Raw genomic sequence first — 282,582 nt, 5'->3', positions numbered from 1 at the left:
TGCTTTTTTTAAACTTGTTTGATTTGATCAGGTGATTTCTGGGAAACAGAAACCTTCCAAAACAATCTCTCTGAAAAGCAACAACCAATTAGATGCCCTTTCATCCCAGCTGGCTATCACCTCCTATCTCTGCTGCCCTTAGTGGCTACATCCCCCAAGGTGGGGGCACCTCCACTTCCTCTCCTCTCACCCTCTTCTTAATCCTTTACAATCCAGCTTCTGACTGTACCATTTTATTGGAACTGCTCTCTCCAGGGACCAGCCATCTTTGAGTTGCCAAATCCAATGGGCTTTTCTCAGGCTTCCTTCTCCAAAACTCTGCAGCCTTTGTCACTATGTTATTCATTCCTCCTTTAGACTCACTTCTCTCTAGATTTTCTTCCTCTTTTCTTATTGCTAAAACTAACATTTTTTAAAACTAAATTTGTTTTTTTAAACACATTGTTTTATGAATCATGTTGGAAGAGAAAAATCAGCAAAAGAGAAAAACCCTGGGAGAGAGAAAAAAAAATCAGAAAAAAGAAGTGAACAAAGTAGGTGTTGATTTGCATTCAGTCTTAGTTCTTCTTCTGGATGCAGAGGCATTTTCTGTCCTAAATCAATTGGGATTACTTCGAATCACTGAAACACTGAGAAGAAGCAAGTCTTTCATAGTTGATCATCGCCCATTCTTGCTGTTTTTGTGTTCAATGTATTCCTACTTCTGCTTGTTTCGCTCAGCACCAGTTCATGTAAATCTTTCCAGGCCTTTCTTAAATCAGCTTGTTCATTATTTTTAATAGAATAATATTCCATTACCTCCATATATCAAAAAGCTTTTTTGGGGGCCCCATTTCTAAATTTTTAATTTTAATAGGGTTTGGAATAGTTAAATTTTTTTTTTTTTTTTGGTTTCCAAACCCTCCTGTTTCTTTTCTTTGGGTTTGCTTTGTTTTTCTCCTTTTGGTTTGCTTTTTGCTGGGGGGGTTTCCTTTTTTGGTTTTTTTGGTTTGCTTTCCCTTTTTTTCCCTTTTTTTTCCCCCTTTTTTTCTTTTTTTTTTTTTTTTTGGGGCCCCCTTTTTCTTTCCTTTTCCTGTTCTGTTTTTCTGGTTTCTTGTTTCTTTTCTTCTCCCCTCTGCCGTCCTTTTGCCCCCGCCCTGTTCCTTTTCTTTTCCCCCCCTTTTGGCCCCTAAAACCCCATCTTTTGGGAATGGACCTAACCGGTTCTTGACGGAAATCTGTTTTCTTAACCCAATTGTTTTATTAGAGCGGTGGCCCGGAACCCGGAAGGGAAAAGGAGGGGGGCCAAGACCAAGCCAAAGCATTTCTGGGCGCCGGGCCCGCCCCCACCCACCGGGGAAGACCAGGAACACAGTCATACAGGAAGCGATTATTAAATACCGTCGGTGCGCCGAGAGCGTGCTGGCAGGGGCGCCCTGGATGGGCGGACCCTCCCGGACGGGTCCAGCGCGGGACGGGAGGGGACACGGGCAGCCGCGTGACACACGCAGGGCGGCATCGGGCATCGGGGGCCGCACACTGACCCAGCCTGGGAGAGGCGCGTTCCCCGCGCGCCGGCCGTTTTTGGTTGGGAAATCACACCGCGGCCCAGCGACCCCTGGGGGTGGCGCCAGAGGAGTCGGGGCCGGACTCCCGGGATGCCCAGAGGCGCCGGACGCCGGGGCAGGGGGAGGGGGCTCCCCTTCACCCCCCCAAACCCATTCGCTTGACGCCCGTTAAATAATTCTTGTCTAGCGGTGGGTTGGACTTTGGCCCGTGGCCAGCAGGGGGCGCTGTTTGATTAGCTAGCAATGCCTGATGATGGAGGGATGGGACGGGACGGGACGGGACGCAGGGGCCGGACGGGCCGGTCCGCGGGGTCGGGGCCGCTTTGGCCCCCTCCCCCCAGACGGGGCAAGGCTGGGTCCGTTCATCCCCGCAGGGCGGGCGGGGCTGGCTGTGGGGAAGGAGGGAGGGCCTGGGGGGAGGCAGCTGGTCGGGCCCCCACAGCCAGGGCAGAGCCCGGGGGGGAGGGGGGAGGGGGGGGGGGTCCTCCCAACCCTCCTCCTCCTCAGGGAAGGGGCCACGGCAGCCCCGCGCCCCCCTTGATCGGGTGCCTCCCGCTCCCAGGGGCGGCCTCCGTGGTGATGGAGAGAGAATGCCCAGGCAGTCAGGGCGGCGGAGAAGGAGAGAGGGAGAAGAGGAGGAGGAGGAGGGAAGAAGGAGGAGGAGCAGAGAAAGAGGGAGAGGGGGGAACAGGAAGAAGAGAAGAAAAAGAAGAAGACAGAAAAGGGAGGGGAAGAAGGGAAGGGGGGGGAGAGAAAGGGGAGAAAAGCCACATGAAGACAAAGGCAGGGACACAGAGATAGAGACAGAAAAGACAAAAGGGAAACATGGAAATTTTATTTGCCTGGCTCCGGGCGGGACAATCAATCCGTGCCCTGGGCGACCCTCTAGGTGCCTTGGAACTTGCTCTCAGCATCAGGAATATCTGTTCTGATGAACTCATGGGACCAGACCAAAAACATTTTCCCCAATGAGCAAAGCCCAGCTAGGGGAAGCCCCTGGGTGCCGATGATAGCAGCTAACGTTTATACAGCGCTTGAAGCATCCTCGTCTGATACTCATGACACCCTGTGAAGTAGGTGCTGTAATATTATAATCCCCATTTTACAGATGGGGAAACTGAGGCTAAGAGGGGACAAGCTCAGGCTCAGACTTGGGTCTTCCCAACTCCAAGTCCCAGGTCCTAATGCCAAATGATAGTTAACGGTAAGGGAAACGGCACCGCTTAATGCACTGGCAAGGGTCACACTCCCACTAATGCCCCCGGCCTTCTGGGGGAGGATGGGACGGGGACGAAATTCCCTCCCTGGGTAGCCTGTCCCCCAGGGTCGGAACTCATCGGGAGCCCAGACACCGCCCACGGAGGGGACAAGCTCGTCTGCGGAATCCCGCTTCTGGGCAACGTCCCAACTCGGGCTCTCTCTGGGGAAGGGGCGACAGGGACAACTTTGGGCTCAGTAAGAAGGAGGAGCTTAACAAGCAGAGTCACCCCAAGGATGGAATGAGCTCTTAGGAAGTTCTGGCCCCCCTTTCTCCAGAAAAGATTCAAGCAGAAACATGGCCAAGTGCCCTTCGGGGATGTGGGGGATCCCTGCCAGGGGCCCCAGAGTGAAGCTCCTGACCTGGGAAGGAGAACATTCCTTTTCCCATCTCTCCCCCTGCTCCCACGCCCAGGATGTAGCAAAGACCCAGTTTCTGGGCTCTCCGGAGCCATCAGCTCTGTGAGGAGTCACCAAAGGCCCTGCTGTTACACAGAGGAACTGTTTGCTGGCTCTGGTAACGTTAACGAGCCTTAGGGGGCTCAGGAAACTGAGGAGGCGGACTTGTCTTTGTTGTAGGGGCTCAGAGCATCAGCTTTGTCTGCCCACCCCACCCCTCTGTGATTCTGGGAAAAAGAAATGAGACCCCAAGAGGAGGGCAGACGGCCATCGACTTAAAGTCCGGAGAAGTTTCCAAGGGGGTGAGAAGCCAGAACAACTTGGCAGCAGGGGAGTGATCCCCCTGAAGAGTGTGTGCGCTCCTAATATGGTGGACATACAGGGGGAAAAGATGGGACACAGAGGGTTCAAGAGGAGAATCCGAACTTTCTCTTGCTCTTCTCCCCTTTTCTCTTCCTTCCTCTCTCCTTTCCTCTCTCTTTCTCTCCCCCTCCTCTCCCTCCTCCTCCACCTTTCTCTTCCCCTCTCTTCCTTTCCTTCTTTCTTTTCCTCCTCCTTTTCTGTCTTCTTTCCCTTTCTTTCCTCTCTCCCTTTTCTCTGCTTGTCTACCTGCCTCTATCTCTCTCCTCCCCTCTCCCTCCTTTCTCTCCTTCTCCCCATTTTTCTCCTTCTCTCCCTCTTCCTCTCTGCCTACCTCTGTCTCCCTCTTTCTTTCTTTCTTCCTCCCTCCCTCTTTTTCTCTTCCTCCCCCTTTCCCCTCCCCATTTCTCTTTTCCCCCTCCCTCTTTTCCCCTCTCCATCTCCCCCGGCTCCTCCCTCCCACCACAGCCTGAGGTTAGGGGGATGCTCATTTCCGGGACCCTCTTCCAGGTGTCTCCCCGCCTCCCAACCTCAGGCCTTTACCTCTTTGACGCCCTGGACATGTCCTCCCCACACCTAAGTTAGGGGTGGTCACCTTTCTGAATAACTTTTTGAGTCAAAACACCTTGTTAACAGACTCTGGGTGCTGGGCCTTCACCCAGGTCTCTACCTTCCTGGACTGGAAAACCAGGAAATGCTGGCCCAAAGTTCCAGGGATGCTTCGGCAAGAGGCTTCAGTCATTTGCCTCCTCCTAGGATGATCCCCAGCCCCTTATTTTACTCTCAGGAGCTGGGGCATGGGGGTGCTTGGGAGGGAGAGGGGAGGCAGCCAGGGCCAGGTCTTTGGGGGTCAGCTGTCAGCCAGGGCTTTTCCAGCTGGGAGTTTGTCTGGGGGACACTGTCTCCTCAGGAGGGTCCCAGCTCTCGGAGGTCTCAGAAAGGGGCTTCACAGGAGGAAATCCAGCAGCGTCGGTCACTCTCAATCCAGGGCCATGAAGAGCTGGCCAAAGACCCTGAAAGACAAAAGGCCCAACGTGAGCCAGGGAGTGAGGAGGAAGCCCCCGGGTAGGGCTCCTGCAGGTGCGGGGACACCCAGGAAGGGTGTGGGCTTCAGCCGCTGCACAGATGGACGTCCTGAGCACCAGAGTGAAGGTAGAACCTTGCCCAGCACCCCCCGCCTTGTGTGCTGGACCAGACTCTGCTTGGGCCCAGTCCCTTCCTCTAGCAAAGGGTCACAGTCCATCCCATGATTCACTGGGGAGGGGAGGGATGGGATGAAGGGCGGAGAAGGGGTGGAGGGTTGGGGATCATCACTGTCGAGGGCACCCCCCCTTAAGCTTCCTCCTGCCTCCCCCTCTCTCACCCCCATCAGTCCAGGCCTGCTGTGAGGTAGTGACCAGCTCTTAACCTGGGATTTACACTTTAATCACCCTTCCTTCCTCTCATTAAGTGGCCAAATTGCCATCTGGGCCACAAAGAAGCAAGCTTTGTGATGTCAGTATTAGGAGGGAGCCCTGGCCCGGGGCTGCTGGCTTTGGTCTTGCTTTGGAAGCCCTTTGAATCCTGGGAGCTGATCCCAGCAGGGTCTGTTTGCAGGCTGTGCTCCTCCCTGCCGACTTGCTACTGCCCTGAAGAGATCCCATCCTCTGCCTTCTAATTTCCCTCTATATGAAGCAGGAGATCTGAACCCTGGCTCCCCTCCCTGTGCCACATTTCCAGGTGAGCTCCCCTTGCACTTGGGGGGTCCTGGTAGACACGGGGACATGAGCAGGTGGCCACTTCTCCTTCCCACCCTCCTCCAGCAGCACCCCATCTCTCTGCCTTATCTGGACCCACATTGACACGGGTCTGCACTGAAGTAGCCAAGACATTCCAAGGCACCATTTCCATTCAGGTCCAGCCTGCAGTCGGGACTATCAGCGGCTCACATTTAAATGCACTTGTCTCCAGCGTCACCAGATTTTGCATAGGAGCCTTAAGTTCCTCAGTCAGAGAGAAAGGGTCCCTGCGCTTGAGCTCTCCAGTCTGCATGAATCATACCCGAGATTCTAGTTTCCTTTGGCCAACTGGGGTAGCCAGCGCCATGTCTGCTGCCAGAAACTCAGACGAAGAGCTCAAGGTCGAGATGAGACAGAATCCTAGCCAAGCAATGCTTGGGATGTAAGGTGTGGTCAGGGGCTGGGCACAGGGGGGCAAGGAAAAAGAATAAGCCGTTCTCAGATGCCAATGGCATCATTAGCGTTCCAGCCCCCTGCCCCAGGGAGTCCAGGTAGCCTCATGATGGAGTGCATCCCTGTGGGCTTACTCATAATCTTGCAAAATACTGTAATGGCCTGTCTACAGAATTACATGTGAAATAACAAAAGCAAATAAGTTACTTTCCCCTCTCAGTCTCATTTACTCTTTCCCTTCTTTGCAAATATGGGAGATATGCCCTCTTTTAAAGAAAAAAAGATATAAGAAAATAAGCCAGAAATAAAAGAATTAAGCAAAGTTGGATCAAAGAGTCATAGAGCCCCCATTTCCCTTAAAACTTATTCCAAAATACTTAAAAGAGCAAAAAGGAAGGAATCAAGAAAGTAGAATAAAAGAAGTGTAGATAAGAGGAGGACTGGGGGGTGGTCCCCTGTGCCAAGATGGCGGTACAGAGGAGTTGGAAAGGAGATAAAGTTTTCAGCCTTTTGTTAGATTCCATTTGTTTCCTATGCTTTTTAAATCAAGGCATTTTGGGGAGTCAGGGATTAGAAAAGTTAAGTAGAAAAGGAAAAGTCAAGTGATGGGTAGAAAATTAATGATTCATTACCTATGGCTTTAACTTCCAACACAGATGTTACTTAATTGTTTCAACAGAGCTTTCTTTTTTTCTTTCTTTTTTTCTGTTGAGGAGGGGGAGAGAAGGAAGTTAACATTTGGGTGACTGCTATTTTAGAGACCAGCATTCCCTGCCCGGACTCACCGTAGGGTCATCACCAGGAGTGGTGCAGGGGTTTTGGAGCATTTGAGGCGTTTGGAAGGGCCAGTACCTCTGGTGCGAGGGCTTGCTGGATCTTTTTTAGGGCTGCTCATCCTCCTTTGGTCTACCTGGCATTCAACTCTCACCTATGGCTCCAAAAAGTTGTAGCACACTCACAGAAGCCAATCCCTGATAAACAAACTTAGCCAATGGACTCAACCAGGTGAGAGTAATCCACAGGACTCAGAACTGTTGGTGAACTAGGGGGATGTCTACTCCAAGCACATGAAGACTTTCCCCCATGGAATAGGAGGATAAGAACAACTAGTTCTCATCCATAAAGGACAAGGCCTGATTTGGCCATAAAAGCGCTGAAACAAGCGCCATGAAGAGCTTAGAGCCTGGCCAGACAGCCATGGTCACTCTGATACACATCCCGGGACACGGTCAGCTATCTGGATTGCTGTTTTTCCATGGCCTTTGATGACTGAGGGAGAGTTGAGGTTAATGACTCTTGTGAAACTCTGCCTATCTCAAATCCAATTCACAAGCAAGTCAGGACATCATCTGTGATATAATTAGTCCTCTTTAAAAATGATGGACAATAACACTACTGCCACTGCCAGGAGGCGACTATTATGCATTACAGGGAGAGAGAAACTAAAAGTACAAATAGCCATTTAAAAAATAACTCAACCCCTCCCTTTTTGTTCCCCCTCCCCCCACCCGGCCCTGTGAGAATTTTACCATCTGGAAATCTACCAAAGTCTGGATCAACATTCATTACGTACCTAGAATTACTTTTCAGTGTGAAGTTTTTGATGCTTGGTGAGGGCTGCACGCCTACTGAAGGTGTTTCCACATTCACTGCATGCATAAGGTTTTTCTCCAGTGTGGATTCTCTGATGTTGAGTGAGAAATGTGCTCCTGCTAAAGGATTTCCCACATTCAAAGCACTCATATGGTTTCTCTCCAGTGTGAGTTCTCTGATGGTAATAAAGGGATGACCTCTGGCTGAAGGACTTCCCACATTCACTGCACTCATATGGCTTCTCTCCAGTATGAGTCTGCTGATGACGAGTAAGGAACGTGCTCCGGCTGAAGGCTTTCCCGCATTTACTGCATTCATAGGGTTTCTCTCCAGTGTGAATTCTCTGATGTTCAGTAAGGGATGAATTTTGACTGAAGGCTTTCCCACATACACTACATAAATAGGGTTTCTCACCTGTATGAGTTCTATTATGTTTGGTAAGGCATGTGCTTCGGCTAAAGGTCTTCCCACATTCATTGCACTCATAGGGTTTTTCACCAGTATGAGTTTTCTGATGTTGAGCGAGGATTGAGTAATACTTAAAAATTTTCCCACATTCATTGCACACAAAGGATTTCCCTCCTGTTTTAACTCTCTGGTTTTCGGGAAGGGACGAGCTTTGGCCAAAGGTTTTCTTCGATTCACTGTTTTCTTGGCATTTTTCTCCAGTGTGAATTTTCTGGTGTTGAGTAAGGCAGGTACTCCGGATAAAGGCTTTCCCACAGTCGGTACATTCAAAGGGTTTCTCTCCAGTATGAGTTTTCCGATGCTGAATGAGAGCTGAATAGAAATGGAAGCCTTTCCCACATTCTCGGCATTCATAGGGTTTCTCTTCTGTATGTATTTTCTGATGTTGAGTAAGAGCTGAGCAATATCTGAAGGCTTTTCCACAGTCAGTACATTCATAGGGTTTCTCTCCAGTATGAATTCTCTGATGTTCAATAATATATGTGCTTCGACTGAAGGTTTTCCCACATTCCCTACATTCATAGGGTCTCTCCCCTGTATGTGTTTGCTTATGTTGGGTGAGTGAAGCATGGTAACTGAAGGCTTTCCCACATTCACTGCACTTGTAGGGTTTCTCTCCAGTATGAGTCCTCTGATGATAATAAAGGGATGAGTTCTGGCTGAAGGCTTTCCCGCATTCACTGCATTCGTAAGGTTTCTCTCCAGTGTGAGTTCTCTGATGTTGGGTAAGGCACGTGCTGTGGCTGAAGGATTTCCCACATTCGTTACATTCATAGGGTTTCTCTCCAGTGTGAATCCGAAGGTGTCGAATGAGGGCTGAGCAGTAACTGAAGGATTTCTCACATTCGTGACACTTGTATGGTTTCTCTATGTTATGAATGATGCGATGCCGAATGAGGGTCGAGCTGTCGCTGAAGGTCTTCCCACATTCACCACATACATAGGGTTTCTCTCCGGTGTGAATTCTCTGATGCACAGTAAGGCATGTACTTTGGCTGAAGGTCTTCCCACACTCGCCACATTCATAGGGCTTCTCTCCGGTGTGAATTCTCTGATGTCGAATAAGGGCAGAGAAGTGATTAAAGGCTTTTCTGCATTCACTACATTCATAGAGTTTCTCCTGATTTCTTCTTTTCTTTTTTCTTTTCAACTTGCCTTCACACTGACTGGCTATCCTTAACTTAGAGTTCAAGGAACCATCCCTTGTGGACTTTTCCATGATTGACCCCCAAAGTAACCCTTCTTCAGAAGTGCCTTGTTTCGAAGTAGATGATTTTGCCTGGCTCTCGGTTTGGGTGTTCTGGTCTGAAAAAAATAAAAAAACAAGAAACATTCTCTTTTCCTTGTGGTGAGAGAAAAAAAATAACAAAAGAAATAAAGCTGAAAATACTGCTTAGGAGTTATCTTTCACAGATATCAAATGTAGCCCTGCATTTTTGGGAAAAGATGGGAAAAGTGGAATAAAGATAATTAGCAGAGAGAAGTGAAAGGAATGCTAAGCCAAATGACAAAAAGGGACGAGGCAGGTGAGTGTGAATAGTCGTTAGGATCAGACACCAAGAGCTGGAAGGGACCTCAGAGGCCTCCCCATTTTATAGGTGAGAAACCTGAGGCCTAAGGAAGTCCAGTGACTTACAGTCACACAAACAGTGTTAGGGAATGTTTGAGAAAAAAGATAAAGTTAGGCTGAGAAAATAGGGGTCAGTGTTAGGATTTTTTTTTTTCTGAGGCAATTGGGGTTAAGTGACTTGCCCAGGGTCACACGTAGTATTGGGATTTAACTTTAATTCTGACCACTTCCTCTGCAATCCATTATATCTACTTATACTTATTTACCCTCACTCCATAGATCACATCCTGGGACTGTATCCTAACCCCGCTGGCATTCTATAAATAGCTCCTTAGCTAAGGCAGAGATTTCCTTGCTTTCAGGGTCTCCCTGTTAAGAATGAATGCTTCATATGAGCTATCCTGATCATCTATCTGCTCTCTGACCTTCAGTTTCTATGAGTTTCCTTGTTCCAGATAGTGAACCAGTTCTGAAGATTTCCAACTTAATATTACTTTCTTTCACATTTCCCATTGTCTGGCCAAACTGGATCAAGAGAGTATATTCATAAATCTTGGCAAGATTTTCAAGAATGAACAAGATAAAAACTTAAATTCAGCCAGAATGTTGTATCCCACCCCACATTCCAGCAAATGACATTTTTAGGGTTCCTGGTCATTCAGGAAATGATTACACTTAGAAATGATCTATTTCCTTCATTTCATCTCCTTCTTTTGATCCATGTCAGAAATCTTATTTTAGCCACTGTTATAGTTTTATCTCTTTTCTTCCTTTAAATCTTTCCACAAAATTGCCATATTTATAAACTCTCATACATCAATCATGCTTTTAAAAAGAATTTGGCTATAAATCATTAATCAATTAATACTGTGGGAGTGCCTCACTGAAAATAAGGAGTGGTTAACAGAAAATTAGTCAGTGGATGCAAAAGTACCCATTCATTTTATTACTTTTGTTAAAAGTGTAACAGACATTGTATCTATTGGTGAATTTTAGTATGTACACACACACACCTACACACAGACACACACACAAAGATATTAGTAAAATATCTTTCTTGAAGCAAAATATGAAATAGTAAAAAGAAACATGAATGGAAATAAAAATGTAGGATAGTAATCATTTTATGCCTCGTGAGATGTTTTTAAAAAATCATGAGCCAAATTAATAACTTTATCTTCTTTAAAATATTCCTCCTCACAACATTAAATATCATTAGAGTGACCCCAGCCTCCTTTCGGGTAGTTTTGCACCTCTCTATCAGATGCCACATCCACAGCAGGGTACTTTCTCTAGCTAGTTCTCTCTTGAAAGATCAGAATGTATTCAAGATGGCTTTGATTATTCAAATAGGTCAAATGTGGACAATGAAGGACTTTGCCAAAATAAAACTAAAGTTATGATGTGCTTGGGTCTTGTTTTGAAGTAGGGAGGAGCTGGGGCAAGGGATGATGATGAAATTTTGTTGTTCAGTCATTTTTCAATCGTGTCTGACTCTTCATATCTCCATTTAGGTTTTCCATTTCCTCTAGTTCATTTGACAGATGAGGAAACTGAGATAAAAAGGGTAAGTGACTCACTCAGGGTCTCCTAGCTAGGAAGTATCTGAAGCCAGATTTGAGCTCAGGAAGACTTCCTGATTCCAGGCTCAGTGCTCTATACTGTGCTGCCTTCAGTGTCTTGCTGGGGAGCAGCAGCAATTCAGCAGAGGTGGATCTGGACTTAAAGGATCTGGGTTCAAGGCTCAGCTTTGCTACTGACTGGTTTTTGTTTTGAGACAATTGGGGTTAGGTGCTCAGGGTCACACAGCTAGGAAGTGTTAAGTGTCTGAGGCTGGCTTGGAACTCAAGTCCTCCTGAAATCAGGGCTATTGCTCTATCCACTGTGCCATCTAGCTGCCCCTACTATCTTTTGTAACCTTGGACATCTCTCCGGGCCTGTTTCCTATCTGTTACTGTACAGAGGTCAGGCTGGATGGCCTCTAAAGTCCTGTCTGGCTCTAACGGGATGAGACTACTTGCTGCTCCCAAAGCTGGCTTGTGCCAGCTGGCTGCAGACAGGCCCATCCCAAAAAGGCTGGACACCAGATACCAAATGAACACTGTCCCTCACAAGACTGGCAGCTGGAGGGCCAGTGATCTGAATCAGTGGAGACAGCATCCGTCCTGGGAGTGCTTCAGGTACAGAAGTCCAAGCCCTCATATATTCCCAGGGTCCAGTAGAGTGCCTGGCACATGGTGGGCATTTAACACTTGATTGGTTAGTGCCATTTTCTAAGAGACTGGTGATTAGGTAGTGTTAGTAATATCAACCAATCGACACATATGAAGCACCTACCGTGCACGGGGCTCCAGAGAGGTAAGTTCAATGAACAAATCAATCCCCAGGAGTAGAGAGTTTATTATGTTCTGATTAGGGGATGGGGCAGAGATAGCTATCGAGGATAAAGAGAAGCAAAGGCGGCCAGGATAAGAGTAAATAAAGATGAATCCCAAGCAGTCAGTCGAGGTGTGGAGCGGGAAGGGCACTGGCAGGAGCTGGGAGGGATCGGGAAAGGTAACAGGGACTTGGGAAGAGGACCTGCAGGAATCAGGAAAACCTTCACAAAGGGGCCCAAATGTGAAGGATGGGTACGTTAAGAAGGCAGAGAGAAGGACACCTATTTTCTGGGACCCGAATGATGGAGCAGGTGTCCTCCACCTGGAATCTATGAGCTTGTGACAGAAGAAAATCCAGGACCCACAAATGGAAAAGACCAGAAGATACATGTTAGGGGAACGGCAAGCAGACAAGGCTGTGGAGGTTGAATTGTACCCTCTGGGTCAAAGGGAGCCATGGGAGGGCTCTGAGTGACCAACATGACCAAAGGAGGGCTTCAGCCAAGGGAATCTGTCCCTCTCCACTCAAGGACCCCTCGGGCCGCCTCCCTGTGGCATCTGGAAGGTGACTGGCTGAGTTCCGAAGGGCTTGTGATCAGTGGAGGAAGCACTTAACCCTACCCACAAATCCACGAACCCTCCAAGTGCAGAAGTGGTCGCAAGGTGCTGCAGGGGATACAACAGAGTCAGGGAAGGGGGAACCAAGACGAAAACAGAGGTGGGAGGGCTAGCTGTCAGAAATGAAGAAGCAGACAAAAGCAAAAAGAAGTAGGGGCAATTCAGGAGGCCAGAAGCCAAGCAAACATTAGACACCACTAACCTCTTAAGAACACACTGAAACCAAAGGAATTCTTTCCCAGACAAGAACAGAACTGCTCTCAGGGACAGGGGGAGGGGGAGGGTGGAGGGAAGGGGGCGTCACAGGGGGAAGATGAGGAACTGGCGGCTCCCTGATCAGCATTTCCAGAGGAGCCTTGGCACTGGCAGCCTGCCAAGAATGAGCCACCTGGCTGATCTCCACTCACCTGGCCAGGTGCCTCTTAGCACCTTTGTCTTGTCAGTTCCCTGTAGATCCAGTTTCCATGGCTCTTTCTTTTGTTCCAAATGATAGATGACACTAGGATCGGACACCACAAGTCCTGCTCATGGGAAAAGAGACCCCCATTACTTGCCAGGAAGCTTGTTTCTCTACGGTTGCTAAAGTGAGGGGGCTTCTGTTCGACAAAGGTTTCGCCGTCTCTGTCACGGGCACGGCCGAACTCCAATAGCCCAGCGCCCCTAGATGTGTTTATGGAACCTCTCTGGGTCAGTCCTGCCTGAGGTTCTTGGGAAGAAAAAGCTTTTGGAAGAGCTCCTAGCCTATAACCGGGGGAGTGAGGAAAGCTACTCACTGACCAGGCCTGGGGATGTCTTCAGAAAACCAAGCTTACCAAAAAGTGGTGGGATTATTCAAAGAGGGTGGATTTGTCTCTCACAGCGAGCACATCCTGTAATCAAGAAGCCAGATCCCACAGAGGTGGGCAGCGAGGTGAAGAGCCCTGCTTGGCCGAGTGTGGGTCCCACCAGGGAAAAAATGAACCTTTAATGAAATGGAGGGATTCAAGCATTCTCTGATCCAAAGACTAGCTGAAGAGGAATGGAGAAACATTGACACATGAATCCAGAGAAAACCCCAGTGGGTAAATGTCCCTGAGGTGCTAGGAGCTATAGGAACATGCAGTGCTAACATTCTAATGGGGAGAAGAGACAAGTGTCCCTTGAGAACCTTAATGTCTTCCAAGTAGAAAAACAGGGATTGGTTTTCGTGTTTTAAGAAGGAAAATAAAAGGGAGGGGAGAAGGAATACACTGGTAGAGACTGGAGGAAAGGGGGCCGAACTTGCTCTTTCTCATAACTATAAGGTGAGAAAAGTATACAAAAATGGAGAAAGGGATGGGAGGAACGGACATCAGATGAACCCTTCTCTTATCCGAAGTGGACAGAGGAAGGTTGAATAGACACCTAAGTAGTTTGGTGTAGAAACATGGCAACTCAACAGGGAAACAAGTAGGGAGAGGGGCAGGGGAGCTAAGAGATTCTCAGGCAAGGTTAGGGCTGAACACTTTATTGGGAAAATGGTGAGGAAAAAACCCACGAGGAAAGAGACCCATGAGGACTGATGCTATAGTTTAGTCTGTGTCAAACTGTGTCCCTGTACTTTATAAAAAGGAAAAGATGTCCCCTTCCTTGAAAGAGCACAGACGAGGAAGCATTCTGCTGTGTCTGCCAACAGAAATACATGCTCCCATCCCTAGGACGGAGAGGAGACTCACCCCATGGAAAACTAGATAACTCCCCATGTAGAAAATGAGAATGCTGTCATACATACGGGAAAAATGATGTCTTACAGAAGATGAAAGTCAAACACCAAGGAAGGGAAGTACTCTGGGTGGGTTCTGAGGCGAGCTTTGGCTGGCAGGATTCTGATGCTGGGACTCGGAAGGCTCCTCTACAGTCATCCAAAAGTACAGTGTGGGAAAGCAAGCGGAGCAGCTGGAATTTAATTGTCTGTCTCTGTGTCCTGGTGTCTGTCTATCTGTCTGCGTCTCACTCATTTCTTAAGCAGCAACAGCAGCTGCCGGAGGTCAGCTGAGGGGCCATCCAGTGGTCTCGCTCTTGGGTCTCCCACTTGGGAAGGCATTGCCCTCTGGCTCAGGGGCCGCCCGGCCTTAGGCACGTCTCCTCCCAGTGACTGGGGGGCCTCTTTCAACTGCCACCCAAGTGCAATGGTGGGGGAGCAGTCCAAGTACAAGTCTGTCCAATGTCACCTTACAAGGAATCTGACTGAATGAGGGAACTTCCTGGGGGGAGTGGCGCAGTCCTGCGAGGGGCTGATCCATGACTACACTTATTAGCCATTAATGTGGTGGGCCCCTGGAAGCTAGGAGACCAAGAGGCCAGAAAGGGGCAAATCTGCCCAGGCCAGAAATGGAACCAGTCAAATGTCACACACTGACCAGCAGGGGGGTCTGGAAGGGGCCTCTGAACTTCAGCCTGGACAGAATAGGGGCTGGAGGCTTGTCCTTTGGGTTCCCCAACAGTCATTATCTAAGTTTAATGGCTCAATGACCAATGGCAATGACCAATGGGATGCTTTATCTGAGAATTTTGATCCCAATATGTCTCTTCCAGACAGAAGGACCTGATGGAGCAGATGTGACATGGAGCAAACTGGGGGAAGTCACCCAGTAATGTCCCCTGCTCTAAATTCTTCAGTATTAGAGAGCCCCGTAGAGGATGAGGAGTGACACAGAGTTAAGGTGTGATGGGGCAGGAATTGGGAACATTGGAGAGGCCATCAGGCGGCCCCTGGGGGTGAGAAGGCAGTCTGCTGACATTGGGTAATCTCACATGGGCAGCTATTATCACGATCCTGACTGGACAGAAGGGAGGGAGATGCCTTCCCCAAGCCTGAGCTCAGTCTTCCTCTCCAGGATGTAGTCCTGACTCGGAACTTTCTCTACCAGGATCTCAAGGCCAGAGACTTATTTCTTCCCTTCCCACTCCCCATCCTGTGAAGAATTACTTTTTTCCCCCTGAAACAACTGGGGTTAAGTGACATGCCCAGGCTCACACAGCCAGGAAGTGTTGTGTCTGAGGCCAGATTTGAACTCAGGTCCTCCTGACTTCGGGGCTGTTGAAAGCCAGCCTGTAGGAACTCCAAGTATCTTTGGAAACTGTGGGAGAACAGATAGGGCAAGGCGGGGTAATGGCAAACAAAAAAGGCAGCTCCTTCCCTGGAAGCGGGACTGGCTGACAATCAGTCTCTCTGTCAGGGACACCCTCAAATTAAATTCCTCTCCCTCCTCCTCACATTGACCATGGCAGCCCTGATACTGGAGAAACTTTAAAAACAAAGACGCAAGCCCACAACTCGTTCACTACTAGAAACCGGGATTTCTGGAGGTCCCAAGACGTGAGGGAGAGGAAGGGAGGGCAGGGTGTCCCGTCTCTGAAGGGCCACAGGAGCTGAGTCTCTTCAGTTTCCATAGCAGATGGAATTGGAGACTAGAGGCTTCTTATCCCTGGGTCTCCTTTGGTTCCAGAGGCCACTGATTGATGGACTGATTTACCATCTGCCCTGAAGTGTCCTTAAGGAGACTATAAGAGTAAAGGGATGGTCCTAAGGGAGAGTGGGTAATTTCACCTATCATTCATTCCTGAGGACCACATCTCTGTGGGGATGAGCCTTCTGGGGAGCCAGGTCTAGTCAGGATTACAGGGTCCGATGCACCCTAAGTCTACGACTCTAGTCTCTCCCCTGAGGAAGAAGACTGGGAGGATTAACACACTGAGTTTCTTTTTTAGGAGGATGGTTTTAGAGTCTCTTGGGTCCTCAGTACAAGGACCCAACTGCATCCAAATTACAGGGTTTGGGAGGGGAGCAGAACCTCGTGCTCCACTCCAGTCTAGAACACAAAAGCAATCCCCACAATCACATACTCGGCTTGCAGAGCATCCGGGGGCCCCGCCCCCTCACAGGGACGTCTCTTGGATGGATCCTGGGAGAGCTCTGGTCACTAATCTAAGCCCAAGCCAGCCTCCGGGCCTAAGGTTCCCCCTCCCCATGACAGGCTCCAGACCCAGAATGCTCCCTTTTGTCCCTGCCATGTCTTCTCCAGCCACACCATGCTTGTTCTCTCCTTGCCACTCCCTCACCTCAGTTCACTTGCTTCTGGGCCCCCTGGAAGGGCTCCCTGCAGAGCAGCCTGGGTCATGCAGGTCAGCTACCACCAGCACCTGGACCAGACCCCGAGACATCCTAGAACCCCTAACCCGAAAGTCCTGGGGAGGGCAGGGAGCCCAAACCCCTGCATCTGCTCCCCTCCCAACCTCCAGAGCTGTCACCGTGACCACCCAATGTCACCAACAGGCCAACGGGAGTCTCCCAAGAGCCTCGGAGGAGCAGCACCTGCTGCTAACCCTCTGGGGAGGGGGCCAGGCCTTGCCCCCAAATGCCAACTGCCCTCCCAGGGCAGCCAGGAAGCAGCAAAAGGTGTGATGGAGGCAGCCTGAGGTCCTGAAGCCAGGAGCTTCGGGAGGGGCCGGGCTGCTAGCCCAGTGTCCGCTGCCATCGCCCCTGGGCAGAGGCTGCACCACAGCTCCCAAGGACCCAGAAGGAAAATCCTCTGTTCTGCCAAAGGCTCCACATCCAAACCCATCTGGCCTTAGAGGCCTCCCCGCCCACTCTGCCCATGCCCCTAAGGACCATGGGACCTCGTCATCTGATTTGCAGCCAAACCCTGCCGCCCATGGCTGCCCCCCCAGTCAAAGGGGGACTCTCCAGGGTGGGGTCAGCCCTCTTCGGTATCCCCAGCACTTCCCACTCTGCATAGAGGAAGGGATTTAGTGCATTATTCATTCATTCGAGGGGCCTGTTTCAAGATGGATTTCCTTTCTGGAATGAGCAGAAAAGGCCTGTGGGACCTGTGGGCACGGCTATTGGACACAGATGGAGGATGGTTATTTTCTGTCTTTATCCCCATATCCAGGAGAAAAGGGAGGAGGAGGAGCTCGCCTCAAGTTCTGGCTCTAACACTGGGATGTCACTGAAGTCCCTTCCTGTCCCCTGCATCAGATCCTTGTCTGTGAAACAGAGACAGGAACAGGGCCTGCTGCCCCCCACCCCCACCCCGGGCTCCTGTGAGGGCGACACGTGGAAGCCCTGAAAAGACTAGAGGTAACTCATGATTTTGCCCTTGGCTGCTGGGAGGGAAGACAGATCCAGAGTCCGTGAGGGCCCTAGATGGAGAGTGAAAGTGTGGGGCCCAGAGCCGGGCTCTAAAGGCCTCGCAGTCTCTGCCCAGGGAGGGACTCAAGCCTAAAGATGAGGAATCCGGGGCCTGCCAAGGGAAAGGGAGTGGTGCGGGGGGGGACCGCCCCCATGCCCACACCTGTGCCCTCATCCCAACTTCCACATGAGCAGGCAGGTCCCGAGAGGACTCGGAGGACACAGAGCAAGAAGGGACCTGATCTGCAAACCTTCCAGGGAGAAGGTGCGGACACTCCCGCCAGGGAAGTGCTAACAATGGTTCGAGTGGGCAGCTACAAGGGCCCAGGAAGGGCGGGGCCCAGGACAGGGAGGCTGAGGGTCCCTAGTGCTCTGCCCTGCCCCAAATGCCCTCCGAATGTGGGAAGGGCACGAGAAGCTGGGGAGCGCCCAAAGGGGGTGTCCGGTGGAGAAGGGCCTTGAGAGCATCTTGAAGCCCCATTGAAGGATACGGGGAGCAGTAAAAATTCAGGCTCTTCTATGGTTAAAAGGCTGATCTGCAGTGGGCAAGGGCAATCGGAGGCCCACAGGTAATCTGGGGAAGAACACAAGCTCTGAGCTTGTTCTGTCTGGCTCGGGGGACAAAACTAGGAACAACGGTGAAAATTTCAGAGACGCGACTTCGGCCTCCCATCCGATGGAATGGGCCCTCAGTGCTGGGCCCTTCGGCCTGGAGGTCTTTGAGCAAGAGCTAGCTGAGCCCTCACTGGGTGGTTGAAGGGGCCTCCTGCCTTCAGACAGTTGGGGTCCCAGCCAAGACACGCTGAGGGTCCCAGAGGAGGAACAGAGACTCCAACAGGGGCATCTGCTGCCCACTGGACTCTGAACGAGAGAAAGGGATCATGGTGGTCTGCGTTGGGACACGGAGCTGCCCCAGGCTCTTCACCCCAAGTATGTGGCTTTTAGGGGACGGGGACATGACAGGCCTGCAGGGGACCCGGTGCCAGCCAGGGGACAGGTGCCCTGGGCCAGAGGGGGACCCGGGCTCTGACGAGTTCCCTCTGCTGGGAAGGGCCGCTCAGGGAGCGTCCTCTGAAGCTTCAGGAAACTACTAAGCGCAATAAGAGAACAAAGTTCCTGGAAGCAGGCAGGGGTGCAGTGGAAAGAGCCCTGAGCCTGAAGTCAGGGGCCCTCACCCAGCTGGGTGAGCCCAGGATGATCTATCTCAGCCTCAGTTTCTTCATCTATAAAATGGGAAGCTGCAGAGCCCCCTTCCCAGGCTTGTTGTGAGGAACGAAGGAGACCATCCGTGTAGGAAGAACTATGAAAGTGCTCTCTGATGTCTCCTGCCTGGACCCAGGCCCACGTCTGGCTGAACGCTACAGAACAAGCACGGAGAGAAGGGCGCCTTGCAAACTCTGAGTCCCGGAGGGAACCCAGCCTGGCCTGGCCCAGGAGGGCCCACTCTGTCCTTACCCAGGGACACCAAATTTCCGTAGTTCTCCAGCATCACATCCCGGTAAAGGTCCCTCTGGGCAGGGTCCAGCTGCCCCCACTCCTCCTGGCTGAAGTCCACGGCCACGTCCTGGAATGTCACCGGCTCCTGAAATACAAGAGACGCCCCTGCTCGACCTCCCCACCCCCAACGCCCCGTGTGAGGCGGGGAACGCCAAGGGAGCTAGCCCAAGGGGGTAAGGGGGGCCATCCCCAGGCAGCAAAAGCATGAGTGAGCCAGCTGAGGTCAGAACGCAGCCTTCAGGGATAGGCCAGGAAGGACCCCGGCCATATGGTCCCAGGAGACAACACAAAGAAATGTGAGGGAAAAGATGGGGTGGCAATTTGGGGAGGGGAAGGGATAGCTGTAAAGGCAGAGGAGAATTCTTCAGGAGAGAATGGATTCCAGGGAGAGGGATGGTCTTTGCCAAGGCATGGAATGCCGAGTTAGAGGCAAAGCCAGGAATCAGTAGCAGAAGTCAGAGAATGTTAAGGGATTGGGAAATAGTGGAGAGGCAGACAGAAGCTGGGTCACCAAGGGCTTCTGGAGACACTGAGGGATCTGCCCTGGATCCTAGAGACAATGGGAGCCACGGAAGCTTCTTGAGGAGGGCCAGAGTAAGCTTATTCTGGTTGCTGTGGGGAGAGGGGAGGAGGAAATCTGGGACATGAGGCAGGACGGCCAGATAGAAGCCTCAGGTGCCACAGAGTGAGGCGGGGGACTGAGGGAGGACTTTGGGCAAGAGGATCATCACCTCACCTGGGACCTGGAGGCCAGGAACTCGGCAGCCATCTCCTCCACCTCCTTCTCTGGGTTCCACTCCTCGTGAAAGGCGGGGTCCCGGCACAGCAGCTCTAGGAGACAAGACAAGGGCCATGGGAGCAAACCCCACTGACCAGCACCCCGCTCCCAGGGGGCTGTCCCTGCCCCTGGCTCAAGCCCAGGGGCCATGTGTGCCCTGTCGGGCAGAGCCCTGGCCTGGGGGTGATGTCCGCCCGGAGGCCAAAGGAGCAGCTCAGGCCTTCCCAACCTGGCCCGTCTCCAGTGCAGGACTCGCCCAGAGGCTGCTCTGGCCCCCAGAACAAGCCCACATTGGCCTGGCCAAGCCCAGCACCCTGGACAGTTCCAGGGGCCTGAGCAGGCCCTGCCTGACAGTGGACTTTCTCTAGTAGGTGGCAGCCAGGAGAACTTAGAACTAGAGGCTGGAAGGTAAGCTCCTGGAGGGCAGGACCCAGAGCATTTGTATCTTCCTCATCTCACAGCATCTGGGGCACAGAAGGGGGCTGACAAAAGGGAGAGTGGCTGAAGCAGCTGAAGATGTTTCGGGTAAAGAGAAAGCTTAATGGGGCCGCCAATCGTCTCCCCAAGAGGCCCGTCCTCTCTCTGAGCTCTCTCCGCTGGCGACCTCAGCTACTTCCTCTGGGCAGGCGAGTTCCAAATCCACACTCCTGGCTGGTTTTGGAGAACCTGGGACTGTCTGAACTGATGCAGAGAGGAGTGAGTGCCGGAAGCAGTCCTTGCGTATCAGCAACAGCACACAGGGAGCCGAGTCTGGGTCAGTCTCCGTAACTCCGACCCAAAACATGGCTCCCAAGGCCCCACCAGGGAGAGCCCAAGGTCTCAGACGGACTTTTCTTTGCCTCTTTTATTTTAGACATGGTCAATGTGGGGATTTTCTGGCCCAACTATACATATTTACAAGAGACTTTGATTTTCTTGCTTTCTCAAAGAGTGGGGAAGGAGATAGGAGAGGATTTGGAACTAACAAGAAAATTGAATGAAAAGCTGCAGTTAACAAATCTACCCACTGGTTCTGGTCTTTTGAGCCTGAGATCTGCCTCTGCCCTTGCTCTCCAGTCACTTCCCCCAGGCCGACCACCAGCTCGCACCTCAGCCTCCAGAATCGGGAGCCACTGGATTCATTTGATTTCCCCTCCCCCCTCCGCCTGACTTTCCTGCTTCTTTCTTCAGGGTCACCCTTCACCTTCTATCCCAAGTTGATAAACTGAGCTCCCTGAGGACAGGCTCTCTGCCTTCCTTTGTGTCCCTAGCACTTAGCACTGGGCCTGGAACATTGTAGGTACTTAAGAAATAGACGTGTTCTTTTGACAGATTATATTCTAACCAAATGACTGACCCTCTGTTCCAAGACATCCCTTCTCCATCCTTTTGTTCACAATTCAGTTCTTAGACTGGATTTATTTGTCTACTTTTGGATTTGACAAAATCTACAATGTTGTGTGTCCTTCATTTTCTTTTTTTTCCCCTTTCCTTTTCTTTCTTTCTTTTTTTTTTTTTGGCTGAGGCAATTAGAGTTAAGTGACTGGCCAAGGTCACACAGCCAGGAAGTGTTAAGTGTCCGAGGCCAGATTTGAACTCAGGTCCTCCTGACTAGTGCTCTATCCCTTGCGCCACCCAGCTGCCCCATGTGTCCTTCATTTTCAAAGGGGACCAATGACGTCTTGACTTGTGCTTGCTCTGGACTTAAGAGAGGCAAAATTGCCCAGTTATCAGCCTCATTCTAACACAGTCACTGGAGTCCAGTGGGAAGACACAGTCAGGATGCAGAGGATGCCCGTGGTACCTTCCGTGTCTGACCAAGCTCCGAGCACTCCACAGATCCTGCTTCAGTTGCCTCCAAGGCCTTTGGAACGAATTGTTCCCAACCACTCCAGCAGGGAAGTCTTTGTGTGCTTGGAGCAGACACCCCCTCCCAGTCACTGAAGGGTCCGAGTCCCCCTAGTTATCCCCAGGCCGGTTCAGGCTGCCTGCCCAGCCAGTGGCCGATACAGCTTCCTGTGGGCGAGAGTCGGGTGGCGGGGAGACACCAGAAGTGGATGAGCAGCTTGGAAAGGGCTCGGCAGCACTCCCGTCGAGGGGCTCATCCCACCTGAATGGCCCATACGCCCCCCCCACAAACGTGGGGGCCCAGCCCGCGAGCCCCACCCCCAGGGAAGCTGTGGCCTGTGGTCCCGAGTTGGAGAGTTCTACCCCGGATCAGGGTATCTATGCTAAGTCCTGCTCCGGAGAGTCAACACCTGAAAGTGTATGTGTGTGTGGGGGGAGTGTGTGTGAAATGCAGGGAGCTCGGACTTGGGAGTGGGCGCTGGTCCAGGCTGCAAATAGAACTGGTCAAAGCTTCTGTTCCAATCCTGAGGAGCCCTGGGCTGACAGAGGGACTGACACCCAGAGAGTCAGGCTTGGAAGGGGCTCAGGTCACGCGCTGGCCGCCTGTCACCAGAAGGGTGGACCGAGGCTGGAGGGCCTGGCACCCGTCGGGGATAACGGGCAGGAGGGGCCCCAGTGAAGTCTGCACGTCCTTTTCAGAGCTGGGCATAAAACACACTGAAAAAGCTAAAAATTACATGCGGAAGTATCCCGAGCTCATGGAGCTGCCAAGCTCTCCCTGGGACACCCAAGGGTTAACACCGGCCCAGATGCCCAGCGGGGACTCTCCCAACTCTAAGAATAAATGGTTCTAAAATTAAACCATGACTGCCTGAGGCACCTCCTCATATGTCTGCTCACCCCCATGACTCATGGGACAAATCGGGAATTAACTTTCTGGTCCTGTGGAGAAATCAGCTCCAGGAACATCCCCTTTACTGTCAGAGAACTGCGGTGGGCTCAGGAAGGGACCCCGACACAAAGAGTTTTAGATGGGAAGGGGCCGGGGCCTGTGACCTCAGAGGCCTCATGGCAGGAAGTGGGACAACCCAGCCTGGAGAAAGGCCGGGAGGGTTGGAGAGCTATTCAAAACTGTGCCCAGTGGAGAGGGCTTAGCACTTAGAGAGCCGGGCACACAGTCGGTACTTAATAAATGTTTACTGACTGGTCTTGTTCTGCCCCCAGAGGGCAGAATTAAGAGCAAAGGGGAAGATGTTTCAGAGAAGCAGATCATAGCAAAGAAAAAGCCCCTGAGCATGAGTGCTCTGCCAAATGAAGTGATGAGCTAGCTGCTCCTCCTGTGGACTCTGCAGGCAAAGGGTTTTGTCCCAGGTAAAGGTTGGACTGCAGGGCTGGGAGCCCTTCTCTAAGTCAGAAGAGCTGGGTTCTCTCCCTGCTTCGCCAATGTCTATCTTGTAAACTTCTTTACGTAGCCTCAGTTTTCTCATCTGTCCAATGGGGATGACAATGCCCCACAGGCCTCCAGGAATCATGAACTGTGGCCATGGGGTGAGGGAGGATCCAGGAAAAAACAAAGTTGCAGACTATGGATTTGAAGCAGGGCAGCAAACATCCTGTCTGCCCTACACAGTCCTCCACAACAATATGTGGGGTCCCTGGAGAAAGTGCTCCCCGAGAGGGTACCAGACACCATTAGTGGGCACAGCGGTGGTCCTTGGGGCTGGGGCAGGGACCCCAATCTTTCCTCACTGAGTCTAGGACATTTCAGACCAGAGAACAGCCTTCCCCTCCCCTACTCTGTGGCTGCCCCTTGCCCCCTTTGGGCTTTTCTCTCTCTCCCCCAAACTCTTTCTGTTAAATGGGTAGAATCTAGACTTGAACCAAAGAAGAACTGAGTTCAGATCTTACCTCAGACACTCACCAGCTGCGTGATGCAAGTAAGTGTCTGAGACAAGTCCTCTGAGACAAGCCAGATGGGCTTACGCCCCTCACCTCTCCTCTCAAGCAGCTGGGTGGGCGAGTCCTCCACGATCAGGACCTCCTCACTGGGCTCCAGATGCTGCAACTTCATCCAAGTCTCCACGTTCCCAAGCATGATGGTCAGGAACTGTTCCGCCCTCTCATGTGGATCCCCAAGGTCGTCGGTGAGCCCTCGGCAGAAGGCATCATAGTCCGTGTCGAGGTCCTCTCCGGGGACGAACTCCTCGCCCCCCGGCACGTCGTCCATCACCTTCAAACTCAGGAGTCCGACTGGTTCCTGGGGGCCCAGGACATGGGAGTTCAGGGGCACGGCCATGTCAGTATTTAGGGCAGTGTCTCACTGGCTGGGATCCTGGCTCGGGGGCTCTAAACAAGGATCCAGGCCTTGATGGTCTATGGATTCCGTCAGTGGAAGGGATCCAGCAGCTATATAATAAACGCAGCTCTACTTCAGGTGGCCTGAGGATGTGATCAAGACCCTGGAAAAAAGAAAGCACCTTCTTAGATGGAGAGATCTCAAGCAAGCCCACAGAGCTGGCTCACCTGCACGAGCAAACCTGAAGGCACAATGTGCATGCGAACCAAGGGGGGCCTCGTCGGTCACATCAGGCCATGATGCTGACACAGGGTCACACAAAGACTGGCCTTTGCCCAGCTAGAAGAGTCCCAGCCTGCTCTGCTCCACCCCCACTATCAGACACCTTCCTAAGACTCACAGCCTGCTCTGCCCCACCCCCACTGTCAGACACCCTCAAGACTCACAGCCCTGATCTGCCCCACCCCCACTGTCAGAAACCCCCCCAAAACTCAGTCTGCTCTGCCCCACCCCCACTGTCAGACACTCTCAAGACTCACAGTCCTGCTCTGCCCGACCCCCACTGTCAGAACCCCCCCAAACTCACAGTCTGCTCTGCCCCACCCCCACTGTCAGATACCCTCAAGACTCACAGTCTGCTCTGCCCCACCCCCACTGTCAGAAACCCCCCCCAAAACTCACAGTCTGCTCTGCCCCACCCCCACTGTCAGAAACCCCCAAAACTCACAGTCTGCTCTGCCCCCCCCCCACTGTCAGAACCTCCCCAAACTCAGTCTGCTCTGCCCCACCCCCACTGTCAGAACCTCCCCCAAACTCACAGTCTGCTCTGCCCCACCCCCACTGTCAGAAACCCCAAAACTCACAGTCTGCTCTGCCCCACCCCCACTGTCAGACACTCCCAAAGCCTCACAGTCCTGCTCTGCCCCACCCCCACTGTCAGACACCCTCAAGACTCACAGTCTTGCTCTGCCCCACCCCCACTGTCAGACACCCCCAAAACTCACAGTCTGCTCTGCCCCACCCCACTGTCAGAAACCCCCAAAACTCACAGTCTGCTCTGCCCCACCCCCCTGTCAGAACCTCCCCAAAACTCACAGTCCTGCTCTGCCCCACCCCCACTGTCAGACACCCTCAAGACTCACAGTCTTGCTCTGCCCCACCCCCACTGTCAGACCCCCCCAACACTCACAGCTCAGCTTTGCCCCCCCCCCCCATCAGATTCTTCTCCCCAGTGACCTTAGACAGGAGTGACAAAAAGTAGAAATCAATTTTCACACTCAGAGAGATTGGGAGGCAGAGGGAGGGGGTTCAGAGAGCAGGATACTCAGGGGAACATCACTCCTGCACCCCGGGACAGGAGGAACACACTGACACACACCCCTGCACTCACACATTTATAAAAACACACTTAAAATGACAATTTAACTCAACAGACATTGACTGAGCCCCTACACCATAAGCCGGGGATACAGACACAGATCAGAGTCCCTGACACAGTCACACACAAAGACCGGCTGTCACTGACACTAGTACTGACATTGACACTGACACTGACATGGACACTGACAATGATATTGACATTGACACTGACATTGACAACGGCACCTTCAAGGACCCTGGCACACGTGGGGAGGAAGGACCCTGCCTGGGACTGGGGACAGGGATTGGGACAAGGCCCAAGGCGTTGGGAGAGGAGAAGGGGAGGGAGGTGGATGGGAAGGGGGCGTGGTGGTGACGTCATGACAACAGGTGACGTCCGTGGCAGGGCGGGGCCGGCTCATCTTCACCGTCGCCCCCAGAGAGAAGGACGGTAGGAGAGAGGTCAGGGTCAGAGGACAGGGACGGGAAGGGGTCAGACCCCTAAGTTCGGCCGCCTGGGTCCCGGGGGCCGCAGTCACCTGACGCCGCGGGTCCGAGCCGACAAAGAGGACGCCGCTTAGGTCGGTCCGAGGCTGTGCCTGCGCCTGCGCAGAAGGAGCTGCCCGACTAGGACCCCTCCCCCACGGCTCCCGGAATCCATTTTCCCAGAGGCCTCAGCGGCAAGCGCTTGGTCTGGTTGGGGAGGGATTCCTGGGAAACAGCCTTTTGGCCGCAGGAATCGTGCGGCTCAAAGGGTTCTGGGAGCTGTAGTCCCTAAGCCCTTTTCCGCGCAGCCGCATTGCGCTGAGGCGGTGCCTTGAGAGAGGGCTGGCTGAGTGTAGCAGAGAGAGGTTCTGCATGGAGGGGTCGGGGCTTAGGGCCCTTTGTGCTGATCCTAGTTACTTCTCCAAGCCAGAGCGGGTCGCGCCACGCTCTCGCCCTGCCCCGGGGCTCCCCAGTAGTGGAGGCGGAAGCCCGGCATCCCGAATCACGCTCCCCTGGCTAGGACCCCACCCCTGCCCCCCCATTTCACAAGCTCCTGTCCCCAGGGACAGACTGGATGACCCGGGGTGGACCCCCCCCCGGGTGGCCCCCCCTCATCTTCGCCTCCCCCATCCTGCTCTCCAGGGTCAGCAGCGTCGGGATGGGACCCAGCTGTCCCCTTGGGGGGGGGGGGCGCAGCCAGAGGTTTCTTGGTCTGCCTTAAGGGGGGGTTGCTTGGGCAGGAGGTGGCCGGGTCCCTCAGAATGACGGAAAGTTCGGGAGTGAGTTCTCCGCTTCAGAAACCCCAGGCGGTCGCACTCAGAGACTGACCCACACTGACTGACACTGAGGCACAGGGGCTAAGCAACCCTCCCTTGAGACTTTCTGCCCAGTCTGAAAAACTGACAGGCTAAATGTCACAAACCTCTGATCCGCAGGTGATGGGGGAAGGAATTAGGGATAATTCGGGCATCTCCTGGAGCGGTGGCTCTGTTTCCAGCCCGGCATTTCCCAGCATTGGGATAATGTCACTGTTCAGAAGCTGAAGGAAGCAGAGAAGGGCGCTGACGCTCACCCAAGAGCTCACGAGCCGCTGAATGCTTCTGGAGGAAGTCTCATGGCCCGGCCATTTAAGGGCCTTACAAGTTCAACCCGAAGTGGGCCCTCACGCAGCAAGGGCTGACTCCCACCCAAAGTTATGGAAAACCTCCTCTTCCCTGTCAGTCCCCCTCCCCATGTTGTCTCCCCGCTTTTCTTTCCCGTCTGAAAGACCCACCCTCTCATTCTAATGAGAAAACCCTTTGATAGCATCACGCCCCCCTCTCTCCTTTAGCTCTTGGACATCTGTGCTTCATCCTATCCACACCCCTGGCCCTGCTCTGGCTTTTCTAGCAGTTCACTCCCACCTGCTCCCTCTCTGCAGTCTTCTTATCCCAGGCATTCTCCCAATCTCCGGGTTCCTCCCTTGTTGCCTTTAAACCTGCTCGTTTGCGCCCAATTGTACAACAAGGTGAATAACTTCTGGGTTTCCTCCCAACTCCGACTTCCTGCGCTTCTCTGACCCTTGTCCAAGCACAGGAAGGGGGAGACTAGTAAGTGAAGACATTGCCGAGTCTTACAACAGTGTAAGCTGATGATGGGGCTCCTCAGACAGCAGGGATGTCCCTGGCGGGTGTCTCAAGAGCGGACAGAAAGGAGTCCCAAACTTGTATTTGGTTTCCTGGTTCAGGACTTTTGGAAGGGTCTGTGAAAGAGGCATAGGGGGAGAGAAGGCGGCTCTTGGGGGCAGGAAGAGCTGGGTTCAAGTCCAGGATAAAATAGAAATGGTTTGGCTTTTAAAGCTCTTCATGAACTGTTCCTTTTCTACATTACTCCTCCAACTCTACAAAAGAGCTGCCTTTTTCTCTTCTTTACATGGTCCTGCCTTTGCACAAGTCCGAGGGATGCTTCTTCCTTACCTCCACGCTCTTAAAGGTGAATGAAACCTTTCTTTTCTCCCAATTGCTTGTGCCTTCATTCCCCAGACGTTTTGTATTTAATATGTATGTATGTGTGTGTATATATATATATATATATATATGTTGTGAGTAATCTTTCCAGTCATGTCTGACTCTTCATGACCTCTTTGGGCTTTTCTTGGCAGAAATACTGGAATGGTTTCTCATTTCCTTCTCCAGCCCATTTTTACAGATGAGGAAACTGAGGCAGACAGAGTGAAGTGACTTGTCCAGGATCCCAAGCTGGTAGGTGTCAGAGGTCAGGTTTGCACTCAGGAAGAGGAGTCCTGCTGACTCCAGGCCTGGCACTCTGTTCAGTGTTCCACCTAGCTGATATCTATCTCTGTCTCAAAAAACATATCATATATAGACATATGTATATAAACATATAGTGATTTCCCTAAAATGCAGGTCTGATCATGTCACACTCCCTCCCCAATAGATTCCAGTCACTCCCTATTACTTTCAAAAAGCAAATATAAAATTCTCTGTTCGGCATCCCTCAGATCTTTCCAATCTTCTTATCTTCCTTCCCTACATGTATCCTTAGATCCAGTGGACCATGGCCTCCCAGCTGTTTTACAAACAAGACGCTCTATCCCTCAGCTCTGGGCATTTCTCTGATTGTCCCCCAGGCCTGGAATATTCTTTCCTTCTCATCTCCATCTATTGACATCCCCCCTTCCTTTAAGACCCAACTAAAACCTTACCTTCTCCAGGAAGCCTTCCCTAACTATTCTTAATTCCAGTGCTTTCCTTCTGTTATTTCCTATTTATTCTGTATCTAGCTTGCTTTGTCTATATTTCTTTACATTGTCTCCCCTATTAGATTGTAAACTTTTTGATGACAGGGATTGTACTTGGTACAAAATGGGCACTTATGTTTACTGAAGGACAAATGGATTTTATTCTTATTATCCCCAGGAACAAGTACAGTATACAGCAGTCACTTAATAAAGGCTTGTTGATTGGTTGATGTATTGATTAGTTTTACTGAACTGTTTTTTGTACTTTATTAAAAGTTGAAGGAAGGCTACATGGAGAAATGTGGATCATGAAAAAATAAAATTAAAAAACATTCTTAAATGTTTGTTGAACTGAATTGGATCCCCTAAGATGCTAGGACCAATTATGGATTCAGTTCCCACTCTCCCTGGAACACCCCAGGGTGCAGGTATGGTCGGGATCCCACACATATGGGAGGGTGGGTCTGGGGACACTGTCTTCCGCATCTCCCCTTAGCTGTCACACCTGAAGTCTTTAGCCTTGGTCAATGATTTGCAATTGGAGGAGGTAGGAGCAATGTGGGGATTGTCTGTTTACACAGCATAGGTCATCCCCCTTCCCCCAAGAAAACATAAAGCATAAAGGTCAGGAAGTGTATTTTTAGCTTACTTTTATATCTCCAGCACCCAGGATAGTGCCTGGAATATAGTAGTCACCTAATGAATGCTTGTTGATTGAAGGAGAAGAGAGTGGAGAGAGAGGACGGAAACCAGAGTTGGCCAAGGATTTGACTTGGGGGTGAAGGAGAGTGTCGTGAATGAAACCCCTGCCAAGGGACTGGAAGGATGGTGGTTCCAAGGAGTTTGTGCAAACCTTGTCCCTAGAGCTGTTGGTGTGCCTTAATTAGCAGCCATCTCGGGCCTCCCCATCAAGGAGGCTTCAGTGTGGTTCTCCTTTTCCCCCACCACCAAAAAGTCCTGCTGACATGGGCCCAGTTCCTTCCTGTTCCTACAGAGATCCTAACTCAGCTAGCGAGGGGTGGTGAGACTCAGGGCCCAGTTTTCTCCAGCAAATGACGAAGGTTCAGCTGAAGCTTGTGAGGGAGGATTCTGGGATAACAGAAATCATACTCATATTAAGCCCCACTATATCCCAGGCACTATGCTCGGTACCTCAAAGAGTTTCCATTCTCCTGGGATTGGGGGGGCGTATAACACATGCATATGTAAACATACAAAGTGCCGTCAAGCGTAGAGGGGAGGCTTCTTGTAGGAGAGGTCATCAGCTGGACCCCACTTTGGTCCAGGAGACACGAGTCAGGCTTCTCAAGTCATAGGGTCCACATGGAGAACTAGGAAAGGAAAGGGAATGTTGTGGATGGAGGAACCACTGTTTGGGGAGCTGGAATGGAGAGTACATGAAGTGGGGAAGAATATGAGATCAGATTGGAGAGATAAGTGGGAGTTAACTCAAGGGTTCAGTGAAGAACTCCCAGATGGTTCCAGACACCTTATGGCTAGAAACAGCCCCCATCTGCCTTTTCTCATCTGCAAAATGAGGAAAGTGATGGCACCTCCTTCCCAAGGCTATTGTGAGAATAAAATGAGACAATATTTTAAAAGCACTTGGAAAGCTTCAAATTTCTGTATAAATTCTAGTCAGCATCAGCAACATTCCTTTTTAAAAAAATTTTTTTAACCAAAACCACTTTGTTTATTTGATTCAGAAGAGTGAGATACATAACAGCTCTACTGGAAAATGGTCTTTTTTAAAATTTATTTTTAATACACATTGTTTTATGAATCATGTTGGGAGAGAAAAATCAGCAAAAGGGAAAAATGATGAGAAAAACAAAACAGGAAAAAGAACTGAACATGGCATGTGTTGATTTACATTCAGTCTCCTTAGATCTTTTTCTGGATGCAGAGGCATTTTCTGTCCAAAGTCTATTGGGATTACTTCAGATCACTGAACTACTGAGAAGCTCCAAGTCTTTCATAGTTGATCATTGCACATTCTTGCTATCATTGTGTACAATGGATTCCTGGTTCTGCCTGTTTTGCTCAGCATCAGTTCATGTAAATCTTTCCAGGTCTTTCTAAAGTCAGCTTGTCCATCGTTTTATTTAGAACAATAATATTCCATTATCTTCATATATAACAACTTGTTCAGTCATTCCCCAATAGATGGTCATCTACTGATTTTCCAATTCCTTGCTACCACAAAAAGGTCTGCTCCAGACATTTTTCTTTTCTTTCTTTCTTTTCTTTTTTCTTTTTGCTAAGGCAGTTGGGGTGAAGTGTCTTGCCCAGGGTCACACAGCTGGAATGTGTCTGAGGTCAAATTTGAACTCGGGTTCTCCTGATTTCAGGACTGGTGCTCTATCCACTGCACCACCTAGCTGCCCCTTGCTACAAACATTTTTGCACATGAGGTCCCTTTTCTCTCATTTATGATCTCTTTGGGATACAGATCCAGTAATGGCTCTGCTGGATCAAAGAGTATGCATGATTTGATAGCCCTTTGGGAATAGTTCCAAATTGCTCTCCAGGATGGTTAGATCAGTTCACAACTCCACCAACAATGCATTAGTATGCCAGTTTCCCCACATCCCCTCCAAAATTTATCATTTTTCCTGCCATTTTATCCAATTTGAGAGGTATGAGGTGGTAACTGGAGAGTTGTTTTAATTTGTATTTCTCTAATCAATAGTGATTTAGAGCATTTTTTCCGTATAATTATAAATGGCTTTAATTTCATCATCTGAAAATTGTTCATATGCCTTGACTATTTATCAACTGGGGATCATTATTATTATTTTATTTCCGGGAACTGGAAACCATGCTGAAGTTTGTCCCAGGTGTCCTTAATCTTAGTGGCTTTCTTCTGAGACTTTTTCTGTTTTCTGTCTGTTTATATCTTCCACATAGTTGCTTTTGTGTTGTCTCCTTCAATTAAATTATGAACTAAAGGGAAGGGACTCAATTTTTTGTTTTGTTTTGGTTTTTCATTTCCTTTTTTTGTCTCCCCAAGACTTATCCCTAGTAGGTGCTTAATAAATGCTTATTGATTGACTGACTGAAAGCCACTCAATCAGAAGGAAATGATGTCTTGGAAAGACAAAGTTTAGAGAGTTGAGGTTTCCAAGGATTGCCAGAATAGAAATTGGGAAGCTAAGGGGGCTGGGAGAAATCAGCCAAGAGCCAGAGTGAGCCGGTACCCTGGAGAGCGCTGGGTAAAAGAAGTCAGCGGAGGGGAGACAGGAATTCTCTTAGAAAGGCTCTGAGCTGCTTCCAGATTTGAAGGGACTTCAGGTCCCCACAGTTCTCCCACAACTGAGTCGAATTGCCCATTGATGAGAGAACTGAGGTCTGTTGGGAAGGCTCAGAGCTTGAACGTGAGGGATGGGTCATCATTACTCAGATGCTCTCTTGGATGGCTCAGTATTATGGCTTCCGAGCAACACCAGACCCTACCTCGGATCACAGGAGACCACAGGGAAACACACATATTATGGGGCTCCTGATTGGCTGAGCAACCAAGGTCACGGACAAGACCAGCAGGGAAGAGAAAGGGCTGGGCCCAGACGGCCACTGGGGAGCTGCTGCAAGCTTATCTCAGTCTTCTGTTTACCTGTCATACATTTCTCTCCTGCCTCAAACAAGGGAAAGTTCCCCCATGGCCATCACTGGAGCAGGAGCAGCTGGGGAGGGCAGTGATTGATTCTTGTTCCACTGGCTTCTTTAGGGGGAACCAGGGAGCTCTAGCTGTCATAAATTTCCTTATCTTCTCATAAACAGGAAAGTTTCCTCCACAATTGTCTCTGCTGGGTCCTGCATCTTAAGAGCTAGCTGTTTGGCTGAGAGCAGGAAAGTGGGATGGGCTCTCCAATTCCCATCAATTACTCCATCAATCCATCCATTGCTTATTCATTTAGCAAGCATTTATTAGACACATACTGGGTGCCAGACACTTTTCTGGGCGCTGGAGTACAGAGACAAGCACCCCAACTAAAACACTCCCTGTCCTCCAGGAATTTACATTCTATTGAGACAAATAACATTAAATAGAAAATACCATATATGCAAAATAATTGGGGGGCACAGCAATTAAAGGACTCCTGTAGGAACAGGGTTTTGAAGGAAGCCTAGGATCCTAGGAGGAAGAGGTGTGGAAGGAGGATATTCCAGGGAACTTCTATACATAGAAACAGCTGAATTCCTCTGCCTCTTGCTCCTATCTTTTTTTTTTTAGTTTGAATCAGCAATATTTAGCAAGTGCCTTAGTGTTGAAAACAACAACAACAACAACGAATAACAATAATTATTATTGTTGTCATTACATTATATAGCACCTTAAGCATGTGAAAATTTCTTCCGGCAGAATGGGTGGATGAGAAAAATGCGTTCCAAAGACCATGAAGGCGGCAGAAGCAGGAACAGTGGAGTGCTTAGAACATAGAAGATGCTAGAGCCATCCACTGCATCCCTTGGCCATTGCCAGCTGTCTTGACTTTTGATCTGCCATTGGATTTTGATAACTCTGGAAGAGAGAGTGAGGTTGATAATTTTGTGCAACTCTACTTCCCTTAAATTCAACTCACTCACAAGTCAAGATATCACCTAGATTGTCTTTAAATGAATATACCCAGTAACATTTACTTTTTACATTTTCATTTCACATTCTTTTTTACATTTCTTTTTAATTTTTTTGAGTTCTAGATTCTCTCCCTTATCCCCACCCACAATTAAGAAATCACATGGAAAGTTATGAAAAACATGGGCTTTCTTTTGCCTCTTTTTATACCCCCAGTTCTTAGCACAGTGCCTAGGACTGGTACTTTTGCCCATTTTTTTTTAATCATTGATGAACCAATGAGGAAACTCCCTCTTACCAATGCAGATGAGCCAGAGCTGCCCTGGAGGACGGCTTGGGATGCTGGGAGGTCTCAGGTCTTGCTCAGGATCCGGTGGTCAGTAGGTTAGAGACTCAGATGTTCTTGTCCCTAAGTCTTGCCCAGTTCCCATATTCCACCGCCTCTCTCAATAAATGCTTATTTAATTGAATTGAATCATGGGGGACCAGGAGAGCCAAAGCTCTGCCAGGAAGTGGGATAGACTGGATTAACAAGCCACCTGTGATGGACTGTTCCCCCGCCTCATTTTAGGAGCGGGGGTCTCTTGGGGATCAGGCCGATGCCTTCCCAGTGTCTGAATCAAATGATTATTTATATACATTAAGGACTCTCACTAATGAGAGAGTTAATTGGTAAGAGGAAAGTGCCTCCAGGGGGAAGAGAAGAGCTGGGAAGATGAATTAGAGGTGGGAGCCAGGCAGAAGACCGTTAACAGGGAGAAGTGCTGCTTAGGTAATTGGGGCCTGTTGAGAGCCAGCTTCCCAGAGGCTGGGGTTGGGGGCCAGGATTGAGCTGCTTTCAGAGCTGGGGGAGGGGAAGGTCCGGAGGAGAAACTGGCCCTCAAACCAGGCTAGCACAGAGGCCTGGAGGACCTTGCCTAGAGAGCCAGGAGGTGGGATTAGGAACTAGGAGCTGATCCTAGGGAAGATCTTGCTAAAAGAGACAGGGGTGAGAATGGGAGGCCCCTACCCCAGAGCCAGGTCCTGGGGACCCATGGAACCCTTCCTGGAGGGCCAAGAGGAGGTCCGGAGAAGCTGGGGAGCAGGGGCAGGAGGGGGGGCCTGGAGCTAGCTTTCTGTGAGCCTCTGAGGGCAAAGCCTAGCATGGCTAGGGGAAGTAGGGAAAAGTAAGGGGAGAGCTATGGCTCCGCTTGCACGGCTGGGGGATTGGAGAAGGTAGCCCCCACTGAGGATAGCCTCGGTCTTCTGGGAGTTCCTTTGGACCGGTGTGATTGACACCAAGGAGTCCTGTGAGACCAATACCGAGAAATAGAGTAATTGATAAATTAGCATCTATTAGGGACCTGAAGTACAAGTACAAAGACTGAAACAGTCCCTGCTCAATCCCTGTTAGATTGTAAACTCCTCCAGAGTGGGGACTGTGTCCTGGCTCTTTGTAACCCCTAGCACTTGGCACATTGTAGACATTTAATAAATATTGATTACTTGATTGATTTTGTCTTTCTGTGTATCCCCAGTGCTTAGCATAGAGCTTGGCGAATAGTAGGTGCTTAATCAATGTTTGATGGCTAAGTGATACTGGGCTTGGAGTCAGAACCTCATCTCCCTGAGTTCAAATCTAGCTTCAGGCAGGTATTAGCTCTGTGACCCTGTACAAGTTATCTTACCCTGTTTGCCTCAGTTCCTGATCCGTAAAATGAGCTAGAGAGGGAAATGACAAAGTCACTTCAGTATCTTTGCCAAGAAAATCCCAAATAGGGGTCACAAAGGATCAGACATGACAGAAAAGACATAACAACAATAATAAATGTTTGCTGATTTACTGGGTGACTGACATACTTGCAAAGAGCTTCCATTCTAATGAAGGAAGCAATGAGAATATATCAATATAAAATGAAGAAATAAAAATGTATATAAAATAGTTAAATACAAGACAGGAAGGGCACTAGAAATTGAGGGAAGTCACAAAAGACCATGCAGAATATTGTGTCTGCATATTGGATTTAATATATATTTTAACATGTATAACATATATTGGATTGCTTGCCATCTATGGGAGGGAGTGGGGGGAGAAGGGGAAAATTTGAAACACAAGGCTACAAAGATCAGTGTTGAAAAATTATCTGGTATTTGTTTTGAAAATGAAAAGCTTTAAAAAAAAAAAGAATATTGTGTCTGAACTGCATCTTAAGGGAAGAGAGGGATTCTATGAAGTGGGCTGGAAGAGGGAATGCACTCTGGGCATCTGGAATGGCCAATACAAAGGTAAAGTAGGAGATGGAGGACTGTGTGTAAGGAACGGAGAGAAAGATAATTTTGCTGAATAGCAAAATGCAGCAGGAGGGATACTATCCAGCGAGGCTGGAAAGTTAGGTTGGAGTGAGGTTGTAGGGGACTCAATAGAGATGTTTATAGTTTATCCAGAGCCAATAGGAAACCAAGGAATTAACTGAGGAAGGGAATCACATGGTCAGATCTGGGTTTAAGGAAGGTCATTTTGGCAGAGATGTGTAGGATAAACTAGCCCTGGGAGGGACATCGCATCCAAAGTGTCCAATGCATCCAATGGATCCAATTCGTCAGCTGTTATGGTAATTGAGGCAAGCGGTGGTTAGGACCTGAATTAAACGGGAAAATGGGTCAGATGCCAGAGTTATGGTGGATGGAGACTGAAATAGCAAGCTCTGTCATTAATTAGCTATATGCAGTGAGGGAGAATAAGGCATCTAGGGTAATGGTGAGATCGTGAACCTGTAACACTAGAAAGATAAAGGTGTTTGGGACAGAAATAAATAAGTCAGGAAGAGAGGAGGGTATAGGGAGAAATCCTGAGCTCAATATGAAACATGTTAAGTTTCATTTGTCTCCAGGACCTCTAGTTTGAAAGGTCCAAGGCAACTGGTGACATAGGACCAAATACTGTTTCAGTTAAAAAATAAAGCTCTGTGTCATCCGTGCAATGCATTTGATTGTGGAACAAATTGATTTCAGGTCTCTTGGAAGCCAAGAACCTAGAACTTTGATTTTTACTCAATTAATATACAGTCTGGAGGGAATGAAAAACAGGATGAAAGGGTTAGGATACCTGGTTTCTTATTGGAGATCTGGAGACAATGAAAGGGAGGTGAGAGTTGGCTAGAAAGTATTGGAAGAAAATCAGGAAACACTGAGGAGAGAAGAAAAATGAATAGTTTTGTGATAGAAAGACAAAAGTGAAATGGTCCCTACCTTCGGGAAACTTACATGCTAATGAGGGAGATGGCATAATAAGCATAATGGGGGCTTGGCCAATGGGAGCCTGGGCAGCAAGCTCTACCATCCACATGGGAGAGACTGGGGACGCTTCTGCCAGAAAGTGTGAACATGCGCAGAAGAGGACCGTGTTTCCTAGTCTGGAGCACACAGACACCCTGGGGCTGATTCCAGTGCACTAACTACTGGTGAAGGGATGGGCTTTTGATGGTGAGCTCAGCCAGAGCTGGGGTTCATTTAAAAGACACAGACTGGCCAAAATGAGGCTCTTCCTCTTTCCTTCCTTCCTTCCTTCTTTCCTTCCTTCCTTCTTTCCTTCCTTCCTTCCTTCCTTCCTTCCTTCCTTCCTTCCTTCCTTCCTTCCTTCCTTCCTTCCTTCCTTCTTTCCTTCCTTCCTGCGTGCATTGGAGGCAGGGAGACAGAGAGACAGAGAATAACAAAGAGAGAGACAGAGAGAGAGAGAGACAGACAGACAGAGAGACAGAGACAGACAGAGAGACAGAGAGAGAGAGACAGACAGACAGACAGAGGGAGAGAGAGACAGAGATAGAGACAGAGAGAAAAAGAAAGAGACAGAGACAGAGTCAGAGACAAAGAGAGACAGAGAGAGAAACAGAGACAGAGAGAGAGAGAGAGAGAGAGAGAGAGAGAGAGAGAGAGAGAGAGAGAGAGAGAGAGAGAGAGAGAGAGGCAGAGAGTTAGCAATGTTATAAACCATGGATTGGAGGCCTTGGGCTGCCCACCAAGGCTCCATATGTGGTCCATGAATATGGACCTCAGTTCTTAGTCTCTTTGCTTTTGCTCTTTTTTGCTTTAAGTGAAGGAATTTTGGGGAAATCTGACCTTGTGAACAGAAATTTGGGAGTTGAAGACAGATCCAGGATTTTCCAGAACCTGGAGAGTGACAGGCAAAGCCCCTAGCAACTTGTTTGATTCATCGTGCATTGAAGGCAGCCAAGTAGGAACTATAACAATTCATTCATCAACTCTGTCAAATTTAGTTGCGTGACGCTTCATCGTGTTTGCCTTAGTTTTCTCATCTGTAAAATGGGCTAGGAAAGGAAACAGCAGACCCCAAATGGGGTCACAGAGAGTTGGACATGACTGAAAAATTACTGAACAACTGTGCCAGATTCAGAAGTGAATTTGGTGGGGGTAAATGCTCTATGGCACCTCTTTAAGTTTGAGCCCACTATCCCCAGAAACTGAGGTAAGACAAGAGAAAATGTGATCTCATTTGTTGGGAGGAAACACTGTGTAGCTTTTATATCTATATCTTCATAGTCAGTCAATAAGCATTTATTAAGTGCCAACTGTGTGCAGGCACTATGCTAAACACTAAGAATACACAGAGAAGCAAAAGACAATCTCTGTCCTCCAGGTGTTTTTAATCTAACAAGGTGAAAATAAATATACAAAGCAAACTATTTACAGAATAAATAGGAAATAATGAAAAGAGGGAAGATACTGGGACTAAGAGAGTTTGGGAAAGGCTTCCTGTAAATGTTAAGATCTTGGCTGTTCTCAGTGATTCGGTGATACAAAGCAATCCCAATAGACTTTGGATAGAAAATGTCATATGCAAACAGAAAAGGAACTATGGAAATTGATTGTAAATCAACACATGCTACGTTCACTTCTTTTTTGTGTGTTTTTTTCCTTCTCCCATGGTTTTCCCCCTTTGCTCTGATTTTTCTCTCCCATTATGATTCATAAAGCAATGTGTATTTAAAAAATCAATAAATTGAAAAATGAGTGCAAAATAAACAAATTTTTTTAAAAAGTTAAGATCTTAATTGGGACTTGAATTGAAGGTGGGAAAATCAGATAAGGAGATGAGAAGGGAAGACACTGCAGGCACATGAGGCAGTCAGAGAAAATGCCAGGAGCCAAGAAATGGAATGTTCTGTTCCTGGAACAGTCAGTGTCATGTGGCAGAAAGGTAATTCGGGGTTAGTAAGGGCTTTGAATACCAGAGCATTTTATATTTGGCCTTGGGGGTAATAGGGAGCCATTGGAGATTATTAAGTGATTGTGGGTGATATGATCAGATTTGCTTTAGAAAAATGACTGGCGGCTGTAAATATTACAATAAGCATCCCTTTGTGATAGCTGATTGATGTTTATTGGTTAAATGAAACTGAGGTGCTAATCACTGGTGCTTCATTCATTTCCCTCCTAGTTGTGTTTATGACTCTCCAGACTTTACCACCAATCACTTTAACAAAAATTTATTAAGTGCCTACTGTGTGCAAAGTGGAAAGCGTGCTAGGCCTGAAATCAGAAAGACTCCCCTTCCTGACATTTATCAGCTATATGGCCCTGGACAAATCACTTCACCCTATGTCTCTGTTTCCACATTGGTAAAATAAGCTGGAGAAGGAAATGACAAACTAATCTTGTATCTCTGCCCAAAAATCCCCCAAATCGGGTCACAAAAGAGTTTGGACAACAAAAATGGGCCAAACGTTATGCTAAGTTTTGGTGATAAAAAGGAAGGCAAAAAACAGCTCCTGCTTCAAAGATTTCACAGTCCAATGAAGGATGGAAATTTATATACAAACAAGACACATACAAACAAAGTGACATCGTCTCTTCCCTCCCCTTTTCAACTCCCTTTTATGCACAGTATCATCTTCCCCCATTAGAATGTAAGACCTTTGAGGGCAGGGACTGTCTTTTTTCTTGCACTAGATCCCCAGTCCTTAACCCAGTGGGGGCAAATTGTATTTAATAAATCCCTCTTGCCTGTCTCAATATGCGCCTATTAACATTAAAGAAAACTACCAGGATGGGGGCTTGAGCTCCCAGTCCCATAGAAGAATTCCCGATTCCTTCAGAGCCTGAGAGAGATGCGGCTTTCTTCAGGGACCTGAATCCGGCTGTAGGAGAACTTTTAAGGGCTCTCTGAGCACACACATAATACATACAACCAGAAACCCCCCTCTGAAACAGGCGGACACCTATGTCCTGCTTGGAGAGCTCATCTCCACCTCCGTGGGCAGCCCATTCCACTTGGGGGCAGCTCGAGTGATTAGAATGTCCTTCCTCAAGTCGAGTCCCAGCTGTAGCCCTTTGTGATTTCTGTCCATTTTTCCTAGTAATGGCCCCTTTGGGCCAAGCAAGAGAAGTCCAATTCTTCTTCCAAGTGACAGCCTTTCAAAGACTGAGAGATGGTTATATTCCCCCTGAGCCTTCTCTTAGCCAGGCTAAGATTCCCTGTTTCTTCAGGTCATTCTTATATGGCACAGACTCAAAACCCTTTGCCATCCTGACTGGCCCACCATCTTGGACCTTCTCCAGCATATTGACAGCCTGCCCAGAATCGAACGGTCCTCCAGATGGAGTCTGGCCAGGGAAAAAAGAAGCAGGGTTTCCATCTGCTTAGACCTAGACATAGGTCTTTTAAAAACACTGTAGTTGTGTCCTTGGTTGCTATATCACACCTGAGTTATGTTGGCCTTGTGGTCCACTATAACTCCCAGATCCTTTTTGGATGTATTATTATTTAGATACATCTTCTCCATCTTGTACTTTTGAAGATGATTTTTTAAAATTTAAGTGTAGGAACTGATTGTTTGTGCACAACATCTATCTCTATTTCATTTCATCTTCTTAGAATCAGTCCAACAGTTTAGCCTACCAAGATCCTCCCCAATCTTGACTATACGTTAATATGTTAACTGTTCAAACCATTATCAGCTGTTCTTTGGGTTGAATCATTCAGCCAATTCTAATCCATCTAATCTCTCATTTTGGTCTTTGAGCTTTCCTGATTCCTTCAAGACTCAGCTCAAATCAAATCCACCTTTTGACTTTGACCTTTCCCAGCTCCCTCCCCCACTCTGCCATGCCTTTCTCTTTGTTATCATCTGCCCTCTACTCAATATAGATCTTGTATGTTCACTCTAATTTTACATGTCATCTCTCCTATTCAATTGTGAGTTTCTTGAAGGCAGGGACTATTTTATTTTTTTCTTCTTTTTTAAAAAATTAAAGCTTTTTATTTTCAAAACATATGCATGGATAACTTTCAACTTTTTTCCATTTTTTTCCCTCCTTTCCTACTATCCCCTCCCCTAGATGGCTATCCAATATATGTTAAATATGTGCAATTCTTCTCTACACATTTCCATAATTATCATGCTGCACAAGAAAAATTGGATCAAAAAGGAAAAAAACGAGAAAGAAAAAACAAGCAAAGAACAACAAAAAGTGAAAATATTATGTTGTGATCCACACTCAGCCCCCATAGTTCTCTTTCTCTGGGTACAGAAGGCTCTCTTCACCACAAGATCTTTGGAACTGGCCTGGATCACCTTATTATTGAAAAGAATTGATTATCGAATAATCTTGTTGTTGCCGTGTACAATGATCTCCTGGTTCTGCTCATTTCCCTCAGTATTTGTTCCTGTCAGTCTCTCCAGGCCTTTTTGAAATCATCCTACTTGTGGTTTCTTATAGAACAATAGTATTCCATAGCATTCATATACCACAATTCACCCAGCCATTCTCCAGCTGATGGGCAGTCACTCAGTTCCCAGTTTCTAGCCACTGCAAAAAAAGCTGGCACAAACATTTGTGCACATGTGGGTCCCTTTCCCTCCTTTATGATCTCTTTGGGATACTGATCCAATAGAGACACTGCTAGATCAATGATAGCCCTTTGGACACAGTCCCAAATTACTTGAAGGGACTGTTTTTAACCATTCAACATATATTAAGCACCTACTAAGTGCCAGACTTTGTGTTAAATGCTGAATATACAGAGGTAAAAAAGAATCCCTGCTCCAAAGGAGCTTACAGTATACTGGAGGAGACAAAATGCAAACAAATAGATACAAAGCAAATGAGATATAAGATAAATAGGCAGTAGAGAGCAGGCACTGGAGTGAAGAGGAATTGAGGAAAGTTTTGTGTAGAAGATGAAATTTGTGTTTGTTTTGTTTTTTTAAGAAGGTGAGATTTTAGTTGGGATTTATTTCTTTGTATTCCTGGCACATAGTAAGTTCTTAATAAATGACCGATTGATTAATTGTACAATTCTCCGGCCCATATTTTCCATCTTTCCCATCAAGATAAATTCTCGAAAGCTCTGTTAACATCTAGGAGAAAATTTATCTATAGCATTTACTATAGACTAGAAGCTTCTTGAAGGAAGAAATTGCTCCCATTTCCATCTTTGGTTCTCCATCACCCAGCAGGTCCCTGGCACACAGTAAGTGCTTAATAAATGTTTATTGGCTAATTGATTAGTAATGCTATATGAAAGGAAAATTATATTGGCCTTACACGGGTTGTACTTGATAAAGTCAACCTAGATCTTTGATGTCTCCACTTAGAAAACCTTAACTACATCCCCAGCCCCTATCTAAGGTCTAACTGTCTTTTAGGGCTCAACTCAAGGCCCAGTGATTCTAGGAAGTCTCCCCCATTAGAAGAATCTCTCCTTCTCCAGACTGCCCAGATCCACTTGGAACATTCATTTGCCTCTGAATCTGCTCACTTAACGTTTCCTGTATAATGCCTTGTTTCCCCAAGTGATGTGGACACTATCTGCAGGCAGGAGTCTTACATTATATTTTATTGTTTTCCTAAAAAAGTATAACAGATATTTGTAATAAATAGATACCCAAGAAAATGGGTAGAGTCCTGGAATAGGAGTCAAGAGTTCTAATCTTCATTTTCCTGTCCAATAATTTCCTGTGACCTTGAACCATCCCCCATCCCAGCCCTGCCTCTCTGGGTCTCATTTCTCCATCTATAAAACTGGGTCAAGCAAATTGTACACTCATCTCAGCCCCAAGGACATCTGCATTTGAATCTTGCCAGGAACTCTTGCTACAAGAACAATTCGATAGAGGGCAAATCCCCTCTCTGAAGCCCAGAGTTCTCATTGGTCAATCAGTCATTGAGTTGGTCAATTTTTATTAAGCACTTACTATGTGCTAGTGCTGGAGATAAGAAGAAAGGCAAAATACAGTCTCCTAACTCAAGGAGCTCACATTCTAAAGAGGAAAGGACAAGTAAACGGCTACCTCTCAGGGATGTGTTTATTAAGCACCTACTATGTGCCAAGCCCTGTGCTAAGTGCTGGCTGGCATGCTAATAAATGGAAATTGTTCTATATAAATAAAAGATATTAATATAATATTATCAGAGAGGCAGCAGAGGGTGGGAGCACCACTAAACTGGGCATGAAGATTGCTGTGGGTCATATTGACTGTGTTTGAAAATGTAACATTATTTATGCTTGATTGCATCCTTATTTATTCTGTTAAATATTTCCCACTTACATTTTAATCTGATTTGGCCCCCCCAGAGAGTGTGGTGAGTCTCATTCAGTTATGGGCCACATGGTTGTCACCTTTGGTACCGCGGATGAGAGCTGATCCTGAGACCAGGTAGACCAGAACTCCATTATGCCTCATGACCTTGCATGACCCTGGGCATCTTGGGATCCTCAGGAAGCTCTCTGAGACTAGAGAGTGCAAGGAAGGCATTGACCTTCATCGCTGGGGGAGCAAGCTCTCCTACATCAGGGAAATCCCAGCTTCGGTCCCTATAATGACAATGATAACTAATTTTTTGGTTAAATTTCCAATAGTATTTTATTTTTTCCAAATATGTGTAAAGACAGTTTTCAACATTCATTTTTGTACGATTTTGAGTTCCAAATTTTTCTCCCTCCCTTTCTTACCTCCCCCCTCCCAAGACAGCAATCTGATGTGAATTAAATATGTGCCATTCTTTTAAACATTTTTCCATAGATAATAACGTTTAATGAAAGACTGTCCTAATGCTTTTGGAACTACTGACACTTCAGGGTCATTAAGGAAAGTACTTTTAAATCAATCAAGCTCTAGATTGGTGAAAATATCATCGTTATTTTTCTACACACAAAGCTGGATGGGCCAGTGGTTTATAATCAGAAAGACCTGGATTTGAGTCCATCCTAAGACACTTACCAGCTATGTGCCCCTCTTTCCCTCTCCGGGCCCCAGTTTCTTTGTGGACATAATGATCTCAGGGTCCTTTCCAGGTCTAAGATGCTGTGATACTCTTAATACATCAGAGGCTCCCATCTCTACATTATAAAATGTAAACAGTACCCAGGCTGGGCACAAGAGGGCAACCTCTGCCCAGAAGATCTCCTGCTCAGGGCTGCAGGTGCCTTGAGTTACCTCTTCTCCCATCTCTTCCTCCCACTGCAATCTCTCAGCCCAATCTACCAACAGCCTGGGTCGGGGAGAGGGAGGGTGATCACACTTGCAAGATAGTAGGTTCAGGAAGGGCATTGGATGCGGTGGAGGAGATCTCCCCACTAGCCTTTACTGGTTCTCTCTCCATCTTTCTTCTCAGGAGAGCCTTGTTGCTGTTCAATCATGTCATTCTCTGTGGCCCCAACTGATCTTGGAAGGGATATTGGAATGGCTGGCCATTTCCTCCTCCAGTCCATTTTACAGATGAGGAAACTGAGGCAGATAGTGTTAAAGTGACTTTCCCAAAATCAAAAACAGTAAGTGTCTGAGGCCAGATTTAAATTCAGAAAGATAGAAATTCAGAAAATTAAATTTATAAAGAGTCAGATTCCTGACTCTAGGTCAGGGCACTCCATGCATTGTACCACCTAGCTGCCTTCTCTTTCCCTAGAACCCACTATGTGCTTTTTCTCTCTCTCTTCTCCTGTAATAATGACTTCCTTCGGAAACAGAGGTTTCTCTCTCTTTCTCTCTGTTCCTCTCCATCTCTCTTTCTCTGTCTCTGTCTCTATCTCTGTCTCTCTCTGTCTCTGTCTCTGTCTCTCTCTGTCTCTCTCTCTCTCTCTCTCTCTCTCTCTCTCTTTCTTTCTCTCTCTCTCCTCCCTACCTCCCTCCCTTCCCCCCTTTCTCTTCCCTCCCTCCTTTCCCCACCTCTCTCTTTGAGGACATTGGTAGAGGGAACTTCCTCATCAGAGAGTTCCTCCTGTCAAGACCCATTTTGGATTCTTTCTCTGCCTCCCCAGAATCCCCTTTCCCTGCAGAGGAAGAGATTCTTTCCCTTCATACCCGCATATGGGTCTTCTGACAAAGGGAAACATTCATTGTTTCTGTATCCAGGTTATAGACTGTTAGCTCCCATCCCCTGAGCATCCCTGGAATATCTGCCCTTTTGGAAGAAGCAATGACAGAAGTAGGTGTCCTAGGATCTCCCTTGAGCTGGGCAGGGTAGGAGGGACAATAGTATATCTTTCTACCTCACTCATCATCCAGCCTGATCCTCTAGCTAGATCCTTCTGCTGCTACTTCCAGGTGCTTCAGAGAGGGTATAGATCCCTCTTCTTCCAAGAGGTCCCAGATCTCTTCTCATTGCCCCCAAATACACAAGTCCAGAGAGCTGGAGAGTCTGCTGCCCACTAGCTCATCTTCTGGCCCTACCAGCAGCTTTTTGATCTGGGGATGATGGTCATGTTACTGAGTCAAAAAACATTTATTAAGTACCTACTATGCGCCAGTCACAATGCTAAACTTTGGAGATGTGAAGAAAAGCAAAAGACAGTTTCTGATAGGAAAATGAGCAGATGCCCATCAGTTGGGGAATGGATGAATAAGTTGTGGTATATAAGATGATGGAATATGATTGCTCTATAAAAAATTATGAACAAATGATTTTAGAAAGGCCTGGAAAGATTTACATGAACTGATGTTGAGGGAAACAAGCAGAACCAGGAATACATTGTACATAATAACAGCAAGAGTGCGATGATCAATTATGAAAGACTTGGTTCTTCTTAGTGGTTCAGGGAGCCAAGGCAATCCCAACAGACTTTGGACAGAAAACGCCATCTGCAACCAGAAAAAGAACTATGGAGACTGAATGTAAATCAGCACATGCTATGTCTACTTCTTTTTTCTGGTTTTCTCTCTCCCATGTTTTTCCCTTTGGCTCTGATTTTTCTGTCCCAACATGATTCACAAAGCAATATGTATTAAAAATAAATACATTAAAAAAAAAAAGAAAAACAAATAAAAAAGACTCTTCCTGTTCCCAAGGACCTCATGATCTAATGGAGCAATTAACCTGTAAATAACTCAGTACAAATAAGATACATACAAGATAATCAATAGAAAAAGACACTCTAATTTAGAGAGAATATAATTAGGGAGGAGCTTCTTGTAGTTGGGGAGATTTTAGCTGAGCCCATCATATATTTTTATAACCTCATAGACTCTCAAGAGTCTCCAAGCTTTTTGATCACAGTATTGTATTTAATTCCAGAACTAGGCAGGACCTTATCCGCCACTAGTCTGCCAATACTGGGGCAAGAAGCCCCTCCAGGCCATTCCTGTCCAGTGGGCATCCAGTCCCAGATTGAACTGAAGCCCGATCCCTGTCCATCTGCTGCATTATAGACCGTCATCCTCCTTCCCCCAGTGCATCCCTGTAATATCGACCCTTCTGGAAGAAGTAGTGACAGAAGTGTCCAATGGTAGCCCCTTTAGTCGCTTCCCACTGCCTCTAGAAGAAAGTACGTCTCCCCAGGCTGCTCCACAGGGTGTTCCAAAATCCAGCTCTCACCTCCTTTTTTTTCTGCTTACAAATGATTTTACTGGGGTCTTTATATCATAATTATTTTCCAATCATGCCCAGATTAACCTTCCTTTGTGGAAAAAAAAATCACATTATTAAACAAAACACCTGACGTAGACAACGTATTCAACATCCTGAACTTGTAGTTCCCCACCTCTCTATGTGAAGGAGGAGCGGTGTTTCATTATTCCCTCTCTAGCACCTATTACTCAGATTTCAGCTTCCTTTTAGAGCTCTTTTCTTTTATGTTGTTGCTGGGTTTTTTATTTAAGGAAATGTTTTATGAGAGGAGGACATGGGAAGATTGCCCTCTGAGAACCAGCCTTTGAAGCACAAATATCCCTTGTCTGGTTTCAGTACAAATGACCGGTGGCTGACTCAGCGGTTCGTACTGTATGATCAGGAGAAGCCTTTTAATTGGTTTCAGACCGGGAAGGCCCGATGAGTCAGGGGTTGCTGAGCCTGAACTGAATATGATCCACCCATTTCTCAGCCAATTTTCCCTTTTCCTTTGCAGCAAATTACGTTCAGGTGATTCCTTGGAATTAGATAAAGGAGGCTTTTGATCTGTCTTCCACTCAGTCATAAATGACTGCATCCACCTCTGTATTTATCCTTTCCTCACCTTAAGTGACTAAGCATTCCCAGATGGAACAGTTCAAGTGATCTTGAAAATTCTAGATGACCTGAGGTCCCATTAGAATCCGGAACTGAATGGGGGCAGTAACAGGGGACACCCCAGTGGTGGTGGCCAATAGCAGTTGGTCTAGCAGCAGATTCCCAGTGACCAGCAGTTGAACAGTGTGTTTGGCCCATCTCAGCACTGGACCTACCTGTTGATCAGAGACTCCACCCCTTGCAAAGCAGAGAGATTCATCCATGGTTCATGACAGCCCATCAGTCACCTCTGGGGAAAGAAAGAGCATGGAGCCCCCACAGTCTGGAGTTGTGATTTGCTTTGGACACAAATATGTGCCTTATTACACTGTTCCTTATGTTCCTGTCCATTCCTTCCCCCAGAGACTCTTATATATTTCTCTTGTAGTTGTATAGAATATGTTCCAGATTTAGGAGCAAATGCTTTGTGACTGCTGTTTCTTGTTATACCATTTCAATAAAGGCCTTTGCTAAGAATTGTGTCTACTGTCTGATTGTTAAGAGGAAACACACCACTGTGGGCTCATGAGCTACAGTTAGGAAATTAGCCATCTATAGTATTAACTCCTAAAACCCCCTGACTCATCCTAATTTTCCTAATTATTTATATTAACTTAAAATTTACATATAATTATATATTAATTAATTAATTATGTTAATTCCAATGTGTGGAGCATTGGAACAATTTTTCGCTCATTCCCTTTATGTTGTCAACTTTTTTGTCTCTTCATTCTAACTCATAGTTTCAGCATTCTCTCTTCTTCTAATCCTGCTTTGTTTTGGGGTTTTTTTGGCATCGCATTATTTCATAAAGTTCTTTCCAGATTTCTTTGTGTAACTCCGAGTTGTGGACTTGATTGCGTTATATTATTCCATTACATGAATGTAATGCAATTTTAGCATTTCTCAATTTTTAAAATTTTAATTTTACTTATTTATTTAAACAATTGTCTAACCATTGCTCTCTTGCTCAACTTTTACACTGTTTCCAGTTGTGCATGTATGTGGCACCCCTGGAACTGAAGGGGCCATAGAGTCCTTCCAGCCTCCACATGTTGTAATAGAGGAGAAACTTAGACTTTGCTACGAAAATCTTTGCACAGATATTTTGTTTTGGTTTTGAAAACACTTTCAGGGACTCTTCCCAACAATGGAAGACTTGGGCCCAAAGGTATAATAATATTTGTAACTTGCTGTGCCCTTCTCCAAAAGAAATCTTATAGATTTGCAGGATGAGTTGGGTGAGACTGAAAAGACTGAACAACAGCAACCAAAAGAAATGTGTGTTGACTGACCAGCCTGATCTCTCTTGCTCTCCTTGCTTCACGCCTCCAACAATTCTCCGATTGGTCAATGTTTCTCCTAAACTCTGGCGCCCAGAACGGAACACGATACTCTTTGCGGGGTCCCATGCCTCTCTTAATGCAGCTTAAGATTGCATTAGGTTTTCCGTTGTCGTGTTGACTCACACTGACCTTGGAGTCCACTAAAAACCCAGCCTTTTTCCACCAGAGCTTTCGTCTGGCTTTGTCTGTATTTTTAAAAGTTGATTTAAAAACAACAACACAAAAGTTGATGAACAAACGACCATCAAGCTAAATGTAGGGTTAGTTTTGGAGGGGCCAAGTTTCTCCCCCAAGGTCACGCAGCTGAGAAGTGTCCAAGGTGGGCATTGAATGCCAGTTCCTGGAGTTCACACTCTAATTCCTATGGCAACCATTTGTAAGACTTTGATTAGCTACATGTGGAAGGAGATTATTTTTGTTCTATTTGGCCCCAGAAGGGAGACTAGGAATCATGGGTAGAAGTTGCAGAGAGGCAGATTCAGGTTTGAAGTTGGACAGATAGACAAATCAAACTTTTATTGAGGGCTTACTAGCCCTATTTCTTTTTATTTATTTTATTACAAAATTTTTTTTCAGACACTGTTTCGAGTGTTAGGAACAGGGACAGCTAGGTGGTTTAGGGACTAGAGTGTATGCAGGAAGATTTGAGTTCAAATCCAGGCTCAGATAAGTAATAGCTGTGTGACGCTGCAAACCAATTCATTCTGATTGCCTCCAACGTAAAAAAAAGAAATTAAATCCCAACCAAATGCTGGGGACGTAGCTACAAATGAGAAAGACTTGTTCCTGCCCCATTCTGATGGGGGATAACTATAAAGGGCAAATGGAAAGGACTGAGGTGGGGAAGCTCCCTGGGAAGTGGACTGGAGGGAAACAGAAGGGAAAATCCCAATGCCAGAGTTTAGATTGAGGGCAAGTGGAGAGGGGTGGGGCTGATGGTCAGGAAGAAGTCAAGGAGGCTCCGCAATGATGGGAGCTGTCCAAGGTGGGAGGAGCTGCAGTGGGAGGTGTAAGCTCCCTCTTCCCAGACGTCTGCATTCAGAGGCTGGGTGGTGATCTCTCATAAATTATTGGAGTGAAGTTCAAGGAAGCAGCAGTCATTTCTCACCTGCCAAAGACATCCTTCTCACAGGCACCTGCTGGACTAATCAAAGGGACAGCCAGATCTTTGGATCCCTTCGTCCTTGTTTTTTTGGGTCCCCCCCTCCAATTTCAGTATCTTCTTTCCATTCTCAGAAGCAGAAAGGCCTCCCCAGTCATACCTATCAGCAGCCGTGTAAATTGAATAACCACCTTTTCTCTATCGTATGTTAGAATGTCGCCGCTGGATGGCATCTGAAAGGTCACTGCCCAAACAGAAATCCCTTCTATAACAGAACCCCCAAAGTGGGATTCAAAGAACTCAGGTCACAGGAAGCTCACTACCTCTCTAGGCTGCTCATTCTAACTTTTTAAGTTTCTGGGTTTTTTTTTTTTAAGGAAGTCTTTCATCATATGGAGTCAAAACCTGCCTGTCTAAAAACTCTACTGATTTGCTTAGAATTCCATCCTCTGGGACCAAGTGGAACAAAGCTAATCCCTCGGGTTGGGGGGGAACAATTTAAGTCTCTTTTAATACTGTTCAAGAGATTATTCTTCTCTAGGACTAACAGAAGCCCATTCAGCCAATCCCCATATGGCCCATTCCCAGTCCCTCATCGTCCTGGTTCCCCTACTCGGTACCCTCGCTAGCTTTTCGGGGTTCTAGCAAGGACTGGTGATTTGTGTCCATTGTTCTTGTTTTTCCCCATGCCTCCCCCAAGGTCACACAGCTAAGAAATGTCTAAAGTAGGCATTGAAGGCCAGATCCTGGAAGTATTCAACAAATACTTATGGAACAAATGAATTTGTCCTTGAAACTTCTTCATTTTTTTCCTCCCTCCTTTCAATAGTGAGGATGGGGAAGCAGGCTTTATCAGCTAGGAAGTCTCAGATGATGTCAAGCGTTCCCTAAGGGCAGTGAGTCATAGCAAGGGGCACGTGTTGGAAGTGGAAGGTGTGCTGGTGAAGAGGGAAGGAGGATTTCCGGTTTTGCAGCAAGATCCAAAGCCAAATAACTGGAATCAAGGGTCAGAAACCTATAGAAGAAGCAGGTGTGCTTCTGATAGTGATTCTGAGCCCATTGGACTGGAATGGGATGGGGAGAGGATGTGGGGAACCTCTGAAGACCTCAAGAGCTTCTCTGGCAGTAAGGGGGAATGTAGGGGGTCTCTGCTGTCCTCAAGAGCTTCTCTGGGGGTGGGGGAGAATGTGAGGCGTCCCTGCGGACCTTAAGAGCTTCTCTGAGGTGAAAAGAGAATGTGGGGGGCCCCTGATGACTTCAAGAGCTGCTCTAGGGGTGGGGAGAATGTGAGGGGCCTCTGGTGAGTCCAAGAGCTACTCTGGGGTTCCTACGCCCAGATGCTCGAAGCTTTTCATTATTGTATATGTCAAAACTGCCTCAAACAGCTCTCCTTCCTGCTAATCAATAGTTTATCTGAGTGTCAGTAAAATGAAATTTACATTGACTCATTTCCATAGCAACCATCCCATAGATCTGCTCTTGGTTTAAAAGGAATATTCCCCACCTCTGGCATCTCTAATTCCAGCTAGGATCCAAGCTCCCCAAAGTCTTCAGAAAGAATGCACTTACAGATATGGAAACAGGGATGGACAGAATGTATCTCTGCATCCAGGGAGCAGTAGGGACGGGGTCCTGAGCCCTGGGCAGCAAGTCAGGCAGACATGCTATAGATCCCACCTCTGACATGTCATTAGACCTCTGAGGCCTTATTTCCTCACCTGTAAAGTAATGTGAATTATACCTGGAAGGGCTGCCCACTTGAGAGACAGTCTAGCCTAGTAGGTAGTGCGCTTGCCTTGAAATCAGTGAGTTCAAGTCCAATGGCGGACATGTTGGGGAGGTGACCTTGAGCAAGAGAAGTGTCTGAAGCTATAAGGCAGAAATCCTCATTCAGAATTCCTTATAGTAAAAACAGCAGAGGCTGGGATATGACAGAGAGAAACCCACCTTCCCTTTTTATGTTCTTAGACCATTTGACATCGAGTCCGTCGAAGCTTGTGGATGGAGCCTTTCTCACCATCATAACTGATGAAAATGACCAATTTCTGGTAGAACTTAGTGAGAATAATTGTTTTCTCTGTCAAATTCCCCCACTCCCTGGAGGTTTAGCCACAGGGTCTGGGACCCCAGCTCAAAAACCCCTGAAGTACGGGGATTTGTGGCTAGAAATGTTGGCTGTCATCCCGAGTGGTTTTGATGAAAGGGATGGGCACCTATTTGTTGACCTGAGATTTCACTGGGTGTACCTGTAGGAGGATTTCCCAGTGTGAAAGTTCCCTCCACTAAAGTAGCAACCACTCACCTGAGAATTAGAGGCTAGTGAGGGGTACGGAGCAATTCATTGATTTTTCCAGAAGGCAGGACTAGAAGCCAAGACTTTAGGACTGCCCCCAAGGCTGGCTCTCCTAAAAGTCTGTCTGGGTTATTATTGGTGTGTGATTAAGTGCTCCTGATCTGTGTGTGAGGGTAGGGTGAGGGTACACATGTAAACAGAGATATGGATCACCCAGCTTCCAAAGTAGCTCTGGGGTCTGGCTATTGGGGGCGCCTGGGAGGCTACCCAAAGGGCAGTGGGTTTGGGGCTTAGCTTAAGCATAGAGAACAAGGTTGCGTTCAGAGTCCAGATCCGGGAAACTTCTTCCCAGATTGATCCTGATAAGCCAGAGGGATCTCAGAGATTCTGAGTTGTCCCTCTCTCCTTCTTCCAAGCTCAGAGCTGGCTGATGTCTAGGTAATAACTAATCATTCCAGCTAAGATTTATGTAAAACGTACCGTGTTCCAGATGCTGTGCTAAGCACTTGATGATTATTATCTCACTTGATCCCCATGACAAGCCTGTATTTTACAAAATGGGAAACTGAGATAAACAGGATGAAGTGACTTGCCCAGGGTCACATTGCTAGTAAGTAACTGAGGCCAGGTTTGAACTTGGGGCTTCCTGACTCCTGCAGATGTACCACCTGAATGATCCACTGTGAGCCAGCCCAGTGCCCGTCAGGGTCCTTATTGGTCTTTAAGTTTTCAGGCTTCTGATCTCGGAGTATCTAATTAGAGAGTGATGAAATCTCCATGGCAGGCCAGGGAGTCAGCCATTCCACCATGTACCTCTGGCCAGTAGGGGCGCCATGGTGCAGAGTGTCAGGCCTGAAGTCAGGAAGATCTGCGAGTTCAAATCCAGCCTCAGACACTTACTAGCTGTGTGACCCTAAGCAAATCGCTTAACTCTGATTACCTCAGTTTCTTCATCTGTAAAATGACCCGAAGAAGGAAAGAAGGGAATCACTCCAGTATTTTGCCCCCCAAAATGCAAATGGGATCATGAAAAGTCTCACACAAACAAATGGACAGCAGTGGTCTGAGTCCTGTCAATCCCAACTACAGGCAGGTGGGGCAGGGGGCTTAGGGAAAATCCTCTTCTTTGGAAGGGAAGGACCCGGTCCCTGAGAGAGACACAGATCCAGAAAGATTGTCAGAGACACCGGCAGAGACAGACAGGCAGACAGAAATAAAGGGACAGAGAGAAAAAGAAGTAGAGAGATACTGGGACTGAGAGATAGACAGACATGGGACAGAAAGATAGAGAGGGGAACATAGTGAAGAACAGACGTCAGAACAGAGACAGAGAAACAAAAAACTCAGAAAGAGACAAGGAAAGACGGGGGAAGAAAGAGAAGAGGGCACAGAAAAGAGAGACATACACAGGGATACAGAGACAGGGAGAGAGACACAGGAATAGAAAGAGAGACAGGGACACACACAGGGACAGAGATACAGGGAAAGCTAGACCAGACAGAGACACAAGGACAGAGACAGGGAGAGACACAGGAATAAAAAGAGAGACAGGGACAGAGAGAGATAGGGAGAGACACAGGGACAGAGAGACAGGGAGAAACACAGGGACACATACACACACACACACACACACACACACAGACAGGGAAAGCTAGACCCAGACAGAGACACAGGGACAGAGGCAGAGTCAGGGAGAGAGAAAGCCAGACACAGGGACACAGACCAAATCAGGGTCAGAAAGAGACAGGCAGACACAGGGATAGACCAAGAACATCCTGACCTCGCTGGAGTCTGTTGCCTCTGGCTGGGCTGTCCCTCTCTCGTCTCCAGTCAGAGCCACAAAGATGGAGTGTTGGACTCCCCCATCAACCTTCTCTCCTCAGTCAGCTGCAGGATGTGAAACATTGGAATATCCCTCGGGGAAGGGGAGAGGGCACTGAGCCGAGCTCTGTTCCAGGTCCCCCCTCCCACCCTCATCTCATCCCTCCCCCCACCGTCCTCCTCCCCTCTCCCTCTCCCCTCCCCCCTCTTCTCCCCACCCTAGCCCTCATCTTCATCTGAATCCCCCCTTCCTCTGGATAGTAAAGGATGAAGCTCTCCATCCTTTTCCCTACTCTCTTGACGGAGTGGCGGTCTCCCCAAATCTCCCCAGATCTCCCCCTCTCCCTCTTGCCTTTGGGACAGAGTGGAAGGGGGGGGGAGAGGGAAGGGGGAAGAGGCCGGGGACGGGTTCCGCCAAAATTCCTCCCTCCCTCTCCTCCCTCCTCCCCTCTCCTTCCCCCGCCTCCCTCAGGCAAGTGGGGCCCAGACAGAAGCCTGCTATCCCTCGGGGCAGGCGGAGCCGGAGCCCGGGTAATGAGGGCACGGCCCCGACTGGCCTCATTAGCTGCTCTGCTGCCCAATTAAGCTAGGAGCTAATTGCTCATTAACAAGCTGATACCTGCTGAGGGGAGGGGGGAAGGGAGGTGGGGGAGCACTTGGTATTCCCGGCACCCAGAGCCTGGAGCCCCATCAATTAGCTGGGGCCCCCTCCTCCTGGTTATTGGCTACCCCGCCCCCTGCCAGTCACTTTTCCCTCCAGCCTCTTCCCTCTGCCAGCTTTGTCTCCTTCCCCTAGCACTTCCCCCACCTCTCAGCCATGTCTGTCACCGGCCTGATCTACTTGGGGAGGGGGCGGAAAGGGGGGGGCAGCTCTTGGAGGCCCAGGGAGGGGCTGTGTCCACCAGGAAGGGAGGAGAGGGAAAGAAGGCTGCAGTACCTGAGTGGGGGATGTAATGGTCCTCGGGAGTGTGGAGACTTTAACTGGATGGTTCAAGGAGAAAGGTGCCTTTAATAGGCCCTGGCCGGTGGGGGGCCCTCTCTCCTTTCCCTCCCCTCTCCTGGAAGTCTCTGGGCCCTGGACCACTTGGGAAGGTGAAACTTTTAGACAGAGTTTTCTTTTTTATTTTCTTTCTGTATTTTGTCTTTCCTTTAAAAAACACTGATATATTTTGTTTTTCCATCACCTTTATTTCTTTTTTTAAAATTAAAGTATATTTCGGATGAACAAAAATGGGTTTTTTTCTCCATCCCCCTCTTCCATGAAAAAGAAGAGAAAGAAAAACAAAAGGCTTGTAATAAAGTAGTATATATATACTATTTTTTCTGAGGCAATTGGGATTAAGTGACTTGCCCAGAGTCACACAGCCAGGAAGTGTTGTGTCTGAGACCAGATTTGAGCTCAGGTCCTCCTGACTTCAGGGCTGTTGGAATATCCACTGTCCCATTAGCTGCCCCTATATATACTATTTAGTATAAATGTATATAATATACCTAGTTGAATGCATGTTCTTCTTCCCCACTAGAATGTGAGCTCCTGGAGGACAGGGACTATGTTTTTGCCTTTCTTTATAATCTCAGTGCTAGGTCTTGGCACACAGTAGGCACCTAATAAATGCTTTTGACTGGTAGATAATTGGCTAGACTCTACAGCCCCTTCTAGCTCTCAATCTCTCTCTCTCTCTCTCTTTCTTTCTGTCTCTGAGTCTCTGTCTCTTTCCCTCTCATGATAAACAGGACATGCTCCAGAAGTTCACTTATATATTGGTTTTTGCTGACTGTTTTCATCTTCCTACAGAGATGCAAGTGATCAGCCTGTTTGGATGAAGGCTTCTCTCTTCCATCTTGGAGCTGAACTACAGCCCTCAAAGGGCTCTCCAAGCTTCAAACTGACAAACCAGGAATTCCCTGAAGGAGAATGAAGAGGATGGGGAGGGTGTGGAATCTGGAAGGATTTTTAGGTGACTAGATCTTGAATAGATAAATACATGAACAGGGAGGCTACATAAGAGGGAGAGGGGAGCAGAGGAAGGAAAGAAAACAGAGAGGGAGATATAAAAGGGAAGGAGGGGAGAGAGAAAGAGAGAGAGATCAGAGGGAGGAGGCAGAGAGGGAGAAAGGGGAAAGAGAGGAGAGAAAGAGACAGAGAGAAGAAGAGAGACAGAGACATAAGGAAAGGGAGAAAGAAGAGGAGAGAGACAAAGAGGCAGAGATAGAACAGAGGGGGAGGAGACAGAGGGAGAAGAAGAAAGAGAACGAGAATGAGAGAGGAAGAAGAGGAAGTGAGGGAGAGGGAAAATAAGAGGGAGACAGAGGGAGAAAGAGAGAGGAGGAGGAGGAGGAGAAGAAGAAGAAGAAAGAGGAGGAGGAGGAAGAGGATAAGAGAGGGACAGAGAGACAGGGAGGAAGGGAGGGCGAGAGAGAAGGAAAAGGAGAGGGAGAGAAGGAGGGGGGAGGAAGAGACAATTTATTAACCACTATTTATTTGTTTCTTATTTATGAGCTGCCAGGCACTGTGAAAGGATCAAATACAAGCTAACAAGCCAGTCCTTGCCCTCAAGAAGCTTTCGTTCCGATATAACACAAGCCCCAAGGGGCCCTGGAGGGAAGGTGCCCACTTCTGGGCGAAGATGCTAGCCAGGAGAATTTCTGGTTCACTCCATCATTGCTGGGTCTTCACATAATTGCAAATGGCTTCCCAGGAGGATTGGACCATTTGCAGCTCTGCCCAAAACACCCGCGTGGGCCCATCTTTGCCTAGTCCTCCCAATGCTGACCTTAGAGTGGGATGAAACCACATCATCCTTTCAATGTGCATTTCTCTTCTTAATTTGGGTTTTTCTTTCTGACCTATACCCACATATGCCCATGGCGTCCTCCCTCCCATTAGAATATAAACTCCTTGAGGACAGAGACTCCTCTGCCTTTGTCTGTGTATACCCAGGACCTTGAGATGGCTCTTGGCACTTAGCAGGTCCCCTGTATTTGTTTGTGTGATTGATGTATTTCCAAGTATTTGAAGATCTGTCTTATGGAGAAGGGATTAGCCCTGGTTGGCTTGGTCAAAGGGAAAAAATTAGGAAGAAGGAATGGAAATTATAGAGAAGCAGATTTAGATGATGTCAGGGGAAAAAAATTCTCAATAGTGAGAGTGATCCCAAAGTATAATGAGCTGCCTTAATAATAACAACTACCATTTACACAGCACTTACTGTGTACCAGACACTTCACCGAGCACGTTACAATTATTATTTCATTTGATCCTCACAGCAATCCTAGGAACAAGTATCGTGGCCATGATAATTATCCGAAGCAGAAATCTGAACTCAGATCTTTCTGACTAGAAGTCCAGTGATCTCTCCACCTAGTCACCAGTCGGCAGACATTTAAGTGCCTATTATAAACCAGGCACTATGTTAAATGCTGGGGGTGGGGGGAGCGGTAATGAAAAAAAAAGAAGAAAAATTTAAAAAGAGGAGATGATGAGCTTTCTTTCACTAGAAGTCTTCCTCATTATTTGGAGCAAATGTTAAGCTAGCTTATCTCTAAGATCCTTTGATCTCAGGAACAAGTCCAGGATTGGGGATCAAGTAGGACAGATGGGAAGAAGAGATGCTTCTAGACAAGCAGTTTGGATGGGCCAGTGTGTCAGGTTGTATGTGTGATGGCTCCGAGATTGTGAGACTAGAGGGGTCAGGAGCTCTCTCTGGTGCTGATGAGGAAAAGTAGAGCAAAGAGCCCCTCTGGTATGGAGAGATCTGCCGAGATGGGTGCCCTGTGGGAAGGACTGAATACACAGAGAAGTGAGCAGAGAGAGCCGAAGAGCTGGGGTCAGGACCAGGAGGGAAGGCACAAATTGGAGGTTCCACACCATTCAATGCTCACTCCTGCACCTGCTATCTTCAGGACCCTCCTGACCCACCTCAGCATCTCAGACTTGGGAGGATCATATATTTAAACAGCAAGAATTTCCCCACTCCTACCCCTCAGCATCCAGTTTTTGCTCAAAAATGTCCAGTGATGGAGAACAATGCACTGAACTTGTGATAGCTCTGATTGTTAAGGATGGTTTTCTTCAACTGAGGCTAAATCTCCATCTCTGAACCTCCCCCTGCCCCCGGCAGTCATCATTACTCTTATTTCTGCTTCAATTGCTTTTCCAGCACACAGTTGGTTGGTTGAAGGGTTATTCTTGAGGAGGACCAAAATGACCTCACTTTGTTAAGGTCCAGTGTGTCAGACTGTGGCTGATCAGACCGATGTGAGCTCAGAAGGCTCCACCCCAGGTAGGACACAGATAGCCCATATGAACATCTAGGGAAGCTTCTCTAATTTTCTTCATCTCTAATTTCCTTTAGGCCAGTTCAATTCTGCTTTGCTCAGAGAGCACAGCCCCTTCTCTGGTGAGGGCACGCCATGTTGGATGGTCCTATGCACATGTCTCCCATGTCATACAATTGACTCTGAAGTTCTTAAGAGATGAATCCTTATCTTGCTTTTTCGGACGACCTTGTGAGCACTCGCCATGTGTGAATTCTCCATAAAATAATCTTTTTGGCAAGCCTACATTTGGTATTAAACAACGTGGCCAGCCCAATGGAGCCGTGCTCTCTGCAGTGGAGTTGGAATCCTTGGTGGTTCAGTTCGAGAGGACTTCAGTGTCTGGTACCTTATCCTGGTATCTCCACAATCTTTCTAAAAAGATTCAAATGGAAGTGATCCCGCTTCGTGGCACGGCGTTGGCCCACGGTCTGGGTGTCACAGGCAAACAACTATGAAATCAGCACGATGGTTCTGTAGGCCTTAGCTTGGTAGTCAGTCTAATAGCTCTGCTCCCCCACACTTTCCTTTGGAGCCCCCCAAACACTGAGCTAGCTCTGGCTCTTCCAGCCATACCTACCCCACTTCCTCAGGCTTATTTTCCCCAGGCTAAAATGCCCATGAGCTTTGACCTTCCAGGTTCTTTCCCTGGGTAAGCTCACCTCCTATGGCTTGGACTATAATATTTGTTTACACAGATGGGTGTTTATCAAATCTGCAGAGGATCTTTCCTATACCTGGTCTTCATTTCCAGCTGCCCCCTGAATATCGCCTCCCTCTGGCCTCCTCAACTCCATGTATCCCAAGGCAAATCCCACAGCTGCCCTTCCTCTAGCTCCTCTGCCTCCTACCCCAGCTGATCCGGCTCCCAGTAGCAAAGTTTAAGCTAATTAGTCTCTGAGCTTCCTGAGATCCTCTGACCTTGGCCCAGGGAGCAGGGACCAGGTGGGGCAGGTGGGAAGAAGAGATGTCTGCCCCTAGATCCCCCTAGATGTGCAGCCCCAATGGGCTGGGTTGCAGCGTGCACGGGTGACGTTTGGTGATGGTGAAACTGAGGGAGGGATCAGGAGCTCTCTGTGGTGCTGCTGAGGAAAAGCAAGGAGCCTCTCTGGTTTGATGAGATCTGAGGGGATGAGGGCCCTGTGGGAAGAGCTGAGACTATAGGAAGTCTTCCCTCTTCCATAGGCACCTACTTTCTACTCTAGTCTGCCCCCCATCTCAACACTTCTCCTCAACTTTCCTAATTATTGCAATTGGATATTGGATCTGAAATCAAAAAGAGCTCAAATATCTCAAATAACTACTAGCAAGTCACACTCCCTGCCTCAGTTTCCTTATCTGTAAAATGGGGATAATGATAATAAAAGCAGCTCCCAACCCAACTGCGAGATATATATATATATAAACACATATACATATATAGGTATATATTCACACACATATATGTGTGTATGTATATATAGCGTATATACCAGTGAAATGAAATATATGTATTTATGTCAAATGTATTAGTGAGGTTTTATGTAAATATATGTATAAATATAAAGTGCCTTGCAGTTAGCTGGTACAACAAATAGAACTCTTGCCTGAAGTTGGGAGCTCGACATAGTTCAGCTACTTTGTAGCCATGTAACTTTGGACCAGTTACATCATCCTCTCTGCCTCAGTTTCCTCATCTGTAAAATGAGCTGGAAAAGGAAATGGTAAGGAAATGCTCCGGGATCTCTGCCAAGAAAACTGCAAATGGGGTTGCAGAGAGTGGGACACGACTGAAATGACTGAACAACAAAAAAGTGTCTTGCAAACATTAGAGACATAGAAATGTCAGCTGTAAGTATCCTCCCTTCCCCCACCCTATGGTGACCTTTCCAGCTGGCTTCTCTATTCTTAGTCTCCGGCACACACACACACACACACACACACACACACACACACACACACAGGAAGCCTTATTTGTTGGGAATGGAACTGGACGTGCGCCCTGCTCCACCGGCGCAGTTGAAATATTCCTGCCTCCGAGCCTTGACCTAGAAAGCCCCCTCCTCTCCAGTGAATCCTTTCCTGCCCGCTCTCCCGGGTCCAGCTTGATGGGATCTCTGAGATCCCACACCTCTCTGAGCCCCTCCCAGCTCTCCTGCTTCTGAATCCCCGTGACATTCATCACCTTAGAACCCCAGATCCCTGAAGCTGGAATTTAGAAACGACCCCGCACAACTCCTGATTTTGGAGGGGGAGCAATTGTGGAACAGAGAGCTGGAGCAAGATGCTGAGGGTCACACAGCTCAGACGAGAACCCCACTTCCTAATTCTTACTCTGGGGGGTTCCATTCTAATGAGACCGGCTGGGTTCGGGTCACCGTCTGTCTCAATCCATCAGTCGTGGCTGTTAAGTGCTCGCTAAGTGCCAGGCGCTGTCCTGGATGCTAGGAATATGAAGACAAAAGGGAAATAACAATAATAATAATCATTAAAGTTGCTCAGGCTTGTTATAAATATGATCTTATTTGATCCCTGGAGCAACCATGGGAGGCAGATCCTATTACTATTTCTTGAAAAAAAAAACCCGAGGCAGGGGCAGCTAGGTGGCGCTGTAATGGATAATGTACTTGTGGGTCCTTTACTTTCTAGTTGAGTTTGACATTATTGACTGATACCAAGCTGGAAGGGAGTCAGGAGGCGCTGAGTTCAAATTTTCCTTCAGTCACTTACTAGCAGTGGGACTCTGAACAAGTCACTTCCCTCTGTTTGCCTCCAAAAGTGGGTGGGGGAGAAAACTGGGGCAGACAGACAAAGGTGATTTCCCGAGTCCCACGGCTGTGTCTAAGGACAGATTCGAACTCAGGTCTTCTCGGCGCTCAATCTGCCGACCTTGGGCAGCACAACAAGTACACAAGTAGATACAATATCTAGATAACATTAAAAAAGGTGATCTTGAGGGGGAAGCACTAGCTGGAGGGGATCAGGAAAGGCTTCGTGTAGGAAGGAGGCGGCTTTTCAATGGAACCTTGCTGGGAACTGTGTTCTCAGAGAAAGATTATAAGGGAGTGCAGACTAAGCAGGAGGCACAGCCAGTGCAAAGGCGCAGAGGTGGGATGCCACATGTAAGGGATGGCAAGGAGGTCATTCTGATTGGGTTGTAGAGTCCCTCCGGGTGAGGAGCTCCAAGTATGGACACTCCCTCCACCAATGAAGACAATCTCCTCATGGGTCATTTCTCATAGAAAGTTTTAGGGGAACTGAGAAGGGAGTATGGACTAGACATGAGGCACAGCCAGTGCAAAGGCGCAGAGGTGGGATGTCACATGTAAGGGAGTGAAGTTTTATGTAAATATATGTATGAATATAAAGTGCTTTGCAGCTAGCTGGTACAACAAATAGAACTCTTGCCCGAAGTTAGGAACATGAGCTCACCATAGTTCAGCTATTTTGTAGCCATGTAACCTTGGACCAGTCACATCACCCTCTCTGCCTCAGTTTCCTCATCTGTAAAATGAGCTGGAGCAAGAAATGGTAAGGAAATGCTCCGGGATCACTGCCAAGAAAACTCCGAATGGGGTCGCAACGAGTGGGACACGACTGAAATGATTGAACAACAAAAAAGTGTCATTCTGACTGGGTTATAGAGTCCCTCCGGGTGAGGAGCTCCAAGTATGGAAACTCCTTCCACCGATGAAGACAATCTTCTCAGTGGCCATTTCTCATAGAAAGTTTTAGGGGAACTGAGAAGGGAGTGTGGACTAGACATGAGGCACAGCCAGTGCAAAGGCGCAGAGGTAGGAAGTTTTAGGGGAACTGAGAGTGACGGCACCATCTCTGGAGCCCCCTTTCCTTTTCCTATCCTGCTCCCCACCCAGGCAGGGCTCAGTGCTCCGTATAGGCCCAGAGGAAGGGGAGTCGCCAGCCTCGTGGCCGGGAACGAAGAGCCCTTCCTTAGGGTCCCCGTGGGCGTTAGTCGGCAGCAGTCGGCAGGATTGTGGTATAGTTCGCAGTCACCGAAGGCCCGGCAATACTGGGGCTCTGGCGGCCGGGGGTGGGGGGTGGGGGTGGGGGGGTGGAGGGGGTGCTTTAATTTAAGACTTCCTTAAATGTCACCGGCCATTTGGGAAACGATTTGGAAGCCGGGGAGGAAGATGAGAAACAGCTGAAAACCCTTGACACGTTTCCCCAAGTGGGCGGGGGCGGCGGAGCGGGAGCCGCCCTGTCCCCAGAGCCCGGGGAAGCATCTTCCTCCGCCGGCACCGGCTCGGGCCCCGCCCCTCCCCGGCCCGACACCCGGGCCGGGCTAATGGGAAGCACATGCGTTGGCTGCGCCGGCCCGGCCAGCTGCGGGGATGATTCATGGAGGGGGGGGGGCGGAGGAGGCTGGAGGTCAACTCGCAACCGGCCTCGGGCCTGGAGGATGGGAAGGAGGGAGGGAAGGGAGGAGAGGGAAGGGGAGGGCAGGGAAGGGAAAGGGGGCCGAGGAAAGGACGGGGAAGGGAGCAAGGAAGAGAGAAGGGAGAAAGGGATGGGAGACAGATAGGAAGGAGAGGGGATGGGAGCCTGGGGAGAGAAGGGGACCGGAGGGAAACACAGAAAAACCAGGACCACGAGAGGAGGCAGAAGGGGAGGAGAGGGGAATGGAGGGGAGAGAGGGGAATGGAGGGGAGAGAGGGGAAGGGAGGGGAGAGAGGGGAAGGGAGGAGAGAGGGAAAGGGGGGGGAGAGGAGAGAAAGGGAGGAATGGGAGAGGAGGATGGAAAGGAGAGAGGATGCTGGAGATAGGGAGAATAGGAAAGAAAAGGAGATAGAAGTGGGCCAGAGAGGGCTGAACAGGAGAGGCAGAGAGGGAAGAGGAGGAGAGGAAAGGAAGAGAGGAGAAAGGAGGGTAAGGGAGAGGAGAAGAGAAGAAAGGAGGGACCAGAGAGGAGGGTGGAAAGGAGGGAAGATGCTGGAGATGTGAGAGGGGAGGAAGGAGGAAGAGAATGGGAAGGGAAGAGGAGAAGAGGGGAGAGAAGGGGAGAACAGGAGGGGAAGGGAGGATAGGAGGGGAGAAGATGGGAGAGGACAAGAGGGGAGCAGAAGACGGGAGGATGGACTTCTCCGCCTCAGGCTGACCCCAGCATGACCAAGTGCTCGGTCCTCCCCCATCCAAAGGGGACAGTGAATCAGCCGATTCTGAGCTCCTGGATGTGTCTCAAGTGAGCTCACGCATTAGTGTCAGTGCCGATGACAATGACAGGAAGGCTTTCTGTACCTCCTCCCCCTCCCACCCCCAAAAAGCATCTTTGGAGAATAGAGAAAGAAGCTCTGCCAGATGTGTGAGCTGGAAAGGGGAGGGGGAGGGGGAGGGGGTAAGAGAGGAGGATGATCAGAAGAAGGAAAAAAAAGACTTGTTTTGAAGAAGATGGGAAAACAGGACAGACTTTCAGGCACCTCGGCTGGAGGGAAGGAGACACGTGGTGGGGCGGGCAGAGCGGAGGCTGGCCTCAGGGGGCTGGCTGCAGGGAACCAGGCTGGGAAATCAGCAGGCAGCCCGAGCGCCAGGCTCCCGGCCTGTTCCCCGGCTGTCTCAGCGCCCCCCTCGCCGAGCTCCCTGGGGCCCCGGCCTCCCGTCTGTGGGATGCCTGGGACTCTCTCGCTGACAGGAACCACAGAGAGGAATGAGGAGAGGAGGCCCGAAGGCAGGGGAGTGCCAGCTTGGAGGGAGTGTGTGTGTATGTGTGTGTGTGTGTGTGTGTGTGTGTGTGTGTGTGTGCGCGCGCAGGATTGTGTCCAAGACCCGGAGACCCCTTTGTTCCAGCTGGGTCCAAGAGCTGCAGAGCATCTTTGTTCTGATTCGAGGGAAGAGCAGGAATGGAGGGGGCAGCTGAAGGGAGGGGAGGGCCAAGGGAGAGGGGACTTTGGGGGTTTAGCCCCGATATAAATCTGGGATCCCTCAAACAGCGCTCTGAGCATCCCTGAATTTGAAGGGAAAGGAATGAACACAGGTGAGTCTATTTAGGGGGGGGGAGAAGATGACAAAGGGATAAAGAGGAAGGAGCAGGGCTTCATTGACCCAGAGCTCAATTTACAGATGAGTAAACTGAGGCAAGAGAGATGTGTGATCTGCCCAGCTACTGAGTGTCTCAGGTGGGAAGGGAGGGAGGGACCCTTTCCTTGGAGGCTTGACCTCAGTCCATGATCCTCCTGGAGTCTTGGGTCTCTCTGGAGGACGGAGAGAGGAGCAGCGAGGGCTTGTCCATTCTCTGGGACAGACCAGATGTGGGAGGGCTGACAGCTGGGCTTCTCTCAGAGAAGGAACGGATGGAAAAAGCAGAGGATCTGGGTCCAATTACGCCTCTGACAATCACCTGATCACTATGGGCAGGTCTCTTCCTTTTTCCAGCCTCAGTTTCTCCTTCTGACCTGGGAGGTCTCCTCCCTCCTAAGTCTGTAATCTCTCGGCTGCCCCCAAAGCTCCGGGAGGGAGGGAGAGGAGGCTGGATGAGGGGCCATTGGTCAGTGCTCTTGACATTCAGTCTGAAGGACACAGGAAGCCTCTCGGTGCTTTCTCAGCCAAGGACTTGGATCTCTTTTTGAGAAGGTGCCAGAGGAGGGGGGGGAAGGAGTCTGCATGTTTCCCTCCCTGGACCCTTAGTCCTGTCTCCATAGACACCTCCAGCAAAGTCCACACGGTGGCGCTCCTGCCCCCAACATGGTCCGATAGCCACCATATTGTGTTGGGGAGGGGGGGCAGAGTTTATCTCTGGCCCCCATTGGTCCAGTCTAGGTCCCCTCCTCCTGTCCCTTTTCCTCTCCCAAGTCCCAAGAGCGTCCTCTTTCCCTCCCCCAGGTTCAATTCAGTCTGGATCTGAATGTCAGGCTCTTGGCCCCTTTCTGGTCCAGCTCTGCCAGGGTCTGGGGGAAGGGAGAGGGGCTGTTCCTGTTGTTCTCCACCCATGGCCACCCTCCCACCCCTCCCTGCCCTTCCCCCGCCCCACCCTCCCCATGCCCACCCTCCCCCTTCCCCCCTCCCTGCCCTTCCCCCTGTCCCACCCTCCCCCGGGCCACCCTTCCCTCCTCTCCCCTACAAGTTCTCTGAGACTTCTCTTCCTAGTCTCCCTGCCCTGGCTCCCAGCTGGCTCTGCCCCAGCCCTCTCGGGTACCCAGCTGTTAGGCAGGGAGCAGCATGGGAGAGAGCAGGGGAGGCACTTTCCCAATAATTGCTCTTCTCTTCCCGTGTTTGTCTGTTTTTGCTCCCTGCCTGTGTGAGTGATGGGGGGGGGGGGGAATGGGGGAGAACTGCAAAATTGAGGTTCATAGAAGAAAATAAACCCTCATAAAACACCTACTATGTGCTAAGCACTTTACAAATATTATCTCATCCGATCTTCCCAACAACAAGGCAAGTGCTATTATTACCCTTCATTTACAGATCACGGGTCAGTGACTTGCCCAACATCACACAGCTAATAGAGCCTGATCTGGGGTCTTTGTGACTGGGCCCAGTCTTGTCTGCCTCACCCGGATACCCCAAGTCCTTGGCTGGTCTCTGAGGAGACAGGAAAGAGACCCGCCTCACCCCCACCATGTAAGGGCTCCCAGCCTTCTCAGCCTATTGGAATCCTGAGGGACTTGGGAGAGAGTCACTGAGTTGAGGGAAGTCGTGTCCTCAGGGAGTCTAAGGGAAGAGAGGCTGGATCATCATTTTTTGTTACCTGCACTCAGGTGTCTGTGTCTGCCCCTCCTCCTCCCCACACCCCCTGTAAGTTCCCGAGGGGTAGCAGTGATTCTCATTTTATCTTTGTGTCTTTAAGGTCTAGCTAGCACTGAGTGTGACACATAGTAGGTGCTTATTGGATTGGACTGGAAATAGGACAGTCTTGGGATCTTTCAAAGATGAAGCTTTGTGGGGAATAAATAAATGAATGAAGCATTTATTAAGCACTTACTAAGTACAAAGCTTTATACTAATAGAAATGGAGACACTCCCTGCTTTCTGAGGGGAGAACCAAGCTCAGCTATGGCAGCTCTATGGAGGCAGGGGGAAATGACTGTGCCTTAGTCACCCCCTCCTCATGGCCGCCTTCTCAGACACTCAGCCTGAGCAGAGTCCCCCAGGAATGGGGAAAAAAGGACCAGCTCACCCAATCCAGAGACAGCATTCCTTTTCCCCAACACCCCACTCCAGGAGACTTACCTGGGTCTCTAGCTTTATCTCTCTGTCTCTGTCTCTCTGTGTCTCTGTATCTGTCCTTATTTTTCTCTATCCCTGTTTCTGTCTGTATCTGTCTTTGTTGCTGCCTCTTTGTCTCTGTTTTTGTCTCTCTGTCTCTCTCTGTCCCTGTCCCTTGTCTCTCTATTTCTCTATCTCTTTGTATCCATCTTTGTCTCTATTTCTCTGTCACTCTTATTGTCTCTGTCTTTGTTTCTCTGTGTCTGTTTCTCTATCTCTCTCTGTATCTGTCTTTGTTTTTCTCTCTGTGTCTCTCTGTATTTGCCTCTGTTCCTGTCTCTCTGTGTCTCTCTATTTCCCTGTCTGTCTCTCTCTGTCTCTCTGGCTGTCTCTGTCTTTCTCTCTCTGTATCTCTCTTTCTCTATCACTCTTTCTGTATCTCTCTCTCTCTCTCTCTCTCTCTCTCTCTCTCTCTCTCTCTCTCTCTCTCTCTCTCTCTCTCTCTCTCTCTCTCTCTCTTTCTCTTTCTGTCTTTGCCTCTGTCTCTCTCTCAGTATCTATCTCCGTCTTTATCTCTTTGTCTCTGTGTCTCTGTCTCTCTCCATTCCACTTCAAATGTACCTAGAGAGCATATTCTCCCCTTCTCATCCCCTCCACTCCTTTACAGGGAAATTCAGTTGTGGAAGTGTTCCCTAATTTCCCAGAGAGCTTCATTGGTTTCTCCCCCCTTCATGATTCCTATAGAAGGAGGACCCCCCCTCACTATGGAGCCCAGATCGGAGGAGGAGACTCAGGCTACTTTCCAGGATCTCATTTGCTGATCTCAGAGGCCGTCGATCGTCCCTCCTGGTCCCTTAGAATGCTCAGCACCTTGTCCCTGAGACAAGACAATCTTGACAACGTTCGCCCCAGATCCCATCTCAGCCTCTATTAGGGCCTGAGGAAGTCACTGGTGAGAGAGGGGCTAACCCTCAGGGGCGCCCCTCCCACACGGGGGAGTGCTGAGACCAGGTTCCGGGACCAGCCGCCCTCAGTCCGGCCCCTCTCCGTCACACCATCCCCCAGTGCTCCTTGTGACCTTGGGGAAGCTGCCAGCAGCTGAGTGCCTCTCCAAATGGCAGTCCTCACAGCCTGGTTCCAGCAGGGACTCCCGGGGCGGCCTTTAGGTTTTAACCTGGATTTCTCTGTTCCACAATGATCGCTTTCCTTTGGAAACCTATGGATTTTATTTTGCGCATTTAAAAACCTGATTCTGAGAAAGAATCTATACAAACTTACTGCCCAAGGGCTCCAGGGCACGCAAAAAGGAACAACCGTGTTCTGGGGGTGGGGAGTGCGGGCCCCTTGCTCAGAGGGGTGTGTGTTTGCGTATCCCATGGATGAGTCCTGGGCAAAGACCTGGGTGATCCTGCAGCGCAACTGGGAGGGAGTAACTCAAGGGGATACACATTCATGTAAGTCGGGGGGGAGGGCTAAAGTTTGGAATTGTGTGTGTGTGTGTGTGTAAGACAGACAGAGACGGACAGAGAGACAGAGAGAGAGAGACAGAGACAGAGAGAGACAAAGAGACAGAGACAGATAGAGAGACAGAGAGACAGACACAGAGAGACAGACACAGAAAGAGAGAATGAATGAAGAGGGAAGAAATAGATTGGGGAAAAGAAGATTAAGGGAAGAGGAAAAAGGATTGAGGGGGTTAGAGATCAGAGAGGTAAAAGATGGGGGAGTAGAGAGAAAAGCAGCTTCCGGAGTCCCAGAATTACTTGCTACCATAACAGCCAAAACCCTGGACTTGAAGTCAAGAAGCCCTCACTTTATACAACTGTTATCACATATTTAGAACTGGAAAGGACCCTTTAATAATAAATACTAGCTAATGTTTCTATAGGGCTTTAAAATTTACACAGTATAGTACAAATATCACCTCATTTCAGTCTTAACAATTTTGAGAGATAGGTAGTCATTCCCATTTTATAAATGAGGAAACTGAGGCAAAAATGGTCATTTGCTGGGTTACATATCATTAAACATCTGAGGCCACATTTGAACTTAGATCTTCCCCACCCCAGGTCCAGTGCTCTATCCACCTCACCACCTGCCTTGAAGTACCTTCATTTTATGGCAGGGGAAACTGAGGCACAGCATGGGGGTAGAGGTAGGAGTGGAGGGAATGACTTGCCTTATGTAGTAAAGCCAGGAGTCTCTGACTCCCAATCCCTTGCCCTTTGCACTCTTCCTAGCTGTATGATCCTGAGCAAGTCATCGGTTGGGGGGGCAGTCGCTGGGGTGGGGGGGTATGGCTGGGGGGGGGGGAGAAGGGGGCAGATTATGACTCCTTCAGCCTGTAACATCAGCTCCATTCTAAATAAGAGAATGAATGCCTGGGAGCTCGGTGGGATCGGACCCCTCTCCCCCAATCACACACTGGATAGGATGGGGTTAATATCTTTCTTTTTTGGGCTGAAGCTTCAGGCAGAGAGATGTCAATGAACAGTCATTCATCCATCAATCCAGGCACACACGCCCCCACCCCCACCCCCAGCCAGCTGCAGGGCAGGTGCTGCAATCCATCCCAGGATGCCTCGGACCACAGCCAGTGTGTGGGGCTGGAGAGAGGAGCTGCTTCTGTCTCTGGGCAGCTGGAGGAGGACAGCGGGAGAGTGGGGCTGGGGCGGAGGGGAGCGGCCCCGGCTCAGGAAAGGGAGGGCCAAGGGGGCTTGTCAGCCCGGGGCAGTGGGCCTGGCTGACCCTGTCAACTTCCCCGGGGCCTCAGCTCTTGGCCCAGACCGTCCCAGGGGAGGCTGCCTTTGGCCTGCGGCTTCCTCTAACTGCCGTTTAAAATTTCACTGATCACTGCCCCGACTTGAGATGCTGAGCCCCACCCCCGTCCCTTGACCCTCCTGGCCCCAGAGCCGTGTAGTTTCCAAGGTTAGAGATCTGTTAACATAATCTCCGATTCCCTGCCCAGCACCACCCCCACCCCCCAGCCCCATTTCTACCTTCCCTTTTTCTTTCCTCTTCCACCACTCGCCACCCCACCTACACACTACAGACACACACACACACACACACTATATATATATATATGTGTGTGTGTGTGTGTGTATTGTGCACATCTGTATATTGTGTATTTGTATATATGTTTGTGTGCACGTGTATATTTGTAAATGTGTATATGTGTGTATATGCTCGGTGTAGGTATGTATGTGTATATATGTATGTATGTACGTGTGTATAGAATATGGTGTTTTCTAGAGTTTGTTCCCAAGAGAACATCTTTAGAAAAATCAGGAATAAGGCTAAGGATTCCCAGCAAGTTTCTGGCTAGATTCCCTAAGAGTGCACCGATTCTGCGGCTGGGCTCTCGTTGGAGAGAACTCATTGGTTCCTTCTACAATCCCAGGCTTGCTCTCAGCCAATCAGAAGTCCTCTAAAACTGACTGGCTTGTGATATTCTCATCCTCTCTACGCCTCCCAAGCAGCACTGCATGTTTAACAACCAGCTCTCCAAATAGTGCGATATGATTTTAAGTAGAGTCTGCATTGTTAATGTTTCCCCGGTCTTTTTCTTACACCTAGAGGATGAGTGAACCGACAAAGCCAAGTCTGCTCGGGGGCGTTTGCAGATTTCAGAGGTGTGAATGACCAGCTTTGAACCTGGGCACTAACTTTTAAGATTTTCCCATTATTGTAGCCAGTAAGAAGCGGCTGAAGCGTTCTCACCTATGGCTAAGTGCCCTCCGCCGCATACGGCAAGGAGAGCAGAAAGACATCTCCGAACAGCATTACCCCAAACGCAGGGACTCTTGCCAACGCGGCTCAATTAAGCAAACATTTATTAAGCATCTCCTCACACAGAGCCAAGCCCTGTGCTCGATGCTGGGCCAAACAAAGCAGGTCTAATGCCCTTCCATAGGGCAATCCTTCAAACGCTGGAAAAACAAATACTGTGTCGCCCCCGAGTCTGCAGCTGATCCCCATATGGGGAAGAGTCTTCCCCTGATGTTCTCCCCATCTTCCCATGACCTCCATGGCCTTGTATTCTATACATTTGGTATTCTCTCAGTCCAGTGTAAGCTCCTTGAAGACAAGGACTATTTCACCATTTCAGGCATAAAGTAGGTGCTTAATAAATGCTTCCTTAACCGAATCTACCTTGAATCATGGGTTCCAGTTCCCATAACAAGTTGGTCCCTCTTGCTTGGCATATACTCCCTAAAATAAAACCGACAGAAATGGGCCCAATACTCCAAAAGGGTGTTTGATCTGGCAAAAACTGGATAGTCAGATTACGCCTCTCTCATTCTGAACATTGTCCTTAGTATTAATGCAGTTGTAAGGAGGAGCAAAGGGGATTCACAAAGAAAGGGGGGGAGAAACTCCCCTGATCATTTCCATGGATTTTGTCTGCCCTCTCCCCAACAAATTTGATGAGATTACAGGGTAGAGGGACGGGAAGCCAATGTGCTTTAGTGGAAAGAGGCTGATTTTAGAGTCTTAATTCAAATCCCAGATTTGCTTAAACACCTATAATAGTGCCATAGTGCATAGAGCACTGGGCTTGGAATCAGGAAAATTCATCTTTCTGAGTTCAAATCTGGTCTCAGATACTAGTTGTGTGACTCTGGGCAGGTCACTTAAGTCTGCTTCAATTTTTCATAAAAATGAACTGTAGAAGAAAATGGCAAACCACTCCATTGTCTTTGCCAAGAAAATCCCAAATGGGGTGAGCAAAGCCTGAGATGACTGACCAACAACCTGTGTGACTATGGGTGAGTCCCAAATTTCTCTTTATCCTTATTCCTTATCTGTAAAGACATTGGCATTTGTACCTCATGGATTTGCATCGGTTCAGTCTTTCCAGGTTTTTCTGAGAGCATCTTGCTGGTCGTCTCTTCCGGCACAGTAGTATTCCTTCACAATCTTGTGCCACAATTTTTTCCAGCCATTCTCCGGTTGATGAGCATCCGCTCTATTTCCCATTCTTTGCCACCAGAGAAAGAGCTGCTTTAAATATTTCTGTACAGAAGGTCCTTTTCATTTTTGTTTTTTATGTCTTTAGGATACAGATCTGGAAAATCTATTGCTGGGTCAAAGGGCATTCCCAAGTGCCCAAAGTACTTGTTCTGTTATTCTCATTTTATGTGACCCATGACGCCATGGATAGTGTCCATGGGCTTTTCTTGGCAAGCATGATATAGTGTGTTTCCCCCTTTACAGATGAGAAAGTAAGACAAATAGGGGGTAATTGACTTGCCCAAGATCACACAAATACTAAGTGTCTGAGGCCAGATTTGAATTCAGGTTTTCCTGACACCCTAGCTGGTGCTCTAGCCACTTATCACCTCTTGGTTATAAATTTCAATCCTGAAAATATTGGAGCAGTATATGGGCAATATATGGGCAGATTCTCTCTGTCTCTCTCTCTCTTCTCTCCTTTCCTCTCCTCTCCTTTTCTTCTTCTTCTTCTTCTTCTTCTTCTTCTTCTTGTTCTTCTTCTTCTTCTTCTTCTTCTTCTTCTTCTTCTTCTTCTTCTTCTTCTTCTTCTTCTCCTTTTCTCTCTCTCTCTCTCTCTTTGTCTCTCTCTGTGTCTCTGTCTCTCTCTGTCTCTGTCTCTCTGTCTCTCTCTTTCTCTCTCTGTCTCTCCCATCTCTCTGTCTCTGTCTCTGTCTCTCTCTCTCTCTCTCTCTCTCTCTCTCTCTCTCTCATTCTGTCTCCACTCCAGAAAAAAATCCAGGAAAATCTCTAGAACAAAGCTTAGAATTGACTCCCCTTTAAGATCTCTCCCAAATGTAGGTAACAGGGTCCTTTCCTGAAAATACACTAAACATAGTCATCAGGGCTAGGGGAGCTGTTTAGCTCCCTCACCACATTACAGGGACTGCCTAAGGTGCTAATAATCACTGGGACACACACAAAATTTCCACTAACCCTTCACAGCCCTTCTTCTCCCTCTGGAAGCAAAGCCCTCTGAGGAACTGCTGAGCAGATATTTCTAATTCACCTCAGGCCCGAACGGTCTGCACGACTCCCAGGGTTCAGCTCTCCCGGCCAGCCAGGGCACGGCTCCTGTCAGGCCTTTAGATGCCGGGTGATGCTGCTGGTAATCACCCTTTCCCCCAAGAACTGGGAGGTTAAGGAAATCTCTTCCCAGCTCCCCCTGGACAGATTCAGGAACTCTCAAGCTCAAGGTTACTGCCGAGAAAGGAAACATCCATTACTGCTCCACCCGGGTTTGGGGAAGAGAGGGCAGCAGAAGTCAGCCAGGGCTCTGGGTTCAACTTCCCACCTTCCTAGGCAAGCCTACTCTTCCCCCTGCTACAAGTTTGTGGGAATGAGCAGCTATTGATGGAAGGAGAAGGGGAAGACGGACAGAGACAGACAGACACAGAGAGACAGGGACAGATGGGGAAAGACAGAGATAGAGAGACAGAAAGAGAGACACAGAGATGGAGACTGAGAGGGAGCAAGAGACAGACTGATAGAGGCAGAGAAACAGAGGGAGCAAGGGAACAGAGAGAGAGAGAGAAGAGACACGGAGACAGACATACAGAGAAAGAGACAGAGAAAGGCAGGGACACAGAGCAGAGAGGGAAAGAAAGAGAGATAGAGACAGACAGAGAGAAATATAGGAGGGGAGAGAGACTAACATAGAGAGAGACACAGACATACAGAGAGAAGGGACAAGAGATAGACTGCAAACAAAGAGACAGAGACAGAGAAAGATGGAATCAGAGACAAAGAGGGAAAGAAAAATAGAGAGACAGACATAGACAAAGAGACGTACAGAGAGACAAAGAGAAATGTGGAGGGACAGACAGAGACAGAGAGTGAGAGAGAAAGAGCCATAGAGACAGAGAGAGATGAAGGGAAGGAGGGAGGGGGAGAGAGAGAGAGAGATGGAGTCCCTTCCACAGCTCTTATAAACCACAGAAGGAAAGTCCACCCCCGACTCTTAGCTGCCAGTCATCTCTGGTCCAGTTCTAGTCGCTGGGAACCGATGAAGAGCTCCCTGTGTCTTCCCTGCCAAGTGTTCACTTCAGTGGGGGATGGTCCAGAGCAGAAGACCAGAGCTGAGCCCCGGCACTCCTGCCTCACCTTCGTTTGGGGGATTTCGAAGGGGAATGGAGCCCGGAGATCACACAGCCCATCACCCCCCCCCCATTTTACAGATGAGGAGAATGAGATCCAGGAAAATAAAGTCCCTTGTCCTTGGCAGCACAGGACCGAGGTCTGACTCCAGAGCAAGGGCTCGTCCCATTGCACCAGGGTGATGAGGGGAGTGGAGACCAGGGGGGTTCCTGGAAGAGACTTAGAGGGGCTGTGGAAGTTGTCTTCTGGTCTCTGGAGGCTGTCATGGGCCAGGGGGACCCATTTTTGGCCTTGGGGGGCCCTGGAAGGGGACACATCATGGGGGATCAGGAAGGGAGATGGGAAATCACAGCTCGGCCCGAGGGATTTGGCTTAGCTTGTTCCCTCACAATCGGAGAAGTCCAGGAGTGGGCTGGCCGCCTCCAGAAACGGTGGTGGGTAATTTTGTCCACAGGGAGAGCTTGAGGTTCACAGAGAAGCTCTGCAGAGATGCGGGGGCATGTTGCTTCAGTCTGGCTTCTTGCTCAGTTGTTTCTAGTTGTGTCCCACTCTCTGCAGCCCTGTTTGGGGTTTCCTTGGCAGACAGCCCAGATCCCGGTTTGCCATTTCCTTCTCTGGCTTGTTTGACAGATGAGGAAACTGAGGCAGACAGCATGAAGTGACTTGCCCAGGATCACACAGCTAGGAAGTATTCGAAGCCAGATTTGAGTATTCCCTCCTCCAGGCCTGACCTTGTCCCTTAGCTGCCCCATCAATCTGGAAATTCTGTTTTATAAAAAATGCAAAAAGGAAATGAGGGGAATAAGGAGAAATCCGGCCAGCTTCTAAGCAGGCCGAGAGCCAGGAGAAGGAAGGGTTAATACATCTTAACCCAGTCCTGGGAGGAAGCCCCTCCCGGGGTCTCCCTTGGACAGGATGCAGATTGGATCGCTGAGGCAGGACCCGAGGGGAGCTGGAGGGCTGAGGGGCCGGGTGGGGGGGCCGAGGGGAAGGCCCTGGTGCCAAGTTTTCAGGCTCCCCTGCTTCCTCCCCTCCCCACTTCCTCTCCCCCTCCCCCTCCCTGGGGACAAAGTGCTCCATTGTTTGGGAGAGTCCCTCATTCATTCCTTTAGGACTGGGACTTACTTTCCCTTGGGAGGGGAAAGGGGGGGGAGGGAGCACTGAGGCAGGGGGAGACCTGGGGTCTCCAGGTGGCAGATGGCTCTGGGCACCTGCTGTCCCGTGATTAGTGCGGGTAGGACAGGAGTCTGGCAAGGCTGGTGGCCAATAGAACTATATCACCAGCTATGGCCCAGGAGCTGGAGCCGCCTCTCCCCCGGTGCCCACCATACACACCAACTCACACATACACAGATACACACATTCACACTCTCTCATACACACACAACACACACACACACACACACTCACACTCACACAATCACACACACATTCACACACACAATCACACACACACTCATACACACACACACACACACACATACACACACACACACACACACACACACACACACACACACACACACAATCTCCTCAGCCTGCCAGCCTCCAGCAGCTCCCAAAACAAAGGAAAAGGGAGCTGGGGCTTTTCCCCTAGCCCTTCCCACACCTGGAAGGCCTGGGGGCGTGAGGCAGGAGGCTGCCCAGAAAGGCCCCTCAGATCCGTTGTTTGCAAAGCCCCAGAACTTCCTTTGTCGGTAATTGAGCCCAGCACCTCCAGGCACCACAATGACGGCTCTGTGGATGAATTATATCGGTAAGAAAGAAAAGGGGCCTCTGGGAGCGTCTCCCCCTGCCCAGGAAGAGTCGGCCGGAGGATGTCTCGGTTAGGGGAGCCCGTCCTCAGCATGAAATCTTCCGGCTGTAATGGTGTCCGATGGCTTAACTGTATGTGACCCACATTGTCTGATGTTCAGAGTGGTCTGACCCTTTTAATAACAGTGACGGCTGACATTTATAGCACACTCCAAGCCTTACCAAGTGCTTTATGGCTCACAAAGTGCTCTACATATATTAATTCAGGCCCCCACCTCGACCATCAAAGTAGACCCCCCTCCCCTTTTGAGCTCTCCATCTTTCTCCTTCCCCTTTGCTCAGCTACTAAAGAGATATCCCTGGAGCAGAAGAGGGAAGGGAAGGAAATAAATATTTATAAAGCACCAGCTATACCAGGGGCTCTGTGTAAGGGCTCTCACTTGATCCTCACAACTAGTCCCTTTATCATCCCCATTTTACAGGTGGAGAACTCAGGAAGGTAGGGTTAATTGTGGCTCACACGGCCAGTAAGGGTCCTCCACTGGTCACTGGGCTGCCTAAATCTGCCTAAATCTCCCTGTGGCAGCCCCTCCTTCAAACTCCTCATCCCCTGGAGGGTCCAGCACAAGGCTATTTAAAGCCCTTTACCGTTATATTTTTGTGGCCCATCCCACAGGCCAGCCAGACCAGGAGATTGCTGCCTCCGGTTGCTGGCTGTCCCCTTTCCCAGAACCCTCTCCCTCCTCTCCTCCACCCCATGAAATCCCTAGATCCTTTGAAAGCTCAGCCCAAGCCAGCTCTTGCATGAAGCCCTTCCTAATTCCCCAAGTTGTTAAAATTACTGTGCATTTCTTTTGTCTGTACCACATGTGCGGATGTTCTGCTGCTCGTAGAATGCAAGTCCCTGAAGGGGAAGGACTGTTTCATTTTGGGGTCCGTATTCCATCCCTAGCACAATGCGGGCTCCCCAGTCACATACGTACTATTAAAAGGGTCAGACAATTTTGAACGACAGACAGTGTGGGTCACTTACGACTATGGCCAGAGCCCTGGACTCAGAACTGGGACGACTCATCTTTATGAATTGAAATCCAGGCTCAGACACTTCCTAGCTGTGTAATGCTGAGCAAGTCACTTAACCCCGTTTGCCTCAGTTTCCTCATCTGTAAAATGGAGATATTAATACCACCAAACTCATAGGGTTGTATGAGAATCAAATGAGATAATCATTGTGAAGTACTTAGCACTGTATCTGACATATATTAGCTATTATTATTAAAATGAAATGAGAAAATAATAAACTTGAGATCCTGCATGGTCCTTGAAATTCTTCAATGCCTTTCACACATGTAGTTGAGGGAGCTGAATTCAACTGTGGTCTGATTGGGGGGGAGCATTGAAGGGCTCTAGTCTTGGACCTTCTGCTTCTCTTACTAGAAGCCAAAACAGAGTGAAAATTCATTTAACTTCAAGCTTCCACACTACCCCATTGGCATTTATCAGGCTTATAATCTTCCAAATTTTCAAGCAAACTTCCTAATAGTGTCCCCAAATCTTAGGTCAAGATTATATTTTTGCTGTGAAGCTGATTTTTTTGAACCAAAGTGTACGACTTTCCCTTTAGCCTAATTAAAATTGTATTTATTATATTAGACCTAATGTTCTTTCCGAATCTTGACTTTATCCACTGTATTAGAGACATTCTCCCTGCCAATTTTGTGCCATCTGCAAAGTCGATGAGTTGATCTCCTGGGTCTTCATCCAAGCCATTAATAAAAATGGTAGCGAGCATTGAAACCTCCTTCCAAGTTAACACAGAGCCTCAAAGACCACTCTTTGTATCTAAACCTCCAACCAGTTCTGAATCTCCCTCACTGTGCCTTGATCTGCCAGGAATCGTTCTGTCTTTTCCACATGACTAGCATGAAAGGGTTGTCACCTCCCTTCTATTTCATATCCTTGGGGCTTTACACCCCAAGAGAGTTCCCCTACATTCTCTCCTTGGGTCTTCTCTCTCCCAAGGCCTCCTCTCTCCGAAGGTTCAGAGAAACATCTGGTCAGATCTTGGGTATGTTTCTCTTCTTCCCCCATCCCATATACCCTGGGAATAGTCACAGAACTCAAAGCTAGACTGAGCCCCTGGGGCCTTGGAACTCCCACCAGCCCCACTCCAGCTCTAGCCCTCCACTTAGAAACCCTGAGAATTCAGGATGTTTTCAGGACTACTATTTATTTTGGGGCTGGACATCAATCCTCCTCTTCTCCACCCCCACCCCCCTTTTCCATTTGGAAACAAGGAAATCTATTCACAACCGAGGTTTCATGTAGCCCACAAACCCAGCTAAATTACACACCCAGCTTCTTCGATGTGTCCTATCCTGGGGAAGCAGGGTTGAAAAGGAGGTAGGAATTAATTCAGGGCAATGATCCACTGAAGGACAGTGGGATAGCCCAAGTAGGCCTAAGACCTACTTGAACTGAGAGGGGATCTGGTCCAGCCTTCTCTTGACCTACTTTATATATGAGTAAACTGAAAAACCAAGAAAGGAATAGTTCCAGGAAGTCAGAGTCAGAGAGAAAGATAGCATATCTACAAAATTTATTTATTTTTTTGTTTTTCTTGAAAAATCATTCTCAAAATTTTAACTCAAGTTACTAATACATGAAACTTAAATTCCATGATGAGATAACACACCAAATATATATTAAATGAAGCTAAAGCAATTTTTAGAAGATGAAATTTATTTCTCTAAAATCTCAACAATTATAGAGGAAGAACAAATCAATGATTGAGACTTGCAAGACAAGTAATAAAAATGGACAACAAATGAAAACTTTTCAACTAACAATGAAATAGAAATAGAAAAAGATTAACAGAAAAAAAGAAACTTAAATCCCTTCACCAGTTATTTAGTGTATTTACCTTTTTATGTTTTTGTTTAGCTTTTAGTTGTTTTTTTTTTTTTTCAAGGCAATTGATATTTAAATGATTTGCCCAAGGTCACACAGCTAGTTAAGTGGCTGAATTTGAACTCAGGTCCTCCTGATTCCAAGGCCGGTGCTCTATTCACTGCGCTGACTAGCTGCCCCTCTTTAGTGTATTTACAAAAATATTAATGGCAACATTCTTTTTGATAGATAAGAAAAAATGGCAACAAAATGTGTACCCATAGGGGAACCAATGAATAAATGGCATTAGACTGTAATGGAATGAATTTTAGGCAGCTAGGTGGTGCTATAGGAGATAGAGTCTCAGACCTGAAATCAGGAAGAGTTGAGCCCAAATTTGGTCTCAGATACTGATTGTGTGACCCTGGTCAAGTCATTTAACTCTGTTTCCCATGGTTTCCACATTTGTAAAATGTACTGGATGAGAAAATGGTAAATCATTTCAGTATCTTTATCAGGGAAATCCCAAATGGGGTCACAAAGAGTCCAACATGAACGATAAAAGCCGATTTATTTGATTTTTCTTCATCTCCAGTCTCTGTGCCTCTGAACTGGTTGTCTTCCATGCTTAAAATAGATTTCCTCCACACCTCTCGGATTGGTTAAGCTGACAGGAAAAGATAGCGATGAATGTTGGAGGGGATGTAGGAAAACTGGGACACATACTTTGTTAGTGGAATTGTCAATTGATCCAACCACTCTGGAAAGCAGTATGGAACTATGTCCAAAGGCCTAACAAAATGGGCATACTCTTTGATCCAGCAGTGTCTCTATTATAGGGCCTGTATCCCAAAGAGATTATAAAAGAGGGGAAAAGGCCCTACATGTGCAAAAATGTTTGTGGCAGCCCTTTTTGTAGTGGCCAGAAACTGGAAACTGAGTGGATGCCCATTAGTTGGAGAATGGCTGAATAAGTTATAGTCTATGGATGTTATGGAATATTATTGTCCTGTAAGAAAAGATCAGCAGGATGATTTCAGAAAGGCCTGAAGAGACTTACAGGAACTGATGGTAAGTGAAGTGAGCAGAACCAGGAGATCATTGTACACGGCAACAACAAGATCATACAATGATTGATTCTGATGAACGGGGCTCTTTTCAACATCGAGTGATTCAGGTCAGTTCCAATGGTCTCATGGTGAAGAGCCATCTGCACTCACAGAGAGGACTGTGGGAACTGAATGTAGATCACAACACAGCATTTTCACTCGTTTTATTATTGTTTGCTGGGATTTTGTTTTTTCTCATTTTTTTAATCAGATTTTTCTTGTGCAGCAAGATAATTGTGGAAATGTGTAGACAATTGCACGTGTTTAATATATATTGGATTACTTGCCAGCTAGGGAAGGGATGAGGAGGGAGGGAGGGAGAAAATATTAATACAAGGTTTTGCAAGGATGAATGTTGAAAATTATCTGCACATATGTTATGAAAATATAAAGCTTTAATTGTACAATATTTCAGAGTCTGATTCTTTTTGTACAGCAAAATAACGTTTTGGTCATGTGTACTTATTGTGTATCTAATTTATATTTTAATATATTTAACATCTACTGGTCATCCTGCCATCTAGGGGAGGGTGTGGGGGGGGTAAGAGGTGAAAAATTGGAACAAGAGGTTTGGCAATTGTTAATGCTGTAAAGTTACCCATGTATATATCCTGTAAATAAAAGGCTATTAAATAAAAAAATAAATAAATAAATAAAATGACAATTCTGCTTAAAAAAAAAAAGAAAAAAGAAAATATAAAGCTTTAATAATAAAAAAGGAATTTACTTCCCCTTTACTTCCACTTTCATTGGCTTCTTTTGAGACTTAAGTCCTCCTTTCTGCAGAGGGCCCTTCCCAGTTCTCTGCTCTGCCTCCCCAGCTGCTGCCTCCCCTTGAATCTGCCCTGTACATGATTATGTTTGTATGTGGTTTTTTAAATCCTGTCTTGCCCATTAGCATGTAAGCTCCTTGAGGACAGGGACTGTTTCTGGTCTGCAGTTAGCACAATGCCAGGCGCATTGTAAGCACTTAAATACTGTGGATTGACTGGGAAAGAATCAACAAATAAACAGAATTCAAAGCAACTTGGGAAGACTTATATGAACTGATACATATTTAATAAAGAAGAACCAGAACAAACATTATCATGATAGCCCTACAAATGAATTCAACAACTCTTAAAATTAAAAAACAAACATGTTTTCATTTTTTGTCACCTATATTTTCAATATATCCTTTTCCTCTCTCCTACCCAGAAATCAATCTTATAACAATAGGTCTCAAATTTTTTTTTTAGTCTCTGGTTCCTTTTACACTCTTCCCCCCCAAAAAAGTTTTTATTGATGTATCTTTAAGTCTTTCAACAAACATTTATTAAGCACTTACTGTGTATCACTCCTGTGCTAAGCCCTGAGGATACAAAGAAAAGCAAAAGCCAGGTCCTACTCTCAAATCTAATGGGAGAACACAAAGCACAAAAGGAAGCTGACAAAAAAGGGGGGGCAGTACCTGGTGGGGGAGGCCTGACAAAGTCTTGTATTCAGGTGGGAAATAATGAGATGTCTGCCCTAGGTTCCTGCCTTAAATGAAGGTTCTGGGAGGAGCTCTCCAAGGTCCACTCTCTACCCTTTCCAATCAAAGGGAAGGAGAGAAGGTCCTAAGGGTCCTGAGGTACTGTGGAGGCAAGAGTTTCAAAGTTGATTTGATCTTGCAGAAAGATGAATTTCTGGAGACATCTCCGTAGTTTCCCCCAGCATCCTTCTCTTCCCCCTCCCAGAGAGCCATGCCATAGAACAAATACTAGAGTGTTTTTAAGGCCAAAAAAAAGGAGGAAATAAAAATCCTCTGTGGTTTATTTACAACCCAGTAGATTGAAAAAGTCTGAAAATATATGTAACACTTGTGGACCACCCAACTTCTGTAACCCCTATATACTCTAAAAATGATTGAGGACTGTGCCCCTCCCCTCGGAGAATTTGTTTATGTAAACAATATCTATCAATACTTGTCACATTGAAAATTAAAACATATTATTATTACAAAAGTAGTCTTTAGCTCACAGATTCTCTGGGGTCTCTGGCCCAAACTTTGAGAACCACTGCCTTATTTTTAAAAAAAAGAGGGGGAAAAATCAGTCCAACTAATCAATATATGGGAAAAATCCAATGTCGTAGGCAATGTTTGACATCCATATTCCCAGGTTCCAGTCCCCCAAAATGGGGAAATATCTTCTTGTAGCACGTTTTTGGGGCCAAATTATGACAGGCTTTTATTAAGCTCCTATTATATACCAATCATCGTGCTAGTTGATGGACAAGGACAAAAAGAAATGTCCCTTTGAGAAAGGAGCTTCCGACTTAAGTACGGTAAGTGGAAACAATCCTTTGTCGTTTCTTTAACAGGAGTTAGATCAATGTGGGCCTTGCTGAACACATGCAGTGACAATAGACTTCCAAAGTCCAGTGATGACTTTATATCTTCTCTCTCTGTAGAGAGGTGAGAGATTGAAGATCCAACATTGCCAATGTACTTTTTTTGCTGAGGCAATTGGGGTTCAGTGACTTGCCGAGGGTCACAAGGCCAGGATGTGTTAGGATCTGAGGACAGATTTGAACTCAGATCCTCCTGACTTCAGGGCTCGGGCTCTATCCACTGAGCCACCGAGCTGTCCTTTTTTTGTTTTTCTTAATGGTACTTCTTATTCCATTGGGCCTGAGGGACTCATTGGAAAGTGATAGCAATGTTAAAAAAAAATCTGAATAAAAAATTTTAAAGGAAAGAACAATGTGGTATAATGGAGAATACTTGCTTCAGGGTTGGAGGACTTGGGTTCAAATTCCACTTTGGACACTTACCAACAGTATAATTTAGGACAAACCAGTTCCTCTCTGGTTCTTGAGTCCCTGACTATAAAATGAGGGAGTTAGGTCCCTTGCCTTTAGTTCGAAGTCTATAAGCTTTCTGGGGTTTACACAGGGAATCCATGCAGGGCAGGGCCACCGCTTGGACCCCCTGGTCCAGGATGGGGCCATCGCTTGGACCCTCTGACTAGGGCAGGGCCACCACTGGGACCCCCGTTCAGGCAGGCCGCTCGACCCCTGTCCACACCAGGCCTTGGCCTGCCCCAGGGACCCTGAGAGACTTGGTCTGTGCTGGGAAGGAAGCTGATTCCTGCTGCTCCGGCTCTGGCCAGCAACACCCCGACCACTCAGCTCCGGAGCCATAAAGTAAGATGCCAGATCCAAAAGTCATCTGTGGCCTCCGTGGGGGCGGATTAATTTCCTTCCCCAAGGGCAGGGTGTGGTTTATCAGAAACCCGAAGTGACGGCTTTCTCCGGAGGAAAAGGAGGCCGGAAGGGGGCCTCCAGGAGGGGTTGGGGGTCCCCTGGGCCCTCTCTCCAGCCCATCCCAGGGAGAGTTTTTCAGAAGCTGGCGGGCCGTCATTTCCACCTGGTTTTCCAGGGCCCATGGTTGTGGTGTCTGGGGGGTGGCACTCAGAATGACGGCCCTACTTTCCTTCCCCCCTTGAGGGGCCCTTTTCCCTGGGGGGGAAAGCTTTGAAAGGACAGCCCTTCGGACCCCCCGTCCCTTTTTCCCCCCAACCAACCAAAAACTTTAAGTTTTGGGCAAGGTCCCAGCCCCCCTTTTCTCTCCTCCCCCTTTCTCCCTTCCTCCTCTTCCTCCTTCTTCTCTCCTCTGCCTCTTTTCTTTCTCTCTGTCTGTCTCCCCTTCCTTCCCCTCCCTCCCTCTGTCTCTTGTTTCTCTTCTTCTTTCCCTTTCTTCCTTCTCTCCTTTGTCTCTCCTCCCCTCCTTTCTCCTTCCTCCCCTCCTCCCCTTTTTTCCTTCCCTCTTGTCTCTGTCCCAACCTTCTTTCTCCCCCCTTGTTTTTCTTTCGCCTTCCTTTCTTTCTGTCTCTTTGTCTTTCTCCCTCCATCCCTCACTCTCTCTCACTGCTCTCTCCTCTATTCCTCTCCCTTCTTTTCCCCTCAATCTCCCATACCTCTTCCCCGAACACTCCTCTCCCTCTTCTCCTCCCCTCTGCTCTCTTCCTTCTCTTCTTTTCTGCTCTTCCTTCTTCTCCTCTTTCTTCCCATCATTCTTCACTCTTACCCTTTCACCCCCATCATCTCTCTTCTTTTCCGATCCCTCCATCCTTTATTCTTCTTTCCTTCTCCTTTCGTCCATGATCTCCCTCTTCCCTCCCCTCCTCAACTTGCCTCATTCTCTTTTCCCCTCTCTTCTTCTCACTCTTCTCCCCACTTCTCTCTGAGGCAAGGCTAGTGGGAGGAGAGAATCCTGGATTCACGTTATGTTAGCACTTCTTCCAGCTTCTCTCCAACACCGGTTCTTCCTAATCCCACCTGCTTCTGCTTTTTTTTTTCAGCAAGCTCTTATTATCTCCTATCCCAGGGACTCTGTGGGTGCTTTGCTAGGTAGACTCTCCTTGTACTATTGCCTGGATCCCACAATTAATGACCTGATGGGAGAGGAAAACCTAGTGGTCTACTTTGACTTGATGAAGCTATCTGGCTCTTTTGTGATCGCTGCTACCTTTTCGAATTATCCACTACCCATCCTTTTATAACACATTCTACAATGTTGCTAGAAACTGAAGGAAAGCTCTCTGCTTTAAATTTGGACTTTATATTCTACTTCTTTTTTGTTTTAAATTATAATATTTTATTAAAACAGCACATTCGACCACTGTCAACCAATAATACAATAACTTTTTTTATTTTTCCCAGAGTACACATCTGTTTCTTTTTTATAATAGCTTTTTATTTTTCAAAACATATGCAGAGATAGTTTTCAACATTCACCCCTGCAAAACCTTGGGTTCCATATTTTTCTCCTTGTCTCCCCATCTCCCCACTTCCCAAAACATCAAGTTATCCAATATAGATTAACAGTTGCAATTCTAACATGATTCCATATTTATCATGCTGTACAAGAAAAATCAGGAAAAAATGAGGGAAAAAACCTAGCAAGCAAACAACATCAACAACAAAAAGGTGGAAATGCTATGTTGTGATTCACATTCAGTCCCAATAGTTATCTTTCTGGATGCAGTCACCTCTCAATTGGCCTGAATCACCTCATTGTTGAAAAGAGCCAAGTCCATCAGTTGATCATCATATAATCTTGTTGATTCTGCTTCTTTTTTAATTGGCATGTTTGTTCTTCCCGAATGGAGCATTCTTCCTCCAGTTTTCCATATTGTTTCACTGACCAATCTTTGCTATCTTTGATAGCAGCTCAGTAATTACATGCTCTCCATGTAGTTCACCTGGCCTTGGTGAAAGATTGTCAGAGGTAGCTGGGGACTCCATTGCTATCTCCCTACTTATCTTGGCTTTCCACTCCCTGGTAATCATTTTCCTCAGACCTTTCCAGTCTAGAAATCATTCACCTTGACAAAGGCCAAAGTCAAATTGGAGATGGGCAGCTCGGCCTTCTGCTCCAGTCTCTTGGTTCCATCTACTTTGAGTGACCCATTCAAGAAGGCCGGGCTTTTTGGAGAGCCTAAGCATTGCAACAAGTCACGGGAAATGCCTTTCCCATAGATAGATAAGTAGCCATGACTAGATGGGTACAAAATGTTGGTCACGCACAGGTGAGAATTTTGTTCTTGCTTTTTCCTGGCTCTTCAACAAGGTATGAAATTTCCTGGGGAAAAAAATATCCTCTTTGAAAAGATCTCAAGTTTTCTGGTTGCTTATCTCTGAATTAACGCTACCTGGAGAAAGAAAGCTTCAAGATAAATTTTACTGCCTAGTTCAGACTTTTTAACTAAAGATACTAACATCTGGAAGATACAGAGATGAGGAATAGAGAGTTGTTCTGTACAAAAGAAGGTTGGTACTCCCCCATGGCTTCTGTCCTGGCCCCTGCTCCTCTTCCTCTTCCCCTCACCCTTCCTTCTTACCTATCTGGGGGAGACTCCTAGCTTCTCCTCTTACCCTGGGCATCCACCACTACCCTCTGCTCCTCTCGGCTCTTTGATCTCCCTCCTCATCCATCCTGATTCTCCTTGTGTTCCCTCCCAACTCCCCTCCTGTGAGACGTGCACATCACTGAGTGCCTGCCGGCACATTTCCCATATATGGAGGCTGGTGCTTGGCCAAAGAAGCCAGAATTGATTCACCTTAGCCCTTTGACTATATTTCTTACCCCAAATGGTCAGAACCAGGCTTAGGGCCTTGAAGCTTTAGGCAGACAAAGTTTCTATGAGGGGAAACTCTACAGTCATTGAAACTGATCCTGAGGGAAGGGTCACTTTTTACCCCAGGAGAGGACATTGAGATTTACCACCACCCCCCCAGACTCTCAAAGAAAGGGACCCAACTTCTCCTGAAATGAGAAACATCCCCCAGAGTGAAGCCTCTCCTTTGTTTTCCCAACTTTTCTGGGAGAGATCCAGCTCCAGAGACTTCCATAGCTCCAGCCATAGAGAGATAGAAAGAGAGAGAGTGGAGGAGAAAAACAGACAGACAGAGACAAAGACAGAAAACAGAAAGGAAGAGAGGGAAGAGAGGGAAGAGAAGAGAGAGAGAGAGAGAGAGAGAGAGAGAAGAGAAGAGAAGAGGAGAGGAGAGGAGGGAGGGAGAGGAGAGGAGAGGAGAGGAGAGGAGAGGAGAGGAGAGGAGAGGAGAGGAGAGAGGGAGGGAGAAATAGACAGAGACAGATACAAAGTCAGAGAGACACAGAGGGAGGGAAGGAAGAAGGGAAGGAGGGAGAGAGAGAGAGAAAGGAAGGTGGTAAACACTTATTAAGCACCTACTATGTATAAGTGTACACCTAGTGGTAGGTGTCAGGCCTTTATTAAAGGCTGGGGATATTTTCAGATGAAACGTCATTATGTTGGGGTCAAGGTACAATGTATCTGACTGTAGCTGATCAGACCAAGAGGGAGCTCCAAAGGCTCTTCCAGAGTCCAGCACAAACAGCCCAAGTGAACATTTGGGGTGCAGGGGATACAGAGAGAAATTACATTTTCTAATGTTCTAACAGAAAACATTTTAATGAGGCCGGGGAACACAGGATGTAAAGGGGAGCTGGAAAGTGGGGGAGAAAGGAAGGGAAAAGGAGGGTCTCCCATGAGAGAGGAGGCCTCTGGGAGTGGCAAGGAAACCTGAGTCCCTGCAAAATAAGGCAAAAGCTTGCCCGAGTTAGGAAATCTAAGACTAGAAGAGGGTCCAAATTTCCAGGGGGTTGTTAGAGGTGCTCAGAGGCAGGTCCTGGGGAGGAGAGCTCAATCCCTTATTGGGGATTGAAGCTTTAGTATCATAGTGGAAGGTTAGAATGATTTCTCTTATCATTGAAAGCTAAGGAAGCTGGGGCTCAGAGAGGCCAGGGACAGTTCAGAACTGCCCAGCTTAGTGTCAGAGGCAGAATCTGAACCCCATCTTCCTGGGCCTGGCCCATAGTAGGTGCTTACGAGCATTTATCGACTGAGTCCAAGATGTGGGCCACTATTACCATCAGAACGCGTTTTGGGAAGGGAATAATGGGATGTCAGAGATGGAAGCCCAATGGTCCAAATGCCTCATTTTACAGATGAGGAAACTAAGGCTCCAAACTTGGGAGTGGTTGCCAAAGCCACACAGTTATTACGTTTTAAGAGATGGGATTCGACCCCAGGCTTTTTTTCCCAGTGAACTCCCATTAGGTATATGGGAACGTGGAAAGGGAAGCAGGATCTTCCCTTCCTACAGCTACGGGGCCCACCCTTGATGGGAGAGGGGAAATAGGAGTGGGGGAGGGGAGGCAAGAATGGGGAAATGGGGAATCTCCTTTGGGGTTTCTTCCTGCTTCTCAGAACAGACTTCACACACACACACACACACACACGCAGGATATCTGATCTGGGGTGGGCTAGCCACAGCCTCCTGCTCCCATCCCGGTCCCCAGAGGCCCTCGTCATCTGGCCCGGGGCCTGGCAGGCGGCCTGAAGTCTCCGAGTCTGCACGGAGGCTCCGGCTTGCTCTGACCTCACTGGAGCAAGAGCTTGGGACCCCCCCTCTCCCCTCCCCCGCTGGAAGCGCTGGACGCAGGGCTGAGATTTAGAGCCGGGGAGAACCTCGGGCTGAGCCCCGGCTGGTTTGACTTGGGGCGCGCCCCTTGGGGCAGCACGTGGCTCCAGTGTGGGGAGGAGGGGGTGGGGCGAGCCTGGCCGGCTGAGCTATAATGGCGGGGTGGGGAGGCACTGGCCCCAAACTTGGGGCCACCAGGGGAGAGCGGCCTTAATGAAGGCGGGCTCTGGGCCTCGGATCTTCCCGGGAAGAGTTTCCAGCCTCCCCTTTCCCGGTCCCCCCAGGCCGGGCCAGCTGGCCAGCGGCTCTCCTGAAAGGTGGGGTATTGATTTGGCTGTGGCTGAAAGCTGGCAGAGCAGGTTGCCAGTGGGGTCTGATAGGGATAGGGAGGGGGTGGGGTGGGGGCACAGTCTGGGGCTCTTTCTGGGGGGGGGAGGGAGGGGCTCTTTTGCTTGAGCCGCCAATTGGGGGTCCCCAACCACCAGAAGCCAAGGCAGGGAAAGAAAGGAGGAAAGGAGAAGGGGAGGGGAGGGGAGAAGAGGAGGGAGAGGAGGACAAGGGAGGGGAAGGGAGGAGAGAGAAAGGGAGGGGAGAAGAGGAGAGGGGAGGGGAGGGGAAGGGAGGGAGTCTCTCAGTGACTTTTCTTCTCCTGTTGGATGAGTTACCAAGGCAGTGAAAGGCTTTCATTTTAGGAGGAAGGTCCGGGGTCTCCCTCCTAGTTTCTCCTCTCTTCCATTCCTCCCTCCCGGCATTAATTTCTCCATCCTCAGGTCCTGAGCCTCAAAGGCTTCCCAATATACATTTTCAGGATCATTTAATTGCTTAAAGGGCCATCTAAACTATGGCTAGCTGGAGCAGGACTGGGCCTGCTGAATGCTTACTGAGTCATCTCCTTAAAGAAGGGAGAATTTCGTAATAATGAGAACTGTTTCCAAGTGGGCCTCTCAGGAAGTAGTGAGCTCCCTGTCACCGGAGGTTTCCAAGCAGGGGCTGGATGACTAGTAGTTGGGGCTGATGCAGACAAAGTTCTGGTTACTTTCATTCATGCAGCAGACACTTATAGTCAACAAGGTTTTATTTATTTTTGGGGGGGAGGTATAAATTATTTCAACAATCCCCCCACACTTAATAGTATTTTACTTTTTCCAGTTACATGTAAAGATAGTTTTTGATATTTACTTTTATAAGATTTTGATTTTCTTTTTTTCTTCCTCCCCCCCAGCAATCTGATATAGACTAGACATGTACAATCATAATAAACATATTTCCATATTAGTTGTGTCGAGAAAGTAGAATCAGAAAAGGGAAAATCACAAGAAGGGAAAAAATAACAACAACAAAAAAGTGAAAATAGCATGCTTCCGTCTACCTTCAGACTCCATGGTTCTTTCCCTGGATGTGGATAACATTTTCTATCATAAGTCTTTTGCAGTTGTCTTAGATCATTGTATTGCTGAAAAGAGCTAAGTCTGGCCAAGTTGATACGTATACAATGTTGCTGTTCCTGTGTACAATGTTTTCCTGATTCTGCTTGGTTCACTCAATATCAGTTCATAGAACTCTTTCCAGGTTTTTCTGAAATCCACTTGCTCATCATTTATGGAACAATAGTATTTCATTACATTTATATGCCATAATTTGCTCAGCCATTCTCCAATTAATGGGCATTTCCTCAATTTCCAATTCTTTGCTACCACAAAGAGAGATGCTCGAAACATTTTTGAGCAGGTGGGTCCTTTCCCTTTTTTTCTGATTTCTTTGGGATACTGACCTAATAGTGATATTGCTGGATCAAAGGGTTTGCATGGTGTTATAATCCTTTACACATAGTTCCAAATTGCTCTCCAGAATGGTTAGATCAGTTCACAACTCCACCAGGAGTGCATTAATTCAACAAGCATTTATTAAGCACTTGCTAGGTCCCAGGTATTAAATAAAACACCAAGAAAAAGGGCAAAAGATGGTCTCTTCCCTCGAAGAGCTTACAATCTAATACAGAAGACACATGTCTATACCTATGCACAAAAATATATTCATGGAATAAATTGGAGATAATGGACAGAGAGAGGGATTAGAATTGGGAAAGGCTCCTGTAGAAGGTGAGATTTTGACTGAGATCCAGGGCAAGTCAGGAGGAGATGAGGAGAGAAAAATTCCGGGCATGGGAATGGACTCGGTGGAGTGTCTTGTTCTAGAAATAGCAGGCAGACCAGAGTCACTGGATCTGTGAATGATCAAAGATGTTATATGAGGTATAAGACTGGAAATGGAAGAAGGGCCCAAGTTATGAATGACTCTAAAAGCCTTCAGTTAGTAGGAGTCAATGGAGTATATGAAACAGGAGGGTGCTGTGGTTAGACATGCACTTTGGAAGATCACTTCCATGTCTGAATGGATAATGGTCTCCAAGTGAGGAGAGAATTAGGGCAGGCAGACCCACCAGCAGGAGTCATGGTGTGAGGTGGAGAGGATCTGCATCAGAGTGGAGGGAATATCAGAGGATAGAAGGGGGTATATTTGAGAGATGATGCAAAAGTGAAATCAACAGACCTTCCTTGGAAGTAGATGAACATTAGGAGGTAAGGAAAACAGCAGCTGAGGATGAACTGGATTTCTGGGAGGATTAGTGACTGGGAGGATTTTGAAGCCTTTGATAATAAGAAAGTTAAGAAGAAACTTCTTGGGGGATAATGTCAATTTTGGATGTGTTGACTTCAAGATGTCTACTGGATATCTAGTTTGAGACGTCCGATTGGCTATTAGAAATAGGTCGGCATGGAAAGATTTACATGAACTGATGCTGAGGGAAACAAGCAGAACCAGGAATACGTTGTACACAATAACAGCAAGAATATGCAATGTATCAACTATAAAAGACTTGGTTCTTCTCAGTGGTTCAGGGATCCAAGGAATCCCAGTAGACTTTGGACAGAAAATGCCTCTGCATCCAGAAAAAGAAATGGAGATTGAATGTAAATCAACACAGGTTATGTTCACGTCTTTTTTCTTTTTTTCTTCTCTCCTGTCGTTTTTCCCTTTTGCTTTGATTTTTCTCTCCTAACATGATTCATAAAGCAATCTGTATTTAAAAATAAATAAAAAATGAAGAAATAAATTAATTAAATTAAAAAATAAAGAAAAGAAAAAAAAAGAAATAGGTCAGCAGGCAAATAATGCTGGATAAGTAGATCTGAGAATCATGAGTATAAAAATGATATTTGGATGCAAGGGAACCAATCATCAAAATAAAATAGTATGAAGAGAGAAGAGGATCCAGGACAGAGCCTTGGGGGAGAAACACGGTTGGTTAGTGTGACTTGAGACTGAGGTGAGTGGTCAGAAAGGGAGAAGAAGAACCAGAAAGGGGGGTGGGTAGTCTGAAAACCCAGAGAATATCAAAGAGGAGAGGATGAGCAACTTGGTCAGTGGCTGCAAAAAGGTCAAGGAGAATGAGGACTGAGCAAAACATTTGACAATTAAGAGGTCATTGGTAACTTTGGAGAGATCAGTTTCAGTTAAATAATGAGGTCAAATGCCAGACTAGAGAGTCAAGAAGACAATGAGAGGAAAAGAAATGAAGGCATCTATTGTAAACAGACTTCTCCTGGAGATTAAAAGGAGGATGAACATATTATAAGCATAATGATAAAAATAATAATAAAATAGTTAATATTTACATAGTATTATGTATCAGGCAATGTGCTAAATGTTTTACAAATTATCTCATTTGATTCATATAGTGACTCTGGGAAGTGAGTGCTATTATAATTCCCATTTTACAAATGAAGAAACTGAGGCATTTTAAGGTTAACTGACTTGCCCAGGATGACACAGCCAGATTTGAACTCAGGTCTATCCTAATCCCAAGCCCAGCATCATTTAGCTACTTAGCTAGAAGGAATAGGTGTTTGTCTAAACAACCCTAACTGAATTTAGAACTTTAAAAAATCCCAAAACAACCAAATTAAGGCCAGCTCAGCCATTAATGTGTTTGTGGGCAGTAAAGAGTAGGTAGGGAGAAATAAAAGAGAAATGAGAGAATAGGAATAACAAAGGGGACAACTAACTAGAGAGGGTGGGAAGGAATAGGATCCTTTGAGCTGGCATAGGGATTAGTTTTTGCAAGGAAAAAGGCCACTTCATCATGTGAGACGGACTGTGAAGTAGCAGAAATCATCTGCATGATGTGAGATGAAAAAGACAGGAGAGAGGAAGAGGGAGCTCTTCAAAGTGACCTGAATTTTATCAGTAAAAATATGGGCCAGGACTCTCAGCTGGATACTGGGGGAAACCATGGGAGATTTGAGGAAGGATATAAAGGTTAGGAAGAGTCATACAGAGAGTGAGACACTAACTCAATTAGGGAGGTGTAAAAGCTTTGCCTTACTGCAGTGAGAGCCCAGTTGAGATTAAATAACATAAATTTGTTGTGGTCCCAGTCGCCACAGATTTATGATTTTCTCCAGTTTCATTTAGTGACATGCAAGTAAAAGTGGAGGCAAAGCTGAGAAATCAACATAATCTAATCTCTCTGACTTTTTGATAGTATTTTATTTTTCCGAATACATGCAAAAATCGTTTTCAACATTCATCTTTGCAATACCTTGTGTTCCACAAAAAAAGAAAAAACAAACAAACAAGCAAACTAGCAACAACAAAAAAAAAGGGAAAGCACTATGCTTTGATTCCCATTCAGTCTCCATAGTTCTCTCTCTGGATGCGGATGGTACTTCCCATCACAGTCTATCTGAGTTGCCTTGATTCACCTCATTGTTGAAAAGAACCAAGTCCATCACAGTTGATCATCCCATAATCTTGTTGTCACGGTGTACAATTTCTTGGTTCTGCTTACTTTGCTTAGCATCAGCATAAGTCTTTTTAGGCTTTTCTGAAACCAGTCTGTTCATCATTTCTTACAAAATAATTATATTTCATTATATTCATATACCATAATTTATAATAATAAATACCATAATAATAAATAATAGTCATTTCCCTAACTGATGGGTATCAACACAAATTTCATAAATTATCTACTAGGATTCCCTTCCATTTTAAAGAAGAGAAAACTGAGGTAAGGTGGATAGAGTGCCAGAATCATAATTAGGCAGAATCATCTTCATGAGTTCAAATCCAACCTCAGCCTCCCAGCTGTGTGATCCTGGGCAAGTCATTCAATGCTATTTGCCTCAGTCTCCACATGTATAAAATGACCTGGAGAAGGAAATGGCAAACCACTCCAGTATCTCTGCCAAGAAAACCTGTAAAGGAATCACAAAAAGACTGAAAAAATGATTTAACAAGAGATCTATCAATAAACATTTAGTAAGCACCTATTTTTTTTTGGGGGGGGGCAGGTCTATACTATACTAAGAACTGGAGATAAAAAAGAAAGCAAAAGACAGTCCCTCAAAGTCCTCAAAGAGCTTAACATGGGAGACAACATGAAAACAGAAATCTACAAACAAGCTCTATACAGGAAAAATAGGAAATAATTGACATAGAGGAAGGCCCTAGGATTAAAGAGAGTGGGGGAAAGCTTCCTGGAGAAGGTGGGATTTTAGCTGAGGCTTAAAGGGAGGTCAGTTGGCAGAGCTAAGAGATGGGACTTGACTGAGGTTAAAAGTAGATTGGAAGTCACATTTGAAGAGTGGGGTAGGGTGGAGTTTCCTATGGGATCTAGCTCTTTGTGTAGGGTAGGATGACCCAGTCCCCAGTAGTCAGAGAGAGGCACCCGATAGGCAAATTCTGATATTACCTTAGCGGTCCCTAGACCAACAGCCCTTACTCTAGGTGCCGAAGGGAACCTCATACGCAGGGTCGATCCAGGCTAGTTTTTATAGTTGAGTAATAAACACTTGAGGACTCGGGCTTATAATGGAAATACTTGCCAGTCCATTAAGCCCGGATGCTACAGGACATGAGGATAATTGGCTCATGAAGTTTAAAATCAGGGGAGCATTTCTGGGTGGCCTCCCTGCCCTCCTGGCCCACAATGACCAGCTCTCTGGACCCTCACCCTAGGCCTTGGCTCTCTTGGACAGTATCTTTCACCTTCACACTGCCCAGGACCAGAGAAGGGTAAAGTCCAACGTCTAGTCTCTTTCAGACCATATTTATAACACGTGTTTAGTTCTGGGCTCCATATCTGAGGAAGAACATTCATAAATTGAACAGCAACAAAAAAGATGGAGAATATTGAGATTTTGTCTTATGAGAATCAGCTGAAGGAGTTGGAAATACTTTTCCTGGAGAAGAGAAGATTGATTAGGGCAGCAGCAGAGACATAAGGATGTCCCAGGGAAAAGGAATCAGCCTTGGTCTGCTCCCCTTCAGAGGGCAGAGTGAGGTACCTTCAGTAGAAAGAACCATGTCAGCTTGGGGTCAGTCAGTGAAGTCAAACACAATTAGAAGGTAAGATTCCTCTAGGATGCATTATTGACTTTGTGGTTGTTGTTGAATCCCACTTTCGCCACCCCATTTGAAGTTTTCTTGGAGAAGATACTGACTTGTTTTACCATTTCCTTTTCCAGCTCATTTTACATATGAGGAAACTGAGGCACACAGAGTTAAGTGAATTGTCCAGGATCCTACAGCCAGGAAGTATCAGAGGCTGATTCCAACTCCAGTTCTCCTGACTTCAGCCCCCCTGCCCCTCATCTATTTCACCACCTAGCAGTCCCCATATTGACTAGGAAAACCACACATCAGCATTATCTGTATTCTATTGTATTTTTATTTGTCTTGCTAAATATTTCCCAATTACAATTTTAATCGGCTGGCATTTGGGAGTATTGCTAATTAAACTAATTAATCATTAATTAGGGTTAAATATCTCTCAATTACAGTTAACTTTTGTGGCATTTGGCTTCTGTGGTGTAAGCAATCGCTTCATTACAGTTGAAGCTGCCCCAAAGAACAAGAAGCGGTCTTGGGAGATCACTGAAAGCCTTCAGGTAGAGGCTAGATAACCACTCGGTAAGGATGTTGCAGAAGAGGATTCTTGTACCATTCTAGCCACATCAAGATGGCCTCTGAGGTCCCCTGCACTTCTGCTGCCCTCCCTGGCCATTCCTTCAGCACGCTGGCCTAGTTTTCAGCAGGGCTGCCAGTGGATAAAGAACAAGAATGGGGAGCGCTGGATGGGCGAACTGAACAGACGTCTCCAGTCCAAGCCATCCCTGTGGTTTGTCCTTCTAAATGACAAGACGGACAACAACAACAACAGAGCGACCGTTGCTACTTGCTGTCGGGATGCCAAGATTTCCGATGCACCCGAGAAGAGCTTTAAAAACATTGCTGAGATGTAATTCCTTTGTCTGACTGTGCTGTAGTCTCTGAGACCCCGGCCGACTCTCACTATGGGTCCATCAGCCAATACCCCCGGAGAAACTCACAACCGAAAAATCCTAGAATCATAGATTTAGAACTAAAAAAACCCATCTGCTCCCACTTTTCAATTTCCAGATGATGAATCGGGGTTCCAAAAGATTAAGGGGCCTTCCCAAGAGCTTGCAGACATAAATAACTGAGCCAGGCTGCAACCCAAGGGGTTCTATTATTTTCCTCATTCCACATTTTTACCCTAAGGAAAGGGGACTGGAAAATAAAGCTAGCCGGGAACATGACATCCCCAGAACTACCAAAAGAGCCATATCTCTTCATTCTCTCTCCCTGCAATACACCCATCTATGTACTGTAGCTGCCTAAACACCAGCCTAGAGCTCCAGCTTCTCCATGCATGAAGATGCTATCTATTTATATGACTATTGGCAGCAGGGGCTGTCCACCTAGCTGCCCTGACTCCCAAATTATGCTAATATTTGCATTATTGTTATTATTTTTCCATATATATTTTTGTTTGGACAGAACAGAAACTTCTTAACCAGGCCCAAATGACCCTCAACCCACCAATCCAATCGTCCCTTCAAAAAACGACTCCCAGCCCACAGAATCAATTCCCTTGAAAACAGTTAAGCAATAACTCCCAACTGTGTGAATATGACTGTTGGTCCACAACCCTTCCCGCTGCGAACAGAAAGAACTTAAAATGTATTTTTCTGTTGACGCCTTTCAGAATCATCTTTGTTTAGATTGCAGAATCTTCCTCTGCAGAACTTCATCTTCTGGATTTTCTTATCTCGACTATTCTTTCAAACGGGGTCTGTGACTCCATTTGTGAAGGAGAAGAAGGAGAATTTCTACTCTGGAAACTCCTCCCCGATGCAGATCTGCTATTGAGCTGTAGTTTAGCATGGAGAGATTTGCCAGGGAGATTTTGAGGTGAAGTCACTTACCCAGGTGCACATGGTTAATATGGATTAGAACAGTGGTTCTCAAACTCTGCTTCCCACTATTCAAAATCATTGAGAATCTGTCCAAAGAGTTTTTGATTTTGTGGGTTAGACTTATAGATGTCTATTGTATTAGAAATAAAACTAATTGGGGGTTTGGAGGCCTTTTGAAAGGGTTTCAGAGACCCCCGGGATCTTTTGGCCCACACTTTGAAAACCGTTAGAAAGGGCCACAACTTCCAGACTCCAATACCTTCGTCCACTATCCCAACTTGTCTTTCTTCTTTCCTTTAACCGGGATATTTTAAAAGACTTTCATTCTTTAAATTGATTTTATTACCTTTGGAGGGCTACTCCTTTCTCCTTCTCCAGGGAAGCATAGTGCTGATCTGATAATGCAAGTCAGTGAGGAAATGGGATTTGATATACAGAAATTTGATTTACAGAAAACATCTCACGGAGGAGAGGTGGTCTGCTCCATGGGAAAGAATACTGGATTGAGCCGGAGGAGTCTCTGAGCCTCAGTTTCCTCATCTGAACAATTGGGGTGAGCTGTAAAATGAGGCAGGGCTGCATAATGGATAGTGTTGTTCAGGGGTCGGGAAGATCTGGGGTCAATCTTCTGTTTCTTATTGGCTGAATGATTCCGGGCCAACTCCGGTTCCCTTCGGCAGTTTTTCCATCTGCAAAATAAAAATCCTCAGCTGTAATAACACCTTGTGGATTTGTTTGGATCAGATGAGTTACCATGTAAACCGTTTTGTAAATCTGAAAGGGTTCTCCTAAGATCAGTGATTATGAGTATCAAAGAAGGCCCATCTGTAGTTATAAAACAATTATCTGGGGCTTGAAAGGAGGCTGGCTCCCTGGGACTGTAAACAGCCCCCTGCTGGCTTGGTGCTCTCCCCACCCCCCAGGCTAATCCCCAGCTGGGGTCTGTCCCGAACCATCAGGCTGCCTGAGATCCCTGCCCAGCCAAGGATCCCAGGGGATCACCCGATATGAAGGTCTAGCCTTCCACTGCCAGGGGTGAGGCAGGAACAGCCTCTTTAGGTCCAGAAGATAGGAAGCGACTGGAGGCCCAGGCTGGACCAGGGCCTTGATCTTGGGTGCCCCCAGTTCTGGACCTTACCTGAAGGTGTCCAGATCCGGTCCCCTTGTGGGTGTTTGGGAGTGTGCATGGACAGGGAAGTATAAACAGACAGATAGATGGTGGTGGCTGACATGTGTGTGTGTGGGGGGGGTTATGTGGGCCAGGGAGGGGCTCCTTCCCAAGCCTCTCATTGTCTCTCCTGAATGTCCCCACACACTCAAGCCTCAACACCACCACTAATTACTGCCCTCCTCAGAGAAGGGAGCTTGGAGTGCTCCGGAAGGCCCTCTCTGGGACACTTATTGACCATGTGACTCTGGATAAGTCCTTTCCTCTCTCCAAGGCCCAAGCGACTCCTCTGGTTCAGCATCTGTAGCAGTAGTGGAGGTTTCTTCCGCTCCTTCATCAGGAAAACGGGACCAACCCAAAATAATAACAACAACAACAGCAGCAGTAACAAGAGGCCATCATAGCAGCACTTTAAGGTGTGCAATGCACTCAGCTGTGCTACTTTCTTAGAAACTCCCAATAAACCTTGGGGAGGGGGGAGGGCAGAAAAGGAACGAATAGCCTCTGGTTGTCTCAGGGTAGGGATCTCCACAAGTGGAACCTCCCTCCACTAAGCAGAACGGCTCCTAATCCGAAAATTCTCGCATCAGAGAGCTGCCATGGGGGCGGGGGGAGGGGGTATGTGATTAGTCCGGGGTCTAGCAGCAAGTGTGTGTGAAGGCCACGACTCCAGAACCCCAGATTTCCCGGCGCTATTATTCCCATTTACTAGATGAGACAAGTCAAGCCCCGAGAAAGCAAAGGGGATTTATTGCAAGGCTTCCTAAATCCGGCCTCTCTCCCCACCTGGCCCCGCTGCCCTCACAGTACATGCACACAGTACTGAGAGGGCGAGACCCAGGCTCAGCCCCCCGCCCTTCCCGCCCCGTCCCCGGAGCGGCTCCTCTGGGTCGGCCAGGCGTGGGCGCCGGGCCCGGGGCCGGGAGGGTGTGGGGAGCCGCAGCAGCTGCGATAATTGAAACCCGTCCGCTGGCGGTTCCCCGGCGCCCCCGCTTCGGGTGCGGGGCCGCCAGTCCGCAAACCGCGGGCACAGGGCCGACTTCATCGCCCACAGACTCGGCTCTTTCCGGGACAAGCCTCCCCGCCCCGCCTCCCGCCAGAAATGAATGACAGCCTCCCGTCAGAGATTCCCCCTTCTACCCACGGCCCGGCTCCCCCTTCCTTGCGACGCCCAACAGCCTCACTAAGTCTCTTTCCCCACCACACACCCCTCCCCAAGAAACGTCCTTCTCAGCACAGACCCCCTCTCCCTCCCCCAGCGAAGATCCCTCCTTTCAACAATGTTTCCGTCCCCTAGTAACGACCCTTTCCTCCCGGCAGTGAGCCCCCCCCCCAATAAACGTCCCCATTCCCTACCCCGGTAAGGCTTCCGTCTCCTCCCCTCCCCCCGCACGCCCCCTCTTCTCTCCCCCCACCCCAACCTTTTCCCCCTGGCCAGCTCCCCACCCCCGCCCTGGGTACGCTGTCCCTTTGTCGTCCCTCCCCTCGGGGTCCCGAAAAGGGGGGGCGAAAGCTTGTGGAGCCGGCTCGGCCCTCCCTCTCCGGCCCCAGGACGGCGCAATTTTTTCTGATGGATGCTTTGGCCGTCCGCTTTCAGTTCAGGGAGAGGGTTAGAGCCGGCGTCGTGTGAGTGTGTGTGTGTGTGTGTGTGTGTGTGTGTGTGTGTGGGCCTCTGGAGGCCGGGGTAGAGGGGGGGGGTTCCCGGGGGAAGGGGTGGCGTCAGTTTTGGACATTTAATGACACCTTGGGGAATCAGGGGAGGGGCAGGGGGGGAGGGATGGGTCAGGGGACGGGAGGTCGGGTTTGAGGCTGGGGCAGGAAGGACGTGGAGGGGGGGGCGCCTCCCTCCCACGCGGCAAGTCCTGCCCTGTGTGGGTGTGCTGGCCCAAAGCCCAGCGAGGGTTTGTGGGGTGGAGGGGGGGCTTAGTCTCAGCTGCTCAGGATCCACGTCCTCCCCGCTCCCTTCCTCCCCCTTTTCCTCCCCTCCCCCACCTCCGACACCCCGCGGAGGTGCCTGACGGGCCGGGAGGCCCATTGCTCCCGGCTACAAGTCAGTCCTCTGGGTCATGGAACGCACTTGATGTGAAACAGACATGTCAACATCAGGCCTCACGTGCCAATTGGCTGGCCCCGTTCTTCCCCCCCCCCCCCCCCCCATCCCCCGCCCCGGCCCAGTAAGGCCTGGGCCTCCCGGAGTCGCTCCCCTCATCCATCCCTCCCTCTCCCCCTTCCCCACAGCCCGGGGCGGCTGAGCTGTGGGGGAGGGAGGAACAATTACCGTAATTACTGCAATTACCTTAATCACCACTTGGGCCGGAGCAGCCGCTGACAGCCAGGGGTGCTCGCCAGTCTGGGTCTACGAGACTCGCTCCCTCCCTTTGCCCACCCAAGCAGGTGTCAAACCCTAGACTTCCAGGCCCCGGGAATCCTGGGGGCCCGGCCTGGGCCACCCTCTCCCCCGCCTCCCACCCACCCCTGCAGAGACGGGGACCCCTCCCGCTCTCCCGTCCTCCACAGCACCTCCCAGTCTCAGTGAGTGGGGAGCACAGAGCCGCGCTCCCCGGCGGAGGTACAAACATACGGCCCCCCATACACAGCCCAGGTACATCCGGACACAGCAGATACGCGTACCCAGCAGGGGGGATGCTCCAGTCCCACCCTCAGCACGGGTGTATCCGCCGGGCCCACGCGCGCTCCCCCCCCCCAGCGAGGGCCCCCCACTCATTTACAGCGGCGAGCTGGGCTACACCCTCCTATCGGGCAGCTAGGCCCGACGAGCCTAATTGCAGGCACAGGCTGGTCACGCGCACTCACACCCCGCGGGCACACCTCGTCGCCCCCCAGGAGCGTCCACACCGAGCGGTTGCACACTCGGGGCACGCGGGTGCTCACGGCGGGCGAGCCCAGACACAAGCTGAGCCTGCGTTGGCCAGAGGGCCCCCCCCTCCCGTCCCCCCCATCCAGAGCCGCACTCCCACGGCCGGCGCACGCACAATTACGCCCCACCGGCCAGGCAGTTGATGCCTGTGGGGAGACAGCATCCTGTTTCCATGCCTGCCCTCGGGGCTTGTCTGTCAGTGGCTGCCTGCCGGGTGGGTGGGCGGACCGGGAAGGGGAGGCCGGGAGGGGGGAGCTCCGTCTCTCCCCGGCTGTCAGGGAGTGAGGTCGTTAGCCCTGCGCTCCAGGGGGCTGCTAATTAAAGCCGGATCCCCCGCCCCCCCAATTTCTCTGCGGCAAAAGCGGGGCGGGGGCGGAGGGGGCGGCGGCTGCTCGGAGATCCCTGGCAGCCGGAGCAGAGGCGGTGGCGGGCAGAGCGATAAGGCGCTAATAAGTTATGTTCGGGGCCTCGATCACCCCGCGGCGGTGGCGGCGGGAGGGGGGTGGGGGGCAGGGGGGAAAGGCTCCGCCCAGCTCAGGAAGGCAGGCCCGAGTTATTGCTCGAATTTTTCACGGCCAGGGAGTGAGCGGCTCCTAATCAGATCGGGCTGCCTGTACTTTTCCTGGGATTGCTGGGTATAAATCCCGGAGCCGGTCCACCTCAGGCCCCAGGAGCCGGGGAGCTGGCGGGGCGCCCAGCCGCCAGCCGAGCAGAGTAAGCCAGGGAGCCCGGGCGCCTCCTCCCCTCCCCCCTCGCCTAGGTGGGGCCAGCCACCTGGCTTTGGTCCTAACTCCCCCAAGCTCGCTCCCTGGGAGTCTTTTCCTTCCCTTTCCTGGGCCTCCCCCCAATCTGATGCTGCCAACAGCGCCATCCAAAGGACCCGGGTTCGAATCCTCAGAAAGAAAAGAACCGGGCTCCTAGGTCCCTTCCGTTGGAATACTGGCCCATTCTCGGCTTGTCCACATCTGGATGGGCCAAAGAGAGAACCCCAAATTTCAGAACTGCAAGGAACCCCGAAGTCAGTGACACCCCCTCCCCTTCCATCCTTCCCAAATTGCAGCGCAGCCAGTGAGTGTATGCGGCGGGATCCGAACTCAGGGCTTCCCGAATCCACTGACTGGCCTAATCTGGCCCAAGGGGGCGACGGGTCCCAGTCACGGGAGACCTGGGTCTCAAGCCCGGCTGCGGTTCTGACCTGTTACCACCTGGCCACGAAGACTGGGCCCCAGCACTAGACGCTGGAGGATGGGGGGCTGGGGACCCGGAAAGGGTGGAGCTGGGCTGCCTCAAGAGCTGGCGAGTCCCCCACTTTGGAGGCTGCTTTGGAGGGTATCCAAAAGCTGGATACCCATTGTTGGGCACGTTAGCGTGGAGATTTCTCTGGGACGAGGGGGGGCACGAAATAGATGTTGCTGAGCTCTCCCCCAGCTCTCAAATTGGGAGTGGGGAGTGGGAGTGTCTCAAATTCCCTTCCTCATTCTTTCCTTCCATTTTCCTCTTCCTATTCTCATTCTCTCCCTTTCTTTTCTCCTACCTCAACCTCTCTTCTTTTCTTCTTCCTTCTCTCATTCCCTTCATCCTTATTCTCCCTTCCTCCCCTTCTCATTCTCTCCCTTTTCTTCTTTCTTCCCTCTATCCTTTTCTCTTTTCTTGGTGTTCTTTTATTCCCTTTCTCATTTATCTCTTTTTTTATCTATTTCAAATCAGGAATGAAACCAGGTGAGGAAGGCGGCGAGTCAGCCCAGGGCTTAGCACCTCCCCGCCATTTTTCTTATGTCAGGCAATGAAAGGTGCATTCTCACAAAGGGGAATCAGGGGAGTGCTCCCCTCTCCTCGGAGACTGAAGGCATCCTACCGTGGAAAGCTCCAGTGGCCCTGGAGTCAATCCCATTTGACTCTATCTGTGTGATCTTGGCTGGGTCCCCTAACTTCCTCAACCTCAGCCTTCCTCTGTAAAAGGAAGGGGTTGGAGATCCCTTCCAAGTGATCCCAAAACTGGTTCTGAGAGACCTAGTGTGTCCCCCTCTTATGTAGACGGTGAGGGTCTCCCCCCAGATTCTGATTTCCAGGAGCTAGGAAGGGCACAGCCACTAAAGGGTGGGACTGGGCTTACAGGAAAGACTTCTTAATCAGTCACCCAACTCGTCCTCAGTATCTTTCCTGCGCCCTCCTTCCCCTGACCCTTTGCTGGACTGGGCAGGAAGAACAGCAGTGACCCCTACCGTGGGACATCACAGACCTGCTCTCCTAAAACTCTAGATTCAGAGCTGGAAGATACATTTTACAGATGAGTAAACTGAGGCTGAGAGAGATTAAGGGACTTCCCCAGGGTCACATTAATAGAAAGTGTCTGTGTTAGGGATTTGAAGCCCTAGTCTTCCTGACTTCAAGTCCATGATTCCATTCTGTACTGGGGGAGGGGAAGGGACCAGAGTTTTTTCTCCAGGGAGGCTGGGCCCCAGTCCTGGCTTGGCCACTGATTTGCAGGGTCACCTTGGACACATCCTGTCTTCCTTCTCTCAGTCTAGGGCTCTACAAGTCAAGGAGCAGATGGGTCTCAGACCCCGCCCCCAAGGCCAGTCTGTGACCTATGGGCCACCAGACCTAGGAGCTCTCCTTGGTGCTCAACTTTGGCCCAACTCCAGCATCCTTCAGTACCCTGACCCAGGCCCCCAAAGTGTCTTCTCAGTTCTGCCAGGCATCCCAGGCGAGATCCCAGGATCCTGGGAGGAAAATGGGGGCCAGGAGAGGAAGAAGGAGGTTTCCGCAGTGGGGGGCCCAGGCCGGCTCCGGGGCCACCCTGCTGGGGGCAAAGATGGGCCAAGGTTCTGGAGGCAGTTTTCCCCAGAAAGGCCAGGCTGCAGAGCTTGGAGCTCCCTCACAAACACACTTTTAATCTCATTGACCTCTCGTTATACGACATGGCATAAATTCAGGTTTGGGGATCTTATGTTCAATCATAAATTGGGCTGGCAGACTTCCGATCAACAAGATAAAGCTGTCTCCGGTGAGGCGGTGTTTTATTTGTCTGCTTTGTGCTTGGCTGGGCCAGTGGGGGGGAGTGGCAGTGGAGGGGTCTGGAAGGCTGTCCCAGAGCAGGAGCTGACAGCCTTGCCTCCAATCCAGAGGCATCCATCCCTCTGCTGCACTGTTGGGTGAGAGCCCCTCCTTGCCTGCTTCTCTCTTCCTTTTCTCCTCCTTTCTTTCTTCCCCTTTTCCCTCTTCCTACCTGTTCTCCCACCTTCTCTCCCCTTTCCTTCCCTTTTCACTTCTTTTCTCCTTCCCTTCCTCATTATTTCCTTCCATTTTCCTCTTCCTATTCTCATTCCCTCTTTCTTTTCTCCTACCTCAACCTCTCTTCTTTTCTTCTTCCTTCTCTCATTCCCTTCATCCCTATTCTCCCTTCCTCCCCTTCTCATTCTCTCCCTTTTCTTCTTTCTTCCCTCTATCCTTTCCTCTTTTCTTGGTGTTCTTTTATTCCCTTTCTCATTTATCTCTTTTTCTTTCCTTTAGGTCTTCCTTTCCTCCTTTCTCTTGTCCCATCCCCTCTTCTTTTTTTCCTTCCTCCCTCCTATTCAATCCATTCCTCCTTCCATCCTTTCTTTCTCTTTTCCTCCTCCCTTCCCTCCTTTCCACTTCGTCTCTTCCTTCTTCCCTCCATTCTTTTCTCTTTTCCTCCTCCCTTTCTCTTTTTTCCATTCTTTTTTTTCTTCCCTTTCTTATTCTCCCCCTTTTCTCCCTGAAGATCTTTGGTGAATAAGGGGAGTAGAAAAAGGTCAGGAACACAGATAATATCAGGAAGAAACAGAATAGGTTGAGGGAAATGTGTTGGGGAGATCCTCCAGTCAGGCTGCCATTTATGTTTGTATGTTCTGACTGAACCAAGAATAAAAGTTGTGAACCAGTTTCCTCAGAAAAAAGAGAAGGTTCTTATCTGGGGCAGGTAAGGCATAAAAGGGCTGATAAAATACTTAAGAACCTTCAGGGAACGAGGTCAAGATGGACAAGCTGAAAGGTCCCCTCAGACAGTAATTCCCCATATACCCCCAAAGGGACTAACTTTCTAGATGACGGCTATGGTACTGCCATCCAGCTCCATACCTTTTCCTAGTCAGAACCCTCTGACCTCTGACCCCCTGGATCCCATGAGCCCTCTGGGCCAATGTCTTGCAGCTGCAAAGAATCAGGAGAGATTCAGAGGCTACGGTAGAGGACCCAGCTGGCATTTGCCTTCAGATGCGCAGACATCATGCTCTGCTCCTCTGTGTATTCTGCCTAAGACCTCAGGCAGCTCACAGCACGGCCCCGTGGGATGGTCCTCAGGGACCTACACCACAGAGGGAAGATAAATATGGACAAGTTGGGACAGTCACCCAGAACCCCCCTTCCTCGTTCTTCCTCTGAGAGGCCCCATCTGGCTCTTTCTCCATCCAAAACACACAATCTTGCACCACAGTGGAATGGGCTAGCCTGCCACTACCTAGAGGCTTGCTTTCATCTGCTGCCTCAGAGAGGTAGAAAAACGACTATCTTCATTAGGGCTGTGAGCAGCAGCTGCTCCCAGTCCAGCCCAAGAGCTCAGTTGCCCTGCCTTCCTGCTTGCGGTAATTCTCCCATTTCATTCACTGTTTCAGAGCGGGAGGAATAGCACATACAAGGCAGTTACAGCAAAAATGCAACATAGTCCAACTGAATCAGATGAAAACAAATTTCGGTTATCTTCTTTCTTCTTTTCTATCCCTTTTGTCCCTCCCTGCTGCTCAAGCCAGCCTTTCAGGCCGACTTCTCTGTCCCTATCACTGAAGCCCTTTTGCCTTAAATTTCAGGTATAATGAACTATAACCTTTGTCCTTGGCTCTTTTTTTATCAGTTCCCCCATCGGCCACCATATACCCGAGAGGCTGAGATTCCCTTCCTGCCCCTAAGCTCCGTTCCCTTTAGAAATGTCCCCTTGGCGTGCCTGTGTGAAGTGGCCAGCCCGGCTATCTTCTGTCTGCCCTTCCCCATCCAAATGAACCAAAGCCCTCTCCTTTGTCCTCATCGGCCTGTTTCCCTGCACTGTTTCCTGGCCTTCCCCATCATCTCTCTCTATATTCATCCCTCTCTGTCCAACCACTTGTTTTTCTCCCATCAGTGTCTCTGACCCCTCACAAATTACCATTTGCAAGGACCCGCATTCATATTTAATACACCTTGGGCAGAAGAGGCTTCCGTTACTCATCCTAGACTCCATCAGACTGCAGGGCTGCAGAGACCTTTCCGTCAGATGTCTCTGCGGAGCCTCAGCCAGCTGGGTTCCAGAATTCTGCTGTGCCTCTGAGACTGCTGCCCCCTGAGCAGTATGTCCTTACACAGACGCAGTCACCAGGCTTCTTGCCCTCTCCCTGCAGGGGGAGGAAAAGCTAAACCAGTTAAGCGGCTCTCTGCACACTTCAGCCTAAAACTGGCCTCCCTCCCTCCAGGGCTCTCAGAGCATCGGAAGGTGGCATGGCCCCCATTCTACCTACAGACATAGACAAGGTGCAGCTTGACCCTTCCTGCCCCTGGGAGCCTGGCCATGACCTGTTATATATTAAGGGACAGCTGCAGAAGGAGTCAGGTCTCCATTTTTTGGCCTATTTCTGGGAAACCAGGTCTTTCTGGTTTGTGCTAGTTGATAGAACTACTTACTTGTCTGGGAAACCAAGGTTTTCCCCAGAAATGGGCTTGTTCCTAAGCATATGAGGCAAGCTTTTTTTCCCTTCATGCCTCAGACGTCTGACCATATACAGCGGAATCATCCTTGACTACAGAGACCCTCCCTTCTCCATGGGGGCTAAGTGGGCACTGGCCACCACTCTCATCTTCCCACCGGCAGTGCCAGTGTCCCTGGACCCCTCACATGCAACTGATCTCGGCTTCTTGCCGAACCCCCCCAAAATCACAAAATTTCAGAGCTGGAAGGAACTAACCCATACCTGAACGAGAATCTGCCTCTGCTATATACCTGATAAGCACTCATCCCACTTGGAAAAAATGCTTCCCTTGAAACGGGAAGAATCCATAACCTCCCGAGGCTGCCCATTCTACCGTTCGAATCACCAGGAAGGCTTTTCTTACATCAAGCCTAACCCTGCCTCTAACTTCTACCCATTATTCCTGATTCCATCCTCCAGGGCCAAGCAAAACAAAGCAATCCCTATACCTCAGGACAATCCTGGAATACCAAAAGAGAACAGTTGAGAAGATTTTTTTCTTCTCCTGACTAAACATCAATTATTCTCATATGTCATCATTGCCAATCCCCTCCCCATCCACATTGCTTGCCCCTGGACTTACTCCAATTTATCAATTGCCTTCCTCTTATATAACTCTAAAGTAGAATCCATTCTGGATGGATTTCTTTAGGGCAGAGGGCAAGAGGACTAATCTTCTTCATTCTGAGGGCTGTGTCTCAACTTGAATTAGCTTTTTTGGAGGTGAGGAATGAGAGGGAACTGCTATGTCAAGTGTGAATTTCACAATAGGCTTGAATCCCCCTAGAATGTCGGGATCTTTTTCACAAAGACCTTTGGCTAGTCAGACCTTCTTCATTTTGTACTTAGGCAATTTATTTTTTGAACCTGATGTAGAATTTGACATTTATCCATATCAATTGCATCTTAATGGTTTAGGTTTTCTGTAGAACAGGAGTTTTCAGATGTCCCTTCTCCACTTAGGAACTGCTGGTCTAATGGGAGAACCAACAAGTACATAACTAGGCACCTTTAAGGTATATACCGAGTACTTGGACGGCAACTTGAAAGGGCAGGTCTGCAAGGTCTTCTGCAGATGGTGAAATCTAATCTGACTCTTCATGAATCCAGGAAAACTTACAAGATAGAGATGTGAAGGAAGAGCATTACAGGGATGAGAAATTGCCCAGAGATGAGAAATGGGGTGTTGCATTGAAGGGACTACGGCAGATCAGTATAGCTGGATTGTGGTTAGAGGGGAGTAAAGTTTGAGAAGATGGCAAGGGGACATGTTCTGAAGGCCTTTAAAAGCCAGACAGAAGATTTTATATTTAACACCGAAGGTAATAGGCGGCAGCTTCTGGGATTCATTGAGTGAGAAAGGATTTACATTTTAGAAAAATCACCTTTGAAGAAAAATGGAGGATGGACTGAAATAGAAAGAAATTTGAAGCATACAGACTAACCAGAAAGCTGTTGCAATAGTCCAGGTAAGAAGTGTCAAACCCCTGAACTAGAGCTAGGGTTGTATGATTGAAGAGAGGGGTATGTATTTAGAGAGGAGTTGGGGTCGTATGATTGAATAGATGGGTATTAGGGTTAGGGTTAGAGTCAGGAGGCATTTAGGGTTAAGGTTAGAGTAGGGAGTCAGGAGTCAAGTTAGAAATGACAAGACTTGGGAACAGATGGGATATGAGGGTGAAAAAAGGGAAGAGTCAAGGATGACGCCAAGTTTGTGACCCTGAGTATGTGGGAAGATGGGGGAACCTTTGACAGTGATATGCAAGTCTGAAAGAGGAATGGTCTTGGAGGTTAAAGAGGATGACTTTGACTTTGGACTTGAATTTGAGGGATGCAATTCATGATAATCACGAAGCATTTGGAGAAGCAGAAATGCACGTGAGATCCATGAGGTGAAATCTCAGGACAGAGGTTGGGACTGGAGAGACACATCTGGAGATCAGCCAGAGAGTGCTAACAATTGAGACCATGGGAGCCAGTGGGATTGCGGCAGAGCTTCAGTGTGGACATGAAGTGGATGGAGAACCATGAAAGAAGACTGAGAGGAAACAGCTGAATGGAGAGGAGAACCAGGAGAAGGAACCGTGAAAAGCCAGAGAGGAGAGACTGTACAAGGGGACAAGGTGATAAACAGCTTCAAAGGCTGTAGACAGTTTAAGAAGGATAAGGATTGACATGTCTTTTTATCGCGATTCTTTGTCACTTAGCCCCAAATCTATCCCTCTTTACTTTCATTAAGCTGATATCTGTCCATTTTGTCCATAAAGATAGCTTGGGATTGTTTTTCCTGAAAACCTTGCTGAAATCCTGCCTAGCATTTCCCCCTGAGCTTTAGTAAGATGAGGTCTGATGTTCTGCTTCCTTCCTGAAGAGATGGGGAGAAGGGGGACCAAATCTTACCTTGAGGAAAGCCAGGGAAGCCATAGGCTGAGCAACAGGCCCTTCCCTCACAGGGCTTTGTCCTCTTCCACAGATACTTTCCCGCCCCAGGTGCCTGACCTCTAGGAGCCATACCAGGAGAGTGGGCTGGGCTCCTTTCTGGGAGCTCCTGGGGCCAGTGCAGACAAGCAGGGATGGTCCTACCGGAGCCCACCACATGGATACAAAGATCCTCTCCCCCTGCAGTTCCCGTCTCTGGGGGTGAGTCCTCTTGGAAGAGTGGACATCAGGGGAAAATCTGTGCCTCGTTTCCAATTTCCCATGAGGCGGAGAACAGTGGGAAAACATCTAGGGGCAGAGCCGCAGCTTCCCTAGACTTCCTACACCTCGGGCCAGCGTTTCACTCCTTCCCTCCTCTTGGGGCCAAGGTAATAAATCGCTAACTAAATGAGAAAAGCCATAGACAAATAAAGAGGGTTCCACTCCCTCTTCTTGCCACCAGGCTCTGGAGTCCTTAGCCACGTAGAAGCCAGGCTTGTGACCAAGGATCTGCTCTTATATAAGGACCACTAACGGTTAGCTGGCACAGTGGAGAGAGCACTGAGCCTGGGGTCAGGAGACTCTGTTGTGAGTTCAAATCCGCTTCAGACACAGCTGTGTGATCCTGGGCAAGTCACTTAACTCTGTCAGCTTCAGTTTCCTCATCTGTAAAAGGAGCTGGAGAAGGAAAAGGTAAATGGCTCTGGGACCTTTGTTAAGAAACCCCCAAATGGTGTCAGGAAGAGTCAGAAGCGAGTGAATAATTTGTTTCTCCTCTTGGATAACCTTCCGCGTACTCTGCATCTGTCTTGTTGGCACTTAATTATGGCTATGTTGTCTCCCAATTAAAATGTCATCTCTTTGAGGGAAGAGACTAGATTTTTGTCTTTCTTTATGTCCTCTGCGTCTGGCACGTAACAAGAGCTTAATAAATGTTTGTTGACTGACTTGACAAGATGACCGGTGATATGAGGTTAAAGGTCAGCTTGTAGCCAAGGGTAGAGAGGTCATCATCAGGACAGGGCTAGAGGTCCATCTATGGGTAATGACGGTGATCCCTCGGGAGGGGGTCAGTCTATGGCCAAAGCTATGAGTCATTCTCTGACGGAGGTCAGAGGTCATCGGAGGACATGGGCTAGGGGGTCAGACTGTGGCCAGTGGTAAAGGATCGATCTCTTGTTAAATTTAGGAGGGGTTAAGTATAACCAGGACTATGGGTCAGTGTGGCCCACGGTAAGGGAACTTGCAGAGTGCAAGGGAAAGAATTGTGATCCGGCTGATCTGAGATCTAGGTTTGCATCTTAGCTCTGTCATTTACTGGCCAGATCCCCTAGATCCTGAACCACTTCGCTGACTGAGCCTCAGTTTCCCCCTTTGTAAAATGAGGGGGATCACTAAGGCCCCTGCAAGTTCTTGATTTCTGATCCTCTAAGACTCTTAAGAGGTCAGTCTATGGCCAAGGTCACATCTGGGTGGGTTAGCAAAATTAGGAATGAGTCTACTTGTAAGACGAGAGCCCCCCCGGGAACGAAGGTTAGGGTACTGAATGGCCAGAGCTAAAGCTGGGGATAGTGTGTGGCTAGAGTTGGGGACCAGGAGCAGCCATGGAACAGAGCAATGCTCCCTGATGCAGCAGCATCTTCATTAGTCCCAAAGAGCCCCAGGCAAAGTCTCAGTGCTGGTGTGCTAATGGGGACATGCAGGAGACTCAGGGGAAGGACTTTTAGCCTGAAATATGTGTGAGGGCACATGCGGAAGAAAAAGTGAGTGTGCACACACATGTTTGTATGGGGGTGCATGAACAGATAGAGACAGAGACAGAGAGAGGGGGGAGAGAGAGAGAGAGAGAGAGAGAGAGAGAGAGAGAGAGAGAAAGTGTTGGTTCAGGCTTCTTCTTCCCCAGAGGCTACCTGGCCCCAGAGCCAGGATCCCAGGAGCCTTCTCCATGCTCAAGGGGATTAGCTCCCAGGACAAGCAGCCAATTACCCAGCAGAAAGTTGCATTCAATAAAGAAAAATGGAAGGAAGTCCATAGCAACTGAGCTGTAAATGTGAGCTTTCTAAGTCACCAGAAATGTACCTGGCTGCTCTGTCTCTGCTAATTAAGCTCCACTCTGAAACAGGCAGTAGCGGCGCAGGGGAGAGGCTGCGGACAGAGCCGTGCTGGCTGCCTGGCATGTCCATAAGCCTGCTGTGTACATTGGCCATGATGTGGAGCATTGCTTAAGCCCCTTTTGTGTACCACAGCCCGTGTTGGCTGCATGGCCTGCTCTGTACATTGGCCATGACGTGGGAGCCTTCCCCACATATGTTATATAATCCAATTTAACACCCATTGATTAAGCTCCTTCTGGATACCAGACACCTGCTGGGTGCTGAGAATCCAAAGGCCAAACCCAAACTGTCCTTGCCTCCGAGAGTTTCCATTCTATTGGGACATTCAGCTGGGGTTGGGCTGGAGAAGGGACGTCACAGCACAGATGTGCAGGAGACTCTGAGAAGAGAGAAACTGTGGCTGACCTGAGATCAGGAGAAAACGTTCAAGGAGGAGGCCAGACCCGAGCCGGGGGAGCCGGAGTTAGGGGGAAGGCGTTGGAGGGACGGGACCCAGGGCTCCAGGAGAGAGTGTGCTGGATGGGGACCCGCAGGGAAGCCCTGGAGACTGCAGACAGGGGGGCACCAGCCCCCAAACGCCGGCCCCTCCCGTGAAACAAAGCCCATTTCAGCTAGACCCCAGTCTATCCTCGTCCCCCACCTCCCGCCCTTCTGTCCAGTCACGCTGACTCCCTTGCGGTTCCTCACATGTTACCCTGCTTCTCGCTCCTCTCCTCCTTTGTCCCTATGGCCTCCCTCCCCAGGATGGGCTCCCATCTCCCTCTGCTTCTTGGGGTCCCTCAGGGCATCTCCCCCAGCTCTTGCGAAGCAGCACTCCCTCACTCCTAGCTCGTGCCATTCCCATAGCTGGCGCCCCCCCCCCAAGGTTTCTCTTGTGTGCACGCAATACATATATATCGTAAATATACACACATGTGGCAAATGTGCAGATACACACACGGTACATATATAAACACAACATGGTAAATACATATATATATAAGGCGTGTGTATGCACACATGTATGTGGCAAATGCATATGATAAATATATACCTGCACACAAGGTGTGTCTATATTTTATATTACACTTGGTGAATATATACATAGACACGGAAGATGTTTATGTTTAAACACAGAAAAACATACACACAGTAAATATATATATACAATAAATATATATACACAAAGCATGTCTATATCTATATACACATATGGTAAATGTATACATGATACATACATACATATAGACACAAGGTGCATGTGTACACACATATACGTGGTAAGTATACATGATAAATCTCTACAAAGAATGTATTTCTATATAAACATATAACAAATATATGCATATATATAAGATATGTATATACACACACATATATGGTAAATACATACATACTCACACAGTAACTACACACACACATTCATACATTCGGATTTATCTCCTTGTTCCACACAGACTTTAAGCCTTTTTAGAGCAGACACTTTCATTTTTGCCGTTGAATCCCCGCAATCTAGCGAGGTGCCAGGCATACAGTAGGTGCTTAAACAATGCTTGTTGGTTGGGCTCATCATCACCAACTATTGAACTCAGGAAACTGTGAAGCAATCGCTGAATGTTTGTTGAGCTGAACTGAATTGCACTCAGTAGGACGCCTGTGTCCCTCGGAGGCCTGTCTAGTCCAGTTCCCGGGTAAATTCCCCTCTTGAAACAGCTGGAACCACAGGCAGATGGTATAATCTGAGTGAGTCCAAACGAGGAGACAGGATGAGTTGGAGCTTAACAACCTCCACAGGAAGGGCTCCTGGGGAGCACAGGATCCGCTCATGTCTGTTTTGTCATACCCGTGGGACGCAAGAAAGTGATAAAGTGAAGTCAAGTTTTCCTGAACTCCACTCTGGATGGTGTATCCACTGTACCATCTAGCTGAGTGAGGACCCAGGTTCAAATTTTGATCCTGCAGTTTAATATCTATGTCACTGATCTGGGTCTCAGTTTCCTCATCTGTAAAATGGGAGGGGGGGGAGGACTAAATCATGTCTAAATTTCCTTCCAATTCTTAGTCTATAATCCAACTCTTGGATCATTTTTAGTCTCTGCTTACTCAATGTCCCAGGGACATTTTTTTTTTTCTTTCCCAGATGACTATTGTCTAGCCATAGCTTCCTTAGCTTATCTCTAGGGCCATATGATCAGAGATTTAGAGCTGGAGAGAACCTGAAAAATTCTAGAGCACATGCATTTGGAACTAGAGAAGCTGGCCTGAAGGCAAGTCACTCCTCTGCCTGTTTCCTAGTCGGTATAAAAGGAAGGATTGGGCTAGGTGAGCTCTAAGGTTCCTCCCAGTTTTTAATCTGGGAATCTATAAATTAGAGCCTGGCATCCCACATCCCCTGATCCTACAAGTGAAGAACTAGAGCTCCAGAGGAGTCAAATCTTTTTCCAAGAAGGGGTAGTGGCCAATCCAAGATCCTTATTCTAAATGCAGAGCTCTTATACTTTCTCCAGACTGGTGCAATTGATTCTTTGAACCAAAATATAAAAGGTTTACATTTCCCTATTATTTTGCTAGTTCTCTTTTTCTCCTGCTTCTGGAATTGAGGGAGAGGAGCCCATATCAAGATGGTTGAAGGGTATCTGGGGGCAAAGAGGAATCTTATCTCTTCAGCCTTTACTGACCCCTTTGTCCAACCTTTACTCAGGGAGAGGGCTTGTCCTTCTTGCTTTCTGTTTCTGACTTCTATCAGCCCCTCTGGGCTGGGCAGAGAAGGGCTAAGGTTCTGCTCCCTCCAACATAAAGATGTAGGCTCTGGAAGGAAATGCTTCACAGCTCGGTTACCAAGGGGAAGGTGCCCTGGTTCATCTGACTACCCTGACTAGCCCATGTGACCACACTGCCCAGCCAACCTATCCATACTCACCAGCCCAAATGGCCCCGCTATTTATCCCACTGACCACACTTATCAACCCAAATAACTACCTTGACTAGTCCATTTAACCACATTGATTTCCCAATGAACATGCTCGTTGGACAATATAACCACAATCTGAGCACCCTAACCAGCCTATCTGGCCTCACTGACTAGTCCACTGGCCACACTCACTGACCTACTGACCACATTTATCAACACATGTGAGTATCTTGACCAGTCCACCTGATCACGTTGACAACCCACTAACGTTCACTGGCAAATCTGACCACAGGGACCGGCCTACCTGGTCACACTGACCAATCCGACTGACCACCCTGATTGACAAATCTAACTACACCGATGGACTCACAAAACCACCCGGATCCATCTATTTGTCCACATTAACCAATGAATCTGAATAACAATGAATGCACAGAGTTATATAAAACAGCTTATTTGATTACTTTCACTGAGTCAGTTGAAGACTCTGACTGACCAATGTGCAACTCACTGATTGTTCAATCTTCCCACACTGATTATATCTATGACAAGAAGGGCGGACTACAATAACAAGTCTATCTGATTGACTTCATCCCTGGTCTTGCTCCTGTGCTTCTTCCTCTTCAAGGTCACAGAAACTCCGATTTTTGATTGGAAAGGACCTCCAAGACCATCCATTCCAGTTGTTCCTCCCCTCACCCCAGTTTAGACAGAGGAGAATACTGATATCCTAGGAGAGATTGTAAAGTCAATATGTCAACAGCAAGCATTTTAAAGCACTTACTATATGCCAGGTACTCTTTGGGGAGGCAAAGGAAGGCCAGAAAAGTCTCTGTCCCCAAAGAGCTCATGATATAAAAAGGCAGACGATATGAAGACAATTATGCACATACAATTTAAAGGAATAAATTAAAGATAATCTCAGGAAGAAGGCACTAAGATTAAGGAGGACAGGGAAAGGCTTCTTGTAGAAAGAACTTGTATATGAGATTGCCAAAACTCTTGTCAGTGATCATGGAAAAACATGGGAAATAGGAGACAAATGCCCCCAGGGAAGAAGATGAACCCTTCCTTTGATGAGTACTATCTGGTTTGACTTTGACAAGAGAATTTGGCAACTTCTACTCACTGGCCAACCTGACCACACCCTCCCTAAACCTCGGTTTCCTGATTTGTAAAATGTAGCTCCCTTTGAGTTCTCGGTGTAGCACTTGATCCCTCAAGCTGTAAACCTGACAAAGATGTAGGATATGTTATCAAAAGGATAGGCTGTGAGCATTTAGGAAGGGAAGCAGTGATCACTAATAGCCACTATGGGTAAATCAAGAACAGGTTATACTTGACTTGGCTCACTGCTTCTTTTACAAAGTGGTTTGGCAGTTGGGAAATGTCAGATACATTGTTCCTTTTGGTTTTAGCAAGGTAGTTCCCAAAGACATTGATGATATCTTCATGGACAAGGTGGACGGATTAGAAGCATTCAGAAGGGGTCATCTGATTGGATCCAAAGAGCAGTTATTCAGGAATTGTTTCAAGCTGGAGAAAAATCTCCAGTGGAGCATCCTAAGGATCTATCCTTAGTCCTCAGATTCAACATGTGTATCGATGACTTGGGTACATCCAATCAAAGCTGGAGAGGATCTAGTTAGATTTGGTGAACTTTAATAAAATGAAACTTAATAAGGACGTGGAGACCTTGACTCAGGTCCAAAAGTCAACCATACCAATGGAGAAATTATGACTGGATAATGGTCTATCTGAAAACAAGATTGGATTTTTCGTTTTGGTTTCTTGTTCCTAGCTTACAAGATCAATATGAGCCGATAGTAGAACATGGCAACCCCCAAAAGTTACTACCGCCATAGGCAAAGTTCAACCAGCTTCTGGCTGGATTTCAATCCAGATCTTTGTTATTCTAGATCCATTGTTCTCTCCACTACATCATACTGGGACAGAACAGGATAAGCACTAAGGAAGAGATCAAAGTTTCAGTCGGTCAGCCAACAAACAGTTATTAAGTGCCTAATGTGTTCCATGCAAAGAAAGGATACAAAGAAAGGCAAAAGAAATACTCCCAAGGAGCTCACAGTCCAATGAAACAACATGCAAATAAATAACTAGTTCTCTCCATGTATGGGAGCTGGCTGTCAATCACAGGAAAAGGGGAGAGGAGAGGAGAGGGAGGTTAACCTAGGCTGCCGCTTATTTATTTTTGTCAATAATGGAAGAGCTATAGACAGGTTAAATTGGAGATGATCTCAGACAGAAGGTATGGAAATGAAGAGGGGTAAGAGAAGGGAGGCTGTAAAAGGTGGGATTTTAGCTAGGTCTTCGAGGAAACTGGATTGTAGAGAGGAGGAAGGAGGAAGTCCAGATATTGGTGGGATGGCCAATGAAATGCTCAGAGTTGGAAGGCCAGAATCACAGAGTGCATGGGAGGAAGAGGGAAAATGCAGGCTATGAAATGCTTTAAAAGTCAAATTGGGAGAGGGAATTATAGCCAATCCTGGAGGTAATAGCTTTTGAAGTTGATCAAATAGGGATGCGGGTGAGATGGTCAATCTGTGCTTTAGAAGGTTCCTTTGGCAGCTAAGGAGATAGGCTGGAGTGGGCATACATTATATCAGGGAGCTAAATAGTCCAGGGCGAGGTGATGGGGGCCTGCTCCGAGTGGGGAGTGTCGGAGGACGGAGGGAACTCTATATGAAAGACATTTGGAAGGCAAAATATTCAGGACTTGGCGACAGATCAGATACTAGAGTGAGGAGTTCAAGATGACCTAGGTTTCAAGCCTGGAGGCCTGCAAAATGGTGCCCTTGCCAATAACAGAAGAATGGGGAATAAGAGAACATTTGGGGACAATAATTGTTGAGCTGAACAGACTTTGAGATGTCAAAGCTGGCTGGAGATTTGGGACTGGAGCCCAGTAGAGAAGTTGGGGCACGTTAAGTAGACTTGAGAAAATGAAATCCATGGGAGTTGATGAGATTCCCCAGGGAAATGGGAGAGAGGGAGAAAAGGAGAAGGCCCAGGACAGAGCCCTGCTGGACACCCATAGTTACTGGGCATGGCCTGGATAAAGTTCTGGCAGAGGTGTATGAGCATGTTTTGTACAAGAGAATATGTCCTCTTTCTAACAATGAGATGATCCAGGCCGGTTCCAATGATCTTGTGATGAAGAGAGCCATCCACACCCAGAGGGAGGACTATGGGAATTAAGCGTGGATCACAACAGGGTATTCTCACTCTTTCTGTTGTTTGCTTACATTTTGTTTGACCATTTTTTCCTTTTTCATCTGATTTTTCTTGTACAGCAAGGGAGTTGTATAAATATGTATGCATAGATTGGATTTAACATATATAACATATATTGGATTATTGCCATCTAGGGGAGGAAGTGGGGGGAAGGAGGGAAAAATGTGGAATGGAAAGTTTTGCAAGGGTCAATGTTGAAAAATTATCCATGCATATGTTTTGAAAATTAAAAAAATTTAATTAAAAAAAAAGAATACACTCTAACATATTTAACATGTCAACCTGTCATCTGGGGGAGGGGGTGGGAGGAAGGAGGGGAAAAGTTGGAACAAAAGGTTTTGCAATTGTCACTGCTGAAAAACTACCCATGCATATATCGTGTAAACAAAAAGCGATAATTAAAAAAAAGAATATGTCCATGGGTTTATTCTTTTTTTCATTTTTTCATATGTTTTGCTAAGATCACTAAGCTCATCATTTCTTACAGCACAGGAATACCCCACCACAATAACAGCGTATATGTACTTGTCTATATCCAGGTCTCTACTATGTATGTGTATCTGTTGGCTTAGAGCCTGGCATAGAGTACACACTTAAGAGCAATTGGATACACAAAGGATAGAGTCAGGAAGGCCTAAGTTCAAATTCAGCCTCAGACACATATTCGCTGTGTGATCCTAGATAAATCATTGTACTCTATTTGCCTCAGTTTTCTCATCTGTAAAATGAAGAATGTAAAATGGAGAAACAATTGGCAAGCCACTCCAGTACTTTCGCCCAGAAAAACCCCAAATAGGGTCATGAAGGGTACGACATAACTGAAAAAATGGCTGACCAACAAGAATACTTAAGAAATGCTGTATCTGCATGGCTGTGTGTGTGTGTGTGTGTGTGTGTGTGTGTTAGCGTGTCAATACCTTGTCTGGGTGGGCGCCTGTGTCTCCGAGTCTCTCGGGCTGTGTCCATGTACAGGAACTGGGCTGTCAATCACAATAAAGGGGGAGAGGAGAGGAAAGGGAGGTTAACCTAGGCTGCTGCTTATTTATTTTTGTCAATAATGGAGGCGGAGGACAGGGGGAGTGTGTTCAGAAATTCCTAATGTCTCCTGGAAAAAAAAAAAAAAGATACAGGCTGGAAGCACTGGGAATCTGTCATCACTGACAGGTAACAAGAGCTTATTGGTTAATGATCCATCTTGGAGAGGGCTGGAGTCGCTAGGGAGCCTGGGGACCCCGGATCAGCTCTTCCTGCTAACTCACTACCGATATTTTATGTTTGAAAGGCTTTATTTACGTGCATTCTATCACAAAAACAACTAGCATTTATTGAACAACTACTGTGTTACCAGACACCATACAAAGGAGGCCAGAAGGCACTTCTTGCCCGCAAGGCATTCCTATTCTAATAGGAAATAAACTGAGTTTCACCATGAGACATGTGGCTCAGAGGAACAAACTGAGTCACTGAAAGGCCAAAGGGACTCGATGAAAGGTATAAGACCATACATGTAGAGCTGGAACTGACCATTGAAGGTCATTGTGGCTAACAACCTCATTTTACAGATGAGGAAACTGAGGCAGGCTAAATAACTTGCCCAAGGTCACAAAGCTGGCAAGTATCTGAGGCAGGTTAGATGGTTCTAACTCCAGTCCTAATACCATCCTCTGGGCCACCTGGATGCCTCCCATGGTGGGTGTGAATAACTCCTCCAGTGCTTTTGAGTTTGCAAATCAAGTTATATAAGTGATCTCTGAGATCTCTTCTGCTTCTAAGTCTATAATCCTATAGACTCATCTGAGCCTCCCTCCCAACAATCCTGGTCTATCGGGTATTATTACCTCCATTTTACAAATGAAGAAATCAGTCTCCAAAAAATTGAATCGTGTCCATTGACACAGCCCAGGTCAAAGGCAAGTTTCGAACTTGGCTCTTGCCAATTTTCCAATCCCCCAAATCTTGCCAAATAGCCAGCACCCCAAGCACAGATGCCCAAAGATCCTGCTAGGCTAGAGTCCGGCACCAAATCTAAGATGACGTCTGGTAGGGACGAATGGTAAGTTTTCTACTTGGATTCCCCAGATGTCTCTTGTAAATATAAGATGGGAGAGACCTGGAGAGAGAGATTCTGGTAGCTGCAGTTTGATAGGAGGTGACCAGAAAAGCCAGCACGATCTCAGATATCACTGATAACGCTACAGCATCAGGAAGCAGGGATGTAATGTCACAGGCCCATTGCCCTTTGCCCTCTGCCCTCGTAAGACAATGGAACCATGGGATTTCTGGGATGTGTGTTCAATTCTCAGCAGGGTATTTTAGCCAGACCTAAGATTTTTCCCAGACTAATCCCATATGGTCTGAGAATGAGGCAAAGAGGGCCTCACGAGGTCACGGTGTCCTGGTCTCTAGATCCTTAACAAGGGAGAGAGGGTGTGTTGGATGTGTGTGTGTGAGTATCACCATGTGTGACTCCCTTCTCTGTCTCCCTCTCTCTATTTCTCTTCTTTCAGATTATTTCCATCCATCCCACCCCACCCCCATCTCTTCCTCTTTCTCTGTCAGTCCCCTCCCTATCTCTTCCATCATGGTCTCTGTATCTCTCTACCCTCACCCCAGTTTCTGTCTCTGTCATTTCTTTTTTTCACACTCAGGATCTGTGAGAGGGTTGGGGCAGCGAAGGGCAGATATTGCATCTAATCAGGGAGGAAACCTTGTTTTCTCCTCCATGTGAGGGTGAGAACACGGCTACCAGAAATGTGCCTCAGAGATCACTTGGTCCAGATCTCTTATCTTGTGGCAAAGAAACAAGAACCCCAAGACTCGCTCGAGGTCACACATGTAGTACTTGGTGCATGTGGGGATTCAGACTCAGGTCCTATGATTCCAAATGGGGACCCCCGCACTTCCCTGCCAGCAAGTGTGTTCTAGGCTGCTAAAAACAGCTGAAGGGACCCAGAGGGGGCGGATCACCCGGGTAGTGAGTGCCAAAGCTGTTGCCCCCCGTGCTCTGACTTCAAATTCAGGGCCAAACACAGCTGTGCCCGTGTACGTGTGTGCCAGGGTGAACATAGCCACGTGTGTTTGCATGTATGTGTCTGTGAGCACATATGAAGGGCCGTGTATGTGATCAGCAGGAGCACATATGTGTGGATGGAAGTGCACTTGGCCGCATGCGTGTGTGCATTTGGGTAAGGAGACGTCTGACTGTTGTGTCTGGACCGAAGCGAGGGGAAATCTCTGACTCCCGGTTCCTTTTCTTCTCCCTTTCATTCAGCAGCTCTCTACCCTAGCATCTCTAAGCTCTACAAACCTTGGTGGTTACCTCTGGCTGAAATCCTTTGTACCACATCCCTGACCTCCTAGCTCTACTAGGGGAGGGAGCTCACCACCTGTGGGGGCAGCCCAACCAATTAACTTGTGGACCCTTCCCTCCCAGCAAACCCCAACCTCCTTCTCCACCGACTGTGGGCGATGGGGACACAAGTTAGGTGCTAGAGCATTGAGCTTGGAATCAATGAGTCCCAAGTTCCAGTCTGGCTTAAAAACTTACCAGCTGAATGACCCTGAGAACTCGGCTTTAGTTTCCTCATCTATAAAAAGAGGCAACTTTAGCATCTCTCTGCTAGGGTTGTTGGGAGGATAAAATGAGATATTTTTAAACGACTTTGCAAACCTTAAATTATTATATAAATGTCGGTCATTATTAGTGAGGCCCTGCTAAGGGAGGAGGTGATACAGCTCATTACAGGAGCCTGTATGGATTCAGAAAGACATCAAATGGGAGAGAAGAGAGCCATGAGGGAAGGCTCCATGGAAGAGGCGGCATTAGCTGGCTTTGAAAGAAGGGAAGAAATTCAAAGGAGGGAGGCAGTGCCCGGCCAGGCAGCGGGTATGGCCTGAGGGGGAGGCAGAAAAGTGACTGTTCTCTGTAGGAGTCTCCTCTGGGAGTAAGTTGCCCAGCTCTGAGTATGTAAGGACTCGAAGGGAGCTGGGAGAGTCAGTAGAGAGGCTGTGGCCTTGTGGCTTCATTGTGGAGGGCCTTGAATGCCTGGTTGATTTGGGGTTTTATCCAGGAGCCCATGGAGAGTCACTGGAGGTTTCTAGATAGGGAGCTCTCTGAGCTTCCCTTATCCCAGTTCCTGGAGGGTTAGCGCTGGAAGGGACCCTAGAGGCCATGTACTCCACCTGAGGCCTGCCTCCAGCTCCCTCCCGGTCTGTGGCTCCCTGCCCTTCCCCGTCCCCTGCCTCCCCCTCCCTCACTGTGGCTCTGTCCCCATCTGGGCTTCCTGTTCCACCTTCTCCCCTCTTCTCTGCTCCTGGACATTTCCACATTTTCTCTTCTCTATCCTTTCCATTGCTCTGCCCTTCCCTCCCTCTCTATCCCCATCTCTCTCCCCCTTTCTCTCCTCCTTTTTTTGGTTGCCTTTCTCTGGGCCTCCTTAGTCTCTCCCTGCCTTCCTTCCTCTCTTTTTCTGTCTCTACTTCATCTCACTCTGTCTCGCCCTCCTTGTCCCTCTTTTCCTCTCTCTGTCTCTGCCTTTCTGCCCTCATGCCTTCTGCCCCTCCTCCTCCCCTGCGGTCCTCTGCCCTCTCCCTGCCGCGGTCGCCTGCCCCTCCCCTCCTCTCTCCCGCGGTCTCTCACCCCTCCGCCCTCCCCCCGCGGTCCCCTCTGCCCCCCTCCTTCCTCTCTCCCGCGGTCTCTGCCCCCCCCCCCTCCCGCCCGCGGTCCGTCTGCCACCCCAGGGCTGGATCTGCTCCAGCGTGCCTGGCACTAGGGGGTCCCTGGAGCCGCCCCAGGCCGGAGAGTTAATTGGCCGAGGCTCCACCTCGGTGGCGAGCGGCGGGGGAGGGGGCTCTCGGACCGCGAAGAAGCGAGGGGGGTCAGGGCCGGCCGCGTCCATCCAGGCTCCGTCCGGTCCCGTCGGGGATTCCTCAGGTCACCGTCTGCCCCGCCGCCGCCGCCGCCGCCGCCTCCCGCCAGCCCGCCCCGCCGGGCCGGCCCCCGCCGAGCCGCTGCTCTCCCCGGGTTATTTATTACTTCTCTCCCCCGGCGGCAGCGCGGCGGTTCCCGGGCCTCTGCCAGCCAGCCGCGGAGCTCGGGGCCCCCAGCGAGGGGGACTGCGAGCAGCGACCGCCGAGACACGGAGGCGGCCAGCCAGGCCCGCCGAGGACCGCGAGGGGCCCCCACGCTCCTCTGCAGGGGCACCCGCGCACGCACCCTCCCGGGGGCCCCGTGGAGCCCTTGGCAGGGCCCGTGGAGGGGGGAGCGGTGAGCAGGAGGAGGAAGCGGAGTCCCCATCCCCAATGGCCACCGCCTGATCCCCTGGGCATTCTGTGGAGATTTGTATGGCCCAAGAAAGCCCCGGATTGCCCAGCTGCCAAGGGCCTTCCAACCTGAGATTCTCCCAGGCGCCAGCTCCCCGTGTGTCTTGGTGGGAGTGCGTCTGTGGCATTTCCCATGACCCCAGTGCCCAATATGGGGCATCTCTCTGCCTGTCTCTATGCCTCACCCAGCCTGGAATCCTGGGCTCCAGGGGTCACATGGAAAGGGCACATGTCACCTGTCCCCCTCCTGGACACCACGAGCTCCTTCCTGCCCTCTCTACTGACCTGCCCACCATTCCCAATCCTTGGCACAGGCTTGGGCACAAGGAGGCCTCATGAAAAAGCACGGATGGACATAGTTAGGGGATACCTGGACATTGTGATCTTAGTGAAAACAGAGAGAGGCCTGGCTCAGCCCGGCTCTCACATGAGGGGCTGGGGAGGCTTGTGTGACTTAAGTGGTTTGGAAATGAATAAGATGGAGATGGATTGTTTGATGTGCCAAGGGTCAGTGGTCTCTTCCCAGCAGCTTAGACCCTGATTAGGAGGAGGAGCGAAAAGCAGATTGGGGACAGACAGGATGGGGCACATTATAGTGAAAACAGACAAATCAGGGACAGCCAGAGGGAGATCAGGCAGAACAAAGGTGGCCAGGCTGGGAGCAGGCAGAGCAGGGGTAACAGGCAGAGCGGGGGTAACAGGCAGAGTGGGGGTAACAGGCAGAGTAGGGGTGGTCAGACTGGGAACAGGTAGAGCAGGGGTAGCAGGCAGAGCAGGGGTAACAGGCAGAGTGGGGGTAACAGGCAGAGTAGGGGTGGTCAGACTGGGAACAGGCAGAACAGGGGTAACAGGCAGAGCAGGGGTAACAGGCAGAGTGGGGGTAACAGGCAGAGTAGGGGTGGTCAGACTGGGAACAGGCAGAGCAGGGGTAACAGGCAGAGCAGGGGTAACAGGCAGAGTAGGGGTGGTCAGACTGGGAACAGGCAGAGCAGGGGTAACAGGCAGAGTGGGGGTGGCCAGACTGGGAGCAGGCAGAGCAGGGGTAACAGGCGGGGGGGGGGGAACAGACAGAGGGAGGGTGGTCAGACTGGGAACAGTCAGAGCAGGGATGGCCAAAGCCAGAAGGTTCAGAGCAGGAAAGCACCAAGCTGAGAGTGAGAAGGCCCAGAAAGAGCAGGGACCATGATAGGCAGAGGAGGGGGTGAGAGAGCAAAGACAGACATGGGGATGGGCAGAGCAGGAATATGACAGAAATGGAATAAACAGAGGGGGATGCAAGAAAACAAACTTGAGTTAAGCACCTCCCATGTGCTGGGCACTGTGCTAAGAGCTTTACAAATGGTACATTATTATTTGATCTCCACAATAACTCTGGGAGATAGGTGCTATTATTATTCCCATCTTACAGATGAGGAAATTGAGGCAGATATAGGTGACGTGACTTGTCTAGGATCACACAATTAGTGTCTAAGGGTGAATTTGAATTCAGGTCTTCCTGACTGCAGGCTCAGTGTTCAATCCTTTGCCCCAACTCACTGCCAGAGTAAAAAACTGAGAACGTGTTAGATGCCAGGCCCTGGATGCTGAGGATACACAAGCAGAGAACGAAGGGGAACAGAGCAGGCTCCGAATGTGCATAGTTGGAGGATGGGTTGTAGGTGGGGGATGGAGCACACAGAGTGGGGGGTGGGGCATACAAGGTTGGGGGTGGCTGGTGGGGGATGGGGCACATAGGGTGGGGGAGTGGCTGGGGGGGATGGGGCACACAGGGGGGGGGGGGTGGGAGGTGGCTGCTGAGTTCAAATCAGCACAGACAGCTGGTCCTCGAGTCAGGTTCAAATACTACTTATGTGAGCCTCAGTTTCCTCATCTGTTAAATAAAGGGGTTGGGCTTAATGGCCCAGGTGTTCCCTCCTAACCCCTACCTTGACTAGGAATCTAGAACTTCCCAAAGACCGTACAGGCTTTAAAGCACAGTCAGATCCAAATCATTTGATTCCATCTTTCCTTCACACCTGGTGTCACTTTCCCTGGAGGAGAGTGGGGGGGATGCTGGGAGCCTCCTGCACTGGCCTGACCCTGGCCGTTGGCCCGCCTGAGCACTGCCTCTTCTATCCAGGGCAGGCCCTTGCTGGGTCTGGGTGAGCCACCGAACCGGGTCTGGAGTCCTGAGCTCCAGGGGTCACATGGGAAGGGCACCTGACCCCTCCTGGACACCTGAGCTCCTTCCTGCCCTCTCCACTGACCCGCCCACCATTCCCAACCCCTGGCATGGGCTTGGGCACAGGGAGGCCTCATGGATTAAGCATAAGAAGCCCACACCCCAGGGAGCAGACACTCCAGGGGCCAGATGGGTCACGGGGATCAGAGAGGAGGCAGCCAGGATCCTGGAAGATCCTGGAGGTCACTGGGCAAGAAGGGGGGGACCTTACCTGTTCCCAGCAGTCTTTTAGCTTCAGACTTTGCATTGGGGGTTGGGCAGCCCAGAGCCTCACTTTCTGGACTGAGAGCGCAGGGTTGTTGGCTTGTTTTTAAATTTTCCTAGTAGTGAAGGGGGTGGGGGATCAAAGGGCCTTAGTCTGACCCCCTGCTGTGACACTTAGAACCTTGTGTGACCTTGGACAAGTCTTAATCACTGCAGCCATTTTTTAAGATGAGTCTGAGTCAGTTAATGACTTTGAGCTTCTGTTTCCTCATCTGTAAAATGGGGATAAGAAATGTGATGATGCCCAACTCCACTAATGTTAAAAGGCTAAAGGGAAAAATCAATTCTTCATATTCTCCTCCTAGAGAAGGGGCAGAAGGTCGGGGAGGGGGAGGCAGCCTTCCAGCACAGAGCCTCCCCTCCTCAAGGACAAACGGATCCAAGGCAGAGTGTGGGGAAAGACAGCGGGCTTCCCTTTCCCTTCTCTCCCCTCCCCAACTTACTCTCTAGTGAAGCAAAAGTGGGTCAGGATTGTGTCTGAGTAGCCCCTTCCAGGAGGGCCTGGGAAAGCTGCAGGAGCCTCGTCTGGCAGGCCCGCCTTCCCTGTGCAGATCACCTGCTGGGGCCCAGCCCCCTAATCCAGGTTAGATAAGTAAGGGGAAGGAGGGAGAGAGAGAGAGACAGAGAGACAGAGGAGACAGAGATAGATAGATATGGAGAGAGATAGAGATTAAGAGAGAGACAGAGGCAGAGGCAGAGACAGAGATTCAGAGAGACAGAGACAGAGATTGAGAGAGAGAGAGACAGAAAAAAAGAGAGACAGAGACAGAGAGAGACAGACAGGAGAGAGAGACAGGGAAACACAGAAACAGAGACAGAAAGAGTGGCAGTGATAGACAGAAACAGAGGCAGTGAGAGATGGAGAAAAACAGAGGCAGAGAAACAGAGACAGACAAAGACAAGAGACAGAGAGTGAAAGAGACAGACAGAGGAAGAGAAAGAGAGAAAGAAACAGAGTATAGGGAGAAAGAGAAAGACAGAAACAGTCAGTGAGAGACACACAGAAAGTGAGAGACCAAGAGAAACAGACAGATGGAGAAAGAGTAACAGACACACAAAGAGACACAGAGACAGAGATAGAGACAGACAGTGATATACACAGAAAGAAACAGAGACAGAGTGAGAGACATACACAGAGAGATACACAGAGTGAGAGACTGAGACAAGAGAGACGGAGAGAGACCCAAAGACACAGAGAAACAGAGAGAAAAAGAGAAAGCCAGACAAAGAGAGACACATAGGAATAGAGACAGAGAGACACACAGAGAGACACAGAAAGTAAGAGACACACACAGAGGTACACAAAGAGTGAGAGATACAGAGACAGAGACAGTGAAAGAAACGGCAGAGTGTGAGACACAGAAATAGAGACAGAGAAACACACAGAGATACACAGAGAATAAAAGATACACAGAGAGACAGACACAGACACAGACACGGTGAAAGAAAGACAATGAGAAGAGACATACAGAGACAGAGACAGAGAGAGAAGAGACAGACAAAGAGAGACAGAGACGAAGAGAGAGAGACCCAGAGAGAGAGACAGAGACAGAGAGAGCTTTTACTAAGCAATCCCGGTGTTCCAGGTACCGTATTAGGCTTGAATGCAGACAGGCAAAGGAGACAGAGCTTTCCCTCCAACAGCTTCCTTTCTAAAGAGGAGCGTGGGAGGGACCAAGCTGCTTCCCCTAGTCTGATCCAAGGGAATCTAGGGGGTTCGGATATGAGCCCGGAGCAATGGGGGGCGGGGGTGGAGATAAGGAGGCTGGCCGGAATGGAGGCTGTCAAGTGAAGAGATAGGCGCTATCTCAATGAAATCAAAAGGCCAGTTTCTATTTCTAACTCCAACATCTCTGGATGCCCAGAGATGGGGGAAAAGGGGGAGAGCAAACTAGGCCGGCCAGTCAGAGGGAGGGAGGAAAGAAACAAGCACTTATTAAGCACCTGCTGTGTGCGAGGCACGGTACTATGTCCTTTACCAATGTCTCATTGGATGCTCACACTAACCCTGAGAGGAACGTGCTAGTGAAGACTTTTGAGAGAACTGAGGCAGACAGGAGCGGGGTGACTTGTCCAAGCCCTTGACTTGTGGGAGAAGCCTCGAGAAGTGGTGAAGGAAGGGACTGGCCTGGAGAGGAGACATTACATTTATTCTGCTCCGTCCTAAAGGGCAGAAGCAGACCCAAGCTACTGAGGGACACATTTTGACTTGAAATGAGAAAGAAAATAATCTCAAAGCTCGGCATTTTTGGAACCGCCTCACTAGAAGAAGCCTTGGAGGGGGAGGTGATTGGGGGGGGGGAAAGAGGGAGGGGGGACAGGAACCTCCAAAGGGAGCACTCACTGGTACAGCTTGGAAAAGCTGGCCCGCAACATCCCCTCCCCTCCAGATTTTCTGGGATTCTGTGCACAGCAAAAATGAGATTCAAACTATATCCAACGATTTTCATCTTTTTTTCTGTTTGCTTTTTTCCTCCTGATTTTTCCCTTTTGTTCTGATTTTTTTCCTTCACGTTATGACTAATATGGAAATATTTTAAATAATTGCACATGTATAACCGATATTGGACTGCTTGCTGCATTGGGGAGGGAGAGGTAAGGCAGGAGGGAGAACCTCACACAAATGAATGTGGAAAACTCTCTTTCCGTGTGATTGGAAAAATAAAATATGAAATTTTTTAAATCCCCCAAAATTAAATAGAAAACAACACAAATTATGTAAAGGAAACACAGAGTCATCATGGCCTGGAGGGGGGGGTGGATAACCAGTAAGTGGAGGGATCAGGAAAGGGTCTCCCATGGAGTGGGCCCCATGCAGAGCTCTGTGGGAAGCCAGGGATTGGCCGAGGTCAGGAGGTGAGCAGGGTGCATTCCCAGCCTGTGCAAACACTAGGGACAGAGCTGGAATGTCCTGTACTGGGACAGCCAGAAGGCCCGTTGGATGGAACGGAGAGTTCCTGAAAGAGAGCAATGTCTGACAGGCTCAGGCAGGTTGGCTATGGCCAGTGGGAGAATGCTAAACAGATCTCTGCATCGGGCACAGGTCTTGTGTGTTTGGGTGTGAAGGACTCTGGGTAGGCTGCCGAAACCTGGGGACCCCCTTCTCAGAATCAAGTACAGAAGGTGGCAAAGGAAGCAGATTTTATTAAAATAGAAATTCATTTCCCCCTCCCATACAAGCTCCCAGATCCCGAAGGTTAAGAACCCTTGTCCTAGAAGCAATACTATCAAAGACGGACAATGACTGTTCCAAGATTGACAAACGGGGGGCAGAGTCTAGAACAAGAGTCCCCGCTTCCAAGCCGATATTCCCATCCCCTAGACAGTCCAGCCTTCCCATGGACATTCCCACCCCCCTACTTCATCAAAGGGATGCATCCACATAGAAGCAGAATTTTGCATTGAGTCAGGGAAGAGTTGGATTCAACTCCCAGCTCTCGGTCAGTCAGCATTTATGAAGTGCTAACTATATGCTGCCGTCTCTAGTCTTCCTGCTCTGTGTCTTGCCACTGGACCAGATGGAGAAGGAGGCAGGTGACCTTGCACCTCATTCAGATCCGGGTCACTTCCCTTATGTGACGGTCCTTGTTGAGAACAAAGGATGAACGGATAAATAGGAAATGAACGGGGGCTGGGAGGAGGGGTGGGGGGAGAGGGAAGGAAGGCTTCCTCCAGAAGATGGGATTTTCTTTGGGACGTAAGTGAAGCTGGAGAGCTCCCTCGTCAGATTGCAGGAGAATGTTCCAAGCAAGGGGGGACAGCCAGGGAGAATGCTGGTTGTGTGATCATGGACAGATCCCTTCATTTTAAATGGTGTCTCAGTTTGTTTGGCTGAAAATTGGGGAGAAGAATGCCTCCAGTCAGCCGGTGTCAATCACTTAATATCTATCAGGTGCCCTCTTTGGTGGCTCTCCATAACCTGCCCCCTCTCCATCTCTATTCTTCTTATACCCCACGGTTGTTTGAGGCTTCAAGGAGACTCAGATGTGCCCCAAGTGTCACATGTGTGGCTGTTATTGTTATTCTGATATCCTGAGACCGTGGGAAGTACCCTTGGCCAGGTAGTTGGTCCTTGACTCCCTATAGCACCATGGGAAAGGGACCCCAGCAGCCCTTGTCCTGGAAGCTCCATTCAAAATTCTGGTCCTTCCCCCCCAGGTTCCCCTTTTCACTAGGGCTCCACCCTCTGGTCTCTTGCCTGTGTCCCCTCTGACCTCCAACCTCTTCCGGTTCTGCTCTAAGTCCCTTCCCAATCTCTGTTACACCCTGGGCTGACATCAAGTGCTTCTGGACTGGATTTGGGCCCAGGGGTCCCAGAGCCAGCTAGTAAGCTTAGTGACTGTGCAGAGGTCAGGTCAGGAAGAGGGAGGGTAGAGCCCCAAGGTGGCCCTAGAGTTCGAGGGGGCATAATCCACCCACTTCGATCTCTTTCCCTTTCTGGTGCCAGGTTCCCCTCCCTAACTTGAGGCAGTGCTTCAACTCTCCTTGCCTGAATCTGTTCCCAGGCCAGAGCTGGAACTAGGAAGAGGCAGGCTAGCCAGGTTCCCAGGCAACAATGCCAGGGAGGGGGCAGCAAAGGACACATCGCAATGTGACTTTTTATAAATGAACTTGCTCTTATTGCCAGGAAACTCCTCTCTCCACAGTCCGCAAGTCTTCCACTTGGGATAAGGAAACCGACCTTGGGGAGAGCAAAACCTTTAAAGATCCAGGGGGCAGCAGCACTTGGGAAAGGCAACCCTCCAACCTTATGTGGATCATCTCTGGCTGAGCCCTGGTCCTGGTCCTTGGCAGTTTGTTCCTTCTCTGAGACCCAGGAGGTCTTAGGGGTTAGATCCTGCCCCGCCATAGTCAGGCCAGTCAGTCTTCCCAGGAGGGAGGAAGCTTTAACTTTGGGGAAATGCCCAAGAAATACTTCTCCTTGTATTGCTGCGTATGTGAAGAGGAGGCCAGACTTGGCATTAGGAAGACCAAAGTAGAGATCTTACCTCAAGTGATTTCCTACTTAATCTCTCTGTGTTGGGGTTTCCTCATCTGTAAAATGGGAGCAATAACCATGGTGCTGCTGCTGATTGCACTTAGCTCACAAGGTTGGTATAAAATCTGATGGGATCTAAGCATCTTCAACCTAAAAGTCCTAAATGATGAAGTCGAGGAACTTTGGTCAGTTCATCTCATGCCTCGGTTCAGTCTGGGAAATGGGATGGCCCTCTGTCCTGGGAACAGAGAACTTTGGTCACTTCATTTTGTGCCTCATTTTAACCTATGAAAAAGGATGGCCCTCTATCCTGAGCACTGAGGAACTTTGGTCAGTTCATCTTGTGCCTCATTTTAATCTAGGAAATGGGCTGGCCCTCTGTCCTGGGCACAGAGAACTTTGATCAGTTCATCCCGTGCCTCAGTTCAGTCTGGGAAATGGGCTGGCCCTCTGTCCTGGACACCGAGGGACTTTGGTCAGTTCATCCTGTGCCTCGTTTTAATCTTTCAAATGGGATGGCCCTTTGTCCTGGGCACCCAGGAACTCTGGAAAAGGGTGTGGTGGTAAAGGGGACATCAGATCAGCAGAATTCTGGATGGAGGAATCAGGCAGCAGCCCTCAGTGACAGAACAAGCCCCCTCAGAACTTCTGTCCAGGATTTCTTTTGTCACTCGGCACAGATCAGGACGATGCTTTGTCCACATTAGTCTATTGGGTTACCACCAGGGCAAGGGGCCTGTTCTCATCCCCCTTGTCCCCCATCCCCCAGGGTCTAGGACAGCTGTTGTCCCCAAACTTCTGTCCCTTCTTCCCCCATCTCAGCTTCTGGTGAAAGCCCCACCATCCTCCCTGTCACCCAGGGTACATCAGCTGCCAAGTCCTTAGTTTTTTTATCTGAAACACCTGGCTCCGTTTTCAGTCACCACCCTAGCTCTGGCCTTTATCACTTCTCCAAGACTATGACATCCCTTTCTAATTGTGCTCCTGAATTTCTCTCTCCTTCTTCCAATCCACCCTCTACAGAATTGTCAAAATAATTGTCCTCACTATGCCCAGAGGGCTATAAAACTGGGCCTACCCTTTGACCCAGCAGTGCCATTACTGGGTCTGTATCCCAAGGAAATCATAAAGGAGGGAAAAAGACCCATGTGTGCAAAAATGTTTGTAGTAGCTCTTTTTGTGGTAGCAAAGAACTGGAAAAGAAGTGAATGCCCATCAGCGGGGGAATGAGCGAACAAGCTGTGGTGTATGAAGGTAATGGGATATTATTTTATTTGTTCTATAAAAAATAATGAACAAGCTGATTTTAGAAAGGCCTGGAAAGAGTTGCACAAACTGATGCTGAGAAAAACGAGCAGAACCAGGGCTCCATGGTACACAGTAACAGCAAGAATGGGCCGTGATCAACTAGGAAAGACTTGGTTCTCCTCAGTGGTTCAGGTATTCAAGGCAATCCCAATAGCCTTTGGACAGAAAATGCCTCTGCAGCCAGAAAAAGATCTAAGGAGACTGAATGTAAATCAACACATGCTATCACTTCTTTTTTCTGTTCATCCTCTTTCCATTTACTCTGATTTTTCTCTCCTAACAAAATAATATGCATTAAAAAATAATAATTTTCTTCAAGCAAAAGCATCTATCAAGTAGCCTTTGCTGGGTCCCTATTGCCTCTGGAATAAAAACCCACATTCCTCAACCTGAATCTTGAAATCCTTCAAGATTTGGCTCCAATCTCCCTTTTCAGTCTTGTTTCCTTCCCATTACTTGTCTTCCCAATCTCTATGTTCCTATCAAACTTGACTAATAACTAGTTCCCAGATTCTACATGCTGTCTCCCACCTCCACACTTTTGCCCAGATCCTCCTCCATCCCATTTCTGCCCGATAAAGTCTATTTTCCTCCCAGGTGTAGCTCAGATGCTTCTCGCAAACAGTCGCCCAAATTTCAGTTCCCCAATACTTTCTCAGTTATCTCAGACCCCTCTGGACTTGTCCTCTCTCTCCTTTGGACTTGGAGTTCTAATTTGTAGGCTTCACTACCTGCCCACTAACTGTAGTCAATTGTAACTCTAGTTACAATTACTCTAGAACTGTGTACCCAGAGCAAGTCCTGGCTCTCAAGGAGCTCCCAGGGGTCCCCCCTAACATCACCCATTCACTTCTAACCCCCCTTTCTTCCTTTCTGTGCCCCTGCCCAAACTGCCTTGGGTTGGCACAACACCCATTCCACGGGGCCTTTGGCAGATGCACACAAACTTGTTCAGTCTCACACTCCACTTATCCCCACTCCTATGCCCGTTAACCCAGTTTTCTCTCTATCTCCTTCTGGGTCTCTTTCTCCTGTGTGTTTCTCTCTGTATCTCTCCCATGTGTCTCTCCATCTCTCTACTTCAGTGTGTGTGTCTGTCTCTCTCCTATGTATCTCTCTCCTCCTGTGTATCTGTGTCTCTCCTTCTGAGCATCTCTCGCTGTCTCTCTCCTGTGTCTCTGTCTCTCTCGTATGTCTCTCTGTCTCTCCCCTTCTTGAGCCTCTCTCCTTCTATATGTCTCTGTCTCTCCCTGCCTCTCTCCTTCTGTGTCTCTGTCTCTCTCCTGTATGTTTCTCTTTCTCTCCTGTGTGTCTGTGTCTCTCCCTCTGAGTATCTTTGTCTCTCCCTCTGAGTATCTCTGTCTCTCTCCTTCTGGGTGTATCTCTCCTTCTAAGTGTCTCTCCTTCTGTATGTCTCTGTCTCTCCCTGTCTCTCTCCTGTATGTCTCTCTCTCTCCTGTGTGTCTGTGTCTCTCCCTCTGAGTATCTTTGTCTCTCTCCTGTGTGTCTCTGTCTCTCTCCTGTATGTCTCTCCCTCTGTCTCTCCCCCTTGAGCTCTCTCCTGTGTATCTCTGTCGCTCTCTCTCCTTCTGTGTCTCTGTCTCTCTCCTGTTTGTCTCTCTCTCTCTCTCTCTCCTATGTGTCTGTCTCTCCCTCTGAGTATCTTTGTCTCTCTCCTGTGTGTCTCTGTCTCTCTCCTGTATGTCTCTGTCTCTCCCTGTCTCTCTCCTTCCGTGGGTCTCTCTCCTGTATGTCTCTCCCTCGGCTCTCCCCCTTGAGCTCTCTCCCGTGTGTCTCTGTCCGCCTCCCTCTCCTGTGTCTCTTTGGGAGGGAGCCCGTCACCCCCCCACACACACACATCTGGCCAGCTCCCCACGCGGATGGCGGCTCGGGCCTCCAGCCCTACCTAACACCACAAATCCCGACCCAGTAATTAAAGTCATTAATAACGGCGCGGGCGCGGCGCCGGCTCCGCTCGCACGCTCGGTCTTGCCCGCGTCCGTGCTCCCGGACTTTTTCCCTCTTCCTTCGGGAGGAATTCGAGGCTGGGATGGCCCCGTTCCCCCCACGGCTCCGTCCCTCCCCCACGGCCCCGCTCCCCACGGCCCGGCTCCTCGATGGGCCCCCGCTCCGGCTCCCAGCCCGATTGCGGGGGGCGAGGGCCGCGGTCGGCCGTCGCGCCCCGCCGGAGTTGGCGCTCGCCCGCCGCGCGGGGGCCGTTTAAATGGGCCAACTTGGAAGAGCGGCGGCTGCAGCGGGGCAGCCGCTGGGGCCCGAGTCTCCCAAGTCCCGGGGCTCGGGCGCGTGTGTGCACACGCGTGTGTAAGCGTGTGCGTTTGGGGCAGCGGGGGTGCGTGCGCTCCGGGGCGGGGGCCGCAGGCAGGAAAATGCCAGAGGCGGGGGCCGGGAAGGCTGGAGCGGATTGCCCCTGCCCGGGCTCGGACCCGAGCGGGGCCTGAGGGGGGAAGCCTTCGGCGGGACGCCGAGCCCCAGAGCGGCGGGGGGGGGGCGCGGGTCTCAGGTTTGGGAGCCCCGGGCCGGGGGTAGGAGCCGCTGAGCTCGGCGGGTCGATCGGGGATCAATAAGTATTTCCAAGCAGCACCATGTGTCGGGCCGCAGAGCCCGCGTCAGGATGTCAGGTCTCGGGCCGGAGAGGCGGCCCCGCCAGAGGCACCGCAGCGGCTGCAGCAGGGGCGCCGGCGGCGGCGGCGGCGGCGGCGCCAGGGCCGGCCCCGGGGGCTTCGGCGCACTAGCTCCCAGGGCGGGCGCGGGCTGGGGAACCGGCTGGGCAGGCGCCTCCGCCGCCGCCGCGCCGCCCCCCCCTTCGCCCCGCCCGCCCGGGCCCGAGGGGCCCCTCGCGGCAGCCAAACCGAGCTCGGCAGCGCAGCGCAGCAGCAGCAGCAGCGCGCAGCAGCAGGGAAGAGGGGAAGGAAGACCGGGAGGAGGAAGGGAAGGAGGAGGAGGAGGAGGAGGAGGAGGGAAGGGGAGGAGGAGGAGGAGGAGGAGGAGAAAGGAGGAGGAAGCCGGGAGGGAAGGAGGAGGAGGGAGGAGAAGGGGGAGGGGCGAAAGTTGTTCTCGCCGAGGCTGCCCCGGTCAGCCTCGACACCTCCGGCGTCAAAGGGCTCTCGGCCAGGGAGGAGATGGCCCTGGCCGCCTTCAACCAGCCCCTGGACGCACTGCCCGACTACCTGGCGCCGCTGGCCGCCGCCGCCGCCATCCCCATCCCGGTGCCCGTGCCCCTGACGGGCCCCCCCGCGGGCTGAGGCCGCTCTTCGCGCCCCGCCGCCCCCGCCGCCGCCCCCGCCGCCGCCGCCCCACCTCCACCTCCACCCCCCGCGCGCCTACCTGAGCCTGCCCAGGGCGCACCGGCCGCTGCCGCTCCCCCCGGACGAGCTGGCGCTGGAGCGCTTCTCGGCGGCGCCCGACTTCCAGCCCTTCCTGGACCACGGCGAGCCGTGCATCGAGGTGGAGTGCGGCGACAACCGAGCGCTGCTCTACGTGCACAAGCTGTGCCAGGGCAGCAAGGGCCCCTCCATCCGCTACCGCGGCGAGTGGCTCACCCCCAACGAGTTCCAGTTCGTCAGCGGCCGCGAGACGGCCAAGGACTGGAAGCGGAGCATCCGCCACAAAGGTAAGTCCCCGCTCGGGGATCCCGCGGGACGCACCCGGCTTCTCGGAACCGGGGGTGGGGGGGAGAGAGGCCGGGGGTCCCCTCCGCCACCTCCCTCGCCCGGCCCAAAGGGGGCGCCCTGACCTTGGTGGCCCGGACCCCGGCCTGGCCCCAAGGGGGCGCTGCCGAACCCCCCCTCCCCCGGCCTGGGCTACACCCTCCCCACCCTCCTCTCCCCACCCCAGTCATGCACATCACACATCTCCACTCGCACAGCCCATGCCTGCCAGGCACTAGGTGGGACGAGGTCGAAGGATGCAGGAGGAAGGAACATCTCCCCCAGTTTCTGAGGTTCCCTTCTCTTCCCATTCCTCCCCCCAACTTTGGGAGAACTCCGGGCTCAGGAGCGGTGGGGGCTCGGGGCTCTCCCCTCAGCCCGTTTTCGGTTCCGGGGTTCGGGCTGGGCGCTGTGCTGGGGGGACTGGGCCCGGCCGAGCGTTCCCGGCACCGTGTGCCAGGGTGTCCCCGGGGCCGGAAGGTGCTTTGCGGGAGCCGCTGTGTCTGTGGGATGTTTGGCTCCGCGTGTGAGTGCGTGCGCTCGGGTGCCAGTGGGGGCTCCTGCAGGGGGGCCGGGAGCGCCGGGGAGTGAGGCTGTCTACGTGGTGTCAGGCGGTCTGGGGCCATTTGTTTGTTTCTCCGCACATGTGTGGATGAGAGTGTGCTTGTGTGCGTGTGCGTGTGTGTGCGTGTGTGTGTGTGAGCGCGCTGCGGGGAGGGGACAGGCGGCGGCAGCTGGGAGAGCCGGGGCGGGGAGGAGGGGGGGCGGCGGCTTGTGAGAGCGCGCGGGGTTTCCCGGAGCACAGTGTGGGCGGCCAGAACCCGAGCCGGATCGGGGAGCGGCGGCCGAGGCGGCCTGGGGAGCGGGCCAGGGAGCCGGCCTGACGCCTAGCCAGCCCCGTGAGTGCGGGCCCCGGGGGGCGAGGCTGAGTTAGAAAGTTGGAGGGTGGTGGTGGTGGCGCAGCTCCAGGGAGCTGCTGGGTGGGGGGAAGCATCCTGCAGGACGGGGAAGAGGGTGCTGCGCGGTTCCCGGGGAGGGGGATGGGGCGCAGAGTGGCCTAGTCTCCCCTCCCCCCCCTCTTCGGAGTGGCGGCAGTGGGCAGTCCCCGGCGGGCTGCGCGGAGGCGGAGGCAGAACCGGGGGTGCTGGGGGCGGCGGCGACGCCTGCCGGCAGGCGGGAGGGGCAGCCCGGGGCAGGAGCCCGCAGGAGCGGGGGGGGGGGGGGGGCACCTCCTGCAGTCCTCCCCCGCCTCCTGCCAGTCTGGCTGCCCGCGGGCTGGCCTCCTGGGTTCCCCCGGGAAGCCCCGCTGGGAAGCGGCTGTGCGTTAGGGGACCGCAGGCTGGCGGGCGGGTGCGCTGCGGGTTCGGGTTCAGCAGTCTCCTGCCGGATCTGCGCGCGGCTAGGGCGGGGTGGGGCGGATCCGGGGAGGCCAGGGGGGGATCGGCACCACCTCAGCTCTGGGGCGCCAGCCCTGGGGTCTGTGCCTCGGGCCAGGAGGGGGGAGGGGCGGGGGTGCGGAGCCGACTGGGGCGAGGCGGGGCCGCCTAATTCTACCCAGAAAGTTGGCCCGAGGTACAAGGGAGGGTCTGTGTGGCGATGCCCCGGGTCCCTGAGCATCTGGGGAGGGGGGCGGGGAAGGTGTGCGGGTGGGGGGGATGGGGAATTCAAGGTGTGTTGTGTGTGTGTGTGTGTGTGTGTTGTGTGTGTGTGTGTGTGAGTGCGGTGTGGGTGAGTGTGTACGTGTGTGAGTGTGTGTGTGTGGTCTGTGCCAGGCGCAGGAGGTCTGAGTGTGCAGCCTTTCCAGCTTGTGGGTCTGGGCGTGCTTGTGTGGTCTGTGCCCTGGCTGCTGGGGGGGGGAGGGGGTGCATCTGGGCACGTTCGCAGCTTCTGGGCCCTGGGTGCCTCTGGGTATGCGCCTGCCTGCATCTGCATGTGCACATCTGCGAGCCGGCCTCCCTGGGAGCATGTGTGTGTGTGTGCACGCGGGCTTTGTGTGGGTGCACATCTGTGGCTGGTTAGCAGGACACGGATGTGCGTCTGGGAGCCTCTGCATGTTGCTGCCACGTTTGTGAGGTACACGGGGGGGGGGGCGCTTTTCTGGCCACTGCCCCCCATGGGCTTCCGGCCGGCCTTTAGGTGCCCCCCCAGGGGGTTCTAGCAGCATTTAGGCTGCCCCTCCACCTTGACGAGGTTCTAGTCAGTGTTTAGGCTGCCCCCCTGGCTGGGGTTGTAGCCAGCGTTGGCCTGGTTCTGCTTAAGCCCCCACGCATCTGACCTTCCCTCTCTCCTCTCTGTTGCATTCAGGGAAGAGCTTGAAGACCCTGATGTCCAAGGGTATTTTGCAGGTCCACCCTCCGATCTGTGACTGTCCCGGGTGCCGCATTTCCTCGCCAGTGGTAAGCTCCTGGGGACAAAGCGGGATTTGGCCTCCTCACGACCTGGTCTTTCTGGGTGGCTTCTGCCCCGGGGCTCAGCCTGGGCTCATGGGGGACAGCTGAGGGTTCCTTGGGGCCTTCTGCTGCTGCCCTCTCGGTTCTGCAAAGGACAAAACGGGCGGAGAGACTAAGTCGGGTCACAGGCTTACATCAGCTAGCCGGGGCCTCTGATCAAGTCCATTGCCTTTCCCACTAAGGAAGACTTTCCGGACCTAGAAGTCGGAGGCCTAAGGGCCTGGGATTCAAGTCACACAGCGAGCAAGCTCCAGACCCAGGCACCGGGGTCAAAGCCCAGGACCCAGTCCTCACGGGCGGGGGCAGCAATGGTGCAAGCTCGAGTAATGAGGGTGGTGATGAAAGACAACAGCCTGGAGGGTGATGTTGTCATGCTTTGCTCCTCCCGGGTCCTCAGGCAATTGGGGGAGGGGGCGATCTTTGGTAACCAGGTGGGCCATCAGTGTCCAGAGGGCACGGTCTCTGGACTCAATCTCTGGGGCCAGATCCGGACACAGTCCTGCCAGAGGGGTACCTGGAAGGTGCCCCCCAAGAGCTCCAGTGATGTATGAAGGAGGGAGATGTTCCCAATCCGGAAATCTGTAGGGGGGAGAGCAGTCCCAAGCATCCATGGCACTTGAGAGGCCCTGGTCTGCTCATCCGTGGTGTGTGACGATGGTGACATTCGAGGGCGTGTGCCCCTGACCTGGGCATCTTTGGGATGTGAAGGAAGGGCCTCGGGCATCAGTTACTATGAGGTCTGGGTATGTGAGGGCGGAGCCTCCAGTCTGGGCATGTGAGGGCGGAGCTCCCAAGCATCCCTGGCATTTGAGGGCCATGACCCTAGTGTGGGCATGCTTGGTATGTGAGGGCACGTGCCCCCGGTGTGTGCATTGTGAGAGAAGGGCCCAGGCCTCGGTGCCCTTTGAGGGCAGGGGCCTGCACCTCTGTGCTCTGTGCTGCGCTCACATAGCCGTGGAGCCCTTAGCGTGTGACCGAAGCAGTGCCCATTGTGTGTGCCAGGGCGGCTGTTCCATAGGAGGGCAACCCCTCCTCCGCCGGGATGTCTGCAGTGTACCCGTCATGTGTGAGAGCGGGGTGCCTGGCCTGGATACTGGGAGAAAGAGGGACCCTGGGTGAGCCTTGAACAAGGCCAGTGTAAAGGCAAGGAGGCCGGGTTCCGGCCTCTGGTCCTGGCGGAAACAGAACGTGGGTGCATGAGGTCAAGGGGGTGGTCACCCAGCAGGCCTGTGCGAGCTGGGAGGGGGCCATTCACAGCCACCTACAGCTGAGAGGCCCTTCAGAGGCCCTCAAGTCCAACAGCAGTCATTGTACAGAAGAGGAAACTGAGGGCTCAGGAAATGACTTGACTTCCTCAAGATCAGATAGCGAGTAAGCATAATGCTGGTGATCTTGGAAAAGTCACTTAACCTGAATTGGGGAGAGGGTGCAGCTAGATGGCTCAGTGAATAGAGCACCAGCCCTGGAGTCAGGAGGACCTGAGCTCAAATCTGGTCTCAGACACATAATATTCCTGGCTGTGTGACCCTGGCCGAGTCACTTAACCCCAATCGTTTAGCCAAAAAAACCCATAACCTGAATTGGCCCAGGAGAGAATTTCTCCCTGTGGTGAGTGCGGGTGGAGGAGCTCAGGAACAGATGCCCGATAGATGCTTGAACAAGTAGTGTAGTAAGGGAGGGACATGCGGGAAGGGGGATGCCCTTGTGCAGACCCGAGCCGCTCTCACAAACTTGGTAGCCTTGAAGTCGTAGTTTTTCCCCCTACAGATTGAGTAGCAATTTGACTTGGGGGGCGGAGGAGCCGTAAGAGGAGGCCCCGGGCGTAAGGGGGTGCTCTGGTCTCTGTTTTTTCCTCTCTCCTCCTCTCAGTGCAGCTGCTTGGGGCCTCTTAGGAGCTCTCCACCCACGTTTCCTGTTGGGGTGGGGGGAACCCCAGTTTTTCCTATATTCCGCTTCCCCGGAGAGGTTTCCCCCACATCTCAAGGTCTTTGTAGGTGCAGGCACCAGTCAAATGTGAAATCGAATCTCTTTCTGACCCCGTGGGGAGGTTCTGGGGGGGCTTGAAGGGATCCCGACGCCCTCCCCTTGTGACCAGGGGCACAGGCCTTTCACTTTGAAAGTCTGACTCACCTTCCTGCTGGGGATTCCTTTCCCCTTTCTCGTAAGGTAACGCAGGGGCATCTCCCTCCTCTATCCCGGCCTCGGCTTCAGCTCACCGGTGCAGGGGCACGGGGCAGTGAGGACTATGGGAACTGGACCGGACTTTGAATCCCTTTTGTGGAACTCTGGCCATGTCCCATCTGCGGGCTGGGTCTCATTTAGCTCTTCTGGAAGCTGCAGGGGGTTGGACTTGATGTTTTCCAAGAGCCCTTTCTACTCTAAATCCTAAGCTCCCACTTCTGCAAGGGAGCTGGGGCAGGACCCAGGCACTCTGGTTCCCAGCATGCCTTTCCTGCCTTTGGCCAGCGTCACAAAGAGTAACCCTTAGGCCTGGGCTGTTCCCCGAGGCGCCACGGAGTCCGAGATTGCCACGATGCTGAATGCCAGCCGCTGGCTTTCAGGGCTCAGGCCTCCCTTCTTGCCTCCAGCTCTATGGGAGCCTGGTAACATCTCCCTCCCCTCACACCTTAGTCCGGGCAAGACAACAACTCTCCCTCCCTCCATAAATGGAAATTTGTTCATGCTGTTTGGAGCCTGGAGCCAACCATCCAATGATATCATAGAGAAGCAAACTTTCTTGAGGTGGGGTGGGTATAAAATCAAAGGCAGGATTTGCACCCAGACCCTGGGGCTCCATTTCCCAGATCCTGAGGACAAGCAGGTCCATGGAGCCCATCCAGAAGACATGTTAGCTCGTACAGGGCATGGAAAGAACAGATGAGGGTCATCTGGATGGAGAACCAGGGAGACCTCAGTTTCCTCCTTTGTGCAGAAAGCATCTGTCTTATCCGAGCACCTGTTGATGGCAGAAACCGGAACGGGGGTGTTGGTTGGTTACATGCCAGGGATCAAAGGTCAGAGGCCCCGGGGTTGGAGGCTCTGGTGGAACTCCCCGCTGCCCCGCCCTGCTTGGGAGATCCGGGGATCATCACGCTCCCCCCGCAGCAGGCCCGGCTCTGCCTACCATCCCTGGTGCCCAGAGGGACCCCCTCTGCTGGTAATTAATGAGCTGCATGGAAATTACCCGTCATCTCTTCTTCATCCGCCTGCCCACCCGCCCGCCCTCCACTTGTTCCACCGAGGGGAGGTGAGGGAGAGGATGCAGATGTCTGAGCTCAGCCTCGCTTGTCAGTCCTCCCTCCCTCCCTCCCCTGCATGAGTGCATCATTGCCCAGAGGCTGAGCTGGCTCCGAGCTGGGGGCCCAGGCCCCGAGTAAGGGAGACGCCTCTCAGCCGCTTCTTCCTGCCCCGCTCCTTTTATTCTCTCTGTCTCTTCTCTCTGTGTTTGCCTGTCCGTCTGTCGGTCTCTTTTCTGTGTCACTCCATCTCTTTCTGTCTCTGTCTCCATCTCTCTCTTTCCCCATCTCTTTTCTCTCTCTCTTGCCTTTGTGTCCTTTCTCTCTCTATCTCTGTCTCTGTTTCTGTCTCTGCCTCTGTCTCTGTCTCTCTCTCTCTCTCTCTTTCTCTGTCTCTCTGTCTCTGTCTCTGTCTCTTCTCTTCTTCTCTCCCTCTCTCTGTCTTTCTTTCTCTGTTTCTTTCCATCACTTTTTCCCTTTGTCCTTTATCTCTTCCTCCCTCTCTCTCTTTGTTTTTGTCTCCTTTCTGTCTCTCCCCTCTCTGTCTCTCCATCTCTTTCTCCCCTCTCTCTGTCTCTTTTCTCTGTCTCTGTGTTTCTCTCTTTTTCTCTGTCTCTCTGCCTCTGTCTCTCTCAGTCTCTCCATCTTTCTGTCTGTGTCTCTCCCCATCTCTCTCTCCCCCTTCTCTCTCCATCTCTTTTCTCTCTTCTCTCTTTCTCTGTCTCACTTTAAAAAACACTTTATTTTCATCAGACCAGTTGGAATAAGATGCGCGGGTCTCTGTCCGCCCCCCCCACGGTAACCCCGCTCTGCACCCCGGACCTTGGCGTAGCCCAGAGGGGCGTGGATGGTGGGCGCCCGTCCCCACAGAGACCTGCCTTCTGGAAGCTGGAGAGGCTTTATTTGTGAATGCCAGGGAGGCTGGCACTTGGCTTGCTCTGTCTAGGTCAATGCTTGTCACTGTCAGCATGGCCCTGAGGAAGGCTGGGGCAGGACCAGGAGGCAGCCTTGGGCCTTGGGCACCGGCTCCTCCCCGGGGACCCCCAGGGCCAGCAGCATGGCCGGAGGGCCTGGTGGAGCCTGCTGAGGCGGCTCGCTCTGTGTCCCAGACACGGCTTTGCAGGTGGAAGCGCGTGTACACCGGTGGGAGGCGCTGCTGGGGATCATGTTTGCCCACATTCAGTGCCTGTTTGTGTCTTGGTCCTTTGGAGGCAATGCCAGCGGGCTCAGGAAGAGCCGGTGCTGCTTCCGATGCCCAGGAGCTGTGTGAGCTTGGGCAAGTCACTGAGTGTTCCTTCATCTGTAAGGGGGGGCTACTGCTTCTCCGCCGGTGGGCTTGGGATGCTGTGGGGGAGGGATCTAGCAAGCCTCGATGCAGGCTTTTCTTACATGTGAGAGATTGAGCCTGGGGGCAAAACAGCTCCCCACCCCCTGCAGGGACCTGCTGTCAGCCAGGCCTCCCTGAGGGGCGGGGGTGAGTCCCGGTTCCTGGCCAGGTGGCAGGGCTGCCCTGGGGCTCCGGGAGTCTGCCTTTGGGGAACAGATGGGGTTGTGCCGGGGGTCTGGGGCCAGGGGAGTGGGCCAGCCAGTCCTGTGCTTCTCCTTTCCGCCTGTTTTGTGCCTTTATCCTTCCGCCGCTTTCTCCTTCTCCTTTCCTCTCCTCTGTCCCTTTTTTCCTTTTCTTCCCTTCCCTTTTCTCTTTTCTCTCCTTCTCTCTTTTCCTTTTATCTGTTTTTTTTTCTCTGTTTCTCTTCCCTTTCTCTTTCTTTTCCTGTGTCTCTTTTTTCTCTTTCCTGTTCTACTTTTTCTTTCCCTTTTCTTCCTTTTCCTTTTCTTCTTTCTTCCTTTCTTTTCCTTTTCTCTTTCTCCTCCCTCCTTCCCCTTCTCCTTTTCCTTTCTCTTTTCTTTCTTTTCTATTTTGGTCTCCTTCCCTTTCCTTTACCTTTCCTGCTTCCCTCCCTCCTCTCTCCTTCTCTTCTGTCTCTCTTTGTCTATCTCTGTTTCTCTTTTTTCTCTTTCTCTTCCCCTCTAAATTCCCCCCTCTCTCTCTTTCTCTCTCTCTCTCTCTGTCTCTCTCTCTTTTCCTCTTTCTCTCTCTCTCCCCCTCCCTCCCTCCCCCCCTCTCTCTACCTGTATCTCTTTCTCTGTCACTCTCTCTTTCTGTCTCTTCCTCTCTGTCACTCTCTTTCTGTCTCTGTCTCTCAGTCTGTCTCTCTGTCTCTCTTCTATCTCCCCCCTTTCCTCTGTGTACGTATGTGTCTCTATCTCTGTTGCTGCTTCTCTCCTCCCTTTTGGTTATCCGTCCCTCCCTCTCTCTCCCTCTCCCTCCACCCCCAGACCAGTGCCCAGCCTGGCTTTCTGAATGCTCCAGCCCCCCCCTGCCGCCCCCGAGGTTCAGAACCTCCCGCCTTCCCTTCCTGCCGCCTCCCAGATGGATGTGAGGGGCTGCGTTGCCCTGGTGACGGGAGACGAGGGAGCTGGAGCTGGGGCCTAGGAGGCTGGTGGCCGAGGCCGTGGGGGGCAGACCAGGCGGGGCTGGAGAGGCAGTGATTGAAGGAGATGGGAGGGAATTGGGCATTTGGAGGCCCCAGCCAGCCATTATTAAATAAGTCAGAGGGACCGCCCCCCTACCTCCACCCCCAGCCACATGATGATCGATAACTTTTCTTCGGTATAACCAGCAGAGAGGGGGCCGTGAGCCTGCGGCAGCCCAGCCCCAGTTCGGGGCGCTCCCGGTGGCTCGCCGCGCCCCTCCGTGTTTCTGCGTGCTGCTTCCCACACGTGCACCCCATCCCTGTGTCAGATGCAGAACAACATAGAAATTCCTAACACATATGACAGTTTAATGGATGCAGAATTCTTTGCATGTAGCGCTATTCGCTCTCCCAAACAACCCTGGAAGCGAGACGCTGCTATTATCCCCATGAGGAAAATGAGCCCGTACCACGCTACGCCACGTGCCACATGTGTGCCACATGCCACAAAGGCCACATGTGTGCGGGATGCTCCCCGCCACATCCACAACAGCTCCCAGAAACCTTTTCTGAAAGCCTGAGGAATTAGCTGTGTGATTCGCCAAAGGGCCCTCACCACCTTTGTGCCTGTGTTCTGGGGTTGGGGTGAGGCACAAGTGGGGTGTGCCAGCATTGGCCTAGAACGACCACCAGCTCTCCCCTCTAGTGCCCCACCTCCTGGGCACTCCCTCCCTACTGCCACAGGACCTTGGCACGTGGAAGACAAATTGGGCTTCTTCTGTTCTCTGGGGTCAAACAAACAACCATCTGAGCACTTGATTCACAGAGAAGTGGTCCAGGTGGGACAGGCCCGCCCGCCTTATAGTCAGTTGGGACTAGAAATCCAGGCAAATCAGCAGAAGACCAGGGTCAAAACATGAGTGTACGGTCATACCCCATTTATTTTGGGTGTGGGGTACACAATTCCTAAAGGGTTTTTGAAATATTTAGAATTGGTAGTTGCTATCTTCTCTTTTTTATATCACCTTCATTTTCAAACATGGCTCTCCTCTCTCTTCTCTTTTATTCATTCATTCATTTGTTTTTATTTGTTTATTGTTTATAATCCATCCCAAGTCAACAAGCATTTATTAAGTGCCTCCTGTATGCTGAACGCTGGACTGAGCCTTATAACAAAGAAAGAAGTGATGAGGAAGCATGTTAGCAACAACTGGCCTGCTGGGTCTGATGGTATAGGTAGCATTTTGCACAGAGAACTGTGTCTCTGAAAACAAAGGAGGGGAATACATTGTTTCATCTTCTCTTCCGCTCTAGGCCTGCTGATTATACTTCCTTCGTGTTTGGTTTCCTTGTCTCTTTTTCTTTCTGTTTACATCCTTATAGTTATTGTATCTAGACTTTCTCTGGTTCTACTTGCTTTACATTGTATCAGTTCGTAGAGAGCCTCCCAGGCTGCTGGGAATTCATTGTTTCTTACAGCTCTGACGTTCATACTTATCGTTGTATATTATACCGTGGACCACACTATGCTCAACACTTCCATATTCTAGCTCTCATCCCCCAAAAGTGTCACCATTGATATTTTCATCCCATGGGGCCTTTCTTTCTATCTCTGACCTTCTTGGGGTCATAAAGCAATGGGATCATTAGCTCAAAGGGTGATTCCGGAGACTAATTGTGAGACTGAAAGGTCAGTCCGAGGAACAAGGCCAGGTGGGATGAACTAACTGCTTTAGGGCTTGAGGGACCGAGTCGTGTTGATTTTGCTTCTCCAGCATCTAGCTCAGTGTGTACCCACAATGCCCCGCATGTATTAGGCATTTTAATGAATGTTTCTTGATCGCTGTTGTTGACTGACCTGAGACAAAAGGTCCTGACTGAGGTCAAGATCAGGAAAAGAAGGAGACTTTAGGGAAAGACGGCCAGACGGGGTCTGGATATTAGCTTCAAGATTTACTGTGTTGCTTTAAGCAAAGGATTTAACCTTTCTGGATCTCAGCTTCTTCATCGGTGGGACTCGGTGGGAGTTGATCAGCAGAAAACTAAGCGGATTCTTACTGAGGAAGGATCCCGGTGGCTTGTTGGGGGCTCGGGAAGAGATGCTTCCAAGTAGAGCCAGCGACAAGTGAGGGAGTAGGGGTGGTGGCTGCCCGGGAAGGACCAAAGCTCGGGATGGAAAGCCCTGATGTGGAACATAATTGTTGATTTGTGATCTGATCTCCCTGATCCCAAATCACTGCCCCATACCATGTCAAGTGATACATGTGTCATAGAAAACACATGGGAGTGTTTTTTTTTTCTTAGTATACAACTGTACTAGATATTTCCCAAGCACTGTTCTGGGAACTAAGGGGGGAAGAATGGAGAAGAACAGATTCATATCTTCCAAGAGCTTACACTTTACTGGGGTTCCTCAGTCACAAAAGAGTAGGGAAATAAGTTATTAGGAGATAGGTGAAGTCAGGAGGACCTGAGTTCAAATTTGATTTCAGACACTTAACACTTCCTGGCTGTGCTACCCTGGGCAAGTCACTTAATCCCAATTGCCTCAGCAAAACAAACAAACAAACAAATAAACAAAAAAAAGAGTTAGGGTTTGGCGACCTTTGTTCTGAACCCTGCCAACTACTGAACCTGGGATTCTTTTTACCCCCCTCCCCAAGAGCCAGGACTACTTCCCGAGTCTGAGCTGGAGCTGAGCTTATGGGAGATCATAGAAAGACATCAAAGTGATTTTGAGATCCCGGGTCCCTGGGCAGGGTAAGGGGCAGCCATCTTGTCTGTGCCACTTAGATGCCTCACGAATGAGTGAAAAAAAATTTAACCGCTTATTGTACACTTAGGATAGAAATACAGACGCAAGGAGGTTGTGGTATTGGGAGTGGAGAAAGTTGGGATTCCAGAAGACAGGAAGCTACCCCTAAGGCCCCCTGGGGTCTTATCCCCTTCCTCTACCCAGGGTCACAAGGAGCCTATAAGAATGCCGTGCTCCTACAGGTCTTGACCCCGGGGGCAGAGAGCCCAGAGTGACCTGTTTCTCTCCACTTCCCTCCTAGAACCGGGGTCGTCTGGCTGAGAAGAGAACCATCCCGCTGCCCCCCACCAGGATCCCAAAGAAGGAGCTGAGTTCGATTTTCTCAGCCAGTGATGGGGACAGTGACGGGAGCAGCCCGGCCCATGGGCATCGGCCAGATGTGAAGCAGGAAGACGACGTGCACATCAGTATCATGAAGAGAAGGTACTGCTCTAGAGGGAGAAGGCCCTGGGTCCGGCCCCCAGGATGACATGGTAGAATTGGGGCCTTTTGGGAGGGAGAACCCAGGAGGTGGGCGTGAAAAGTAGCATTGTCCAAGCCTACGGTTCCAAGCTGTGGGAAGAGATTTTGAGTATATCTGCTCAGCTCTGTCCCTTAGTCACATCCCGCAAGGCGCTTGCGCTGGCCAGTTTGGCAGTTGGAGAGATCCAGATTCTAGTTCTACCTTAACATCACTGAACCTCTCTGCACTTGGTCTCCCATAAAATGGAGACTGCGTATCTGTAGCACTTTCCCCACAGGATTGTTTCAGGGACAGAGGAAAGAGTGTCTTTAAAAGTCTCGGCAGATTTGGGGAAAGAAGTGACTCTGAGCTCAGGAGGCCGGGAGACAGAAGAATGAGTCCTGCTACCCACAGTCAGGACTGCGGGGCCTTTGGCAGATTACTTGACATCTTAGAAGCTCCTTTGTAAAAAGGAAGCGATGATGTCATCCGGCTTGCCAAATTTTGGTCATTTGTTCTTTGTTCTCCATGATATGTCTGTCAGGAAGGTGAAGCAGGAATATTCAAGTGAATTGAATTGAAGTGAGGGAAGGCTGTGCAAAGTCACCAGCCTCACTTTCCTCTCCAGAGCCATTAGGGGTCCAGTGGCGAGACATAGATCTCGGGACAACTGGGCGTGGCCCTGGAGGTGCCAGAAGCCCTTGGCTTCTCGAGGGTCTCAGTCTGACTGAGGCAATGCCCAAGTTTTGATTAAGGCTAGGTAAGAAATGAGGCAAAGAATGGCCTTTTTTATCTGGTCAAAGAGAAAAAAAGAATTATTAGAAGATTGTGATTCTGATAAGGGATTTTGCAGACCTTACGTTGCTATTGTTTCGCGGATATTGGGTTATTCAGGATCACCCAGAAGTCTGCTGTAATCCTTTGCCCACTGGCCTACGTACTATCCGGAAGCCTAAAAGACGGGTTAGCAGCCTCATACTAGGGATAATGCTCCAGTAACACCTAAGAGGAAGCCAGGTACCCCAGTGCTTGATAGAGCACCAGGCTTGGAGTCAGGAAGTCCTGAATTCAAATATGAACTCAGACACTTATTAATGTGTGACCTTGGACAAGTCACAACCTCTACCTGCCTCAGTTTCCTCATCTACACCTTTTGCCCAGGGTTGTTGTAAGGAAAGAAACAAGCATTTATTAAGCTTTTACTGTGCACTAGGCACTGTGCTAAGCACTTTACCAATACTTTCATTTGATCTTCACAAGAAATCTGAAAGGTAGGGACAATTATTATCCCCATTTTACAGATGAGGAAACTGAGGCTAATAGAAGTTGTGACTTGTCTAGGGTCACATAATTAGTATATCCTTATTTTACAGTTGAGGAAATTGAGGTAGATAGAGATTGTGACTAATACAGAGTCACCCAGGAAGTCTCTGAGGCTGGATTTGATTTCAGGTCTTCTTGATTTGAAGTCCGGGGATTTATTTACTAAAACAAAATTTGTAAAGCAATTTTGCAAACCTTACAATGTTCTATAAATGAGAGCTGTTGTTATGGTTATTGTTGTCACATGCAGGCGTCAGGGTTAGAGGTCATACTTTGTCTGGCTTATCAGAGGACTGGTTTCTGGTTTAGGAGGGGCTTGTGCACATAGGTAAGGCAGAAGTTGTCTTGTTGCTGGATCCTAGAATCCCTTCCCATAGGGAGCTTGTGTTCCCAGAGGAAGGAAGGCCTACAGACGCCTTCCTGAAATCAGAGAATGGGCAGGGCAGGATTTGAATGCAGGTCCTCTGATTCCATCTCCTATTTTACAGATAAAGTAAAGAAAAGATGGTTCCGTATTCAAGGCCACACAGGCAGAAAGGGGCAGGGCCCAGATTCAGACACATAAGCAGCTTTTTTCCTTACACTGGAATATCAATATTCGGGAGATGAGGGTCCCGGGAGAGTCAGAGTTGAGGGGCAGCTGCAGAGCCTGGCTTAGGCCAGCGGGGGCACAGGCTTGTGGAGAGGAGGCGGCAGTGGCGGTCCTAGGGCTGAGGGCTGCTCCCCAGGAGGCCCCGGCAGTTTCTGAGAGGAGGCAGTGTGCTGCAGCAAAGGGTTAACCAGTCCCCTGTGGAGGGCTGGGGCGGGAAGGAGCCTTTAGCCTGCCCATGGCCGCCTAGCGGGATTCTTCTTGTTTCCTCTGGCCCAGAGGCAGAAGCTGGGCCTTGGGTGGAAGTTTCAGCCAAGCAGGAAATTCGGGAAAACCTTCCCAACAGCCAGATCCATCCAGAAATGGATGGATTGTCGCAGGAGGTAGTGAGTTCCCCATCACCGGAGGTGCTCAGTCTATGGCTGGACGTCTCCTTGCTGGGGATGTTGGATGGTGGAATCATGGATCGGGCTGTGGGGCAGAACGAACGGCTGCTTGGGTCCTTCTATGGATTTCTTGGAGGCTGCTCATCTCCAAGGAGGCAAATCTAGCCTTAGCACAGACTGTTGTGTGACCTTAAGAAAGTCACTTTTATATGGAGGCAGCTGGGTGGCACATTGGCCCTGGAGTCAGAGGATCTGAGTTCAAATGCAGCCTCAGACACTAGTTGTGTGGCCCTGAACAAGTCACCTAACCTGATCACCCTCCCCAATAAAATAAATAATAATAATTTAGAGACAGTTGGTTGCTCAGTACCCCAATTTGTTAACTGTGTTTCCCCATCTGTAGAATGGGAATAATAATAGCACCTCCTTCCTAGGGTTGTTGAGAACATCAAACGAGACTCCATTTGTCTGGCGCTTCATGTGTTTCTTTGTGCAAGCAGGAGTAGCGAGATTTGAACTCAGGTTTCTGATCTTCACTAGGGTCCTCCTTCAGTGCCTTATCATGGTGTGGCAGGGACATTTGCCTCTCACAGTCTAAGCCGGCCCCCTTCCCAGCTGGGCAGGCTCCGTGGAGGTGTCCCCCAATGGGCTCTGGCCTCTTAAGGACCTGTCCCAATTATTTCTCAGGGGATCATAGATTCAGAGCTTATGGGGCTTTCTTTGGGGACTCCTGATCCATTTTACACATAAGGAAATTGAGTCAGAGTAGTGAAATAACTCATCTACAGTCACATGGCTAGTCAAAGGTCAAAGTCAAGGTCGACATTCTCCCTTGTCGTCTCTTTCAGTTTATTGATTGTGTATTTGCGGGGCGGCCCTGAGTGCTTGTGACTGTAACTCAGTCGCATCTGACTCTCTGTGTGCAAGAGAGACAGAGTATTTTCCCCTCCAGGAGCTCCCGCTCTACCGAGGGGTGCAGTATATAAGCAGAAAAACACACCCACGATGGCGTTGGCAGGGAGAGCGCAGACCGGGACAGTTCTGGCCTGAGTCCTGAAGAGAGAGCAGAGCTTGTTCCCATGACCCTTCGCACCCTGGTGAACACCAGGGGCAGGAGGCTGGCTGTGGCCACTGCTGGGAGAGCCCCTCAGGACACGTCCCGTGTGCCCCTGGCTTCCTCCTCCAGCCCAGCTAAGGCAGGAGGGCACTCCGGCTCTTTCTCCTGCCGGTCCCCCCCTCCCCCGAGCTCAGTGTGCCCCGGGGAGTCCTGGCCCGCCCCCACCCCCGACACCCTCCTGACATCATCCCCATGCCGCAATTCCCTCAGCTCCTGACCCAGGAACCTGGGAACCAGACTCAACTGACTACATGATCTTAGGCATAAGGTTCCTTCCTTGGGCCTCAGTTTACAAATTTGTAAAATGGAAAGTTGGGGCTGTACGCACTCTTCCTTCCTGTGTATTTCAAGGGAAAGACCGCCGGTTCTGAATTCAGAGGACCCGAGTTCAGGTCCTGCCTCTGACCCTTAGCGACCTTTCCCTTTCCCTCCTTGGGACAGTTTCCTCCTCCAGGCAGCCAGAGAGGGCAGGATTGGACTAGAAAGCCTCAGAAACCGATGATTAATATCAACCTCTCCCTTCTCATGGAGCATTAGAGTCCTACCCCGGCAGCTACGGGTCTCCTGGTCCTAAGACCCTCTTGGTATTACCTTGCCAAGGTCAAAACAGGCACACGAGCACGGGCAGGTCCTAGGAGGAAGTCGTCAGTTCGGGGCTGGCTTTTGTGGGCTCCCCAGCTTCTCTCCAGCTGCAGGTTTTATTGGATGCTTTATAAGGCCTGTGGGAGAGGGCGCTGCACCCTTCCTGGGCCTCAGGCCCCTGACTCCCCTGCCCTCCCCCGTATTCCTCCCTCCCAGCTCTCCCACCCCAGGGGGTTCCTGGCCAGCCTTCTTCCATTTTAATTGGATGATTAATGGCTAGAAAGAAGCAGGCCCTTCTTCCCTCCCCCAAGCAACTCCCCTCCCCCTGAGTGGGCTCCCTCTCTGAGCTCCTCTAGAGGGGAAGGAAGCAGAGATAATGAGGATTTAATTTTGTTCTTACCTATTCATTTGTCGGAGGAGACGGAGCGGGGTTGTTCCCGTTGCTGGGCCCTGGGCTGCCCTCTAGTCAGCAAACCTCCATTTGTGAGCCAGGAAGGGCTCCTTCTCCTAACCCCCGAGCGCTTTTTTTGTAAAGGGATCTACCCCAGTCGTAACCTGAAGGCCCTTCTCTAGGCATTTCCCTGCTGTCATCTGGGGTTCTCCTCTCAGGGGCTTCCTTTGGGGGCCTTCTCTCTCAGTGGTCCCCACCATAACACTTGGGCTAACTCCTCAGGTACAAAATGAAGGAATGAAAGAATCATTTATTATGCACTTACTGTGTACAAATTGTTGCACTGAGGGCTGGGTATCCTTATAGAAAAGTGGAGACACTATTACTTCTCAGGGAGAGCTCACTCCAGCAGGGAGGACCACCCCAAGCCTGAGGGAAGAGTCCCAGGAGGGTGGTAACCAAGCAAATAGCCCTGCCTCTTAGTAAAAGTCATTTCCACTGATGAAATCACGCCCATTTCTGCTGTCAAACCATTCGACCGGAACCCAAGGTCGAGAATCTCCCATTTGTGAGTCCCGAGGGATGCTGCAGGCTGAGGGGTTGGGCAGATGGTCCTTGAGCTGTAGGCAGCCCCACCCCCACCCCACCCCCGCCCAGAGGTGGGCCTCAGGTGTCCAGGCCTGAGACATCAAACCCTCCAAATCCCGGCAACTTCTCGAGCCAAATCCCGGACAGGGAGTTGGGGCCAGACTCACACACCTCTACTTTCCAAGTCCTTTCCCAGATCAGATAAACTGATATTTATAAAGCTCTTAGCTCAGTGCCTGCCATGCAGTAGGTGCTTAATAAGTACTTGTTCCCTCCTCCTTCCTTGTCCCCATCCTGGTCTTTCCAGTTTCTTCCTTTAAAGTGGAGGAGGGGGGGTGGTCTCGCCTCCTTTTATTCTGATTATACCAGCAGGGATTTCTGTGCATGAGACCAGGGTGGGGTATCCCATCCCCTCTGAGGACCAGACATTGTCCATTCCCTCACACCGGGAGTACCCTTATTTGGGCCTCGGTTCCCTTTTCTGGAAGATGATAAGGTGACATGAGATGACCTCCCAGGCCCCTTCTAGCTTCGGTCCCCTGGCTCACACTCCAGTTCTCCAAGGAAGCTGCACACTGGCCGGAGTGAGAATGAATGGTCCTCTTCATCACGGGCACTTCCTGAGGCCTCCTGACTGGCCGAGCATGTACTTGTTGCTTAGTGGGAGACAAAGAAAGGGCCCTCCCAAGATCCCCAGTCTGTCTGGGGACAGTGGACAAGGGAGGCATTGTAGAGCAATAGAAAAGCTGCTGCTAGGTTTGGAGCAAAGGGCTCTTGAGCATAAATAATTTATTTATTATTACCAATAGAATATAATATAAATATCTATTTTATATGATAAATTAATTATCATTAAAGATTTGCAAAACACTTTACAAATATGATTTCATCTGATCCTTGCAAGAACCCTGGGAAGTATGTGCTATCAGTGCGGTTTTTCCGATGAGAAAACTGAGGCTGACAGAAGTAGGCGACTTCTCGGGGTGATACAGTGAGCCAGTAAGCATCTGCAGCTGGATTTGAATTCAGGTTGGGGCTCGATTTCCTTTCACTTCTCTTCTGCTCTTCCTGCAATCTTAGGCAAACTCCTTTCTGTCTCCAGGCCGTCTCTGTAACCCAAGCTGGTCAGATCCGAGGGTTCCTTTCATCCCTAAATCTATGCTCCTGTAGCCACGGGCAGATCTAGGCTCGGGCTCAATGGATTAATTCACAGTGTGTCAGGAACTGGGCCAAGCATTATGAGTCAAAGGCAAGAATAAAGTCTTCCCTGCCTTCAGAGAGCTTACACTCGAACAAGGGAAACGCAGTATTCACAGGGTGCCGCTTGCCAGATTCATCCCAAGCAATCACAAGGTGACCTTGAGTGGCAAGGTCTTGAATCCAGAGCCCAGGTCTCTTGAGATCAAGGATTTTTTTGCTACCCAGATGCTGATAAACTTTTGAAAATTGAGTTTGGACTGGGGTGGGGGGCCTTGAATGTGAGGACCAGGAGTTTGACTTTTGTAGCCTTGGGGACTGAGTGGGGAAGGGGAGGAGCCCCCAACATGACTTCCTAGGGCCCCTGAATGACCTGGGGTCCTGGTATGGTACCCTACCCCATATTAGAACTGTAACAAGAGCCATTTCGGGGTAGGAGTAAAGGGGTGACCCTGAGGAGGAGCCAGGGGTGATTCTGGGAATGGGAACTTGGGGGAAAAGGGAAACAAGGAGAAAAGGAGTTGAAGGGACTGGACTAACCCTTTTTCTCTCTTTCCGCAGGGTCCACACTCACTGGGATCTGAACATCTCCTTTCGAGAGACGTCTTGCAGGTAGCTCTGGGCCCTGGGTGTCGGGGAGGAAAAGGGTTTCTGGCCCGCTCTGGCCAGATGGGCACCTGTCATTGCAGTCTCTAGGGCCTGTGCTGTCTCATCTGTCTAAATGAGGGGCTCAGCCCGCCCTCCCTCATCCCTTTCCTCTGCTCCTTTCTCCCTCCCCTTATCTTCAACTGCCCTCCTCATCCTCAAACTCCTCTCAGCCTGCAGACACTTATGTCCTTGGGGCCGGCCGATGTCAGAAAGGGGCAGAGCCCCCCAGTTCCAAGACCGGAGAAGGGGACACCCATCTCTTAGTTAGCCGCCACTAGGGCTTGGCTCTGCCCGGAAGTGTTGGCGGCTTGATCAGTCACTGTTGCCACCCACTCCACAGGGGAGTCTTGGACCTTTCCTGAGCTTGAGGCCTCTGGGAGAGGCCCCTTCGTGGGCCAAAGCTAGTGACCCCTGACTGGCACTTGGAATGATACCTAATTAATTGGCCCTTTGGGCCTATCTGAGCCGCAGGGAAAGGGCAGCCCTTGGGAAGGGTGGGCCCAGCTGCGGCCTTGGAGGCACCGGTTTGTTGGTTGAATATAGTCTAATTAACAGAGGGAGGACAGAGGGACCTGGTTGGTGTGTTGGACCCGGACGTCCTGTGAGGAGCCGAGGCCATAACCAGAATCCCACCCCCACCCCCAGAGCTCTGACCACAGATTTAGGGCATGAGTGGTTCCAGGTCTTAACCCTGCACCCTAAGCGTGACAGGTCTGGGGGAGGGTCTTGTCCTAAAGATGGAGAATCCCCTGCTTGGGGATACATGAGTATGAGAAAAGTCAGCATGGTTGGTCTTGGGAATGGCGGGGAGGGATCCTGGATAATCGGTCTCAATTAGAGATAAATGTCAGAAACCATCTCCCCCGTTCTCATTTTATAGTTAGGTAAACTGAGTCCTAGCAGGTGAATTGCCTAAAGTCACTCAGAATATAATTCTTAGAGGCAGCATGGGAATTTTGAAGAGCCAGGCCCCCCCCCCCCCAATTATGCTTGGAGAGCTGAGTTTGTGGCCAGTCTGTATAAGAGTTTTGTCCCTGGGCTGTATGTGAACAAACCGAATGGCTTCCCTTAGAAGGAGCCTAAGAGAAATGGGTCTCCGCTGCAGCGGGAGAAGTGGAGGGTAGAGCAGATGGTGAACCTCCTGCTGCTCCCTGGCCCCTGGGCCTGGCCTGGCTCCTGAGGTATTTATGCTCCGGAGAAGGGCCAGATTATGGAGCAGAATTACAATAAAAACATCTTTAAACTTATTTCTACCTCATTTTGGAGTTGCCAGCTCAACTGATCATTTTTATGACCTGTCATGAACATTAATGACGTTTTATGAGCCTTTTACTTGGGACATTACGGGATAAATTTGTCAGCAGGGCCTGTGGGGAAATCAAGGAGGCGCCTCCTGTTCCCCCTCCCCTCCCCCCTTCTCTTCCTGTCCCAGCCTGGCGGGGCCCACCCCACGTCGGGGCTGGGAGCTGCCTGTGGCTGGCCCCGGGCTGGTCCCTCCCAGATGCCCCAAGTGAGGGAAGCCGTGGCCTTTGAGAACCTGCACTCCGAAGGAGCTGGGCCAGTAGGATGGGCCGGGCGAGGAGGAACGGGCCGGGCGAAGAGTGTCGGGCCGGGTGAGGAGGGACAGGCCGCACTTGGTTAGGCTCAGGCCTGGTCTGCTAGAGAAGCCCCAGCTCTGCCTAAAAGTCCCCGTCCTTCCCACCCGGGTCCCCAGCTCCCTCCTCTTTTATCCTCTATTCCTCCTCCCCCCCCCCCCCCCCGGAGGCAGTACGGTCCGGTGGGGCCCAGAGGAGCTCCGTTCTCCCTGCGTGGCTCTGGCCCAACCGCTGTCCCCACCTGTGAAGGAGGGAGTTAGACGGGATGCAGCCCTGAATCCCCAGAACTTAATTAAGTGGCCACGGCAGGGGGGGGGGGGGGTGTCGCTCCTTCCCCCTACCTCCCTCCGCCAAGGCTTCTCCGGGCAGCCTCCATCAGGGGGACGGGTGCGGGCGGCTCAGGCCCGAGGTGTTGTCTGTCTGGGTGTCTGTCCATCTGCTCTGCACAGATGGAGAAATCCCAATCCTTGCAGCGTCTGACCCCGTGGCCGGCCCCAAGCCTTAGAGGGGTGTGTGTGGGGGAAGCGGGTGTGACCCAGCCCCCCCCATCCTTAGGGCCGGGACTGACAAAGGATTAGATTTAGGCGTACCCCGGGCGCCCTTACCCTTAAGCATCCCCCCTCCACCACCGCCCGGTTAGCCGCCCTGGGCTCCTGGACCAGAAGGGGTAGGGGGGGCCCCAAGCCTTTTGGGGGCCAGAATGTCTGCAGGGACTGATTCCATTTTTCCTTTCCCTTTAAACCCCCTTGTGCTTTGCAGCAAGGGAGGGGGTTCGGCCTTGCCTACTCGCTGGGCTTTTAAGGAAAGCAGGTGAAGGTGACAGGGCCAAATTCCAACTCTGATTCTTCCTCCCCCCAAGGGCCAGGCCACTCTCAAAGTGGGGGGGCTCCCCACTTTACTCCCTCCCCCCCTCTTCCCGATTTTTGTGTGGGTCTCCCCCGGTCTGACTTTGAAACTCCTTGTCATCCTGGGTACCAGAAGACAGGGTTTTTTTGCTTTTTTTTTTGCTGAGGCAATTGGAGTTAAGTGACCGGCCCAGGATCACACAGCCAGGAAGTGCAGAACATCTTCTTTAACAGTGGCTCGGAACCACCAGCAAGCTCCCTCTGGAGCTGAGAAACTGGAGGAGAAGGGCATGGTCCAGGGAGAGGATGGGGGCCAGAAAGAGGGGAACACTGGAGGCCAGAGTTAGTGGGGTCCCAGAGAGAATGCTATATTTGCAGCAAGAAATCCCTTTCTGTGCCTCAGTTTCCTTACCTGTAAAGGCAGAATTTAGAGAAGTTCCTCCTAACTCTAAATATATTTTAGAGGGAACTTTAGAAGTTTTAATTCCTCCAAATTCTTCTTAGCTCTAAATATATTTTCTTTTTACAATTTATTTTAAAAGTTTCCCCTAAATGTTGAGTTCCAAATTCTCTCCCTGCCTCTGAGTCTAATTTTTATTCTCCCATGACCTAGATTTGAATCTCATCCCTGCCCCTCACTACCTCTGGGAATCTGGATACATTGCTTTCCTTCTGTGTTCCTCAGTTTTCCCATCTTTAAAATGGGGGGAGTGGGTTGGCTGGCCCCAAGATCCCTTCCAGTTCCAGATGTGGCTGCTAAGTACTCGGTCAGGCCCCCCCGGGCTAGGCCCGGCAGTGCCGGCGACGGGGCTCCACTAGGAAGAGTTACCTGTGAGGAAAGGGGGGGGGGGTGAGGCAGACAGTCTGTTCCGGCAGAGTGGAGGCTTCTAGCCTGGGCCACGGTGGCAGGAGAGGGCGAGGATGCTGTGGTGGAACAGGGAGCTGCCAGGGAACTGGCAAGGGCTGGAGGCAGCCCTACAGGCCTGGAAGGACAGAATAAGCAGCCAGGAGACTCCTCCAGAGGCACTGGGCTCACATCTGGGGGGTGCAGATTGAAGAGGGGGAGACCAGTGGGCAGGTCCAAGGCGCTGAGGCTCCGGCCTCGGGGCAGGCCCTGGAGTGGGAGGACCCACCGATGTGAGAAACTGAAAAAGAATAATATTAGGTGACATTTTCTGTCAGTTAATCCAAGGGCTGGCTTGGGGCTGGTGTTGCCCTGGGTTCTGAGGAACCAAAGTGCAGGGAACTCTCACAGGAGGAAAGTTCTTCTTTGGTGCAGGTAGACACTCATTCTGCCACAGGGGCCTGGAGAGCTGCCCCAGATCCTGTGAATGTGTCATGTTGGGAATTCAGCTCCAACAATCAATCCCCTGATCTCTTCACTACAGGCCTCTTAGCCCCATTTTACAGATGAGGAAACCTGAGGCTCAGAGAGTGTGACCTAGTCATAGTTCCGGGCCAGATTTCAGCCTCCCCAGCTTGGGTCCCTTGTGGAGCTCAGGCTCCCTTTCCTGCCTTTGGCAATTGTGGGGGGGGGCAGGCGTGGTGGGGAGGCTGGTCTGGGTGCTTTGCCCCCCTCTGCTCCCCATCTGTTGTCCCCCAGTGCTGAGACCAGCAATTCTCTGTCTCATCCTGTCTGTCCCCTCATTGATGAGCCGGCCTGATTAAAGAAACTGCTAATCACTTCCAATTAATCCTATAAACTGCTCACAACTCGGCCTATTTGCATAATGCCGGGAAGGGCAGCTCAGAGGGGATCAGGCCTCGGCGGGGAAGGGGTCTCAGCCCCAGAAGCTGGGGCCTGTGTGGCCCTGGGGGTCGCGGAAGAGGGGAGGCCCGTGAGCCGCGGAGGGCAGGACTCCCAGGAGGGAAAGGTCAGAGCCCCGCTGAGGTGGGGGGCCCAGAGGGACGGGCTGGGAAATAAGGGGGGGTCGTACCTGCAGGACGGGCCCTCGGGGTCCCCGGCCGGGCACCCCGGCACTTGGAGGGGGGGCAGAGGCTCAGAGGGAAACTGAGCTGATTAGAGGGACAGAGGCTGGCTTAGGCCCGGGAAGGGGGGAGCCGGAGCTCAGGGAATATTTAATGAGGTTAGAATTAGGACTCCCTGTCATTGCGTGGAGGGAACGGAGCCAAGGCCCTTCCAGGGACAGGGGCCCTTCCTCAGCGCCAGGTGGGCTGGCTCGTGGGGGTGGGGTGGGGGGAGGCAGGGGGGAAACCAGCGAGGAAAGGGAGTTCTGGGGGGGCAAGTGTATTTCTGTCCCTGCGTCTGGCTGGCTGGAGGTGTTAATACGCTGAGCGAGGGAAAAGCTGAGAGCCCACATTTACCACATACATACATACATCCTTTCCCTCTGTGCTTTTTTCTGGCTCTCTGCCTCTCACTGTGTCTCGGTATCTCTCTCTTTCTCTCTCTCTCTCTCTCTGACTCTGTGTCTCTCTGTATCTGTCTCTGTGTCTCTCTCTCTGTCTCTCTATGTCTCTGTGTGTCTCTCTCTCTGACTCTGTCTCTCTGTCTCTGTGTGTGTGTCTCTCTGACTCTGTGTCTCTCTCTGTCTCTGTCTCTGTGTCTCTCTTTCTCTCTCTGACTCTCTCTGACTCTCTGTATCTCTGTCTCTCTCTGTGTGCCTCTGTCTCTTCCCCCCCCACCCCCACTGGGATTTCTGCAGGGCTCCTGCTCTCTGACCAGAAGTAACGTGTGCTCAGGCTGACTATCCCCGAGGAAATAAAGCAGGGACCAGGAAGGGTTCTGGGTACCCATTACCAGTAAATGGGCCGGCCTGGGGGAGCTTCTCAGGCAAGGACAGGGGTTGGGAGGGAGAGCTTTAATGAATGACGCCTGTCATTTTGGGTGAATGAGGCCTTCCAGGCCCAGAAGTGGCCATGTACATGTGCAGGGTGTGAGTGTGTGAGTGTGAGTGTGAATGTGCGTGTGTGTGTGTGTGTTTCTCAAAGAGTCAGTGGTGGAAGTAGAAGGTCCACGCCAGGTCCCTCCGCCCAGACCTCTGGGGTCCGTGGGCTTGGCTTTGGATGCATCTGCAGGTTTGTGCGATGTGTGTGTTTATGAACGGATGCCGTGTGTGACTCGGTCTCTATGTACAGGTGACTGCCTGTCAGAGACAGAGACAGTTTATGTGACTGTTTATTGATGTGTTTGGGTGTCTCTGTGTATCTGGTGTGTAACTGCTTGTCCACACATGCATGTGTGAGTGAGTGTGAAAGTGTGTGAACAGGATTGTGCGTGTGAATGTGTGAGTGTGTGTGTGAGTGTGAGTGTGAGTATGGGTGAGCGTGAATGTGGCTGTGACATTTCAACACTGAAACCCTGGAAACGCCCGTTGTCCTTTAAGCTCTCTGACTCTGGGAGGGGATGAGGGGCCAGGGATCTATTTTCCATCGTGCAGGTTTGGGGAACGAGACCCAGAGGGATGGCTTGTCTCGAGTCCCCTGGCAGATGGGGCCAGAGCCCCAGTTAGAACCCAGGTCTTCTTAGCTATATATCCTGAGCACCTACTGTGTGCTTGGCCTTGAGGTTCAGGCCTGGCCGGCTGGATGCCGGGGAGTTTTGAGGATGGAAACACTAGAAAGCAGCTTTCTCCTTCAGGCTTTGTGTGTTCGGGCCCCAGCCCCTCCTGGGCCGTACAGGTGTCCGCTCCCGTCCCCATTTCCCGCTCTGTATCAGCCCCATCCTCCCACTCCCCCAGCCCATAAAAGCCAGGGGAAGGAATGTCATTCTCTGCTGTGTCTGCACAGCCTTCCTGTCTCTGTCTTCCTTCTCTGTCCCTGTCTCTCTCACACTCCTCCCCCACACATATGTGTGTGTATATACACACACACACTTATATTTTCTCCCCTTGTGTACACACTTACACACACATTCACACTCACATACACAAACATATATGTATATAAATATACACATACACTTGTGTTTCCTCCCTTTGTGGATACATCACACACACACAGACGCACACAATCACACACACACACTCACAAACAGACACACACACACATCACGGGCTCACACTGTCTGCAGCTCGCCCGGGAGCTGATTTCCTCTCACCCGTCGCTTCTTCTTCCCGCACAGCCGTGACAGCGACCTCTCCACCATCATCTCCAACTTGCACCAGAGCCGCCACCTCGTTATGCCTGAGCGCCAAAGCCGCTGTGAATTCCAGAGAAGCAGCGTGGAGATTGGCCTGGGCCCGGCAGGTGAGGGGGGGGCCGCGCCAGAGGTTCGGGGGTGTGGGTCCGAGTGGAGCTGGAGGGAAGGCGTCTGCTCCCCGAGCTCCGACCGCGGTGGGGGATTCTGGGGAGGGTGCTGTCCTCCGGGGCGGCCTCTGGGATCCGCCATCACATTCATTCAGGCTACAAGCCTAGGCTGCCCAGAAGGTGACAAAAACTTATAAGGCTAGGAACTCTGCGGGACACATACACACACACACACACACACACACACACACACACACACAATCACAATCACATACATACACTAAGGCATAGACAATTGGCCAGACACCTGCTAACCCCCACAGATACATAGAAATATATAGAGACACATGGATGCTGGATCACCCAATCACCTAGCCTCACACAGATAGATGCCCACTTGAGTGTTCACGGGTGTATCCCCATATTTCCCTTCAACCCAGTGTCTTCCCCAGAGGAGAGACCTGTGAGGGGCCTCAACTCTCAGAAAAGCACCTTCCTTGGAGAATAGGGAAATTTGGAAAATAGAGGAGATGGAAAAAGCCATCTCCTCTAGGGGAAACTAGGGGAGCAGGAGAGGAAGATGAGGTTATAAGGGACAATGTGGGCACTGTTAGCAGGCTCCCCCTGCCTTTGCTACCTTGGGACTGAGAGGATAGAAGTTTCAGGGAATGGAAAGTCTCGGGGAGAAGAACCAAAGAGACAGGTGAGGCTGTCCCTTTGGGGTCCCTGGGAGGGGTCGAGGGAAAGGTAGAGAAGAGAGCCCCTCACTCCCGAGGAGCCTGGTGAATGACAGGTGCTTAGACACACAGAAGAAAAAAGGAGAGATGAGCTGGCAACTCTTTAGAGGGAATTTGAGAGAAGTAAAAGTGTCTTGACCATAACTGACTGGTTGCATGGCAGGGGAGAAAGAGGGATTCCAAGGTGACTCTAGACTAGGAGACTGGGTTGAGGCAGAGGGTTCTTCCTTGAGAACAGCTAATGGGTCTAGGGACTTTTTCAACCCGAACTGCTCTGTCTCTATTACTCTTGATTGCTCCTACCCCATCATAATCCTTCTCTGTACTTTGGGAACTATCTTCCCTATTTCTCTGGGTCTTTTTTGTCAGTCTCTCTGTCTCTCTTCACTCATCTCTGCATCTCAGACAGATACTGTCAATCTTTCTGTGATTGTTGCTCTGTTTCTGCATCTCTCTCCCCATCTCTCTCTGCCTCAGTCTCTGTAGCTGGGGAAAGCCTGTCTTTGGTGCCTGGGGTGAGATGGGGGAGAGAGACGGGGAGGGGGAGGGAGAGAGCAATTCTGGGGCTGTGACGGCAGGAGGGAGGCCAAGCAGGCTGCTGATAAAATCTAATTGCCCTATCGATCGGCTGCGAGCCGGCGTGAGCCGAGGTAATGATCGAGATGTTCTGTGTGCCAGCTGGGGCCCCCCCTCACTCTTCAAGATCTCTTAATCACACACAAGCCAGCCCTGAATCCTCAGTCTTGGGAGAAAGAAGAGGCAGAGTAGGGCCAAGGTGAAGACCTGAACAGCCGGGGATACTGGCTGGGGGACTGACTAGAGACAGTGACCATGGAACTGACTAGGGGATAGTGACCAGGGAACTGGCCAGGGGCTACCGACTAGGAAACTAACTAGACACTAACCAGGAAATTGACTAGAGACAATGACCAGGGGATACTGACTAGGAAGTTGATTAGAGACACTGATCAGGAAATTGACCAAAGGATACTGACCAGGGGACTGATTAGAGACAGTGACCATGGAACTGACTAGGGGATAGTGACCAGGGAACTGGCCAGGGGCTACCGACTAGGAAACTAACTAGAGACACTAACCAGGAAACTGACTAGAGATACTGACCAGGAAGTTGATTAGATAGACTAATCAAGAAACTGATTAAAGGATACTGATCAAGAAACTGACTAGAAACAGTGACCAGGGAACTGGCCAGGGGATACTGACCAGGAAACTGACAGGAAACTGTGTCCAGAAAACTGATCTGAGACACTGACCGAGGGACTGCTTGAGGTGGTGACTGGGGGGCAATGACCAAGGAATTGATTATGGGGCCGTAACTTGGGAACCGACTAAGGGGACCGTCCGTAATCATGGGACTGATGAGAGGACAATGACTGACAGTAACTAGAGGTCAGTGACCAGGATGCTGATGGGAAACACTAACTAGGGGTCATCAACACTGACCTAGAGACATTAATCAGAAACAGAGAGTGGGGAATACTAACCACGAGCAGAGACATTGAGATTCTAGTCACTGACTTTAGAGAGTGTGAGTCCCAGGGCATGCGGGGATGTCAGCCCTGGTTGCTGACTGTAACACGTCTCCTGTCAGAATAATGCTTGTGGCTTTGACTTTGCAGAGCCGGGAGGCAACAGCCAGGCAACATTTGCTATCCTTCTGTGGTGGACGCTTTAGGGTTCTTAGGATTTAGAATTGGAGGGGATCTGAAGGAGAGAATGTCCTGACCAGGAGAGAACAAGGGCTCGGAAGGTAGAGAGATGGAGGAGATCAGAGTTAGAAGGAATCTTAGAATCCTCAGTCAGAGCTGGGAGAAGCCCCAACATAAAAAAAAATGTGAGAATGGTAGACTTGAAAAAGTCCTAACAAAAGAAACTGTCCAAATGAGGAGCATAAGACCTTCTATCTTGTCTAACCCTCCCATCTTAGAGAAGATGAGACAGATCAGATGAGACAAAATCCCACCAGGTTTCTAGAAGCAGATCTGGGATCTTAAACCAGTCCATCCCTTGCTTCCTCGTGGGCCCAAGTGGTAGCTGTGATTTTGCCTTATTAAGCTGGAACTCTTGTGGGGAGGTGGGGGGGTGGCCAGTTGGCTCCCGAGGGTTATTCCCTGACTGACCTCCCACCACACTTGTTGCCAGCACCAGCCTAGACAGGGGTGCTCTGCCCCACCTCCCTCGTGCAGGTGTCCAAACACCTGCCTTCTCTCTTCCTGGCTCCCCTTCCCCAAACAGCTAAAGAGCTAAGACAGGCCCTTTGCTGAAAAGGGAAGGGACACAGAAGCAGTTATTAAGCCCCGGTGTAACTGGTCTGAAGGGAAAACAGGTTCCTCCTCCTATCTCTGGGCTGTGGCCGGCGCCAGCTCTGAGGATTCTCGGGCCCTTCCAGATCTTGCTCTTTTTCGAACGCTGCCCCAAGCTAGCCCCTCTGCTCTTGCTCCCTGGGAAGGATCTCTGCCCTCTTTGACCCCCAAAGGTTCGAGTGAGTATTGTTCTCAAAGCTAGATTCCTGCCTCCAACCCAGGCTAGCCTCAGCCTCTGTCTATCCTCCCGCCTCCCAGAACACCAGGGGTTTTCCCACTGAACCCCGGCCCAATGTCCCCCTCCCCAGGCCTCCTTTCTCAGGAGCAAGGTGGCAAGGTCTCTCTGTGAAGGGTGGGGAGGGTGGGGGAGACTGGTTCTCAGTGTCAAGACAGCAGATTTGCCTCCGAGCCAGGTGATTTATAGAAAGTCGATCCCTTCCTCTCCTCCCCTCCCCCGGTAGAGATTTTAGCTCAGAGAGGTGTGTTTGGGCCTGAGGCCCTGGGTTGTTCACTTATGTCCCAAGGTCAGAGGGGGGGGTTCATGGAGGGGGAAGGGTTGATGGGGGACTTGGATCCTCCTTTACTTTCTGCCTCAGCCTCCCTCCCCCAGCCCCTCTCAGCCCTCCCCACACCCACCCTCGGCTCTGAATGCCTCAATTGTAAAATGGAGACATGACAACGGCAACTTCACAGTATTGCCCTGGGGGGGGGGGGGACTACAATAAGCTCTCTCATATGTCTTTTTCCATCCTCTTTCCCTTCTTGGGAGGAGCTGCTTTTGAGATGGGATTAAAGAGAGGGCAGAAGTGATGGAGGAGAGGTATCCAGGTAGGGGTCAGTCTTATAAAGGCCCGGAGGTAGGCTGGGGCAAGTGGCCGAGGGACCGCTGGCATGTGGCCGTGGCGGCTTCGTCTCAGGCTGACCGAGCGGAGCCTAGAGTGGGGGGGACGCAAGGGGATAAAGGGAAGGCCGGGCAGGGCCTTGAGTGTCCGGCACAGTTACAGCTTTCAGATCGCCTCATTCCCCAGGCCTCCCAAAGTCTCAGGCTGTCTCTGTTTGTGCCTCTCTCTTCCTGTGTCTATCATTTCCTGTTTCTGATCTCAAAATCTTTGCTACCCCCCTCTTCTGCTCTTTGTTTCTATCTCTCTGCCTGGGACCTCTCCCTCTCTCTCTCTCTCCCTCTGTGTCTCCTTCTCTCTGTCTCCTCTCCCACACTTCTCCTTGTCTATCTCTGTCTCTATCTTTCTGGGTCTCCTCTCTCTTCAGGTCTGTCTCACACTTTCTATCTCCCTTCCTCCTCCCACCCCATCTCTCTGTTTCTCTCTTCCTCTGTCTCACTTTCTGTCTCTATCTCCCTCCCTCCTCCCTCTGTCTCTGTGTCTCTATCTCTCTGTGTCTTCATGTCTCTCTGTCTCCCTCCCTCCTCTCTAGCTCTCTCTGTCTCTTTCTGTCTCTTCTTCTGTCTTCATGTCTCTATCTTCATGTCTCTGTCTTCTTCCCTCCTTTCCCTCTGTCTCTATGTCTATGTCTCTGTGTCCCATCCTCCTTCTCCTCTGTCTCTGTCTCTCTCCTCTCATCTGTCTCTCTGTTTCACTGTCACATTCTCTCTTTTATCTCTCTCTCCCTCCCTCATCTCTGTGTGTCTTTATCTCTTTGTCTCCCTTGTCTCTGTCTCTCTCCCTCCCTCATCTGTCTCTGTTTCCCTCTGTCACACAGTCTCTTTTATCTCTGTCTCCCTTCTCTATGTCTCTGTGTTCTCATCTCTACTGTGTCTCCTTTAGTTCCCTTGTCTCTCCCTTGCCCCTGTCTCTGGCTGCTCTCTGTGCCGTGGCTCTTGGCCCGCGCTGCCCTCGCCCCCCATGCCCCGGGCGGCGCGGCCTGACGGGCGGAGATCGATAAGTTATTAGCACCATTCTGTCAGCCCTAATGCGGAGATTGATCGGGGCGCCCGGCGCTTCCCGGCCTGATAAAGATGACGGATTAAGGGAATAAGAAAAGGATTGTGGGGGCGGCGAGCATTCACTGAGAACCGGAACTTTACCGAGTTTGGGGAGGAGGGGTTTATTCAGCCCCGCCTCCTGGAATTGAGCGGCGGCTGCGGTTGTGTGACTGAGGCGGCGCCCAGCAGACTCTCTGGCTGGATCTCTCTGTGGCCCAAAGGTGGGAGACGGCCAGGCCCTGCCGGCGGGAGAGCTGGAGCCCTCCTGCACAGCCCCCGGTTGGATGGGCGGGAGAAAGGGGGGACCCCGGGTGTGCATGTCTGGGGTTCTCATCTGCTGTGGGAAGTGGGCTAGGGACCGTCAGTGGGATCCGCATTTGGCTTCTAACCAGGGCATCCGCCTTCAAATAAATCGCCTGAGACCCTGGGCACGATTAGCACGGAAACTCCTGCGTTTCCCGGTGCCCCCAAAGGGGCGTGATGGCTAAAGGACGTCGGGGCTCTGTGGCGATTCCTGCCGCTGTTTGGGGAGACTGAGGCTGGGCTGGGAGTAAGGGCCTGCCCCCTCGGGTTCTTCCATTTCCCGACCCCATCTGGGGTTTTCTTGGCAGAGATGCTGGAGTGGTCTGCCATTTCCTTCTCCGCCTCATCTTACGGATGAGGAAACTGAGGCAGACGGGCTGAAGTGCTGCCCAGGGTGATATAACCTGTAAGTGTCTGAGGTCAGGTTGGGGAAGTCTTCGTGGCTCCGGGTGGGCCATCCGCTGCCCCATTCCTCCCTTTAAGGCTCTGTCAGCCCTTCTAGATTCTAGAGAGAACGCAGGTCTTTGGTCTCCCCTCAAAGCATTCTGCTAAACTTTGGCTGCTGGGAGTCTAATCCCCGCTGAAGTGGAGCCTCGGGCCCATTTCACTGAGGGGAAGATTGAGGAGGGGTGAGCCTGTGACTCTCTAGGCTCCTGAGCAGCTCCATCCTCATTAATCTAGAAGCGAGCTGACTCGGGCCACTGTCGCCCGAGGCAGGGAAGGGGAGCCGGGAGGGGAGCCGCTGTCTGGTTCCGGGCGAGTTTCCTGCTTCGTTCGGGGACTCACAGGTGGATTCGACAATCTAGGGCAAAGCGGAGGGGAGGGGGAGAAGGGAAGGTCAGCCCCACGGGTTCGCTGGGGGGGATCCCCGAGCTGGTTGGTGGGGGGCCCCGGGGCCCAGCCTCCGGCCAGCGCCATCTCCAGGCTGTCAATCGCAGGCGTTCGTTTCCTGGGAGCATCTTTAACGAGCTCTCGATGGATGAGGGGGGTTGGACGCCCCCTCCCCCGTGAGGATGTCCTCCTTTCTCCGGTCCCCAAGTCCCGGCACTCGTCCTAGCTCCGGCTCTAGCGACTCCGGATTCCCGCCCCCTCCCCTCCCCGGGTCGGTCCATCAGCCCTGTTCCCGCTAGTTACGGGCGGATATTGATTCTGGATCATCGGGGGACGCTGTGGTTGTGACGGCCTCGGGCTTGGGCTCCGAGGGGGGGCTGCTCTAATGCAGCCTTGGCTCCGGCGTTTCCGGGCGTTTCCGGACACTCTCTGGGGAGAAGATTGAAGGGGAGGGAGGAAGAGAGGGAGAGACTCGGAAAGGGGGGGAGGCTGTTAGAGAGGGAAAGAGAGAGGGAGAGAAACAGAGAGAAGAAACAGAAATAGAGAAACGGGGGGAAGAGACACACACACAGAGAAACAGACAGAAACAGAGACACACAGAGAAATATAGAGACACAGAGAAATAGAGAAAGGGGGGAAGAGAGAGGGGGAAAGGAGGGAGAGAAAGAGAGAGAAGGAGGGGGAGAAACAGAGAGACAGTGTTTAGGAAAAGAACAAATGAAATGAAAACCCAGGAACTCGTTTGGGATGGATCCAAGAAACATGGGAACAGAGACCCTGATAAGTGAAAGTCCTAAGGGCAACACTGAGGGAGAGAAGGATGCAGTGGGACTGAGGAGTGTGGCTGACTGATTTAGGCAGGAGGCAGGACCTGGGACCAGCAGCTTATCACTGACAAGCAGCGGGAAGAGATTTGGGAGTCTCTGAGAGGGACAGGAGTCAGTACGGGGAGGAGTCTGAGAGGAGACCAAGAGTGGAAACTGGGAGGGACGAGAAAGGAAGAGATTTCGGGGACAAAGGAGGGAGATTCAGAAAGTCTCGTTAGGGAGGTTCAGAAATAATCGGGAGAGAACGCCGGACTGCTGGGAGAGAGGAAGCCTAGAGGGGAAGTGGAAGAGGGGGGGGTGTTGAGGTCATGTCCTGCCGGGCTGGGCTTAGGACATGAAAGGCGCTGCCCCTGCTTGAAGCCTGAAAGCTCCCAAGGCTGCACTGACCATGAACTCAGTACCGGCTAGGGCGGGCGGCTGTGGCCTCGGTGGGGGGCGGGTCTGGCCGCCTGACCTCGGCCCCCGCCGACCCGCTCGTGGGGCTTGGCCAGCGCTGGGGGCTCCCCGAGCTGACTGCCCCACGCCGGTCTCTTTCTCCTCCCCTCCCCCACTTTCCCCTCCCCCAGATGACCTTTTAGGTAAAAGGCGGGGCTGCTCCCCCAGCAGCGGCGGCGGCGGCGACCGTCCCACCGAGAAGAAGCCCAGGACCGAGTCCCCCAAGGGTAAGGGCCAAGCTTCGGGGGGCGGTGTCCGTGCGGGGAGGTTTCCCGGGCTGCCCACCGAGCAGCCCTGCCCCTGCCAAGCCGGGAGAGCCGGATGTGTCTCCCAGGGAACCCCCGGGGCTGCCCCCGTGAGTTCTGGCGGATGGGAGCTAGAGCCGTGTATGTGCCCGCGCGTGGCCCCCCACGCGTGAGTCTGTGCTGGTGGGCCGGAGAGGTTCCCTTTATGTACATAATTTCAATGGCGCTGAATGAGAAAGGAGAGGGAGGGAGCGGGCACGTGTGGACACAGGTTTCCCTGCCGCATCTTGAGCGCCGGGTGCTCCCGCCTCAGCCCCGGCCCCCTCCTCCCTGCTCACCTTTCCCCTGCTTCTCCCGTACCCCCAGAGCCCTCCCCCTCCCCCCTCCGAGAGGAGCCGGCCCCCCAGATGACCCCGGAGGAGCACTACCGGAGGATGATGTCGGCCCTGAGCGAGCCCGGCGCCTTTTGAGTGAGCACAGCAGCGGCTCACCACGGGCTAGCACGGTGGGCTTGTCAGTCATGGTGGTGGTGCCTCCCAGGGCCGCCCCTGCCAGGCCTTTCCCTCACCCCCCCACCCCAAGCTCTCCTGCAGCGGCCACTATTTTTCTGGGATGTCCCAGGAGGCTGCAGCTTCCCAGCTCTTCCTCACCGGACCGCTCCCGTGGCCTCGCCAATTGCCAGCCACCCAAATGCTTTTCCCATTTCGTGTCCCCCCAATGGCCGGCTTTGGCTGTCAGCTCTGGGGGGGGAGGTCACCCATCACCTCCGTGCCAGTCTGGAGGCGGGCAAGCAGCGATCTCCAGCCCTGCCCTCCCTGCCACACTGGAAGCTGGTTATTTCTTCTCCACTCTGGATGGCGAGCACACACACACACACACCACTCACACACACACACACCACACACACACACACACTCACACACACCACACACACTCACACACACACACACACACACACACACTCACACACACACCACACACACACACACACCACACATACACACTCACACACTCACACTTTCACACACACACACACACACACATTCACACACACACACACAGACACACTCACACACACACACACGGCCTGTGACTGCCGGTCGTGATCAGCCTTACCTAGGCCAGCCCCGGTGGAAACAGTGACATAGCCCAGTGGGGCTGGTGGTACGTTTCCTCTGCAGGCCAGTCCATGTGCCAGTCCTGGCAATGACATAGGGTAACAGCCTTACATGCACACAGACACACGCACACACACACTCTCGCACACCCGCCACGTCAGTCACACAAAAGCTCCGGGGCCGGGGCGGCTTCAGGTGGTTGCCCAGGGCCGGGGGAGCCCAGCGCTCTGACATTTTCCTCTCCCGCTCGGAAGGCTGCGCAGAGGCGGCGGAGGAGCGGAGCTCTGGCCTTTGGCCTGAATAATCACAAAAATTCACAATTTAAAACCTTCCTTTACTGTCTTCTGCCCCCTGCTCCTGCTCCCTTGCCCTTCCTCCCCAGCTGTGACCGCCAGCCGGGGCCGTGCAGGAGGGGCGAAAGCGAGGCGCTGGGGCTGGGGGACAGGCGCGGGCGCTGGGACACTGCGGCAGTTTGAGCTGGCTGTCAGTCACGTGGCTGGTCCTCTTCCCCCGCACTCCTGGCGGCGCCTGCCCCAAGGCCGTCAGGGCCCGGTACAACTGAGCGGAGGAGGGAGTGGTGGGGAGGGGCGGGGCCGTTCCGGCTTCGATCAATGCGTCTGAGCTGGCGTGAGCCCGGGCGAAATCACAGGCCCCCGGGCGGGCGGGCGGGCAGGCCGGGCCCGGAGCCGGCTCTTCTCGGGTCATTAATCTGTGAGCAGCCACCGAGGCTGCGGGAGGGGGCGGGGGCCAGGACCGGGGCCAGGGCGGGCGGGCGGGGGCTGCCCGGCTTCCTCATCCCCCAGCCTTGGCCGGCTCCTGCCCGGCTACCACGGGAGACTGGGAGAGGGGGCGGGCTGGGGCCTCCACTGTATGTGCTGTGTGTGGGGAAGGGCACCTGTTCCTGCTTCCTTAAGGCTCTACGAGTCCCTGCCTGCTTCATCTGGAGGTTGTCTCGGGGGCGCTTCAGGGTCCCCTGGCCCCAGGACCCAGGAAGCGTGGGGGTGATCGGGGGGGGGGTTCCTCATCCTGGTTTCGGGGACGAGGCTCTGCCGAGTTCTTTCTTTCCATCGTGGGTGGGAAGGGCTTTCCTGCCTTCTCGCTCAGGGGAGCCCCAAAACCCCGAGCGCGAGGGGGGGTGGGGCTGAGAGGCCGTTTCTGTTCCTCCCCGCCCCCATCCTGTTTGCCCCGGGCCCCTGTTCGCTGCTCCCCACCCTCCCCGCTCCGGGCTGCCCCGCCGCCCCTGCGCCCCGGGTCCTGGCCCCGCTCCCCCCGTCCCTGCTCCGCTTTGCCCGGTTCTAGTCCCTGCGACAGCCTGCGTGGGGGGAAGGGGAGGCCGCCCCCCTCCGCCCCCGCCCCTTCTGACTGGCCCCGGCGGCAAGTTCCCGGGTGGGTGGGAGCCCCAAGTCCCCGGGACGGCCCCCGCCTCTGGAGAGCGGCCGCTCACGGGGGCTCCTTCTGTCTCTCCCCAGATCTCTTGCGGCTCCGGCAGGAGGTCGCAGCTGCCGCCGGAGGAGCCCCAAATTGAGCCCCATCTCCCTCGGCCTGCAGTTCGGCGGCGCTGAGTTGAGGGGCTGGAGGGGAGCCGGGCAGCGTTGAAGTAGGCCTCCACAGGAAACGGCTGCCTGGGCAATTTCTCCGATAGTAAGGTCATCCAGAGGAGTCGGGGCATTGCTGGGGCCCTGGGAAATCAAGGGCTCTGGGGTGCGGGGCTTTTCGTCTGCGGCGACCCTGGCAGGCGGGGGGACCCTGGAGGTCTCGCAGGCACGAGGCCCCTGACGCGCGTCTCTAGACGGCGCCAACGGCGTCCAGGCCCCCAACCTGCCGCTTTGCCGCCTTAGAAGGGGGGGCGGCCCCTCTCTGGGGGAGACAGATGGTGCGGCCCCGCCCCCGGTCCCGCTGCGGCTGCGGAGGGCGAGGGGCGGGAGGGGCGGGGGGCGCCCCGGGGCCTCGGGCCGGCCTCGCTGCGCGGCGGGGTAATTACCGCCGCCGCAGCCCGGCTCGGCGCCCGCCAAGGTCAGCGCCTCCGCGCCGCCGCCCGAGATTAATTGGCGCCGCCGGGGGCGGGGGCAGGGCCTGATGGAGGCTTTAACGAGCCGCGCATCGACCGCTCCCCCCTCCCCCTGCCCGCCCGGCCGCGGAGGCGCAATTAGTGCCTGGGCAGGGGGGCCGCGGGGGCCCAGGGAGATGATGGGAAATGGCAACGAGCGGCCCCCCCCTCGGCAGACAGGGCTCCCCCAGCGGCGGCCCGAGTCCCCTGCCGGCCGCCGCCGGAGCTGCCCGGGAGCCCCTTCCCGAGGGGGGGCAGCAAGCCCCGGGGCGCCCGGCTCAGTGCGTTTCCCCTCCCCTCAGGGACCTGGCCCATCCGTCGCTGCTGTCGCCCCAGAACGCCCCCCACATCGCCCTGGGCCCCCACCTCAGACCCCCCTTCCTGGGCGTGCCTTCGGCTCTGTGCCCAACCCCAGGTGAGGAGGGGGGGGGCAGTGGGGGGGGGGGGTGTCTGGCCAGGGTTAGCTCCGGAACCGGGGGGCGTGGCGGGGGGGGGGTCTTTCTCAACCTTGGGCTGCAGACCGGTGGTTTGGGGGCCCTGGGGGCAGAGGGACTGACCAGTCGGGTCCGGGTGCCCTCCTCCCCCCCAGGATATGGCTTCCTTCAGCCAGCTCAGGCCGAGATGTTTGCCCGGCAGCAGGAAATCCTCCAAATGAGTTTGGCCAGAGGACCCCCACCTTCCTCCACACAAGATGTAATGAAGTGGGGTCCCAGTCAGCCCGAGGCCTCAGAGCAGCCCCTCAGAGTCAAATCAGAGGGTCCTCCTTGGTCCAGAAGGGGGAGGTCAGTACTGGGCCTGCTGACCCCAACATTCCTTCCTGGACAAGAGGGAGTGCCTAGAAGTGTGTGTGGGGGTCCCCAGCCAGCCCGAGGCCCCTCAGGAGCAGCCCTGCAGCCGGCTCAGTTTCTCCTGGGTCCTCCTGGTCCTGACCCCATCCCCAGGTTGGAGATGTCAACAGCTCAAGAAGGAACTGCAACTCATGGCTCCAGGCTGGGTCAGACCCCTGGGCTGCCCCTCAGGAGCACCTCCTGCCCAAGCGCACCCAGCCAGGGCCCCGACGGCCACTCGCTGCCCCCCTCCTCCCTCCAGGGTGACCCAGCCGGAGGAGCTTATGTTGAAAGCACAGTCTGGGGCCCCTCTTGCCCTGCCCCCATCGTGAGCCCCGCCCGGCCCAGGCCCCACGCCCCAGGAGCAGGTCTGCAGCGCCCCACCACTGAAGGGGGTGGGGAGGCCTGGAGAGGCCAAGGAGGCCCCGGGCCCCGGAGTCCGGACCCAGGACAGCCCCGAGAACAATGACTCCAAGGAGTCGGACAGTGAGGAGGCCGAGGCTCCGCGAGCAGAGGTGGGGGGCGCCAGCCGCACCTGCGATGGCCCCAAGGACGCCCCCGGCGCCCCGAGCGGGGAATCTCCGGGGCATGGCCTGGGAGGCCGGGCTGAGGGGAAGGGGCCCCTCCTGGGCGCCCCGCTGCCACCCCCTCTGCCTCTGAGCCTCCCTTACGCCGTCAGCCCCTACTTTCACACAGGTAGGTTGTCCTCTCCTTCTCCTCCTCCTCCCTCCCTTGCTGTGGTTGGGATGCACCCAGAGGGGCCCATGAAAAGGGAGCGGGGGGGATCTAGTCTGGGAGGGGGTCCTGTGTTCCCCCCCCCCCGACAGGCCAGGAGCCTCCGAGGAGTCTGAGGCGAGACCCTGTGCTGATTAAGGGCCCAGAGTGTGGGCACTGCCAGCGGGGAGGAAGGGGCGGGGAACCTCCGAAACCAGGAGAGGCAGAGCGCCTGCCGTGGGCCAGGCAGGGGGAGGCTGAGGGGGAGGCTCGGGGGAGGGAGGAAGCCCGGCGACAACAGCCCCCTTTGCTCGTGCAGGAACCATGGGGGGCCTGTTCTTGGATAGCGGGGAGGAGGCTGTGGGCCCCGAGGACGTCAGCAAGTGGACAGTGGACGACGTGTGCACTTTCGTGGGCGGCCTGGCGGGCTGCGGGGAGTACGCCTCGGTAGGGAAGGGGGCTTGGGGGAGGTCGGGTCGCCACAGATTGTGCCCCCCCCCCCCAGCCAGTCACACTCGGACAATGGCTATTCCTCCCTGTCCCCAGCTCCCCCTCCCCCCTTCCACCCCACCCCACAGCCCCCAGCTCAAGGGGGGAGGGGGAGAAGCCAGCAAATCTTTGGCCTCCGGCCAGGTCCGAGGCGGGATGGGCCCGCGGCCTTTGCGTGCTTTGGCAGAGCACCACTGCACAGCACTCAGTCCCATTCCCCGCCCCCAGGTTTCTCCCTCCAGTGTGGGGGTGGGAGGGGGAGGCCGGGCTTGGCCAGCTGCACAAAGGGGGCTTGTTTGCTGATGGAGATTGTGCTGGAGGGGGAACAACTTCATTCTGTGCTGGGAACGGGACCAATTCCTTTTGCTTTCTTGTTCCCCTCACCTGCCCCTCCGGAAACCCCGGGGTCCCCGCTGGGACCTCTCCCAAGGCCTGGGGTAGATGCTCGAGCTCAGGGACCATATCCTCAGGGGCCTCCCGGGCCCTGGCCCCCCGGAGGCCCTCAGAGATGGGCGGGGAGGACATGGGTGACCCCCCGGCTGACCACAGGCCCCTCTGTGTGCCCAGGTGTTCCGAGAGCAGGCCATCGACGGGGAGACGCTGCCTCTGCTGACCGAAGAGCACCTGCTCACCAACATGGGGCTGAAGCTGGGCCCCGCCCTCAAGATCAGATCCCACGTGAGTTCCCTCCCCCCTCCCCCGGCCCCTCCTTGTCACTAGCGAGCCCCCAAGTGGAAGAGCTAGAATCCAGGCTCTCTTCCCCCTCTCTGCTGCACTGGGCCCCTGAGGAAAGGGGTGGGACTGGGAAAGTCCGGAAAGGCAAGACCCCCCAAATTTTCAGCTTGTGGGCTGGGTGGCAGTGCCCCTGAGTCCGCCGCATGCTCTGTGCCCAGCTCCGGGGGCCTCTCCTCTGGGGGTCATGGGCACTGGTACCTGGGGCTGTTCCTGAATTGGAGGGCACTGGCCTCGCTCCTGCCAAGGAGGCCTCATGAGACAAGGCAGCCTCACCATGAGGCCCATCCCAGGCCCTGGCCTTGTGCCCGCCAACCTTCCCCTCCCTCCTCCAGGTGGCCAAGCGTGTGGGCAGACTCTTCTACATGGCCAGCTTCCCCGTGGCCCTCCCCCTGCAGGCCCCCGGCCTTCGAGGCGCAGCGGACCGAGAGCTGCCGGCTGAGCTCCAGCCCTCCTCCCCGGCGCACGCGGCCTCCCCCTTTGGGGGCGGCTTCTCGGCCAGCAGAAGCTCCCCCAAACAGGAGAACGGGGCTCCCTCCCTGCTGGTGGGGATGGGGGACGTGCCCAAGCCCCCCTCCTAACTCCCCAGAGGGCTCCCCGGGCCCGGCCCTGTGCTGCTCTGCCTCCTTGCCCAGCTTTGTCCCTTTTTGAGGCCAAAAATGAAGGAAAAAACCCCAGAAAAGCAGGACTGGAGGCCCAGGAGGGGAAAAACCCAAAGAATTTCTGGAAGCAGCACGGAGGCTCTGAACAGACTCGGCAGGCCCTGCCCGGGTGAGGAAGGCTGGCGGCCTCCAGCTCCCTGGCCAGCCTCCGTTCCCCATTCAGGTGTCTATGCATCTCTAGCAACTTCAAACCATACCAAAGACAGACAAAGCAAGGACGGAGGCGGCCGGGGCTGGGGTCTGGCCTCCTGCGGCCGTGAGACTGGTCCGGGCCCGGCCCTCCCCCCAAACACTGCACGTGCCACCAACTTTTCTTAAAGAGACTCCTCGTACATTTAAGCTTCTTTATATTGTAAAGAAAAATAATAAAGGCCCCGACCCCGAGCCCTGTGCGTGTTCCTCGCGGCCCCGCGATGCTCTCAGTCCTCCTCAGAAAGCTGCAGCTCCTCCACCACGTCGGCCGCCCCCTGCGCCAGTCTCTGCAGCTCGGCCGGGGGCAGCTTCGAGGCTTCCGCGGGGCCTGGGGAGGAAGAGCTTTATCAGGGAGCAACAAGCGGGGATCCCGTGCTAATTAATCACGGCACTAATTAATTTCTGGAGGCCGCTGCTGTCTGCAGATAGCGGGAGAGAAAGGAGCAGCTGGCCCGTGGGGGGATGCCACCTGCACCTCCCCCACCCAAGCCCCCACTCCCAGCCTGGTGGGCCCCGCTCACCCTCTGCGTCGCTGCCGCCGTCCCCGTCCCCATTGTCCTCCTCGCTGTCCCCGCTCAGGCTGGACGCCTCGTCCGTGCTGTCCCCAGAACCGTCGCTGCCCTCGGCCTTTCCTGCGGGTCAGACACAAAGATCGCCGGGGTCGGCGGCCGGCTCTCTGGGCCGGAGGGGCCGTGGCCACCAGGGAAGGGTCATTAGTGAAGCGGGCGGGCGGGTGACGGCCCATCTCCGCCTGGGCCTTAATCGCTTGCAAGGAGGCGCCCGGCTCCCACCCGGAGTCATTAATAATCTCAGACAGGCCATCTCCCGCCCCAGCCCTGTCAGGGGGTAAATGAGGGAAATTCATGCGCTTCCTTCCCATCACCACCCACAGATCCATCAGCGCTGCAGGCACGGCCCCCCTCCCCCCACCTGGGCTCTGTGGGCTCTTGGAGGGCAGCAGGTAGACCTCACCAAGGGCTGGGGAGGCCCCCCCCAGGCCAGCTCCAGCCCCCCAGCAGAGAGGCTCAGAGGGCGGGCTCCAGAGGCTGCTCCTGCCCTTGTGGCCCAGGTCTTGGGGGCTTCCCACCATGGAAATGTACCCCCCTTAGCCCCAGTTCTCTCTGCAGGGGGAGGGGTGCAGACCAGGTCTCTCAAGCCCCCCCCCCAAGGGCCGCTGGATGGGAAGGGCTGCAGGAGGGGGCGGCAGGTTTATACAAGGCCGACCAGAGCCCCCCACCTGCTTCCCAGCTTCCAGCAGCAGGGATGGGGACGGGTACTGGCTGTGCCTGGTCTCTGAGCAGCTCTGGGGGGACCTGGGGCAGTCTAGGTCCAAGCCCCCAAACTCATCAGTGTCTAACATGGGGTGCCCATCACCTGCCCGTGTGGGGAGTTAGCCAAGGGTCAGCTGGGGATGGAAGGAGAACCCCAGTTGCTGGGTGCTTCCCCAAACCCCAGGCCAGGCCCCCCCCCCCTTCCTGGAGGATCACAGGCCAACAGGCTCATGGGATCCCCTCCCCCTTCATGTACCCAGGGCCCCTCTCTCCTCCCCACCGAAGCCCTCCCAGGGTCTAGAAGGACCCCCGGCCCGGCCCTTGCCCTGCCCAGAGCCTCGCCAAAGGGAGGTCAAGGAAGAAGCGGCTGGAGACGCTGGGGGACGGCGGCCACAGGCTTCTGGCCCGGTGCCCTTGCTCCCTGGGCCAAGAATGGGCCCAGACACAGCCACACCCTGAGACGCCGGCCGGGGAGGACACTGGGGCGGGGGCCTCCTCCCCAGTCTGCTCCCTAATGGCCTCCAGCTGGGGTGCACTCCCTTGCCCCCAGGAGCCCAAGGCAAGAGGGGACGAGGGACCAGCCCCAGAGCGGGAGGGGCCGAGGGGAGGGGGCAGAGCCGGCCCCCCATCCCTGACCAAGCTGGCTGCACAGTCCCCCCAACCCCTGGCCCAGGCCCCCGAGGCTGGCACACAGCAGCCTGCCTCCCAAGCCCGGAGCGTCCCCCTCCTGTCATCCATCTGCGCCTGGGCTCTGCTCGGGGCCTGGCACCCAGCGGTCGGTGACAGACTGGGACCAGGGGTCTTTGCCCTCTGTGCCCGGGGTCCAAGCCCTCGCCCTCCCATCCCTCCAGAACCGCAGGAACGAGGATGGGCAAAGCTTTTCTTGGACACTGAGGTGCCCGCCAGGCTCCCGAGGCCGGCACTGAGGTCCTGCCCCTCTCCCAGGGGCCCGAGAGCTGCTCCCCTCCCCCCTGAGGGTGACCCAGGTGTCCCGTCTGTCCAGGACTGCTCTCCAAGGCCTCAGCCCTGCCGGTGACACGAGGGGGCAGCTGGAGGCAGGGGCTCTGTGTCTCTCTGTGCCCCGCACTATCCCCCAGTGGGGAATTCTGGGCCCCCTCTGGCCCCAGCCAAGGCCACAGACCGCCCTGGCCAGCCCCCAGAGAGCACAGGAGCCTTGGGCTTTCCCACTCTGCATTCTGGTGCCTCGGGACAAAGGCAGTGAGGGGGGAGGGGGGCGTGCCCGGAGGACTGATTATGAGAGGAATTGGGGATGACTGGTCAGACTCAGAAGGGCAGGGGGTGGGCGGAGGGGAAGCGCTCCCAGGCGGCCCTGAGCCCCCCATCTCACAGGTCCCTGGCTCTCAGATGGACATCAGGTCTCACTCAGCCCGACACCCTTGGCGGCACCAGGGCATTCCCAGTGTGAAGAGCCCCTTCCCTGGGCAGAGGCAGCAGAGGCGCCCTCAGAGCCGGGCCTCTGGGGACCAAGGCCGGCCTTCAGCCTCCTGAGCCAGGCTCCCAGTCTGGCCTCCAGGCCCTGCCCCGCTCCCCACCTTTCACGGAGAAGCCACCGTCCTCCTCCTCCTCCGAGTCAGAGTCCAGGTCAAAGAGATCTTTGAATTCCTTCCGGTCCTCCTCCTTCCTGTCTCCCGGCTTCCGGCGCTTTATCTCTGGGAAGTTCAGCTCTTCCAGCTGAAGGGAAGAGGGAGGTCAGACAGACCAGCCCGTGCGAGCCCCTCCCCATGGGACCCGGGGGACAAATTCAAGAGCTGGGCGAGCTCCACGCTGGGCCCCTCCCGACTGTCCAGCCCTGGGACCCCCTCCCGACTGTCCAGCCCTGGGACCCTGCAGCCCCCCCCCCCCCCCCAGCACCTGGGGGCCCGGACAGCCTGGGGGGAGGGGAGGGAGGAGGTGCTTGTGGAGCACTTTTGTGCTGCGTCTGCCCCGGGCGGCCCCGTTTGTGTGCGGGCATGAGCCGTGTCCCGTGTGTGTGTGTGTGTGTGTGTGTGTGTGTGTGTGTGTGCTGTCTGGGGGGCTCGTGTCGCCTGGTGTTTGTGCTCGCTGGTGTGTGCGTCTGTGTACGGGGTTTGTACATTTACAGCCAGTTTGTGTGCGTGTGTGTGTGTGTGTGTGTGAGAGTGCACACACGAGTTTTCCCTTCAAGGGAGAGAGAGCCCGGACCTGGAGCCCAGGGGGGAGACTCCCCTCCCCCACCCCATACAGATATCCCTCCCCTCTCCCCACCCCCCAACACCGGCCCCTCACCCTCTCTTTGCCGCTGATTTCCATCAGGATCTCCTTGTCCCGCAGCTTCTTCCAATGGCTGTAGTACCTGGTGAGGGGGGTGCCCTCTGCCTGCACTTGCTTCTCCCAGGCATCCTGAGGGCACATCTGTGTGTCAGACCCCGGGCACCACACTCGGTGTCCCCCAAACTGCGGCCAGGCACAGACCCTCAGCAAGTGGCCCTCAGCCTGCAACACGTGGGCCCCCTCCCCCTCCCCCCCACGGGCCGATGGGGCACAGGGCAGGGGCACCAGGTGGCTGCTCAGTGCCCACTTGGCTCTCTTTATGAGGGAACGGGCTGAGGCAAAGCCCCCTGGCTATCAGAGGTTCTAGGAACAGGGGGCGCCCCAAGGAGAGCCTCGGACGATCGGGGAGGCAGGGACCCTCTCTCTCTAGGGGAGGAGGGTAAGGGAGCTGCAGACCCTCCCCCCAACAGCAGTGGGTAGCAGCTCTTGGGCCAGGGCAGACCCAGTGCCCATTCCCAATGAGCTCAGGTACCCAAGGGGCTCTGGCTGCCCTGCCCAGACTCATCCGGTCCCCCCACCCCCACCGGGCCGGCTCGCGCAAGCACTGACCACGGCCTGCTGGTCGGACACACCAAAGGCCGCCTTCTGCCTCCGGCTGGAGATGTGCGCCACGTTCTCCTGTATCTTCTCCAGGAGCTGGCGGATCTGTTTGCAGTAGTTGGCGACCTTGCACTCTTTCAGGAAGGACTTGAGCTGTCACAGGAAACAGGGGGAGGGGGCTGAGTGGATCCCACCACCCCCTGCGCCGGCCCATGCGGCGATCCAAACTGGGGGCTCCTTGCCAACAGGACGGCCAGAGGAGGGGATCCCCCCCCGAGACATCCTGGCTGGGGAACTCGGGCCCGAGGAGTCACCATCCAGAGCACCCCAAGAAGCCCAGCCACGGCCACCAGCGGGTCCGAGTATCCCCGAAGGACCCAGGGGAGGAGCCGGGGTGGCCCGCCCGGCCTGGAGGGGGCACCACACACACAGACTCTGACGGCCCCAGACTCCTCTAGTCGCTGCCAGCTCCCAGTAGGCGTTGAGGGCCCGGAGCAGGGATGGCGGGCGGGGGAGGGCAAGGCGGACACTTCAAGCTGGGGGAGGGGAAACACCCCACCCCCCAGCTGCCCCGGACCCTGGCTCTAGGACCCCCCCAAGGCCCGGCTCACGCAAGGCCTGCTGCAGGCAGCCTTGTCCCAGGTACCAACATCCCCATGTCCCCCCAATGACCAAGGACTTTGTCTGGACAAAGAATGTAAGTTTCTGGCGGGCAGGGCCAGGGCCTAAGTCACGGGCTGGGGCACAGCAGGGGCTGAAATGCTGCTCCTTGATCGAGGCATGGCCCAAGGGGAAGGGGGGAGGGGAGGGGCCTGTTCTTCTCTCTGGATTCTGATCTGAGGCCTGTCCCCCAACATAAGGGAGCCTGTGGGCTCTGAGAAAGGAGGCTGGCAGTCAAAGGTCAGAGAGAAAAGAGGGAGGGGCTCCTGCCATGATGGGGCCCACCCTGACCCTCACCCAGCCCCCCACCCAGACCTGGATCCTGGGGTCTCCCCCCAGAAGCAGATGGTCCCTGATGAGAAGGGCTGGGGCAAGTCTGGGGGCTGTCAGAGGGGAGACCCAGGTCCGGCTCAGTGAGAGGCAATGTCAGACAGGGAAGCACAGGGCTCTGTGTGTGTTAGAGACCGAGAGAGAGAGACAGACACAAAGACAAAGAAACAGAGACAAGAGACAGAGAAAGGCAGAGACAGAGACACTCGGGGCCTGTGCGTGTGTGTAATTAGCGCGCGCCGTCTCCCCGCCGGGCGGCCTGTGATTAGCGGCACCGACTGTCAGCCTGCCAGGGCTAAACAGCGACGGCCGCTGCCAGCAGGGACCGCAGCGCTCCCCGCCCCCACCCGCCGCCTTCCTGTAAGAGACCAGGGCCTCCCCATGATCGGAAACATCTGGGGCGTTGAGCAAACCGTGGGGGAGAGCAGGGGGCGGACAGACACATGGGGATGGGGAGACAGGCGGGGGCAGGAGACAGACTCAGGGGGAGGGGAGGCCAGCCCGGTGGGAGCTGCCCCTGGCCCAGGCCTCCTTGGGAAGGAGGAAAGCAGAGACCAAAGCCTCCGGCCCCGGGGTCCAGCTGCCCAACCTCCAGGCCCAGGGGGACTGTCAGGGGTCCACGGGGAAGACCCGGCACTTTTTCTCTGGGGACACAATGACCCCCTTCTCTTTAACTGTTGTGCCCGTGTCCATGTCTGCCCCCCAGAGGGGGGCTCTCCTGTCCCTCATCTGCCAGCACCCGGCACTAGATGGTGCCCAGCACATAGTAGGTGCTTCCCCAGCACTTGGGGAGGGAGACAGGAAGCCAGAGCTGGAGGCGACCCCCATGACCCCGGACTGCCCATCCACTTCCCCCGGCTGCTCTGCGGCCAGCTGCGCCAGGCCTGGGGTGGAGCCGCTCCCGGGGTTCACCGCTGGGTCAGATGTCTGTTCAGCACCGGCTCCCGAGGGCCAGAGAACGGGGAGGGCCCAGGGCCAACCCCAGGGCCTCGGCCCGCTGCCAGGAGCCGCAGCTGACCCCTGCCCGAGGCCCCGGACATCCTGCCTACCCCCCCCCCCCCACGCCTCCCTGGAGGCCTCCCCCCCAGGCAGGTTCTCCCCCCCAGAGACACAGGGCCCGGGCCCCTCACCTGGATGATGGCAGGCAGGGCCAGCTCCGGGAAGCCGATGGCGCAGGCCTGGCTGTGCAGGTACTCCAGGGTCAGGTCGTAGAGCTGCTCCACCAGGCCATCCTACGGGAGGAGACAGGCTTAGCGCCCCCAGGAGGCCGGCAAGCAGCAGGGCAGGGAGGTGGCTCCGGGAGCTGCCATTAGAGTCCCGTGTGGCTGAGCAGGAGGCCTGGGGCCCTCCCACCTGCAGGCCCGGGCCTCTCCCAGAGCCGCCCCCGTCTCTCCCTCAAATGCCTTCTTCTGCCCAACAACCTCCTGGAGCCAAGCACTTCCCCACCAGGCCCTGACGGCTGTCTCAGCCGCAGGAGTTTCATTCCTCGAGCCTGAACAGCAGGCACTTGACTGCAAGGCTCCATCAGCCTGGGGAGGCCCACCAGTCCCCTCAGTCTCCCCACAGCCCGCCTGCAGCGCCTCCAAGCTAGCACATCCAGTCACAGGCCTGGACCAGCAGGCCCAGGTCTGGCCAAGGCCTCTGCTCGCAGGCTCTGCCAGCCCGGGTAGGGCCGAGAGGGGCTGAGCCGCAGAGACCTTTCACCTGGAGCCGCTTCTTCCCGAAGGACATTGAGGCAGGTCTGCCTCAAGCAGAGAGCCCCATGGCTGTGACACTGGGTCAGCCCCATGCCCGGCCTCCTGAGGCCCCTCCCTCTGGCCTGGCCCCTCTCCCCATCCGTCCCCCTCCCGCCGCCCTCACCCGGTAGGCCTTCTCCTGCAGGTTAACGTTGGACAGCTTCAGGATGACGGCGAAGTTGATAGGCTTGGCGCTCATGCGTCCGGGCTTCCTGTTGAAGTCCACTTGGTGGAAGATCTGCAACGTGACAGAGGGCGGCTTCTCAGAACTCGAGGCGGGTTCTGACCCGGGCTGCCCAGGCTGGGGCTGGCACTCTGCCCACTCAGCTGCTCTGTGCAAGGGCCGGCCAAGTGCCCGCTGGCTCTGGGGTGCCCGTCTCTGCCTCCAGCCCTCGGCAGCCTGCCCCGGGCCCCTCAGTCCCAGGTTTTCTCGCCAGCCTGTGCCCACAAAACAGGCTCCAACCCCCCAAACGCCCGCCGTGCCCACTTGGGGGGCTGGGCAGGCCGGGGACAGAAGAGGCTCCTTCAGGTGAGTTTCCCACAGCATCAGAGGACCCCACCCGGCCCCTAGAAACCCCTGGGGCACCAGCGCCCTTTGCTAGCATCACCAAGCTAATGTCTCACCGGCCAGAGGGAGAAACCAAGGACGGGTTGTGGCAGGGCCGCGGGGCTCCGGAGCTGGACCCAGCAAGCCCCCCCTCGCTATTTCCAGGTGGCCCCTCCCTCACCTCATCCCCATCCCAAACTCTCCCCCAGAGCCAGATGCCGGCCCAGGAGTCCCCGGAACACACACTGCTCTCAGGAGGGGCTCATGATGGCCTCTGTCACCCCCGGGAAAGCCGGAAGTGCTTCCAGCTCTCCTGTCTGGCACTACTGGGCAGAGCGGGAGTCAAGGACCAGGCGGGTGGGGGGCCCAAATCCAAACCTCGCGCCGGACATTCACAAGCTACGGGACCCAGGGCAAGTCACGAATGCGTGGGACGACGGCCACAGCGGCCCAGGAGAGGCTCAGTAGGAAAGGACTGGGGGGGGGGGAGGGGGGGGCTGCGTGGCCTCTGACCTCCCCCCACCCCCACCAAGGACCAGCTGAGGGCTCAGGCGATTTTCTCAGCAGCTTGTGGAAATAAAAAATTAAACCATCCCCACCTGGAGAATCAATTTAAAACTGGACACGATCAGGTTTTCGCCTTGGCATCGGTGGCCCGGTCCGCGCCCAATTGGACCGGACAGGGTTGCGCCTCCCACCCCGCCTGTTCCCCAGCCCAGCCGGCCCCAGGTTACCCAGGAAGGATTGGGAAAGGAAAAAAGACAAAGGAGGGAGTTAGAGAGGGGAGAGGGGAAAGGACCTTTGAGGAGGTTTGGGGTTCAGGCTGCTTATAAATTGCCAGCATTAATGGGAACTTAACCCCACCCCCCGGGCTGTTGGCCCACCTGGGGGACTGAATGCCCCTCCCTTCCCAATGAATTCAGGCCCCAAACCTCCATCACAAAGACGGGAGGCCAAGGGGGACCCTTGGGGGGAGACTTTGGAAGCCGGGCACTGCCCACTGTGCCACACTGCCTGGCATGCTCTGAGCTGACCAGCGGGGGACTGGCCCCTCAGGGAGGGGGTAAGAACACCACTTTCTGGGGGGGGTAGGAAGAGGAGCCAGCAGCTGGATGGGGAGTGGGGGGCTGCAGAGGAGGGGCCCCCCAGCAAGACCCCCAGCTGTGCTCCCCCTGGGGCCACCCCCACCAGACTCTAAATGAAAAGCAGCCCGGAAATTAATGATTGATTCCCAGAGTTTGCTTTCCTGCCCTTTCCTCCCACTGCAGTTGGGTTTTGGGCTTGAGGGGAGGAGGGAAGTGGAGGAGGGAAGGGGAGGAGGAAGGGGAGGAGGGAAGAGGAGGGAAGAGGAGGGGGGGGAGGGCCCCCATACCAGATGCCGGGGTGGGGTGGGGGGAAGGACGACGGCGGATGTGGCGGCGGCTGTGCCCTGTGGTGCCTTGCTGGGGCCCCGAGGTTTGGTAGGGGGGCCCATCTTGGGCCAGGGAGGAGGGGCCCTGGGGAGCCTGCGGGCCGGAGGAGAGTGGGAGCAGCGGCGGCCCCCCTGTGGGAGGATGTGGTTTCCGACGGACGTTTACAGTGCAAAACCACAAGGGCCGGAGCCTCGGCAGAAGCGACGGGGGAGTCTGGGGTTTGGTCGGCCTGTTCGCCCCCTTCCTGGCCGCCCGCCCCCGCCCTCCTTCCTTCCCCTGGCAGCGCGCCCGGCCTGTGCCCCGGGGCCCCTGGGAGAGGCCCCAAAGCGGGGAGTGGCAGGAGCCCCCACGGGCAGGGCACGGGAGGAGCTGCCCTCAGTGCGGGCCCAATGGAGACAAGGGGACTTCTCCAGGGTCACCACGCCCCCATCCTGTCTGGGCGTGACACAGCCCAGGGTGCCGGGGGAGGGCACCTCCCTCTCTGGGCAGCGTCCCCCGGGGCCCGACCGAGGGGAGCTGGCAAAGGCAGCGCGGCCCCGGACAGACCTCCGGCCACGTGAGGGCAGCAGGCGCGGGCAGGGGCTGCCTCCTGGCCAAAGGCCAATGGGGCTCACTGCCCACGGGCCCTTCTGCTGAACCCAGAGTTGGGGGCACAGGTGTCGGCGGCAGCGTCCACGGTCCCAGGGCAAACTCACCTCCAGGATGAAGGGCAGGACTGGGATGAAGGTGCCGGTGCTCTCGGAGAGCAGCGTCAGGGCCCGCACGCAGTGCATCCGCAGGGGGTAGAAGCGGGCCGTGGGGACCAGCCTGGCGCGGGAAACAGAGTCAGGGAGGGGGCCGAGCCAGGGGCTCCCCCCACCTCTGCCCTTCCCAGGGGGCCAGGAGCCCTCAGAGGACATGGGTCCATTTTCCAGAGGAGGAAGCTGAGGCCAGCGGGGGAGGCGGCCAGGGCAGCACCCCCCACTGCAGAGCCTGAAGATCAGGCCCCCCCCCCCCCACCTTTGCTTTGCAGCCCCCACCTCTGGGCAAGGGGGGCCTTGAAACTCCTCCGGAGGCTCCCGGCCCGCCCCCTCCCCCTTCCCTTCCTACATTTTTAATGCCCTTTCCAGGCCAGAGAAGAGAGAGGGGAAGGGAGGAGGGGGCCGGGAGGGGGCTCCCCAGGCGGCCGCCCTCCTTATCTGGCAGAAGCAAGCTGCCCATTCTGCTCTGCCTGGAGCCATGTGGGACATCCACCTCCCCTCCCCCACTGGGCCCAGCCCTGCGCCTCCTGCTGGGGAGCCGCGCCACCTCCTGGCCAAGGAAGGAGATGCACCCAGTGCATAGGGAGCCCAGCAGGGACAGAGGCGGCCCCGAGCACACACACGTGCCACCTGCATACACATCACACATGCACCGCCACATGTATGCACACGGATGCACACGTACCGCACACATACAGATGCACGGGGCCGAGAGCCTCTGCTCCTGCATTTGCCCCTCCCTGGCACAGAGGCCACCTCCTGTAGGGCCTCACACCCTCCCTCCCGGGAGCCCCTTGGATTCTCCGAGCCCTCGTCTGGCCTCCGGGGCCGGTGCCCTGCCTGCCTCAGTTTCCTCCTCCGTAAAACAAGCGGGGAATCAGCTGGCCCTTGGGGGCCCCTCCCGGCTCCCCAGTCCAAGGCCAACCTTGGGCCCCAAACACAAGCCTGCCCAAGGGGGGGAGGGGAACCCTTGGGGCCCTGCGAAATTGGATAAAGGAGAATTGGCAGGCTTCATTAGCTCCCAAGCTTCTCTGCAAACAGAACCTGGGCAGCCCAGCCGCGGGGGAGGGCCCACAAGGGCCCAGGACTGGAAGGGTTTCCACCCCCGGGCCTCCTCCCCGCCTCCCGCCCGGGCCCCAACTTGATGCACCGATGAGACCTGGGCCAGGGGAGATGAGGCCGGACCTTCGGCCAGGGTGGAGGGCCCAGGACGCGGCACCACAGGTAGAGGCAGTGCACATACTGCCAGTTGTACACAGACTGGTGGGTCTCCTGGGAGCAGAAGAGAGGGGCTGGGGCCGGAAGCCTTGAGGAAACCCCCATGCCCTCCCCCAAACCTCCTCCTTATGCCCTCCCCCAACCCTCCTCCTCCCCATGGCCTTCCACAACCCTCCTCCCCGTGCCCTCCTCCCCGTGCCCGCCCACACCTTCTTGTTCATGGTCATGGCGTTGCGCAGATGGATGGCGAGCTGGCGGATGTAGAGGAAGGCGTGCTGGTAGGAGAGGGCGAGGTCCAGCGCGTACATCTCCGTCAGCGAGCGCTGCATGAAGTTGATCATGGGGAGCACGTTGGGCGAGGTGAACTTGGAGTTCCTCACGTAGGAGATGTACATTTGCTGTGAGGGAAGGCGGCAGTCAGGGGGGGCCCAGTCCGGCCTCCTGCTGTTCACACTGAACCAGGGACCGGGGCCCCTCCCTCCCAACCTCACCCACCCTCACCCGCCCGCCCGCAGGGCCCCAGGGCTTGTCCCCAGGGAGGGGGCCAGGAGCCGGCCCCCTCTGCCCCTCCTGGCTATGAGACCCAGGCCAGGCTGCTGCCCCTGGACTGGGCCGACGGAGCCAAGGCCGCTTGGGGTGTCAGGCCTGAGAGCGCCGGGCCCCGGGGAGTCACCTTGAGAACAGGGCTCAGGAAGGGGTCCTTCTTGTGGCGGCAGACTTTGTTGATGACGAGGAAGGCCAGCACCCTCACCGTCTCCTCGCCCGTGCTCCAGAGCAGGACCATCCTCTATGGGAGAAGCTTTCCATCAAACGTGGGTGTCTCCCCCCCCCCACTGCACCCACACATTGCAGGCTGGGTGGGAGGGAGCCAGGGCACGCCCTCTTCCATCAGGCGTCATGAGGGCCACTCCACACCCCCCCTTGGCCCCCCCTCACTCTCAGCCACCCGCCTGACTCGGGCCCTGTAACATATTCCTCCCCCGAGCCCTCAGAGGGCCAAGCTCCAGTGCACTGGCTGTCAGCCCCCCCGGAGCAATTACGGCGGCCATCAGCCCAGCGCACGGAGGGGCCAGGGGACAGCGGGAGACAGGAAGCCTGGCCATGCATTATGGATGGGCTGGGGCAACAGAAGGGCAGGAGCTCCCCGGGGGGCCAGGGCCTGACAGGAGCGGGCCTGTCATGGGCCCGGCCCAGGAGGCCTGGAGGGGAGAGGGGGCCCAGAAGGTCCGGGCTGGCCAGGCTCCTCTCTGCGCACCAGAGGACCTTGCCCACGGGCCGAGCCGGCTCACAGGTTTTCTTTCTACTGCAGCCCCCTGGGACAGGGAGCGAGGGGAAGGGACTGCCCCCCTAATGGGGGGCACTGGCTGCAAGGCTCAGGGGGGGCTTAACTTCCCTAGCCCAGCCCCGGGGCCTCACCTTGAGCAGTACCCGGCACTGCTTGGGGAAGGTGAGATAATAAGGGACAATGGCGTTGATGTGCTGGAGGACGGCGGTGGCCACGGACGCTTCGGTCAGGCAGGACACCAGCTGTAGAGGGAGAAAGCAGGAGATCAGAGCAGACCTGAGAATGGCCGAGAACCCCTCCAGAAAAGCCCCCCACCCCCTGGTTCTAGGAGCCTGCAAAAGCGCAGGTGAGGCGGAGGCCCCGGACCCCTCCCCGGTACCTGGGTGACGGAGTTCAGATATGACTTGATATCGAGCCGCAGCTTGGTCCAGAGGGGGCTGCTGGACGGCTGCACCAGCCTGCAAGAGAGAGGCATCAGCGTGGGCCCCCGGGGAGGCTCGGGTCCCGAATGCGAGTCCTGGCTCGGAGTCTCCCTCCCCCCAGGCTGCTTCCCTTCCCCATGGCAACATGGTCGTGCATTTAGAACATACGTGTCTCCTATCCAGACACAAAGCGGACACGTGTAGAATCACACACGTGTATGTTGCGGCATTATCTGTGCGCGTGCACCATCCGCCTCATGAGAACACAAGCTCCCAAGGAGCACATTCTTGTCTTCTCTGTTACCACAAAGTATCAGCCAGAACACACCACAGGTGCTTAATAAATGCTTGCTGAATGTGTCCCGAGCTCTCAGGCAATGTCTGGCACACCACAGATATTTAATAAATGCCTCTCTCTCGGCCTCAAGCTCCATTTCTCCTCTCAGAGCCTCAGTTTCTTCATCTGTACAATGGAGACAAACACTGAGCTTTCCTTAACCCAGGAGGGGTGACTTTGAAAGCTTCAAGACCTGAGATCCCGGGGACCCATGTCCTCATGTTACTGCTACACAGGGAGCCCTGGACACCGTCTGCACTAGCTGGGCTCTGAAGTCTGACTTGTCTTTTGTGGGGAGGGGGAGAACACGAGAGAAGGGGGGCAGAGAGAAAAGAGATTGCTGATCTTAGAAAAAATAAGCCAAGAGAGCCAGGGAGTGCAGGGGGTGGAGCACTGGCCCTGCAGCCAGGGGGTCCCGAGTTCAAATCTGGACCCGGACACCTGATCCTAATTGTGTGACTCTGGCAGGTCACTTGAACCCGACTGTGTCACACAAAAAAAGGAAGAGTTCTTAAGAACAAAGAGAAAGCCAGACATCGTGCTAGAAACGTGAGCTGCAAAAATAAGAAAAAGAAAGGGGAGGAAGGAGAACAGGAAATGAGGAGACGGAACTCGGAACCCACAGATGCCGCCCCGCCTCAAAAGTCAACCACAAAGCAGCTGGAACACCGGGCGGCTCCGGCCCAGCCCCGGGACACACAACAAAGCCCCAAGGCAGCAGCGTTCTGAGAAGCCGCCACCTGCGTCCGGCAGCAGGAGCCACGAAGGGAGACATGAAGCCGCCCTGCTCGGGTGGACTCTGGGGCCTGGCGAGGCCTGCTGAGACCCAAACCTGCGCAAGTCTGGCTGCCGCCCTGGTGATGTCATCGGTGCTCTTCAGAAGCGGGGGACGCACAATATGGAAACGGTCTGCCTGGCTGTGCACATGTGACCTGTGTCTGCTCACTATCATTTGTAAAAATGAGCACTAAAAACATGTAATTTGGGAAAAATCAAAGGTTCAAAAATCCCTCAAAAATAAATAATGAGAATTTTTATTTACATTTGAGAAAAAATAAGAATGAACGTTATAAAATGGAAAATCAGGGCAAGTCCCCTTTTCCTGGGGCAGTGGCCCTCACAGCCTAATGTCTGTTAGACTCTCCGGGAGGGAGGGGGGAGTTACCCTCCAGGCTGAGCCATCTCTCACTAATCAGACCTCAGAACAGGGGAGATGGGCCTGGGTGGGAACCGCAGACCCAGAGGCCCCCAAGGCCAACTGCCTTTTATAGATGAAGAAAAGGGGCTGGGGGGCCACGGCCTGCTCAAGATTCCACAGGGCCCGAGCATCAGAGGCAGGCCCGGAGCCAGGGACCCCTGACCCCAGTCAGGTCAGCAGGTGCCAGGCCCGACAGTACATCACCTAAGGGGAGACAATGGCCCTGTAGGGATCCTGCCCCCCCTCCCCTCTCCGCCATGACAGAGAGGGTCACAGCGGAACACTTCCAATGCTGGGAAGCTCGCTACCTCAGCCTGTGCCCCGGCCAGGCTGGATGGACCAGAAGCACCTCTCTCCTCTCAAGCCCCCAAGGAATCAAACTCAAGGAGCATCTGGGAAGGGCCTGCTGTGAGTGTCACAGTGGAGGAAGCCCCTGGTTCAAATCCCAGCTGGGCCGTAGGTTGGCCGTTCGAGCCTGGGCAAGCCCCTGGAGCTCCTACATGAAAGCTCACTACAGGCAGGGACAATTTTTCCCTTGCTTTTGTATTCTGTCAGTGCTGGGCACACAGCAGGTGTTTAATAAATGCTGGATGAATGAAAACCAATGCTTTTGCGATGTACTACCCCCTCCCCAGACCAGGTCCGAGATCACCCCCTCCCCAGACCAGGCCCGAGATCACCCCCTCCCTCAAGACTCTCCCCAATTCTCCCCCACCCATTTTACACTCCTAACAAATTCTGGAGCTCAGGCTCCAGAGGCAGGGGTGGCAACTTTCCAGGCCCAGACAACCCAGAAGGTCTGTCTCGCTGGGTCAGAGTGGAGCAGGGTCCTGCACAGGCCACAGGCGGCAAGCCAGGGGCCAGCTGGGGGCAGCTGGATAGGGGGATAACAGGTGTGGGGGGGGGAGGGGAAAGGAACGTGGCCCAGGCTGAAGGACTAGCAGGAGCGAGAACAGGGCCGGGGCAGCAGTGACCACACCTCTCCTATTATACCACCCTGAGAGAACAGAAAACTTGTAGATCTGCAGAACTAGCTCTAGAAACAGCAGCGTGAGAAGCCTGAAGCTCCTGTACCTTGGGAGCAAAGCCCAACTTTAAAGTTAAATGTCAAGAAATGGGCTGCAAAAAAACAAGCAAACAAGAACCTGGCCACAGAGAGTTATTATGGCAAAAAAGAACGAGAGATCAGTATTGAACACAAAATGGATAATCATGAATATATTAAGTTAAAAGGTTTTTGTACAAACGAAACTAATGCAGACAATTATTAGAAGGGAAGCAATAAACAGGGGAAAATTTTTCACATTCAAAAGTTCTGATTAAGGCCTCATTTCTAAAACATAGAGAATTGACTCTAATTTATAAAAAAGCAAGCCATTCTCCAATTGATAAATGGTCAAAGGATATGAACAGACAATTTTCAGATGAAAAAATTGAAACTATTTCCACTCATATGAAGGAGTGCTCCAAATCACTATTGATCAGAGAAATGCAAATTAAGACAACTCTGAGATATCACTACACACCTGTCAGATTGGCTAAGATGACAGGAAAAAATAATGATGAATGTTGGAGGAGATGTGGGAAAACTGGGATACTGGTGCATTGTTGGTGGAGTTGTGAATGGATCCAACCGTTCTGGAGAGCAATCTAGAATTATGCCCAAAAAGTTATCAAACGGTGCCATATCCTTTGATCCAGTAGTGCTACTACTAGGCTTATACCCCAAAGAGATACTAAAGAAGGGAAAGAGACCTGTATGTGCCAAAATGTTTGTGTCAGTCCTGTTTGTAGTGACAAGAAACTGGAAAATGAGTGGATGCCCATCAATTGGAGAATGGCTGAATAAATTGTGGTACATGAATGTTATAGAATATTATTGTTCTGTAAGAAATGACCAACAGGATGATTTCAGAAAGGCCTGGAGAGACTTACACGAACTGATGCTGAGTGAAATGAGCAGGACCAGGAGATCATGATATACTTCAACAACAATACTAGATGATGACCAGTTCTGATGGACCTGGCCATCCTCAGCAACGAGATCAACCAAATCAGTTCCAATGGAGCAGTAATGAACTGAACCAACTATGCCCAGAGAAAGAACTCTGGGAGATGACTAAAAACCATTACATAGAATTCCCAATCCCTCTATTTATGCCCACCTACATTTTTGATTTCCTTCACAAGCTAATTGTACAATATTTCAGAGTCTGATTCTTTTTGTACAGCAAAATAACGTTTTGGTCATGTATACTTATTGTGTATCTAATTTATATTTTAATATATTTAACATCTACTGGTCATCCTGCCATCTCGGGGAGGGGGTGGGGGGTAAGAGGGAAAAAATGGAACAAGAGGTTTAGCAATTGTTAATGCTGTAAAGTTACCCATGCATATATCCTGTAAATAAAAGGTTATTAAATAAAAAAAAAAAAAGAAATGACCAGCAGGATGAATAGAGAGAGGCTTGGAGAGATTTACATGAACTGATACTAAGTGAAATGAGCAGAACCAGGAGATCATTATATACTTCAACAATGATACTGTATGAGGATGTATTCTGATGGAAACGGATTTCTTTGACAAAGAGAAGATCTAACTCAGTTTCAATTGATCAATGATGGACAGAAGCAGCTACACCCAGAGAAAGAACACTGGGAAATGAATGTAAACTGTTTGCATTTTTGTTTTTCTTCCCGGGTTATTTTTACCTTCTGAATCCAATTCTTCCCATGCAACAAGAGAACTGTTTGGTTCTGCACATATTTATTGTATCTAGGATACACCGTGACATATTTAACATATATAGAACTGCTTGCCATCTGGTGGAGGGAGGGAGGGGAAAAATCGGAACAGAAGTAAGTGCAAGGGATAATGTTGTAAAAAAATTACCCTGGCATGGGTTCTGTCAATAAAAAGTTATAATTATTTAAAAAAAAAAAAAAAAAAAAGAGAGAGAGAGAGATCATATATAAGGAGCTTCCACAAGCCAACTAGAGACTTTTGGGGAGACTGAGAAGCCAAGATTCGGAAGAAGAGAGGCTGAAGCTGGAAGAGGCAAAGGACTGGCAACAGAAGCTCCTGGAACCAAGGAGAGAGATGGGCCTCTGAGAAAGCTAACCAGGCTATTTTGGAAAAGACAATAAAAAGACTGGACTTTTAACTCCTGGCTACATTTGACGTGATTATTACTCTGAACTGAAACTAAAGCTGTCTCCAGAAGCCACCCAAAAAACCTGCTCCCAGAGAACGATTATATTTTAGAGAACATCACATTCGTCCATAAAACAGAAGCAAATAGTAGATAAAAAAGTAAATCCTACAATATGTTGTTTACAAGAAATACATTTGAAGCTGAAAGACAGAGTAAAGGTAAGAGATTGGAACAGAATCTATTATGCTTCAAGTGAAATTTTAAAAGGCATGGGTAGCAATCATGATCTCAGACAAATCAAAAATAGGTCTAATTTAAAGAACTAAGTAGAAAAACTGCATTTTGCAAAATGTACCATAGCCAATGAAGTGGTATCAGTGCTAAACTATATGCACCAAATGATATAGCAACCAGATTTCTTAAAGAAAAAGTTAAATGGGTCACGAGAGGAAATAAACAATAAAATGATATTATGGGAGACCTCAACTTTCTCTTCTAACTATATAAATCTTTCAAAAATAAAATAAACCAACCAACCAAAAAAAAACACCTTTTGTGTTTTTATATAAATATTTAAATAGAGAATTTTAGGAAAGTTACATATGCTAGACCTCTGAAGAAAAAAATGAATGGGAATAGAAAGGAATACACCTTTTTCTCAGCAATACATGGCACCTACACAAAAAACGAACTATATGACTTTGACATATTTAACATGCTATACTTGCCATCTAGAGGAAGGGGTGGAGGGAAAGAGGGGAAAAGTTGGAACAGAAGTTTTTATAAGGGTCAATGTTGAAAAATTATCCATGCATATGTATTGTCAATAATAAAAAACAAATAAAATATTAGAAAAAAAAGAATTACGTTGGAGCATAAAAATCTCACAACAAAATGCAGACAAGCAGAAATACCATATGCATCTTTTTTAGATAATAATATGATAAAAATTACAATCAACAAAAGGCTACAGAAACACAGATTAAAAATTGGAAACTAATTAATCAAATCCTAAAGAATGAGTGGGTTAAAGAACACATTCATAGAAACAATCATTTCATTAAAGAGAATGACAATAAAACAAGATACTAAAATTTGTGGGATGTGGCCAAAAAAGTACTTAGCACTTAGGGGAAAATTTATATCTCTAAATGCTTATATCAATAAAATAGAGAAAGAACAGATCAATGAATTGGATAGGTCACCAGAGAAACTAGAAAAAAACGAAATTTTAAATTCCTCCATTAAATACCAATCCTGAAATTCAAATAGTAATAATGAAAATAATTTTGAAAGAATGAAATTTTAAGAAAGCCACTGAACTAACTGGTAAAAATAAGAGATGCTTTTATGAAAAAGACAATAAACCATTGGTTAATTTGATTTAAAAAAAAAGAAAAAAGAAAACCAAATTATCAGTATCAAAAAAATGAAAAGAGTGAATTCATTGTCAACAAAGATAAAATTAAAACAATTACAGATACTTTGCCCAATTACACATACCAATAAAGCTAATAATTTAAGTGAAATGTAAGAATATTTAAAATACAAATTGCCCAGATTAACAGAAGAGGAAAAAAATACTTAAATAACCAGATCTTAGAAAAAGAAATTGAAGACGCCATCAATACTGTCTAAAAAATTTCCAGCATCGGTCCAAGTAAATACTATATTTAAGTCCAATACTAAAGAGACTTTTTGGAAAAATAGACATAGGTGTCCTTCCACATTGATTGATATCTAAACCAGGAAAAGCAAAACCATAGAAGGAAAACTGTAGACAAATTTCCCTAACAAATATTGACTTTAAAATTTTAACTAAAAGATTAGGGGGATTAGGGTAATATATCACAGAGATCATACACTATGACCAACTTATATCAGGAATGCAGGACTGGTTCAATATTCAGAAAACCATCAGCATAGTTGACTATATCAATAAGAAAAACAACAAAAATCATATTATGACCTCAACAGATGCAGAAAAAGCTTCTGACAAAATACAATACTCATTCTTAAAAATACTAGTAAGAATAGGAATAAGTGAAACTATCCTTAAAATTATAAAAATAAATTCCTATTAAATTATAAAATTAAAATTACTATAAAATTATAAGTAGTGTCTTTCAAAAAGCATCATCAAACATTAGCTACAACAGGAATTAACTACAAACCTTTCCAATAAGATCAGGAGTGAAACAAAAATGCACATTATCATTTCCATTACTCAATACTGAACTAGAAATCCTAGTTAAGGCAATAGTAATAAGAGGGGAAAAAAAAGAAAGAAAAAGGAATTATAACGGGCAATGAGGAAACAAAACTATCACTCATCACTCCTAGATGATAGAATGGTGTTATCACCTAAAAACCACTTGAAATAACTAATTTTCGCAAAGTTTCTGTATGTAAAATAAAGCCCCATAAATGATCAGTATTTTAATATTTTACCAACAAAGTCCCGCAGCAAGAGATAGAAAAATTAATTTAAAATAACTACAAACAATAAAAAATATTTGGGAGTCTCCCCAGCAAGACAAACCCAGGAATTATAAGGACACAATTATAAAATACTTCATACAAATAAAGCCAGATTTAAACAACTGATAAAAATATCAATTGTTCATGGGTAAGGTGAGCCAACAAGATAAAAATACCATTTCTGCCTAAACAATTTATCTAATACCAAACTACCAAAAATTATTTTATAGAAAAAAATGGCAAAATTCATCTGAAAAAACAAACTCAAGACTATCAAGGGAATTAAAAAAAAAAAAAAAAAAAAAAAAAAAAAAAAAAAAAAAAAAAAAAAAGAATGAAAAAGCCCCAGTAGTATCAGATCTCAAAGTGTAATACAAAACAGTAGTCATGAAAATAAACTGTTACTGGCTAAGAAACAGAGTAATGGATCAATGGGTACCCAAGACGCAATAGTAAATGACCGCAGTTATCTAGTGTTTAATTAACACAAAGACAAACTTTTCAGCCAAAAATTCCCTTTTTGATAAAATCTGCTGGGAAAACTGGGAAGCAGTTTGGGCAGAAATTAGATATAGATCAACATTCTCACCAGATACAAAGATAAGATCAAAATGAATATATGATCTAGAGATAAAAGGGAGATACCAAAAGCAAATTAGAGGAACATGAAACAGTTTTACCCATCAGATCTGTGGATAAGGAAGAATTTAGGACCAAACAAGATAGACAACATTGTGGGAATAATATGGATAATTTAGATCACATTAAATTGAAAGGGTTTTGCACAAACAAAACCAATGCAGCCAAGATGTCAAGGGAAGCAGAAAACGGGAAGGGGGAGGGGGGAGTTTATGTTTTAAATGTTTGTGTACAGAGAACTGAGCTAAATTTATAAAAATAGAAATCATTCACCAACTGATAAATGATCAAAGGAAACAAACAGGCAGTTTTCAGAAGAAGAGATCAAAGTGATCTATATTGATATGAAAAAAAATCTACATTTGTATTGATTAGAAAAACGCTAATTCAAACAGCTCTGAAGTGTCCCCTAACAGCTATCCAATTAGCTAACAGGACAGAAAGGAAAAATGACAAATGTTGGAGAGGACATGGGAAAATTGGGACATTAATGGAGTTAGTGGAGTTGTGAACTGATTCAACTATTCTGAAGAGCAATTTGGAACTATGTCTAAAGGGTTATAATATGCATGTCCTTTGACTAAGCAACACCAAAAGGTCTGAAACCCAAAAGAGATCAAAGAAAAAATATTTACAGCATCTCTTTTTATAATGGCAAAGAACTGGAAATTGAGGGGATGCCCATCACCTAAATTGCGGTATGTGAAAGTAATGGGATATTATTTCTATAAGAAATGATGAGCAGCAAAAAGTTATCAAACTCTTTGACCCAGCTGTATTTCTACTGGACTTATGTTCCAAAGAGGAGGGAAAGGGATCCGAATGTGCAAAAATGTTTGTGGCAGCCCTCTTTGTAGTGGCCAGAAACTGCAAAGTGAGTGGATACCCATCAGTCGGGAAATGACTGAAAAAGTTATGGTATATTTGGTTATGAAATATATTGTTCTATTATTCTATTGTTCTATAAGAAATGACCAGCAGGATGATTTTAGAGAGGCCTGAAGAGATTGACATGAACTGATGCTGAGTGAAATGAGCAGAATCAGATCATTGTACACGGCAACAAGATTATACAATGATTGATTCTGATGGACATGGCTCTCTTCAGCGGGATGAATCAAACTAGTCCCAATGGCCTTGTGATGAAGAGAGCCGTCTACACCCAAAGAGAGGAGTGTGAGAACTGAGGGTGGAGTACAACATAGCATTTTCACTCTTTTGTGGTTGTTTGCTTGCATTTTATTTTTTTCTCATTTTTTTTTTCCCTTTTTGATCTGATTTTTCTTGTGCAGCAAGATAATTGTATCAGTATGTATGCATATATTGGATTTAACATATATTTTTACCATGTTTAACATAGATTGTACTACTTGCCACCTAGGGGAGGGCATGGGGGATGGGAAGGAAAATTGGAACATAAGATTTTGCAAAGGCTAATGTTGAAGAATTATCCACGCATAAGTTTTGAAAAATAAAAAGCTATATATCCCAAAGAGATCATAAAGGGAAAGGGACCTGTATGTGCACGAATGTTTGTGGCAGCCCTCTTTGTAGTGGCTAGAAACTGGAAACTGAGTGGATGCCCATCAGTTGGAGAATGGCTGAATAAATTGTGGTATCTGAATATTATTGTTCTGTAAGAAATGACCAACAGGATGATTTCAGAAAGGCCTGGAGAGACTTACACGAACTGATGCTGAGTGAAATGAGCAGGACCAGGAGATCATTATATACTTCAACAACAATACTATATGATGACCAGTTCTGATGGACCTGGCCATCCTCAGCAAGGAGATCAACCAAATCATTTTCAATGGAGCAGTAATGAACTGAACCAGCTACGCCCAGAGAAAGAACTCTGGGAGATGACTAAAAACCATTACATTGAATTCCCAATCCCTATATTTATGCCCACCTGCATTTTTGATTTTCTTCACAAGCTAATTGTACAATATTTCAGAGTCTGATTCTTTTTGTACAGCAAAATAACGGTTTGGTCATGTATACTTACTGTGTATCTAATTTATATTTTATATATTTAACAACTACTGGTCATCCTGCCATCTGGGGGAGGGGGAGGGGGTGGGGGGGGTAAGAGATGAAAAATTGGAACAAGAGGTTTGGCAATTGTTAATGCTGTAAAGTTACCCATACATATAACCTGTAAATAAAAGGCTATTAAATAAAAAAATAAATAAAAAATAAAAAGCTAATTTAAAAAATTATTTCAGAAAAATCTGGACTTACATGAATTGATGCAAAGTGAAGCGAGTAGAACCAGGAGAACACTGTACACATGTTGTAACAGTAATCAACAGTGAATGACTTAGCTGTTCTCAATAATACGATTCAAGACTATTCCCAAAAACATATGATGAAAAATGCTATCCTACCTCCAGAGGAAGAACTAATGAAGTTTGAAGGCAGACCCAAAGCATGCCTTTTTAACTTTATTCTTCTTATTATTTTTTAAAAACTGTTTTCTTTCACAATGTGGCCAATAAGTAAATGTTTCACATGACTGCACATGTATAATCTGTGGAAAATCCCCTGTCTTCTCCAGAGGGGAAAGGGAAGGGGGAGAATCTCAAACTCAAGATTTTTTTTTTTTTAATTTTGATAATAACTTTTTATCTTCCAAAATACAAAGAGTTTTCAAAATTCCTGCTTGCAAAACCTTGTGTTCCAAATTTTTCTCCCTCCTTTTCTCCCAACCCCCCCCTCTCTTAGACAGCAAGTAATCCAATATATGTTGAACATGTGAGATTCTTCTATATATATATTTCCACTTTTAGTGTACTAAACAAGAAAAATCAGATCAAAATGGGGGTGGTGGTGGTGAGAAAACTAACAAAAAGCAAGCAAACAAGAAAAAGGTGAAAATACTGTGTTGTGCTCCACATTCAGGCCGCAGGCCGCTCTCTCTCTATCCCAAGTCTACTGGAACTGGCCCCAGCCACCTCATCATTGGAAAGAGCCCTCCCTGCCCGTCAGTTGATCATGACATAATCTTGTTGCCGTGTACAACGTTCTCCTGGTATTTCACTTCAGAGCATTGGTTCGTGTAATCAGTTGTGAAATCAGGCAGCTGGTCGTTTCTTATAGAACAATAACATTTCATCATACTCCCATCCTGTAACGTGTTTAGCCACCCCCCCACCCCCCAACAACGGGCACCCACTGTTTCTAGCCAAACTCAACACTTAAAAAAACGTTTTACAAGTTTGACAAGTAATTGGAAAAACCTGAAAATTTCCTACTTAAATAAACCAAAAGCGTCTGGAGCCCCCCGAGTCCTCCCAATGGCAACGGCTTTGGGCTGCCTGCGGGCTGGCTTTGCAGGAGCTCTTGGGTCAGCAACACTCACTGACCACCACCCGCTGCAGGGCTGCCCGTGGGTCTAAGGCCTGCCCTGAACTCCCAGGGAGCTGAGAGTCCATCATGGGCACAGGGCCACTGGCCCAGATGGCGCAAGCCCAGGCGGTGGAGGAAAGGAGAAGGCAGAGCTCAAGCTGGATCTGGCCTGGGGGAGGGGGGGTTCTGGGGAGCCGAGTAGCTGAGACAGGGCAGCCTGGGGAGTCAATCAGGCACCAGGGGGAGCCAGTGAGAGCCTGCCTCCCCTGCAGACACCTTCCCCCAGGAAGAAAAACCAGAGTCCTTTTTATGGCCTTCGAGGTTCTCAAAGCGCTTCACGTGTGTTCTCTAACTTGGGTCTCCCTGCTCCCCAGGGGAAGGTATAGTACCCGTTTCACAGAAGAGCAAACCGAGGCAGAGCAAACCACCACTCTGGGAAGAAGTGCCAGAGGTGGGACTCTCCTCTAGGTCTCTCCGCTCCTGAGCCCCCCCACTGTGGCAGCCCCTCTTACTTGGTCCTGTCCTTGGGTGGCTTCAGCTGCAGCAGTTTCTGGAGGCAGGGGAACAGGTCCCGAATGCAGAAGGTGATGATGGCGTTGAACACTGTGGGGGTTGGAGGACACCCACAGTGTTAGGGGGCTCCTGGCCTCCCATGACCAGCCCCCTCCCCCACTCTGCGCTGGGCTCACCGGCGCTGTCTGTGATCCGGAACTTGCTGGGCTCCTTGTGCTCCTTGTCCTCGTGGGTGGTGGACACAGCAGCCCGGAAGGCCTGCAGGATTTCATGGAAGAGGCGCGGCGAGAGGTCCTTCTAGAGGTGGGCAGGAAAAAAGGAGCGTTGTGGACCTGGGGCCAGGCTCCCTGAGGGCAGGCGAGCAGGCCCCCTCATGCAGCTCCAGTGCAACAGCCCCTGCTGGGGGCCAGGCCTCTGCTCCCCAAACACCCGCCCCCTGGGTCCCCCCAACCACCCAGCTGGGACTGTGATCAGTCCCTTTTACAGCTGGGGAAACTGAGGCCAACTGGAAGAAGTGACCTGCCCGGGGATACATGGCTGGGGGATGTCTGAGGCCAGATTGGAACTGGGGGCTCCCTCCTCTGGGCCTCAGAAGGAGGGGAACGGGCTGGGGAACCTGGAAGGAAGACGGCGTATAGGGAGGAAGGTGAACCGGGCCTGGATATGCAAGGTTCGGAGGCGGGGCTTATTGAGCCTCAAGGAGGCCAGACCAGCCTCACCACGGGGGTTCCCAATGAACCAGGCTGGGCCAGTCCCAATGGTCTGACCCAGAGAGGGTAGTGGGGGCCGAGTGTGGGTCACTACATGTCGCTCTTTCTGTCTGCATCGTCCAGTGTACTCTCTCTTTCTGTTGTTGTTTGTTTGCATTTGGTTTTTTCGCATTTTTTTTCCTTTTTGAGCTGATTTTTCTTGCACAGCATGAGAATTTTGGAAATACGCATACATGTGCTAGACTCAGCATATATATTTAACACATCCAACGCATATGGGATTATTTGCCACTTAGAGAAGGGGGAGGAAAGCTGGGAGGTTTTGCAAGGGTCAGTGATGAAAAATTATCCATGCGTGTTTTAAAGATAAAAAATGTTAATTAAAAAAATTAAATTTGAAAGAAAGTGGCACTACAAACAAATGAAAAGAACATAACCCCCCCCCCCCAAAGCCAAGGGTGGTTCTGGCAGCTTCCTGGGGGGTGTCTGAGCCACAGCACGGGGGTGGGAGAGGGGCATGGCTCAGAGCAACTGCCCACAGCTCCCGGCTCGGACCCGGGCCTCCACGGGTCTCATGTCCCTTGGGTTTAAGCCTCTCTGCCTCCCCTCACACTTCTTAGTGACTGAGCCCGGGTCTCGGGGCCAAGGCCTAGGACGTGACACCTGTTCCCCATCAGCCCCTGCTCTTCAATGTCATTGTGGGATGGAGGGGGAGAGGGGGTCACCTGCTTGGGTCACAAAGCCCCAGGGACACGTGGGACGGAGAGAGAAGGCCTGAGCTCCGGGGACGGAGTCAGGAGCCACAGACAAGGGCAGTCTGAGCAGGGCTTGTTGGCCTGCCCCCCAGCCACCTCTGTTCTCCCTCCCTCCCACCCTCACCTTGGCTGACTCTTTCCACTGCTCCACCATCTTGAGGGTCAGTTTAGCCCGCTTGGATCGGCTCTTCCGCGTGCTCTGCTCCTCTTCCTCCTCGCCCTCTTCATCCTCACTGGCTTCCTGAATGCGGCAGGGCCAGGGCCAGTGGTGAGCAGCAGGCTCCCCGGCCCCAGGGCCCCCTGCCACACAGGGTCTCACCCAAGAGGCAGCTGGCCCAGCCAGGCCCCGCCGGGGGCAGGCACAAATGGTGTCGGGACCAGCCCTGCAGCGAGCCTGGGGTTCTCCAAAAAAGGTCCCATCCCCCCTCCTACTGTGTGGCCTGTGGCCTCCCTGCCCACCTCCCATGGGCTACAGCCTCCCCTGCCCACCCACTCCTACTGTGCCCCCCCCCCCCACCTCCAGCTCCTCCGGGAGCGTGTGGAACTTCTCTTCCTCCTCTTCCTCGGAGCTGTCCGAGTCATCGAAGTTCAAGAGCGTCTGGTCATTTTCCTGGAGGAACTTGTAGAACTCGGGGTCCTTGTCCTTCAGCCTTGAGAGCTGGTCTTTGTGCTCGGACGCCTGGCCCTTCCTTAACTTCCTGGGGACAAGGGCGGACGGGGTCAGGATGGCCATGGAGCGGAGGCGTGTCGCTCTGCTGCCCGGTTAGCACCCCCCCCCCGCCGCACTTGGAGCACAGATTCCGGGGTTCAGCCCTTACGGTTCAGCACAAAGAAGGTAACCCCCAAAGGGGGGCTCAGGACAGGAGGGGGATCTGGGCCGAGGCTTGGAGGAAGCCTGCAGGTGCAGGGGAGGAGGGGCAGCCCAGCAGGCAGGGGAAAGCAGCGCCAAGGCAGCGACGGGGGATGGAGCACGGTGGGGAACGGCTCCCAAGGAGGCCAGAAAGAAGGGAAGCAGAGGTGGGGGAGACAGGCGCCCACAAGGAGGGAGCTGGGAAGGGGGAGCGGAGCTAGAGAGGGAGGGTACCCACAGGCAAACCACAAAGAACCCAGGTTTCGGCGATCCAAGCATACCTCCCTTGGCCATAAGACACATTACGGTATCCTGGAAACACTTGGAGCATCTGAGGGATCCCGGGGAGCGCAGTTATTGGGGGGTGTCAGTCCAGGCTAGCTCCCCAGGATAGCACTAGAGGGAGCTAGCCTGGACTGACTCTTCCCAATAACTAATCCAGCAAGGTCCTCTGGCTGGCTGAGCAGACAAAGTAGAGAGGGCAGCCACGGGCTGCTAGGAGGGCAACTGGCTTGTGGCGGGCCCGAAAGGGTCAGTCCTCAGCCAGCCTGGCCCCGGGCGCCCGGGAGAGGCACAGCCTCCGGGAGTACAGAGGGGCCGCCATCCTCAGCCCTGGGCAGGCAGCGTCCAGAGAGAGCAGCCAGCGCAGCCAAGGACGTAAGGGTTGTGTCAAAGGCCTGCCCAGGCACCCCGTGAAGGGAAAGGGCAGGGAGATGCCTCCAGAAGGAGGGCCCAGCGATGAGAATGGCCCCGGGGGGGACGGGGCTGCCGCCGGCAGGTGCCTGTCCCCAGGGATCCGCAAGCGGGCGTGTGGGGTGGGGGTCAGGCCGGACAATTCCCACACTCCTAAGTGAGGGTTTGGTCCCGAGCAGCCGGAGGAATGGCGAGCCAGCATAGGGAGGGAGGGCAGTCACCCAGCACAAAACATTATGGGAGAAAGTTGGGCTGAACCAAGTAAAACAAATTGGGGGGGGGGGGGGTGCAAAGCCACAGACACCAGAACCCTGAATGGTCAGAAGCAGAGGGGTCACCTGACAGAGAAGGAAAATGAGGTTGACAGAGTGAGGATCAAGACTAGGACCCCAGACTCCAAATACAGCACACTGCCCCTCACGACTAAAATCAATAAAAGGACCAAAAAAGCTAGGGGGTTTCAGAGCTGACTTTTCCAGCTTCGGAGAAAACTCCAAGATGGAGCGCCTAAAACATGGCTGGTGAGCATCAGGTCAGGAGCCAGCCTCCCTTGGGGCAGCTCAGCACAGAGGAGCCCAGGTGGCTTCCACTGTTCCTGATGGGGCTGAACTCACAGAGCACAGAGATGCTCTGCCCAGCAAAGGGTTTGACCAAAAAAGGTGCTTTGTGCCTCTCCCCGGGAGAGAACAGAGAGGGGCTCTGACGAGTCAGATGGGCCCAGAACTGCCTGGATGGCTGGCCCACAAGCACCCAACAGCTGTTCGATGGCAGCAGGCTGGAAGCCTCCAGTTCCCCACCCTGGATGCGGCCTGTGCTCTTTAATCAACAATTAAGTTGGCTGTCAACAATTTGGGAAAAAAAGGCATTGGGCTATTTTCTCAAAGACCTCACAGCAGGTCAGAGCAGCAGGACAGCACAGTCAGAGGAAATTCAACAGAAATAAGTGTAGAATTTCACATGTGGGCTTAAAAAACTTCAACTTCATCTGTACGAGACACAGGAAGCGTGATTAGAAAGCAGTCTTAAAAAAAAAGATCTCGTCTAACTCAGTTCCAATTTATTAATGATGGACAGAAGCAGCTACACCCAGAGAAGGAACACTGGGAAATGAATGTAAACTGTTTGCAGTTTTGTTTTTCTTCCCAGGTTATTTTTACCTTCTGAATCTAACTCTTCTTGTGCAACAAGAGAACTGTTCGGTTCTGCACACATATCTTGTACCTAGGATACACTGTGACATATTTAACATGTATAAGACTGCCTGCCATCTAGGGGAGGGGGAGGGAGGGAAGGGAAAAATCAGAACATAAGTGAGTGTGAGGGATAATGGTGTAAAAAATTACCCAGGCATGGGTTCTGTCAATAAAAAGTTACCCCCCCAAAAAATAATAATAAAAATCTGGGGATTTTAATGGGCCCCCAGCTCACTCCAAGTCAGCAGTCGTCACTGGGGCAGCAGATTTCAAAGCTAATGCGAGTCTTGGCTCCCAAGAGAAAGAGGTAACAGAGAAATCGCATCCTGCCTTAATTGGGTCTCGTCTACAGGACCCCGTTCAGTTCTGGATGCCATGGTTAACGGCAATTGTGCATAGATTATAATGAATTGATAACGTAAACAAGATGGTAATGAAGATGGCCAAGGGCCAGGAGGGGTGTTCTCCACACTGGCCCACGGATGCTCCTCAGGTAGAGGAGGGACCTCCGACGGCAGAGCCGTGCTCGGGGGAAACGGCTACCAGGAGAGCTAGAGGGTGTCCCACCCGGAGGCCTTCGAAAGCTCTGGATGGCCCTTTTATAAAAAGGGAACGACCGCAGGCAGTCGGACCGGCCGGCCTGCGGTCCTGGGAGCTCTGAGCAAGGCGACTGTCAGATAATCTGAGGTCATTATATCACCTCTTCCTGGTCTCCTCAATCCCACGGGGACCCCCTAGGCCTCCGGTCATGACAGGGGCACCTTCGGGTTCAACCGTAAGGGCCGCCCACCGGGGGGCTTGATGAGCCCAACACCCGCCACGTGGCCCCACACGCACAGCGGAGGCTGGGGAGCAAGGCCTAAGAAGGCGCCCTCAGCAGGCCTTTCTCACAGATGGCAGCGTCCCCGGGGAAGCACAGCAAGCTGGCTGCTAACAGGGTGGAGATCCTTGGCAATCTCCGGCGGCCGGGAGGGCCATTCACGCCCACGTGGGATGGAGGGACCAAAGCTTCTTAAACTGTGGGCTGCAGCCCATCTGGGGTCTCAGGAGTTACCATGGAGACCGGGAGATTACGATTCATTACCAGCAACGTTAGATTTGCACACCTCCTTCTACATAACTGGGGGGGGGCATTTCTCTGGAGAAAGGGGGCTCTGTGGGTGGGAGAGCTTAAGTCCTGAAAGGAACCAAGAAAGCTTAATCAAGGCGGGAGGGAGGGGGAGGGGAGAGGAAGGAGGAAGAATACAGGCCTGTAACCACCCGGTCCCCCTCCTTTACTTTGGGGCCGGCCCCTCCCGGGCGGTGGGCTTCCTCTTGGGCATCCCGGCGGCTGCCGCCCCCGCGGGGGCCCCACGGGCCTCTTCGTCCTCCTCGGACCCGCTGTCCAGCTCCGAGTCAAAGCCCGAGGTGAGGAACTCATCCACGCTCAGCTCCGCCAGCTTCCTGGAAAGAATGGCCCACAGCCTTCAGTCCAGCACAAGGGCGGCGGAAAGCCCCGCCCCCCAGGCACACCTACCTCAGTTTCCAAAACCGCTGCGCCTCCGGAACCGCCCCCCCAGGCCGAGGGGATCAAAAGAAACCCGCCCGGACCGGCTCCTCCTCCGCGGGAGGGCTGTTGTCACTGTCGCGGCTGCCCCCTGCCCCCCAGGCCCCCCACCGAGCGACAGTGTGTCAGCGCTAGTTAACACCGCTCGCGTAAATAGATAACTGAATAGACAAAGACACGCCCCTCCTCCCGACAAGCTCGGGGTACCAGACCCCAGCCCCTCCCTCCCTATGCTTTGTGGCTGGCAGACAGCCATTTTTCCCCGCTGGAATCAAAGAGGAGAGCTGCGTCAGGCCCTGAAGCCCCCCCCTTTACAAAAAGAAAAACCCACTGGCCGGGATCCCTCTAGGGAGTGGCCCGCAGGATCGGCACCCAGCCCCCTGCGGCCGCTGGGAGGCGCCACGGCGCGCTAGACCCGGAGTCGGAGAGACTCGCCGGCGCGCGCCTGGTGCCCTGGCGAGAAGGGGGGAAATGCGGTGCCGCAAAGGCCTCAGGCGCGCGGTCGGCGTTGTCCTCTGCCCCTGGCAATGAGGGATGGAGGCTGGCGCTCCAGCGCAGGGGATGCAAAACGTCACCTCCCCCACGGCTGAGACCCGGGGCCCGTCCCTCCGCAGCCTCGGTCCCCCTCCGCGAAACGGCAGCAAGGCCCGGGGAGCGGGAGAGGGGAGCCGGGGCCCTCCCGCGCCCTCCGCGGCCGAGACACGTACCCGCCACGGCGACCCCCCCCACGCCCCTCGCTACGTGCCTCCGTCCCGCGCCGCGCCGCGGCTCCGCGACCCCCGCCATCATCCACGCTGCGCAGCGTGGGCTCCGCTTCCTCTCCCACCATGCTCTGCGCCTCGGGGCGGCCCCGCCCGGGCCCCGCCCCTTGCCGAGGCTCCGCCTCCTGGCGTTGGCTCTCGGGTTCTGGAGCGGCAGAAGCTGCGTATGAGGCGGGCGGGCGGGAGGAAACTGGCGGGGAGGTCCAGGGGCAAAGGAAGTCCTACTGGGCTGGAGAGAGGGGGGGAGAAAGGGAAGAGGAGAGGAGAGAAAAAGAGAAGGGAAAGAGAGAGGAGAAGAGGAAGGAGAGAAAAGAGGAAGGAGGGAGGGAAGAGAAGAGGAGAGAAAAAGAGAAGGGAAAGAGAGAGGAGAAGAGGAAGGAGGGAGGGAAGAGAAGAGGAGAGAAAAAGAGAAGGGAAAGAGAGAGAAGAGGAAGGAGGGAGGGAAGAGAAGAGAGAAAAGAGAAGGGAAAGAGAGAGGAGAAGAGGAAGGAGAGAGAAGAGGAAGGAGGGAGGGAAGAGAAGAGGAGAGAAAAAGAGAAGGGAAAGAGAGAGGAGAAGAGGAAGGAGAGAGGGAAGAGAAGAGAAGAGAAAGAGAAGGGGAAAGAGAGGAGGGAGAAGAGGAAGGAGGGAGGGAAGAGAAGAGGAGAGAAAAAGAGAAGGGAAAGAGAGAGGAGAAGAGGAAGGAGAGAGAAGAGGAAGGAGGGAGGGAAGAGAAGAGAAGGAAAGAGAGAAGAGGAAGGAGGGAGGGAAGAGAAGAGAAGGAAAGAGAGAAGAGGAAGGAGGGAGGGAAGAGAAGAGGAGAGAAAAAGAGAAGGGAAAGAGAGAGGAGAAGAGGAAGGAGGGAGGGAAGAGGAGAGAAAAAGAGAAGGGAAAGAGAGAGGAGAAGAGGAAGGAGAGAGGGAAGAGAAGAGGAGAGAAGGAAAGAGAGAAGAGGAAGGAGGGAGGGAAGAGAAGAGAAGGAAAGAGAGAAGAGGAAGGAGGGAGGGAAGAGGACTTGGATTCGAATCCCTGCTTTGCCATGTGTGGTCTCCAGTTGTCGGTTCTGCCTCAATTTCCCCCGCTCTTAAATGTCGGGGTTAGAACAGATGACTTTCCCAGCCCCAAATCTCGAAGTCTCAGCTTCCGGCCCCGTAGCATTAGAGAGCTGAGGCGGGAAAGGTTTACAGCACAGTAACTGAATAACAACACGGAGGGTCTCAGCGCGCGTTCTCAGGCGGCGGGCGGCCGCGGTCCGTCTCAGATCCCCAGTCTGCTGCTTAGAGGAATGCCCGTCCCCCCGCCCCGCCCCCAGCAGGTGCTTTAAGACCGAAGGACCAGGAGTGGCCGCTTTATTCCTTTACTTTACAATTACGACGTATAAACTACAATACTAGAATTTGTCACCAAACGCCCGGGTCGGGAGCGGTCCCCGCGGAGGAGGTGAGGGGACCCCAGAAGCCAGGGCAGGCGGTGCGGGCGGGCCCGACAAGCAGCCGTCCCGCGCCGCCCGAGGCTGCAGAGCGAGCGGAGCGTGGGGCGGAGAGAGCGGCGGCGGCATCAGCAGCGGTCTCCGCGGCAGCGGCAGCATCTGCATCGCGGCCCGGCAGCAGCGCCCCTCCCCCCAGTCCTCCCTCCGGGCCGAGCTGGAGCCCGCCCTGGAGCCCGAGCAGCCCGAGCCCAGGCCCGTCCATGCAGCCCTGGGGCGAGCGCGCGGCGGGCAGGACGCAGAGCCCCGAGCACAGCAGCCCGGGCCCCCCCCAGCCGGGGCCCGGCCCCAGCCCGGCTGCCCCCGAGGCGTGAGTGCAGTGCGGGACCCCCGGGCCCGGCCCCGCCAGCCCAGGACTGCCGGTCCGAGGCCGCCGCGGGCAGCCCCCAGCTTGGGCCCCCGGCCCTCTCCCAGCGCGCCCTGATGCTCCCCGGTCTAACCCCGTGTCAGCCTGAGGCCGCCCGCTGCAGAGAGCGCCGCCCCCCGAGCCGCGGCTCCTCCTCGGGCCCTCCCCATCTCAGAGTCCCCCAGCCCCTTCCCCGTCACCCCCCGCCCCCGTCCCGGTGCCCCGGCCGTGACCCGGCTGTCTGACCCCGCTGCGGACAGAGACCCCTTCCCATCACGCCGCAAGGACAGTCAGGCTCAGGACCCTCCCCCCGCCGCAGACAGTGCCCCGGCCCGGCCGCCCTCCCCTCACGCCGCAGCCCTCCCGTTCCCAGTCTAGGTTTTTGTGTTTTGCTTTTGTTGCTGTTGGAGTGGATTGTTTTTCTTGCATTTTGGGATTTTTGCTTAGTTTTTGTTTCTTTGCTTTTGTGTTTTGCTTTGTGTTTTACTTAGAGGGTGTTTATAGTTTATTTATTTTTCTTTAGAGCTAGTTTTAAATTTTCTTGAGTGGTTTGTTTGGGTAGGGAATTGGGATTAGTGTTTTGTAGTTTGGGCGTTTTTGAGTTTGGGTGGTTTTAAAGTGAAGTTTTTCTGTGTGTTTAGGTATTAGTACATGTGTTTTATTTTCTTGGTTTTAAATTGTTTTGTGTTAGTTTTATGTTTGGTAAGTGTTTCTGCTAGTTTAGATGAATTTTGTTTCTATGGTTTTATGTTTAGTATAGTTTTGTTTTGGAGAGGGAGTTTGAATTTTGGTAATAACAGGATTTTAAATGATTGTTTACGGTGTGTGACGGGTTTTTTTGTGTTATATGTTTTGGATTTTCATTTTGTTTTGTTTTTTGACATTTTTCTTGTGTTTAATGAAGTTTTGCATTTATTCTTTAGTGGGAGTTGTGTTTGGATTTGTGTTTTGGATTTTGGGCAAGTTTCTGTAGTGTTATATTGTGCTTGTGCTGCTGGTGTGTTTTGCTGGAAGTTTCTGTGTTTGGTGATTTTTTTTGCAAGAATGTATGGGGGTGGGGAGAGACGTAAGGTGAGATTTTGTTTGTGTTTTGCAGGGTAGAAGTAGTTGTTGGGGGGCATTAGGGGTGAAATGTGTGTGGGAGTGGTGTGTGTGGTTGGGTAGTTTTGTGTGTGCAGTGGCAGTAAAGTGGTGGTGGTGGGAGTATGCATGGGATGTTTTGCATTTGGCTTGTGTTTACGGTATGGCATATACTTGTTTGCTTGGCTATGTATATTGCTGTTTTGTGTTTTGGGCGGTTGGGATTTTCTGGGCGTTTGCAGTGGGTGGTGGGTGGTGGGGATTTTGCTAGGGTTTGTTTGGGGTTGGGGGTGGTGTGGGTTGGAGTAGGGAGTTTTGTTTTTTCGGGAGGGAGGGGCGTAGGAGTAGGTTGTTGAGGGTTTAGGGGTAAAGTGTTAGGTGGTAGGCTTGGAGTTTTTCACATGATTTGACCAGTATTTGACTTTAAGTTTGCTTTTAATTAGTAGGTTGGAGTTGTTTTTTGGGGTTTGGGCCCAGGTGTTGGGCATGGCATGGGTAGGGGTTTTTGAGTTACTAGTGTTGCTTGTTTTTGAGTGTTTTTCTTGTGTTTGCTTTTCTACTTATATTTTTTGCGTTTTGGGAATTTAGGGAGCAGGTAATGCTTGGAGTAGGGGACAGTTTTCTTGAGGTTGTAGAGATTCCTGCTGTGTTTGAGGCTGTTTCAGCCAAGCTTTTGCTTTTGGTACGGGCAGAGGGCTGGGAGGGAGGGTGTAGGGAAGGTTTGCATTTTTATGTGTTTTGTGTGTGTAGGGAGAAGTAGGATTTTGTGCTTATGTTTTGCTTTTGGATTTTGTGTTTTAGCATGTTTCGTTTTACGGTGAGGGTGTTGAGAGATTGCCTGGATGTTTGCGTTTGGGTGGTGGAGGGCGCTATGTAAAGGTGACTAGAGAGGGCAGACGTATAAATTTAAGTGGCATTATTATGTTGTATGAGCGAGGGCAGCGGGGTTTGTGGTGGCATGTTTTGCATGTGGCATTGGTGAGATGGTGTTTACAAGGTGGTGTGGTTTTCTGGTTTTATTTATGGTGGTGGTGTTTGTGTGTACGTTTTGTGGGATTTCAAGAGTAGGACTTGATTTTTCTTGTTTTAGAGTGACTTTTGGATTTTGACTTTTTCTTAGAGTTTAGATTTTGATTTAATTTTTGGTTTTTGCCTAGAGTAAGTATTTACTTTGGATTTTGATTTTAGAGGGAAATTTCTGACGGATGGTTTTGCTTTCTAGAGTTAGATTTTGCTTTTGATGGTTTTTTGTGTTTAGTTTGTGTTTTATTTTGCTTTTGTTTATATACTTGGGGTTTAAAGTAGTTTGTGTTCTTGAGTTTAGTTTTCTTTCTTGGTTTAAATTTTGCTTGGATTGTGTTGTTTTTCTTTGGATAGTTTATTTGCTTGGATTAGATTTTTTTGTATTTGGGTTTTTTGACGGGCTGCATTTGGTGTTTAGATGTTTTACTTTTATTTGGAGTTTTGTGTGGTTAGGGGCGTGAGTGCGGGAGGGGTTGGTGGGAGTGGCTGAGGGGTGGGGTGATGAGGGTTGTTTGGGATTTTAGAGGTGGTTTTGGGTGGGAGTTTTGGGGTTGGGGATTTTGATGGTTTGGATGCTGGAGGGAGGGGTGTGTGGGCGTGATTTCGTGCTAGGGAGGGTGGTTGGGAGGGTTGAGATTGCTTTGATGTTTTGCAGATGTAGAGTGAGTGAGAGCAGATGGTGCGTGTATTGAGCGATTTTGCTTGGAGAAGTGGGTTTGTGTTTGGTGGATACGGTTGAGAGTTGTTGTGGGGAGGGTACGTGTGAGGTTGGCGTTTACTTGTGTTTATTGGTTTACTTATTTTGGGTTTTATTTGTTTTAATGGCATTATTCTTTGCATTTTGTTTTTTACATTTTGTGCTTGTTTAGTAGTTTTTGAAGTTGTTTGTTTTGATGTACTTTTGCAGTTTTGGGTTTTAGTGTTTATGTTTTGTGTTTTGCCATATTGCTTACTGTTGCTGTTTTAGTGTGGCTAGTTACTGTACTTACATTGCCGTTATGAAGTTGTGGAAGTGAATGGTGTGAGGGATGTTGTGTTTTGCGAGCATTGGATGGTTTAATTGCTTGGGTAGGCCTGTGGTGGTATACGGTATTTTGTAGTGGCTTTGGTATGTTTGGTATGTGTGTTTGTATGGGAGGGTGGGTTTTGGATTAGAATATGTTTTACTTGAAGTGTGGTATTGTTTGTTTTTAGGGATTTTGTTTGTAAGGTATTGGGGTTTTGATGGGAGAAAGTTTTTCTTGGAGTTTTGGGGCTTGGAGGGGATGGATTGAGGGTGTGTTTGGATATTTTTGCTAGGGATTTTCTTGTGTTTTGTGTTTTAGAGTTTGTGGGGTTGTTTATAGTAGAAGTGGGGTTGTTTTTTGTTTTGTGGGTGGTTTTTATTTCTAGTGAGTGTTTTAATGTGTTGCTGGAGGGAGGGATGTTACGTTGTGGGTGAGTGAAGATGATGAGCGGGGTTAGGGTATTGTGTTTCTGGGTAGGGAGTTTTCATTTACTTTCATAGTTTATTCCTTCTTTATTGGTTCTTTACTTATCTTTGTCTTTTGAGTAGTCTTTAGTGTGTTTCATTAGTGTGTTTTTCTGCTTTGGAGGGAGGGGGATTGATTTCTTTAAAGATATATATGAGTTGATTTATGTTGGATAGGTTTGTTCAAATATCTTGGATTGTGGGTGGTTTAATGAGTTTTGTTCCATTTATTGTTGAGAAAGGTCTTGTGTACTAGTTGTACTGCTTATTTATGTGGAGGGCGTTTGGCTCTGTACTTTTCAAGGGTGGTACGTACTAGGTTGAAGTGTTCCTAAATTATTAAATACCGACATGCTCCCGAGAGGACTAAGTGTCCCTGCTCTCCCTGTGACTCTGGGCGAAGGCAGGGCTGGGCTCCTCGCTATGGTTGCGGGCTGGGGGATGCAAGGCTGCCCTCACACTCTCTCTGGGGGGCCCAAAGGAAGCGGGCTGCAGAGCCTCCATCCCCTCAGGTGGCGGGAGCCTGTTCGCCATCCACGGGGACTGTGAGGCGTACGACACCCGCACGGACCGATGGCACATGGTGGCTTCCATGTCCACACGGCGGGCACGAGTGGGCGTGGCTGCCATCGGGAACCGGCTCTACGCCGTCGGCGGGTAAGGGGCCTGGGAGGTGCCGGGGGGCGGAGCCCGAGAGCCCTGGGGACCTGACCCTGTCTCTCCCCCAAGCTACGATGGGACGTCCGATCTGGCCACTGTGGAGTCCTACGACCCTGTCACCAACGCTCAAGCAGCGCCTGAGTGTTTTGGGGATGGGTGGAGTGTTTGGGGTGGTGTTTTGCGGGGTTGCATGTGGTGGCATGGCGGGGTTTCAACAGGACTCTTTTTGCCATGGGTTGCAAAGTTTGCATTTTGTAGGGGAGGGGATGGGGGTTTTTGAGGGAGACATGTGTTTTTGTGGGTGGGGCGGGAGGGAGGGGGATGGGGAGAGATAGATGGGTTTCTGAAGATGTGAGTTAGAGGTACTAGGGGTTAGAGTTTTTTAAATATTTGTTAGTTTGTTCTTTCTGGGTACCACAAGTTGTTTTTTTGGGGCTTTTTCTGTGGAAATAAGAGAAATAAAATTGCTACAGGGGTTGTGTAAAACAAGCAGACAAAATTTTGAGAAGTGTGTTAAGTTTGGATGTTTTCTACTGTACAATTTTGGTGTATACTTGAAAAATTCTCACCTTTCTTCTTTCTTGTTTTCTTGTGGGTTTATAAATTTTGTTTGAGTTTTGTGTTTAGTAGAGTTTTGGGGCATGTTTTGTTTGCTAGGGTTTTTTTTATAGTTAAATTTTGTGTATATGGGGAAGGGAAGGCATGATGGGGTATTGTTATATGTGTTTTTGTGTGTGATGGAAATATTTGGTTTACCTACAGTAATTTTGGGGTAGGTGTGTATTTTGCTTATGTTGGAGTAAATTGAGGTATAGAGATGGTGGCTTTTATTTATATAGTGTGTTTGTGTTGGGTGGTTTAATGTTTAAAATACTTTTGTTAGATGTTTATGGGGTATTTTACTTACATGTTTAGTATAGAATGTATATTTTAAATTTTTTTTGTTGGTGTTTACACTTTCAGTTGTTTGCTATTTTTGTTTGCATGTTAATGCTAAATGTTTTGGCGTCTAAGAGAGGCTGAGGGGGTGTAGATAGAGTGGCTGCTTAGAATGGGAAGATTGAATGGGTTTAGATATTGGCTAGGTGTGTGAATTTTGGGTAGGTTACGTAATTTGTTTTGGCTTTCAAGTTTTTATGAAATGAGTGGGAGAAGGAAATGGTACCATTAGATTTTAAGAAAATTTTACTATATTATAGTGTTGGGATATAATTGGAATAATACCAGTAATAATTTAAAATATTCTTGCTTTTAAGTTTTTCTTACTTGCAAAATTTTGTTTTTATGAGTTTCTGAGGATAGAGTATTGAGGTTGGAATTGGGAAGGGTTTTGAGTTTGTGTTTAAGTTAGAGATGGTTTGTTTGTGGATTGGGTATTTATTAATTTTGCTTGCTTTTGTTTTTTCATTTGTAATGTATTTTAAGAGGGGTATTTTTCTTTATTAGAGTAATAATGGAAATATGAAGTATTAGTAATGTATGGTATATATTAGGTGTTTAATAAATGTTTTGTTTTTTTCTTTCTATGGTTTATTAGGTTGTGTTTCTAGGTTACTTTTCTTGTTTTAAGTTTTTCTTGATGTTTACTTTCAATTGTGAGAGAGTTTTTGATATAAGGGGTGGGTATTATATTTAATAAAGTTTTTGTGTTTTGTAACAATTTTAAATAAATTATAGTTTTTGTTTAGTGTTAATATTCTTCTTGTTTAAGGTAGCCTAATGACTTGTGTTTTGTTTCTGTATTATTTCATGGGTTAGTTAGAGGGTTATTTTGTTTTGGTATGTAAATATTTATTTTACTAGTTGGTTTTATGTTTGAAGAATGTTTTCAGTTTTAAGATGAGGGATAATTTCAGGTGTCTACTACTAGGGAGTTTGCTGATTTTTCTATTTTCTATTAGGGTTCATTAGGTGTTAGTTTTTCACATTAAAAATATGTGTTTTTGTGAATAGTTTGTGTTTTGCTTCTCTTGCAGTTTTATAGAATGTATGTTCCTTGAAGGTGGAAAATTTTGCTTTTGTTTTATATACATGTGCTTGATATAATGCCTAGTGTATATTAGGAATTTAATACAAGTGATGACAGAGCTTGGCAAGTAGATAAGTTTTCCTTTTCTCCAGTGGGAGGGAATCATTTGGAGTTTACTTTGATTTTATATTCACAGGAGCAGGCATGTTACTTTTGGCCTTTTCTTACCATTCTAGTAGATTTCACCTCAGCATCATCTCTAGTAGTTTTAACTTTGGCAGCATCTGTGAGAGGTTGCACTTCAGCAGGATCTCTAGTAATTTCATCTTAGCAAGATCTCTAGTAGATTTTACCTCTAACATCTCTTGTAGATAACACCTCTGCATGATCTCTAATAGTTTTTACCTTAGCAGCATCTGTGGGAGATTGCACTTCAGCAGGATCTCTAGTAGATTTTACCTCAGCATCATCTCTAGTAGATTTCATCTCAGCATCATCTCTAAGTCTGTGGTAGATTTCACTTCAGTAGGATCTCTAGTAGATTTCACCTCAGCAGCATCTCTAAGTCTGTGGTAGATTTCACTTCAGTAGGATCTCTAGTAGATTTCACTTCAGTAGCACTTAAGTTTGTAGATTTACTTCAGTAGGATTCTAGTAGATTTTCACTTAGCAGTATTCTAAGTCTGTAGATTTACTAGTAGGATTATTTACCAGCAGTATCAAGTTCAGGTAGATTTCTACTTGGTATTCTTAGTGGATTTTACTTTCAGCAGTATTCCTATTAGTTTTTTACTATAAATATCTGTGGTAGGTTGCACTTCAGCAGGATTTTGTGTGATTTCTTATTTCAGCAGGACTTAGTATCTTATCTTTGGCAGCATCTTTAGTAGATTTTACCTCTAACATCTCCTGTAGATTTCGTCTCATCATCATCTCTAGTAGTTTAACCTTGGCAGCATCTGTGGCAGATTTCACTTCAGCAGGATCTCTAGTAGATTTTTCTTCAGTATCATCTCTAGTAGTTTTTACTTTAGCAGCATCTGTGGTAGATTTCATTTCAGTGAGATCTCTAGTAATTTCATCTTGGCAGCATCTCTAGTAGATTTTGCCTCTAGCATCTTTTGTAGATTTCACCTCAGCATCATCTGTAGTAGTTTTGACCTTGGCAGCGTCTGTGGTAGGTTGCACTTCACCAGGCTCTCAAGTAGATTTTCCCTCAGCAGGATCTCTAGTAGATTTCACTTCAGCAGTAGATTTTCCCTCAGCAGGATCTCTAGTAATTTCATCTTGGCAGCATCTGTGGTAGATTTCACTTAAGCATCATATCTGCTGATTTCATCTTGGCCACATGTCTAGTGAATTTCAAGCATCTGTAGTAAATTTCATCTTCCAATACCTTTCCAATATGTCCCCTTTTCTCCTCTGACACTGCCCCTGTCATCTGGGTCCAGGGGTCACTTCTCATACCAGAGTTAGTACATAGGGCTTCCTTTTTCATTTTCTCTCTTAGTCCATTCCTTGACTAATTTACTAAAGTACTTCTTCTTGGGGCATAAGTTCGACTGGAGTTTACTTCCTCTCAATAAACTTTAGTGGCTCCAGGATAAGATACAAAAATCTTCTGGCATTAAAATTCCTTCATAATGAAGCCTTCCTGCTTTTCCACTCTTTCCACATTTTCTTTCCCTGAATATATCCTTCAATCCAGAGACACTGACCTCCTGGCTGTTTTATTAACAAGATCCTCTATCTCTCATCTCTGGACCTTCTCTGTGTCTGATCCACATGCCTGAAAATCTCTTCCCACCCTCTTCTCTACCTATTGACCTCACTGGCTTCTTTTAAGTTTCAATTAAAATGCTACCTCCTACAGGAAGCCTTCCCTAACCCCTCCTAATTCTAGTGCCTTCCCTGTAAATATTTCCTATTTATTCTATGTATGGCTTGTTTTTACATAGTTCTTTGTGTCCCTCATTCAATTACAAGTTCTTTGTGAACAGGGACTGTCTTTTGCCTCTTTGTATCCCCAGTTTAGCACATAGTAGGAACTTTATAAATCTTTATTGACTGACTAACCTAGCTAACTAGTCTGGGGCTAGAAAAATACAGGTGAAGATTCTTTAGGAATTCACATCTCTTGTATACAAGATACAGATCTGATCGATACAGTAAATAATAGAGGGGCAAAGGTAGGGGCAGAAATAAGGGGATAGGGAAGGAGGCAATCAAGGTAGGCTTCCTGTAGGAGGTGGTGGTACTAATACGGAGTGTTGAAGGGAGAGGGGGTTCTCTGAGGTGAGGAGGAAGAGCATTCTAAGCAAGATTACCAGTTGCTCAGCTGGTTCCTGTCGCCCCCAAGTCCGGGCCTGCTGAGAGCCTTGCTTCTCCAGGACTTGTCAACAGATGTGCCTTCACAGGAGATGTTTGTGAACCCAGGGCCAGAGTGCTCAGCTACATCCAGAGTTGAGTGAGCCATCAGGGCCGGGAACCTCCTTTCCCGGCAGTGTTAGGGAGGGCGACCTCGCCTCTCTCCAGGGTCCCTGAAGATCCCACCCCCTGCATTGCTGTCTGACTCGGCACTTCAGATATGTTGCAATGTGCCACCAGGCCTTCCTCAATACAGCCTGGGAGACACCCAATATTTGGATTAAGCCTGGGAGTCTGTTGCTAATTGGTTTCAGGAGACACCCAATGCTACTTGTACAAACCGTCTCTAGAGGACACCCATGGCATCTAAAGGGATATTTTTACAAACGTGTCCCTGGATTCTGGGGCCCTGCGCCTGTAGGGGGCGGGCCTTTAGCCTATCCCCACGCAGTGAGTGAATTACCCTTTCATTCATTCATCTATTCCTTCATTTATGGGAGTGATTGGTTATTTGTTAATCCTTAATTGTGATCAATCTGTGCTTAATGCAACAATCCTTTCATAACTAGAGCTTTTTAGACTGATTTTCTTTTTAAAAATCCTGGAATGTGTCCCCTTCAAAAAAAAAAAGAAAAAGAAATTTCCACATACAAAGTAGAACATAAAGGGAGTTACATGTGAAACTGAATCCCTCACACTCATTTTCTATTATCTTAGATTCAGGGCCCTCTTGAACTTCAGGCCAGCTTACAACAAGAGCCCCTACGACAGTTCCTAGAATCTCGAGATTTAAAATTGGGAGAGACTTAGATGTCACTTAGTCTAGTCCCCTCCATTTACAAATGAAGAAACTGAGGACCAAGTGATTCTGATGCTCACTGGGGCAGCTGAGTGGCTTCATAATGCACAGATCACTGAGCCTGGAGTGAGGAAAACAAGTTCAAATTCAGTTTCATACACTTGGTAGCTGTTGACTTTGGGCAACTCACTCAATTCTGTTTGCCTCAGTTTCCTCATCTGTAAAATGAGCTGAAGAAGGAAATAGCAAACCCCTCCAGGATCTTGATCAAGAATACCCCAATTGGGGACACAAAGAGTAACTGAGACAATTAAACAGCAGTCCCTGACAAATGGCGTTTAGTAAATACTTATCCCCTTCCCCAGCTCTCTTCTCAGCTCCTAACTGTTTTCTTCCTCTCACAGAAGGAAGTTTATGGATAAGGCCTGAGCCTGTGATTTCACTAATATGAACTCCCAGGGTAGGAAAATCTTTCCACCAGAGCAAGTTGTACCTTCTCTCTCATTTTTAGTCTCAGTTTGCCAGGAACAGGAAAGGGAAGAGAGTGGCCTAGAGTCACACACCATGTACCATTGCTGCCATCTCCCACAAATCCCATATGGAAAGATGGTCTATCTACCTCTCCTGCCTTTTATTCCCTTAGACAGATGGTCCTTTCTTCCTCCTCACATGGCAGAAAAAGAAAGCTCGTGGTCTCATAAACACGACCAGTCTTCCACCTAATTCTGCTGCCTTTTCTAGCCAGCTGGCATTTTCTTGGCTGTTTTATTTCTTTTCCTTTATATAAAGCCTGATTCCTCTTAAGAGAAAATTAACTTTCCCAAGTGCTTACTATGTGTTAGACATCCTCCTCTCTCAGCCCAGGATGTTGTTTCTGGCTGTACCTCAGGCCTGAAAGGCTTCCCATCCTGCACTCCAACTAATGACCTTCCTAGCTTCCTTTAAGTACCAATTAAAACTCCACTTTGTATAGGAAGCCTTCCCCATCCCTTCTTTTTTTCATATTTATTTTCTCTTTTATTTATGTGCTATTTATCCTATACCCAGCTAGCTTTGACTGTATTTGTTTATACGTCCATCTCCTCCGTTAGGTCGGGAGCTCCTTGAGGACAGAGGCTGTTTTTTGCCTCCTTTTACATCCCCAGTATTTAGGGCAGTGCTTGGCACTTAGTAAGTACTTAATAAATGTTTACTGATTGATTGAGTGATACTGAGCCCCTGGATACAAAGAGGAAAAAGGAAAGTGTCTTTCCCTCAAAGAGCTCATATCTAATAGGAGGAGGGGAGAAGCAGAGGTGCAATAGATCATAGCAGTGGAGTCAAAACCGAGCAGAGCCACTGGTGGCGGATGAGGAGCTGGCTGGCATTTTGATCCGTAAATAAAAAGAGGCAATGAGAGGAGGCTTTTGCTCTTCAGCCCTGCAGAAGTAAAGAAGGGCACTTAGAAGGTCTGAGTAGCACAACTGATGTAATCTCCCTACTGATTTCCCAGTGATGACTTTATTTGTTGCTGATAACCCCCTCCCTGGATGATTAAAGAGGGTGGTGGGGTTTTTGTTTTATTTTTTCAAAAACAGCTCCTTGGCTAGTAAGTAGAAAGAGCTCTGAGAAGTTTGGAAATTAGGAAAACTTGAGCTCAAATCAAGCTCTCTCCTTTCTGGGACTCAATTTCCTCAGCTGTAAAATTGGGGGTGGGAGGATAGAGTTAAGGGCCTCCAAGTTCCTTCTACCTGTGCCCCTTCCGATAGAGCTAGATTTTCTGTGTCATATGGGTTCCACTTCATCCCTGTGGACATATTTCTTTTTTCCTTTCTATCTCTGTATCTGTAGTCATGTGTACATATAATTTTTCTTTCCTTTTTTTCTTTTCTTTTAATATAATATTTTTCCAATTACATGTAAAGATGATTTTCAGCATTTGTTTTTGTAAGATTTTGAGCTCCATATTTTTTTCTCCCTCCTTTCCTTACTTCCCCTCCCCAAGACAGGAAGAAATATGATACAGGGTTCAATCATTTTTAACATTTCCATGTGAGTCATGTTAGGAAAGAAAAATCAGAACAAAAGGGGAAAACCACAAGGAAAAAAAACTTAAAGCTGAAAATGATATAAGCATATTCTATATAATATAACATACATGTAATATGTAACATACATATATAATATAAGCATATTATAATATAATTATAACCATAATTTTTTTTTTTTTTTTTTGCTGAGGCAATTGGGGTTAAGTGACTTGCCTAGGGTCACACAACTAGAAAGTGGTGTCTGAGGTCAGATTTGAACTCAATCCTCCTGACTTCAGGACTGGTACTCTATCCACTGCACCACTTAGCTCTCTCAGCATATAATTTTTTTTAATTATTTTGTTTTTATTTTCAACAGCATTTTATTTTTCCAAATACATGTAAAAATAGTTTTCAACATTCATTTTTCTGAGACTTTGTATTCCAAATTTTTCTCCTTCCCTCTCTTAGCTTCTCCTTCCCCAAAACAAGTAATCTGATATAGGTTAAATGTGCAACTCTTTTAAACATATTTCCATATTTATCATATTGTGCAAGAAAAATCAGACTTAAAGGGGAAAAAACCATGAAAAAGAAAAAAATAACAAAAGTGAAGATATTGTGCTTCAATCCACAATTGGTCTCTGTAATTCTCTGTCTGGATGCGGATGGCGGTTTCCATCTCGAGTCTATTGGGATTGTCTTGAATCACTGCATTGCGGAGAAGAGTCAAGTCAGTCCCAGTTGATCATTACACGACCTTGTAGTTACTGTGTACAGTGTTCTCTGTGTTCCACTCACTTCGTTCAGCATCAGTTCCTGTCAGTCTCTCCAGGCTTTTCTGGAGCCAGCCTTCAGCAAGCGTTTCTTACAGAATAAGACTATTTCATTCCGTTCATCACCTTAACTGCTTCAGTCATTCCTCCGCTGATAGTCATTCGCTCGGTTTCCACTTCCTTTGCGTATATAATTTTAATTCCGGTTTCATTGTGATCATTTCACAGAAATCCTGCCCTATGTCTTCATGATTCATGTTTATCATTTTTATGGTCCTGTGATATTCCATTCCATCCATATTCCTTAATGTCTTTAACCATTCTCAGTTGTTGCATACGTAGGTTGTTCCCATTTATTTATTTTGCAATTATAATTAGGGTAATTAGAAAGATTTTTTTTTTTAAACACACAGACTCCTTTTTTCTTTTAATAATGTTTTTGAGCTAAAGTCCTAACAGTGGAGCCACGGGGTTGAAAGGTGCAATCAGTTCTGATGTCATTGCAAATTGACACTGCAATATCACCAACAATGTAAGAGTGCACAGCTTCTTAAAATTTTTCCACTTGTGACTCCTTTTCACCCAAGAAATTATATGGTGGATAAAATATGTATACAAATCAAACATTTCCTAATAATAAATCATGATTTCCCAACCCCCACATTCAGTTACGAGGCCTCATGTGAGACTGAGAGTCACAGTTTAAGAAGCTGGATAGTAGAGTGCCTGTTTCCCCACAGCCCCATCAGCGTTTGGATTTTATCCTTTTAGGAAAGAATTGTTCTTGCCATTTAAGTTGACGAAAGATTTAATCCTCAGCAAGGCATCTTTTTTTTTTTTTTCAAAATTTCTTTGAAGTTCCAGTTGGGGTAGGATCCTTCAGGGTGGTGGAGTGAAAAGAGTACTGGCTTCTATCCCATATATGACCTTGAGCAGTCACCTTTCCTCTCTGTGCCTCAGTTTCCTCATCTGTAAAATGGGAATCTGATTAGATGATCTTCAAGGTCTCATCCACGTCTACATGTTCTAATCCCCCACAGAATCAGGCATTTTTAAGCACACTCAAATTTCTTTAAGCAAAGTCTTACGCTAGTTACATCCATTGTATTGAAAGTGAAAAATGGCCCACTGGGAATAGCTCATCCCGAGGGTCCCGGGGAGTCAGCGGCTGGGGAAGGAGGTCAGGGGCTTGATCTCCATGTCCTGCACCTGGAAACCCTCCCTCTTCCTTCTTATTAACTTCCATGAATCACCTGCAGCGCCGAGCGGTATGACCCTTTGACGGGCACCTGGACGTCCATAGCAGCCATGAGCACGCGGAGGAGATACGTCCGAGTGGCCACGCTCGGTAGGTAGCCCAGAGCCCCCAACCCCAACAGCTTCTTCCTTTGGGTGGCTCCCTTGATCCAAGGTCCCAGGGGCCTTCTGGGACTCCCCCAGCCACTTCCAGCATCCCCCGTTTCTAAGTGACTGTATCCACAGATGGGAACCTCTATGCTGTGGGTGGTTACGACAGCTCCTCTCACCTGGCCACTGTGGAGAAATATGAACCCCAGGTATGGCTGCTCCTCCTCACAGACCATCGCCCCCAGCCCCCATCTCTAGGGAGCTGCCTCCGGTCCTGTCACCCCCTTTGGACCAGTACTGATCCTAGAGAGGAAGACTTCCGGCACCCCTGATTTGGAGAGTTTAATTCAGATAGCCTCCTCCTCCCACGGCTCCCCCCTTTTAATGAATTATTATTATCTACCAGAAAAATTATATAGGGTGGGGGGATGTTGTCTGGGGGGGGATGTTGTCCCTAGGGGGGTTGTCCTGAGGGGGGTGCCCGCTACCCCTCTCCATGTCCCCCAGGTGAACACATGGACACCGATCGCCACCATGCTGAGCAGGCGCAGTTCCGCGGGGGTAGCGGTGTTGGAGGGTGCCCTCTATGTGGCGGGGGGCAATGATGGCACCAGCTGTCTCAACTCTGTGGAGAGATACAGCCCCAAGGCCAATGCTTGGGAGAGCGTGGCGCCCATGAACATCCGCAGGTATATTCCTGGACTTTCAGGGCCTTTCCTTTCCCCCGTCTCACATCCTTGGCCAACTGGTGGCAGCCGCGGGTGCCCGTAGGGGCCTGACCTTGACCGGAAAAAGGCCTGGGCCCCGCCTTTGATTTGGAAAGATTTTGGGCCATACCTTCCCCCGGACTTTTTGTGTTTCCCCTCACCGTTCTGTTAATGTAAGTCCTCTCATCTCCCCAGGGCCTCACATCTTGTGGCCATGGGGTTGGTTCGCGGCAGACGGGAGCTCCAGCCTGAACTCTATCAAAAGTCAACCCGCACCAAAAGTGGGTGGGGCCCCTGCATGTTCACCCCCGGGGGCAGCTGGGGGGCGAAAAGGCTGAACTTCCCCGCCCCTCCTCCCACGCCTCGGTGTCTTACCAGCCCCTGACCCCAGGAGACCGGGAGGGGCCCTGCCCCGGCAGCCAGACTGGGACGGGGCCCTGGACTGGAGGCGCGGAGACCCCCAGAGGAGACGGATGCCCCCATCCCCGGGCGTGGAGGGCTGGGGCAAGGATGGCTGCCCTCCCCACTGGGCCTCTTGCAGATGCCTTAATGCTCCCCCCATCCCAGGAAGGGAGGAGGAGGGGGCGACTCCTGCCGTGGAGCTCTCTGAGCCACAGAGACTCGGGGGGGCCCTGGCTCTCCCTCCTCCCCTCCCTGCTCCAAGGCCTGAGGCCCAGGGCCTCGGCCTCCCACCCAGCACACGGGCCCCAGGCCCCAGAGCCCTGTCTGCGTCTGCCTATGTCTGTCTATTTATGTATTTATTATTATTTATGAAACGTCCCACGGCCACCTCCCACCCCCTTTTATATCTTGCTCTCTCTGGGGCATTTGTAATGGCTGAGTTTCCCTTGGGAAGCAGGCCCCGGGCCCCAGGCCCAGGGTCCCCCTCAATGATACGGAGAACCAAGGACGGATGGAGTCCCTGCCTGGACGGCCACAGAGACAGATGAAGGAGCCCCAGAATCCCACTGGGCGGACACCCCGGAGGGCCGAGAAACTGGGGAGACGACTGGGGGCCCAGAATCCCCCTGGAGGGATGCCCCAGAGGGCCGAGAAGCTGTGGGGAGACGACTGGGGGCCCCAGGAGGCCGGTCCCGGGAAGGGGCTGCGCAGGTGACCCCGGGACGATTCATTCCCTGTCTTCTGTGAAGTTGTCTGTTCCCTTGAATTATGCACTGAGCTGGACACACGCACACAGACCCCGTGCATACACAGGCGCCGACAAGCCACCAACATACAGCCTTCATGCACATCCACACACAGCAATATGAACCCGACTGACCAATAAAATTCTTGTACACAGCCCGAGATGGCTCCTTTCTGGGGGGAGGGGCAGCCTCCCTGGGCAGGGGGCGGGTGAGGAGGGGTCCCCCAGGGGATCTGATGGGGGCGGGACCTTTGGCCTGGACCCCCACCCCCCCTCCACTCTCCCAGTCACCCGTGACTCAGAAGCTAAGGAATCTGAGGTGGAAACAGGAAGTTGGGGGGGGGGGCAAAGACTGGTTCTGATAGGTTTTATCTCTAATCCCGGCTGCCCCCCCTTCCCAAATTCAGGAGTGAGCCCCAGGAGCACCTTTGGGGGGGGAGCCCCGCAGGCTCCCCCTGGAGCACTTGAGGGGAGGTGGGGCCGTTGTGGCCACGGATGGTCCCCTCCCCAGTGGGAGGCAGAGAGAGCGGGAGGCTGGGAGCCTCAGTCCCGGACCCCGGGGGCGCCATTGCTGACCCTCTGCCTCGGCCCGAGGGGGACCGGGCCGCCCCGGGGCCGCCTTGACAGAAAGCGGGCCTGAGGGCTAAAGGGACCTGGACTGGCAGCTCTTGGACACCTCTCCCCGGAAGCCTCCCCAATCCCAGAGGAGGAGGGGCGGGGCGGGCCGCGGAGCTCCCGGGCCACTCCCACCGCTGGCAGGCGGCCGCTCCGACCTAACCTGCCATCAGCCAACTCCAGCTCCGACGAGTGGCCGGGCCGGCTGCACCCAAGGGTGCCGGGCAGAAGCTCCTGGGAACCTCAGGCCGCCCCCCAGCTCGGACCCTTCGCCATGGGCAATGCCAACTGCGTCCCCCAGGCCCGCTTCCGAGCCTCCTTCAGGAAGTCCTCGCTGAAAGGAAAAAAGTGAGCCGGGGTCCGGCAGGGCCGGGGTCAAACACCGGACTCCCCCGGGGGGTGGGGGTGGGAGGGGCGGGCCCATTCGGGGTGAGGCCCGGGGGCCTGGGCCCCCATAGTGTGTGGGCGTTCCTACCTGTGCGGAGGGGCCCCTTCCCCCCAAGTTCCATGGCTCCCCAAAGAGGATGGAGGCGGGGAGAGGAGGGGCGGGCAGGCGGCTCCTGCTGAGTCTTTTCCTCTGCCCCGCAACCGACACCAGGCCGGGGGCTCCCACCACCCCCGGGGGCGGGGCAGGGGCGGTGGCCCCATCTCGATTTCCCTCCCCCAGACAGAAAGTCTAACGCGGGGGATGTTCAAAGGAGAGCCAAGACGGGGACACCCAAGCCACGGACAAGATTCTTTATTTCATCCCAGGCACGGTGAGAGCCGGCGGGGCGGGAGGCGAAACTCGCGGGTACTTTTTTGCGCGTGCCCACGTGTGAGTGAGTGTGTGTGCGTGTGCGCGCGTGTCCGCGCCCGGGGACTCCTGGGGCCGGGGGCGCCCGCTCCCCCTGCCCACCCCACCCCCTCCCCAGCCGCCGGCTCGCCCGCGATCCCGGGAAGCCGGCCCCGCCCTCGGGCACCTCACCTCCCAGCTGGCCCGAAAGTCTCCGCAGCAGACAGCGAAACTAGCGCGAGTCAGGGGCTGAGTCAGTGCGCGCCCGGCAGAGGGGAGGGGCTTCATCCCGAGCCCGGCTCCTGAGGACTCCTCCAGGACGGCTTCCTGGCTTCCGCTCCACCCGAAACTGACTGCAGGGAAATCCCCTGCCCGGCGTCTCCACTGGCCGGGAGTTGTCGGGAAGACTCGGTTTCAAGCCCCAGCTTCAGGCTGGGGGGAGGGGGGAGGGAAGGGGATTCGAACCTGGCTGCCCCGACTTTTCGGGAGCTCAGTTTCCCGACCCGCACAGCGAGGGGCTCGGGCCTCCCAAGTCTCCCCCAGCTGTAAGTCTTGGCCTCTAATGGAGACAGAGGAGCCGGAGGAAGCTTGGGATTATCCAAAGTCGGGAGGCTCAAAGTCTGCCGGGGAAAGATGGGCAAGGCCTTTCCGCTGCCTGAGCCAGCCCTGTCCCCTCCCAGGGTCCTGCAGAACCCCGTCCTCCTCCTCCCCCAGACTCTGCCTTCCTACTCCGGGGGAACCAGGAGGGGGAGGGGAGCCCACAAACCCCCTCCCTCCCTGTTGGGCCGCGGCTGCTCCCGGGGCCCCTTCACTGGGCACCCTCGGGCCGCCAGGCCCTCTGTGGCAGCTGGAGCCCGCTGGGCACCCAGAGGACATTTCCCTGCCTCCCACGGTTGGGTCTGGGAGCCGCTGGGCCGGGGCTGGGGGCATCTGCAGGGACCGACCGAGGCCCAATCTGTCAGGAGCTACTGGGGGCTAAGGCCCCAACCCTCCTTCCCCTGTTATACCGGGAGAGGTTGGTCTGTTGTCTGCCACCAGCAGGACCAGGAGCCCCTTCTCTGTCCCAGCCCCTCCCCCCAACACAGACACCTGGGACATCCACTTACACATACACACAGACATATACACGTATATGTACACACACTTACATACATGTATACATGCTTACATACACACCCCTCCATACATATAAAAATATACATACACAGTATACACATATACATGTATACACACTTACATATATAAATCTACATACACAGACCCCTGCACACATACATATGTGCACACTTACACACACATACACATATACTTAACATGTATGTAAATCTACATGCACCCACTGAACTGTCAGCAGAGGCAGGGGGAGCGTGCCCCTCCCCCATGGCCCCTCAGAGCCTGGGCACCCTCTGACCAGGAACACTTGAGGGAGAAGTAACACCCCTGGGGGGGGGGGGCTCTGAGTCCAGGGGCCTGGCTGAGTGGCCAGCGGAGCCTCAGGCCACCCCCATGCTGTCTATTAATAGCTCCATGTCACCAGATAGTCCCCAAGGCAGGGGCGCTGACTGTGCAGAAGCAGCAGGGGGGGCACTGGGCTTTAAGGTCACCTCTGCGGCAGCCAGGGCTCCCGGGCCGGCCCTGCGCCCTAACTCCATCCACCGAGGCTGTGGGGTTGGGGCCATGCCCACCTGGGGCAGAACTGGTTTGGGAGGCCCAGGAAATGGGGCAGTGGCCTGAGAAGCCACCGAGCTGAGTCAGATTCCCCAGCAGCCTTCCCTCACCCCCTCCTCCCTGGCAGGCAGGGGGGGTGGTGGCCGGGGGCCCCTTTCCCGGCCCGTTTCTGCCGCCACGTCCCTCAAAGCGTCCAGGGTCCCTGGGCAGCGCAGGGATGAGTTGGTGGCCTACTTTCTGCAGGTCCCTGGGGCCCTGAGCCAGTTCCCACGGGGAGTGGGAGGCCCCACCCAAGGGTGGGAGGGCCGGGGAAGCCAGCCCTTGTATCTGTCTGCCCTTCCACATTCCCTGGGATTGCCCAAGCAAAGGGGGCGGCCCTGGAAGCAGGTAAAGCGCCAGGCCCAGAGCCAGTGGCCTGAGTTGCAACATGCCACATTCGGCTCCCTCGCCCATGCTTGGAACGGGCACCGAGAGCGCCGCAGACCCCGGGTCCTGGCCACAGGTCCCCTTTCTCCAGACCCAGTGCACCTGCGGGCAAGGTCGTGTGACCCCCTGTACGAGGGTCCGCATGGCGTGCATCTACAGATCCGATGTGTGTCTGGACCTTGGAATGGTTCTAGAGCCGAAAGGGACCTCAGGGACCACCTTCTGGTCACCCCCTCGTTTACAGATGGGGAAACTGAGGCTTGCTTCTGAGGGGAGGTGCCTTATCCATGACCTGCAGCAGGGCAGGATTCCATGTGAATCTGTCTGTTTGATTCTCTGCGTGGTTGCAGCTCTGTGGCTGTGGAGCCCAACTGTGTACAGAGCCTGGGAGACACAAGGTGGGAAGACCCCTGGGTGTGGATTCTGGGCTCAAATCCTAGTTTTACTCCCTCTGGGCCCTTATACATATTATTATATACCTGTACATAGTTTCCAGGACTCCAGACATTAATCCTGTGTCTGTAACAGTGTCTGGATAGTTATAGAAATGAAAACTGCCTTTCTTTTTACCTGCCCGCTTGTCTAGATGACCAACTGAGATAATACTTGTGAAGAGCTCAGCATAGTTCCAGGCATACAGTAGGCATTTAATAAATGCTGGTTCTTCTCCCTCCCTTGCCCTCCTTCCACGCAGATATGTGTGTGTGCCTGTGTTTGTGTGCGTACGCTGTGTTTGGGCTACAGCTGAGTGTTTGCTCAGCCTTAAGCTTTAAGTGGTCTGGGACTTGGAGATGACCCCCAGACCTTCGGAGGCCCCCCCTCCGCTCCATGCTGGCCGTACTGGCTACGTTTCTTTGCCCTGCTTTAAAGTGACCGTGTCCCCCAAACCGACTCGGGGGGGGCTGGTTTCCTTGTGCCTGTTTGGGGAGAGGGGGCCTCTGTGGCAACTTCCCCCCCAAGCCTGAGCTCCTGGACCGTACCCTCCTCCAGGACATCCCGAGCCTGGACAGTCACAAGGAAAATGTGGACCAGCCGTTGCTCAGTGTGTTCAAAAAGAGCCGGCAGAAAATGCCCGTGAGGAACCTCGGGAAGATTATCCACTACTCCAAAGTCAAATTCAAGTTCCAGCACTGTGCGGTGAGTTCCGGCTGAAGGTCAGCGTTCAGTAATGGAAGAGCTGGGGGTATAGGAAAGCTCATCCCCTGGTGGAACAGTCTTTATTCCCGGGGGAGGGGCAGGCTGCCAAAGCCCCAAGCTCATGGCCGGGCAGAGAAGCAGATTCAGTGGCTCCGTTAAGATTTCACACTGTGACCGGGTGAGAAAAGTCATGCCCGGCCAGCCGAGGCTGCCCCTCACCCCCACCCCTGCACTCCGGCCTTCTTGGCTCCGGGACAAATGGAGCCTTCCCCTTCCCCACAGGATGTCTATGATTGCTACCTGGAGCTGTTCCCCTCCTGTCTGTACTTCCAGGCTCATGGCTCCAGCGGCCTCACCTACCAGGTGAGCAATTGGGCGCAGGGGTGGGAGGTGACAGCCCCCGACCTGGGGCCTTGACCCCCAAGAGCCAGCTCTACATCCCGGGGTTCACGCTCGCCTGGGCCCTGCCCCGACCGGGCCAGCCCACAGAATGCTGGGAAGCATTCCTTGCCCACAGGGATTCTCCACAGGGGAAGGGGAAGGGCCCGGGCCACTGCCCTGGAGAACCGAAGCCTTGTGGTTTTCCTGACCTCGATTTGATGCAAAACAGATCTAGAGCTAGAAACGACCCCCCAGAGGCCCTCTGGGGCATCCTTCTCATTTTGCAGGAGGCAGACAGGGTGACACGGCCTGCACAGACACACAGCCAATAAGTTAGGAGGTTGGATTTGAACTCAGGCCTCTGGGTCCCAGCTTACATCAGTCTTTTAGTCCCTGGTCCTGCAGTTGAGGTAGAATGCCTTAATTGCCCACCTTCAGCACCTGTTGGCACTGCCCCTGGCACCCACTGAAATCTCTGGCATAGCTTTCTGACTCCCCCCGCTGGCTGTGACTCCAGGAGAACAGGGTCCTGCTCGGCCTGGATCTGTCATTGTCTCACCCCCCAAATTGCACTGGCCCCGCGCCCCATGGCACTGATTCCTAATTATATCCAGCAGAGAAATGGGGAAGAAGGTTTTCTCTAGCCCCAACCCCAGCCCCCACCCCAAGGTTATGAAGCCTTCTCTCCTTCTCCCTCCCATGGCCCTAACCTGCCCCTCAGGACAGTGGTGGAGGGAGGGAGGGAGGGAAGCTCTGTTCCTCTGCCCCAGGACCCTTGCCTGCTCCCTCCTAATCCCATTGGGCTCCTACAGGTGCTGCTGCCACTGACGGATCTGAGGGTTTCTAGGCTAGAGATGGAAGGACAACACGCCTTCCAGATCATGGGTAAGGGGAGGCGGAACCCCGGAGGGGGGGGAATGTTTATCTGAAGCCCCTGGCGTGGACCAGCCCGAGGCATCACTAGCCTGGGCCAAGGCCTATCCCCCTGGCTAGGACGAGAGCTTAGGCCCCCCCCCCGGGGGCAGGGCACTGACATGGGATACCCCTGGGGGGCCGTGACCTGGCAGATGCCTCCACTAACAGTACCAATCTGGGTGCTAACTGGGGCCCTGGGGCTGCTGCCCGGGTGTTAGTGGAAGCACCAGCTGGATCGCTCTCCCTGGGGGGATGCCGACTGGGACAGGGCATGGGGCTCGATGAGGGTCACTGACCCGAATGTTCTGGCCCAAGAGCATGTGTGGCCAGGACCCCAGGGGGCTTAGGGGCTGACCTGGGCACCAACAGGGGCTAGTTAGGCCAGGGTGCCTGCCCAGGTTCATGAGCACTGACTGGCCACCGTTAGAGCCCGGGGGGGGGAAGGCAGGCGTGCTGGCCAAGGTGCTGATCCAGAGGCACCCACTGAGTGGTGGAGATGCCGGCCTACGGACGGACGCCCGCTCACTGCCCGTGTGCCCAAGGGCGCCGAGCCTTGGCTAAGGAGATGCCTCCCAGGTGGCACTTGAGATTACTTGGGGAACCTCTGGGACCAGAGCTGCTGGCCAGGGTCCTGACCAGCCCGAAGCCCTTTAAGGCTTTGGGTCCCCAGGGAAGCTCATAGCATTGAGGCTGCCTGTGGAGCAGTTACTCTCCAGCTCCCACTGAGCCCTGAGGCCGGTGACTGATGCTCCCTGTTCCCAGCAGGCAGGAAATGAGCAGCTGGGTGGGGTGGGTTGAAAACAGAAGAAGGGCTGGGCAGCTGATAGGGAGAAGGGTGGGAGGGTACTGATGGGCATGGGAAGGGGACACGAGGCTGGGGCAGGCCAGTGACCTCCCCCTCCATGTCTGCTTTCCCGTCTCCCAAGGGCCCCTGCCATCCCCTCTCCTGGTGTTCTGTCCCAGTGAGGATGAGCTCCATCAGTGGCTCTACCACCTGGAGAAGCAGATGGCCCTCATGAAGAGGCCCCCGTGGCCATCTTTCCAGGTGAATGCTCAGTGTTCCTCTCCCCTCCCCCTCCCCCCTAGCCGAGGCTTCTGAGAAATAGGAGGGGGAACTTCTCCCGCACTCTGCCCTGGATCGGGAGCACACGGACATCCCCAGGTCATAGCTTAAGCGACAGCAGAGCCGGAGAACATGGACCACACTGCTGAAGGGTCTCTAGGCTGAGTCATAGCAAGGTCAGCCAAGGAAGCGGCCGAGGGAATCAGTGAGTCATGAGAGCTATCAATGTCAAGGGCTATTAGGCCTTCTCCGAGGGCTGAGTCAGCCCCTGGGGAGGCAGAAAGCTGTAAAAAGGCAATTGATATGAGGAAAAGCTTCCTCGATGAATACCAGCTAGCAACAGGTCATCTACATTAGGGAGGTAGTGAGATCCCCGTCATTGGAGGTTTTCAAGAACAGCCAGGTGACTGCTTTGGAGGAGTAGAATGGTGAGGATCCCTTTGGAGCTTGAGATGGGCTGAAGGGCCAAGGAGGTTCCTTCCCCCTCTCCAGTTCTCTGATTGGCCGACCCCTAAAACTGGCTCTGTCCATCTTTGTCCCCCAAGGACTCTGCAAGAGAGAACCACCTCTGCCCTCTTCCTTGGGCCCTCCAGCACTACCCCGTTCATCAGTGGGAAGGAACCAGTCGAGAGACTCTGGGAGATGTGGTCTGCGCCTCCCGAGTGAAAATGCAGCATCTGCCTTCCCAGGTGGCTATGGGGAAGGGGGGGAAGGGAAGTAGGGAGAGGGAAAAGTGGCCAGGGTGGAAGGGAGAGGGGCAGGGGAGAAAAGGTCTGGGAGGGCTGGAAAAGGAAGGAAAGTATAGCTCTAAGGGGTGAGGGCAGACGCTGCCCCCCCACCCCACCCATGTACTTCTCCTGAAGCTCTGAGCTAGCTGAGGTCATCCCTGACCCCCAAATCACCTTCTTTTTTGTGAGGCATTTAGGGTTAAGTGAGGTCACACAGCTAGTAAGTGTCATGTGTCTGAGGCTAGACTTGAACTCAGATCCTCCTGACTGCAGTGCAGGTGCTCTATTCACTGCATCATTTAGCTACCCCTCCCTCCCCCACAATCACTCTCTAACCTTTTCTGACCTCTCAGGAGGTCCATGATCGGATTCTGGTTCTCTATCCATCTACATTGGTCATCCTGTCAGAGGACTCCGATGGACTGAACTTCAAGGTAGCCCTACCTTCCTCCCCACCTGCCTCTGAGCCTTGACCATAGCGCTCGGATGCCCCCGACACTGCCTCCTCTTCTCCTGGACTGAACCCCTTAAAGCGGTACCAAGTGACATTTCTCTGAGCCTTTAAGGCCACCATTCTCTAGTTTAAGCCTCCCTACAATCAGGTCAGGTAGAACTACAGCCATTCTCCCCATTTTTTAGATGAGAAAACTTAAGTCTCCAAGAGATTTATCTACTGACTATATCTTCTCAGTCTACACCCCCTCCCCAGGTCTTCTGCTTGTCCCCCTGCCTCCCTCCCTGATCAGGTGGGTGGGAGGGGCTGGAGGGAGGGATTCGATTTGAAAACCAGAATTTCAAGATTGGTCTAGGTGAGGGAGGTTCCTGCCAGGCCTCTTGCCTGTCCGCCTTCCCTGGGCTGAGGCTCATGTGGGGGAGGCCTCTGTCCCACTGTATTTCCTGGGGGGGGAAGTGGGTCAGGGCCAGATGTGAGATCACCGTAAAGTAGGAGGAGGCTCCTGCACCCCTCCTCCTCATGGGGGTCCTCACTTTTCCGGTGATTCACTTCCCTTCCTCCTGCTGTTAACAAAGAAAGGACTGATCCATAACATGAAGGATTAGTTTGGGAAAACTTCCTGTCCAGGAGATGCGTAAGACACTGGGCGAGGTCAAAAGATTCTCCTCTCCCGGGTATTCACAAGCAGGTAAAACCTGCCCGGAGACAAGGGGAGAGACACCGTGACCCTCACGGACACCTTAACCCCAGTGGCCTTGGTGGCCCGGTCATACTCTGACCGAGAGCGAGATCGTCTCCACCAGCTTTCCTTAAACTGACTCAGACTGACTCGGACACAGCGTGTTTACACAGGCATTAGGATTTGCAAATCGCTTCCTCACAAATATTATCTCAGGCCATCCTCACAAAAACCCTGGGAGATAGATGTTATCCTTATCCCCATTTTCCAGATGAGGAAACTGAGGAAGCCCAGGTGAGATTACCTGGTAAGCTCAGTGGGATTCCATGGCTAGTAAGTCCTTATCTGCACTCATTTTTCTGACTCCCAAATCCAGAGCTGATAATCACCAGAAATCATTATAATATGTAATGACCATTGACCACGTCAGAATCCGAATGAGTCGGACTCTTCCGATCTGCCTCTCCCCACTCAAGATAAAAAAGAAATGAATTAAGGGGGGCAGAGCCAAGATGGCGGAGTCAAGGCAGAAAAATGGGTTAAGGGATGGCAGGAGACAGGGAAGTAGCAATCCCCCAACATCCCCCTCGCCTCCTACAAATCAGGCCTAAAGATGCACTTTGTCTTCCCTAAGGGGGAGCTTCCGCTCAACTCCGTCCAGCTCAACTTTGAAGAGAGCGAGAAACAGATCCGGTCCTTCCTGATCGAGGGTCAGTAAGCTTCCACCTCAGAGACCCTCATCCTCTCAGCCCCTTCCAGCCTGACCTTTATCTCTGGCATCCTCCCTGTGCAACTCCAGCAGCTGCGCTGAGCCACACTCAGCCCATTCCTCTAGGCCATAATTATAATCAGTGGAGACTGAGTCACTTCTCTCTCCCATTGAGCAAGGGGGGGAGAGGGGAAGCAGGCTGGGGATCTCAGGGCAGGGAGGGATCTCAGTGGAATCAGCCAGGTGGGTGACATTCTTGGTTGGGGTGGACCTGTCCTGTCTGGCTGCTATGGGCCCCCAGTGTCTCATGTGGCTGCCCTGGATTTTAGGGGGTAACCTAAATAGTCCTGAGAGTCCCTCTTTTCTTAAAGCTCTGATTCTGAACTGAAGAAATAAAACAATTATTTCCATAATAATAGAATAGGGGGAAAATGATTTGTGAAATTGCAAATCTATTTGCCCTGGATTTTAGGGAGTAACCTTGATAGTCCTGAGAGTCCCTCTTTAAAAAACAAACAAACAAAAAAAAAAAAAAAACCCTTTTTTTTTATTCTAAACTGAAGAAGTAACACAAGTATTTCCATAATAGTAGAATAGGAAAAAAAAAATAATAATTTGTGAAACTGCATTTGCCCTGGGTTTTGGGGGTAACTTAGATAATTCTGAGATTTCCTCTTTTTTAAACTTTATTTTATTTTTTATTTTGAACTGAAGAAATAAAACAAGTATTTCCATAATAGTACAATAGGAAAAAGAAATGATTTGTGAAACTGCAAATCTATTTGCTCTGGATTTTAGGGGATAGCCGAGATAACTCTGAGATTCCCTTAAAAAAAAAAACTTTATATTTTTATTTTTATTTTATTTTATTATTCCTTATTTTATTCTGAACTGAAGAAATAAAACAAGTATTTCCATTACAGTAGAATAGGGGAAAAAAAATGATTTGTGAAACTGCAAATCTTTTGCCCTGGATTTTGGGGGTAACCTAGAGAACTCTGAGATTCCCCCTTTTTTTAACTTTATTTTTATTCTTTATTTTATTCTGAATGTAAAAATCTTCCCATCTCTATTTCCATTTATGCAGAAGCATCTTTCTTCCTAGGGCCTTTAGAACTTGGATCTGGGTGATTGCCAGAATGACTTTATTGCTCTGAGTTGTTCTTTAAACAGAATTGTTGTTACTGTAGACACTGTCCTGTTACTTTGACTCACTGGGGAGCTCCCCTCCTGAGATGGAGTGCGGTAGTAAATCCGAGCTCCTTCCTGGCTCAGGGGCTACACTGTATACAGTGTGTTCAGTAACAACAACATTGTATACATTACGTTTCTTGGGCTAATCTCTGGAAGGGGGACAATGGAAATACTGGTTTTAACCTAAGCAAACTGGGTCCTATGCTCAGGGCTCTGCAGAGGGCTCGCCCAGTGAGCGATGCCCCCCGGGAAGCCCAGAAAGAGCCCATGTTGTGACCCCCCCCACAGGCCGCCTCATCAATACCATCCGCGTGCTCTGTGCCAACTATGAAGACTATCAAGACTGGTTGCTCTGTTTGCGAACTGTGCGCCTCAAAAAGGGGGGCTCCTCCACCCGCTCGGGCCCCGAGAGCTTCCAGGGGCCACGGCCACCCCTCCCCGCACAGGTAAGAGGGAAAGATGGGGCTGGGCACTCCTCGAGGGCAAAAAGCCCCTTGGGTCTTGCCTTTGTACTCTCGGTGCCCAGCGCTGCCCTCCCACTTTAGCCGGAAGAGGCTGGCAGTCAGGGAGGGGGGCAGGGCTCGCAGAGCCTGGTTGGGCTGGGGTCAGTGGGGGAATCTGGGGGAGAGGGTCGCTCCCTCCTCTCTGGGACCGGCCTAATTCCATCCCACTTGGCTCAGTTCTCAGTCAGCGGGCGAGCATCCCTTACCTCCGATGGCCGGACCAACTCCTGGGCATCCACAGGGGCCCCATCTACTTCCTCCCACACCAGCAGCTCCCTCCCTGACCACCCCATGCTGCCCAGGAACTATCCCGGGGGTGCTGATGGCCCCCCCCAGCGGGACCAGGTGAGTCACCCAGGCCCGAGCAGGGTCTACTGGGTCACAGGCTTCAGTGACTGGATTCTGGGGGGGGGGGGTTCTGGGCACCCAGGCAGCTTTGGGGATTGGGGGCTCGTTGGAAGGGAGCAGCAGAGTTGGGGGGGGAGGCTGTGTGAGACTCATAGAGTAAGGGCTGGGACTGCCCAAGTGTCCCCAAACAAGTTCTCTGTCCCTATCTGCCAGCCTGGGCAGGACCTGGGGGGCCACAGGGCGGCTCCTTGGCCCTAAGGGGCTCCTTGTTCCTCAGCCCCCAGTGGCTGGGTCACAGAGCAGGGGGCTGGGGTCACAGCATGGGGGTGGGGTCACAAAGCTGGCCGTCCTACTTTGGTTTGGAGGTACCCAGCACTCTCTCTGTGTCCTTCCAGAGCCATGGCAACCCTGGCAGCTCCAGCTTAGGAAGGCGTCGGGCAGAACTGAGACGCAAGGGCAGCGGCCGCTCGTCCAAGGGAAAAGGAACAGGGCAGCCCAAGGGAGAGGAGCCGGCACTCCGGGTTCCCCTGCATCTGGACCTGGGGCTCACCAATGTAGGGGCCTCTCCCAGCCCCACTCTGGGCCTGCCTCCCCTCCCTTGCTTGCTAGTCTGTTGCTCATTTTCTGTCTCTGTCTTCCTGGTCTCTCTCTGTCTCTGTCTCTATCTGTCTCTCCCGCATTTGTCTCTCACTGTCTCCCTAGTCTCTCTCTGGCCCTATAACTCTGTCTCCCTCGTTGTCTCCTTGGGTCTCTCTTTGTCTCTGTATCTCTCTCTATCTCTCCCCCATTTGTCTCCCTCCATCCCCAAATAATCCCTGGCCCACACGTGTGGTCCTAGCCAGGAAGGGGGGTTCAGACAGCCGCCATGTCACTTGGTCTCCCTGCCCAAAGCCAGTGGACATCTTTCTAATGAAAGGGAGCCCTCACCGAGTGGCCCTTACAACCCTCCTCGCTTCTCCTGCAGCTAAACCAGAGGATCCTGGAGGGCAGCGAGGACGCCGCCGCTGACAGCCCAGAGAAGCCCCAGTCCCCTCTGTACGCTGACCCCTACACCCCGACCTCCACTACCCACATCAAGCTCAGGGACGTCAGTGGTGAGGTCAGTCCTCGGGGGGGGGATCGGAGTGGGTTCTGATGAAACCCCATCTGATTAACGTCCAAACCCAAGGCTGGGCGGAGGCGGTTCTGCTCCGTGGCTAACCCAAGGCCCGGGCCCAGGCTGGGGCTGGGGAGCCTCCAGCGGGCATCCCGGCTCCCGGCCTCCTCTGTCCCTGCCTCAGCACCTGGTGAGACTCTCGGTTTTCCTCACAGTTTCTGGAGGCGTTCAAGAGCTGTTCAGGCCAGGAACCACTGAACACCTTCCCCACTGCCCCCGTCTCTGTCCCCGTCCCGTCCCCCAGCTCACATCCCCTTCAGAAAAAGCCGGCCCCTCAGCAACGGGAGAATCAGAGACAACGAGGCTCCTTCAAAGTCCGGGGAGTTGGTCTTCTGGAGCCTTCCCAACCCCACCAGGTGAGGGGGTCTTGGGGGGGCCTGGGCCTAATGGAACCCCTAAGGAAAAACTGGGATTGGGGGTTCAGAGAAGGGCCAAGATGGAGAAGGGACAAGAACAAGAAAGAAGAAGAAAAAGGAAAGATGGGAAGACAAAAAATAAAGGGAAAAAGGAAAAGACAGAGGAGGAAAAGGGGGAAGAGAAGAGGGAGACCCAAAAAATAAGAAAAGAGAGGAAAAAGACAACAAAGATAGAGAAAAATCAAGAAAGAACAAGACAGACCAGAAGAAGAAGGCAAAGAAGATCAAGACTGAAGAGATAGAGAAATAGGGAGGAACAGGTCTGAGTGTCTTTCAAAGGATTTTAGAATTTGGAGCTGGGAAGGGACATGGAATGCCAGAGTGAGAAGGAAGCTCAGACTGCTGACTCGGAGCTGGGAGAACCCTGAGAATGTGGAATATTGGAACGTAGAGCACAGAATGTCCAAAGTGGGCGAAATTTTAGAACAGAACATAGGATGTAGAAGGTCAGAATGGAAAGAAATTTTACACACACACACACACACACACACACACACACACACACACACACATTCTCACACACATACTCACTCACACATTGATGAGGCCCAGAGATGACTTTTCCCAAGGTCACGTAAGTAACAATAATAGCCATAATTTATTAAAGCTCCTACTGTGTGCTAAGCTACATTGTGCTTAAGCCCTTTTAAAGTATTATCTCATATTATCTTTACGGCTACCCTGGGATACCTCCCAGTGCTTTCATTATCCTCATTGTACAGATGAGGAAACTGAGGCAAACAGGTTAATTGACCTGCCCAGGATCACATCATTAGTAAGTCATCTGGGGCTGAATTTGAACTTGGAGTTTCCTGACTCCAGGTCCTGCGCCCTGTGCCTCACAGCTAGCCAATAAGCAGCAGAGATGAGATTCCAATGCCAATCTTCCGGCTTCAGGTGCAGGAGTGGTTCCCCCTTCATGCCTCAGTTTCCCGCTTTGTCTCCCCAGGTCCGGGTCTCCCCACCAAAGGAAGGTTCCCCCAAACCTCAGCTTCGACTCCCAGGTGAGTTACACCTCTGGGGGCTCTGCAGCTAAGCCCCTGGGACTTTCCCCAACTGATGCCAAGATATCTACCTTCCCCTGCCCCTCCCTAGCCTGTGACCTCCTCCCCTGTTCCAGCCCTGAGTGCTCTCTCTGGCACTGACAGGTGTGGCCACCTCTCTGGTCTATGGACAGCCCCCAGTCATGGGAACATTTGCAATGGGCCTCTGGCCCTCAGGCACTCGAAGGCTGGGAGCCCAGTCTAGCCTCTGTTTCCCCCAACAGGCCCGGGGGCCCCAAGCCCCCGGGCCGGGGGCCCTCCCTGATCCCCCCCCGTCCCTGGCAGGGCCCCTCTCCATACCCCAAGCTCAGGCAGGACCCCTCCCAATGCCCCCAAAAGGGGGGCCTCCCTGACCCCCCGAAAAGGGGTGGGCCGGGGCCCCACCCCCCCGCCCGGGCCCCTCCTCCCGACTAAAGGGGATCTCTGCATGGCTCCCCGAAGGAAGGCCGGGGAGGAAAATCCCCTGGGCCCCCGCCCGGGGCTTCAGTTTGAAATTCGGGCAAAAAGGGCCACCCCCCCAGTCCCGCCCCCCCCCCAGAGCGCGGAGAGCCCTCAGTGGGACTGGGCGGCCCGACTCTCCCCCCCAGGGGAGAAGGAGCCCCCTTCCCCTGGCTTTGCCCTTCCAAGCCCGGTTAGGCGGGTGTAACTCCCAGACCAGCCCCTTTCCCCCCCAGAGCTGGGAGGGCTTGGGGGCCCCAGCCCCAAAGACCCAGCCTCCCCGGGGGGGAGGGCCCCCTTTCCCGCCCGCCCCTTTCCCCTCTCTGACCCACTGGGGGCTGGGCCCCCTTCTTGGCTCCCACGAACCCCCCGGGCCCCCCTGGCTGTAAGGACCCCAAACCGGAAATCATTTAAGAGAGGGGAGGGGGGGAGGGGGCACAATCAAGGGACCAAAAATTCCCCTTTCCTTCCTTTCCTGCCCGTGGGGCCCAATGCTCGGTGCAGCCCTGGCCCTTTGGTTTTGAGGCCCCAAAAGGGCACCCCAGGGGTTCTGGTGGGGGCGTTTTTAGGTTCATGGGCGTGGGGAGAGGGAGGGGTGGGGAAAGGAGGGAAGGCATGAGACAGAGGGACAGAGAGGAAAAGGGCAGCAACTTTGGAACCTGAGCATAACAGGGAAAACCTGAAAATTAGGGGAATTCTGGGTGGAGGTAGAGGGAAAGGATAAGAAAAACCCACTCCCAACGGGCCGTGGGGGCCACGGGGTGTAGGGGAGAAAGGGGATGGTGTGGAGAGGAGCAAACAGGGACTGAGGGAGAAGGGAAACAAGAGCCAGGGGAAAATAAAGAAAAAATACAAGGGGAAAGAGGGCTGAAATGAAAAAGGGGGCAAAATGAAGAGGACCAGATTATAAGATGGGAGAAGGGAAATAAGGGGAAAAAAGGGAGGAAAGGGGGAAGGGGAGGAAGGAAGTGGGAGGGGGTTTAAAAAAGGGTGGGGAATTGAGCCCAAGGAGGAGGCTGAGATTTGGGGCCTTGGGGCCCGTAAAGGACAAAAGGGCCTGGGCAAAGGGAAAGGGCAGGGGCCTAAGGGCCCCATACCCAAAATGAAGGGTTAGGGGGGAGGGCGATTGGGCCCGCCCAGGAAAATGGAAAAAAAATTTTTTCCCCAGTTTTGTCCCTTTAACCCAAATTTTAAGGGTAAGGACCCAGGTTAGGGAAGGGCATGGGGAAACCCCTCAACCCCGGAAAAATTTTAGCCCCCCGTCGGGCCCCTTTTCCCCCCCAAAACTACCGGCCCAGGGCCCGCCCCAGCCCCCCAAAAAACTCCCCTTCCTGGGGCCTTCCCAATTTTCCATTCCTGGGGGCCTAAATTTAAGGGCCCCCTTTCCCCAAGGGGCCCGGAAAGGGGGACTTTTCCTGCCCCCTTCCTGAGCAAAGGCCAGAAAGGGGCAGTGAGGGCCATAAGGGGGAGGAGGGCCAAGGGACAAGGGTTAAATTAAAGGGGAAGGGGGCAGTGAGGGCTGGAAGGGACAGTGAGCTATGAAGTTAGTAGGAGGCTGCAGATTGGGGCCTGGGGCCAGTGAAGAGCTGTGAACAAAAAAGGGTCATTGGTTTCTCTCAGCTCTGTCTAGGACCTGAGGATTAAGTAAGGACAGGTTAGACAGACACTACAGACCCCTCCCCCATATTCCCTTAAAACAAGTCAGGACAGGATTGAGACCTCCAGAATCGGGGACTGGTTTTTCTGCCAGAGATTCTAGGGCCTGCCTTCAGGGAAGTCCCCTGTCCCCAGCCACTCCCAGAGAGGCAGGAGGGACTCTGGGCTTCCTGAGTGATTCCTGTCCACTGGATTCAGCCTGTGTCACGGGGTGGCTTCTGGGTAATGGGCCATAATCCTGACAATGAGGTCTGGGGAAGGGGATGGAGCTGATCCTGGGGAAATCAACCCATCAACCCAGAAATAGAAAAAAAATTTATTGTCACCCACTGTCTGTGTGTCCATTCTTCTCCCCCCCCACACACATCATTACACACTCAGGTAACTGTCAGGGACCTCAGTCCAGAAGGACTCAGAGCCCCCAGTGAGACCATTAACCTTTAACCTCCCTGCTGCCCTCTCAGATTCCTCTCCCACTTCCCTCCCGCTCTCCAAATGACCAGGAGCCTCCCATCCCTCACCAGGCCTATAGAGCCAAATGACCTCTCCATCTCCTGCCCCCTACTCATGTCTCCTTGCCTTCAAAAACTCCATCCTTCCTTAGGGAGTCCTCGGTTTCCAAATGACATCCAAGTGTCCCTGCGCCATCGTCCCACTCCCACCAGCTCCTTCCAGGGATCCTTACTGTGCTCCCACAATTTGTGTGGGCCCGGCCCGTCCCCAGCAGCAGGAGCTGTGTTCCTCTGACCCCCTTCCTTCTGCATTCTCCGCTCCAGAACCCACCCGAGGGGGCCCCCATGCCCCCCATCTCCAGGGCCTGTCACCAGTGAGTCCAGAGGGGCTTCCTGAAGTGGCTGCGCTTTGCCCCGGCAGCTACTTGCCCCCCCCACCTCCCACATGGTCTCTTGCCCCACTTCCAAGACATTCAGGAGCCTCCAACCAGGTGGGGCTCACTTGGGGGTCCCTCTGCCCGCTCCCCTCATCCATTCCTCAGCAGATAGCCTGGGCCATCCCCCTCTTCCCCACTCTACCTTGTGAAGTCTGACTTACTACAGGTGCTACAACTTAGCCCTCGGCCGCCAGCGGGACCCGGGCCTCCCGCTGGGATGTGCAGGCCCCGGGCTGGACATGAGGGCCAGGCCTGGGCTGGGGGAGGAGAGAGGCTGGGAGATGGGGGGGGGGGAGGGCTGTGTGAATGTGGCCGGAACAGACCAGAGGTCTGAAGAAGCCTGGCCCCCCTTGGCGGACTGTGCCCCTCACTCCAACCCTGAGTCTCGGCAGCCGTCCCCGGCTGGGGCCTGCCCTCCTGGGCCCCAGCTGGCCCGGCCTGCAGGCTACGGGTTCGGGCGTCCTTCCCCGGCCTGTCTCCGGAAGTATCGAATGGCCGAGAGGGCGCCGATGTTGGCCAGCAACACTGGAGGGGAAAAGCAGAAAGAGGCAGCTGGGAAAGGTGGGGGTGCTTCGGGCAAGACTGCTGGCTCTTGGGGCCGCCCCATCTCGGGGCAGAGGGAGCGGCCCAGGAGGATGAGGAGGGGATTTACAATCACTGACTGTCCCTGCTGGAAAACCCTTTAAAGTGCCCCAAAGATGGAACAGGAATAGGGGGGAGGGTGAGAATGACATCCCCCCCGGGGTTGGGAGGTGCCGGGACCCCGGGGTCAACTGTCAGTGCTGAGCATTCCCCCACCCTTTCACCCTTAATTTATGGCTCCAATCCAACCCAAACAGACTCAGAGAAGGGGGAGGATTTCCCACGCTCCCCAGAAGTCCCTTGTCACCCACAGGCCCCCCGGGACCCTCCCAGGCCCCGGCCCCCGGACCTGTTTTCCAGGCATCTGGTGCATGAAGGTCTGAAGTCCTCACGGCCCACGTGGCGAAGGCCACGAACCCCAGACACATGTCATTCTGGTTAAAGGTGATGGGGATGAGTGGAGCCCTCTGCTCCCCTGGGGAGGAAACACAGTATGTGGCCCCGAGTCGCATCCGTCCAGGGCCGGCTCCAGCCTCCCGAGCCTCGTCCTCCCCAGGGTCCCAGCCCACAGGAGGCCAGGAGTCTCCCCTCCCAGATCCCCAGTGGGTTCTTATGAAATATGGAATTAAACTAGAGACCAGAAGCAGATGGCCGGATGGGAGCCAGCGGGGAGCCAGTGGCTGGGGCCGGGCCAGGGGATGGGGTTCCCACCGCCCTGGATGCACTCACTTCTGAACTAGCCCCTGGCGCCCCCCCCCCGCCCCAAGGAGCCGGACTGTGTCCTGTGGTCACTTTAGGGGCAGGGGTTGGCGGGACCCAAAGCTCGGGGGCTGAGGGTGCAAGGGGTTAAAGCCGGGCCAAAGGCCCCAGCCAGCACGAGTCCAGCAGCGCCTTCCCCCCACCCCTACCCCGGACAGCCTGTTCCTTGGACCGGGAACAGACTGTACTCCCAGCCAGCCCCAACCCTGTCCCTTACCTTCGAGGCTCACGCTCAGGCCCAGCTCCTCCGCTTTCTGTGGGCCTTGTTCTCCAGGGGTGGGGACCCCAGGCCGGACCAGGAGGGGAGCCTGCTCGGGCCCCCGAGTCTGCTCGTCGGACGGGCTCAGCGGCCCCTGCTCCCCAAAAAAGTGTTCGTAGGCCTCCGGGATGGAGATGGGGACCGGCGCGCCCCGAGTGGGCGCCTGGAGAGCGGGTGCTGGGGGGTGGAGTCGGCTGTCCCGGAAAAAATATTCACACACCTCAGGCCACTGCACATCGGCCGGGAAGTCCTCCTCCTCCTCCTCCTCCTCCTCCTCCTCCAAGATGGTGTCACAGAAAAAGTAGTCATAGGCCTCAGGGAGGGTCAGGGCAAAGTCCTCCCGGGGTCCTGCCGACTCCCTGGCCAAGGCCGAGGGGTAGGACGGGTGCTTCAGAATCCGCGGCTGGGGGTGCAAGCCCACAGCCACAGCGTCCCAGGCTCTGGGGCCCCCCCGGCCCCCGCCCAAAGTCCGAGGGCTCTCAGGTGCAGCCTTGTCCACTGATGGAGAGGCTGGGGTGGAGTCCTCCTGGGGGGAGCTAGACACCCCTGAAAAACGGACTTTCTTCCTCCTTGGAGCTTGGCTCGGGGCCACAATGCTGGGGGACTGCACTGCCGGAGCCGTTCCCTGTGAAGGCGCCCTCAGGGGGCCTGGACACAAGGGAGCCCCTTCCTCAGGCTCCCCCTGGGGCTCCCATGGAGCCAGGGAATCGAAACTCTTAGTAACTTGGGCCGGTGTAGACACATTCACGTCTGCCCTGGCTCTGGGGGCAGAAGCAGAGGGGTTCCTGTCTGGCTCGACCTTGAGGTCAGGTGTAGACACATCCACATCTGCCCTGGCTCTGGGGGCAGAAACAGGGGGGTTCCTGTCTGGCTCGGCCTTCAGGTCAGGTGTAGACACATCCACGTCTGCCCTGGCTCTGGGGGCAGAAGCAGAGCGGTTCCTGTCTGGCTCGGCCTTCAGGTCAGGTGTAGACACATCCACTTCTGGCTGGAGCTGGGGAGCAGGTGTAGACATATTCACATTTGGCTGGGCCTTGGGTACCTCTGCCTTAGGGAAGAGAACAAGTGTAGACCGATGGTGCTGGGGTTCCGACTTGGCGACAGAAGTGTGGGGGAAGCCGCCTTCTGAATTGGTCTCATTATTCCTGCGCAGCTTCTCTTTGGAGACAGGTATAGATGGATCACGGCCTGACTCAGCCTCAGAGGCCACACCAAACAAGTTCACTCCCTTCTCAGGGAAGGAGACAGGTGTAGACAAGTTTTCTCCTGCTTCCGGAATCCGGGTAGGTGTAGACACATTCCCTGTCTTTGAGGCAGGAGAAGCCAGATCTGAGAAGGGCCGTTCTCGGGGGGCAGGTCCTGCCTCCGGACGTGGCGTGGGGGGAGAGGGCCTCGGGCCCGGGATGGGGGAGGAGGGTGGGCCCAGTGGGTCTGCCCCACGGCTGGCTCTGGTTCCCAGTCCAGCCACTCCAGCCGGCGGCTCTGCTCCTGGACCGTCCTCCTCCAGGCCGGCCAGAGCCTGGCTGGGGCCCTTGTCCGGCTGGCTCCCGGAAGGGGGCAGCGAGGGGCTGGGGGGCCCCTGTCTCTTGGAGTCCTGAGCTTTCGGGGATCCACTTCCCTTGGCAGCCACCGACCTCCGCTTCTTCTTCCCTGGGCTCCGGGGGGAGGCGCCGGGGTTGGGCTCGTGGGGAGATCTCTTCCCATTGGCCGGGTCGAGGCTGTTCGGCTGCTCCTGGCCGGGGGGGTCCTTCCCCGAGTGGCCCCCGGCCTCAGTGAGCTGGGTGGCAGCCCCCCGTGGGGACTTCTGCATCTCGCCACCCCTGGCGCTGGGCTCGGGCTGCAGGGCAGGAGCGAGCTGCTCGGGGCAGAGGACAGCCGAGGGCAGCTGCTCCTCCAGCTGGGTGGACGTGCACTGAGTCTGCTGACCAGCCCCCGGGGCCAGGACACGCTCACACCGAAACCTGCTGACCAGGCGGGCATCTGGGCCCTCCTCCTCCTCCCTGCCAGAGCAGCCCCCCTGGGCGGCGGCCAAGGGCCGCCTGCTCAGGACCGCCAGCAGGTCCTCGGCCGGGGGGCTGCCTGCTCGCACCCGGAGGAGCCGTGGGGGGGGAGGCCCGGGGGGACTGCTGCCGCTGCTGTCCCCCTGCTCAATGTCGCTGGAGAGGGGCTCGTCCCCCGAAGCCAGAGCCGCCTGCAGAAGGCCGCACTCCTCCGCGGCCGCCGAGAAGTCGGCCCAGTCCTTGTCGCTCAGCTGGATGCTGTACTCAAAGTTCTCCATTCTGGGGTGACAGAGACACGGGGGGCAGAGGCTGGGCCAGGAACCCGAGGCCGGGAGAGCCCAAGCTGTGACCCCACCCACTCCTCGTGTCTCAGTTTCTCCCCCTGTCTGGGGCTCTGATCCTCTTCCTCCCCCCCTCTTTCTAGAGCAGCCTGGAATCCTGCATGAGGCCACGGGTCGGAGGGATTCTCCCCCGTCTGACTGCAAGCCAATCATTTCATTTTCCCCTCTTTGCCTGAGCAAGGGGGGTCTCCTTCCAGGCTCATAAACCCCCCGTTTTTCCCTAAAAACTTTTTGGAAATCTCCCCTAAAATCAGATAACAAAAACGCTTTCTCGTGTCTTTGAGTTTTTTTTTTCCTCCGGGACCTTTTAATTTATCAAATCAAATTATTTTCTTGAGGGAAAAATATCAATGATATGATCTTATAGCTCAGATAAGGTGATTTTCTATTATATGATATGTATTATATATAACATATAGAATAATATAAATAGATTATATATTTATGTTTATAATTATAAAATATTATATAATGTCTATGTATATAATATAATGAACATAGTTGTTTCTATGGTGGATTCCCCCCCCCAACCCTGATCTCCCTGCAAAGAAGGCCGCTAATGTTCCCAGACCCTTTCTGAGCTGTCACTCGGGGCTGCTCTTTGGTGATCAGAGTCCTCCTTAACAAGGAGTGGGCCTGGAGGGGCGGGGGGCAGGGGAAGACAGCCAAGGAGGACCACCAAGCCCCTCCAGGGCACCTCGGGCTCCCGGCAGTCTTTGGCAGCCTCGAGAGGTCACTGGGTCAGTCTATCAAGGTCGTTTCACTCCCCATGGTCAGGGGCTGTGGTCAGCAGGGAGATCATGGGCTCAGGGCTGGAAAGGTTCTCAGGCCATCTAGGTCAAAGCGCTCATTTTACAAACCAGGAAACTGAAACCCAGGGAGATTTGTCCAAGGTCAGAGCAGTAGTAAAGAGCTGGGCCAGAACCGGAACCTGGGCTTAGTTCTCTTAGGAGAATTCCCTTTCCTTCCCATGGGGCAGGGGGGATACCAGGATATTCCTGAAAGTAGGTGGGGAAACTGAGGCCCAGAGCAGGGAAAACCGAGGCACGGAATGGGACACAGTCACACAGCACAGAGGGGCAACAGTGAGATCCTTCAGCTCCCCTCAGCAGGGACGACCCCGGGGTCCCCAAGTACACAGCTCCATGGTGTGGACCCTCACTCTTTGCTCCTTCCCTAACCCCCCATTTCCCTGAATGACCCTTCACACCTAGAGGCATCCCAGGTTTCAAGGAGTCTCACCCCCACCCCAGGAAGTGAATCTTGGACATGCTCCAAGTCCTGGGACCCCATTCCTGGTGACAGCCCCCCAGCCCTGCACAGATCCCCCCAGTGACCAGAGCAATGAAGGATGGAGGCCCCTGTCTTCCAAGGCACAAGAAACCCCCAAATGGGCAGAATTAGCCCCTGCCCATTCCCACCCCTCCGGGACACTCACCCCTGTGGAATGGGGGAGAAGAATGGGGAGGGGGGAAGGGACTGACAGGTCCTACCTGGGTCCCCACAGCTTGATGGAGGGCATGAAGCAGGCTGGGGGTTACAGGCAGCTGGGTCCAGAGGAGCACACCGTTGGCTCAGTCTAGGACAGTGGGCCGAGCCCCGCCCCTCCGGCCTCTCTCATTGACATCCTAAAAATACTCTCCTTGCCCACTGGTCACATGCTCCCCGCCAGCCCCTGCTGACCCACCCTGGGACCCAGCTCTACAAATAGATGGCATTTGAGAGGGCCCAGCCCCCTGTGGGGCGGGGAAGGGGAGGGGTCTTCCTGTGTCACAGGCACAGGGTAGTGACTGCCCCAGCCACATGTCCCAGTCACAGCTGCTCGGTGGCAGGGACCCAGTGGGACACGGATTCTATTTAAGCCTCAGGGGTCACCCAAGTGAGTGGACCAGTCAGGCTCCGAACTTGAGTCCACGTTTCCATAGTCCAGATTACCAGGAACAGATTCCGGAAGTCCTAAAGAAATCTAGTCAAAGGCCTTCATTGGAGAAGAAGCAAAATTCGGAGAGGAAGGGGACTTTTACCCAAAGTCCCCTAGCTGCTAAGAGGCAGACCCAAACCACTATTTTTCCAGGACACCAAGGTCGCGCTCCTCCCATCCTAAAGAAAACTTGGAATGATGATGAAGGGGAAGAGTGGATGAAGGGAAGGAGGATAATCACTTACCAGAAGTGATTTATTAAGCACATAGTATATTATATTGTTATGTCATACTACATACAGAACATATATATGTATATCTATGCATATTATATTATGTTATAACATATATCAATAATATATATCATTATATAACACATGATTATAATATTATAATTTTATTTATTATATTTCATTACATCATAATTATATTATTGTATACTCATTATATTATAATATCATATTTATTATCATATTATAATTACATATTATAGTTATTATAATTATATTATGTTATTATAATAATTATATATTATATACCAGACACTAGAAGCACGAGACTGAAACAGGCCCTGCTCTCAAGGAACTTATATTCTAACGGAGGAGATAAGCGTATACATACATGTAACTGAATAAGCATAGAGAGAATAAATAAATATAAAGTAGTTCAGTACAAGGCACCTCGGGAAGGAGGGACCCTAGCAGAGAATGGGGGGGGGGGAGCAAAGAAGGGATAGAGAAAGAAAGGTTTAATGAAGAACAGAACGCTTGAGCTCTCTCCCAGGTGCCAGTCAGACTTAGGCAAAGGAGCTATCCCTTCAGAACCTCTAAGAGAGATAATCCTTAGACTCTTCATTTTCCACATAGGTAAACAGGGGCACCAGACAAATGCCAGAAAAATAGAAAAGTAGCCCCCTACTGAATACCACCCGGAGCCCCATCGTCATTGGTCAAGCTCTTCCTGGGAGGAAACAGAGAGTATCTGGGGTCTCGGCCCAGCAGCCATCTCTGCTGCTTAGGGAAAGGACCCCTGAGGGAAGAAGGGCAGAGGGATGTGATGGTAGAAGGAGGTTCTAGTCACAGGTGGGGCTGACATCTCTAAGGGTCTCATCAAAGCAGCCGAGTCACAAACAAATAAATAAATAAATTTTTAAAATTAAAAAAAAAAAGCAGCTGAGTTCAAAAGCTTTTATTAAGCACCTACTAGGCTCCAGTCACTGTGCCAAGCCCCAGGGATACAAAGAAAAGCAAAAGAGAATCCCTTTGAGCTATTAGTTTACAGTCAAAAGGGGAGCCAACATGCAGACAATTATGGACAAACGAGATGGATGGAGATAACTTGGAGATGGACGATCTCAGAAGGAAAGCAATGAGATTGATTAAGACCTGGGAATGGCTCTCGGTAGGGGGTGACACTTTTGGGGAGCTTGAGGATGACCTGGGAGGCCACACCCCAGCCTTCCCAGAATGACTCCCTCCCTCCTGCCAGCTCAGAACTTACAAGTGTTGTGAAAGGGCGGGAATCGTGCAGTGATCTCGTTTGCCCACAAGGGGGAAGTAGTGACCTATCCCTAAAGGAGTCGGGCTTTCTCCATAGTCTGAGAGCTTGGGGAGGGGGGAATCGTCAGGGGGGAAATGAGAGTAGATGGTGAGGGGATTATTTAGGGAGGAAAGCATGCTATGGAGGCAGGGAGGGGACAATGACAGAGAAAACATTTACTAGTGAAGAATTAATTATCAATGAAGTAATGGACGTTTTTATTGATGACAGATGGGGGAATTTGAGGTTCAGTGGAAGAGCAGGGAGGGCGCCTGGGAGGGAGATAGTAAATGGGAATGATGGGAAGGGGGGGGCCACTGTGGGAGAGACAGCCAGCCATACAGCCCTGAGGGGAAATTGGGCGGTGGATAAGGTCCTTGAGAAAAAATAAGCTGCAGGTTGGGGGGAGGGAGGTCAGCAGGGTCAGGGTGGGGTGTCCCCGTGGCCACCCACTGCAGCCCCTCCCTAGGGAGCCTGTGGCCACCCAGAGTCATATGACCCTTCCCGAACCCTGTGTAAATAGGGCTTGGGTTTGCGGCTTCGGGTTTGCAGGAAGAATCCTGAAAATAAACAGTGTAAGTTCAGGATTTGTCCCAGCACTCGCCCTCCCCCCATCTAGATTCAAGGGGGAAAAGCCCCTCCTTCACATGGGGCAGGATTGGGGGATTTCCGGGTCTGGAGAGGCACAATATGCCCCCAGAGGCTCTTAAAAGCTGAGGCCCCTCAGCCCCACCACCTGTCACCTGGGGGTGCGCACGTGTTGTAAGAGAACTGATTTCTTGACCCTCCCAGGTGGGCTTTTTCGGAGCCCACTGTGCCATTCCCCCTCCCTTCTCCTTGTCTCCTTCCCTTGCCCCCTCCCCTTCCCCAATTTCTCCCCCCACCAGGAATGTCGGGGAGGAAATTTAGGGGAGAAATTGGGAGGGGATGCGGTTGAGAACGAAATCCGGGTCCCCAAAGGCCCCCCAGCCCCCTCCCAGTTGTCAGTGTCCAGCATCTGACCCTACGGAAGGGACGCGGGGCTTGAAGTTAGATCCCGAGCAAGAATTTCCTGCCCGTGAGGAGGCTTTGAATACGTGAGAGAAGCTGGAAGAACTGGAGGGGAAAGGCTAAAGGTCCTCCCGGCCTTGGGCCTGGGCCCCGGCCCCCGACTCGGGGCGGCTGGGGGGGGGGGGGCGGTCAAGAGGTCACTAGCTGACGATCCCCAGGCCCAAGCCACGCGGGCAGCGTCTCGGCTTCTTCAGGCCTGCGGCGAGGCCCTCGGGAGTCCCCCCCATCCCCCTTCCCTCCTCCTCCCTGGGAGTCCGGCCTCCGGTCTGGAAAGCTTCCCTGCCGATGAAATCAACAAATGCTGTCTGACCTCAATCCCTCCAGCTGCAGGGCCAGTCTCTCCGCCCTGGGTACGTGGGCTCGGCCCGCGGGGGGGGGGGGAAGGAGACAGCCCGGAGGAGCAAAGAGCAGCCGCCCCCGCCTCTCCCCCGCCCCCCCCCCTCCGTGGGAGAGAGATTTCCGGCCGGGAGGGGGGCCCAGCAGAGGCCGGAGGCCGGAGGCGGCGGCGGCCCCTCCCGCGCTGACTCACCGACCTTGCGCTCGGCGGGCGGCCCCGGGGAGAGGAAACCCGAGCCCCGAGCCGCCCGCCCAGGCCGCACGCACTGACCCCGCGCCCGGGCCAGGCTCGGCGGGGGAGCCGGGGCCACGCCTGGCTTGGCCCCGGGAACAGAGCCGGAGGTCCAACCCGGGCGGGGGCGGGGGCGCAAGAAACCTCAGTTTCCCCTCCTGCCGCCGAGGGAAGGCTGGCAGCTGACTGATTGGCAGAGGGGTGCGACGAGTTCCGAGCTGACCCCCGGGACCAACGGAACCGAGGCCGGGGCACAGCTGCACACGGCACCCTTCCCCCCTCCGGCGGAATAACCCCGACTTATTAGCCTGCGTCACCCCCTGCCCCAGTCCCAGCCCGTTCCTGCTCTCTCCCCTCCCCACGTCCCTCAGGTGCCGCGAGGACTGAGGGAGGGGCTTTCTCGGAGCCGGGCTGGCCTCTCCGGGCCTGGCTGGGTGGTCAGGATGGAGCCTCCCTAAGCCTGACAGATGCACTCCCAGATGTGTGTAGGAAGAGGAGCTGTCGGCCTGATTTCCTTCCCAAGAAAATCCCAAGGGGGGAGGGGGTGGGCTGCGGGTGGGGAGGGGGAGGGAGTTATTTATTACTTGCTGGGACCAGGAGCTTTCCTTCCCTTTGCAGGGAGTTGCCTCTCCCACTCCCCTGATAAATGTCGGGCCAGGAAGGCCCCTGGAGATCACGAGGTCTCTGCTCTCACTTTACGGGAAGGGCGAGATTTGTGCAGTTACACAGAGTGAGCCTTAAGCCCGGCTCTCCTGACCCAGTCATGTGCTCCTGCGGCCTCCCGATAACCAGGGGTCAGGAAGGACTGTGTTCAAATACTACCTGACGTGACCCTGAGCCTCCCGCTTACCTGCGCCCCCTCCCCTCCCCGCAGCCCTGGGCCAGAGCCAGCTGCGATGCGTCTCTCGCTGCGGGGGCTCCGGCTCCCTAAGCCACCTCGCCTGCTGCTGAGGACCCTCCCTCCTCCCCCACCCCCTCCCGGGTCTCTTAGAATCCCAAGTGCCACACCCTTGAGCGAATTGGGTTGTCCCTGGGCGGAATGAGGGGAAAGCCCCCACACACACACCTCCTGCAATAGCACCCTTCCCCCCACCAGCCCCCCTCCTGCAGGAGCGCCCTTCCCCCACCAGAACAGCCTTCCCAGGCCTTGGAGGGTGTGGCCGCCACAGACAAGTGAAGACAGCTCCGAAGCAATGGCCAAGGGCCTATTTCTCTATCGATCCTGGGGCTGAGCCCGTTCCTGCCTCTGTCTCCCACCCCCCCCAGGAGAGCCAGCAAGTACCCCAAGTCCGGGGCGCCCAATGGAAGAGAGGAGCACTTTGAGGGGGATGACTCAGCCACTGACTTGTGACCTCGGGACAAGTCCATCAGACTCAGTTTCTGATGCGTACAAACAGGGGGAGTTACAGCCGTAAGGAGCCCCCTCCCTTTGCAGAACCTGGAATAGATGGTCAGGCCCTATGGAAGTGGGACCCGGTCCGAAGCCAGACCTGGCTTCTTGATATGAGGTGACCTTGGGCCAGTCACTTCCACTTTTAAAATGTCAATTCTGTAAAATAGGGGGTCCCGACCAGATCAAAGTCTGATCTTAGATACTGGGGGAGGGGGGGAGGGGATTTACATCTTTATTTCAATATAAGCAGCCCCCTTGGAAAAACAAAAAAAAATTGGCCTGAAAGGGATTTCCCCGGATTATCAAAAAGGTCCAGAATGGGAAGAGGAAAAGAAAGACTGGTCTGGATGGTCCCTAACTTCCTTCCTAGCTCTTCCTGTGATCTCGAAAGAAAGGATTCATAGGGAGGAGGTTGAAATGTGGTTCCGTCTGGGCTGGCCTTGGGGGCCTTCTGAGCTGCTGGGAACCCTCTCCTAGGGGAGGGAAGAATTTAAAAGAACTGACTTCAGAATAAATCCTTGGGGGGGTGGGCGTGGGAGGGGGGGGACATTGAGGAAGACCCAACACTGCTCTTCTCCCCCTCCTCCCTAGCCATCCCTAAGCCGGGATTCAGGCCAAGGAGAGTAGTGATGACATTTCTGAAGACTTCCCCCACCTCCTTTCCCCAGCCTCAGACCAGAGGGCCTGATCCAACTCAGCTCGGGCTTGCTCCTTCCCAGCATGCTGTGGGAAGGCAGATGGGTGCTTGTTGGGACCCTGGGAGTAACTACCTCCTTTATCAACGACCAGGGGCAAAGGCCAGCTGGGGTCTCAGACTTAATCCAAAGCCCTGGGAGGGCTTGGAGCCCCATGGGGAAGGCCTGGCCGAGGCCTTCTTGGAAGTAGCTGCAAGCTCCCTGCCCTCCCGGATGTCTGCCCTCTCCAAACTTGAGTTCCCACTCCCCAGAACAGAACAGCCTTCCCCTTCTGCAGTCCTGGCAGGAAGCCCGGGACAAGCTTCACCTTTGAGTCCTGGCCTTTGGGCCCACACCCAGAGCCCCTGCCCAGGCACATCCTGCCTGCCCCAGCCTCCCACTGACCACGGAAAGGTTTTCCCCCTTGGGGGTGGCCCCGGGGCGCCCCACACCCCGGTGTGCCAGGGCCTGGAATGGCCTCTCGGGGCAGCCCCACCCCGAGCAGGGCTGGGGAGGACAGTGTGAGAAATCTGGGCCGGGAGAAGGGAGCATTAGAGGCTGGCTGAGAGGTCAGGGCCGGGGCTTGAGTGGGATTCGGGATAGATATGGGGAGACTGAGGGCCGAGGGAGGTACATATGACAGGCCTGGAGGTGGTCCTCATGGGGAGGGAGGGAAGGGACCTAAATGGATCCCTGAAGAAGGATCTAAATGGATCTAAGAGGACCTGGGGGGGGGGAGGGGGGACAGGATGTGGCAGCTGATAGTCCAGATAGAGTCTATAGGAAGGAGGAAGCAGCTTCCATGGAAGGAATATGGGCTTTAAGGTCACACTATGGGTTTAAATCCCGTTCAGTCACTTACTACTATCTGTGTGACATTTGGTGAGCTATTTTATTTCTCTGGGTCTCAAATTAAGGGGCTTTCAAAGTCCATTTGAATCCTAAATCAGTGTTATTCATCCTATTAGTCTGTGAGGTAGAAAATTTGAGAGGTCTGCGATATCCTCTTAGAGAGACTAATTTATATATATATATATTTCAGGAAAACCTGAATGAGAAAAAGAAAATTACATCCTGATTTTCACTATAATTTCTAACTGAAATTTAGAATTTTCTTCAATTATTATATATTATGACTCAAAAGATTCCAGGAGTCTAAGTTAAGATCACCTGTTCTGGGATTGTGGGGGAAAGGGGGGTCTCAGATCTACAGTGGGCAAGGTCTTTGGGGGTCTTAGTGAGGATCTGAATCCGGAGCAGAGCTCTAGAACTCCTAGGGTCTTCAGCGTCCAGGTAGGAGGAGAAAAAGGAAAGAGCAGATGGCTACTGCCTCTCCTTAAATCTTCTGCCTTGGCGTCTGTGAGAGACTGATGGAGAGGTTTACTACCCAGACCCCAGTGCCTCATGGGAGTAACAGGATCTCTCTGCCAATTCCTCCCCCTCCTGGCCCAGGTGTATTGAAAACATGTCTCCGTCATACAGGGCCAGGACTGGGTGCTGGAGATGGCTAGAAAGTCACAGGGAGAGGTGGGCCGCGTTCCAGGCATCTGGAATAATGTGAGGATAAACCAGGAAGCAATAAAGGAGGGGAGCTTTCTGGGAACTGCAGAGACTAATGGTCTTGAAAGCTGGGATCAGGAGTCTGGTAGGGAGTCACATTTAGCTGGAAGAGACCCAAGTCCAGCTCTTTCTCACCCTTCATTTGCGTTCTGGCCCACAGGCCTGAGCAGGGATCAGCCTGGTTGGGATTTCAAACCCATATGGTTTTTACCTTCTTGTTCTATTCAGTGCTTAACACAAAGAGGGGCATACAGTAGGGGCTTAATAAATACCTGCTGACTAGCTGAATTCCACCTCCCCTGGACTATCTTCCCCAAGGAGAAACAAGGGTATCTCATTTCTAGCCATCAAAGCTAGAAAAAAGCAGCTCAATCTGATGTTTGGGAGTAAGAAAAAACTGTATCTGAATCTTATCTCAGACATGAGGTGGATCACCATAGTCTAATCATGACCTTCTCTGTTTGCCTCAGTTTCCTCATCTATAAAATGGGGGTAATAATAGCAACTTCCTCCCATGAGGCTCAAAATGAGACATCTGTTAAAAAACACTGAGAACCTGGCACATAGTAGGTACTATATACAAGTTTACTATCTTCCCCTGAACCTCACTTCTTTACCCTTAAAATTATGATGATGATGATGAAAATATTAATAATCAAAAACATTTACATAATACTCTTAAGATTTGCAAAATACTTTGATCCTCACAACTCTGGAAAGTAGGTTCTATCATCATGCTGAATTTATTTTATTTTAAAATTACATTTATTTATTTAACACTTAGATGCAAAATAGAAAAAGAAAAATAAAACAACATAGAAAAAGAAATGAAAAGAAAAAAACTATCACGTGTAAAACAGAACATAAGAAAGGATTCAAAATATGAGACAATCAATTTCCATTTCAAGAAATACTACACATTGTGGTCAGAGCTGTCCATCTTCTTTATTTCTGTGTAGATTTTTTTTTTTTTTTTGTTCTTTGCTGTGCATTTTTTATTTTATCCCTTTTTTCCATTTTCCTTCCCCCTCACCCCCAAAGCCTACAATTAAGCAGGGATGTATCTGTCTAGACACACACACACACACACACACATACATATGTACCCATACAGATAAATGCCTATTTTACAGATAATAAAAATAACTAACATTTACATGTGGACATGATTGAACAATGTATAAATATTGTTTAGGGACAGCTAGATGGCTGTCCTGAAGTCAGGAGGCTCTGGATTCAAATTCAAGCTCAGACTCTTAACACTCCTAGCTTTTTGCTTCACAAAAAAAAAAAAAAAAAAAAGTAAAAATTGTTGTTCAGGTAGAGCTGACTCTTCATGATCCCATTTGAGGTTTCCTTGATAGTGATACTGGAGCAGTTTGCAATTTCCTTCTCCAGCTCATTTTACAGATGAGTAAACTGAGGCAAACAAAATTAAGTGACTTACCCAGGATCACACAGCTAGTGAGTATTTGAGAGTGAATTTAAACTCAGATCTTCCTGACTAGACACAGATTATTGTGAAATTCCAACTGTAATGTATCAATCCAACTCCGTTTTACAGATGGGGAAACTGAGCTGAAGAAGAATCATTGAGAGTTGGGAGGGACCATCTGGTTCATTCCCCTCCTTTGACTGATGAATGAATGAATGAAAAGCATTTAGTTAGCGCTTGGGACACATACAAAACAGAGACAGCTGCTCACTTGCTTACCTTCTTGGTGACCGGAGAGGGCAAATTTTTTCCCTGAAGCAATTGGAGTTAAGTGACTTGCCCAGAGTCACATAGCCAGGAAGTGTTAAGAGTCTGAGATCAAATTTGAACTCAGGTCCTCCTGACTTCAGAACTGGTGTTCTATCCATTATACTAACTAGCTGCCCTGGGGGGATATTTTATTTGGGAAATCTCAGGTTTAAGGATGGAAGCATAGGGGAGTTGATTGACAGGTTCTTCCCTAAAACAGAGGCAGGACTGCTTTAAGGGCAGATCCTGAGGTGGAATGCTGGGAAGGGGCCTGGGACTGTGGCTGGCCCAGTGTGAGCATGAAGCAGCAGATTAAAAGGAGGGGAGTACTAGAAGACCAGGGCCAAGGATCATAGATTTAGCCCCAGATTGGACCCAATTCTACAGATGAGGAAACTGAGGGTCAGGGGAATTAAATGTTCAAGGTCATTCAGCGAGTGAATGTTTGAGCTGGGAAAGGGGGTGGGTGTGTTTTGAAGACTTCCCCCCACAGAATGGATGAGAGTGGCCAAGGTCAGCCATTGCCTCCTGGCCATTGCCACCGATCCTGACTCTTGTCCTGCCCCTGGAAGAAAGAGTGGACAGCCCTGCCTCACTCCCACCCAATTCATTTATTCAGATGTGATTGGTCCTTTTCTAAAAGGAAGGACGAGCCACAGACTGACACACAGTGGGCCCTTTAATGCTTCTTAACCTGAACCCAAGCCCCTTCCTCCAGACCGAATCCATGGCTGCCACACGTGAGATTGGAAGGCCCCTTTCTGGTCCTGCTTCTTTTGGGCAGAGCTCCAGAAACAGCATTTCCTGAAGGGCCCTGGAGCCCCCTTCGCTGGGGCAGCTGAGGAGGATGGGAAGAGGGCGCCCCTGAGGGACACTAGGGTGCAGAAGCTGTGGGGTCTTAGCCCGGTGGAGAGCAGGGGTAGCCTGGCGGAGAGCAGGGGTAGAGGCAGATTAGGAACCCACATTTCCAGACAGACAGAGAAGGGAGAGAGCCCTGGCTCGGGGCCTCAGCCATAAACCGTCTGGCTCTAGGGGCAGGGGCCAATGGCCCCGAGCCACAGACACCTCAGGCTTTCATCTGCCAGGCCCCTGGGAGGGACCCGTCTTCTCGTTCCCACCCAGGACTATGGAGAAAGGGACAGGTCTGACCCGGCCTATGACTCCCCCTATATTGGGTCTCCCCCCCCCCAGATGCAGCCCTTCTCCGGGCTGCTCCAGATATGGAGTCCAAGTCCAGGGCCGCCCTAGCCCCATTCCTCAGTTGGGAAACCATGCTCCACCCTGGGCACAATGCCTGGGTTTCCTTCCCACCCTCCAGGTCCTGCCTACATAAGGTTTCCTGGAGCAGAAACAGCAACCTCAGGGAGAAAAGCCGGGGCATCCTGGGAGGGGACCTCGGGCTGGGGGCCAGACTGGAGCAGGGGTGGGGATGGGGAGCGACTGAAGTCCTTTAGGAGCTCTAGTTCTCAGCCAGGCTCCTCCCTCCCATCCCCCCCACACCCTCTGCCCTCCTGGAGTGTCAGGACCCACAGCTGGGGCATCTGGGACAGTTTAAGGCAAAAAACTGACCCCGCCCGGGGCTTCTCTCACCCTGCCCCTCCAGGTCCCCGGCAGCCCTTGCCCCCCCTACCCCACCCTCATGCCCCTGACCACCCACTCCCTGAGGCTGAGCAGGTGGTGAACTGAGAGGTGACCCAAAGTCAAACCAGCCCCCAAACCCTCCTCCTCCTCGCCAGAGGTGATCTCTGACCTCCGCCTGCCATTCCTTATTGAGCAACCTAACCCCGCCCCACCCCCCAACTCCTGCCCAGAGGGGATCCTGGAAACTGCCAGACTCCCTTCTCACCTGAGGAAAAAGGGCTAAACTCCTTTCTATCACCTAATCCCAGGGGCCAAGCCCTGGGGCGGGACGTTGGGAACCTCCCAAGGCCTGAAGGCCTTGCCCCCTCGTCCTCCACACTTAGAAGTTCATTGCAAACAAAGGCTGGGGGAGAACTGGCCTCTGGCCTCCGCTTCTTATCTGTGGCCTCCATCTGAGCCTTAGGGTGCTTTAAGGCTCCAGATCTAAGGATCCAAAAGCCCAGGCCCGGGCCTGTGGGCCCCCCCCCTCCCTCCCCCCCACCCCTGCCCGAGGCCAGCGGTTTTGCCCTACAAAAAGGAGACTTCCAGACAATTCCCTGGGTGGGAGAGCTGGAGAGGGCCCCAGCCTCCAGATGCAGGCTTCTCAGTACCTTTGGGACAGAAGGTACAGCAGTTTAGTGAGGTGTCCTTGGGACTCCTGGGTCCAAAGGTCCAGCTTCCACCCTGTTTCTGGCCAGCACAGCCAGGAGCTCCTCCAAGCCTCCAATCTCAGCTGCCTCCTCCTGCAGACCCCGCCAGGACGAGTGAGGGCACGGGAGGTTTGGGGCCCCGAACCCAAAAGAAAATCAAGGGGGAACCATTCCCCCCCCCCACCTACCCAGGACCGCGCCTAAAGGGCAGAGAGAGTTAGGGCTGGACCCCAAGGCTGACTCCCAGGGGGAATAAAAAAGCCAGGGGAGGCGGCCCGCACCGGGAGGGCCACCTTTCCCCAGTTTACGGAGAGGGGAGGAAACTGACAAAAGCTTTTGGCAATTTGAGGAGGGGGCTTCTGGACCCTAGGCTCCGGGCCGGGACGCCCCCAGCAGCGGCTCAGAGGCCAGAGGCTCCTCGCAGCTTGGACTACTCAAGCAGGGCCCGAGTCTGAAGGTCAAGGGCGGCCGGCGCCCCCCTTTTCCCGCTCCCCTGGAGAGTGGCTATCCTTCTGGAGCGGGAGGAGGTGACCTCCCCCGCTGGCGGCTGGCCGCCGGGGGCCCCGCTCCGGTTATCAGCGCGCCCAGTCCCTGGCGCGGCCCTTATTGACTCTCCCCGGGCCAGGGCCGGGGGGAGGGGGCGAGGTTGGAACGAGCAGCGCTTTCCCACGCCCGCAGCCGCCGCGGCCCGGGGCGCATTCCTCCCCCGCCCCCCGCCCCCCTCCCTCCGCAAATGTTTGCTCAGCCCGGGACAAACACACCTTGGCAGGAGCCGATGCCCCGCCCAGGGCCCGCCCCGGGGTCAGGCCGGGTTTGCTCGGAGGCCGGGCCGGGGCTGCCGGGGCAGGCTCGGGGAAGGGAGAGGAATCCCGAAGGGGGAGGGGCTGGAACTCCTCCCGGGCTCCGTGGGGGGCGCAGGGGGTGGGGATCCAATGGGGGAAACGACTCCCGGGATGGGCCTGCAGAGCCCCCTCCCCCACGCCCTTCCTCTAAGCCCTGCATTAACGGCCCCGCACCTTCCACCTCGTGCCCCCCCGGGGGGGAGCGTCGAGAGCCCGTTCCCAGAGCACCCCGCCCTGGGCCCTAAGCGAAGGGGCTCTGGGAAGCCGGAGGAGCGGGGGGCGGGCACCCGAGAGGGCGAGCGCGGTCGGCCATCCCTCTGCCTGTGCTCAGACTTCCCCGTACCCGCGAGACGCTCCCTGGCAGGAGGAGGAGGGATCGGCCGGGCCACTGACACCCAGAAGCCTCCCCGAGCAGCCCGGAGGCCAGTGGTTAGCCCCTGGGGGAACAATCGGCAGATGCTCGTGAGATGTGATTCCCTAGGGGGCAGGAACACACTCCCCCCACCTTTCAAAAAACTGCCCGCTACCAGTACCCAGGATGTAAAGGTGGATCCTGGGTTTTGAAGTCCCACCCTTTGGAGGGAGTCCCGTCCCCACTCTTCACACACCCTGGGACTTTCTCCCCCATGAACCTAGCCCTTGGCTTATTTTTATTCCCTTTCATTGGAAAGTTAGGGCATTTATGGGCCGCTTTATGGCTGCGAACTCATTTGACCTTCACGACCAACTTGGGAAGGAGATGCTGTTGTCCCCATTTTACAGATGAGGAAACTGAGGTACGAAGAGTGACTAGCCCATTATCAAAAAGGAAGCAAGTCTCCGAGGCCTTCCTGACTCCGGGTCATTGACCTCGCTGAGGGCAAGGACAATTTCCCTCTAGTTTTTGTAGCCCCGATGCCCCGCAAAGGGCCTGGCAATGGGGAGGGCTAATTCATACTAGTGGGGAGCTACAGATTCACCTCCGCTGAAAGTTTTAGAACTAGGGCTGAAAATCCCCTCACCTGACCCAGCCCAAAGCTTCTTAAACTGTCACTTGTCATTGAAAATTTTGGCAACAAATATTACTCCAAGATTTAAGTCCTTATCTGATGGATCAGGCCATCCTCAGCAACGAGATCAACCAAATCATTTCTAATGGAGCAGTAATGAACTGAACTAGCTATGCCCAGAGAAAGAACTCTGGGAGATGACTAAAACCCACTACATTGAATTCCCAATCCCCTATATTTATCCCCACCTGCATTTTGATTTCCCACAAGCTAATTGTCAATAATTCAGAGTCTGACTTTTGTACAGCAAAATAATTTTTTATGTATACTTTATTGTTATCTAAGTTATATTTAATATATTTAACATCTATGTATACCATTTAGGAGGTGGGGGTAAGGGTGAAAAACTGGAACAAGAGGTTTGGCAATTGTTAATGCTGTAAAGTTACCCATGTATATATCCTGTAAATAAAAGGCTATTAAATAAAAAAAAAAAAAATAAAATAAAATAAAATAAAAAAAGATTTAAGTCCTTAGGTAAAAATAAACAAGTAGGTCCATCCAATTAGTGTGCAAATTTGCTTTTCTCTTTAATAAATGCTAAATTTCGCGTATCCCCAAGAATTGTTTTAAAATATATTTTTATATATTAGTAAATGTTTGATTTGCAGACCTATTTTATATATCTATATACTTGGGGTCTTTCTCCGGAGAAAAGGGGTCTCCAATGGAAAAGTCTTAAGAAACTGCTCAAGTCCATGGGCCAGAAGGCATGAGAATAATAAATAAGAGGTAGTGTTATACAATGTACCTCTAGGTGGCGCCATAGTGAATAAAGCTCTGTTCCTGAAATCAGGAAAACTCAACTTCTAGAGTTCAAATCCTTCCCCAGACACTTACAAGTTGGGTGATTCTGGGCAAAGTCACTTCATCCTGTTTGCCTCAGTTTCCTCATCTGCAAAATGAGTGGAGAAGGAAATGGCAAATCACTTCAGTATCTTTGCCAAGAAAATCCCAAATGGGGTCATGAAGCGTTGGACTTGACCGAATAACAATTAAAGTGTGATCTGGTTGATTCCCCTGCACCTGGAATCAGAAAAAACTTGAGTAAATTCAGGTACTTATCACCTTTGCAATATTAGACAAACCACTGTGCTTCAGTTCCCTCATCTGTGAAATGATCCAGATCGGACCTAATAGTCTCTCCCTGCTCTAAAATCTATGATGTTATAAGTGATAATTAAATTGAATGAGTATAAAGGATGCTCCTTGAAGGGAGGCACAGTGCCAGGCCTATAATATATGTTAAATAAATGTTCGTTGAAACTAAATGGAAGATCTGACATTATAATGGCTAAGCTTGGCCCCAAGGACGAGCTAGGAGAATTAAACAAAAATTTAAAAGACAAAAAGCAAAAAGCAAGAGATGGGGTCTTATGGATGCAGAATATTGCATAAAATATTTCATTTTTTTGAAGTATTGGTTGGTTATATTTTTCTTCTCTTTTTAATCTCATTATTAGGGATGGATCTCTGGGAAGAGAAGGGCAGAAGATATCTTGGGAAATATCAGTGATGTAAAAACAAAAGCTATCAATATAAACTTTAAAAATAGATATTTGGGGAATGAATTAGGCCATAGGCTGCTTGAGGGTGAGAGACTATTTAGTTTTCCATCATTTCATCCCACAGCAGATGAGCATTTATTAAACAATAAAGGCCAAACAATAATTAGGTAATAATGTTGAAATATTAAACAACAGTAAATTAAACATTTATAAATGAATATCGATCTTTCCCTTCCTTTAAGACCTAACTTAGTGGTTATAACCATGAAAACTTCCTCTTCTGCCCAGCTGAAAACATTGTCTCATTCCTCAGATTTCCCTTGAGCACTTTGTCTAGATCCCTCCACTGATTGTATTTATTATACTCATATGGGGAGGGAGAAGACCTAGGCACCCTAACTTTGGAAGGGGACTTATGGGTAGGAGATAGGCTGGAAATCAAATTAAGCAAGCATGGGGACAGTTAATTATGTGAGTTAGTATAATCACATATTTGGGATTGAACATAATAGACTCCAAACGATAGACCCCAGAATGGTCATTCTATATAATTTTTTTACTCTCATTGGAATCCCAAATAGAAGTATGAAGCTTTTTCTCTGGGCAAAGGGAAAATCAGTCTTAAAAGTTTATTTAGGGCTTTTGTTTTGTTTTCTTTTAAACATTTCAGTTGTCTTTTAAGTCAGCAGTTGTGATAAACAGTGTTAACCATAGTCATTGCTAATCTATGGCACTTACTGGGAATAAATTGAGGGGTTATTCCAGGAAAGAAGGGGTATGTATAAAATTGCTGTTTTGCTACAAAACTGGCTCTGGGTAGGATTTAGAGCTAAATAATGAAAAGGGTAGTTCTAAATATTATTACTAATCCATTTTTTACAACATCTTGCTAAAGAGATAAACTGTTTATACTGGGAGATACATTTAGGCAACGATACCCAAGTAAGATCAGGACAAATACTACCACCAAATCATCATTGCTACACTTACCAATGTATTTTTCAGTTTCCTACAAGAAAGATTCTCACCGTTGTCGTTGTTCCTCCTTCATTGTCGAAGAAGACCAGTGACATCATGGAGTATCTTGACTTTGGATGAATTGGATTTAAGGAAGGTTAAGATCCTTACCGATATCTAATTGAAGTGGCTCTGGGTTGTCAAACTCTGCCAATGGAGTATAAATTCTCCCACGTTTTATATGGAATCCAAGCATATTACCAAGTGTTTTATTGGAAGTAGATTTTGGGAGAACATAACAGACTCCATTTTGTGCTATATTTGCACAAAATTACTGAAGATTCTCCTTCATATGTCCTCTCCCTCCCCGAATCACTTTATGATTGCAAAAGGGAATCACAGGACTCTGAATAGTTTCCAGGAACTAACTAAGTTACTTCTCTATATTCTATCTGAGAAGATACATAGTAGGAGCAAAACAAATGCTAATTAATCGGCTGGTAAGGAAGACATTGGTTTTTATAGATCAGTGTAAATAGTTTTGCTAATAAAGCTCTTTGGAATTGGAAGCTGAGTGGATGCCCATCAGTTGGGGAATGGCTGGCTATATTATTCTATGTAAAATGATGATTTCAGAAAAGCCTGGAAAGACTTGCCTGAACTGATGCTAAGTGAAGTGAATACAACCAAGAGAACGTTGTACAAAGCAACAACAAGATTATGTTGTGATGGACTGTGTGTGATGGACTGTGATGGACTTGGCTCTTTTCAATAATGAGCTAATTCAAAGCAATTCCAATAGACTCAGGATGGAAAAATCTGCATCCAGAAAAAGAACTATGGGGACTGAATGTGGATCATAACATAGTATTTTCATCCTTCTTGTTGTTGTTATTGTTTATTTGTTTGCTTGCTTGTTTTTTTTTTTCTTCTCATTTTCTCCCTCTTTGGATCTAATTCTACTTGTGCAATATAATATGTGAGGAAATGTGTTTAGAAGAATTATACATGTATAACTTATGTTGGATTACTTGCTGTCTAATAGGAGGGAAGAGGTGGGGAAGGAGAGGGATGTTGAAGGAGAGGATGTTGAAAACTATCTTTGCATGTATTTTGAAAAATAAAAAGCTATTATTATTTTTGAAATAAAGTAAAAAGAGAAAACAAAATCCTCTGTAACCATTCAATAAACATCAGTAAATATTTATTAAGCTCCTTTCTTAGGGTGGGGAGCATTTTTCTCCTGGAAAGGGCAGGAAACCAGTGTCTCTGCGTTGAAGAGTATAAGACTGGAAAGGTAGAAGGGCACTAAGTTATGAAGGGCTTCAAACACCAAACAGATGATTTTTCATCTGATCCTGGAGATAATGGAGAGCCACTGGAGTTTATTGAGTAAGGGATAATATGGTCATTCCCATGCTTTAGGAAAGGAAAATGACTATAATGACTAAGCAGAGAATGGATTGGAATGGAGAGAGACGAGCATACCCACCAGCTGCTATTGCACTAGTCAGGGTGAGGCAGTAAGGTAAGCACCAGGGTGGGGACAATGTCAAAGGAGAGAACAAAGCAGGCATTTGAGGATGATGCTGCAGAGACGACATGACAAACCTTGGGAACAAGGTTTGGATGTGGAGGGTGAGAAAGAGTGAGGGAAAAATTACCCATGCAGATATCTTGTAAATAAAAAGCTATAATAAAAAAGAAAGAAAGAAAGAGTGAGGGGTGCAAGATGACTCCTGGGTTGTGAGCCTAGGAAACTTGGGAGGATGGTGTTGCCCTCTACAGTAAGAGGAAAGGTGAGAGGAGAGTCTCAAGGAGGAGAGAGAGGCTCAAGGTATCAAAAGCTGCAGAGTAATCAAAATCAGGATTGAGAAAAGGGTTTAGGATTTGGCCATTAAGAGATCATTGTTTTCTTTGGAGAGGAGACAGTAGCAGAATACACCAGAGTGACTGAAGATAGGGAAGGAAAGAAAAGAGGGAGTCCCCGGTGAATGGCCTTAATGTTTTTGTTCCTGTTGTAAAATAGAAGATAATATTCCCAGCTGAGAGAGTGGAGATGGAAGGAAGCTTTGGGAGGTTTGAGAAGGTATGAAAAGTCACCATAGAGAACGGGAGAGGGAGTTGATAAGGGAGACATGGTAGGATTGCCAAGCGATAGAGAGGGCCCAGTTGAGGTTCCATAGCATAAATTTGTCCTAACAGTTGTGTGAATTTCTCCACCTTCATTCAGCAACATGAACATAGGCAAGAGAGCAAGGAATGGTGGGAGTGATCCAAGGCCAAGGATTGACTGGGTATAATTGGGGATATGATAAGGAGGGTGAGGGATTCCAAGGGAAAGCCAGGGTAGAGTTGAATTGGCTAATCCAGGAGTTGAGATGAAAACAGGAGAGGGTGGCTAGTGAAAGGGAGATGGCCTGGGAGAGAACTGAGAGGTCAAGGGGCCAGAGATCGTGGTGTGGACAAAGAGTAAGGCTTAGGAAGGGAAGGTAGAAGGAAAGGTGAAAGTTCAATAGATTATAGAAGGGGATTTCGGAATACTTGAACATGGCGGTGATATATTTGTGGGCGATGGCAAGATCAAAGTTCTGACCATCTTTGTGTGTGGCTGAGGTGGAGTGGAGGAGTAACTCATGGGAAGTGGATCTGTTGAGGAACTGAATAGTTAGGGGATTTGAGGAAGAGTCAATTTGTAAGTTGAAGTCCCCTAATATGAAGGTAGAAGCTGGGGAGGATAGGAGAAATAGAAGCCATTTTTTGAGTAGAAAATGCCATCTACATCTAGAGAGAGAACTATGGAAACTGAATGTGGATCAAAGCACAGTATTTTCTTTTCCTGTGTAAATGTTTATATATGTATAGATATAATGACTTTTTATTTTTCAAAGTCCATGCAAAGATAGCTCTCAACATTCACCCTTGCAAAACCTTACGTTCCAAAATTTCCCCTCCCTCCTCACTTCTCCCATCCCCTAGTTAGATTAAACATGTACGATTCTTCTAAACATATTTCTGCAATCATCTTGCTGCACAAGGAAAGTCAGATCAAAAGCGGAAAAATGAGAAAGAAAACAAAATGCAAGTGAACAACAACAAAAAGAGTGAAATTACCATGTTGTGCTCCACCCTCAGTTCCCACAGGCCTCTCTCTGAGTACAGATGGCTCTCTCCATGACAAGTCTATTGAAACTGGTCTGAATCACTTAGCTGTGAAAAGAGCCATCACATCCATCAGAATTGATCATGTTCTTGTTGTTGTGTACAATGATCTCCTGCTTTTGCTCATTTCACTCAGCATCAGTTCTTTTTACAAAAATGTGTCTTTCCTGCCTACAACCCACTTGATCTTACTCTTCCAGGTTACATAGCTCAGGAGAGATTGTATGTATGGGGGCAACTAGGTGGCTTAATGGATAGAGCACTGGCCCTGAGGACCTGAGTTCAAATGTGATCTCAGATACTTGCTAACTGTGTGACCTTGGGCAAGTCACTTAACCAAAATGGAGATTTTGTGTGTGTGTGTATGAGATCTATGGAATTGTGAGTCACACATGTCCATCACCTACTGATGGTATATGTCACACCTTGAGTGAATAATTAAACTCTAGTGTATGAGTAATCCATCTAACCTCTGCGGGCTTATTTGCGCAATTGTTAGCCAGGACTGAAAATTCAGGCAGTCACTGAGGGATTGCTGACTCAGACTCTCAGAATCGCATCTCCCAGAACTTACAGCATATGCAGAAAAGATGATTTCACCAGTTTAGGAACTCCTGGAGAGGAGAAACTGAGACAGCTGAAAAAGACGCAGGCCAACACCTTTGTTCTCCAAACTGAGAAAACTATAGGAACTGCTAGATGTCCCAGTGATGAAACTCGAGCCCTTCAAACCCGGCCTGAAGCACTTATTAGTTGTGTGATCCCGGGCAACTCTGCCTCTAAAAACAAAGAAAACTAGAGAGAGGTTCATGTTTTCTAATTCCTTATGGAGTGTCCTCACTATGCCTGAGAAAATGTGTTTCTATTTCTAAGGGAACACTTGTTTTGGACTAATTTTCTGAATCCAGGGGGCCTTCACCTTATTTTTTGCAGGCAAATAAATACAAGATTTGTCTGTTTGATAAATCATCGGCCTACGATAACTACATTTTCTTGACCACTCTTCCTGTTTAAATTGTCAGTTAAAAGTTCAATTTCTGGGGCAGCTAGACGATGCAGTGGATAGAGCACCAACCCTGAAGTCAGGAGGACCCAAGTTCAAATGTGCCTTAGACACTTAACACGTCCTAGCTGTGTGACCCTGGGCAAGTCACTTAACCCCAATTGCCTCAGAAAAAAAAAATTCAATTCCTAAAGCTAATGTAAAATGAATGGCTAGCAGGATTCCTACCAATAATGATATAAAACTAAAGAACTACCTCAATGCTAACTTGAGTAGCAGTCTTCATTATGGAATCGTGTAGATTCTCTTACCTAATGATTCAAATATCCAAAATGACATAATGATAACGGAAGTGGTCCATGGTCACTATAGAATTTGATTAGTCCTGGAAATAAAACAGTGGTGCTTCTGTTAACAAATTGGGAGGGGGGAGCAGGGGAGGAAGGGGGGGAGGGGGGGAGGAGGAAATCCAAAGAAAGGCTGGTCTTCTGTCTGTGTTTGTTGACCTGTTGATCTAAATAGTCACTAAATGGTACTTTTTATGTATTCTGAAAAGTGCCATTCTGATGGTAAGCTCTCCTTCCCAATAATCAGTGACTTCTACTGACACTTTGACCAAACTGTCATTGGAAGAGAAGTAGAAAGATAGGACAGGAAAGACAAGTAATTTTGCCATTGAAAATTCCAAAGCTTGGGGCAGCTAAATAGTGCAGCGGACAGAGCACTGGCCCTGGAGTCAGGAGGATCTGAGTTCAAATCTGACCTCAGACATTTAACACTTCCTGGTTGTGTGATCTGGGGCAAGTCATTTAATCCCAGTTGCCTCAGCCAAAAAAAAAAAAAAATAAAGAGAGAGAGAGAGAGAGAGAGAGAGAGAGAGAGAGAGAGAGAAGAAAGGAAGAAAATTTCAAAACTGGGGCAGCTAGAATTTAGGAGGACCTAAGTTCCTAGCTGTGTGACTCTGGGCAAGTCACATAACCCCAATTGCCCTTCCCCCCCAAAGAAAAAGAAAAGAGAAAATTTCAAAGTTGGGAGTAGCTAGGTGGTTCAGTGAATAAAGTAGTAGTCCTGGACTCCAGAGGACCCTAGTTAAAATCTAGCCTAAGATAATTACTAACTTTGTGATCCTGCCCATTTCCCCTGAGAAGAGAGAGAGAGAGAGAGAGAGAGAGAGAGAGAGAGAGAAGAAAACTTCAAAACTGTATTTTCCCATTAGATTGTAAGTTCCTTGAAGACAGACTATGTTTTGTTACTTTTTCCTCCCTGGTGTTTATTTAGCACAGCACCTAACAAATGTTTATTGACAGATTTCTTTCTATTTCCAATTCTGGCTTAGTTGGGAGAAAAGAAAAAGAAAGATAAGGGGAAATTTTGTTTGTTTTTGTTTTTTACTATATAATAAAATATCCTAGGCGGTTTTTGGAGTTACAATTCTCTAGTATTTAAGTTAGTGAAATTTTAACAGAAACAATACCACTATTCTAATTTTTTCTCTCTGTCTTTTTTTTTTTTGTTTTTGCTGAGGCAATTGGGGTTAAGTGACTTGCCCAGGGTCACACAGCTAAGCGTCTGAGGTCATATTTGAACTCAAGTCCTACTGACTTCAGGACTGGTGCTCTATCCACTACACCAACTAGCTGCCCCAATTTTCTCTTTTGAATAGAAAATGCCACAAAATGCTCAATTATTTTTTATTTTTTGTTTTTGTTTTTCAATTCTTAAATAGAATTGGAAGTTCAAAGTTTAAAGAAGGAAGTTTAAAAGTTTCATCTTCCAAAAAAGACACGTGGTTTTTCAGTTTGAAGTTTTGAAAACTATTATCCACCTAATGCAACTCTGAACTGTTCTCTCCAGCTTGGAAAGAAGGAGACTTGCTTGAATCAGAAAGAGAACATTTTCCCCCATCCTGTGATGTGTTGGTAGTGAATGATTTAAGATTAAGTTCTCTAGGTGAATCAGTTGATAAGAAATCTAAAAGAATTGGAATAGACCATGAATTTGCAAACTCTCAGAAAAATCAAAGTGATAAAGTTTTATTTGACAAGATGAGAAAATGTCCATATACCTTGAGAGTTTCCTTTTTTTTTCTACTATAGAAATAATGATTTTGACCCAAGTCGAACCAATAGAAAATTCTCATTTTTGTCATCTATTAAAATATCTAATATAGATTTTTTAAAATAAGAAAAAAGAATAGAAAGTATATCACAGGATGTAATTAGCTATATTCTCCCCAAAAAAATCTACGTTCAACAATTCTTCCATTGGTCTCGGTTTTAAAAAATATATTTTTAATCAATGGACCATCTAAAGATTTATAGTATTGCAAGAATTATTTGTATATACTACAATAAAAATCAGTTTAAAGTAGTGTGAACAAAACTTCTTACCAAGATTAGAAAGTGATAATCATTTTTAGAACTCAATCATGCCTTGCAGCTCTTACAGCTACTACTCTGAACAGGTGTGACTATTTGGCAAAATTATTTATTCTCAAAGGTGGGGAACCCAGAGCTCAAAGAATAGGGCCTTATAGAGATTGATGGTTCTGTCATTCACAGAGGATGATGAGATGAACAAGGAGCTAACAATAGATGACCTAGATTTAAGCTTCTTTGTTGTTCAATCATTTCAGTCATGTCTTACTCTTCGTGACCCCATTTGGGGTTTCATTGGCAAAGATACTGGAGTGGTTTGTCCATTTCCTTCTTGAGCTCTTTTTTTTTTTTTAAACAAATGAGGAAACTGAGGCAAATGGGATTTAAGTGACTTGTCCAGGGTTATACAATTAGTAAGTGGAGACTTCCTAACTCTATCCACTCTGCCACTTAGCTGCCTACTGGTGTTCTAAATCTAAATACTTTTCTATAAGTATATAAGTTATATAAGTATAACCCTTTCTATAAGGGTTAGGGAATATATCAAACAATGGTCAATAGTATAATTATAATCAGGAAGATAAAGAAACAGTGAATGGGAATGCTTAGTAATGTGCATTTCAACAGGCTTCTTATTCCAAAGAGTAGAGGTTAAGTGTCTACTTCATGAAGTCATCTGATTCTGGGAAACACTTCCCCCTGGGAATTCTGGGTCAGAGGGGCCTGTATACACCCCTCAATCAATATCTTGGTATGTTTAACTGGGTGTCACTTGTCAACAGCTTTTGGAATGCGCCTTGTGCCTTGTGCCTTGTTTCTGCTGCTTTGGGAGAGCTGTTCCTTGCAATAGATCAACTTCTCAAGTTCCAAGACACTTGTGGAGGTTTCTTAGGTAATGTTGCTTAAACAAACAGTAATAAAGACTTAGCATAATCCAGTAGGGATTTACAGAACATTAGTCTTCCAGTGAATAGTGGTGAAAACCAGGAGACTTCCAGAAGAACATGATTTTTGAGGTCATAATCTGGACAAAGACCTTTTTCATCCACTTGTTTTTTCCCATGTGGATGGTTAGCCAAATTCTTTTCAGTCCTTATTGACCTTTTCAAAGATGCTCTGCAGAGTGCTTGGGATTGATAGAACCGGCTTGATATCATCTGAAAAGAGAAAGGCTCTGTAAGCTTTCAAGTGCTGGGGAATTCTTCAATTTGTACTGTTTGCTACTCAGTTTCTAGACTTATCTTTTATTTACTTATCCTTCTCCCAATGCTAGTAGAAAGTCAGCTTTTTCGCTGGGATTTCTTATCTTTGTATACCCTCACCTGAGCTTATATGATTGTATATGATTGTTGAATTGAGTTACATTTTACATATTTCAATATTGTAAACTCCTACCCCAGTGTCCATTAACGGTCCCTCCTTAATCACATAGGATTAGACCCTATACTCCTTACATTTATATAGATAAGTGTTAAAAAGCGCTTTAAATAAATTATCTGGATCCTTAGAAGAGCCTGAGAAATAATCAAGGAAACTAGAGCTGTGGGAGGTTCGTGAAAACAATTCTATTGACAAAATAATACTTTTAAGTCATTGGAGGGGCTTAAAATTCCTACTCTGGGGCCTTATATTCTAAATTATTTTATGAGCTTCTCCAGGACCGACGGAATCCAGGCAGTACCACTTCCCCAGTGGTCTGGCCATCTTCCAGACAGCTGCCCAACAATTCCCTTTTCAGAAACTTCACTTCAATCTCTACACTCTCACTTCTACATCCAATATCCCCTCAACTTCCCTAATTAAAACACTCACCACACCCAGACCTGCAGTTCTCTTCCCCAATTAGTATTTAAACTCTTTGAGGGCAGGGATTATATTGTTTTCAAATTTACTTACTTAGGGTGTAACCTAGGGTTTGAGGGATAATAAGGGTTTGTTTGTTTGTTTTAAAAAATGTATTATTTCCTTTTGGCCCTCCAAACAATCCAACTAAGTAGACAACCCTCTAGATCTTATTTTACAGCTGTAAAATGGAAGCTGTGGAAATGGAAGCTCAGAAATATTAACTTACCTTCTTGTAGTCATACAACAGTAGACAGAATTTGAATCTAAGTCTTCCTGACTTCAAGTCCAGAAGTTTATTCATTATAGTATCCTGCTGCGGTGATTTCACAGGTAACATTATGTACACTGTATCCCCAAAGTCCGTGAGTATGTTCAGTGTCTATGTGTGTCTATAGGGTCTATAAGTCTGTAACAGTGAGTCCCTGAGTACGTAGTTCTAGTATGTCTGTGTCTATGTTGGTGTCTATGTCTATTTCTCTATGTGTAGGTGTGAGTCCCTCTGTGCACAAAGCTGCTGTGTCTGTTGTCTGGATTTATACTTTATATATTCATTTTTGTATTAGCTCCAAGCACATAGACAACTGCTTGGCACAAAGCTCTGGGTCTGGAGTGAAGAAGACTTACTTTAAATCGGGAAAGTCTCTTAACCTCTGCTATCTCAATTTCCTCACCTGTAAAATAGTGATAGTAATAGCATCTATTTCCCTGGATTGCTGTGATGATAAAAGTGTTTGTAAAGCACTTTGCAAAACTTAGAAATATATATATATATATATATATATATATATATATATATTATAATTATTGCCTGAAGCTCAGAGAGGTATAAGCCTCTGATAAGTCTCCTACAGCTAGTAAAAGGACTTGTAAAGTGGCAGATTTAAGTTTCATTTCAGGAAAAATTTTCCTAGCAATGACAGCTGTTCCAGAGGAATTGGGCTATCTCTAGAACTGATAGGATTCTGCCCTATCCCAGCCACTCCTCATTACAGGTCCAGGGTTCTATCCAATTTATTACTTTATTAACTAATTTTTATTGTAGCCTGGATAAGCTTAGGTTTTTCTTTTCTTTTTTCTTTTAAACAAGAGGTTTTTAAAATGGTTTTTTTTGTTACTGTTGTTCTTATATTCCTTTAGATACAACGAGGTAGCTCAAGGGATAAAGATCTGGGCCTGAAGTTCAATTTTGACCCTAAGCAAGTCGCATAATTTTTGTTTTCCTCATTTTTATCAACTGTAAATTGGGGCTTACTATAGTACCTACCTCTCATTGTTTTGAGGATCAAATGTGATATAAAGTCTGTTAATGAGTTATAATTTTATAATTATTAATCAAATATAAAGTCTGTTAGTTATTTTTATTTATCCTGTGGATGACTTGCTTTGTTTATTTGTCAGCATGCTGTCTTGCCCGTTGGATTGTAATCTCCTTGAGGACAAGGTCTGCTTTTTTGCCTCTTTTTGTATCTCCAGCACTCGGCAAAGTATCTGGCCCATAGTAGGTGGTTAATAAATGCTTATTCCTTTCCCTTCATTATATCACCTAGATTTTTAGCCCTCATTCCTCCATCTTCTTCTTCCAGAGAACCAAAGAATTTTTTTCCCATAGAAAAAAAGAAAAAATTCCACCAAACTAAGACATCAAAAAAATTTGACTTGCCTTTGCAAATCTTATCCCCATAAAGCTTGTTCTAGACCTACTTTGGAGCTGAGATCTATTTCCACCACATTCACTTCTGCCATTTTGTAGCCATCTTTTACTCTTTTACTTTTTTTTTTTCCTGAGGCAATTGGGGTTAAGTGACTTGCCCAGGGTCACACAGCTAGAAAGTGTTAAGTGTCTGAGGGCAGATTTGAACTCAGGTCCTCCTGACTTCAGGGCTGGTGCTCTATCCACTGCAACATCCAGCTGCCCCATCTTTCACTCTTTTTCTACTTATTCATTTATTTTATCTAATTAATGAAATTGAAAATTGTAAAAACTCCTTTGAAGGCAGGGACTGTTTTAGGGATTTGAGGGAGATTCTTGCTTGCTTGCTTTTGTTTTCTGTTTGTTTTTTATTGTTATGCTCAGGCCCAACCAACCCCATCTTTGTGCTGATGCTGACTTGGAGCACTGGCTTCCTCTTCCCTCTTTGTCCCTTTGTACCCATCCTTTCCCATTTCTAGAGGGTCCTCCTTTCTCCCTGGGGGTTCTTAGAAACCCCAATTTCCTTCACAATTCAGCTCAAGCTTTCTGTCTGAAGCTTTTCTTGATCTCCATTGTTTTTGGTGTCCTTCCCCCTTCCCTCAAACAAAAATTTCCCTGACGACTAAGCACCTGTGGTGAGGACGCAGAGCCCTTTTGAGGATTGCTCAGTGACGGGTTGGTGGCCTCCTGACTCACCCAGCTTTCACCCGTGGCTCCAAAAAGCTACAGAGTGCAAAGTGGCCACACCCTGGGATCCCATCTGGGCAGACAGGCTCAGCCAGGTTGAGGTGACCCAAGGATCTCGAATCTATTGGTGAGCTAGAAAGGTGCTTAACTGGAGCATGTGAAGGCTGCCCTGGTGGAATGGGTGGATGAGAGCAATTTGTTCCCAAGGCCACGAAGGCCACGGAGACAGGCTCTGTGGAGATTGGTCAGACACTGAAGTGCAAGGTCATCCACAACATTTTAGGCCATCACCAGTCGTCTTTGTTGTGGGCAATGTAGACACCAGATGATGGCAGGAGACCAAAAGTTGGAGTTCGGTCATGTGAAGAATTCACATTGGCCCTTCTCTTTGGCAAAGGGGGAAAGGGGTTATAGACAATATGAAGGGATACCATAGACACCAGGAATGGTAAATATAAGATAGAGTGGGAGAGCATATGAAAGACAAATTCCTCAGTAGAACTCATGATTACCCAGTTGAAAGGGAATACACTGTGAGGTTGGGGTATACCCTTAGCTGGTCAGCTAAATCCTGAAAGGGACTCAGCACCCTAAAAGAATTAGTGTAAGGAGGAGAAGTGGGAAAGATAGTGGAGTTGGGGGAGATACTACGGGGCATGGGGGAAGGGGAAGGGCAGAGTGCCATGGTAGACTGACCAAAAGGAAGGCAGCAATCTTGAGATGGCCCCTAAGTAGATTTTACAGGGAAAATTTAATCTCAGGGACATGACTGGGATTTCTGACAGGGCCAGGCAAGGTGAGACTGCCCAAGATCCCTACAGGATTTGACATAACTTGGATTTCTGACTGAATGATGCCCTCAGAGGGTAGGACCATGGAGCTAAACTGCTCTCCATTAGAGCCTTCTCCCTGCTTGCCTCAGGGATGAATATTTATCAATTCCTCTGGTAAAGGCCAGCACCTAACACTGAAGAGCTAGCTCATCAATCTTGACTCTGACCTATCACCGGACTGTGAGGACTTTGTTGGGAGAGAATGAGATTGATGACTTTGTGCAGCTCTGCTTCACTTAAATCCAATTCATGGGTGAATCAAAAGGCATTATCCATATCATTTAACCATTTGTACCTATCTCAAAGTCCTGTGGCAAAGCAGCTGTAGTCAAAACTCTACACACAGGTGGCCCAAGTCAGAAGATCATCTCACTGGAAGCAGCAATGGGATTCAGCAGGCTGAACAGTTTTATAAGGACCCTGCTGCTCACCTCCAGTATGAGGAAGAGGCTAAAAAAGGTGCTCTAAAAATTGTCTGCTTACTCTCTTTTTAGGGCAAAAAAAAATTGGAAATTGAAAAGATGCCCATCAATTGGGAAACGGCTCAATAAACTGTGGTGTATGTTTCTGAATATTATTGTTCTGTGGGAAATAATGAGCAGGATGCTCTCAGGGAAAAAACAACAACCTGGGAAGTCCTCCGTGAATTCAAGCAAAGTGAAATGTATTGTATACAAAGTAATAGCAATATTCTGGGATGAGCAGCTGTGAATTACCTTATTATTCTCAGCAGTACAATGATCTACCACTACTCTGAAGTATCTTAGCCATACCCAGAGAAGGAACTGATTGTGTATGAAATTATTCTCTCTCTCTCTCTCTCTCTCTCTCTCTATCTGTCTCTCTCTCGGTCTCTCTTTCTCTCTGTCTCTTTCTTAATTTTTCTTGAGTGTTTTTATTTCCATACTATTTATTAGAGTGAGAGATCTGTTTTTTTCAAAACTTGACTTTTATGAAAATGTTTTGCATAATTTCACAAATGGTTTCTTAATTATGAGTAGGGATAAGAAAGAATATAGAACTCAAAAAAATTAAAAACAAATGTAAATTTTTTGTTTTGAATGTAAATGGGGAAAAATATTAAATAAATTAAATTAAAAATTGTCTGCTTAACTAATCCTGGCCTGATTACCATGGCATATGCAGATAGTCTTACTCTGGGATTGAAACACCAAAAAAATGTACAAAAACTTCTGCAGAGATGATTGATTCCACTCACCATAAGTACGTGGAAAATGCTCACAATTATGGACAACATGAAATCCAATTGACCTGAAAGATGAAAAACTCTTGTTTCAAGAGAACTCAGCAGGGATCGCATCCAAATAATAGCTCTGAGTGAAACAAGGCTGACAAATGAAGGCCAGCTGATTGAAGTCAGAGCTGGATAGACTTTTTCTGGAGTGGCTGCAATGAAAGAAGCACTTTGAAGCTGGTGTAGGCTTTGCTATTAAAACTGATTAAATGAACAAGTTTTCATGCCCACCAAAAAGAGTGAATGACAGGCTCATGACAATGCGATTGCCACTCACAATGCCACGTCAACATCATCAGTGCTTATGCTCCTGTCATGATGAACTTTGATGGAGTCAAAGAAAAATCTTATGAAGACTTGGAGACTCTCTTCATCAGTGTGTCAAAAGAAGACAAGCTATAGAATATGTATTTCAACATATTTAACATGTATGGGACTATCTGCCAGCTAGGGAAGGGGATGGGGAGAAGGAGGGGAAAAGTTAGAACAGAAGGTTTTGCAAGGGTCAATGTTGGAAAACTATCCATGCATATGTCTTGTAAATAAAAAGCTTTAATAAAAAATAAAATTAAAAAAGAGGACAAACTTATAATTCTGGGTGACTTTAAAGCAAGATTAGGCACAGACGACCAGATGTGGCAGGGAGTTCTTGAGAGGAATGGAGTTGGAAGTAGCAAGAGTAATGGTCACTTACTCCCAAAGATTTAGGACTCATGACCTTCTCATCGCCAACAAGGCCTTCTGGTCACATAAATATAATGAAACTTTGTGGATGCAGCCGCTAGCAGCAAACTCTGCATTTAATAAATGATGTCATTACACAGAGAAGAGAAAAACAGGATGTGAGAATGACAAAGGTGATGATATGAATTGATCTTGGACTTATCTTCTCCTCCAAGATAAATATTCCCAATCAACAAAAGTGGAGGCCCCAAGGCAAGATGACTACCAGACTAAATGTCAACAGATTAGGGCACTTCATTGAGCAGAACTCTTCAGTATTAACTTGAAGGGAAAGCTGAGCCAACACATAGTTGGCAAAAGCGGAGCAGAAAGTAGTGCGTAACTTTCAGAGATTCCATGTATAGTATTGCATTTACTTGTCTGGGTCAGAACACTCACAAACATCAAGATTGGTTTGATGAAAATTTTATTATTTTTCATAATAGCTTTTTATTTTCAAAACACATGCAAAGATAGTTTTTATCATTCACTCCTGCAAAACCTTGTGTTCGAAATTTTTTTCCCTCCTTTCCTTCCACCCCTCTATTCTAAATAACAATTGATCCAACATAGGTTAAACGTGCAGTTCTTCTAAATATATTTCTAAATAAATTATTCTATGTATAGTCTAACATATAGCATATATAATTCTATATATTCTAAATAAATTATTTATCATGCTATACAAGAAAAATCAGATCAAAAAGGAAAAAATGAGAAAGAAAAAACAACAACAAAAAGAGTAGAAAATACTTTGTTGTGATACACATTCAGTTCCCATATGGATGCAGATGGCTTTCTCCATCACAAGTCTATTGAAATTGGCCTGAATCACTTCATTGTTGAAAAGATACACATCCATCAGAGTTGATTTTGATGAAAATTTTAGAGAAATTCAGAAGTTGATAGATGAAAAATGAGAACTTCACAGGGTAGTCTAGCAAGATAGTTCATTTGCCTTTCAGAAGGCAGCTTTTAACTCCATGAAAAATAAAGTACAAATGAAGCTCAGAGACAGGCAGGATTCTTGGCTGTGTAAGAAGGCAGATGAAATTCAATTTTACACTATTTTACACTGATTGTAGCAATCCAGAATGCTTTTATGATGCCCTGAAAGCTATTTATGGACCTATATTCATTTCAACTACTCAGTGCTGATGGAGTCACATTGATTGGCGATAAGGACATGATCCTAGAGAAACGGGGTGAACACTTCCATGGTATTCTCAATAGGCTGTCATCAATCCATGCTGAAGCCATTGAAACCACTGATCATATAGTTCTGGTTGAAGTCACTCCCTCGTTGGCTGAAGTCCCAATGAAGAAGAAATGTCAAATGCCATGAGGCTCCTCTCGTATGGAAAACATCTGGTGCTGATTCTATTCCAGCTGAGATTTACAAGCTTGGGGGTTTATTACCCACATAAAAGTTGACTGAAATTTTCTAGGTTATATAACAAGAAGAGATTTTTCCCAGAAGTTTAAAGATGTCTCCTTGTCCATCTCTATAAAGGTAAAGGGAATGGATTGTCCTGTGACAATCACAGAGAGTCTCTCTTGGTCGTTGCTGACAAGATTCTTATCATGGTCCTCTTTGCTAGACTGATCCTTCACTTGGAAGATAGTCGTGTATCTGAAAGCCAGTGTGGGGTCAGAAGGGATGGAGGAATAGTCGATTTGCCACTTGACAACTTCAGGAGAAATACTAGGAGTGGAACAGAGGTTTGTACACACTGGTTTTGTTTTGTTGTTTTTTATACACACTGTTAATCGATCTGACCAAGGCCTTTGGTACTGTCAGTTGTGAAGAAATTATGTCAAAATTTACCCAGAAAAGCTCACCAGTATTGCATACCGGTGCCATGATGACATGCTTGCCCAGAGCTCTGGATAATGGAAAACGTTCTTCTCTGCTTCCCATCCCCTTCCCCCAGTCACCAGTGGAGTAAACAAGGCTGGGTGCTTGCTCCCATACCTTTTAGAAGGATACTTTCAGCCCCTTGGTCAGATGCCTTCACCAAGGACGAAAACAGCACCAAGGTCAGCTACTGCACTGACAGTAAATTACTTAACTTGAAAAGGCTAAAAGCCAAGACTAAAGCAGAGGGAGAGTCAGGACACGATATGTTTGCAGATGACTGTGTGCTCCATGCAGAGAGATGGATCGATTCTCTGCTGCCTGGGCTGCTTTTGGCCTAGCAATCAACACCAAAAAAAGACAGCTTCTCCACTAGCCGGCACCGCAGCATCCACACGTGGGACCGTGGCTCCCAGCAAATGGAGAAATTCTGAATACTGTGGAGAAGTTCATTTACCTTGGTTGTGTGCTTCCCAAGGATGATGAAATTGACAGAGGGATTGCCAGAGCCAGCTCAGTGTTTGAATATCTCTGAGGGAAAGTGGGGGACAGAAGCGGTATTAGACTGACTGCCAGACTGAAGATCTACAGTGCCTTGTGTTGACCTCATTGTTGTAAAACATGTCGGGGAAACTGAACTGCTTTCACCTGGATTGTCGTAGGAAGATTCTGAAGATCATCTGGGTGGGAAAAGGTACCGGACACTATGAGCCTTCAAACTCTGCTGCAGAGACACAGCTCCATCGGTTGAATGCCCCAAATATGTTTGCCTAAAAGACTATTTTACAGAGAATTCACGTGGTGGTCAGAAGAGATAGAAGGACACTCCCAAAGTTCCTCTGAAGAACATTAGAGCTGATCATGAGACATGGGAGAGGCTGACACAGGACCTTCCAGCATGGTGTGCCCCCATTAGAGAAGATGCTGCAAATAACTATGAATATGTATACATATATTATGTTTGACATATACTTTAACATATTTAACAGGTATGGATCTACCTGCCATCTGGGTGGGGGGGGGGGAGGGAGAAGGAAGGAAAAAGTTGGAATAAAAGGTTTTGCAAGGTTTATTTACATGCTGTCAATTACCCATGCATCTATCTTGTAAACAAAAAGCTATAAAAAAAAAAAAAAAAAAGATGCTGCGTTCTATGAACAGAGCAGGATTGCAGTAGCTTAAAAGAAACACGGTATGCCCAAATTTAGAGCCGTCTCCACTCCAAATGTTCCCATGGACTATTTGTGTCCAACTGTGGTAGAGTCTTCCAAGATCATATTGACTCGATCAGCCACAGTCAGACACACTGTCCTTTGACCTCAACATTAGTGACATCATTTTGGTCCTCTTCCAGAATGAAGGACGACAACCCGTTGAATCAGGGAGTAAAAAAAGCGTTTAAGTGCTTACTGAGTTCCAAACACAAGAGGTACATACACTAATGCATATGAGGGCATGTGAGCTTCAAGAAGCTTACATTTTATCTGAGGTTGCTAAGTTACAAGGCTGGATCTGGAGCCAGGAAGATCTGAATTCAAATTCTGCTTCAGATATTTCCTGGCTCAAAGCAAATCATTTAATCTCTGTCTCCTTCAGTTTCCTCATCAATAAAATAAGGACATGATTGCACCTGTCTTACATTGCTGTTGTGAGGATTAAATAAATGAATGAATGAATGAACAAATAAATAAATAAAATGCTTTGCAAGCCACAAAGTGCTACATACATGCTAGTTATTAAGACAACACATACAGAAAAGTACAAACAGCATCTAAGAAGGGATATTTTTATTTGAAAAGTTGCTGGAGGTAGTGAATGGAATCGTGTGTGTATGTAGACTAACACACTTGTTCAAGAATCAGTGAAAGCACATTGAGTGCTTGCTATATTGTGCTAAGAGCTGAGGCTATAAGGGGAAAAAAAAGTCCCCCCCCCCCCTTTCAGGGAGCTTACATCCTACTGGAAGTAGGGGAGAATATATATGAGTTATTGTCAAAAAAGGAAAAATGACTGATGGATGTGGCGCTCTTCAACAATGAGATGATCCAAATCAGTTCCAATTGATCAGTAATGAAGAGAATCAGCTACATCTAGAGAAAGGACACTGGGAAATGAGTGTGGACCACAACCTAGCAGTCTCACTCTTTCTGTTATTGTTTGCTTATATTTTTGTTTTCCTTTTCAGGTTTTTTTTAAACTTTCTTTCTAGATTCGATTTTTCTTGTGCAGTAAGATAACTGTATAAATATGGATACATATATTGTATTTAACATACACTTTAACATGTTTAACATGTATGGGACTACCTGCCATCTGGGGGAGAGGGTGAGGGGAAGGAGGAGAAAAGTTGGAATAGAAGGTTTTGCAAAGGTCAATGCTGAAAAATTAGCCATGCATATGTCTTGTAAATAAAAAGCTATAAAATGAAAAAGGGAAGAATGAATAGAGAGTTCTATGGTTCCCCTAATCATTCTTCTGACTGGCCAGACCCGAGCTCTCTTCATTGGCCGTCATTCAACAAACATGTATTAAGCATCTATTCTATGCTCAAAAAAGGGCAAAAGAATTTCAAGAAAATGACTCAAATCTCTCTTGTTCCTGCTCTCTAGAAGCATGCTCCCTGCTCTAATGGTTGGTTGATTGTTGCGCCATGTACTTAGAGGACCAAAATGACCTCTCGGGGTCAAGGTACAGTGTGTCTGACTGGGACTGATCAGACCAGCATGACCTTGGAAGGCTCCACCACCGGTCGGGCACAAATAATCCAACATGAATGTTTGGAGAGGCAATGGCTTGGAATTTCTCGTTTCTTTTAGGCTATAGCGACTCTGCTTTGCTCACAGGGCATGGCACCTTCTTGGATGTGGGTACGTCTTGCTGGATGGTCCTGTGACAGTGTCTCCCATGTCTTACACTCCATTCCAAACTTCCTCAGAGAGCCTTAGAGGATGTCTTTCTTCTTCTGACCTCCATGTGAGCACTCGCCTCATATAGGTTCTCACCAAAATATTCTCGTAGGCATTTGAACAAGGAGGCCGGCCCACCAGACTTGTGCTGTCTGCAGTAGAGTTTGAATATTCCAATGCAAAGCTCCTTAAATTGTGGGTTGAGGGGTCAGTAGATGGTGCAGTGCATAGAGCACCAGCCCTGAAATCAGAGGATCTGAGTTCAAATCTGATCTCAGACATTTAATATTTCCTGGCTGTGTGACCCTGGGCAAGTCACTTAACCCCAATTACCTCAGGGGGAAAAAAACAACAACAACAATTGTAGGTTGTGACCTGCAACTGAACATGGGGATCATGAAAAATTTGTCAACAGTAAAAGATTTCTGAACACAATGACAAATGCCTAATTATTGGGAGGTGTTTCTGGCAGCTCTTGTGCATTAATAGACTTCCAAGTGTTGGTTCTGAACATGCAACATGCGCACTTTGCACTGCACATGCTCAAACACCTTGGTTCAGATTTGAAAGAGGCTGAGTAAAAATTTCTTGGCAGAAAGGGGTCACAGAGAAGAAAAGCCCTTCTGTAAGGGAGAGACAGTCTTTATCTTGGTAGTTCAAGAGGTCATATGAAAGAGAAGTATTAACAGTCAGAGAGGGGAAGTTAATGATGGGATTGTCATCGATTTTTTTTTCCTGAGGTAATTGGGGTTAAGTGACTTGCCTAGGGTCACCCGGCCAGAAAGTGTTGAGTGTCTGAAGCCAGATTTGAACTCAGATCCTCCTGACTTCAGGGCTGGTGCTCTATCTACAGTACCACCAGCTGCCCCCTGTAGTCGATTCTTGAAGGAAATCAGAGGAAATGTAGAAGTAGGGGGTGAGAGGGCAAAGCATTCCAGGCATGGGGCGCAGTCATGGTAAAGGCATGGGGACGGGAGAGAAAATGTTATCATGGGGGTTGCAAACTGGCCATAGTAACTCGATAGTAAGAGTAATATCAGTATATAATATAGTAATATTATATATAAAATATATATATAATAGTAATTTCAGTATTGATTTGTTGGTTGTAAGTCTAGAATTGGAAAGGGGAGAAGCAAAGTCTAGAGTCATGCTCTGCAAGAAAGTGTCTTTCGGAATTTCTTGGAGAGTGAGAAGCCGGGAAGGAACCTACTCAGGTGTGATGGGCCACATGGAGCGTTCAGCACTCTGGACAGTGGCACCGGCATAATTGTCCCAGGACCAGAATACCTCTGGTATACAATCTACCCCCAGAGCAAGGAAGCGCCTTGAGGGCAGGATCACCCTGAGGGTGTCAGAAAACTCATTTCTTGATACAGGGGCATTTCCAAGTCCCAGGAGCTAACTCAAAGCTGCCCAATTTTTAAGTCAATGATTTGCTGACCAATTTATGTTGTTATCGTTTTTTTGTTTTGTTTGTGGTTGATTTTTTTCCCCCCTGAGGCAATTGGGGTTAAGTGACTTGCCCAGGGTCACACAGCCAGGATGTGTTAAGTGTCTGAGACCTGATTTGAACTCAGGTCTTCCTGACTTCAGGGCTGGTGCTCTATCCACTGCACCCCCTAGCTGCCCCTTGTTGTTGTTTTTAACCAAGCCCCAGTGCCCAGCACTTAGCAAGTAAATGCTTGGTTGATTGATTGACTACATCTCTAAGGTCTCTGCAGGAGTCAGGCTATGATCCCATGATCCCACTGATGTGATGTATGGTGTGGATTTGTCTTCAAATGATGGCGGGCATGAAGAATCCACAATGGCCGTTCTCTCTGGCAAAAGGCAGATTTGTCTGGGCAAACAGAGTACGGGCAAAATGGAGGGATGTGATAGACATCGGGAACGGTGAATATGAAACAGAGAGGGAGAGCACAGGGCAGACAAGCTCCTCAGGGGGACTCACAATTACTGGAAAAGGGGGCACTCCATGAGGCTGGGCACACCCTTAGGGGGCAGGCTGGATCCTGGAAGGGACTTAGCACTCTGAAAGGTTAGTTGTAAGGAGGAGAAGTGGGGCTGGGGAGCACAATGGAATTAAGGGAGATACCATTGAGTCATGGGAAAGGGGAAAGGGAAAGACACCCTGAGGCAGAGTGTTGTGGTGGACTGACCCAGAGATAGGTAGCAGCCATGGGATGGCCCACAAGTAGATTTTATAAAGAAAATTTAATTTTTGGCACATGATTGTAATTTCTGACAGGGCCTGGCAAGGTGACTCCTTCAGTCACACTTCAGAGTCTGGGGCTCCAGACTCTCTCTATTAGAATTAGAATCTCTATTAGAATGTTCTACCTGCTTGCCTCAGGGGTCAATTCTTTAGTTTCTCTTGCTTCAAAACAATATTGAGGATCTCATCTCCACTACCCTAATCAAACAAATACCTAGAATATGAACAGCACTGAAGCTAAGGGAAGGTTTTCTTTTTTCATAGTTTTTTTTTCCTTTAATTTTTGTATTCCTGGTGCCTCGCAATGTACTTGGAACACAGTAGGCATTTAATAAATGCTGGTTGAGAAGAAGTGACTTTAACTTCTGGTGGCCAGAATCTACACACAGCGAATACTTCACAGTATGAAGGGAGAAGGTCCTTCTAGGAACAGGCCTAAAATTGTATATAAATTTTTAAAAACCCAAATTGGTCTTGGGTGGTCCTAGGCCCCGAGCAGAAAGTCATTTTCTCTTGTAATCCAACCAGCCAGACCATCACACTTTGCTCCAGTCCTGGACCTGAGGGAGGTTCCTGCAGTGGGGATCCCCCAAAAGGTTCAGGCTCAGCCAGAGCAAAAGAGGAGACAGAGCTCCACGTCATCCCCCAAAAGGTTCAGGCTCAGCCAGAGCAAAAGAGGAGAGGCAGAGCTCCAAGTCATCCCCCAAAGGGACAGACTGACAGCGAACAGCTTTGCCAGGGAAAAAAATGTTGTCACAGGTGGGGGAGTCAGAATACTCCCACCTCCCTGTGGCCACTTTTTTCACTATGTCTCAGCCCCCTCTTCTCCTTGGAGATTGACTTAAACCATGTTAATTCCCCAGTCAAGATTCTGGGGGCTGTTATCTTCCTCAATGAAGTCAGTAAGTGGCTCAGAGCCCTTCTCTCCTCCCTAACTCCTGAGCTCCTACTAAGGGACTTCCCCACACAGACTAATTCACCCTCAATCACTTCCCACGTCCTCACCTTACTCATTTCCCATGGCCTTCTCCTCCACCCAGCCTTAACGACTCATAGGTGTACTTGATCTGGTCTTCTCGCACAAATGCTTTACCTCCAGACTTATAACTCTGAAATTCTTAGAGCTAATCATATCCAGGGGATCCCATTCTGTCCCAGCTCCTCTGGGAGACTGTCCCCTTCCTTCATTTATCTTTGATTTCTCCCTGTCTACAGGCTGCTTCCCTGCTGTTCATGTCTCACCCCCCTTCTCAAAAACCATTCCCTGAATTTGTTCATCCCTGATAACTCTCACCTCATTTCTCTCCTGCCTTTTGTGACTAAACTCCTTAAAGAGGCCATCTAAATCTCTTTCCTCTTTTCATCTTTTTCCTCCTCCTCTTCTTCTTCTTCCTCCTCCTTCTTCCTTCTTCTTCTTCTTCTTCCTCCTCCTTCTTCCTTCTTCTTCTTCTTCTTCTTCTTCCTTCTCTTCTTCCTCCTCCTTCTTCTTCTTCCTCCTTCTCTTCTTCTTCCTCCTCCTTCTTCTTCTTCTTCCTCCTCCTCCTCCTCCTCCTTCTTTCTTTTTAGAAGCAAAGGGGTTAAGTGACTTGCCATATTTTAACTCAGTTCCTCCTGACCAGTGCAGGTGTTCTATCCATCACAGTGCCATCTAGTTGCCAGTCTTATTCTTTTCTTAATTCTTTTGCTTTTGACCTCACCATCCAACTGAAATTCTAATAATCTTTTTATTGCCCACCCTGATGACTTTTTCCTCATCCCTTTTTTCTTCTCTGTGGCCTTTGACACTGCTGGCCACTCCTTGATCATTCCCTCTGCTCTTGGCTCTGTCCTCTTTATCTTCCTAGCTGCCCCACTGTTCCTCCTGTCTCCTTTGCTGGATTTCCCTATCATACTTATAACCAGGGACAGATTCTAAGCCCTCTTCTCTTCTCCTTCTATACTCTTTCACTTGGTGACCTCAGCCACTCCCTCGGACTCAGTTATTAACTCTATAAATAATCCTCAGATCTATTTGTTATAGTTCAGCTGCTTCAGTCACGTCCCACTGTTCACGATCCCATTTGGGGTTTTCTTGGCAAAGTTACCGGTCTGCTATTTCCTTCTCCAGATCATTTTACAGATGAGGAAACTGAAGCAGTTAAGATCAAGTGACTGGCTGGGGTCACACAGCTAATGGTCTGCTATTTCTCCTCCAGCTCATTTTACAGATGAGGAAACTGAGACAGAGAGGGTGAAGTGACTCGTCCAGGGTCACAAATCTAGTAAGTGTGAGAGGCCAGTTTTGTACTCAGATTTTCCTTATCCAGCCCACACTGCTCTGATCTCCAGTCCCACATTTCCTACTTTCTATTGGACATTTTGAACTGAATGTCCTGAGAAGATCTTGAATTCAACATATCCACAACTGAACTCTTTCTCTTTCCCCTCAAACCCTCCCGCTCCCAAGCCTCCCAATTATTGTGGAAGTCCCACTATTTTCCTATCATCCAGGCCCAAAGCTTAGGTGCCATGCTCACCTTCTCACATATCCAACATCTGTCAAATTCTCCCGGTTCTCTTTCTTGCAACATCTCTGTATAGGGCCCTTCCCTCCTCTCATATTTCAATTACATTGGAGGAGATCCTGTCACCGAGAGTCTGGACTTTGGCAATAGTTGCTGGTGGGTTTTTCTGCCTCAAGTCTCTCTCCATTCCCATTCACTCTCCCTTCAGCCATCAAAGTGATCTTCTTCAAGCACATGGCATCTCCTGCCCCCTCGATCAACTCTAATATCAGGTAGAAAATTTTCTGTTTGCTTTGAAAATCTTCCATAAGCTGGGTATTTCGATGGCAGGCTGGATAGAGACCAAGTCTCGACTCCGGAAGAACTGACTTCAAAAACAGCCTTGGACACTGTATTTGTGACCATGAGCACGTCTGCTTCCATTCCTCATCTGTAAAATAAACTGGAGTAGGTGATTGCCAGCCACCCTTGGCCAAGAAAATCTCAAATGGGGTCACAGGGAGTTGGATAAAGACTGAACATAATTTTAGTCCCTCTTAACCTTTCTTATCTCCTGATATCTTACTCCCCTTTACCTATTATTCTAGAATTCAGTGACATTGGTCTTTCTTTCTTCTAACAAAACACTCATTTCCCAGCTCTTTTGTCACTGGTTGTCTCCCGTTGATGGGCCTCAGAATTTCTTTTCCCTTCATTTGTCCTTTGGGAAGAGGAAATGCTGGGGACCAGCTGGGATTCTCTCCCTCCATCTCCTCCTCCTGGCTTCCTTCACTTTTTAGGTCCTCATTAAAATCTCACCTTCTGCAAGAAGCCCTTCCCAAGTTCCCTTAAGCTAATGTCTTCCTCTAAGACTTTATCCTGTCTGGGTCCTGTTTGTGGTTGTTGCTGTTCAGTTATTTCAATCATATATGAGTCTTGGCAGTCCCATTTGGGGTTTTCTTGAAAAAATGCTGGAATAGCTTGCCGTTTCCTTCTCCTGCCCATTTTACAGATGAGGAAACTACACAGAGTTAAGTGACATGCCCAGAGTCAAAGACCCAGTAAGTGTCTGAGACTGGATTTGAATTCAGTTCTCCTCGAGCTTTATGCACTATTGCTCCACTTGGCTGTCCCTTACTATGTTTGTGCACAGTTGCCCGGTCTCTCCCATTAGATTTTGAACTTCTTGAGCGAAGGGGATTTTTTTTTTTTTTTAACTTTCTTTGTTTCCCCACAGTGCCAGATACACAGTCGACACAATAAATCCTAACTGGCTTGTTTTGATATGGCGACAATCCACTCTATCC

The 282,582-nt window shown here is 50.7% G+C and overlaps 6 protein-coding genes and 2 long non-coding RNA genes across 11 annotated transcripts; 5 read left to right on the top strand and 3 right to left on the bottom strand.

The window, feature by feature from the left end:
* The first annotated feature begins 4,326 nt into the window (after positions 1-4,326).
* On the top strand, positions 4,327-5,998 carry LOC116422874. The gene is made up of 2 exons (XR_004233403.1): positions 4,327-5,282; positions 5,458-5,998. It is a non-coding gene; the product is annotated as an uncharacterized LOC116422874 (long non-coding RNA).
* A 1,309-nt stretch (positions 5,999-7,307) lies between these two features.
* On the bottom strand, positions 7,308-25,883 carry LOC100934780 (zinc finger protein 420). 4 transcript variants are annotated; one of them, XM_012546958.3, is made up of 6 exons: positions 25,810-25,882; positions 23,608-24,074; positions 19,747-19,841; positions 18,969-19,095; positions 12,769-12,882; positions 7,308-9,100 (listed from the first exon to the last, which is right to left on the bottom strand). In XM_012546958.3, the coding sequence occupies exons 2-6, from the start codon at positions 23,909-23,911 to the stop codon at positions 7,314-7,316; spliced, it is 2,427 nt and encodes an 808-aa protein (XP_012402412.1). In that variant the 5' UTR covers positions 23,912-24,074; positions 25,810-25,882; the 3' UTR covers positions 7,308-7,313. The 4 variants fall into 4 exon arrangements, with proteins under 4 accessions (XP_012402412.1, XP_031818948.1, XP_031818949.1 ...); XM_031963088.1 differs by lacking the exon at positions 25,810-25,882 and adding an exon at positions 25,503-25,771; XM_031963089.1 differs by lacking the exon at positions 25,810-25,882 and adding an exon at positions 25,517-25,771.
* A 2,074-nt stretch (positions 25,884-27,957) lies between these two features.
* LOC116422875 lies at positions 27,958-28,730 on the top strand. The gene is made up of 2 exons (XR_004233404.1): positions 27,958-27,996; positions 28,301-28,730. It is a non-coding gene; the product is annotated as an uncharacterized LOC116422875 (long non-coding RNA).
* A 103,802-nt stretch (positions 28,731-132,532) lies between these two features.
* Positions 132,533-171,953, top strand: SAMD11 (sterile alpha motif domain containing 11). Its single transcript, XM_031961581.1, is given in 16 exon segments — positions 132,533-132,855; positions 135,197-135,288; positions 144,109-144,290; positions 151,044-151,094; positions 157,655-157,779; positions 165,307-165,402; positions 165,787-165,885; positions 166,921-167,090; positions 168,328-168,551; positions 168,744-169,000; positions 169,175-169,243; positions 169,517-169,679; positions 169,681-170,108; positions 170,446-170,573; positions 171,183-171,293; positions 171,683-171,953. Coding segments are annotated over 15 exon segments (2,421 nt in total). The 5' UTR covers positions 132,533-132,855; positions 135,197-135,216; the 3' UTR covers positions 171,929-171,953.
* A 54-nt stretch (positions 171,954-172,007) lies between these two features.
* NOC2L (NOC2 like nucleolar associated transcriptional repressor) lies at positions 172,008-202,948 on the bottom strand. The gene is made up of 19 exons (XM_031963087.1): positions 202,844-202,948; positions 201,831-201,995; positions 198,334-198,514; positions 197,941-198,057; positions 196,528-196,648; positions 196,351-196,441; positions 184,630-184,708; positions 184,382-184,492; positions 183,639-183,752; positions 183,175-183,363; positions 182,889-183,019; positions 181,703-181,814; positions 179,173-179,286; positions 178,443-178,544; positions 176,332-176,475; positions 175,738-175,851; positions 175,026-175,164; positions 172,723-172,833; positions 172,008-172,529 (listed from the first exon to the last, which is right to left on the bottom strand). The coding sequence occupies exons 1-19, from the start codon at positions 202,885-202,887 to the stop codon at positions 172,429-172,431; spliced, it is 2,280 nt and encodes a 759-aa protein (XP_031818947.1). The 5' UTR covers positions 202,888-202,948; the 3' UTR covers positions 172,008-172,428.
* An 836-nt stretch (positions 202,949-203,784) lies between these two features.
* Positions 203,785-219,263, top strand: KLHL17 (kelch like family member 17). Its single transcript, XM_031961580.1, has 8 exons — positions 203,785-204,634; positions 206,339-206,432; positions 208,639-208,901; positions 208,974-209,060; positions 218,072-218,172; positions 218,307-218,380; positions 218,679-218,938; positions 219,074-219,263. Exons 1-8 carry the CDS (start codon positions 204,528-204,530, stop codon positions 219,261-219,263), a joined length of 1,176 nt encoding a protein of 391 aa, XP_031817440.1. The 5' UTR covers positions 203,785-204,527.
* A 1,122-nt stretch (positions 219,264-220,385) lies between these two features.
* Positions 220,386-234,452, top strand: PLEKHN1 (pleckstrin homology domain containing N1). Its single transcript, XM_031963086.1, is given in 15 exon segments — positions 220,386-221,014; positions 221,316-221,398; positions 224,500-224,646; positions 224,929-225,009; positions 225,840-225,912; positions 226,869-226,987; positions 227,551-227,694; positions 228,087-228,167; positions 229,501-229,576; positions 231,058-231,215; positions 231,450-231,617; positions 232,016-232,174; positions 232,585-232,719; positions 232,932-233,132; positions 234,142-234,452. Coding segments are annotated over 15 exon segments (1,812 nt in total). The 5' UTR covers positions 220,386-220,914; the 3' UTR covers positions 234,229-234,452.
* Positions 234,453-236,180: 1,728 nt separating this feature from the next.
* On the bottom strand, positions 236,181-242,815 carry PERM1 (PPARGC1 and ESRR induced regulator, muscle 1). The gene is made up of 4 exons (XM_031963085.1): positions 242,653-242,815; positions 238,777-241,097; positions 238,150-238,275; positions 236,181-237,743 (listed from the first exon to the last, which is right to left on the bottom strand). The coding sequence occupies exons 1-4, from the start codon at positions 242,679-242,681 to the stop codon at positions 237,664-237,666; spliced, it is 2,556 nt and encodes an 851-aa protein (XP_031818945.1). The 5' UTR covers positions 242,682-242,815; the 3' UTR covers positions 236,181-237,663.
* Positions 242,816-282,582: the final 39,767 nt, after the last annotated feature.

This window comes from Sarcophilus harrisii, chromosome 3 (genome assembly GCF_902635505.1).
Source record: "Sarcophilus harrisii chromosome 3, mSarHar1.11, whole genome shotgun sequence".
Taxonomy (NCBI): Eukaryota; Metazoa; Chordata; class Mammalia; order Dasyuromorphia; family Dasyuridae; genus Sarcophilus; species Sarcophilus harrisii.
The sequence above is the reverse complement of the archived record's forward strand: the minus strand, read 5'-3'. Positions and strand labels throughout refer to the sequence as shown.

What these genes read in the sequence shown, in the direction of transcription:
- KLHL17 (XM_031961580.1), top strand. Translation starts at nt 204,528, where the DNA reads ATGCAGCCCTGGGGCGAGCGCGCGGCGGGCAGGACGCAGAGCCCCGAG. An exon ending in AGCCCGGCTGCCCCCGAGGC is followed by an intron (nt 204,635 to 206,338) that starts GTGAGTGCAGTG and finishes TTGGGAATTTAG; the next exon opens with GGAGCAGGTAATGCTTGGAG. An exon ending in CGTCCGAGTGGCCACGCTCG is followed by an intron (nt 218,173 to 218,306) that starts GTAGGTAGCCCA and finishes CTGTATCCACAG; the next exon opens with ATGGGAACCTCTATGCTGTG.
- PERM1 (XM_031963085.1), bottom strand. Translation starts at nt 242,681, where the DNA reads ATGCCCTCCATCAAGCTGTGGGGACCCAG. An exon ending in ATCAAGCTGTGGGGACCCAG is followed by an intron (nt 241,098 to 242,652) that starts GTAGGACCTGTC and finishes CTGTCACCCCAG; the next exon opens with AATGGAGAACTTTGAGTACA. An exon ending in ACCAGATGCCTGGAAAACAG is followed by an intron (nt 237,744 to 238,149) that starts GTCCGGGGGCCG and finishes TTTCCCCTCCAG; the next exon opens with TGTTGCTGGCCAACATCGGC.
- LOC100934780 (XM_012546958.3), bottom strand. Translation starts at nt 23,911, where the DNA reads ATGGCCGTGCCCCTGAACTCCCATGTCCTGGGCCCCCAGGAACCAGTC. An exon ending in TCCTGGCCTCCAGGTCCCAG is followed by an intron (nt 19,096 to 19,746) that starts GTGAGGTGATGA and finishes CTTGTATTTCAG; the next exon opens with GAGCCGGTGACATTCCAGGA. An exon ending in GCTAAGAGGCACCTGGCCAG is followed by an intron (nt 9,101 to 12,768) that starts GTGAGTGGAGAT and finishes TATTTTTTTCAG; the next exon opens with ACCAGAACACCCAAACCGAG.
- NOC2L (XM_031963087.1), bottom strand. Translation starts at nt 202,887, where the DNA reads ATGATGGCGGGGGTCGCGGAGCCGCGGCGCGGCGCGGGACGGAG. An exon ending in CGGCGCGGCGCGGGACGGAG is followed by an intron (nt 201,996 to 202,843) that starts GCACGTAGCGAG and finishes CATTCTTTCCAG; the next exon opens with GAAGCTGGCGGAGCTGAGCG. An exon ending in TGCAGGAGAAGGCCTACCGG is followed by an intron (nt 178,545 to 179,172) that starts GTGAGGGCGGCG and finishes CTCCTCCCGTAG; the next exon opens with GATGGCCTGGTGGAGCAGCT.